This window comes from Bidens hawaiensis, unplaced genomic scaffold (assembly GCF_021521415.1).
Source record: "Bidens hawaiensis isolate Kalapana, Puna unplaced genomic scaffold, B.hawaiensis_p1.1 tig00030487_1, whole genome shotgun sequence".
Taxonomy (NCBI): domain Eukaryota; kingdom Viridiplantae; phylum Streptophyta; class Magnoliopsida; order Asterales; family Asteraceae; genus Bidens; species Bidens hawaiensis.
In genome coordinates, this window is record NW_027495073.1 from 1 (window position 1) to 226,812 (window position 226,812).

The following is a 226,812-nucleotide window of genomic DNA, read 5'->3' on the forward strand; positions in this document are numbered from 1 at the left end:
GATGGGCGTTGATGTTCAGCTTTTACTTAGAACAAGTCAGGCATTTAGCTACGAACAAGCAATATCCTTTTTCTATACGGGCCACAATAAGTAATGCGCAAATCCTTGTACATTTTATCAGCGCCGGGCTGAACTAGAATACGAGATTTATGCGCTTTCACTAGGATATCAGCGCGAAGATTCTCATCAAAGGGAATCCAGATGCGATTGAGATAGCAGAGAATTCACTCAGATTAGGGACAAAGTGAGCTTCGCGCACACACGCTAACTCGTGCGCGAGGTTACATTACTGTATGGGTATGCGCGCTGCGGTCACGATTGTATGCGCGACTTCAAGGTTGCTTTGGATCGGCGCGAAGTGAAGCTGCTGTTATGCTGCGGCAAGATACAGTTAAGATGGCAGGGTTTGCGGTCTGAGCGCATCGGCTACCAATTAGCCTTACAGGATGATACGGATCCTCACATCGTAATCGCTGATGAGTTCGTTCATCGGCGTTGTCTCATGTTAAGTTCCTTTTGATCAAAAATGTGCTGAAGGCTTTTATGGTCAGTGTAGAGGATACACTTAGTACCATAAAGGTAGTGTCTCCAGATCTTCAAGGCAAATACAACTGCGCCTAGTTCGAGGTCGTGAGTTGTATAATTCTTTTCATGAACCTTGAGTTGCCTTGATGCGTAAGCGATAACCTTGCCTCGTTGCATAAGAACACAACCGAGACCTTGGTTGGATGCATCGCAATACACGACAAAATCATCATTAACCCTCAGGTAACGCTAGAACAGGAGCTTCACACAACAAACGCTTGAGCGTTAGAAAGGCTTCTTCTTGCTTCGAGCCCCAAATATACGGTTTACCTTTGTGCGTTTAGAGCTGTTAAAGGCAATGCGATCTTTGAGAAGTTCGGAAATAAATCGCCGGTAGTAACCAGCTAAGCCCAAAAAGGAACGGATTTCGGTAGGAGGGTGGCGTAATCCAGTTCTGGATTGCTTCAATCTTGGATGGGTCGACATGAATACCCATCTTGTTTACAACATGACCAAGAAACTGTACTTCATCAGACCAGAATTCACACTTGGAGAGCTTGGCAAAGAGCTGCTCGGCTCTAAGCTTTTGCAACACCAAACCGAAGATGTTGCTCATGCTCGGCCTTGGTCTTAGAATACACCAGAACATCATCGATAAACACAATCACGAATTTATCCAAGAAAGGCCTACACACCCGATTCATTAGATCCATGAAAACGGCGGGTGCGTTGGTTTAAACCGAAAGGACATGACCAAGAATTCAAAATGGCCATAGCGAGTACGAAAAGCAGTCTTGGGAATATCTTCATCGCGGATGCGCAACTGGTGATAGCCAGAGCGGAGATCGATCTTGGAGAAACAAGAGGCACCTTGGAGTTGATCAAAGAGGTCGTCAATGCGCGGTAATGGATACCGGTTCTTAATGGTGAGTTTGTTCAACTCGCGGTAATCGATACACATGCGAAACGTACCATCTTTCTTTTTAACGAACAACACCGGAGCACCCCAGGGCGAAGAGCTAGGGCGAATGAATCCTTTAGCGGTCAACTCTTGAAGTTGACTTGCCAATTCTTGCATTTCAGCGGGTGCAAGACGATAAGGAGATTTGGCTACGGGGGAAGCACCAGGGACAAGATCAACACGAAACTCGACTTCACGAGCGGGAGGGATACCAGGAAGATCATCGGGAAAAACTTCAGGGAAGTCACGCACAATAGGGATTTCGCGAAGTTTCTTCTTTCCTTCATCGGGTTTAACCACATGGGCTAAAAATGCAATACACTTCTTCCGCATGAGTCTTTGGGCTTCGGCGCAAGACATAAGCTTAAGACCGTTAGATGGTTTCTTGCCGTAGATGTGAAGATCACCGTTTTCTCGAGAAATGCGAATCAACTTCTTGGCGCAAATAACTTCGGCGCGATTATTCGAGAGCCAGTCCATACCAATGATAACATCGAAACTTCCAAGAGGCATGGGGATGAGGTCGATTAGAAAATCGTTTTCGTTAAGGTTAAGCGTGCAATCCTTAATCACGGAGTTAATTAAAACAGTTTCACCATTAGCCAATTCAACTGAAAAATTTTCTTTTAAGTTATCGCGCGGATCGCGCAAGCTTCTGCTCAAACGCGCGGGAAATAAAACTTCTATCGGCGCCAGTATCAAAAAGTACGGAAGCATAATGTCCGTTAAGCAAAAATGTACCATTAACTACGTCATTATTCGCTTGCGCTTGGTGCGCGGTTATATTAAAAGCTCGTCCGCGCGTCACTTGGTTCGAGATTTGGTTAACCGGATTTGCTTGCGTAATTTGTACTTGTAGCCTTGGGCACGCGTTCCGGAAATGACTGGGATCACCGCAGTTAAAGCACGACCTGGGTCGTGGATTAGGGTATGTTGGTTGTGGGTTTAGCGGGTAAGTTGGTGGTGTATGCGCGATTGGGTTGGCGGGAGGGACTCTACAGAACTCGGCAGAGTGACCAACGCGGCCACATCGGTTACATTGTCGACACGGGGTTTGGGTTGGGTGGTGAAGTTTACAGGTTGGGCAAAAGGGTTGGGTTCCTGTGTAAGGTTTCTTAGTTGGCGGGGCAGGGAGTGCGGGATTGGTTAAGGCATAGTTGTGGACTACAGGAGGTGTTGGGTAGGCTGACAGTGGGGTAGGGGCGTATACTGGAGGTAGGTATGGTTGCTGGATAATGGGTGGGCTGGTAAGCGCGTAAACTTGTCTGCGCCTACGCTTCGGGTTGTTATGGTTTGAGGGTTCTGGTTTGGTTTCTGTTGGTTCAGGGGCAGTCTTGGTGGGTTTGGTCTTCTCAGCTCCCCGCAGGAACAGGGTTCCTGCTCTGACATGGTTGTCGCTGAGCACAGCGGCCAACTCAATGGCGTCAGAGAGGGTTACTGGGTTTCTGGCCCATACAGAATCTTGAATTTCCATGGGGAGACCCCCAAGGAACTTCTCGATGGCTCGGCGGGAAGGGGTAACAAGGTGAGGGACAAGCAGGCTTAGTTCATGGAAGCGCGTCGCGTACTCGTGCGCTTCGCCACTGTATTGCTTCAAGTTCCAAAATTCTTCCTCCAGGCGCTTTACTTCGTTGGGAGGGCAGAATTCTCGCGTCAAGAGATCCTTAAATTCCTCCCAGAGCATGCTGGAAGCAGCTTCTGCGCCACGCGCATGAGCTACTCCATTCCACCATGTAAGCTCCCTTGCTTCCAGGACACTGGAGGCATATATGGTTCGTCTGTCTGGAGGGCATTGGGTATGGAGGAAAGTGTTTTCAATCTTCTCGAGCCACTGGAGCATCACGGTGGCTCCTTCAAGCCCTGTGAATTTCGGAGGGTTACCCGCATTAAAGGACTTAATGTTATAACCGGAGGGGTTGGTATTGTTTTGGCTCAAAGCTTGGGCTATTGCGGCGGCCATTTCCTGGGAACGTTGCTGCGATCGTCTGCGCGCGGCTTCTTTCTTCCTAAGATGGCGAGCTGATAGCGGAGGCATTCTATAAAAGTTTTAATTTTGGTTAATGTCTTGGCGCAAAGTATAATCTTATAAAGCTTGGTTTCGCGGGGTTAGATACCATCAACAGTTAAAGTAAAACAGGAATTTGATTGCAAACTTAATACAGGTAACAAATTCGAATCGAGAATCGACAATTCATGTATCACCATGACTTTCCGAATTCTCAATTTAAAATGACGAGTAAACGAGTATTGGAGATTGACGATTCATGTATCACCATGACTTTTCAATCCTCAATATAAAATATACAAGAAAATGAGTATTGGAGGTTGACAATTCATGTATCACCATGACTTTTCAAGTCTCCAACCTCAGAACATAATCGTAAATGGAATTTGAAAATCAACTATTCATGTATCACCATGACTTTTCGGATTTTCAATCCCAACAAACGAATATGTAAGTAAAACCAATAAAAATCGAAATTCAGCAATAATCGAAATATCGCGAAATAAAACATAAAACAATACGCTGCGTCTGCGCAATCATATTTATAAATAACGAGTAATTAACAATAAGCGCGCAAACATGAGATTTCTCTCATGCGCGAGAAGGGACTCTTAGGTATTCTAGGCCGTTACGTCTAACCACCTATCCTAAAGTCAACGAGCTCTTATACCAATCTGTAACACCCCGACCAAAGGCGGATTATACATCGGGGCGCCACATATTGTTTCATTACTCGTGACACTATTTGGGTGTCAATATTTAATAAATATATTCATTCGCGCACGCGCAACGTAAACATGAGATAACATAAATCAACATAAATCATTATACTATAAGGCAAAATATTCGAACAACAATAACTTGTCTTGATACATTTTAATCTAGGTCCAAAAGTAAAAACGTCCTACGTGTCCACAAGCTCCAAATGTAGCTACAGCAAACCTGAACATGTGTTAAATTAAAACGTCAAACACTTGCGTGTTGGTGAGAAATCAAGTTTAATAGATAATAGATAACAATAATCACTGCGCGCAACACGTGTATGTCTGGTGTTTAACAAGGGTGTAATCAGGTTGCGATCAAGCCTAAATAGATCATAGTTCATAGTTCAATCCGTGCTCCCAAATGAGCACAAAAACAAGAAAACATCTGTGCAAGTGTAAACAAAGAAAACCGTAAACGATAGGTCTCCCGTGTTCATCTAATGGATCCATGAAAACTTCGGAACAGGCCGAACAAAGCGGTTAATGATACACACATACAAATAAACAGCCAAGTAAACGTCCTCAACACATGGGATACTGCACGACTAAAGTTCATAAACAAGTTTAAGACTCGAGTTTGTACGAACACATGAACATCCCAAAACATTAAAAATAAAAAGGGATTAGATACGAGATTACTCACTTGATAAAGATGCGTTGAAAGATAATGCAAGAACCAACTTTAAACAAGCACAAGTTAACCTATAAATAAGATTATTGTTTTAATGATTTGTTTTAATGTCTTGAATATATGATAGCATAGTAATATGTATCTTTAACAAATTATTATATATGTATTATATATTACCGGGAATCTGGGCAGAACAGGAGAGAGGACGAAGGCAGAGAGAGGAGACGGCAGAGGATCAACGGCAGAGAGCAAGGAAGATAATAAGTGTTTGTGTGTGTAGTGATAAACTATTAAGAAAACAATACTATTTATAGGGAAACCCTAGAAAACATAATCCCATAAAAAGGGGAAAAGATCTCCAAAAAGCAAAAGATTCCAAAAGCAAAAGATATCAAAAGATATGGCAGCTGCAGGGGACAAGGGAAAAGCTGACAGGTAACAGTAAACAGGCATGGGAGGGTCAGATAAAGGTACTGGTCAAGCATGGAAAAGCAGATCTCAAAAGATAATGTCAGTCACTTTTTCTGCCAACCAATGGGGTTGGTGCGCATGCTGCGCCGAAAGTAACTTTTCAGACATAAGATAGGTCAGGTCAACAGCACAGAAGATAAGACATCACAAAAGTAAACGGCTAGATTAAACAGAAGACTCAAAGGGTTTAGCGCGAGAAGGCATCGAGCGCGTGAGCGCGAAGGCAGACAGAACAAACCTTAGCGCACTGCGGGAATAACTACAATTCTAAGCGCGCTGCGAGAACTATATTCCTTAGCGCGCTGCGGGAAGAACTATATTTCTTAGCGCGCTGCGGGGACAGTTCGCCTCGCGTATCGCAGCAACAGATGGTCTTCACGCAGGCTTCCTTGTAAGGAGTCTGGCGCGTGGAGCTGCGCAGACAACCTTAGGCGGGAAGAAACAAAGGACAAACAAAGAGAAGGGGGGGGGGGTTCAAGGCTTAAGGGCGGAACGACGACAAGAGAGAGAAAGAGGCGGGACGGCAACAAGAGGGAAAAGAAGGCGGAGAGAAGAAGAGGGACGGGACGGCGGAAAGGAAGAGAGAGGAAGAGGCGGGAAGGAAAATATTATTAGTAATATATATATTTTAAATGTCAAGTTTTAAAAGAAAATAATTAAATTTTAAATCATAAAAAGAATCGGATCAGAAAACGGGTACCTGGGTCGGGTCGGATGGGGCAGATGTCACATAATAATACTCGAGGAAGGAGGGTACCGAGCCCTAATAATACTCGAGGAATGTAGGGCGTAATGCTCTTTATAACGTAAGATATGAAAGTAAGTTAATACAAAAGAAAGTATGAAAGTATGAAAGTATGAATGAAAGAATATAAGTTTATGTGTATTGCATAGTGTATGATTAATTAGAACTCACTCAGCGTAGCTGACTTTTAGTATGCACACAGGTGAGTAGGATGAGGCAGCTCGCTTGAGGAGACACGTGGCACTGAATAAGAGGCTGGCATCGGAAGACTCAAGACGTTTAAGTTTAATGTTTCGTTTATTTTGAAAGACAAAATGATGTTTTAAGACAAGACGTGTTTTATTATGAAATGTTTTATGAAAGCTTTTATATTCCGCGAATGTTTTAATTAACTCTGATATTTAGAACTGCGTTTATGAGTAAATTCAACACGAAAGTATGGCTACCGGTAACGGGGCCTTACAAGAATCATAATGTGAATTGGTAGGAGATTGTCTTCAATTTTGTGACTATGATATTGATATACATACATGCAAACATATATACATGGTAATATATAATATATTAGCTACATGCTTCTTTTGTCATTTTATTACACACATACATACCTAAGGTGTGTACGTGTGTATATTATATATATAAATATAAATGATTCTTAATGATCATGCAAAGGTTATATCATATCTTTTGCATTTGATACATCTTTTTGGAACTATTTTTTCTATAATCATCCTTCTCAATCCGACCACCATCTTGATCTATCTTCCGGCTTATACGATTCTCCATCTTCTCTCGATCGGCCCACTTTTCTTACACCCTCGAGCATAGTCCATCTCGAAGCTTGATACCTAGATCAAATGGTTCACTAAGCAGGAGCGGTAGTGTATCAAATAGTTTATTCTTATCAAAATGATGCAAGTTCGAGACTCAAATAAAGTGGACATTAGATTTTGATTTTTTCTTTTTTTTTTGACGGCAAGAGTAGAATTATATTAAAATATGACGTAAACGCCTCCAGGGGAAACTGGAAAAAAGTTACAGAGTTTGAAATTAAAAAACAACGGTGAAGAACAAGAGGCAAACACTTAAGCTGTAATGCAAGACAATGGGGAGTCGTTCCAAACGCTCAATCGACTTTCTTATGCTTGGACCTAAGTTTGAACCACCTAAATAGGCTTCTTTTAATTTCTTCAACCGTGAAGACAATGGATAATGCCCGAGCCTTAAACACCTTCTCGTTCCGTAATTTCCAAATGAACCACAAAGTCAAGCAAACTATTTATGAACAAAATATTCCAATGTATATTTTTACTCGATGCAAATCTGTTCCAACAGTGTTGTCTTATTCAAAAATAATATTTCTTTTGGCAATAAATGTGGATCAGTAATTTGAATGGGAATTATTTCTCTGAAACGGCATATTAACATAAATTATTTACCAAGGCCCACAAAACTTCACTTTTTTCGAAGTACCCTTTATAAACTTCAAGCTATCCACGTCACCTGTGGGTGAAATAGGGATTTTATGAATAATAAGTAATAACACATGTATATATTATACATCATGCATATTACATAATATACACAGATGGGACTTTAAAAAATAGAAACTAGAAAATTATGTCTTTCACATATAAAAAGATAATATAAAACTTCATTTTATATGTAAAAATATTAGTTTTAGCATAAACTTTTTTGAAGTTTTTTGCTTATAAATACATATAAAATGCATTCAAATAAAATATTTTATTTTGTAATAAATATTATTTTTTATGTTTTTTTATGAAAATAGTTTCTACATGTGCTTATATGTAAAAGCTCAAAAAAAGATAAAAATATTTTTTTACATGTAAAAATGAATTGCTATTACTTTTTTACATATAAAAGACATGATTCTTCATATTTACACTTTTTAATAATTTCCTTTTGAATCTGCATCATATATATACATATATAATGTATTAAAAAAAGAATAACAGATTTTGTTGATATATACCTACACATATACTTTTAAGTGTTATGTAGGGTTTTTTTTAGCCAATTTTATATACCCAAATTCCACCAAACAACAAATTTTACGTAGGATTTGAACATGTGGTAAACTGGTAATATGATATGCATTTTTTTTATACGATTTCTTAAAGACACTTAATAACAAGTATTAACTTTACGCGATTTTTAGTGAAAAGAATCCCCCATAAGTATACGTATTCTTTCCTCTTAAATCTATAATATATATAAACGAAAACCCTAAAATCTTATGTGTCGCGATTTGATCGCTCCCTCCTTTTATGAAAGCCACCAAATTACTTGATTTTTAAATGAAGACCTCTCATTGATTTAACCCAAATTCATGGGTGTGGGTCTTACCAAAACCAGATAGCTCTTAAACGGGTTATAACATCTTATTAAATTAAAAATTAATCTTACCAATTATTTGATATGAAAATCCAATAAAATAGGGATATACTAAAATTTAAGATCTAATTTAAAAAGAAAAAGATATTATTTATAATTAATAAAAAATTTTATAGTAAAAAAAGTGGGTCATGGATCACCAAATTCAGATAGCTTTTAAATGGGTTATAGTATATCATTTATTTATGAAAACCTTTTATTATCAAACCCTAAGTATATTATTAACTTTCTTATAATAAAGAAAATTAAATTCCAAAAATAAATATTAAAAAACGAAAAATGTAAAACAACCAATCTCTTAAGCCATCAGATTGCTTTATTTGTAAATGAAGGTTTCCCACGCATTTGACCCGAATTCACGGGTAAAGGTCTCATCAAACCCAGATAGCTCTTAAACAGGTTATAACATCTCACTATATTAAAAATTAATCCCATCAAATATTTGATATGAAAATTCTATAAAATAGGGATATACTAAAAATTAATATCCTATTTTATTTAATAAAGATATTATTTATAATTAAAATAAACGGGTAATGTGTATCACCAAGCCCAGATAGCTTTTAAACCGGATTATAAGATATTATTTATTTATGAAACCATTTTATCATCAAACTTCAAGTATATTAATTATTAACTTTCTTACAATAAATAAAATTAAAATCTAAAAAATATACATATATAAGTATTAAAAACGAATAATGTAAAATAACCTCCGTAATACGAAGGATAAAATCTAGTAGTTAAATATTGGGTTCTCAAATGTTCTTTTTTTTTTCTATTTTCATGTGTTATTCACCATCTTTTAATACATTCCGTGTTCATATTATTAAAATCAATTATAAGATGAAGTAAAATGCAAGGAATCAACCGACACCATGTACTATATATATATCATGCATCTTTGATTGTTTATGGATCCTCAGTCTACATTTATGACTTATCAACATGACCAAACCTTATTCTTTCCACACAATTACGTACACGTCATCAATCACATATACATACACGATGTATATATCTATGCATCCATCGCTCTATATATCTTCTAGACTTTCTTAACAAGCTATAACATTTTAAATGTAACAAGTTATATCAATATGTCTTTTTTTTATTGAATAACAAGTTATATCAATTTGTTATGGAAATAAAACTAACAAATTAATTATACATTTTTGGTAAATGACGTATAATACATTAAACATCAATAATTTAATCATTTACAAGACAATGATGGAATATTGTATAATTCAAAGTAATATAAAAGATAATAATAAATTTCATATTTATATAAAAATGTTTGTTTTCTTTTTGTTATTACAGATTTTGAGTTATTTTTATACGACTTTCCCCTTTCACTTTCATAGTTTTTAGTTTTACTTGTAAAAACTGAAAGAAAAACAGTAGAATCTGAGTGAGTGATGATATGGGCCAACCCTAGTGACCAAAAAGAAGTAAACTGACAATTTATACAGTCCTTTTGACCATTCAAACATGTTTTAACCCCATACTGAATTATTGTATTTTTATAGTTATTTTTCTTATATACTTCTTTATTTTTTTAAACGGCAAACGAATCATTCAATACACTCGTCTTTTGATTCGGAAAAAACCTTCATCTAAGGCTAATGCCCGTGAACACTCACTCAAAGGCACGACAGTGCGATAAGATAAAATCCGTTTAGTTCAAGAATCCAACTAGTGAAAGTCACATGTTCGCCTAGTCTTTCATCATCACCCTAGTGCCTTTAAAACTAAATGTTGGGGGCACGAATTAAATCTGAGTTACATGAAACACCAAGTCTCTTCCTTATCACTCCACCAAAACTACTTAAACAGATCGAATACAAATTTTACGTAACATAGCCACTTTCATTTATGATCTTAGGTATAGCATGTAAGAAATACTAAGTTATAATTGCATCACTTTCTTTTGTAACTACATAATATGATGTATATTTACGTGGTTCTTAGTATATTGTTTAGGGGAAAGTGAATACGGTGCTGTCACACGCCTAAGCTTAGACGGAAAACTCCTCAAAACTACGTCGTTTTGATTAAAAAAACAACTAAAAATAGATCATTTTATTTTGGTATGCCACCATTAATTCAATGAGTTCATTTCATCTATAATTTTATGAACAGTTGAAGAATACTTTTATGAACAGTTGAAGATGCTCATGTTTTTTAAACTATAATTTAATTTAGTTTAGTTTGTGGGAAGTAATCTTAACTTTGACTTGTTTGTTATGTTCTCATAATTTTAAACTCATAATATGAGTGCTGTTAAGTTTATGGGGCTATTTGTTGAGTTCCCAGAACCTTTCTAAACCTGTGTTATTTTAGTTTCTTGTTGATAAGTCGTGGGCTATCGATTAATTTAGTTAACTGTACGTTTTAAGCTTTGAACTTTTTTGAACATATGACTTTCAAGTTTTTGAACTCTATGTTATTTGAGTTTTGGTATTTGACCTATATATAAACTCATTGAATTAATGGTGACATACCAAAATAAAATGATCTATTTTTAGATGTTTTTTTAATAAAAACGACGTAGTTTTGAGGAGTTTTCCGTCTAAGCTTAGGTGTGCGACAACACCGTATTCACTTTTCCCTATTGTTTAAGGGGAAGGTTTATATACAAAATAATCTTAATATGAGAACATAGGAAACAATGTTAATTTACCAAAAATAAGAACACAGGAAACACTATCAACTATAATAGCAATCTACATAAGCAACGTTTTATAATAACAAAAAAAAAAATAATAGCATTCAAAGAATCAAAATCAACAACAAATGCTTATAACAACATAAGAAAAAAAACCTAATAATAACAGCAAAATGTAAATCAGCAAATACTTATAGCATCTCATAATCGGAAATCGGCAAATATGAACAAAAAATAACAGCAAACAATTATAAAAACAAACATAATAATAACAACAAATTGGTTATCACTGTTTTCATGTTAAGAATAAAATGTATTTGATACTGAAATTATTGTTTAAAATTGGTTTGTATTAACTATTAAGTGAACACTTATCCATTTGAGCAAAAACCATCCTTCACTTGAGAGTTGAGCCAGAAAATACAGTATAAAACTTATTAGAACATAAATTTTTAATACTTTTAATGATACTTATCCATTTATATATTGACATGTAATTATTTCTATACACTAACCACCATATATTGGTTTTCTGTATATAAATTTATGAATTAAAATTATGTTTATTTTTTGATAAAATGTGTGGAGTTATTTGTATAGATATTTGTTGCAACCATGGCTTATATTTAAGAAAAAAAAATGCATTTTATTGCTTTATTTTAATATTATATAACTATTTTGTTGTTTAGTTTACATAGTAACGACTATGACGTAAGATGATCAAGACACTGTTTCTTGGGATGCTACATTTATATTCTTTTAACACAATTTTTAAAAATAGCAATGTTACTTTTTATTATTAACATTATGATTTTTGTTAGGATATGTGTTCTTAACTAACTAAATAGCGTAAGACGTTTCGTCACGTTATTGCAATGTACGTTATAGGCTTTAACTAAGGCCTCAATTGGCTATCATGTTATGGTTTTATTAGTATTTGTATATTAAAAAATAATAATTAAACATAAATGTGTGTGTGTGATTGGTGGAGAGATAAAGGTGATGGGATGACGCCCATGGCATCCAAAATGTGTGTGTAGAAATAAGCAAATAGCTAATAACATATGAAAGCGATATTAACTTGGATAATGTGGATGATAAGTTAAATGTACATTATCGTTTCTTATTATCTTATTATTATCTATATGTCTTTAATAATAAGGTAAAAAACTTGAAAACAAATTAATTGGGGACAGTTGAAATACTCGAAAAAAAAACACTCTTAGAAAAATAGGGTCAAGTTATCCTATAAAGAGAGACAAAAATAAGAAGGATAAAAAAGATTTGTAGGTACACAAAAAAAGCCCCTCAAAAAAATAAAAAAAATATTAATAAAAAAAATCATAACTCAAAATTTAATAAAAAAACAATAAAGTAAAAAACAAAAACGTTTCCACCGTCTTCCTCGTTCTTAAAAAATTGTCGAGGGAAAAAAGATTATTGTGTCTTTTTGTTTATCATTGTGTTTCGTGTTTAATTTCATCATTGTTTGTATCTTTTTTCTTGACATTGTGTTTTTTTTTCTTGATATTGTGTTATATTACTCAACACTGTGTTATCTTTTGTTCAGCATTGTATTATATTTTTGCAATCTACTGTGTCTTTTTTTAGTTTTAACTGTGTCTTTTGTTCATTTTCGTTATTGTGTCTTTTCGACATTTTTTTTTGAACGGGAATTACGGGGGAAACATTTTAGTGTTTTAAATTTTTTCGGCTTCTATTTATTTTTTGAGTTATGATCTTTTATTATTACTTTCTGAATTTTTAGGAAATTTTGTGTGGTTACAATTCATAAGTCCTTCTTACACTTTTCATTTTTATATCTATTTGTATTTTAAATTTTTCTAGAAAATATATAAAAAATAAATTGATCAGAGATGGGCAGGAAACAGTCTTTCCTAAAGAAAGAACAATGTTTGATGGCAACCAATTCCTTCCATAGTTATCCAGTTTTTTTCAAAATATAAAATTGCAATATTAGTAATAATATTTAAAAAAATAGAGATATGTATAATGAGATGCTATTCCAAATACATGATTGGATGCATGAATGAGAACTTTGCAATATATATGTGTGTCACGTGAGTGCATAAGATGTCAAAATCTTGAGTTAAATATTTCTACAAGTTTTGCTTCAATACAAAAGACCACAAGGGAAAGCAAAGAAAAATATACACACATATGTCTCACCTTTTTTTTCCCTGTGAAATTAAATGTAAAACAGAACTTCAAATTAAAAAATATTATGCTGATCAGTTCTTCACGTTAATAATCAAAAATATAAATAATATGATAAATTTATAATTAAAACATATATGTTTATGCAGAAAGAGTAGCCACGGCCGATTAGAATGATCATAATGACATGATTGTCAGCTTGGTCACGTTCTCCTTTAGGATGTATGTTAATGTCGAGAACTAGGGTTTTTAAGAAAATTGAATTTAGAGAGAGAGAGAGGCACACGGATTTTTGTTATGTGTGTGTTTAGGGTTATGTTATGATGTTAATTATTCTTTCATATATTTATATACATCTAATGGAAAACTCTTTATTAGCAAGGGTAATATGATTCATCAATAATTACCTAACTAATATAATAATAAAGTATAATTTAATTATTTTGATATGTTATAATATAAATGATAATGATGATAATATATAAATACATATATTTATCCTTACAGATTAGTTTTATCTCTCTCCAATGGTCTGTATAAAATGATTCGGATCTCTTGTTTACCTCGAAAAATAAATATATGTGAGTGGACTAGTGGAGGGTGCTAGGAAATCATTTTCCAACGCGAATGAATTTCGTTGCTAAGCGTGTTGATGTCCCAACTACTAATTACTCGTGTTTGAATGGGTCGGAAACAACTCTTCATGTGCTTGGTGAGTGTGGTTTGGTTTAAAAGATTTGGATTTGGTTGTTTGGTGGTTAGAATTGAACTTCCTAGTTTTGAGATTTCCTTCTGCCTTTATAAACTGGCTTGATAACTCGTTAAGTTTGACTAAGAAAGAAATTATGGTGGACGAGATTATTTTTTTTTTGTATGGTGGGCTATTTTGAAGCTTCGAAGTGACACGATTTTCTCAAAGACTAGTCGAAAGACAATACACTTATTTGATAATGTTTATTTCTCATTTTTTTTGGGTACTCGAGTAGGAAAAAAATTTTAAAATTTCTCGGATAGAGCGGTTTTTAAACTCTCTAAAGTCTCTTCTAGTCATGTAAGTTTCTACTTTCTAGTTCTTTACCTGGTTAGTAATATGCTAGTCGGTGCTTTTTAATACGATCGATACTGCCATTAAAAAAGAATGATTAATATGTATTCTGTTGTATATATTATATGAAAACTATATTTTATATTTATGTGTAGAACTGGAATTGTCTCAACTTTCCTCAATAAATTTATGATATTCGACTATACTATTATACTATACTATACTATACTATACTACCTTAATAACTTTTTAACAACTTATATCTTATCAATATTGTAATTGTCGGATCCAAAACATTATATTTGTTTTATGTAGTCAGTAAGATAATACTAAATGAGAGAATTTGTTTTGTGTGTATCCTTGGCTCATATGTGAATCTTGATATTATCAACACCTTAAGGCTTCTCTAAAATTTTTATTGAACTTAATGTTATACACTACAAGGTTTGAACCATACACCTCTTAATCTACTTAAATTATCTCAAGTTATAAAAACTTAAATCTCAACACATGAAACTACATTTGTTTAAATATCATTTTAACAAATAATTAAGTATGGAAAAAATCAAAATTAATCTAAGCTAAGAAAAAACTAGAGGGAAAAGGTATATTTTCTTAAAATATATTCATCCATATAATACTGTGCTAACATTGGTTTACATCACTATATAATATTTACATATACATATGTATTTGTTTCTTTTTCACGGTGACTCCGATTTGAATTGAGTGATGGTTCTGGTTCATACTTCGACCCGAGGAGAGGTAATACGAGACACCATCACCCAGATGAACCCGGACGAGATGAATTTAGTCTTTGTCACTTGATATCCATAGATCATAATCTACCAGAAACCTCATGCGACAAGTTTTTACTTCAACAAAAACCGAATACACGTAAGTTGATAACATACACATAAATTATACGGTAACTATCTACTACTAACTACTTTATGCTAAATATGGATGAAACTCGCCTATGTTAAAGAATCATTGATTAAATGTGATTTGGTAATAGGAAGCTATAAAGAGTTGTGGAATATTAGTTACATCAATAAAGGGAAATGTTTTGGATTATTAAAGCATTTAAACCATTGATGAGTGTAAATGTTTGGTTCAAAAGTTGATAGCATCAAACTAGCAGTCATGAATATAGTACATAATGTTAAACATATTACCTTAATTGAGTACAATGTTTTGATGCTCCTTTAGCCCCCACTTGCCATTATCATGTTAGGCTTCTTGTTGTTATTATATTAACTTTAATTATTGATGGTTACGTTTTAACTCTAAATTAAATCTACGAGTGGGATTTACTGGGTACATTTGTTTGTAAAATAACAGCCATCGAATAATATCAAAAAAATGATGTACTCATATTTTTTTTTATATTCCATAGTTATATTTCGTCACTTCGTGTTTTTAGCTATAGTGTTTATAGCATGGTAATATCATTCTTAACGCATTGTATGATATCACGAAAATAGCCTAGTTGACAATATGTGTTAAGCAAAACAGTCATTGGTTTTGTTTTCGTTTTAAGTTGTCATTTTTACTTTTCAAAGGAAAGCAAATGATTAGACTATGCATGGTAGTAATTTGAGCTAAATAGACTTTTATGCCTACAAGACATAACACGACACGCGGTGTAAACCATGTAATGTGATTGATTTATGCTCTATGACCAAGGGTACATTTGTTTGGTGCAAAAATGGTAAAGAACTAAAGATCACGAAAGTATAGTTTTGAGACACAGTTGTAATCGTTTGTAACTGTAAAGATATTAATTTGAAAAACAAACTCAATGACGATTTTGTTTAAACTGGTTGATTAACTAAGTAAGTTATTCTCCTGATTTATTTCATTTTTCTAATGCACGACACCTTCCAAAACATAACCGACTCAAAAGAACTCTCACCATGCGATGCCAGGTCGCCAGTTTAACACGAGCGATCAACTAAGCTATTCTAGTGATTATCTGATTCCCACAAGAAAGATTTAGGTTATAAAAATAAATAAAGAGTGAGTAAATTATGCAAGGCCTTGTATTCTACCATGGTACTCAAAAGTAGGCATACATGTGAAGATTGTTTACATGTGTAATAATGTGTTGAACATTTAAGGACAAATGATTGATGAAAGGAAGCTTCTGATGTTAGCTTTTTGTGTGTTGGACATCAACTCATGATAACCAGTCAAAGTTTGGCTAAACAATTTTCAACCATTTTTCTAGACTGTATCATGAGAACTGAATGGGCCCACCGAGTACAACCTACACAATGATCCCATATAGAAAATTAAAAAAACATTATTACACTTTGTGCTGTGTGGCTTCATTGATTCCAAATTCATCCTCTAATATTGCTTCGGATAAAGTTTTTGCTCGCTCACTTGACCTTGTTGGGGATAAAATCTATCGCGGCCTGCATAAATGACCAAATATTCCCCTTCAACCCCCTTCGTTGACGCCAGTGGGGTCGCGTGAGGCTATTCGCTCCCCTGCTCGCTAACACTCGTTGCGGTGTTTGCGACCGACGTGGCACAAACCCCCCTCTCGCACCCATGTTGAATCCACCACAACGCACAGTCTTAACGTGAATAAACTTAAAGCATTAGCCCCTAACTGTATTAAATATAAGATAACTTGTGGCGATTAACCAGCCTCTCTATTGCGGTAGGGACACTAATCCGTCATTAATATTGGTTTAGATTTCTAAGTTCTAAATAAAAGAAAGTTCAGGATTGTTTGTGTAACTTTATAAAAACCGATGGCTTATTTATCTAACCTTTGAGTGAGAGGTTGTTTGTGTAACCTTATAGAACTTTAGGGGTACTGAAGAAACACTAACCAGACCCCGGGCAGATTACTGGTAACCTGGGGGTTAGATAGCTGTTTCCCACGAGGGGTTAGACCCTGAGAAGATGGTTCTTCTGATAACCTGCAAAACAGACACCGTGAGCTTGTCACTGAGAAGGGGGGGTTCCTCCTTGTGACCACCCTCCGGCGTGAGAATCAGACTAGATTGCTCTTTAAATATAAGTGTATATTAAGAGATTGCTAGAGCAGATATCAGGTATAATATGATGATATAAGATAAGATATGTTGGTCATACCATTTGTGGTATTTATAGCCGAAGGTAGGTTTCCAAGGAGGTGTGGCCGGCTGCAACAGTGTTCCTGTTCCACCAACAGTGGCCTACGCACGTGCCCTGCTGGTAGTTGGTGGGTAGGCAGCGGCTGATAGTGACCAGGCCTGCTGTGTACTATTATTTTTCCACCAACTGCCGGCTACGCACGTGGTATGGCAGTAGTTGGTGAGTAGGCAGCGGCTAATAGTGACACAGTACAGGAGCATGCTGCTCGCCATACTGTGTCAGTAAGCTGTCGTATCTTTAGTCAGATCTTTTTCCCATACCTCGTCAGGTACAGTACAGAAGATCTTCCTGTATCGTACGGACTGGCTTATTTGGGCGGGAGTATTCCCCCTCCCGCCCTTGTGCGGGATTGTTCCCGGCTTTGCTCATTCCCTCAGGTGACACTGAGTGATTGAGAGCTAAGTGCCTTGTGCGTGTAGCCTTGCTGCGCGGGTGGCCTTCCCTGATGGCTTGTATCCGAAGCTGCGGGAATAGGCGGAGTCCTTCACCATCGGGAGGCATTTCCTGCGGGACCAGCTTGCGTACTGCGCGTAAGGACGTCACGTCTCTGAGCATGGTTGGTCCTGCGGATCCAGTTGGTTTCTGCGCAGACGTCCCTCTTCAAGGTGAGTCTTGCGGGTCCAACTGGGCTCTGCTGGGACCTACCTCTTCAAGTCCCCCCAGTCCAATGTTCTTCTCATGAGTGTTTAATAAAGTGAGGTGAACTTTTGGACTTAAGCAGAGGGTTTTGAAAAGGGTTTTTTAAGGTTTTCCATGGGGATTCCTCCCGCGGAAGTCCTTGTCACTTGCAGAAATTCCCGAGTTTCCTGCTTGGTCTTTGGGTATGATGCGGGTAGGTCTGTAACCTCCTCGCAAGTCAGGAGCGTTGAGTCCCACTTGTGTGGATTCTCCGTGAGGTTTTGGTGGTTTTGAACATAGTGATCAATTATGTTAAAACCACCAATTCCATCCTGGAGCTTCAAACAACGTAGTTCTCGACGTTCCCGCTATGCGGGGATGTTATTTCCGTTTCCGCAAGCATTGCCCAGAAGATCCTTCTTGGTTTCAATTCCCAGCGGAGCGCTAGGTATGTGAAGGGTTTTGCCTTAACACTGTACCCGCACTCGTCTTACGGTTACTTTACTTCCAAGGTATTCCTGGCGTCAATTCCCTGCGGGTGCTAGGTATGTGAAGGGTTTTGCCTTTACACTGTACCCGCACCCGGCTTATAGTTACTTGGTTGCCGAGGTATACTTGGCTTCAATTCCCTGCGGGTGCTAGGTATGTGAAGGGTTTTGCCTTAACACTGTACCCGCATCCGTCTTACGGTTACTTGTTTGCCAAGGTTTTCTTGGCTTCAATTCCCTGCGGGTGCTAGGTATGTGAAGGGTTTTGCCTTTACACTGTACCCGTATCCGTCTTACGGTTACTTGTTTGCCAAGGTTTTCTTGGCTTCAATTCCCTGCGGGTGCTAGGTATGTGAAGGGTTTTGCCTTAACACTGTACCCGCATCCGTCTTACGGTTACTTGTTTGCCAAGGTTTTCTTGGCTTCAATTCCCTGCGGGTGCTAGGTATGTGAAGGGTTTTGCCTTAACACTGTACCCGCAGCCGTCTTACGGTTACTTGGTTGCCAAGGTAAGGGGTATTTTCCCGCTTACTTTTGAATCTTTGAATTTTGAATTTTGAAATTCGAAGAGTTGGTGGAAAGAAGAACAGTCCAAAACTCTGAAACGTCGTGCGACGGTTTCTTCTGACTGTGTCAGATCGTGCAGGAAGTTATGGTGACGTGACAGTACATGGTCATTCCAGACGCTTTTTCAGGCGCGTGGGCGCGATTTTTCGGGCGCGTGGCCGCGAAATTAATGGTATGCGTCCTGTCAACAGCTGTTGCCAGCTTGCTTTTTGCCACGTGTCATAGTTTCATTGCACCTTCGTTTTCTCTCTCTTCCGCATTAATTTCATCGCATTAATTGCGATTAGTATATAAAGGGGTAGAGGGCTCTTTGTAATCCACACTTTCACTCTTCTCTTCATCTTCTTTGCGATTTCCGGCGAATACTCACCTTTTCAGGCAAGTATTCTCCCGAAATCGTTTTCTTCTTCTTTTACAAGATGTCTCGTGATCTCGAATCTGCAGTCGATGACAAGAGTACTGCTGGCGAGTGCCAGTGTGCTCTGCCTGGCGATCTGTATCGGTACGTCGTCAGGAAGTTCATGCTCGAGTCTCTCGAGCCTGAGTTTCCTGAACCCCATCAGACGGTGTACGATGCCCCCAGAGGCAAGATCGGGGTATATGCTGCATTCTTTGTCTATGGGAATCTTAGGTTCCCATTGACAAAGTTTGTTTACCGTGTCCTTGAGAGGCACGGTGTTCATTTGACCGAGTTGCACCCCATGGCGATCGCCAAGATTCGCCACTTCGAGTGGGTGTGCCGGATTTTGGGCGTTGAGCCCTATGTTGACCGCCTGATGACCTTCTATACTTGGAGGTGCATCCAGGGGTGGTACACATTGACAACCCGGATTAAGGGTTTAAAGATCTGCGCGACCGAGCGCAGTCTTCGCTCGTGGAAGCGGGAGTTCTTCTTCATATCCGCTCGCGCCATCCCCATTGCCATGAAATTCAAGAACGGGCAAGCTCTCCCGAGCCTTCACGCCTCCAGCTACCAGGAGGCGGAATGGTTCTCGAAGATATCTCGGGTCCAATCTCCGGTTTACCGGTTTGCGGAGTCCGGGATGGTGATGCTGGGGATGAGCCGGGTGTGGAAGGCTGCCGATGCGCAAAAGATCCCAATCGTCCTCGAATACGGTTCGAACTCTGTTCCTTACGGTATGCTTTGTTTCTTATTGTTGATTTTGAATTTCTTCTAACTTCTTTCCTGTTTATTTCAGAGGGGAACGACTTGCAGTCGCTCCTGAACCCGCGGGAGACTGACGGTCCCGCTCGGATGGGTACTCGCGCTCTGGACGAGAACGAGTTGCCCATCCTGGAACAAACGGCGGATCGGTTCGTGGAGGTCTATCCGCTAGGCCATGAGATCCTTAGCGCCCGTCGGCCAGGTAAGGCGCTATTCGGCCCTCGACCCCTCAATGTTGAAACCTCTGCTGGAATTCCTTTAATCGTATGTTCTGATGAGGAATCCGCAGATGGTCCTCCGTTGGTGCGGAAGAAGAAGGCTGCCGGCGGGAAGGGGAAGGAGAAGGCCTCCACTGCCGATCCAGCGCCTCGGTCTGATTCGGAGACCGAGAGCGAAGAGGTGGCGGGGAATCCCGGTGGTGATAAGACCACCACTCCAGAGGTTGCGACTGTCACCTCCGGAGAGCCAAAGAAGACGACGGTGACCGGCGCAAAGAGGCCGGCTCCATCGGGTCCGTCCCCGCCTCTCCGTACCTTCAGGCTCAAGAAAACCCGTAAGTACAACTTTCCTTTAGCTTTGATCTTCATAGCTTAATATCATTTAACACTTATCTTCTTTGTGCAGGCGTGGATGTTGACGCATTCCAGGGTGGAGCGCAGAGTGGTACCTCCCCGCCAATGATGGTAGGCTTGGTCAGCCTACCTGAGGCGTCGACCCAGGCGCCTGCGCCTGCTTCCGCTGGTTCAGTTGCTCACTCCTTTGAGCCGACTGTTCCAGCTGAGATGACGTCACCGCCGGCTGTGAGTGCTATTTTTACAGCATCCTTCACCGAGCCGGCGGTTACTATTGCTGCGGATTCCGCGGCGGCGACCTCGGCGGCTGCTACCATGCCCCCGCCATCGGCAACGACGGCCGATCCATCAGGTACGCATGGGGCTTCTCGCCAATCTCTGCCACCTTCCCATCTGCCTGACCTCTTGGATGGATTTCCGTTGGGTTCAGGTGATGGGTTCGGCGGCTATCGGCCTGTAATTGACCCTACAGGTGCGTAGGGTTCTTTTGGCCCTTTTTATATATTTTTTCTTTATCATATTTTCCTAACTGCTTTATGTTTTTTGCAGTGTCGGATTCCAATGAAGTGTATGTTCCACGATGGAACATTCGCCGAGGAACAACCCTTCGTACCCCTGTGGAGTGCGTGGAATGGGCTCGTCACGCTGCTCCTAGTGGTGCGTTGGGGGAAGCCATGGCTAGCTACCAGGAGGGTAGGCTGAGCAATGAGCTTCGGGTTCTCCTGGCCCGGATGCAGCCGCGCGTCGAGCTGCTTTGTCGTGAAAACGACAAGTTAAAAGCAGCTCGCGTTAAGGAAGTAGCTCAGGCGCGGGCTGTCCGGGAGGAGAACCAAAAACTTACCGCAGTGGCTGCGGAGAAGGAGAAGGCCTTCAAGGCCCTCGAGGTTGAAGTTCAGGCACGACTTGAGGCCCGTTCCAAGGCTGCCCAAGCTGTTAATGAACAGCTTCGGCTGGCTAAGGAAACTGCAAGGAACGCAACCGAGAGGGCCACCAAGGCTGAAGCTGTTGCTGAGCCTCTGCGCGTGGAGAATGAAGAACTTAAAGCCAAGTTAGAGGCTCTCCACCAGGCTCATGATGCCTTGGCGATGGAAGACGCCAAAAAGCTCCAAGAAATCCTGGACCAGAGGGGGGTGCTTGACCATGCTGAGCGTAAGCTGAAGGGCGTCGAAGAGGCTGCGGCTAAAGAAGTGTTGCTTGCCAACCTCAACAAGAGTGAAGCCGATCGCGCCCGCAACGAAGCTCAAGCTGCCCTCCAAGAAGCCCTGGTTACCAAGGAATGGCTTCTTCGAGAAGCGTTGTCTCAGGTAAGCTTTTCTTGTCTTTACGCTTTTCTTTGTAAATAGAAAATGTTCTGATACTTGTATATTTTCTTTTGTAGGTTGTGCATCGGGTCTTTGCTGAGACCTCTTACGATGATGCTATGAGCACAGCCCTCAACGCTTCTCACGAGGATCGGGAAAGGGTCGGTTTCCTGCTTGGTCTAGGGTTCGTTGAGAAAGGCATCCCGCCTTCCAACTTCCCTTTGTACAATGTTGATACTGAAGCTGTTTACGACCAAGCAGTGAATCAGTACGCCGCCTTCCCGCATCCGGTGGTGGAGAAGGTGAATGAAGTTGCTGCTGCTGATGATGGACTAGCTATCCTTAAGGCTTTCCTTGAACTGCCACGATCTACTGATGGTGCTGGTCCAAGTGGAAGTGGCCCTGAAGCCTGATCCTGAAGATCCCTTCCCACTGCTAGGATAGATTTAGCTTGTATAGATTTATTTTCTTGTAGGCGGGTAGTTACCCGGCCATTCTTGTAATGAATATTTATGAAATATAAATCTTTGTGCGGGTAAGACCGCTTCTTTTATTGGATTCCTTGCTTTATAAACGTTATATGACTTGCATACTTTAGTTTAAATTAGCAATTTTCCAAGTGTTTAGAATAAGTTAACCTTTGAACGTGGTAGATAGGTGTGAAGTTTTGCTTCCTCTTCCGTGATTGTGCGGGTAGGACCGTCACTTGCACGTAGTAGGATGGCTAAACTTTACCTATATCTGACATGCGTGTAGGTTTTCCTCATCCTTTTGAGGATAAGTTAACCTTTGAACGTGGTAGATAATAGGTGTGAAGTTTTGCTTCCTCTTTCGTGATTGTGCGGGTAGGACCGTCACTTGCACGTAGTAGGATGGCTAAACTTTACCATCTGACCTGCGTGTAGGTTTTCCTCATCCTTTCTGAGGATAAGTTAACCTTTGAACGTGGTAGATAATAGGTGTGAAGTTTTGCTTCCTCTTCCGTGATTGTGCGGGTAGGACCGTCACTTGCACTTAGTAGGATGGCTAAACTTTACCCTTATCTGACCTGCGTGTAGGTTTTCTTCATCCTTTTTTAGGAATTCTGTTTTGAACCGTTCGACGCGCGGTTGTCAATAGGTTAGTGTTCAGTTTCCTTTCATGATTCATGCGGATAGACCGGCACTTTCATTTAATGGGGTAACTGAACTTTTCCCCTTCAACTGACCTGCGTGAAGGTTTGTCGTTTTTTGGGTTTATGCGGGTTTTGCCGCCTTCCCCACGCAACGACTTTCACACTTTTGTATGCGGTGAAAACCGGCATTAGTGTTGAATAAATTAACCGTTAGACGCGCGGTTGTCAATAGGTTAGTGTTCAGTTCCCTTTCATGATTCATGCGGATAGACCGGCACTTTCATTTAATGGGATAACTGAACTTTTCCCCTTCGACTGACCTGCGTGAAGGTTTGTCGTTTTTTGGGTTTATGCGGGTTTTTCCGCCTTCCCCACGCAACGACTTTCACACTTTTGTATGCGGTGAAAACCGGCATTAGTGTTGATAGTTCATAAAAATGTAAAATCATTAGCGTCAATGTTTTAAGGAGAATCGTTTCCATTAGAAGTGGCTCTTGGCATTTTCTTTACAAATTTGGAATTGATTTACATGCAAACTGTGTAAATGAGCTCCCTTCCATGTTGGGATGGGAGTGCCATCGAGCCGATACGCACCTGGTTCGGGATCTCGTTCTTTACGCAGCATGTAGTCTCCACATTGAAGCTGGAATTTTTATTCGTGTTTTCCCCAGCTGGGGTTCTACACGCATCAGCCTACTCAGCGTTCATTGCGCCACGAGGTGCGCGAGCGTCCCATCTCTGACGAATGCCTCGACCATGTCTTTTACGTCTATGCATTCTTCGGTGTTGTGGCCTTTTGTCCTGTGAAATTCACAGTATTTGCTCCGATCAGCATTGTGGCGATGTCGGATTATTTGAGGCTTTGGCCATGGGAGCTCCTCGGTGGCGAATATCTCGGTGACGCTTTTGGTGAGCGGCGTCCATCTGGAGTTCTTGTTTGACTGTACGTTATCCCTTCCGCCTAACCGATGCTGCAAGCCGGATGAGGTGTCAAAGTTTACCCTTGACTGCCAAATGCCTAGCTTCCGCTTTTTGTTTAACCGGGCGGTAAGGACGTTGTCTTCCCTTGTTTTCTGGGTGTAGAGGTTTGTGCTCTGTGGGAGATCTCTACCCAGTTGCTTCTCCGTTTCCGCAAAGCGTTTAGCTGCTGTCATGATGGCATCCCATGTGGATGGCATGCCATCTTTACCCGTTAAGGTGCGGATGAGCTCTGGGTCGTTCGCGCCCTGAATAAAGGCAGCGCGAACAAGATCTTCGCTAATGTTACCCAGACTTAGCTTCTTCGAATTGAAGCGAGTGATGAAGTCTAGCAAAGATTCCTCTTTTTCTCGAATGCACTTGAGGATTGTCCATTGCTCCTCGGTATACTTTCTTTGCTGGCTGAAGTGTTGGCTAAACTTCTGTTGGAAGTCTGCCCAGTCGTAGATGTGGTTGACCGGTAGACGATCGAACCACGCTCTAGCAGCCCCGACCAGTGTCATTTGGGACATGTAACACCATGTAGGTTCCGTCCAACTACTGACGGTTGCCCCCGCTATGAATCTGTTCAAATGATCATCTGGGTCGGATATACCATCATATGTGCCTATGCTGGACATTTGTTTGGCACTTCTTGGGGCGATTGCTTCTGCAATGTCCCTTGCAAATTTGGACGTTCCTGCATTTGCAACGTTTGGTCTGAATGTTTTGGAGAAGTCTCGTGGACTTCCACCTGTGCTTTTTGGTTTGAAGGCTTGTCCAAAATGCCTTCTCGGTTGGGAATCCGTTTCCTTACGCTTCCCTTTTGCCCTATGGCGAGGGTTCGCGTCGGAGTCGGATTCCTCCGAGTCATCCAAGTAATCTTCGAATTCGTCAGCCTGTTGGACGGAACGCAAGCGTTCGTCCAACTCAGCTTGGAATTCCCTCTGACGTGCCTCCGCCCATGCCTTAACTTCATCGAGTGTTTGGCGGGGGAGTCTTGTTCGTTTCTCTAACTGGGTATCGGTGAATCCTAGTGAGCGATTATTTACTGCACTTGCCCCAGCTTGGGTAGCTGGGGTAGTGTTCGTAAAATTTACTTCACTTGCCCCGGCTTGGGTAGCCGGGGTAGTGTTTGTAAAAACTGTGTTGCCGGTATTCCCCCCAGTAGCTGGGGTTGTGGTTACCGGAATTTCTTTAACCATCTTAGAAGTTTGAAAAAACTGGAGAAAAATGTTCTAGCTTTATGCACGGATGGCGCCAATGAAGAAACACTAACCGGACCCCGGGCAGATTACTGGTAACCTGGGGGTTAGATAGCTGTTTCCCACGAGGGGTTAGACCCTGAGAAGATGGTTCTTCTGATAACCTGCAAAACAGACACCGTGAGCTTGTCACTGAGAAGGGGGGGTTCCTCCTTGTGACCACCCTCCGGCGTGAGAATCAGACTAGATTGCTCTTTAAATATAAGTGTATATTAAGAGATTGCTAGAGCAGATATCAGGTATAATATGATGATATAAGATAAGATATGTTGGTCATACCATTTGTGGTATTTATAGCCGAAGGTAGGTTTCCAAGGAGGTGTGGCCGGCTGCAACAGTGTTCCTGTTCCACCAACAGTGGCCTACGCACGTGCCCTGCTGGTAGTTGGTGGGTAGGCAGCGGCTGATAGTGACCAGGCCTGCTGTGTACTATTCCTTTTCCACCAACTGCCGGCTACGCACGTGGTATGGCAGTAGTTGGTGAGTAGGCAGCGGCTAATAGTGACACCGTACAGGAGCATGCTGCTCGCCATACTGTGTCAGTAAGCTGTCGTATCTTTAGTCAGATCTTTTTCCCATACCTCGTCAGGTACAGTACAGAAGATCTTCCTGTATCGTACGGACTGGCTTATTTGGGCGGGAGTATTCCCCCTCCCGCCCTTGTGCGGGATTGTTCTCGGCTTTGCTCATTCCCTCAGGTGACACTGAGTGATTGAGAGCTAAGTGCCTTGTGCGTGTAGCCTTGCTGCGCGGGTGGCCTTCCCTGATGGCTTGTATCCGAAGCTGCGGGAACAGGCGGAGTCCTTCACCATCGGGAGGCATTTCCTGCGGGACCAGCTTGCGTACTGCGCGTAAGGACGTCACGTCTCTGAGCATGGTTGGTCCTGCGGATCCAGTTGGTTTCTGCGCAGACGTCCCTCTTCAAGGTGAGTCTTGCGGGTCCAACTGGGCTCTGCTGGGACCTATGATAACCAAGGTTGTTTGTGTAACCTTATAGAACTTTAGGGGTACCAAATGATAACCAATGGCGGGCCACCCACACCGACATTCGTTTCTAATATAGGCTTGTTGGGTTGTTTGTATAATCTTTGAGAGTGGGATGTTTGTGTAACCATAGGGGTTATTTGTATTACCTTAAAGAGCTTTGCGAATAACATATGGAAACCTTATAAAACTTTAGGGGTAGGTACGAAAACCAATGGTAGGCAACCCTCACCGACATTCGTTTTTAAATATTTAACACTTACAACACTACTAGTTTTCGGTCTTGTTTTCAAAAAAACAACTTAGCCTAAACATACTTCTTTGATTTTCAGTTTTCTAAACACATTCTGTCTTTTTACATAACAAGTTGTGCTTGTAACCTTATTATAATTTGTGTTGTCATCACTATTAGAATAGTTTTGTTTTTATTCAAAATATCTTTAGCATACAAAACAAAACCGAATCAAACAAAAACCAGTAGAATCATATTTCACTTTTAGTCACAAAAAGGAAGACAAGGGGTTGGTACAAGTCTCAATAAGATGCATCGAGTAGTCTTTATCCCCCCCCCCTAAGGCTGAGGGGTGTGGGGGGCGCGAGAGGGGGCGCGAGTGGGGGCTCCAGCCAATAATATTGTGACGTGTGGCAGAGAGAGAAACTTGATAAGATGGGTGTTGGTTGTGGTGCTCGCGCCCCGGGCCCTGGTGTGGAGGGGCGCGAGCGGTTTTTTTTTATTTTTTTATAAATGTATTAAAAAAACGTATTATTAAAAAAACTCATAAATTATTTAAAAAAACACACATTAATTAAAAAAACACATTAATGTCTAAAAAAAAATTAAAGTACTAAAAAAAAACATTATTCTTATTCTTCGGCTTGGTCTTCTTCGATCAACCTCTTCCGGATACGTTCCTTTTGTTTTTCCATCAGCATTTGGTCGACCGGATTTAGGTTACTGAAGTCTCTTGTAAGGAAGTCCAAATCTCTCATTCTTTTTTTTTTCCTTTTTGTCATTAGAGACCACCTCCATGGTTTTGTTGAATTTATTGAGGGATTCAACAAGATCGGTGATGTTTACGGCTTCCCCCTCAGCCGGTTTTTTCCCCCTGGCGTCCCTTCCCAATGGCCGCCTCCTCGGCGGTGAAGACGTTTCCTCCCCCGCAACGTTTAGGTCGAATCCAACCCGGCAATCCGACCCGGCGGAAGTGCTATACGCTCCAGACGAACTAGTTTTAGTCCGTTTCGGCCCTACTTCCGCATCAAGGTCCGGCGCCACCAGCTCAACCCACTTAGAACACCTTCTCAACCTCTCCCACACCTTTACACCGTCCCACGTCTTCACCGTCCCATACCTCCGCAGGCACTCCTGCTTTCACTCTTCGACAGTGAAATTATAAACCGCCAAATCGTCACTGCCACTTGGTCTCATACGACCGGCGTTCCTGTTGAACAGATTAGTAAACAAGCCGACAAATTTTCTGATTTCGGTCCACCGACCCGAAATCATATCGGCGTTCGCTCTGTACTCCCAACGAGCGAATAGAACGTCTCCCTAACCTTTGTCCAAAAGACCTTGCTCTTTTGGTAGTCCGCTGCAAAATGCATAAATAAATTTGTAAGTTATTTAACTTTTTTATTTAACTTTTTTATTAAAAATCATTTTAAAAAACGTTAAAACAATTACCGCAACGCCGATCCTCAGAAATGACTATCCAAGCCCGACACAGGGCTTCCTTCTCATCCGATGACCACGGAGTGGTTTTCCGTTTCGTCCTTCCAGTCGAAGCCGAACCCGACCCGTCCGTTGCAACTTGTTTTTTCCGGTGGACGCGTCTTCTTTGTCCCGCAGCTTCACCTTCTGGTTCTTGTGTCTCCGGAACTACAAAGTTAGGAGACGGTTGTATGTTGGATGGTTGAAAGCCGGATGATTGTTGCGACCCCGAATAAAACATCGGTTGGTCCGGTGCCGACCATAAATCGTCGTAACTGTAATCTGAATCTAGGTTTGGGTACCAATTTCCAGCCATGTTTTTAAAAAAAGGTTTGGAAGATGGGGTGATTTTGGGTTTTGGGTGTGGTATGTGATATTGGTTTTGGTTTGTATGTGATATTGGTTTTATAGAGAAAAAAAATTTTTTTTTTAATAAACAAAGAGCCCAACGGCTCTATTTACGCATTCCCAGGCCATTTACGCGTTATCCCAGCCGCTAGCCCTCTTGCGCCTGCCTGGATTTCCGCGCTCGCGCCCCTCTCGCGCCCCTCTCGCGCCTCGGTGGTGTGGTGCTCGCGCCCCGGGGCGCGAGCGGATGGGCTCACGCGCCATTTCTCGCGCTCCACACCCCTCAGCCTAATGGCTCAAGTATTCTTTTGTTTTTTTTGTTTATAAGTTCATAAAATTACCACTTTGCCCCCACTAGTTCCAAGTGTTTTTACATGTGCTTGAATAAGCAGCCCACCACTCCACCAATAATATCATCAATCATTTAAAATCTATTGTCTAATCAAAAGATATAAAGTTTGTCCAATAAGAAAATTAAGAAATTAGAGGATTGTTTTAAGAATAAATTTATCTTAATAGTTCTTAGGGTGTATTAGTTTAAGAATTAAATTGTACTTTGGAATAGTTATAGGGTTAGCTGATAAGATCTGGTAATTAGGTCGTTAGCGTAATTGAATTGTACTTAAGCATTGTTAACGCCTAATGAGAGGGTATCTATTAGTTGGATTATCTTTCTTGAGTTTCTTTCTTTCAATTTCTTCTTCGTTATGTACGTATATGTTAGATACGTAAATCGTTGGTGAATCTATTTTAGCTAGCATAACGTTGTTTTCTCTCGCAAATAATGGCTTAAATTAATGTTATAAGCGACCACAAGTCATGTATCATCGTTACACATTTTTTTGTCTTTGCCAAATGCCCGAAAAACTCCTAGACTGGGTGGGTGTTACGGACACTTTTTATGATGTGGCTTGGGATGTTAAGCCATTACTATATTCTAATGAAAATAATTTGGTACTTAATTTTTTCCAGTTAATTACAAATCTAATTCAATCCAAAATCGTACTTATTTTATTATTTGAATTAAACGTGTTTTAAGACAAGTAACTAGGCTTGAAAGACTAGCAACCAATCTGAGCCTGGTCTAGGACAAACCAATATTAGACCGAGACACAAAGTACCAGACAACCCAATTCTCGCCTCAAAACAATTATTTTATTGAAACATGCTTAGGGTGTGGGAGGTGGGTGGGGGACTCCTTTAACCCACAACTACTCACACCACCAACCAATCAACATGTGTCACACCTTATACCAGTAAAGTCTCAATCCGTGACGGAAAATATTAGTATTTAGCCAAGTCTGGTCAATACTAGATGTGCACAATTCGGGTTCACCTTGAAAACCCGAACCGGTTCGGAACCGGTTTTTTTCACACCGGGTACAAAATGACACCGGTTCCAGTCAGGAACCGGTTCGGTTCCCGACCCGAACCGATGCCCAGAAATGCAAACTTTTAGGAACCGGGTAGGGTGGAACCGGAACCGGTTTTTACGTAAAAACCGGTTCCACCGGTTTTTTTTGAAATTTAAACATTATAGCCGTTAGGAACCGGTTCCAACGGCTATATAGCCGTTTTTGACCGTTGGAACCGGTTTTTTAACTATAAATAGGTTATCTTCTTTCTATAAATAGCAAGGTTTGTTTGTGTACTTGTTAAACCACTCCCAAAACTATAAAACACACTCCAAACCACAATTAACCTTAAACCGACAACAAATGGCAACCAATGATGACGTTGTTATGGTGATCGAAACAACAAGATGCCCCGATGTTTGGGTTCATTACGATTTGTGTCTCATGACCGACTCACATGAGTTGGCACGTTGCAAATATTGCTCGAAGTTTCTTAAAGCAGGGTCCAACTCGACATTACGAAAACATACGAATAAGTATTGCCGAGAGAAAAGAAGATTGGAAGCTAAAAAAACGGAAGTGGGAGAGTCGTCCGGCTCTACAACCCAAAAATAAGTATTCCCGGATTAAAACGATGGACTTTGTTTTTTATGTTTTAGTTGTTATGTTTAGTATCGTTTATGTTTTAATAATGTTTGTAATAGTTATTTTTTAGATGAATAAAATGTTCGTCGTTATTAAAAAAGTAACAAACAATTAATCATGAGTAACAAAAGTAATTATAATAAAACAAATCAAAACTAAATATTAGTTGAACAAGTTACAAATAATTTTACCAAAACAAATAATTACAACTCTTCTTCGTCTTCATTCTCGTCTTCACCCTCGTCTTCGTTATCGGAAGAAACCCCGTCCTCCGCCTCCTCATCATGAATATGACGCTCTATTGGTATTTCGTCTTCAAAGTTCGCCTTGTGTTGTACACGATCCACCGCATCCAAATGGTCCTTTAGGCAAATGCAAACCTCTAGAGACTCGGGAGTTAGTTTTGTTCTTCGCATAGATAACACCCTCCCACTAAGAGAAAAAACCGATTCGGAAGCAACCGTTGAGGCTTGTACAGCAAGCAAATCACGAGCCATGGCGGATAGAATGGGAAATTCGTTTTGTTTACCTTTCCACCAAGCCAACAAATCAATATTGCGAATTTCGTCGACCGTTGCGCCCTCAACATAGTTTGCTCCACTATATCGACCAAGTTCGCTACTTGGTGTGTTTCCTCTTTGCCTCTTAGATGCCGATTCACGAATCTCATTCATCAAGTTTATAAGTGGGTCATTGCACGGCCTACCAGTTGTTGTTTTTTTCACAAAAGACGATCTCGTGCTTGGACCATACATTTGAAAATAATGGTCATAAAGGTCTTGAAGGTTTTTGTTGAACTTGTCCTTCGCTTCCGTCGACAACTTCGGGTCAATCTCGTGCATACCTAAGTTGTCGAATATTTCCTCAATCGTTGTTTCAACCCCATTAACATTCCAATAGGGGTTTAATGCGGCGGCACAAGTAAAGACCGGCGGTATGATTTCAAAATATTTTATGAACTTTTCTTTCATCACCGCAACAATATTTTCGAAGAGTTTGTTCTTCTCCGCAAAGCTTTTAAAAACACAAGACATATAGTACAATTCTTGCAAAACCCAACAACTAGTAGGGTAATAGACTCCCGATAATTTTGTTGTTGACTTTTTTAACACATCAAGATACTCCAACAAATAACCGACTTGGACCCAAACACTTTCCGGAAACATATCGGCCTCGCGTTCTTCAACAAGATTGTTATGAAAAGCTTGTAAAGTTTGGCGTTGGGCAAAAGCACACTTTAACATATGACAAGTTGAGTTCCAACGGGTTGGAACGTCCCAATTCGGCCCCAAATACTTTCTTTCAACCGACTTGCAATAGTTCTTATATTCAAGATGTCTTCTTTTACCACTTTTGAAGACATCTTGTAACATAAGTCTAAAGTATTTTAAATCATCACAAATGTGTTCATTGTCAAGACCTATTTGAACAACCAAGTTGATGATATGTGCAACACATCGGACATGAAAAAAATCCCCGAAACAAGGTGGTGAATATTTAATGATAAATTTTTCAGCCGCCTTAGTATTGTTTGAAGCGTTGTCAAACGAAATCGAAAATATTTTATTTCTCAAGTTGTAAGTCGTTATAACTTCATCAAGTAATTCAAACAATTTTTCGGCGGTATGTGGGAACGGGAAGTTTTCAAAAGCGATGGTGCGTTTCATCAATTGCCATGTCACCGGATCAACCCAATGAGCGGTGACACATATGTATGATTCGGGCAACCCGTGTGGTGCCGACCAAACATCGGTAGTTAAACTAACCATGGCTTCTAAAGAATGAAAAGACTCGATTAACTCTTTTTTAGCACACTCCCACAACCTGATACAATGACGTCTTAAGGTAGTACGACTTACATGTGTGTATCTCGGTTGTAGAGTTTCGCGAATCAACGACGTCAACTCCGGGTCATCAAAGTGGTTAAACGGCAAACCTCGTTGAATAACGAACTTTGCCATTCTATCTTGAACTTGAGTCGTGTTGTAACGAAATAGTGTACCATCTTTACCCAAGTCAATTTGATCGGTCGCGCCAATCCCTTTCAACGCCTTGCAATATGGCTTCTCGATGTGGTTTCTCAAAGTAGAGTTGGAATCGTGCTTTAATATTGAACCACATAGTTTGCAACGAGCCTTTTGATAACCTTCGTCATCCACAATCAAATCCCAATTCTTCCATATGTCTTGGTTGCGGTTATGGTTGACTACTGTAACAACCCTTGGGTCCTCCGTAACAGGAACGGGGGCAACAAAAACACTCTTCTTAGCCTTGTTGTTAGTTTTTTTGATGGGTGCCATAATAATATTTAGTTGGATGGTCGGGTAAAGGAACGGGTTTGCTAAAGGAGTAGTATTGTAGTTTGTTTTTGAGTTTGGTGGTGAAACAAGTAATGGAAACAAGTTATATATAGGTTTGGGCATCAAAAACCGGTTCCAACGGCTATATTACCGTTGGAACCGGTTCCAACGGATCTATTGTCTCAAAAACCGGTTCCAACGGCTATATTACCGTTGGAACCGGTTCCAACGGCTAATTGGTGTCTAAAAAACCGGTTCCAACGGCTATATTACCGTTGGAACCGGTTCCAGCGGCTAGTTTGACTTTTGTTTGACCCTTCAAAAAAAACCCGTCGGAACCGGTTATTCCGGGTACGAACCAAACCGGTTCCAATTAAGAACCGGGTAGGAACCGGGTTGGAACTGGTACTGACATACAAATAGGAGAACCGGGTACGATTTTCGGGTACAAAAATACCCAAACCGGGTATTGTTCCAACCGGGTTGGAACTGGAACCGGTTCCGGTTCGGTTCCACCAGTTAGGTTCCGGAACCGGTTTTTTTGTGCACGTCTAGTCAATACATACCCTTTTCGGCACCATTTAGGCAGGCTTGAAACACTAGCACAAGTGCTTAACCCGATTCTAAGACGAGTTTGCGATTGAACGTGTTGGAAAATAAAAACGGAATCTTTCTTGCACAATTATGGGAGCCACAAGAAACATGACCAGTTACTCCTATGCAAACATATATAATGATTAATGAAAGAGACTACACCTAGAGATGTATGAATCGCTTGTTTGAATTTGGATTTTACCATACATACAAGACCGTTTTGGAAAACCGGTTTGAGAAAAACGACAAAGCCCGGTTTTAAACCGGTTCCAGTCTGATCCAATCCGGTTTTGTTTTCATCTACAACCAATTTCTAATCCGACCCAGTTTGGCCCAAAAACAGTGTACGCACCTATACCTTATATCTATCACTAGGCTCAATACAAAAAGAAAAAACCTACACGGAGGCCCGGCCCACCATTCATCGGATGCATAAGCATCAGAAATAAACAAAACCCGAAAAATTTGATTTTAACATTTTAAAAGTCCCCATAAAATCTATGGAAAGATGACAAATTGTGCATAAACATAAATGATGCTGGTAAGCATCTCAATTCTCATAGACTAAAACTTTAAATAAAATCGGATATTACCGTAACTAAAACATAAATTATTCTGATCTTGATTTGGATCGATCTTAGAAGACGTTGAAACCATCTTCAGTCAACAACTAGAAGCTGGGAAACTTCACACGACCTTTTTTGCTAACTTCTTTTCTGTATATTTTAGTTTTCGGCTTTGGATTCAATCACTCTCTTGGCAAAAGAAGGTAAACAAAACGCAGCTGCGTGAATCTGTACGTCGAAAAACGTTGACTAGTTTTAGAGAAAGCAAAAAATAGCTTATAATGTCAACGTAGCAAAAAACTGTTGGCCAAACTGCACGGGTTATAAACGAACATCAAATTTCCGCTCAATTTTTAGCAAAAAACTTACTTAGATTAAGTGCTTATAATAAACCAACTTGTACTTTAGCACCAACTGTAGCAACTAATAAGCCAATCAGTTTTTTTTTTTTTGCAAAATTACTAATATGGCATCTTTTTTGTCTACATTTGCTTTAACATTTAATATCCGTTTTCTAACATAAAACATATTTTGCAAATATGGCATCAGATGTGGTAGCCGGCATGGCATCAACCAGTGCCATATCGGAAAATTACTGTTAAAATCCGCTAAGTTGAAGTTGGTGATTAAATTGGTAATAAACTATAAGATGGTTTATACTTTACATCTAATCTAAATTGAAGTTGGTAGCTAAACTCAGGGGCGTCTCTGATAGGGGGGCACGGTGGCCGACGGTCTTAGACCCGATCACCCAGGTAGGCCCGAAAATTGGAAAAAAAAATTGTATATGTTATATATACATATATATTAAAAAAAACTATATTTTTAATAAAAGAAACACCAGCCCATTTTTAATAAAAGAAATCACAATTACTATCGAATTTATATTTAAAAAAAAACTTTTTTTTACTCGCCTTTGGCCAAAAACCTTTTTAACGATTCTCGGGGATGGCCCAGCTTTGTGCAGTTACACTACCTATCTAATCTTGTGAGTAAAATAAGCAGTTTGAAGTGCTAAATATGTTTTTGAGAAAGAATTTAAAGAATACCTCTTGGTTGTAGAACTTCAAGGGTACTATAGACTTGATCTGGTTTTCCTGTACATCTATCTGGTTGATCGGGTTCTTGAAATCAACTTCCGGTCCCTCAGTTGAACATAACATGAAGCCAATGACTCCGCTGAAAGTCGACCCAAAATGGTTAAAAATACAGTTTTTTTTAACAATATTGGACTTTAAAGGACAATGTCAAGAAAATACCTTGGATATGTAGGAACTGTGGTCCATGCATAGTTAACAGAACCTTTAAAGACTTCACGGCAATTTTCAACAATACCTTCAATGATATTCATGTGCAGCCATATGCTTTCAGCCTGAGTACACATAACACCACCTGGACGAAGTGCTTTTGCAACCGACTCAAAAAACGGCTTCTTAAAAAGTTCTTCCGCCGGTCCTGAACTTAAAAAAAAGACACACTAAGTTTCTCAAACTAACTTAAAGTTTGTTTCACATGTGTTTGTATCTTTTTCTTGAATGTTATCAAATAAAAGAATAATGAATCTAGAGGACACCAAATATTCAACTTTTTCTGGGAAGGTTACTCAAATATTAGAACTACTTTATGGATCATCCAGATATCATATTACACTTATACAAATTAAGACCACAAACATGTTGAACAATAGAACATGCCTTGATTTTTCTAAGATTAAACGACTTAAATCTAAAAAATGGCGACATTGTAATCAAATATATTACTATATCTTATAAAACCTCATTTTTCAGCATGTTCGTGATCAACATTGTTAAAAACTTGTGTGTCCTATAAAGTAGTTTATAACATATCACTTTGGGCAACTTTAGACCCATTTGACTCAGTTGACCCATTTGTCTGCGAAAAGATAAAAACACAACCCAAATCAAACCAATCTTAGGTTAGCAGGTCAACATTGACTCCCACTACGGGGGTATACCTATAGGATCTGAAGAATCAACTATAACAGCATCATAACTTCCTTCTTGAGCAGCCTTCAGAAATGCGACTCCTAGTAGATTAAAAATCATATAAAAATCAAGGCTTTATAAATTATTACCTAAAAAATAGATGTTAGAGAACAAGATTCTGTTGTGTGTGTATACCATCACCAACATGGAGTGTGACACGAGGATCTTTGTATCCAATAGCCACGTCAGGAAAATGCTCTTTAGAAACCTGCAAATAACGAAAATAGTTCAAATCATTTTACAACCTTTTTAACTGTGATAATTAGTGTGCTTGAAAGTAATAACGAATTGTATTTTCAAAATAGTCAATTTAGGCTTGACGAATCAGAATCAAATAACGAATTTTGCTTAAGGTTAAAAATACTTGGATAAATTTACAGGTTACAAAATAACTCAAAAAAGGCACAACAAATGCAAAATGCAGAATGCAGAATGCAGAACAATTTGAAATGTATATTGAGATATTATGCAAAAGCCTATAAAAGTTAACTAATACAACCAAATTTCATAAGGTCATGATAACTCACATCAATGACCATTTTATCAATCTCGCATATATCGATATGTTCAACTGACGAATGGCGAGCAACTTCTCGCAAAACACCACCATCACCTCCACCAATAACCAAAACCTACAATTGAAGAACAGAAGTCAGACAAAAATAATCTTTGAGAAAACTTCGTGTTTGCGAAACTAGCAAACAGGTAGAAACTTCTTGTTTAATTACTGCTGTTTACAAAAAGTATATCATAAACGTTTTTAAAGACCCATTAAGCTTTTAGTAAAATAAAATGACAACAAAAAGTAAACTTGTTACTGAGAAAGTTTTAACATCAATTCATCAAAGACCAAACATTTAACAGTTTCCAAACTCAGCAACTTTCATGCCAATGAATGGGTGAGATACTTTTCTATACCATTTATGTTAAATACAAAAAGCATTTCACACACATTTACATATATCCATGAAGTGTCAATACAAAACTTACAGTAAGATAGCCTGTTACTGAAACTTTGTATCAATCACAAAATGCAATAAATAGTTACAAGAGCTGGCAAAACCTTCTTAGGGTTAGGAATTGAACAAAGTGGGAGATGAGTAATCATTTCTTGATATGCACATTCATCTCTTTCTGTAAGTTGAATCACACCATCCAACACAAGAACCTTTCCATATGTTGCAGACTGAAACAAACAGAATTCAAATGTTCAACAGTCAAATAAAAAAATAACTACAACTAAAGTTATACAAATACAAAGGGTGTGATGTATTTGAGTGTTCAAAAAGATAATAACATGGTTCATGTAACAACAGATTGTATTAGTCTATTAGACTTTAGAAAACTAATACCTGAAAAACCATAACATCTTGGTAATCAGATTTGCCCTGAAACAGTATCTTTTCAACCTTCAAAGAATGTGCTTCCCCTGCAACAAATAGGGAATACCATCAATGAAAAATTCTTATTTTATTATTAATGGATTCTCATAGTATTATATTATTATACCATCCATGCTATAAAAAATAGTGCAATACTTTATTACTTTATATTGAAAAAGGTATAATCTACAAGCTACAATCACATATCCAACTTTAGTTTTCCCTTAAAGAAAATATTGTTGTATTGATGTTACTGTAGGTCTACAATAATCCAGTATTTGGTCATAATAGTGCAATACTTTATATCATAAATGGTATAATCTACAAGCTACAATCGCATATCCAACTTTTGTTTTCCCTTAAAGAAAATGATGTATTGATGTTACTGTAGGTCTACAATAATCCAGTATTTGGTCATAACAGAGAGCCATTTTAAATCTTTGACTAATGGTCAAACCACCTCCCTACAACCATGTGCAGATCAAACACTACTACTTTCATGTACCCAAAACTATATATCAAAAAATCTAATAATCCTGTAAACAATCTGCCTTCATCAAATGTGAGAATAGCTTAAAAACAATGCACCATCAAATCAGAATATAGAGTTACAAGCACTTGACATCTAAAAGTCAACAGAACACTACACAGTCTACAAAACTAAAACTTATAATTTTTTTTAAAGTACAAAAGCTGTAAACTTCAAATTCAAGCAACCAAAGTACTTCATAGAAATTTTGGTGTTATAAAAACATGAGTAAACTGCGGTTTCTGTCCCTGTAGTTTGTCCAAATATGTGGTTTTAGTCCAATAGTTTCAAATTTGCGATTTTCGTCCCTGTGGTTTCATTTCACATGCAATTAAACCTGAGTTCACTAATCCCGTTAAGTTTGGTCGTTAAACCCATCAGCGTGTCCTTCACGTGAAAGGCAGCTTTGTTCTTTTTCTCCCCAAATAACCCCAGTCCTAATTCGCAAGCCCCTCACGTGAGGAGCTGGGGTGTATTTTGGGAGAAAAATAACAAAGTTGCCTCTCACGTGAAGGACATACTGATGGGTTTAATGACCAGACTTAATGGGATTAGTGAATTCGGGTTTAATTAATTGCAGGTGAAATGAAACAATAGGAACGAAAATCGCATATTTGGACCACAAGAACAAAAACCGCAGTTTACTCAAAAAACATTTATTAGACATGCAACACTCAAATATTTACTTTATTAGCTTGGAAAAAAGAGGACCAGAAAACATGAATGATTGACTTTGCACCACTTGGATTTTTTTTAACACATAATAACTGAATTGACATTGTAGTTATAAATTCACTTGGATCACTGAGACTATGCGGTAAAGCAATCATGCACACATTTTCAAATTAAATTTTATATAAAAATGCTCAAAAGTCAACAGAAGTATTAAACATCATGAAGAAACACAACAAATAAAAATATCAACAAAGTCAAAAATATCAAAAAATCAAAATCACCAACAAAATAATAACAGCAAATACTTATACCAGTACAAGAAAAAAACTTAATAATAACAACAAAATGTAAATCAACAAATACTTATAACGTCCCATAATCGAAAATCAGCATATACGAACAAAAAATAACAACAAACAATTAAAAAAATAAACCTAACAATAACAACAAATCAACTTTCTCTGTTTTCATGTTAAAAATATAAAATGTATTTGATGTATATATAATGATAACAACCTCCACTAACCACACAGTCATAACTCATACTAGCTTCGCAACTAATAATTACAAATACATCTAACTCATAAAAACAATTGTAAAACCATTACACTTAATCCAAATAACCTACAAAATTAGTATAATATACAAAACTACAAAAAACAGCGAACTCTGTAAATTATAATAATAATAACAACCTAACCACCACTTACCTTTAATAATTACAATCAATATTACAAAACTGTTGCAACTAATCTAAAAAACCTACAAAATTAGTATAATATACAAAACTATAAAACAGAGAAGCTCTGTACATTAATATTAATAATAATAATAATAATTATTATTATTATTATACAAAACTAAAAAACAGAGAAGCTCTGTGCAATAATAATAATAATAATAATAATAATAATATACAAAACTAAAAAACAGAGAAGCTCCGTACATTAATAATAATAATAATAACAATATACAAAACTAAAAAACAGAGAAGCTCTGTACATTGTTAATAATAATAATAATAATAATAATAATAATAACGATAATAATAATAATAATAACCTAACTTCCACTTACCACTAAACACTCATAACAGCTTCACAACCAACAATTACATATAAAACCGTCACAATTAACCAAAACACAATGAAAATTAAGCAGCAAGCTCACCAGGCCACATTGTGCTAATCTCAGAGAACCAGCCAGGAATCACTGACGATATGCTTTTAACGCCATTGACGGCGTTATTATTATCGTCTCCTTCTTTCAGCTTCTTCATCGGCGAATTAGTGGCGGCGGCGGCTGTAACGTTTTGGTCCGTCATATTATGTATTATGTAATAATAATAATAATTATGAAACCCTAACGACGAAGAAGACAAAGACTAGGCAAATGTTTTAATGTGAAGAAAGAAGATAGAAAGAAAGTGTGAGTGTGAATGTGACGCCAATAAAGAGGTGCGGATTCGCATTCATTATTATTATTCAATGAATCAATATTACTTTTTACTTTTTAGGAATAATAATAATATTATTAATGATATGACACTTGATTAATTGATGAATTGGATTCTATTCGTCAGATAATAAAGTACAAAATACTTTTTATACTTTATTTCTCATATAAAAATTATAATGATATTATTTATTTATAGTAAAGTTTATAAATGTGAGGAGGAATAATTTGAGAATCTTATAGACTTTTAAGAATTTAAAATTTTCATTCTTAACTACATATTTAATTTTATTTTTTAAAACGGTGACTTTCTTATATTTATGATACCGCACTCTCCAAATTTGGAGAGCTCCGATATCCCACTCTGGCCAGACTAAGTTGTCTTAGCCGGGCCCACGTTGGCTTCAGAGTTTGGCTTGGGCGTTCCCACAGGAAACCTTACCGCCGACTGCCACTTGACAGCCGTTGTGCCACCACAAGAGCAGAACTCTCTGACGTAACACATGGTGGGATGAAAACCCGGATTGGCTCAGAATTCGAACTGACAACCTTAGCACAAGGCATAGCTCAAATCTACATATTTAATTAAATATATTAGATTATATGACTGAGATTAAATTCGATTAAAAATTAAGTAGGGGAGATAATAAAGATGTATAGTGATTACACTAATTAAATGTTTGTTACACCTATGTAAAAAGTCTACTCAGGGCGTAAAAAATTCTGTAATTTTTTACATGTAACCTACATATATTACGTATATGTAAAAAAAATCACAAAAAAAAATTGTTACGTTGAGTTATTTCGATTTGTTAAAACTCAAAGTGGTTCTAAAAAAAATCAATCTTATACATGTGAAGTGTATTATATTTTAATATTTAATAATTGTTGTATAAATAAAAGGTATAAAAGAATTATAATGATAAAAAAATCTTCTTGAAAATCCCAATGGGTATACCTGATACCCGACAGGTAATGAGCTGGGTATGGGTATAGGATTACCTATACCTGGCCCGTTGCCATCCCTATGAACGAACGAAACATGTGTTCATGTTCGGTTTTTTTTTAAATAAATGAACTTCCTGTCGAACGGTTTACCAAACGTTTGGTTCGTTTAGATGCCTTAAAATAAAGGAAAATTTTCCAAAGTAGACATTTTTAGAAAGAGAAAATACAAAATGGCCCTACGATATTCAAGATTCCTAAAATGTCACAAAATATTTGGACTGAGACGACACGTTGAAGATCCTGAATTTGACAAGGTCGGTCAAAATTTTGAAAATGTTAAGAGATCAGGCCAAATTTTGGAATAAAGTTGATGGGCAATGCCATTTGTTTGAAAATCTTGAGGGACAAGACCAAATTTATCTTACTAAATATCTGTCCACCCAGACAGTCTTTTTATATTTTCTATCAGATATTTACAAATTTTCAACTTCCTGAACTTTGTTCCTTTTGAATTTCGTCTTGTCGGGCGCATTTTAAAAAAAGTTGTTCCAAGGAAACGAGATTGTTTTTTTCTTATAAGTATTAAATTGCCTCCAAATCGACAAGATTTATATTTAATCCGTCTACACCGACATGAATTAAGTGGATCATGTCCATACAGACACTTAAATCTTAATTCTTAAATATTTAATATAAATATTCTACATACAAAAGATTTTTTATAAATATTTTACATGTCAAATAAGGAAAATTAGTTAATAAAAATATTATATTAAATATTTAAGATTTAAGTGTCGGTGTTGACGGAATCCACTTAATTCTTGTTGGTGTGGGTGAATTAAACATAAATCATGTCGGTGTGGACGAGATTTAATACGTATAAAGAGAAAAAATGTAGATCTCATCTTCTTGAAACAAATTTGTTTAAAATGCGTCTGCCAAGACGTAATTTAAAAGGAACAAAGTTCAAGAATTTGAAAATTTATACGGATCCGGTAGGAAACAAAAAAAGACCGTCTTGGTGAACTGCTTTAGAGAAGATATTTAGTGAGAATAATATGATCTTATCCCTCAAGATTTTCAAATAAATAGCCTTGTCCATCAACTTTATTCAAAAATTTGGTCTGCTCTCTAAACATTTTCAAAATTTTGGCCGGCCTTGTCAAATTTTTAGGCCAAAACCAAAATTAAAACCTAATAAAATATAAAAATCAAATAAGAAATAAAAGAATTAGAAGCCGATTAAAATTCTTTGTTTCCTCATTCCTTCTTTGCTGTCAATAATATATGCTAAGAGAGCTTCACAAATTATCGTTTAGCCGTTAGTTTTACTGTATTTGATGTTAATATTACATTTTTACTATGTTTATTGTCTCGCCATTTAAAAATATTAGTTTGTATATTTCGTTACTCGTTAGGGCATACAGGCCTTTTCATTTTGGCCCAACCGAGGTATTTAAATTATCATAGACGGCCCTGCTGATGAATACCTTAAGGGGGAACCCCACTATCATAGGAAAACCCCACTATCATAGGAACACCGAGGTATTTAAATTCTCATAGACGGCCCTGCTGATGAATACCTTAAGGGGGAACCACACTATCATAGAAAAACCTCTTTGAGTTAGATTCAAGGTTAAGATCTTAGAATCTCAAGTTTTAACCATCATCCTATATCGTTGGATGAAAAGATGAATTGAGAATATTTAACTTTAGTTTTAGACAATTAGTGGATATGCATTTACAATGTCCTTTTAGCAGTCATAACTTGGTTAAGGGGAATCGAATGCTATTGGACCAAAAGACATCTTGATGCGAATATGAATATGGGACACTTAGACAAGATGTTGTGGGCATGGTGGGGGATTGTAAAGGGGTGGTATAGGGGATGAACATTGAGACGGGGCTGTATAGAGGGCGGTAAAGAAGGAGGCGGTAAAGGTGGGTGAGGGTGGGTCATGGGTGCTTTCTCTCTCTCATTCATACTCTCTCTCACACACAATATATATATATATGGTAAGGTTAAAATGAAAACTCACTTGAGTTGTGAAAACCCGCGAAAACCCTATGTAACATCGTTTTTTTTGTTACATGTAATATATGCTGTAACATTTAATACAAAACATCGAAACATAAAAAACATGTTTTGCTATTTTTTAACATTTTTTTACTAATTTTTATATATGTTTTCAGGAGAGAGAAAAAGTTATATTTATATTTACATTTTTTATTCACTTTAATTGTGGATCACAAGATTTAAACATTAATTAAAAACATGTGGTTGAGAATGGGTTTCTAAAGTTTTCACAACTCAAGTGGGTTTTCATTTTATACTTAGCATATATATATATATATGTTAAGGTTAACGTACAATAATCGCTTAACGTACATTACGTACGCGACATACGTTCAGCTAAAACGTTCAAGCCAAAATTCTCAGCCTTTAAACGTTCAGCTAAAACGTTAAACCTTTAAAAGTTCAAGCAAAAACTTAAACGTTCAGCTAAAACATTCATCTAAAACGTTCAAACCTTTAAAAGTTCAAGCAAAGGCTTAAATGTTCAGCTAAAATGTTCAAACCTTAAACAATCAGACAAAAACGTTATACGTTCAAGCCAAATCTTAAACGTTCAATGTCAAAACCCATCATTCAGAACTCAAAATTGATCGATCGAAGCTTCAAATTGATGATTAATTGAATCGATTTCAAAGATTAACTGATCAATTGGCTTCAATTTCAATTTCAATTCAACTAAACAAACATGTGACGAGTTTTGCGTTTTTCCGATGAGTTCGTTGTCGACGGCGATGATGGTGACGAAGAGTGTTGATGGCGCCGGCGAGCGGTGGAGATGGAGATGGATTGAGCAGAGACCGTTTTTCCGGTGACGACTCACACATAAGAGATAGTTGGGCAGTGAAGGTGATTTAGGGTTTCTTAAAATCAAGGGTAAAGGAGGTCGCGCACCTATTACACGATAAGAAATTAATGTATTGGATCCCTAATATATATATAAAAGGGTTCAAATAAAAATAAGGAGTTTCTTAGGAATTATAAGAACTAATAGATTTTTACATGTGGTGTTACAACCTATGGTGAAAGAATAATTATAGGAAACTATGCCATTTATAATAGTGAAAGAGTAATTCTAAAAAACTATGTCGGTTTTTGGTAATTTTAAATCTCAACCATTGATTAACATGGTCCAATGACTATGATTTATTCCTAGTCTTCCTATTCCTAGGAAACTATTTATTTTTAGGATAACCCCCCCCCCCCCACCACCACCACCACCACCACCACCACTAGCTTTAGAACCCGTGTGATGCACGGGAAATTAAAAAAATTACAATTAACTATAAATATTAAATGATTAAATTAAAAAACTATATTTTTATCAAATTAAATAGTTTAACAGGTTCAAAATATATTTTTAATAGAATATTCATACGAATACATGGTGTATTCTCACGCAATTTTCTTCATAATCACGAAAAAGATGCACCTAGTGATTTTATAAGTTGTAATTATATTTTAATGGAATAGCGAATTCTAACGAAAGATGATAAGATGTTTTATTATAAATGGCATAAAAAGAGAACATCATATATAAAATTAGTATGACTAAAACACGATTTTGTGTTACAAATTTTAAATAGATGGATAAGAACTCTATGGATCCATGAAGGTTGAATGAATACGTGAAAATTTAATTGTTATCCATTCATAATTTCTTCTTGTTTTTATCTTCTTAGACCTATAAAAATCGTTCATTAACTTTTACTGCATTCATCTCCTACACTGAAAAATGTTTATAAATTGCTTTAATACATAAAAAGGTAGATATGATTTTATTAAAAATACAAATATTTTTATTATACTAACATAAATACATGCATATTTTTAATCTCTATAATTTAGCTAATTACTTATTTAATTAAATGATAGATTGATATGAATTGATTACACTGACATAAATAAGTATTTGTTAAAAATAGGAAAATAGTTTGAGGGAAATTTTTGCTAAGAATTAATCTTCAAACGACATGTGTCACCGGTTATTTTACTTTATTAGAATAAGTAGATATATATATATATATATAGAGAGAGAGAGAGAGAGAGTTAGGTTAAATAAAACTCACTTAAGTTGTGAAAACTCTAGAAACTCATTCTCAACCACATGTTTTTAATTAAAGATTAAATCTTGTGGTCCACAATTAAAGTTAATGAAAATGTTAACATAAATATAATTTTTTCTCTCTCCTAAAAACATATAAAAAAATGTTAAAAAATAGCAAAACAATTTTTTTTTAATGTTTCGATGTTTTGTGTTAAATTTTACAACATATATTACATACACCAAAAAAAACGATGTTACATAGGGTTTTCGCGGGTTTTCACAACTCAAGTGGGTTTTCATTCTATACTTTGCCTATATATATATATATATGTGTGGGATGATTTATGCGAGAAGTTAAGTTACAGCGAGAAGTATGAGAAGTCAATCTGGGTCACTCATCTAGTTTTCAATCTTCCAACATTAAAAATATATGAAAAGGGTATTAAAGTAATATAAATGTATTCTCTCTCTAATTAATATATATAATTAAATCATATGAGTTACATTTCTAACTAATATAATTAATTTAATCACAATAAATAAAAGATTTAAAAAATCAATAAATCCATAATACAATAAATTTATCTTTATATTTTTTTACCCTATCTCTTAAGTTCACCCTACACAACTGTAATTTTTTCCTACATCTGTTCAAATTTTTCCTACATATCTTTAACTTTTTCATACACGACTTAATTTTTTTTCCTACACCTCTTCAAATTTTTCCTACATATCTTTAATTTTTTCATACATGTCTTAATTTTTTTTCTACACATTTTCAATTTCTTCGTACCTATGCTTTTTCTCCTACACATCTTTAGTTGTTTCCTACGTATATTCAATTTCTTTATACGCATCATTAATTTTCTCATACACATCTTAATTTTTTCCTACACATATTTAATTTTCTCGTACACAACATATTTTTTTCATACACAACTGCATTATCTTCAATTGTTTCCTATGCATATTCAATTTCTTTCTACACATCATTAATTTTCTCATACACATCCTAATATTTTTTCCTACACATATTTAATTTTCTCATACACAACATATTTTTTTTCCTACACATCTACATTCGTCGTACATTTTTTTTTCGTCCTACACATCTTCAACTTTTTCCTACGCATATTTAATTTCTTCCTACACATTTTTCAAAATTTTCCTACGCATCTTTAATTTTCTCATACACATCTTATTTTTTTTATCTTACACATTTTCAATTCTTTTATACACATTTTTTTCCGTCTTACACATATTCAAATTATTTTTATATTTTTTTCAAAAGAGTAATCAATGATGAAGATATTATTTTGCTTAAATCTTATAACTTAAAAGTTATTTATTGATGAAAAAAGAACAAAATTAGATCTTACACCAGCATATAGTGAAATAAATAAATTGTAACTTACAAATCATAACTTTTGGATATTTATGCTTTGAGCTTTTATTTAGGGACAGATGAGATAAATTAAACAATTAATTATTTTATTGTACCTAAACTAACCTTTTCATATTTATTTTAATGTCTTTCAAATTTTATTAATTACAATAAATGAAATAATGTTTCAACCATTGATTAATAATCTAATGGTTGAGATCACTTCTTGCACTTCTCGCTATAAGAATCACTTCTGAAATGAACCTAATCCTATATATATATATATAGGATTAGTATCATTTGAGAACTCTTAAATTATTTAAGAACTTAAAGGAACTCTTAATAACTAACGTTTTTTATAAAAAAAATTTGTATATTAATGTTAATTAAGTGTAGTTTTATCACTTTTGACATTTATATTTACGATTACAATTACGAAAATTAATTTTTTTATGCATATCTATGTTTTTTTTACACATATGTAAATTTTTATCATATAAATTTTACACATGTGTAACTTGTGATTTATATATGAAATCAAATTTTTTTTTATAAATATGATAAAACAAGTCTCAAATAATGTTAAAATATAAAAAAAGTACAAAAAATATTTGGTTTTTAAGAGTTCCTAAAAGTTCTTAACTTTTTTTGAGTTCTCAAATGAAACTAACCCTATATATATATAACAAAGGGGGCTTTAAACCACAACGGAGCGTTATGGATAGAGGCTTCGAAGTATCTAATAGTTGAGATCACTTCTTGCACTTCTCGCTATAAGAATCACTTCTGAAATGAACCATATCCTATATATATATATATATATAACAACGGGGGCTTTAAACCACAACGGGGCGTTATGGATAGGGGCTTCGAAGTCCTGTTTCCTATGTAATGATGACGTAAAGGCCGGTGAAACCCCTCCACAACACACAATCTAGTAACATATGTGTGGACATATAGTAATGTGTTAACCTAATGCTTTTGGAATGTCGAATAGAATACATGTTGGGACGACTTTGTTTCTCCTTACCAGGTTGGAGATCTTGCACGAGATCACCCATCCTAATACCACCCCATATAAGGACATATACTTAATTGCAGAATTCTTTTCTTATCCCCAACAAAAACATAGAAAACGTGTTTAACATATTTGTAATCATAATGCATTTCTCATGACTTTGGAGTGAGACAAACAAAGAGAGGGACTAACAACTTTGGAGTTTGGTAACATTGTTGTTACACATGTTTTAAGCTAGGCTACTTATGTGGTGTTTTCCATGATCGTGTTGATTAATGAACTTAAAAGGCTTCATTAGCTTTTCTAGCATATCTAATCGTGTCCTATTGTATTATATTGTATCATATTATGTCATAACATTTTGTATGGTATCATATCATATCATATTATGTCATGTCATGTCATATCATATTGTATCATGTTACGGTATAACATATATTATTTGTATTGTATCGCATCGTCTCATATCATATCATATCATATTATTTTTATAGTTTTTAGTTTTTGTTTTGTTAAACTAAAACAATTTTATTTTTAAAACTGGTTATGGGGCCATTTTGCGCAATTAAATATTTTAATAACTCGTTACTAAAGTGTACCGCATTGTCTAAAACTCTAAATAAAAATTGCTATGCTATTTTATGCATTGTTGTTTTTTTTATCACGAAAAATAGTGTGTTATTATACCATTTTATACATTATTTTTATGTGCTATCTAGGTCTGGAATTATTTCTATTACGGAAAATTGGGTGGTGCTATGACATTTACATGGTGTAGTATCTATCAGGACTGGAATATGTTTTGATTACGAAAAATAGGGTGTTGTATATTGCACGTGCTATAATGGGCGTCAAAAAGTTTATTCGTAAATGGACACACATGCCCTTACCCATAAGCCCCTCACGCAGGCATGCGTCGCAATTTCATTGGTTCATACGTTTTTAGGGTAACATCATTTTGTATAAGAACCATGCTCGAATTTATCATATCAACAACAAACGAGTAATCACGGCACACATGTATTTTGGGATTAAGATGTATGACACGCCAATGTATATTTAATTAGCCAACAACAATTTAAACATTTAGTAATTTAATATATAAATAATACTACACAATTACCGATACAAGCCAGCTCATCTTCGGCTATAAATACGTTTCTTATGTCTTCATATTTTTCATCTCTTCTCAGCCAAATTATCTTTTTCTTTTCTGTATGGCATCTAAACTTGAAACTTATCGATATTGTTTCAAATGCTTCAAAACCCGACACCCATTTCTCCTACACCTCAAACACTTTCTACTTCTCTCGTCGGCTGTCGATCCAAAACATTTCATAATTATGCACATTTGAATTGCAAGATTCTTCGACCGTGATTGAACTGTTTAGAATTTGTACATGGTAATTCACGAAACCCGTTCTCTTTTTGCTGTTTTCTTGAAGATCTAAGCGTTCTTTTACGTTTCATTATAAAGTTCTAAAACCAATTGAGTTTATTTTTTCTATTACGGTAAAAAGTTGTATTTTATTTTAATTAATGATGTTTCTGTGTTTTTTCCTTTCTTTTTCTTAAAAATTAAATATTTAAAATCTTACCCAATTAATGTTTTTAAATAATTTCCTTTTTTTCAGATGGAATAATTTCTTTTGTCCATACTATGGGGTTGAAGCGATGGAGAACCGAAACCTCCAAGAGCATGTCATGGCAATGGCAATGGAGCTCAGACGGATCATCGGCTTTGTGTCTTTAGGCGTAAGGGGAAAATGATGAGCTACTGTTTAAAAGAAACCGAAGAAGAAGATGAATAAGAAAGTGAGTAGAAGCGCGTTCAGTCTTTGATATCATCTTCAATTGTTATTAAAATCTCAACCTTCCAATCTCTTGGCCTAGAAAACGACACCCTTAATCCCACATCTTATATAAAAAGTCCAAACCACCCCCCCCCCCCCCCCTTTCCTAAAAAAAAAAAGTAGAAAAAGAAAAAGAAGTCCACGCCACCCAAAAAAGAAAGAAATTGTAATGGTTATGTTTGTTGTTTTCCCAAGGGTTGTAAAGTGTAATTATTAATGTTATGATTCCACCTCATTACTACACCATGGTGTTGTAGGATAAAAATAAATATGACTATGTTAACATGTTGCACAAATGCTATTCATCACTTTGGTAGTTTTTAACCTTTTTATATTATTTATTTTCCCCTTGTCTTAGAATTTTGGATAGAAGCACAAAAGCTCTTGATTGTTTTGTTTTCGTTTGATTTCCATATCACTTTTACTCGAAGACCGATCGATAGCGATCACCAAAATAATAACCAAGTGTTTTACAACCGGCCAGTGATTTGCGATCTATGTTTTCTCTCTAAAATTATAAATCTCATTGAAGAATAAAGTCGTAAGAACCCACGAAACCTGTTTATTAGTTAAGTAGGGTTACAACAAACAGTGAAATTTAATTGGCATGCATGGTATATGAAGGATTTATTTTTTTAATTTTTATTTTAATATATTTTCTAAGCTATGTAGTCACCAAGTGTTTGCTTCTTCAACCAGAAAACTCGAATATATTCTTGGAGATCCTTGGTCTTATTCTTTCATGTAATCCATTATTTATAATATCATCAAACAATCTATTATGTAATATGACACAAATACAATGAGTGTGTCATGTTTAGAAACCGGTCAGGTCAGCAAGTAAACAAGCAAAGTAAGGTACATATAGTAACCTTATCATAAACCACCCAATATATCATATACGAGAACAACTAATCTTAGTTTATTGAATATTGTCAATTACATGTTTTGCATACAGAAGCTTTTTATAATCCGACATCTTCACTTTTGCTTTCTCATCTTGCACCCGATTGATTTAGTGATTTTATACGATTTAAATTTGAGTTATAAAATATCATTTACCTTTTATTTGTAATGTTATTATTTAACATTTTTTTATTAGCAACATATCCATGTTTTAACTTGATCCATTTCTTTAATGTATTGTAACATATTGCATTTTTAAGCACTTAAGCCCACATTAATAGATCGGCAATTCAACCCTTTAATATGTAATTTTTAAGACAATAGGTCTGACTAGAAGAAGTAATTAGGCCTGATTAAACATATTGTTTTTTTTTTTTTTGAACGGCAAATTTAGGATCACTCACGGACCACTGGAGTATAGTACCAGCAGAACCACGCGATCATATCCATCTCCACTAGGCAATAATGCCTAACCACCAATTCAGGAGGAAAGCCAACAAAAGTTGGGAAAACCCCCTTTTATGGGATTCGAACCCAGGACCTTATGGTCCCTAAGCCTTATCCCACCACCAAGATGCCACTAGGCTACAAAGCCATGGACTATCTTCGATCTTTATAAAAAAACTTCATATATAAGAGCCATTTTTAGTACTTAAATCTGGGGCGTCCGAAATCTTGAAGATGGCAAACAATACGTGTAACTTACGCATTTTACATGGGTGTTAAAGTACAAAAAAAAATGAACAATAATGTCTTAGTATAAATCTCAAACTTTTATGTATACTTCCATATAATATACTTATATTTTCTGGAATTTCTGCATCAAAAGTAAAAATAAAAATATGTTGTATGTTATGATTTAGGTGAAATAAAAAATAAACTAATTCTATTACATCACTCTTTATTATATCATATCATATCATATCGTATCGTATCATATCATATCGTATCTTATTGTATCAGATCACATCATATTAAAAAATTATATTATTTATTGTTATTACACAAAAATTGAACAATAATTTCTTAGATAAATATCAAACTTGTATGTATACTCTTTAATATAATATACTTAAATTTTCTGGAATCATCATGATTATACTATATCAAAAGAGAAAAAATAAAAATATGTTGTATGTTATGATTCAAGTGAAATAAAAAAATAAATGAATTTTATAGCATCATATTGTATTATATCATATTAAATAAAATTATATATATAATTTTATATCATATCATATTTTATCGTATCCTATTGTATCATATCATATTTTTATTTATATTACATAAAAATTGAATAATAACTTCTTAGTTTAAATATCAAACTTGTATGCATACTCTCTAATATAATATACTTAAACTTTCAGGAATCATCATGATTATACTATATCAAAAGCAAAAAAAAATAAAAGTATGTTGTATGTTATGATTCAAGTAAAATAAAAAATAAATGAATTATATTATATTATATTATATTATATTATATTATATTATATCTATCATATTAAATCTTATCGTATTTTATTGTATCATGTCACGTCATTTTATAAAATTATATTATTTATTATTATTACACAAAAATTGAACAATAATTTTTTAATATAAATATCAAACTTGTATGTATTCTCTTTTAATATAATATACTTAAATTTTCTTGAATTATCATGATTATACTATATCAAAAGAGGAAAAATAAAAAATATAATTCAAGTAAAGTAAATGAATTCTATTACATCATATTATATTATATTATATTATATATCATATTAAATCATATTATATTTTATCATATCTTATTATATCATATCACATAATATTATAAAGTTATATGATTTTTTAATGTTATTTGAAGCTTTCATTTGTTGGCACATTTTAAAAAGCCAATAAGGAATTATATTCTATCTTAAATATATATAAACAAAACCTTTAAAAGCTCTCTAGTTGCTCTCCATCTCCTCTCAAGCCATCAGATTGTTTTATTTGTAAACTGAGGTTTCTCATACATTTGTTCAGAATTCACGGGTACGGGTCTTACCAAACACAGATAACCCTTAAACGGGTTATAACATTTCATTAAATTAAAAATTAATTTTACCAATATTTTATATGAAAATCCTATAAAAAGGTTATACTAAAAATTAATACTCGATTTTAAAAAAATATATTATTAATAATTAACAAACAACTTTATAGTAAAAAAAATAAACGAGTCATGGGTCTCACCAAACCTAGATAGTTTTTAAACTGTGTTATAACATCTCATTTATTTGTGAAATTCTTTCACCATCAAACCTTAAGTATATTATTAACTTCCATACAATAAATAAAATTTAAACCCAAAATATAATAAATATTAGAAACGCAATGTAAAACAACCTTCGTAATACGAGAGATAAAAGCTAGTTAAATTATATAAATAGCAAAAGCAATTGAGGTGAACATTACTAATTCCTCATTAGGCAAGTACGGGCGATTTGTTATTGGGCCAACATTTTTAGATGTATGTTTTTAACAATAACCTTTAATATAGTTATAATACGACCCTTGAGTTTTAATAATTCATTTTCTTTGAAAGATTTACATATTGGCCTTCTTTTGTATTTAATCAATTTACATTTTAACCCCCTTAAACTTTAAAAGAGTAATCATACGGCCCTTAAACTTGATAATTTTTTTCTTAACAAAATACGTTTCTACCCTCAAACTTTAATAGAACTATTAGTTTAGTAAAGTTTTTTTATCAAATAATTTTTGTTGAATAATTTTGTAAGTATGATTCAAACCGTCATAATATGTTATCGTGTTTTGTTGTTATTGGCATAAGAAAGTTGGGTTCGTAAATGGATGCACACGCGCTTGCCCATAAAACCCTCTCGCATACACTTGTCGCATTTTTATTGCTTCATGCGTTTTTTTATGTTAACATCATTTTGTTTAAGAGCCATGCTCAAATTTATTATATCAATAGCAAACAAGTAATTACGAAATACATATTTTTTGGAAATAAGATGTATAACACGTTAATATTTGATTCGTTAACCAAGCAACAATTTAAACATTAATTTAATAATTATATATATACACACACACACACACACAAAATTCCCGATACAAGCCAGCTCATTTTGCTATAATATTACACAAATCCCGATACAAGCCAGCTCATCTTCTGCTGTAATATCTTACAATTCCCGATGCAAGCCATCTCATCTTCTACTATAAATAAGTTTGTCTTGGCTTCATATTTTTCATCCCTTTTCAGCCGAATTATCTTTCTTTTTCTTTTTGTATGGCATCTAAACTTGAAACTTATCGTTATTGTTTCAAATGCTTCAAAAACCGACACCCATTTCTCTCAAGCCTCATAAACGTTCTATTTCTCCCAGTGGTTATCAATCCAAAGCATTACATGATCTTTTATATTTGAATTACTAGATTCATCGACCGTGATTCAGCTGTTTAAAACTAGTATTTGGTAAGCCATGAAAATTCACTCTCTCTTTGTTGTATTCCTAAAGATCTAAATCGTTCTTTATCGTTTCATTATAAAACTCTAAATCCGATAGAGTTTATTCACCAACGATAAAAAAAATGTTAAATTTTGAATTAACTGTTTAAAAAAATGTACCTTTTTGGTTAATGATGTTTCTTTTTATTTTTCTTTCCTTTTCTTATAAATTAAATGTTTAAAATCTCACTCATTATTGTTTTTACACAGTTTACTTTTTCTTTAAAATCGTCGCGTTGTGGCGGTCAAATGTTGATGTTTGGCTGCCCAGAGAACATGCGCTTGACTCGATCCGAGCTGAGCACACTCACCTGGTTGACTCGGCGTACTCGTTTTTACTAGAACATGGTTACATTAACTTTGGACTCTCACCCGCCGTGAAAGCGGTGAAATTGAATCCACAGGGAGGTCTATTTAGAGGTAAGTTTTTATGCCTTTACAGGGTGACTAGATATGGGATTGGAATTCGACTTGAATAAAATCCCAACCCCGTCTAGAAGAAGTTGCGAGTGGTAATGGCAATGGAGCTACGACGGAGATGTCATGCTTTTTTAGTGAACATTCTTCACTTTCACTTGTTTAATGGATAGTGAAGACGAGCAAGGAGACGAGTCAAAGTGCGTCAAGTATTCGACACCCCCTTCAAAGTGTTATTAAAATCTCAACAGTTCATTCTCTTGCCCTGTAAATCTACGCCCTTGATGTCGCGTCTTATATGAGATGGCACACCCCGTAAAAAGGCTAAAGATAATTCAAAGAAAAATAAAAAGTTTCAAATATATAGTATAAATAAGTTGAATACTTATGTTTTTTTTTTTTCTCTTTAGTGTTGTATAAATGATAGATGAACCGTGAACCATGAACCATGAACCATCGGTGCTATGGTGTTGTAGGAGAAACATGTATTATAATTGTGTTAACTGTTGTTAATTCCGTTGGTAGTCTCTTAATATTATTTATTAATCCATTGTCTTTGTATTTTGGATAAAAGCACAAAAACTCTTGATTATATAAATTTTTCTCAAAGACCGATTGATTTGAATCAGTCTTGATAAAAACCAAGTGATGTACAGCCAGGCTGGTTGACGGTTTATTTATTTTCTCTCAGCTATGTTGATAAGACCGTGTTCGAGATGCTCAATCTCTCAAGAACAATAGAGAAAAAGAACAAGAATCGGGGACAATTTTATGATCTTTATGACAATGAGAAACAAAGCATTTAAATGAAAAGAAACTTAACGAACAAGAAACATATATTTTAACATACGAAATTCAAAAGGCAATAATAAGGAAAATATTAATTGGTCATGATCTCATGCAATCTTCGAGATTTGGTTTACTTATTGTTGAAGTTTAATTGGTATATGAATAGAGGTGTACAAAACCGGTTTGGTCAAACCATGATCCAAACTGGTTTGACTTAAACCAATTTGGTTTAGAAACCGATTTAGGAGCAAGAAAGGTCGAACTGGTCCAACTCAATCCAGTTCAGTGTAGAACCGGTTCAAACCGGTTTTTCCTCAAACTGGTCCCAAAACCGGCAGGATAGGTCGGTTTGAGACCCGATTTAGTTGAAACTTCGGGTCGGTTTGTAGTGAACCGATCCCAAAACGCTTTTTTGTACATCTCTATATATGAATGCTACATTTGGATCTACGAACTTGGGCTTCCATATTAGACGCATTATATGTGATGTTTGTATATCGCTCTTGAATCGGACTAACCTGAAAGAAACAAAACCAATCGGAATAACTACCTCTTTCAAGAATCACGATCCTGATGAAGAATAAAGTTTTAAGAATCCTCGTTTAGACGGCTTTGTGTGGTGGCTCTAGAGGTGCACAAAAAAACCGATTCTGGAGCCAACCTGGCGGTTCCTACCTGTAACCGGACCCGACCCTACCCTACCCGTGGGTACGAACCGGGCTTTGGGGTTCTCCTTGGAACCGGAACCGACCCGGACCCGCTGAAACTGGTTCCACCAATACCCGGTCAAAACCCAACCCAACCCAACCCTGCCCAAAACCGAAAAAAAAACCCGGAAAACTCAGTCAAATACCCGATTATACCCAAAACAAATTCCTACCCGACCTGGTTTTGACTTTTGTTTTCATGCCCATAACCAGTTCCGGTTCCTGAAAATACCAAGTTTGTGCACCTCTAGTTGACTCCCCTGCCACCTCACCCACACTTTTAAATTTAACCATTACAATACTTCGACCTTAAGAAGTGGCTCTTTTGGGCACTACTGCATTAGCGGGCTAGGGGCTCAAGGGTGTGGGGCCAGCTACAAATCAAACCAATCAAGTTCTACCACTCTTATTTTTATATAACATAAGAGAGTAAATATGATTATGTTGTTAATTAAACATAACGTATTTCTTATGGAAAACTGGTAAAGTCAGTGATAGATTACATGCCTACGTGATAGTGACATGACATGACGCTTTTTATCTTTTTTTAGCTAGATCGATAGTCGTTTAAGTTAACGACGTTAATACATGTACTAGAATATGATAAATTGTTAGAATTCCAATAGGATGTATACGAATTTTCAAAACTTGAAAACAAAAACTAGCTTATTATACATGAAACGCACAACATAATACCAAACATTATATAACACAATGCTAAAAATATAGCATAACGTCGAGGAAAAAAACACAATGACAAAAATAAACAAAAAAAACACGATAATAAGTAAGACATGATTATATAAACAAAAATTCTAAAAATCTACAAGCTAGAAATCAAAAAAGCGAAGACCTAGAATATAATACCGTTAAGTTCGACGAGACGGTTCTAATGTCGCTAGTTTGAGTTCAATCAGAATCCATTTGATACCCTTTCTACGACTTCCTGTTTTTGAAGTCTATGTACTTGAACCCAACCCATACAATTATTTCAAGAAAATTGAACAATAATTTCGTAGTATAAATATCAAGTTGTATGTATACTCTTTAAATATAATATACTTATATTTTATGGAATCTTCATGATTAAACTACATCAAAAGAAAAAATATAAAAGAATATATTGTATGCTATGATTCAAGTGAAATAAAAAATAAATGAATTCTATTTTATTTTATTATATTATATTATATCATATCATATCATAATATTGTAACACATCATATCGTATCGTATCGCATCATATCATATCATATTTTATTGCATGTAACATCTAGGAAAAACCCATATTTATTTTGGGTTAACGTTGTCAACTTTGAAAGTTGAGGGATTAAAAATATCCTCAAGATAAGTCATGGAAAAATGAAATGAGAAACGTTAAGCATCTTATGTTTAAGGAAGTAGGAAAATCCATCCCACATGGAAAGATGGAAGAAAAGGGAAGCATTCCCCATAGGTATAAATATGGAATGGAATTTTCATCTCATATGGAAACAAACAAAGAAATGGAAGCTCTTTATAAGGAAGCAACTTTCCATAGAAATGTTTTAATGTAACTAACCACTCTCCATAGTCCTAGCGGAGGGTGCGAAGCACCCGACGCGCACGGACTCGGACTCGGGCGATGGGCGTAATGTGGCGTTTTGATGGCACACTTTGCACTTCGCACGCTCGCATCGCCGCGAGCCGCATAAGGGCCGCTTTAGTATTTTGGAAAATGGAAGTATGATTAAGAAGTGACAAGTTATCAAAGACGAGGGACTAAAAATAAAAATTTGAATTCTGGAACCCATTGCGCTACGCGATGAGCCCAAGCACAGGACCATCGCGCTACGCGATGGCCTATGATGACGCAGCAACACGTGTCGCAACCAGGGGACACGTGGCAGACGCTAGGGCTGAGTTAGCATGCCACGCGTCATTTCTTGACATCGCGCTACGCGATGGCTTAAGGGATGGGACCATCGCGCTACGCGATGTATCCCAATTTCAGCTATAAAAGGGAGGGGTACGGCACTTTCCTATCTCACACCAAAATCACATAAACACACTTTCACACACATAATTAGCCTTGGTTTACATACCGACCTTGTGGAACGTGCCAAACGCCGAAGCTTTGAAGGGTTCAGCTGTAGAACGCGATATAGAGTAGAAATGTCACTCGATCTATCATAGGCATATAACTCCAAATACCCGTGTGAAGTAGGGGTTCTGTTTAAATATTATTATATTATTATAATAGCTTGGACCATAGTCGGGGGTATAGCCCGAACCTTGATTACTGATAAGCATAATATAACTTTTAATGCAAAGGTTATAGTTAAACAGTATTTCTTAATAATTAAGAAAGATACTATTCATTCACACAAGTTATAGTTAAAGTAATGTTTCTTCTTAAAAAAGAAACCTGGTATAAATGTTTCTTCCTGAAAAAGAAACCTGATATATAATTAATAAATAAACAAAGGGACTAAAGGTCCACATGTTTTATACAAACAAATAAATTATCAAGGTTACAGCAATACAAAACAGACGGGATCTGTAGCTAGATCGTTGATCTAGATGTTTATACAAATGTTATACTCGTACTATAGGTCCGAGGTAACAGCCAATCAATCAATCTGGAAGCTGAAAACAGAAACAGGAATCAGTAACAGAAACTGATTTACAGACAAGGGTCAGTAATCGAAACTGATCAAATATACAGGAATCAGTGTCAGAAACTGATTTACAATCATAAAAAGGTGAATACGCCCCAATCTTTTACAACTCTTTTAGAGTCTGAACTGTTTGTATGGGATTTACGAATCCTTAAAACCTTGTGTTACAATAATGAGAAACGGGCATACTCAAATTAAGAGTATGCATGTGTTTGGATCCATACATACATGGTGACTCGGATTTCCCCGAGGCCATGCATATCATCAAACACGCCTCTGGTAGTCTACGGGACTGATAAGAGAAATGATATTGTGTATATGATTAATTGTACATGTACTTAGGGTAATTGTAACCCAATTGAGTTGGGTGCCTAATGAGTATTGTCACAAAGGTATTATTATTGTTTATGCAATGGTATTATTGAGTCAGCGTCATTCACCGGCTGTGTGCTGACGTATTTTTCCCCCACATTTCAGGGAAACTGTACAAAATAAAACTGACAGACAAGACTGATAGAAGATTGGAGACATAGTCATTAAAGGTGATCTGATGGCTCAGATATTTTATTTAGAATATTATTAATAAATTATAATTTCAAAAGACAGTTAATTGAAATATCAAACGGGTATTCTGGCCCGACATTTTATAAATAAATATTATATTTTTAAAGACTTCCGCTAATAATCATCAACTCTGATATATTTTCAAAACCAGATACCAACTAACGGGTGTCGCACCCAGGCCCTGAGTCAGGGTGTGATATTGTATCTGTCATATCACATCATATTATAATGTTACATTATTTATTGTTATGACACAAAAATTAAACAATATTTTTTTAGTATAAATATCAAACTTGTATGTATACTCTTTAATATGATATACTTATATTTTTTGGAATCATCATGATTATACAACATCAAAAGAAATAAAATAAAAATATGTGGTATGTTATGATTAAAGTGAAATAAAAAATAAATAAATGAATTCTATTATATCATATTATATCATATTATATTATATAATATCAAATTACAGTATATATATCATCTCATATTATAATATTGTATCTTATCATATCGTATTGTATCTATCATATTCATATCATATCAAATCAAATCTTATCGTATGTTATTGTATCATATCAATATATCATATTATAAAGTTATATTATTTTGTTATTGTTATTTGAAGTGTTCATTTGTTAGCAAATTTTAAAAAGGCAATAAAGAATTATATTTTATTCTATTATATAAATAACAAAAGCAATTGAGGTGAACATTACTAATTCTTCATTAGGCAAATGCCGGCAAAGTGTTATTGGGCCAACTTTTTTAGATATATGTTTTTAACAATTAACATATAGTTATAATACTCTTGAATTTTAATAATTCTTTTTCTTTAAGATTTACATTTTGGCTTTCCTATTTAATCAATTTACATTTCAACCCCCAAACTTTAACAGAGTAATCATACAGCCCTTGAACTTGAATAATTTTTTTCTTAACAATTTGCGTTTCTACCCTCAAACTTTAATAGAATTATCAGTTTAGTAAAGTTTTTTTATCAAATAATTTTTGTTGAATAATTTTGTAAGTATGGTTATCAAGCCAATGTTATACCGTCATAATATGTTATCGTGTTTTGTTGTCACTGGCGCAAGAAAGCTGGGTTCGTAACTGGATGCACACACGCTTGCCCATAAAACCCTCTCGCATACATGTGTCCATTTTGGTTCATTCGTTTTTTATGTTAGCATCATTTTGTACAAAAGCCATACTCAAATTTATTATAACAACAGCAAACAAGTAATTACGAAATACATATTTTTGGAAATAAGATGTATAGCACGTTAATATTTGATTCGTTAACCAAACAACTTAAAGATTTAATATATACATATATATATATATATATATATAATTATACAATTCCCGATACAAGCCAGCTCATTTTGCTATAATATTACGCAAATTCCGATACAAGCCAGCTCATCTTCTGCTGTAATATCTTACAATTCCCGATGCAAGCCATCTCATCTTCTGCTGTAATATCATACAATTCCCAACGCAAGCCATCTCATTGTCCGTTATAAATACATTTGTTTTGGCTTCATATTTTTCATCCCTTTTCAGCCGAATATCTTTCTTTTTTTTTTGTATGGCATCTAAACTTGAAACTTATCGTTATTGTTTCAAATGCTTCAAAACCCGACACCCATTTCTCTCAGGCCTCATAAACGTTCTATTGCTCTCATTGGTTATCAATCCAAACCATTACATGATCTTTTATATTTGAATTACTAGATCCATCGACCGTGATTCAGCTGTTTAAAACTTGTATATGGTAAGTCATGACTCTCTCTTTGCTGTAATCCTGAAGATCTTAAGCGTTCTTTATCGTTTCATTATAAAACTCTAAATCTGATTGAGTTTATTCTTGAGTTACGATTGAAAAAAGTGTTAAATTTTGAATTAATTATTCAAAAAAAATGTATCTTTTTGATTAATCATGCTTCTTTTTATTTTTATTTTCCTTTCCTTAGAAATTAAATGTTTAAAATCTTACCCATTTATTGTTTTTAAATAATTTCCTCTTTCTTTTGATGGAATAATCGAGTTCTTATGCTTATACAGGGTGATTGGAATTGGGAATGGGATTGGAATTATTGAATAAAATCCCACCCCTGTCTAGAAGAAGTTGCGGGTGGTAAATGCAATGGAGCCACGATGATTCATTGTTTTGAATATGTAACCCCTTCGCATGGAGATGTCATGCTTTTTCATGCAACAATCCCCACTTTCACTTGTTTAATGGATAGTGAAGACGAGAAAGAAGTAAAGAAAAGAGCGTCGAGTATTAGACACCCCCCTTCAAGTGTTAATAAAATCCCAATCGTCCATTCCCTCTGCAAATCTACGCCCTTGTTGTAAATATGAGAAGGCGTACCCCGTGAAAAGGCTAAAGATAATCCCAAAAAAAAAGAAACTTAAAAGTTTCAAAAATATAGTATAGATAAGTTGAATACTAATTTTTTTTTTCTTGTTTTTTTTAGTGTTGTAAATGATAATTATGAAACTTGAAGGTAATTAATTGAGGTGAACCATGAACCATTAGTGCTATGGTTCAAGCTCACTGATTGCACCATGGTGTTGTAGGGGAAAATGTATTATAATTGTGTTAAACATGTAATAAAAATGTTGTTAATTTATTTGGTATTATTATTATAATTTATTTGGTAGTCTTAATATTATTTATTAATCCATTGTCTTTGTATTTTGGGTAAAAGCACAAAAGCTCTTGATTCTGATTTCCGTATGCTTTGCATATAAATTTTTCTCGAAGACCGAATGACTGGAATTGGTCTTGATAAAAGCCGAGTGATGTAAAACCACCTATTTTCTCTCTATTAACTTTTTTTATAAGCTATGTTCATAAGACCGTGTCGAGATAGTCAATCTCCCAAAAATAATAGAGTAAAAGAACAAGAATGTGGGACAATATTATGATCTTTATGACAATGAAAAACAAAGTATTTAAATGAAAAGAAACTTAACGAAAACGAAACAAAACGACATTAAAAAAAACAATAATAAGGAAAATATTAATTTGTCATGATCTCCTGTAATCTTCGAGATTTGGTTAACTTATTGTTGAAGTTTAATTGGTATACGAATGCTACGTTTGGATCTTCGAACTTTGGTTTGCGCTTCTTGGGTCTACGCCACTTGGTCTAGAGGTTCTGATGAGCCGGCTTCCGTATCAGATGCACCGTATGTGGCGATTGTATGGAGACATGAGGGGAAACCAATCCGCTCTTGATCTACATATTTATCATTTAATGATTCAATCCGCTCTTGAATCATACTAACCTGAAAGAAACAAAACCAATTAGAATAACTACCTCTTTCAAGAATCACAATACTGGTGAAGAATGAAGTTGTAAGAATCCTGTTGTGTGGTGGCTCCCCTACCACCTCACCCGCACTTTTAAAGTTAACCATTACGATACTTCGGCCTTAATGAGTGGCTCATTTTGGCACTACTACATTAACGGGCTAGGGGCTAAAGGGTGTAGGGTTAACTACAAATATAACCAATCAAGTTCAACAACTCTTATTTTTATATAACATAAAGATTAACATAAATGATTGTGTGGTTAGTTAAACCAGAACACATTTCTTATGGAAAACTGGTAAAGTTAGTGATGGACTACATGCCTGTGCGGCAGTGATGTGACATGATGTTTTTTTACCCTTTTTTAGCTAAATTGATGGTCGTTTAAGCTAACGGTGTGAATACATATGTACTAGAAAAGGATAGATGTTGAAATTCCAATAGGATATATACGAATTTTTAAAACTTGAAAATAAAAACTAGCTTATTATACATGAAACACACAACATAATGCCAAGCAAAATATAATACAATGCTAAGTAATACACCACAATGTCGCAGGAAAAAAAACATAATGACAAAAATAACAAAAAGCGCGATAATAAATAAGACACGATGATATAAACAAGAATTCTAAAAATCTACAAGCTAGAAATCGAAAAGCGAAAACCTAATACCGTTGAGTTCGACGAGACGGTTCCGATGCTGCTAGTTTAAGTTCAATCAGAGTCCATTTGATACCTTGTCTACGACTTCTTATTTTTAGAAGACTATGTACTTGAACCCAACCCATACAATTATTTCAAGAAAATCTTTTGCTTTAAATTATGGTAGGGGTATGCACAATGTTTTAGAACTACAAGACGCTAATTGAACGACATAGCATGCACCGGCAATTAAGCAGGATTGACAGTAAACTAATTGGATTGGATTTTATATATAATTTTGCAAATATATATATATATATATATATATATATATATATATATATAAGATTTTCAATTTTGACGAATTAACTATACAACGATTATTCGTCGCCTAGACACAATTTTCAAAACCATGGCGTGTTTAATAGAGATGCACAAATCAGTTTAAGGGTCCAAACCGGTCCAAATTGGTCAAAACCTTAGTCGTTTCAAACGCGTTCATAAGAAAAATATATAACATTTCTAACTGCCAAATGAAAAAAACAAGATCACAAACAACTTTACCCCTACACTGATTAAAAATGAAAATTTAAATGTTCTAAAGGCTGATTGATTAATTAATTGACCAAAGTTGACATAAAATTTGGTTATTAAAAGAAATGTGCTAATAACAAAGATTCAAGTTTTTCAGCAATACCAGAATGACAACAAGGTGGTTCATTGATTACGCTTTCGGTCTACCAGCAAGACCGGTTTCCACTTTCTTGACTTCGAAAATAAGCATTCTCCACATTTTAAGCACAAACATTTCAGCTTCTTCATCCAAAATAGATTGTAGTCGGTCAAGCATTTCGTCTGCTGTCACATGTTCTTGAGTGCTTGAAACTATGTAGTCAACAAGTGACGTTTCTTCTTCACCTAAAAACTCGGTTATCTTCTTGGAGATCCATGGTCTCATTCTTTCATGTAATCCGTTCTGTATAATATCGTCAAACAACTATCATGTAAAATGACACAAATACAACGTTCGGCTCATAAAAAGCTTGTGAGATACTCGAGTCAGATTGATAAGAAGATTGAAACGAGCCGAGCCTTATCGAGCCAGAGCCTCATATAAAGCCCGTTTAGTTATCGAGCCTTGTGTGAGATCATTCAAGCTCGTTGGGCCTTAACAAGCCTCATATATTTTTAAGTTTTTAACTTTTTTAGACTTCTCTGTGTATTAATTCACTGCACAGCCAAGCTCGAACCAGCTCTGACTCGTTTAAGTTACTGCACACGAGCTCGAGCTGAACTTAGGTTTATTTAATGTTTTCCTCAACATATAAAAATATTAAAAATGTATTAGAATTAATTAATATAATATATATAAACAAGCCGAGCTCTAGAAAAAGAACTCGAAACGAGCTGAGCTCAAGCTCGAGCTCCTGTAAATCAAAATGAGCTGAGCTCGAGCCTAGTCGAGCTCAGGCTCAGCTCGGCTCGTCACGTCTCGTTTACAACCCTCGGCCCATTTAACAAGCGGGTCGGGTCAGCCAACAACCCTTTTAAACTAGATAAAAAAGCAAGAGTGAAGTAAATATACTAACCTTAACATAAACCTCCCAATTTATCGGATATGAGAACAGCTCATCTTTAGTTTTTGGAATGGTGTCAATTAACTGTTTTGCATCCAGAAGCTTCTTATTATCTGGTGTCTTCACTTTTTCTTTCTCATCTCGGGCCCGATTAGTGTCGTGGTCCCGGTCACGATGCGCAGATCGATCACGATCATGGGCCCGTCTACTTCGGTCCCTATCTGAATCGGGCTTTTCTCCAACTCGTTTTGCAAATTCAGCAGCTGCAGCCAAATTAGAAGGTGGGACCGGTGTAGTTTCTCTAACAGCTTGCAATTCTTCTGTTGAATAATCTATTGGAACCAAAGGCCGCATTTTTTTGTTCTTTTGTGCATCTTCATCTTCTTCATGGAAAAGTGATGGTACCGTTGTTCTTTTACCAGACCCCACGAGACCAAACCCTAACTTTTTGGGCCCGAGTGTGTTGCTTTGTTTTGTTTCGGAATCGTCACTGGTCCCATTTTGGGTAATCTTGTTACCTGTTATGTGAACAGTACATACATAAATAATATTATAAAATACAATAAAATAAAGTACAAAACTTATAAACCTCAACACGGGTATAAGGTTGATCTGCCAAAATGTTATCCATTTTACTATTTTCTATTAAATTATTAATCTATCATTCTATCCTACTAAAAAAAGGTACTTAACTATTCAAATAAACTGAATTTAAAAGTTAAAAAACTGAAAATGGGTAATTGGTAAGGTTAACCGCTGGCATGCCAACAAATTTGTCCATTTACAATTTTCTTTTAAATAATTATTAAATTGCAAATACTATTAAAAAAATAATACAGTGTTTGATTAAAATTTTGAAGGTTAATATCTAATATTAACACTTTGGCAACTTTTAACCCGTTTTACCCATAAACTTGAGGTATTTGACCATTTGGGACAAAATATAACTGAAATCAATCTGTTACTAATTATAAAGAATTAAAAATACCAATGCTTACCAATCTCATTTCCATGTTCCATCTCAACATTTGTTGACTGGTGATCAACAGCCTTACTTCTGGATTCCAACAAGCTCCCATCAACTAGCATAGCATTTTCAATTCCATTAGCGGTATTGTTATTATTATTAGCAGATAAAATCTCCAATGCATGTTTTTGTTGTTCTTTCAGTTTCTCTCGTTCTTCTTCTTCTTTCCTTTTAGCCTCAGCAATTTCTTCCATTTCTTTGATTTTATCCTCATAATCTTCTTCTTTCTCCCTTAATCTCCTTTTTCTTTCCTCTCTTTCTTCACCACTATTTCTATATTTTCTTTTTCTACTATAAGTATCATCATTTTCTTGATCTATTATCTCATACTTCCTATCTTGTTCTCTATCTTTTTCCCTTTCTCTCTCCTGTTTCCGAGCCCGTTCTTTCTCTTTTTCTCTAATTTCCCACTCTTTCAAACGAGCCCGATACCGACGTTCTTCTTCGCGGATTTTGTATTCTCGTTCCCGCTCTCGTTTGGCCCGTTCTTGCTCACGCTCTCTTTCGTATCTTTCCAATTCCCGTTCTTTTTCACGGGCCCGTTCTCGCTCTTTTTTACTGTTTCGATCGGGTGAGCTTGTTTCAAGCTTCTCGTTTTCATTTGTTGGTTTTTCTTCATCTTTTTTATCTTCTGCTGCATATGAAAAGAGCAACATCAAATGAAGAAAACAACCAATTGCCACAGATTTGCTAGCAGATATATGAAGTTAAAATAAAGAGTGCGTTAACAATGATTAAAGGAGCATAGTTTAAATGTGTTAGCTACAATAATAACCTATATTTTTAAAAAGAAGATTTAGCAAGTTGGATGCATTAAAAATAGATTTTAATATTCAACATCTAAATTATACGTTTAACTGTTTCAATTAAAAAAAGCACAAACAAATTGGTCTATTATTAAAAAAAATGGGTTGTAAATTTCCTATGTGAAGTCATTACAAAAAGAGTAGAATCAAAACAAAACATTATTAAGAGGTTTTACGTATTAAAATTCAATTGGGACAACTTTCAACCTGACAGGCTGACTTGGCACATTCCTCTTGAGCTAAAACCTTGATTTGACCAGATTTAGAATAAACCTCAACCCAATTTGACCCGTTATTAAGTAAACATGCACCACTGTGTGTGTGTGTATGGAAGTATGACTTACCACTTCTCGCTGCATCAGCATCAGAATCACCATCTTTAGACTTTGCAGGGTGATCAGAAGTTGAATTTCCACCAGCATCCGGGGCAATTTGTGGTGGCGGTGGTGGCGGTGGGAGAGGCTTATTCTTTATCCTCTCTTCTATCATTCCTGAAAGCTTTTCACCGGCTTCTTTATCAGCTTCTTTATCTTCATCCGTCACAAGTCCAAATGAAGCATAATCATCAATTTCTTTGTTTGCTTCATTGTTATTGTTACTATTATCATCTTCCTTTGATTCATCCACAGAAGGCTTTGGAGATGTGGATTTTTCATCTTTACCAGCACCTTCAGTATCTGTTGCCTTTGATTTTTTTGAATCCTCTTTTTTCTTCTCAACAAAACGCTTGAGATACTCTTTAGTTGCTTTGTCAAAATTTAACTGCAAAGTTGAAGCCAAGTAACTTGTAAAGTAGTTATCAACTAAAACTTGAAAAATCTATATAATCCATGAAATATAATTACTTGACATGAGGAATTAGAAAAAAGATTTAATCGTACCATTAGCTCCTGGCCATCAATACTTAATTTACTAAGTAGCCGTAAAGCACGTAAAACTCCTTCCACAGATTCAAATTCACAAAAACCAAATCCCTTCAAAGCTCCAGTAGTGGGGTCCGGAACACGTTTCCAACTTTTAACAGGTCCGCAAAGCTTCAAAATACATAAATGTGTAAGCACATGAACACTAAAATCTGTTTCCGATTATAAAAAAGAGAAAATGTATGTGAAGGGTACCCAAAGTCTCTTACATCAAATCGTTGACCAAAAGTCGTTTATACAAAAAAGGATACCCAAGTTTCTTAAACGACTTTAGTGCTCTGTTTCTTAAACATGCAGATATATTGTAAAATGACAAAGCTACCATGTATTTTAACATCAAGTCGTTTACATCAATACAAGAATATTTTTAGTCTTTTCATACTTTTCAAATACATTTTATCATTTGGCAGAGCCAATAAAGCAGTTTGATGTAAATAAATAAAAAATAATAATAAAAAAAAGGAGAGAGAGAGAGAGAGAGAGGAGAAACAACAAAATTACTTGCAAAAGGGAGAGCATGAAATCATTGTCCACTGTTGATGCGATCTTGCCAACATAAATCGTGGTCATTGGCTTCTCAGTTTGAGCTATGGCTAAATTTACAGGTGGCCTCACAATTGTAGGGACCACCGGGCCTCGCATAACCATAACTGGAGGGCGCTGTAAAGTTGGAATGACTCCTACTGCTCCGGGTGGTCTTTGAGGATACGCGGGTCGAAGCATTTGAGGATATGGAGGAGGTGCATAACGGATCATTCCTGCATAAATAAGACAAACAAAACTATGCAAACTTGTTAGATAAGGTTAAAGAGATTATTACTTCTATAAAATTCTTCCATTCAACACACTCAACAAAATATATTATAAATCAGACTTAGTAACACAAAATAATAAACAATGTTTACCCAAATACTACAAGCAATTAGAGATTGAAGGATAGGCACACCAGCCGAATAGATAACCTGAATAAAAGTTATATACAAGAATATGGAACTCATAGATCATGATTATACAAAGCAGCTTACCTCATGCATGCTGAAAAATAGTGGCCTTGTGTCAAAAAGAGACTTCCAAAAGGTCTTGATGACAAGACATTCACATTCTAATTTGTGTTCCACAGTTTTAAAATTTTGAACTATTATAGAACCATCATACACAGTAACAGATGCAAAAATTGAAACCAAATAGTATAGCTGAAAAGATTGTGATACCTTGGCATGTAAAGGGCAGAAAGCACTCAGTTGCAAGCATGTTCTGCTGCCGACAAATCACGATTTGAGAACCCATTAAAGGGAAAGTAGACTATAGTATAAACCTTACTAAACATGAACATTGGCACAATGTTTGCATACCAAAAAAGTTGTCGAATTAATTAAATTTAGGGTCATTTTGGGTCACAGAAAGTAGATTTTTCCCCTTAAGGTTATTCTAAGCTTCAAAAATAATGAAAAAGCTAGGCAAAATGTTTGCATACCAAAAACGTTGTGGAAGTAATGATCAGTCTTCAAACCTTTTTCACCAAGATATCGATCAATAGGACACTGTACCAGAAAACATCTTGTCATCACTACTCCCTAAACCAGCTCTAACTCCGCACAATTGCTAATGACCAAAAAATTTTTCACTATTATACACACCTACAGACTCTTTAATGGCTAAATCTACACATAGACTGAACAAGTTATAGACTAAACAAGTTATACTATGTACTAAAACTGCAGATTTGAATTTCGTACCCACTTCGTTTCACACACTGTTTTAAAACATATACAAATTCAGCTAAAGGATTAACAATAAAAGGCCTTGGTATGGTAGTTAAGGCTCTCGCTGAGTAATTGGGTATTCCAGGTTCTAAACCTGTAAGAGGCAGAAGGATTCCTTTTTCAAGTTTGTTAAGTTGGCAACTTATGTCTCCCTAAGTTATAACACTTTGAATTATGACCTCAGGTTTAAAATTTTGGATAAATTTAATAGTAATAATTAGTTTCGATAAAAGAGGGCGTTCCAAAGATATGTCTAGCCACGTTTCAATATAAATTTTATTTGAAGCATTTTCGTTTCTTTACGCGCATCGACGATCATAGTGCGCAAACCAGTATTGAAAAATTTGGGACTAGTCGACGATTATCGCTAGTTGGACCAAATCACCGGCCAATTTCTGGACAATTTCAAGCCAAACTCTGTAAATTCCGGCCAACCTTTGTAAATTATTTTTAAAAATGTATGTGTGTGTATAAAACTGAATTACATACAAAAACTCTGTGTGTGTGTGTGTAACTGAAAATTACATATAAAATTGTGTATATATGTATGTAAAACTTGTAAATTACACATAAAAATGTGTGTGTGTGTGTATCACTGAAATCACATTAAAAATTCCAATCCGATTGATCCCGATTCCAGATTAATCGCTAGTCCCCACCCCCACCAGCGCCTAGCGAGTTCTACAACACTGAAGCAACAACCGAACTTATTTAGTTAATTTATTATTATTTAACTAAACTACTTTTAACATGCAAAATTTTAGTTATAATATTCTTAATATGCTAAACTAGACATGTTACACACATCGTTTCCCATAAGAAATGACGGTACCATAACCCGATAACAATCGAGTTCCCGCCAACTAGTTCCTATAACGATCAACTAAACCAACACACAATCGCGTCAAATAACCAGCATATTCTCACTTCAATTCCACATAACAATTTAATTAACCACACATTCCAAAGTTCAAACCAACACAATCATCAAAGCCCAAATAACAGGACCCACCTGGATTATTCATCTGATAACCATTCGGCAGCACGGGCACAGGCCCGGGCGCATACATCCTCATCGGCTGCTGCCCGTAATGCGGCGGCATCATTTGCTGACCTGGCTGCACCATGCCACCTGGCGGCTGCACCTGAAACCCAGTGTTCGCAACCGAGCCGTATTGCGGAGCGGCGGGAACCGGCAGGGTAGTCGGCCGGAACGACGGCGGAGCAAACGATTGAACCTGCGGCGTCTGCGGCGGTGGTTGTGGCAAATTATTGTTGGGGTTAGGTTTAGGGTTTAGTGGCGGATCTGAATTGGGCGGAATTGGAGTGTCGGATGTTGGGGTTATTGATGTGGATGGTGAGGTTGATGTATTCGCCATGAGAGGTTTGAAGATTGGTTGGTTATTATGGTGAATTTGGGGTTTTGATGATGAAGGTATGAAGAAGATATGAGCCCTAATTTTGATTTGATTTGATTTGATTTGATTTGATTTGGGATGAATGTGTATGAATAATATGAAGGAGTTTGGGGAGTTTATAATTAATGAAACAAGTACATATGTAATGTTAAGTAATAAGTTAATAGTTAATAATAACCAATGTTATTTTGGGTTATTGTGGTGTGTTTGTTGGTTATGAGATTTAAGTTTTAGGGGGTGTTTGGCCTAGCTTTTTAATCAAGTTTATAGTTTTTTTATAAAATAAACTTAATTTGATGTTTGGTTTAGGCTTTTAAGCTTATGTTTATAAGTTTATATAAGCTAATTTGAAGAAGCTTATTTGTTTAAGGGTGTATGTTACTAATTTGCCCTCAAACGATGATTAATTAATAATTATTAAAGCAACTTATGACTCTAACAAACTAAAGAATATTGGATTTAACAACTTATTAAGTTATTATCAACTTGTAGAATATAAGCTAATCCAAACACTTAAAAAAACTTATCAAATATTAGAAAATAAGCTATAAGCTACTTTAAAATGTAAGCATAAGCCAAAAAATAAAAGCTAGGCCAGGGAGTGTTTGGGATTCCTTATTTTCCTCTCCTTATGACTTATGATGGTTGAATAAGTCCTTTTTGTGTTAAAAAAGTGTTTGTGAACACATAAGGTCTTTTCCAAATCTCCTTATCAACAAAGCCAAAATAAGGGTTTTCAATAAGTTGGAGTTTGCTAACTTGTCTCCTTATAGGATTAGAATACCCATTACACCCTTCCAAGTTTCATTCCACCCAACTTATTCACTTATACAAAAATATCATTTTTGGTCATTTTACATCTAAAAAAACAACTTATTGTCTTATGTTAATCCAAACACTTTTTTGGAAACTCCTTATTAGAAAGCCATAAGACCTTTTTAACTTATCATAAAAAGGCCTTTTTACCTTAAATAAGGAATCCCAAACACACCTTTAATATATGGGTTTTAAGTGTGTTTGTTACAGAGAAAAAGAACTAGTTAGCCGAACCGATTCAAAAATCAAATTGAAATCGGACTGGTTTGAGATTAATTATGTATAAACTAGTTTGAAACCGTAGGTTCGGAAATGGTTTGTGGTTTTTTTCAACAAAACCGGTTAATCAAACCGAAATCGGTCATAACCTAAACCGAAACTGATTGTAACATGGTTAAGAACCGGTTTGAGCCCAAACCAAAACGTATTATGAACTGGTTTTGACTTTTGTTGACCAAACATGTTTCAACTCAAACCACTTTTTTGATGTTAAATTGGTTTGTGCGCCTCTATTATTGTTAAACAATAAATGTAAAGTGTTTGATAAATATAATAAAAGTTATTTTTTATAATAATAATAATAATAATAATAATAATAATTAAGGGCTATATCATTATTGTAAGAATCCAGACTTTACGTTGATTAATCCTTGATTAGCTACTAGTCCCCATCCATTGATTAATTTTGTTTTGAGATGAGTATATGAAAGAAGTTTGTTTAGTGAGTTTAATGGAAACAAGTACATTAAATAACCATGTTGGGTTATTGTGGTGTGTTGCGTTAAGAGTATGTTTGAGATTGACTTTGAAAATAACCTATTGACTTATTGTTTTTTTAAAAAGTCATTTTTAAAAGTCAGGATTTTGGGTTTTTTGAAAACAGATTTTTGTCCTTTTAAAACGCTAAAATATAAATGATCTTTGTGATTGTCAAACACTTTTAGCTTTATTGGCCTTTTGAAAAAGCGAATAAGCTGTTTTAAAACTCAATCTCAAACATGCTCTAAGTTTTAACATAAGAATTCTTGTGTTTGTTATAAAAGGAATTATAATCATAGCATTATGCATATAAGTGTACGGTTAGGTTCAAATAAAAAGTTTGATTTCCTAAGAAGGCTAGGAAGGAGGGTATTTTAGTCTAATACTTTAATATCAAAACCCACTTACTTTAATCTCAAAACCCAATTAAATTAATTTCAAAAACCCATTTACATAAAACCCAATTACATCTTCACTCATCTCTTACAACCACCACTACTCCACCGCCCACCGCCACCACAACCGTCACCCACCGCCACCACCTCGCCGGAAAAGTCCGAAAAAACACAATGGAAAAATACATTATGAAAAAAAAACACAATTGTATGACACAATGTAAATAACACAATGGAAAAAACACAATGAAAAATACTATTGTATAACACAATTTTGTAAAACATAATTTGTAAAAAATCCACTAATTTTTTTTTAATTTTTATATTACAATATGGTACTCATATAAAAGATAAAAAGACACTCGTTATTATGGTGAATTTGTTTTTCAATAAAAGCGTCGTAAAAAAAAGTTACAGACGTTTTAAAATGATGGGGGAATTTGGCATGTGTCTTGCATGTGGAGAGAGAAAGTCAACAAATGTGTTATTCCTTTTATACCCTTCCTCTTATGTTCACACTTGATTTCCCCCTAAACTAATCTCAACCCTCTATGTTCAAAATCAATGGTCAAAATTACTTCTTATCATTCCTACAAAAACTATACCTCCTATTATAACCCAACCCTATAAATGGAAAGTGTTTGATAAATATCATAATCACCACACTCAGTAAATACCGCCAATATTAAAGTTATGGTAGGGTAAGATGTAGACAACTTTACCCCTACCCCGTATGAATAGAGAGACTGCTTTCGGTGACATCCCGGACTTCGATAATAGTTTTACATCAAGCTTGGGCATACGACAGATAGCACTTAACTATTGGGTCACCGACCGATTGGTGCATGTACCGTTGTCGTTCGGCTATCAACATCACCACATGATACGTACTTAACCTTTCATCACTTTAAATGTGATTTTCACGAAACTAATAAAATAACGTCAAAAATGTCAGTTTCACGAAATTAGTAAAGTGTTTAATGTTATCAAACTCTTTTAAAGAAGAAATCATGTTACATTTGGATAAAGTGCAAACTAGATCAATTTTAATTTTTGTAGGTAAAACAAACGTTGAAATCTGATACAGCATAAAAAACAATCTCCTTAATTCTATCTTTTTTTATTAAATGAAATCTCATAGTTATTATATGTAGTGAGATCTCACATTTTTTATGACAAGCACGATAGGGTCCTTTGAGTTGGAGTTAAAACACTTCAATATTTTAAAGACTCGATACTTGACTACTTGCAGTTGTAAATCCATGTAAAATATTTTAAAGACTCGATATTTTAAAGACAATGATGGGTTTATTGTACTAAACTTTAACTAGACAACGTTAGGGATTTGTCGATTTGACATCATTTACAAAAGACCCGTCATTTAAGAAAAGCGTGATCGATAGTTGTTCCTTTGATCATTCATCAATTTATTATTTGTATAAATGCCTTTAAAGGCTCATAGTGATAAGCTATGTGACTCCCATATTTGATCATTCAAATCTAATTATTACGAGTTTGCGACCGTATAAATTACAAGACACTCGATAATCCAACTTAAATTTATCCAAATACCGTTAAAGCACGATGCACGAGTTTATACCGTTACACAAACGGCTCTACCAAAGTTTGAAACTTTGGAGGGACTTTAAGCAAAGGTGCTTGTAAATCACCCGGGTTACCAAGTTGACCGCACGCAGCCATTTGGTCATCACCTCTACTCGATCTCATGAACACAACACAATCGCCTTCAGCCAATGTGTTTCTAAACTCAACCATTCTCTTGTTTGTCGAGGGTTGAAAGTTGGAACCGCTATGCGGGTTGAACGTCAAAAGGTTGATTTTACAAGGAATGCCCTTAACAAGATCAATTATCCTCTTTGCATCATCAATGCTGCAAAATATAAGACCAAAAGCAATTGAATAATAAGACACAAACATGGGCTAAATTACATATATAACCCTGAAATTAGAGGTGTAAACGAGACGAGCCACTCGTGAGCTACTTGAGACTGGCTCGCTTAAAAGCTCGAATCAACCTGATCTTAAATGAGCCCGAGCCAAAAATAAGCTCACTTAACAAACAAGCTCGACCCCGAGCTTCATATACTAAATGAGCCTCTTGGTTATATGGATATAAGAACTTTTATGTAATATAATAAGCAAATATTACATAATAAAAACTATTATATATATAATTTGATGAAAATAACTAAAGAAAATATATTATGTTAGATATAATTAACAAATATATAAAAACAGCTATATGCATATAGATAAAAATAACTAAATAATAAATGAGCAGAGCTCGAGCCTGAAAATTTCTTACGAGACGAGCTTGGCTCGCTTACACTCCTACACAAACTCGTTTATCATGTTGACCAGAAACTTTGTCCAGAATTCCAATTTTTTATACCTTACTGGCGTGTCAAATATAATTACAAATGTTTATATCGATTAGTAATCTGATTCTTTTAAAAAATGATTTAAGGGGGGGTTTTATGCATTATTAAGATTAAAAAAATGTCATATTTGGAGAAGCTTATTGAGATAAATGTATATGATAAGAAGACACCCTGCTTGCTGTGCGTGCATATAATGTATATATGTGTGAACCCTCGGGTGGGCAAAAGTGAAATTGCACTAATTTTTATGTTATTTTACTAATATCGTGAAAATAACGTTAAAAGTGGCGGAAGGTTAATCAGGCATCATGTGGTGGCGTTGATAGCCGAAAGACAAGGGTACATGCACCAATCAGCCGGTGTGCCGACGGTTGAGTGTTATGTGCCTTATGTCCATGGCTTGATGCAAAACTACTATCGAGCCAGGGGTCTCACCGGAAGCAGCCTCTCTATTCCTACGGGGTAGAGGTAAGGCTATCTACATCTTACCCTCCTCAGACCCTACCATAGCTTTGCTATTGGTGGGATTACTGAGTACGATGATGATGTATATGATAAGAAGAAAGTAAAGTCTGTTGGTCAAACCTGTCATTGACTCCAGCAAGCAACACGTACTCAAACAGAACTTTGTATTTATGTTTCAAACGGAGTTCTTCACGAAGGGTATCAAGAAGTAATTTCAAATTATACTTCCGATTAATCGGCATAATCCAGTTCCTAACCTATAAGATAACTGCAGACTGTAAGCCATATTACAAACGAATATTGACATTGTGGGTACTTTAGACCCGTTTCCCTTTTAGCTATTTATTTAAACACGGCTCATTCGACTCGCTTAAGATAGAGGTGGCAATTTCAACCCACTTACTTATGAATTGGTCAAATTACATTGTGCATTATCTAAACGGTAACGGGTCAGATGTGCTAAAAGTTGCGGGTCCTAAATAGTATAATTGAAACTTTGAAAGATTCAGATTATCATTGTTATAATATTGGTTTCTGTAATCATAAACAATGGGTTCTTATTTACGAATAAAATAGAAAAAAAGGGTTAGCGGGCCATCCTAAACTGACCCGTTCTAAAAATGACTCGGCTCGACTCGTTTACAAACCGAGCCAAGCTGGGCCGTTTATCTTAATGAGCTCAAATGTTAAGCTCAAGCTCGCTAAAAGCTTGAGTCAGCTCGGGGCTCGTTTATTTAACATTTTTGTAATTTTTAACTATCTGATGCTCTGACTCGACTCGTTTACAAACAAGCCGATATTGAGCAAGCTGCGACTTTTTGAACAGCGCTATCCTAGTTTGAGATAAACACAGCCCAAATCGGCCCATTAATAAGTAAACAGGTAACTGTAAGCAGATAAAAAGTTTAGTAATTAAAGGGATAAAGAATATTACTTCATCAGTTGTAGCATTCAAACTAACAGCCAATGCGCATTTAGACTCGCAAAGGAACTGTTTTATCTGGGGTACAAGCCCGCTTGTTGAAACGGTAACTTTATTTGGGCTGAAATGAAGACCTTGTTCATCAACCATTATATCTGCAGCTTTTATCACATTTTCAATGTTTTGAAGTGGTTCCCCCATTCCCTACAGGTAAAATATAAACTAACCAATATAAATAGATCATTCATACTCTATTCAGTTGACTTGTTCAGATTTGACTTTGACTGTCAAACATGCAAATTCTGGTGGCAAAATGGGCTGTTTGGTTAACCGATCAAAATGGTCATTTTTAGCATGGGTCAAAATTGGTTGATTTTGGTTGACCCACCAACATATTTGTCCAATTCTGTTTAAATTTAGCTTTTCTACAAAATAAATGTACTAAATACAGTTAGAAAAGCAAATATTATTAAAATAATATCTAATTTGTTTTGAAAAAAATTGATTTAGGGGGGTAGAAAACATTATAATAACACTTTGGGCGGCTTTCAAACCATTTCATCGCAATTTTTTAAATTGGCCCGTTGCAGTTATATTATTACCTAAATCAATCCATGTCAAGAAATGGGTTGAAATTGCCACCTGAGTCCTCAACTTTTAAGTTTACAAGTGACGCAATCATATTTAATTTTCAAGAGAAAACTAATGCTTGCATGAAAAATAATATGATTGAAGCAAAATTAAAATAATGGGCAAAATAACTTACAAGTAGTCAACTATTCATAAATAAGAACGAATATCTATCATTTTTATTTATAAACAATATAATTACTCCATGTGTGATAAGCATGCATACCATGAAAACAACATTTCTGATGGAACCGACTTCACTTGTAAACAAACGTCTTGCATAGACCGCTTGTTCTACTATTTCAGCTGCAGTTAAATTTCTCCTCAAACCCATCCTGGAAAAAAATATATATAAAACAAAAGTGCTAATTTGGGTTACACAATAAATAAAATTAAAAGTATTTATGTATAGAATGAGAAGAAAAACGTGCCTGCCAGTGAAGCAGAATTGGCAATTCATTGCACAGCCGACTTGACTAGAAACACAAACTGTATTCCTGCCTCTATCACCGTTAGGTATTAAAACCGTCTCGATTACCAATCCATCATCCAATGTAAACAATATCTGCAGCCCCCTGATATATCATAATTAATCAGATGATCCTCAAAAACTGTATCATACCAGTATTTCAATGACTAAAACAATAACTTATGTTAACCTTCCTAGTGCCATCGGAGGCTGTAACGATGTCTTTCACTTGTAACGCCTTTAGCTTAGCGCGTTTACTCAACATCATCGTGAGATCTTTGTTTAAACCTAAATAAATAAATAGATAAATAAAATAGTAATAATAAACCAATGTAACCATATGAAGAATAAATAATTCCATGAAAATGAGGTAAACCTTCTAACTCTTCATATGAATGTGCCCAAATACTCTTTGAATTGTTGCCATAAAGCAGCTTCCATAACATCAAAGCTTGAGCAGGTCTATATCCTTGTGAAGTGACCCAATTCTGTTTATATTTTCATGTATTTGAAAATTAATAAAGCTTAAGCAGTATATATAAATATGAGTAGGGACGCATACAAGCCAAGCCACTCATGATTCGAGACCGGATCGATAAAAAATCTCAGAAATAAGCCAAGTTTTTTCTAGCATGAGCCGATCCCGAGCCTCAAACAGAGCCCATTTAGTTATCGAGCCTGAGCTCAAGCCTTGTACGAGAAGCTCATTTAGGCTCGTTGAGGCTTAACGAGGCTTGTGTATTTTTAAGTTTTACATGTATTAGCTCTGACTTAGAGGCTTAGATTCTCCTACACTTTATGTAGACTTTACATTTAATTGCCTTCTTGTATTAATGTCTGCATTACAATTTCCCTCTAAATAGCATTTCATTCTCTTTTTCAAACCGCCACACCTCTATTTACAAATTTCACTAGTCTTGCTTGTTACTTCTGTCTATCTTTACCTGTCACTCTTTCATCACTTCATTAGTTCTGTTTATTTGTCTGTTGAGTTTTCAAGCTGAAGGTCAGCTAGCTATTTGTGGGATTTACTGCGTATGGTTGTTGTTGTACTTCTATAGTTCTATGCATTAATTTCACACTGCGCGTTTGGCTCGTATAAGGCACTACGACCACGAGCTCAAGCCAAGCTTAGGCTCATTTAAGTTTTTACTCAAAACATATAAAAATAATTAAAAACTTATATAAAACTAATAAAATAATAAACAAGCTGAGCCCGAGCTTGAAAAACAACTCACAAGCCGAGTTCGAGCTTTAGAAAACGAGGTCGAAACTCGAAAGTCGGAAACGTACTTGGAATTCTTGGTATCTCATTCCTTTGAGAATAACCTCCTCCTTTTGGGAACCCCTAACATTAATTCCACCACCATATTCTTCAACTCCTACTACTAATAATAATAATAATAATAATAATAATAATAATTAAAAGCAAAATGAATACAAATATTTTGAAATTTGTGTGTGTAGAATCATAGATACAATTAAAACTGATACAAGATTAATTAATTATTTCACCTGAAGAATAATGATTATTTAGTGTTTGTGAAAGCCGAGACGGAGTGATTGCAGTTGTTGAAATAAAGCGCCGTTGGCGTTGGTGAAATATATGAGAAACAAGTGACGGAGTTGGTTTGAGAGTGAATAACGGTGTGGTGGTGGTGCGGCGGAAGACGGTGGTGGTGATGTTGGCCATTTTTATTTGCCTCATCCAGCTGCAATAGCTTGCCTCCATGAGGATTATTAATACCTCGGGCAGCAGAAGTTCGAATAAAACCGGTTATAAAAAGTTGATTTAAAATATACCAGGAGTTTATTTGAATTATTTTTGTAATTAAGCCAAAATCGACCTAGGCTCGGCTCGAGTCATGGTTCGGCTCGTTGGCTCAATCTTAAGTTCGTTTAACTTCAAAATCAAGCTAGATTTTAGCTGATTTGTCTCGTTTAATTTCAAGCTCAAACTCGAAACCATCTTGGCTCGACTCGTGAATAGGCCTAATTATTATTGCAAAACTCAATTCCACGTTTTAGGTTTTTATTGGTTTGTTTAAAGCTCGAATAATGTCGTCGAGCTTAAACGCCTTGAAATAACAAACAAACACACCCGGTAAAACGAGTCGACCTTGAAAAAATTAATATTAATAAATGAAGCATGCTCGAGCTTGAAAAACTATTCAAAACTCAAGCTCAAGCTTTAGAAATAATGTTTTGAATGAGATAAGCTCAAGCTTTAGTAAGTTAAACAAGTCGAGCCTGGGCTCCACCAAGCTTGTCTGCATCTTTGCTAACACGAGACGAAGAAAAATATCGTTGTTCTCGTCATGAGAGCTATGCTAAAAAGCGATCATGGCATTCAAACTGTAAAACCCCATTTCACACTTTTGGTCAAAACGCGACGTTTAGCATTTTTCCTATGATTAATGATTTTTTTTATTGTTTTTTTTTTATTTTTTTTGCAAACTAAGGTTGTAAATTATGATTATTTCAGGAATGAAAGGTGTGATATGAGGCGCTGTCTATCTGAGATCCTCCCTTACATAATAATTTAACTTCATTGTAAAGAGTTGACTATATAAGACGTATAGTGGTAGATGAGACGAATAGCAATTTTTTCTTTTATCATAAGATCAAGAGAGATGACTTATTTAAGACAAAACATAGACAAATTGTTTTTTCTTATCGACATTTTCTTATTTTCTTGTATTCATTTTGTTGATTTCTTAATATGGTGTAGGGTGTTTTTCGGGCTTTGAATATTGTTGGTTTCAAGCTTTTAGGAGGCTCAATGGTCCTTCATGTTTTTGCTTGATTAGTTTTGTTCTTTTTATGGTTCAAGGGTTCAAGATCTCAAGAATATATAATGAAAAATTTCATTCAGATTATTTATATATTTCTATACACATTTGCAATCAAAAAGGGCATTTCTATGATCATTTGTAACCAGTTTTAACCCAAAAATAAAAATAAAAAGTAAAAAAGACATTTTAATTCATAACAAAATGAGTTCTCAAAAGTGAATTCCTTGAAGTAAATCGAGGTCCTCATGAATTTAATATGTATGTAGTTAAACTCAACTCATGTTTTTATTGATGCGTCTCTAAAGCAATGCAATGTATACAAATATCGAAAAAACTATGAAATATATTCTTTTTATGATTAAAATATCATTTCCGTTATACTTTTCTCATACCATAAGAACATAAATAAAATAGGGTCTCAAATTTTTCTGTCCATGGCCACAATTTCTAATAAAAATTTTATCATCTTATTTTCTTCTATTGTTTTGGAGTCTATCTGAAAATAGTCTCCCTATCCCAATAGATAGACGTAATGTTTGGCGTTCCACTTCAAAAGATCAAATATCATAAGATCGAATTGGACCCAAAATTCTACTCAAATGTCAATATCTTTCGTATGCTATATTTCAATATTCAAACACCAAGTGGCAAGTGAATTATATACTTACTATATATTACGAGCTCCTTTTAATCAGCTAGTTCATATGTTCTTCTTTTTTAAAACAAAGTTAACGCGTTTATGTTTTTAGATCACTATTTCAAGTCAGGTAAGATCGGATGATGATACGATTCAATGGTCAAGATCAGATCCTATGCGCATGACCGACACGTCGCTTAAGGAAAACATAAAGGTTTTAAGATAAAACCTGAATCATACAAAAAAATCCAAAACAAAATGTAATGCATAAACAATAAACCTTTAAGCTTAAATAAGCAAGTACTTTTACAGTTTTAATAGTTTTACTATCCTCAAAGGACTATTTCTCAACTCATGATAACCATAACAACCACTACACAGTCATTGACTCTTAACTTCAAAGGCATAAAGGGTAAGGAAACTTACAGTAAGCCGTAAATAAACCACCCATTAACACAACACATATGTTTAAAGAGTCTAGTACAAGGGCAAAAGGGTAAAATTTCACTCTTCGACTGTGATAAGTTCAAACTCGATAAGTGACAGGTTGTTATCTTCCTTAACAGAAAAAGCAGCCGGCTCAGTTACTTCAACACGCCCCCATCTGTCCACTGCAAGCCTCATGGACCCTTTGTACATGTCGATTTTTGCATTTCTTAAAATCACAGTACTACCCTCCTTCATGGCGTCCACTGAAAAAGTTGCGTATTTTATTAAAAAGATAGTTAGGCATGTAAACGAACACGAACGGGACAGCTTTGGGATCGTTCATTTAACTTCAATCGAATACGAACCGATAAACAAACAAAGTTCGTGCTCTTTCATTTAAAAAAATCAGCGTGTTCGTTTATGCTCGTTCATTAATAGTATAAACGAACACTTCAATAAAGTAAATGGGCGAAGTGACGAACAAAACGGAACATAGATGAATAAATATAAACGGAGATAATTGAGCGAACACCAGTTAAAATAAAATGAACGCTAATGTTGAGCCTCAAAAGATAATAAAACTAGACTAAATTGTAACGAGCCTAAAAAAATTAAATGAATATATAAATGAGCAGACTAAAACAAAGTAAATTAATGAACATTAATAGATTATAATAAACGAACGTCCACGAACATACACTAACGTTCACAAACAATAAAAGCGCTATAATGTATAAGAATTTCCATATTTTTTTAACAACTTTGTGATCGAAATCCAAGTTAGAATTATACAGTAAGTAAACACGTGATTTTAATGCCAATAACATAGCAGAAGTTCACGCTAAATGTTAGATATTATGTTTAACAGATTTAAGTAGTAAACCATACCTTGATCATTTCTAGCAGTGAAGACAACAATTCCCGTTTCATCACCAACCAAACATTCAGCAAGACGCATGTTTCTACCTTGAGCCCCGTTGCGACCTCGTGTAGTTATTGCTTTTGAGCTAACTACTTTTACAGTTAGGTTAAGACCAAAAGCACCGGGACGAAGCTCGCTGATCTTAATGAAAGCCGGTTGTTGCTTGATTTGTTCAGCCATTTTCCAACAAAGCCTATAACAATATATTGTTACATACACAGAGAAATCTAATAATAAAGTTGTGCAATAAACATTTTTTCGAGATGTAACAGTAACAAGAAGCCCTTTTTTCGATACAAACATGAAAGCACTACTATAACAAGATAAAAAAAATGATCTTTTCCTTGTTTTGATTGTGTTAAATAAAACCATCGCATGCATTTATTAAAACCAGTGAACAACAACTAGTTTTTAGATTGAATGTGATATTGTGTATGATCAGTGTTGTAAAAATCACGAATAGGCGCCGATTAATTATTGATTAATTGGAAATCGGAGGGCTATCAATTTGATTTCACCTAACCGGCCCCTAAAACCGGTACCGGTCAAAAATCGACCAAAAGTAGTCAAATTCGGCCAAAATCGGTCAAAATATTTAAAGTATTTGAAAAACTATACTTAATTATTGAAATTTCTATATATAAAACTCCAATCCAATTAATCCCGATTAAGCGTTAGTTGATACCCCACCGCTAGCCGAGCTGCTAGTGAGCTACTCGAAATTGGCTTATTAAAAACTCAAATTGAGCTGAGCTTAAATGAGCTCGAGCTTCGCATGTTGAGCTCAAACAAGCTTTTCATATATAACCTTTTTATTCAATTCATTTTTAAAATAACTATCATTATGCATAAAAATTCGATAAAAATAATTAAGTAATATATGTATATTATATAAAAATCATAATTATATACGTAAATAATAATTAAAGATAATCAATCATCAATAACAAAATGATTAACGTAATTGATTCAAAAACTAAAAACAGTTGACTTTTAACAACCAACAAGTTGACTTTTTCACGATCTAATTCAACAATTAACAAAACAATCGATACATCATTCAATCCACAAATGCATGCATCACAGACTAATTCGAAACAATTCAACATACAAATTGAAATATTATTGAAATTAGATGAGATCAGATACATGTGAATTGAAAATTGGATCGGTTAAAGTGATTGAATTTATTATATATTAGTTAATAATAATAATTAGAGGGAAATAGAGATCGAACTACTAACCTTTGAGATCTGTGTACGGAGTGAAATGAAGTTGATGGTGTTGTGTTAAGAGAGTATAAATGGGTTTTTATTTATAGTTAGGGTAAATGAATCTGGATCCCCAATTCGGATCCCCCGTGGATATTATTAAATTATTAATTATTCATTTTTTTAGAACGTTAGAATTTTTTTTAATTTAGGTGTCCAATTTGGCCAGACTATGTTGTTTTAACCGGGCTTCGCTGGCTTCAGAGTTTGGCTTGAGTGTTCCCCCGGGAAATCATACCGCCAGCTGCCACTTGACAGTCGTTGTGTCGTCATAAGAGTAGAACTATCTGGAGTAACATAACACACGATGGGACGAAAACCTGGGTAGGCTCGGGGTCCAAACTGACAACCTTGTAAAAGCACTGTCGCAAATCATTTATTGTCAATATTAATTATTCATTTTTTTATACACGCAAAAAGTTAAAAAGGTGTTAGTTAAAAATTGTCTTAAAATAAGTTATTTTTTTAATAGCCAACGAATCTTTCGGATGGACTACTGATTAATTTCATCATTTCGTGATGAACTCGTCTTTTGATCATGGGAAAGCCCTCACCTAAGGCCAACGTCCATGAACACTTGCCCGAAGGCATGACAGTATGATGAGATAAAACTCGTTTAGTTCAAAAAATTCAACTAGTGAAAGTCACGTACTCGCATAATCTCTTATCATCACATGGTGCCATTAAATGCTGGGGGCATGAATCGAACCCGGGCCACATCCTTACCACTCCACCACAAACTCATTGGCTGTTTGTTTAGTTTGATCCATATCAAAAAAGTTAAAAAAGTGTTTGTTGCTTAAAGCGGTTATAAAATAAGTGTAATTCAATTTTAAAAAATTGGTTGACCTGGATAGCTCGGATCATGGGTATTTTTTCAAGCTTGAGGCTTGACCTGGCTTGACTCGTTTACTATTTGTTAACAATAAACATAATGTATAACATATTATATCACAGTTATTAATATTATTTGTTTACTATCTGTTAACAAAATATATAACATTATAATATTAACTACCATTATTATAGTGTTTATCAAGTTGAAGGGAAAGGTGATAACAAAGGAATTATGAATTAACGAAAATACCCCTCACCTGGATAGGGGTTAACGAAGAAGTATGACGATGTTAATCAATTTTGGACTTAAAAAATTACAATATAAAACTTTAATAACTCAAATTGTTAAATGTTGATCGAGTGAACTAAAACAGTTAAAATAAACAAATAAACAAATAACATAGAACAAAGCATGAGTTCTCTTTGGATTAAGAAGCCACTAGTATGAAATGAAACTTATTATCTTAAGATGTGTCAAAATGGGTTAGTATCACCACCAACGACATATGGGCCGTATCTATGTGAACCCGGCCTAGAGCCCAAACCACCTCAACAATTGGCATTTGAGTCCTTGAGTGGTGTAACACTAGCGGTTCGTTTTTTTTCTTTACTCTCGGTCGGTTGGTTTGAAAAATTCCAAACCGTAGTGAATGGTTTGGTTTACGGTTTGAACCGAAAACTAATCGCATAAAACCGGACCGGACCGTATGATTTATTTATATGTTTTTAAACATTTCATAATATATATGTATATATAAATTTATAACTAAACATATATAGTATTTTGTATTATATATATATACATACATATACACTACTAAATATTGACGAATAAAAATTGGCTCTTTATTTTCTTAAATGAGATCCTAAAAAGGTAAAAATCAGTTGTTTGTTAAATTGTATAAATTATTGTGAGTTGTACGATATTTACATATCATGAATTATTATGGGCATATTGTATAAAGACCGAACAAGACCAAACCGTAAAACCAAACCGGAACCAAACCATTATTAACGGTTTGGTTTGGTTCGGTTTAGGAGTTCAACGGTTCGGTTTTGTTTACGAAAATAAAAAACGTTACTAACGGTTTGACCTAAAAACCGCGAAAACCGGACCGTGAACACCCCTAGTCAAAACTAAGATAAATACGGATGAGTTGGGTACTAACCGGTACCGAAAATCTTGATCCTGAAAATCGCAAATTTTTGGTACTGGTACTAGCACCGTATCGTACCGGTCCCGAAAACTTAAAACCTTGATACCGATTCGATACCGACTGTACCAAATCGGTACTGATTTCGGTACCGGTACCCATACCGATTTTGCTCATCCCTAGTTATAAACGTTGTTGAAACCAGACCGGACCGGTTCGACCAGGATTCGGTCCACTGACCGGTCCAGTTTTGTGTAGTTCGCTCGACTATCAGAGAACCGGCCGGTCTGAACCAGTGCGAAACAAATAAACTCAAGAACAAATAAACTCGGGAAACCGGACCGGTTGAACCGGTTTACTATGAAAAAAATATTTTTTTTTTCTAAAATATTTTTTTTTCAGCCCTACCCGTCATTTTTTTACCAAAGTTGTTGTCCAGTCCGACCGGTTGAAACGATGAACCGATCACCTGTCCGATCCAGTTATGAAAACATTGGTTATAAATAAATCTTTTCACTATTCAAGTTGTACCACAATTCCACAAGTGTAGTAACACGAGTCACACAACAAAATATTATTCGTAATGAAAATACATATACAACCAAATTGAAAACACATATATAGAAAAACATACCAAAACCTGTAAGCATATTTATATAAAACTTTCTTTAAGAGAATTACAAGTATATCAGTAAAGTACTCCGATCAAAACAAAGTTCGTAATATAAACTTTGTTTTGATCGGAGTACTTTACTGATATACTTGTAATTCACTTAAAGAAAGTTTTATATGTTACACGTAAAGCAACGTTATTCGTAACATAAAGAAAGATACAACAAAATTGAAAACACATAAATAGAAACATACTGAAAACTCTACAACTAAAGATAAAAGGTGTAAGCATATTCATATTAAACTTTCTTTAAGAGAATTACATGTATATGAGTTAAGTACTCTGATGAAAGTTATACATAAAGCAACGTTATTCGTAACAAAAGATAGATACAGCCAAAATGAAAACACATAAATAGAAACATACCAAAAACTGTAAGCATATATTGATATAAAACTTTCTTTAAGGGAATTACATGTATATCGGTAAAGTACTCCGATCAAAACAAGATACACATAAAGCAATGTTATTCATATCGAAAAGATAGATACAACCAAACTGAAAACACATAAATAGAAACATACCAAAAACTGTAAGCATATATTGATATAAAACTTTCTTTTAAGGGAATTACAAGTATATCGGCAAAGTACTCCGACCAAAACAAGTTAAACATAAAGCAACGTTATTCGTAGCGGAAAGATAGATACAACCAAACTGAAAACACATAAATAGAAACATACCAAAACTTTACAAACTTGATGCAACCCAAGACTTAAGTAAGGACCTTTTAAGCCTATAGTTATTGTAAAGATGTAAGTAAACAAGTGGTGTTGATGAAGAGTGAGAATCCATTGATTATATGAGAGATGATGAGATGCCAAAATCAAGATTCCAAAGGTCAAAAGATCCATTCACAAAGTCATAATGTCCTCCCTTTAGTGAAAGCTTTTTGTTCACCACTGCTTCTCTCACAAATGGATATGTTAATAGGTTCCCTAGAGATACATTCACAGCCTCCTGTTTTTGTTGCACAATACGTTGAATTTGGTCACACATTCATATTCTAAAAGAATATTTTAGAATATGAGCCTGACATGTTTAGTTATTTATAATTTGAAAAAAATTGTAGGGTTGGGTGGTTGATGGACCCCGGCCCGACAGCCAGATAGGCCCAATTTTTTTTTAATATTAATTATATATATATATTTTAAAGAAACAAAAATGCATATTTTATATTTAAAGCCAATTACTCAACTTAAACAAGTCCTAAAAAATTTATTTCATCTTCGGCCTAAAAAACTTTAACGATTCTTAGAAACGACACACCATAGAAACAAATATAGTAGGTGAACCCATTTTAAAATTTTAAAACGGCCTGTTGTAAAGCGGGCCCATTTTGGCAGAATCCCCTTTTGACCCGTTATAAAAGCATGCAGAGCGGATGGACCCATTTAGATACTTTTTTTTTTCTAAACGACTCATTTTAAGGTGTGCTTAGTTTGGTCACATGCCGTTTTGACCTGAACCATTACAAAGTCACTAGCCGCAATTAAAGCATATATAGTGGGTGAACCGATTTTGATACTTTTTTTCTAAATAGGCCTACTTCAAGAGGAGCCCATTTTGGTTACAGCCCGTTTTGATACATATATTTTTTCCAAAATGACTCGTTTCAAGGCGAGCCCATTGTGGTCATACGTTTAAAGCAAATCACTTTGACCCATACACAACTTGACTCGTTACCTGACCAGCTCGTTTTGCCAGACTTAGACATTATGTTACCGTTTTGTGTATTTATGTTTTCTTTTATAATTTAATTTATACAAAGTTCGGTAAGTTTGTGTGAACATACCTTCTCACACTTGGTGCAAAGCTCCGAGTACTCCAAATCGCTGCAATCTGCTTTCACTTTGCTCTTAGCAGGCAAACCGATTTTAACCCATTGTTCTATGAAATCACTGCCCATTCAATATGCAAAACAAAACTGTTAGTTTGTACTTTGTATTAGTTTATGTTTAGCAAGATCAATATATATTTATATACACACACATATATATATATAGGAGATGGATCATGCGAAAATTGATATTATAGCGAGAAGTGCGATAAATGAATATAAACCATTGATTGTGTTTAATCAATGGTCAACAATAGAAATGGCATTATCGTAAATAAAGACACATATTTATGACATATTTTTAATTAAAAAGGACATACATGTCTTTTGTGGTGTCGGCCTAATTAAACCAGACATTAATGTATTCGGCGATTATTTTTTCTAGCATAATCAATGCTCATAAGATGATTAATACGAGTTTAATACATATACATAATACATAAAAACATACACCAACTTGTCACAAGTGACTACACGACATTAGTTTTATCTACGCTATATTAGATATTTCTACACTACATTAGTTATGACAACACAGCATTTGAAAGTGTCCCTACACTACCTTAAATATGTCCAAAATATATTAGTTATGACTACATAACATTTGAAAGTGTGCATACACTACACTACACTACATTAGTTTTGCCTACACAACACTAGATATATCTACATTGCATTAATTATGACTATACGGCACTAGAAAGTGTGCCTACACTACATTTGAAAGTGAGCCTACGTTACATCAGTTTTGCCTACACTACATATGATATGTCTACGCCACATTAGTTATGACTATATAACACTTGAAAGTGTGTCTACCCTATATTAGTTTTGCCTACAGTACATTTGATATATCTATACAACATTAGTTATGACTACACAACATTTGAAAGTAAACCTACATTAGATTAGTTTTTCCAAGACTATATATGATATGTGTACACTACATTAGTTATGACTATACAAAATTTGAAAGTGTGCATACACTAGATTACGTAACTTTATCTACATTACATAAGATAAGCCTACACTACATTAGTTGATTAAAATCAAAAAAATAAAAATAAAAAAAACACTTCACATTAGAGATCAAATAAAAAAAATTAATTAGTCATGTGTTATAATAAAATAATTTTAGAATCAAATGGATTTTAATTGTTCAAATTTTAAATGAAATAAATAATAATAATAGCAACAACAACGACTTGTATTTGTTAGTAACTTAACATTAATTAAACCATTAATGAGTATGAGTTATAAAACAAAACATTTTATATTTTACTAACATACCCTTTTATTTAAATAATAAGAAATTAAAAAAAGAAATCATGTGATTGGTTATAATCTTTCATCGTACTAAGAAACACTTTTGAAATGAACCAAATCCTATATATATATATATATTAATGTCCTTTTTGCAGTCCAAACATAAAACATGTACATGATTATGAAGTAGAAAGATAATAAAAAATATGCAAATCTAATGGTTTTCATTAGTCTTTTCAACATAATAAAGATGATCAGTGTATTTTCTCAAACAATAAATAAATACTATACAAAAATATGAATATTATAATACCTTTCTACGGTATGATCTATAAACATTATACGGTTATAGTGTTATCTGTTGTCAATAAACATCTTTTTGAAATGACAACTACTACTAACTAAACGATCTAAATGACGTCCTGTAACGAAAACATGAGTATATGTAATACCTTTCGATGACGACGATATGATCTATTATTTGGATATATTTTTATTGGTTGAAAAATATTTGTATGCAAAATAATAAAGTGACAAGTTACCTAGCAGTGGTTCCATCATCTGGTATGGACATGAGTCCTTTAATCCCACCACAACAGCTGTGTCCAATGACTACAATATTCTCTACCTGAAAGCACAGGACCAATATTATTTAATCCATAGCTATATTAGGGTAAAGGAATATTATTAACAGAAATATATAAAAATAAAATAAAAGTTGGAGTAATTAAATATTGATTCACCTCCCAATTGCTAGGCCTAGGATGACTAACACCTTTAAGTGGTCCATTAAATTTTTTATTAAAAAAATGAGAAAATTTTAAAAATGAGAAAAGGATAAGTAAAGAATTGGGCCCCACTGAATTATTGCAAAGGGAAACCGTTAAGGCAATGTAACACATTCTTTTTCTCTTTACAAAATATGTGAAAATGAAAAGATGGAATATGCTAATATGCTATTGCCTTAATATTTTTAGTTCATCTATTACATATATTTACATGTATATAAAAAGCAGAGGTTTTATAATAGCTTACTTTTTTTAAAGTTATTATTTTATTATAGAAGTTATAATATTAGTGCATCAATTAGGCTTTTTATTCAACAAAAAGGTGAAAGTTTTATTTTTCTCAAATTTTTCTCAAAAATAATAAGCTAATATTTTAAAAAGATGCTTGTTAGGTATACTCATAATTTAAAAAAATAAAAGAAAAATTGATGAACAGAATAAAAAACAAAGCTTATATAATAATTAAATGAATATCTAGATGCCCCTCATCTTTGACTTAAAAAATCATGTCTAGATGTCTTATTTTCTAAAATAAAGAGACATGATAATGAGACATGATGAATTTAGATACTCTTGTACCCATAATTTCATTTTGACTTAAGAGCATCTTCTTAAACTCCATGATGAGCATATTCCACAATATGTGACTCAAAAAGAGAGATAGAAATTGTAAAGTGATAGGTGGGCGGTTGCCACTATTCCACTAGAGATTTTTTTTTTCCTAAAGATGAAACTTAACCCAAACACCACTAAATAGAAATATGGAATAAAGATAGGGGTCCATAGGACCATAAGCAGAATGTCTTGCTATCATGTTTAATTTACAATTTTTGATTTTTTTTAGTGTTTATCCACATATACACTAGTTTGTAATTTATAAATTCAAATATAGTAATCTCATGTTAATAATATAAGAAAATTTAGAAAATAATAGGTTTACTATAAGTATGAGTATTTTCATGTTTGTTTGTTTTTTTAAAGATTTGGTTGGTTGGTTTACAAATTTTTAAGCCATATCAAACTGTTTGGTTTATGTTTTATACTTCAAATCAGTCAGATAGAACTAACCCGTAAATACCTGTAAAAATAGGTTTGGGTGTTCATTTTTTGGTCTTGCAATTTGTTTTCTTTTAAGATTGTTGGTTTGTTTAGAAATTTCCAAACCATACCGATTAGTTTAGTTTAAGGTTTATACACCAAACTAAATAAACCGGACCATAAATACCCCTAGTATGAGTTTCACCCTATTAATTTTTTTTTTTTAAAAGTATCCTTTCTAATAATAACTAAAGACAGTTGAGTTATAGGAGTTGGCTTCTTTTTTTTCTGTTTTTAGAGAGGTGGTTATTAATTTTTTTTAATTAAAACCAGTCACCTGGTTATTTATTTAGATTTAGACAACAAAATCACTCCCTTTAAAAGTTTTAATATTCACCTTTAAGTGCAGTACTGCATATTCAATGGCGGCACCTGCTCCTGAGTGTTTAATCTGCACAAAAAGTATTTTGATAAGTCAACTAACTAATAACTAATCCAAGATAACTATTATTCGAAGCAACCACTTGCATATAATAAGTTTATTCATTAGTTTCTATACATAGAAATCTCTGAGATTATAGTAGGGTTGTGCAACTGTGCATGATTCGGTTTGGGTCGGTTTTAAGCTATAACCGAACCAAAACGTTGGTTTTGAAGTTTTGAAAATCATCTGGTTTCGGTTTAACTTTTTTGGATTTGTTATTTGAGCTTGAAAATTTTTGGTCAAAAATTCTTTTTGACCCAAAATAATGAATTTCGATTTAATCATTTTGTTGATTAATAACTAATTGATTTTATACATTTGGGATGAAAAATATTGGAGTTACATATTTAATATATTTTTTAAATAAATTACTTATAATAAAATATAAAAAATGAAAATCAATAAATTTAGTCCAGTTTCTATTAACCTAACCGTAAGTTCGGTTTTTACAAATACATAAACCAAACCGTCGGTTTTTATTTGGGTTTTTTCATATTTTTCGGATTATGCACTACCAAACTCCTAGTTTATAGCATTTCAACATTATAAAATATCTATTCTAATTTTGTTTCAAACAACAATATTCAACAAAGTAAACACTGTTGCATATTAATTAACTTCCTTGTTAAAGAAAGGAGACACTTATGTATAGTTTGACCATGTGATGGACAACATGTTAGCAATTATGAATTTATGATTGAAAGATGCTTATGCGTTTGACTTCCTAAAGATAAAAAAACTATATTGATTAATCAAGTATTCTAGAAATGAATATAGTATTGATCAGTTAGATCTATATGTAAAATCAAGATAATTAATTGTAAAGTTTGAGTGATCACCGTATCATAAGGAGGAACCATGTTAGCAATGTTTCTAACCACAAAGGCTTCACCAGGTTGAAAATCCAGGATGTGTGATGGGCAAACTCGAGAGTCCGCGCAAGCGAATACCAAAAACTGCATTATAGTTAAACCAAGAAATTAAAAATATGAATGTAGTGTACATTTTCTTATGTAAAATTTTATGTTTGATTTTCATCTATATTAATCTCTTCCATTGATAAGCTAGGTTATACTGTATTATAAATATTATAAATACGGAGGTAAATAATATCATAGGCATGTTTTTAGTATCATTTAAATATTTTTTATGTGCAATATTCACATGGGGTTTAAAAAAACTAAAGAACTGGTTGTTATTTTTATTATTGGTATGAGAAAAAGATATATGAAACTAACAAGAAATTGAGAGTAAAACAAGTTTATATACATTTAACACTCTAAATATAAATAAATAAATAAGTAAATAAAGTGGGACATGATAAAAAGTAAGGGATTCATGTAATTCTACATTTGAGGTAATCAATTCTTTTTGCTCAATTTGGAATAGCAAACTTCCATTTTTTATATTTTTTTAGTTAAATTAAAATTTGATACATTTAATTAGTAAACTTAATGAAAATATGCTAGCAATCATTTTCACATATATATTTTTAAATATTTTTTTAGTTCTTTTTAGTAGTAGATCAAAAGTTGATTATATATATCTCACATGAAAACTTTTTATACAATTTGCTAGCTTTTTGTGCACTTTTCTCAAATTCATTTACTTTTATATATGATATAAAAAAGGATAAATGTAAATAATGAGAAACAGCTAAAATTATAACTAGTAATTGAAAAAAGAGTTGACCTTGGGGCTTTGGCCTTTAGCAAGCTCACCATACAAAGTGGGGTTTGTTCTGCACACACAAAAAAAGGAGCATTAATGTCAAGTGATTGTTAAGGGTATATATTTCTTTTGAGATAAGTCTTTTCTAGAGCATAAAAGATCAAATTAATCAATTTTAATGTATAAATGTTAGTAAAGAAACCACATTAAAATTTTAACTTAAACTTATTAAGTACTTCAAATAAACATTAACAATAAAAAATCAACTTAGCCATGTAATATGTATGCAAACCACCATTTAAACTAGTGTAGTACTATTGTAGTGTGTTGGCGCCACAACACACCTCATCGCTTCGACGCCCATCGAACTATTTCTCCGTCAGCGCTAACGGGCGAGCCTTTTGGGATCTAAGCAGGTAACGGGTGCAAGAGCGTGGGTTGTGGGCCCACTCACAATTTTAGTCAAAGAAGTTAAAATTACTCATGCTTTTAATTAAATATTATTCGTTTTAAAATGAAAAGTTATTTAAAATCCAATACTTAGCATTAGTGTAACAATCATTCTTTTTCATTTTTTAGTTAAACCTCCGGTAAACGTCTTACAATCAAAACGTAATTCATTTAAGAGATTAAGGGATTGTGTTTACACTATTTTTAATTAAAAAGAAAGTAAACAAAAAGACAAGTCAAAGCATGATAAAGGAGAAAAAAAATATCCCTATGGCCCTTTGTGAGTATGTGGATGGTGTTTCACCTAACTTTTTTTTGTACGGCCACATAAGTAATACCGTGTACTTCGTATGTGGTTCCCATTGGCTAAAGGTAGTTTGAGCCGGCCACGAGTCTGGACGGACGGAGCCCCTAGCAGTCCACCTATTGAGAGATTCATCGGATAAAACCCGACCCCCACGCCCGCCAAACAGCACGACAGCGAGGAGCCGATAAAACCGGGTGAGATCAGGACTCGAACCCTGGCAAGTCAGTGTCATCCCTCATATCTCTCATATAAATTGGTGATAGTGAGGTTTCAACCTCTTACCTCTCACTAGTAAAGTGAGTGCTCTACCATTGAGCCACATCCGATTTATAAAATGACTGGTGGATGATGACTTACTATAATTAATTAATTATTTTATTTATTTTTATCTGTAATCTGAAACTGTTCAACAGTTTAATAATTTGCTTCATATCAGGTGTTCAACAGTATAATATACAATAATGAAATTAATGTCTTAAGGTAAAGAAAGGTGACAAAATGGAATCAATTAATAATAATATTGTGTTGCAATTAAAAGTGTCAGCCAGTACAGTCTGCCCACTATAGAAAATATGTTCAGAAATGAGTAGTAATGATTTAGTAGTACTTAATATTATTATTCTTAAAAGGTACAGCAGGCAAACGTACTCATATTTATCTTTTTTAAACCGTGCAAAACCTTCCTTGATCCTCTCCACAGGGTTAAACTCATCAGCATTTGCTCCTTCCAGCTCCGCGGTGAGCTGTTTGATCTTTGCGGCCACTACGGCGTGGAGGTCGTCTTTCTCACTGCAAAACCGATAAATTTAGCGACGGTAGTGATCAGGGTTAAAATGTAATAAAACTAGGGGGGGGAAATATCCCAAAAATATCCATTTTACCACTAAAGCTGAGAGATTTTCCATTTGATCAAAATGTTCATTCTAAAATTGTTGAACCCGACGGTTTACATACAAAAGGCAACGGTTTTTTAAATCAATTATTTTTTCTTGACCCACTAAATACTGTTAGATCTCACAATAAATACAGACGGATGTCACAAATAACACGTTTGTCTCACAATATTTACCATCGGACCTCACAAAATAATAACACCGTCTCACAAAAAATAATGTCGAATAGACAATTTATGTGACACATGACACGATATACCTTGTTTAAAAAGCTTGGACGATAGAAACATGATGTGTTATAAGATATGACATTTTGGAAATCCTTTAAATAGACAATCTCTTGACAATGATTAGTAAATAGACATTTTTAGGGATTTTCCGGTAAAGTTAGGGATATGGACATTTCTAGGGATTTTCCCATAAATTTAAGCTCGTTTAAGGTGCTACACGAGCTTAGCCTCCTTCAAAGTTTTTTCAAAATACATAAAAATAACTAAACACGTATATAAAAATAAATTAACCAATAATGGACTTGAAAAACCTACTCACGAGGCGAGCTCGGACTTTAAAAAAATTGCTTGAAGCAAGCAAAGGTCGAGCTGAACTTCGAGCTTAGGCTCGTTTTTTTCTCAAAATATATAATAGTTAAGCACGTATATAATATGAACCAATTAATAAATAACAAACGTCTAAGCCCGAACTAAAAAAACGACTCACGAGTCAAACTCAAACTTTAGAAAAAGAGTTTGAAACGAGCCAAGCTCATCTCGTTTCCGCCTCTAATTAAAAATGGCATAAAATTAGGGATAAGGGGCCTGCAAGATGACGACCATCTGTTGACAGGTGTATGGTGAGAAATCAAAGCGTTTGATCCCATTAATATTAATATTAAAAAATAATCCAATATTACTACTATTTATGAAAATGACAATTATGATCCAATTAACCGGCCGGCAATGATTCAGGCCGTACTCAACCGCATATTCAGAAACAACTTTACCTCAAAAGCTTCTTGAGTCCGTTAATGGCGTCATCGATGTGAATCGGTTTTCCGTTACTCGCCATCTCTTCTTCCGCAACCTGGCTCAAATAACACACAACAAATTCTATCAAATTCTCATAATAATAACATAAACTCATGAAACGAAAACTAGAACCTAAACGTTAAACGTTTAGGTTCTAGTTTCCGTTTCATCGAAGTTGTACTCTCCGAATTTCGTGAAATTTTGCTCATCCTATGAGTTTTATTTCACTAAATCCGAAGAGTGGGATCAAATTCCGCAGACTAACAGCGAATTCGATCAAATTAGGTTATAATTAACGCGTAAAACACTTTCGATCAATCGGATCAGATTCATAATCGCATGTTTTGGAATGAACCGATGAACACTAGCTGATAGTTGACAGTCATAAACCGGATACAGATTGTCATGGAATCCGAAACGTAACAGCAAATTCGATCGGATTAAGTTACAAATAACGCGCAAAACACTTTTGATTATATATTTATATATCTAAGGTATCAAATCAGATTCATACATCTAAATTCAAGGAGTATGAACCGATGAAGTTAATGATGATTAGCTTTAGCTGTTAGTTGGACAGTTACAAACCGGATGGATACAAATTTACTCAAATTCCTCCGTGTAACGGAGAATTCGATCAAATTAGGTCACGAAAAAAAACTCGAAATGAAACCGAAATCGAGAAGCTAAACAATTGAATGATAAGTAAATGCAAACATGATGAATTTTATTTTATTTTTAATAATAAGTTTAAATTTAAATATAACATAACATAGAAAACAAACAGTATGAAACTATGAATGGATGATGAATTAAATTAGTTGATAATTAAATAGTTGAGCAAGTGATAAAATAAACCTTTGGTGTGAAAATGGGATGCAAGATCAGCTGCTGATTAAGAGGAAATTGGTATCATACCAGTGTGGGGGCTACCCCTATTTATAGCATGCTTAGCTTAACCATGGTTAAGAGGTTACACAAATTTTGGAAATTAATTATTTTTTTATGTTTTGGAAACTAGGACCCAATCCAGACTGGTCATGGATGATGCGGGGTATAAATTATTATTATTTATCTCTTCGGTTGGGGTGATGTGGGGTGAGGTTTGTTTTAGGGGATTTTGATGTTTATATCAACGAGAAAAAGTTTTTCTATTATTATTATTATTATTACTATCTTTTGAGCCCGCATAACATACTGAAGAGGTAGGTTCCAGCAGAGCCCAGTTGGACCCGCAAGACTCACCTTGAAGAGGGACGTCTGCGCAAGGACCAACTGGTTCCGCAGTACCCACCATGCTCAGAGATGAAGACCTTACGCGCAGTACGCCAGCTGTTCCCGCAGGAAAAGCCTCCCAATGGTGAAGTACCCCGCCTGTTCCCGCAGCTGCGGATACAAGCCATCAGGGAAGGCTACCCGCACTAATAGCAAGGCTACACGCACAAGGTACTAACTCTCAATAATTCAGTAATGTCACCTGAAGAAGGAATGAGCAAGGCGGGAATACTCCCGCCCAAATGAGCCAGTCCGTACGCTTCTGGAAGATCTTTTGTACTATACCTGCCAAGGTATGGACAAAATAGACAAGATCTGACCAAAGCAGCACATGAACCAATCACAGGGTGACAGCTCACCGACAACAGTACGAGGAGGAGCACGCTCTAGTACAAAATGTCACTATCAGCCGCTGCCTACTCACCAACCCTTGTCGTGGCACGTACATAGCCTGCAATTGGTGGAAAAGGAATAGTACACAGCCGGCCATGTCACTATCAGCAGCTGCCTACCCACCAACCACCAGCATGGCACGTGCGTAGCCCACAGTTGGTAGAAAAGGAATATTATACAGCTGGCTGTACCTGCTTGGAAACCTACCTTCGGCTATAAATACTCCAACACCTTGGAACGGTATCATCATCTTATCTTCTCTAGCTATTTCTCTTAATATACACTTATATTCAGAGCAATCTAGTCTGATTCTCACGCCGGAGGGTGGTCACAAGGAGGAACCCCCCCCCCCTTCTCAGTGACGAGCTCACGGTGTCTGTTTTGCAGGTCATCAGAAGAATAACCATCTTTGCCGGACCTAACCCTCGTGGGAAACATCTACTTAACCCCCAGATTATCCGTAATCTGCCGGGGTCACTTAGTGTTTCTTCATTGGCGCCATCCGTGCATAAAAGCTAGAACTAATTCTTTTTCAGTTTTTTCAAAACTTCTGGAAAGATGGTTAAGGTTACTACGGTGCCAAGGCCAGCGAGTGACCAAGAAACCCCGGTAACCACAACCCTAGCTACTGGGGGGAACATCGGCGAGTACACAAATTTTACGAACACTACCCCGGTTACCCAAGCCGGGGCAAGTTCAGTAAACAATCCTCCCATGAGATACATTGATACTCAGGTGGAAAGACAACAGACGAGGCTCCCCCGCCAAACACTTGATCAAGTTAAAGCGTGGGCGGAAGCACGTCAGAAGGAATTCCAAGCTGAGTTGGATGAACGCTTACGTTCACTCCAACAGGCTGACGAATTCGGAAGCACTCGACAACAGCTCAACATGAGCAATGAGTGCGAGTACTTGGACGATGATTGGGAGGAATCCGACAGTGACGCAAACCCTCGCCATAGGGCGAAAGGGAAGCGCAAGGAAACGGACTTCCAACCAAGAAGGAATTTTGGAGAAACCTTCAAACCAAGGAACGCGGGGGGAAACCCACGTGACTTCTCCAAAACCTTTAGACCAACTGTTGCAAATGCGGGAACGTCCAAGTTTGCAAGGGACATCGCGGAAGCAATCGCCCCGAAGAGTGCCAAACAGATGTCCAACATCGGCACTTATGATGGTATATCCGACCCAGACGATCACTTGAACAGATTCATAGCGGGGCAACCGTCAGCAACTGGACGGAACCCACGTGGTGTTATATGTTCCAGATGACGCTGGTTGGAGCGGCCAGGGCGTGGTTTGATCGTCTACCGGTCCACCACATCTATGATTGGGCGGATTTCCAACACAAGTTCAGCCAGCACTTCAGTCAACAGAGGAAATATACTGAAGAGCAGTGGACGATCCTCAACTGCGTTAGAGAGGAGGATGAATCTTTACTCGACTTCATCACTCGCTTCAACTCGAAAAAGCTGAGTCTGGGCACCATAAGCGAAGATCTTGTTCGCGCCGCTTTCATCCAGGGGGCCGAATACTCAGAGCTTATCCGCACGTTGACGGGTAAGGACGGCATGCCATCCACATGGGATGACATCATGACGGCGGCCAAGCGCTTTGCCGAAACGGAGAAGCAACTGGGTAGGGATCTTCCCCATAATACACACCTCTACACGCAGAGGACTAGAGAAAACAACGTTCGGACCGCCTGGCAAAACAAAAAGAGGAAGCTAGGTATTTGGCAGTCAAGGGTAAACTTTGACACCTCATCCAGCTCTCGCCCTCTAGTAGGCGGAAGGGATAACACGCACTCATCAAGCCGAAAACCCCGGTGGACGCCACTCACCAAAAGCGTCACGGAGATATTTGCCACCGAAAAACTCCCATGGCCAAAAGCTCCAATGATCCGGCAGCGACCTAATGCGGATCAAAGCAAATCCTGTGACTTCCACGGGACAAAGGGTCACAACACTGAGGAGTGTACATCCTTGAAGGATATTGTTGAAACATTCGTCAAGGATGGAAGACTTACACACCTTGTGGCATCAATCAAGAATGGAGGGATGAATGATAACTGATACAAAGGCAACGGACGAAAGCCCGTTGACATCAGCATCCACATGGTTCATAGTAACATCAGAGGAAGAAAAGGACGAACGACAGAACCATGTGCGTGGAAGTAAGCTGAGGTGCGCTTCCCGCGAGTGCCAGGAGGTCCCAGCAAAGAAGGCCCTATCGTCATCAAAAGCCAGCTGGGGCACTACATCACTTCCCGCACTCTTGCTGACAACGGCGCCTCGTCAACGGTTATGTACAGGCAGTTCTTCGACAAGCTAGACGACGAAGACAAAGAACGCCTGGAAACGGTCTACGCCTCGATGGAAGGGTTCGACGGCAGCACAAACACCCCCCTGGGTATCCTATCTTTCCCCGTCATTCTCACGGACGGAAAACACTCCCGCACAGAAGACGTGGACTTTGTCGTGATGAGGAAGCCACACCACACATACGACATTCTCTTCGGGAGAGACGGGATGGCAAGATTCAATGCCGTGGTATCTTCAGTCCACGGCATGATGGGATGGCCAACAGCTGAGGGTGTAGCGATGATCACCGGTATTCCCCAGGTATGCATCGCATCTGTCTCATCTAAACCCAAACCAAAGATGGCTAAACCAACCATCACCGAACCAGAAGAATGGGCCTTCAATGGCAAATACCCTGACCAGGCTGTTACCATTGGCCCAACAATCACTGAACGTACGCGCACCTTACTCAAACGCTTACTACAGAAAAATGCTGACATCTTCGCGTGGACACCAGCTGACATGACTGGTGTACCTCGAAGTAAGGCAGAGCATAAGCTCAAGTGTGACCCGGCTTTTACGCCAATCATACAAAAGCGCAGAATAATGGGGGCGGAACAAGCTAACGCGTGTAGAACCCAAGTCAAGGAACTCCTTGACGTGGGCATCGTACGCGTTAGCAGATATCAAACATGGGTTGCAAATCCCGTCATGGTACCGAAGTCTAACAAACTATGGCGCATGTGCATAGATTTCAAAGACTTAAACAAAGCATGCCCCAAAGATTGTTACCCGTTACCCGAAATTGATCTTAAGGTAGATTCGTTAGCACCCTTTCGCCTTAAATGCTTCCTTGATGCGTATAAGGGGTACCATCAAATCCACATGGCCGTTGACGATCAGGACAAAACCGCATTTTGGACGCCCGATGGCACATTTTGTTATCAAATGATGCCATTCGGACTTAAGAATGTCGGGTCCACATACCAACGCCTGATGGACAAAGAGTTTCATGCCCAAATTGGGAGGAACTTGGAAGTCTACATGGATGACTTGGTCATCAAAAGCCCTGACCCAGAAGCGATGTTGAAAGACATCGAAGAAACTTTCAACACGCTTAGAAAGATAAACATGAAGCTCAATCCGAGCAAGTGTTCCTTTGGGATGGAAGAAGGGAAGTTCTTAGGAGTCATCGTTACTAAAGATGGCTTCAGAGCGAACCCTGAAAAGGTCGAAGCCATTATCAAAATGGAATCACCTACTACCATCAAGCAAGCTCAGACACTGAATGGACGACTAGTCGCACTTAACCGCTTTTTGGCAAACCATGCGGATAGGTCGTTTCCATTCGTGTCAACATTGAGAAACTGCTTAAAGAAAACGCACTTCCGCTGGACACCAGAAGCGGAAGCAGCTTTTCAGGAAATTCGGTCACGCTTGATCGAACTCCCAACGCTCACAGCACCAGAAGCGGGGGAGGAATTAATCCTATACCTTTCCGCCACAAATAGAGCAACCGGAGCAGTCCTGCTAGTAGAGCGAAAAGGCATCCAGATGCCAATCTACTATGTTAGCCGTGTCCTAACAGACGTAGAAACCCGGTACTCTACCTTGGAAAAATTAGTCTTAGCACTTGTACAGGCTTCACGCAGGCTAAGACGATATTTCCAAGGTCACCCAATCACCGTTCTCACCAACTTCAAACTTGCAAACGTTCTAGGCAAACCCGAATTGTCGGGACGCCTAGCCAAATGGGCAATAGAATTGGGAGAATACGCGATAAAGTACAAGCCGAGACCAGCCATAAAAGGCCAGGTCTTGGCCGACTTTATTGCAGAAGTCCCCGCTTCGCGGGAGAAAGAGTGCCAGGAGGAGGCTCAACCCTCCCCAGCACAGGACATCGATGATGTCTGGCGACTCTACACTGATGGAGCAGCCAGCAACGAGGGTTCAGGCGCAGGGTTGAAACTAACCAACCCAGCAGGCCAAGAATACACTTACGCTATTCGACTGGATTTTCCAAGCACGAATAACGAAGCGGAGTATGAAGCATTCTTGGCCGGGCTGAGAATTGCGCGTAAGATGGGAGTGAAAAACTTGGAAGCCCACGTGGATTCCATGTTAGTAGCCAACCAAATAAACGGGACGTACACGGCCGTGAACGACACAATGGCCCTGTACCTCGCACAAGCAAAAACCCTTATGCGCGATTTTAACGATTGTAAAGTCATACACGTCAAGCGTAGTGAAAACAAATCTGCGGATGCGTTAAGCAAACTTGCATCATTAGCCTTCACCCACTTGGGAAAGGACATCCGCATTGAACTCCTTGGAGCACCATCAGTCCCGCACAAGGAAATCTGTGTCATCCAAACCGGCACAGAAACGTGGATGACACCAATAATAAATTACCTTGCGGCGGGTATACTACCAGAGTCAATAACACAGGCAAGAAAAATACGCTTTAAAGCACTGAACTATCAACTCATCGATGACATCCTTTACAGACGTAACTTTCTTGGCCCACTCCTAAGATGCGTGGACAACCAAGATGCTGGCTACCTCCTAAGGGAAGTGCACGGGAGCATCTGTGGAATACACGCAGGTCCACGCGCTGTTGTAGCTAAGCTAAACAACGCGGGATACTTTTGGCCGGGGATGCATACAGATGCGCTGGCATACATCAGAAAGTGTAGGTCTTGCCAACTCTACGCACCCAACACGCATCGCCCGAAGAATGAACTTGTTCCAGTCACCTCTGCATGGCCATTTCAGAAGAGGGCCATCGATGTGACATGCCCATTTCCCACAGCAGCAGGGAACGTCCAGTTTCTAGTGGTAGCCATCGACTACTTCACCAAGTGGATAGAAGCAAAACCCTTAGCCCAAACAACCGCAAAACATATCAAGAAATTTATTTGGGAATTTATTATTTGTCGTTTTTGACTTCCACAGAATTTGGTGAGCGATAACGGCACCAACTTTGCTGACAAGAAGCTACAAAAGTGGCTGGAAGAACTTCAAATCACCCACACCTTTACCTCAGTGGCGCACCCGCAGGGTAATGGTGAGGTGGAAAGAGCAAATAAGAGCATCGTCGACGGCATAAAGAAAAGACTCTTGGAACACAGATCCGGCTGGGTGGACGAAGTTCCACGTTTCCTTTGGGCAAACAGAACGCTGAAAAAGGCAAGTACGGGAGAAACCCCGTTCAGCCTCACTTATGGCACTGAAGCCATGGTCCCGGTCGAAATCGGTCTACCCTCACAAAGGGTCTTGACTCAGCCAGAAGACAATGATGCAGAAAGACGGTTAGACCTTATGCTAACCGAAGAACGCAGAGACTTAGCCGCAGCGCGTGAAGAGAACTACAAGCGACAAATGCAAAAGTACTACAACACGCGGGTAAAACTCTGCAACTTCAATGTAGGAGACTACATATTGCGTAACAACGAGGCTTCGAACCAAGAGCGCCCAGGAAAGCTGGCCCCGGTCTGGGAAGGACCATACATTATCAAAGAAGTTTTGGGAAAGGGCTCATACCGGCTCGAAAGGCTCGATGGCACTCCCATCCCAAGAACATGGAATGGAGCTCAATTACGCAAATGTTACATGTAGATCAATTCCAAACTTGTAAAGAAAAGGCCTAGAGCCACTTCTAATGGAAATGATTCTCCTTTATCACATTGTGTTGATAGCCTTACATTTATACTTATGAACTTCCCACACTGATATGCCGGTATTCACCGCATAAATAAGTATGGGAAGAAGTAAGACGTTGCGTGTGGAAGGCGGCAAAACCCGCATAAACACAAAAAACGGAAAAAATTTCTACGGAAAATATGAGGAAAACGTTCACGCAGGTCAGTTATAGGTGAAGTTTGGTCATCCCACTAAATGAAAGTGACGGTCCTACCCGCACAATCATGATAGAGGAAACTGAACATTAACCTATTGACAACCGCGCGTCGAAAGGTTAACTTATTCAAAACACTTAGAAAATTTCTAAGGAAAAGATGAGGAAAACCTCCACGCAGGTCAGATATAGGGAAAGTTTAGCCATCCTACTAAGTGAAAGTGACGGTCTTACCCGCACAATCACGAAAGAGGAAGCAAAACTTTAACCTATTATCTGCCACGTTGAAAGGTTAACTTGTCCAAAGTACTTAGGAAATTGCTAAGTTAAATTAGAATATGCATGAGCAAAACATATAAGGTTTACAAGGTAAGGCATTAACAAAAGATTTATATTCCATAAAAATTCAAGTATTACAAGAATGGCTGGGCACATACCCGCATACAAGAGTATAAATCTATACAAAAATAAAAATCTACTCCAACGGTGGAAAGGGATCTAAAGGATCAAGCTTCAGGACCACTCCCACTTGAACCCGCACCATCAATAGAGTGTGGCGGTTCAAGGAAAGCCTTGAGAATAGCTAGCCCATCATCAGCAGCAGTAATCTTGTTCACCTTCTCCACCACCGGATGCGGGAAGGCAGCATACTGGTTCACTGCTTGGTCATAAGCAGCTTCAGTATCCACGTCATATAGAGGGAAGTTGGAAGGCGGGATTCCCTTCTCAACAAACCCTAGACCAAGCAGGAAGCCAGCCTTTTACCCATCCTCATGAGAAGCGTTGTGGGCTGCGCTCATGGCATCGTCATAAGATGTGTTCGTAAGAACCCGATGCACAACCTACAAAACAGAAGTATATCAAAAACTCTTCTAAGTGTAAGGAAAAGCATAAAGAAATCATGAAGCTGCGCATACCTGCGACAACGCTTCTCGAAGAAGCCATTCCTTGGTAACCAGAGCCTCCTGGAGGGCAGCTTGAGCTTTATCACGGGCGCGTTCGGCTTCGTTTTTGGTAAGGTTGGCAAGCAACACATCTTTAGCTGCAGCCTCTTCAACGCCCTTTAGCTTACGCTCAGTGTGGTCAAGCATACCCCTCTGGTCCAAGATCTCTTGGAGCTTCTTGGCGTCTTCCATGGCCAAGGCATCATGAGACTGCTGGAGCCTCTCTAGTTTGGCTTTAAGCTCCTCATTCTCGGTGCGTAGAGGCTCATCAACAGCTTCAGCCTTGGTGGCCCTCTCAGTTGCGTTCCGTGCGGTTTCCTTAGCCAACCGAAGCTGTTCGTTAACAGCTTGGGTAGCCTTGGAAAAAGCGTCTGGAATGACCATATACTGTCACGTCGTCATAACTTCCTGCACATCCTGAAACTGTCAGAAGAAACCGTCGGACGACACTAACGTCCCTTCAACAGTTTGGACTGTTCTTATCCTTTCACCAACTCTTCGAATTTCAAAAAGATTCAAAAAGATTCAAAGATTTAAAAATAATAGGGAATATACCCCCTTACCTTGGTACCCAAGAAACCGTAAGACAAGTGCGGGTACAGTGTCAAGGCGAAACCCTTCACATACCTAGCACCTGCAGAGAATTGAAGCCAAGAATACCTTGAAAGTAAAGAAACTATAAGACGAGTGCGGGTACAGTGTCAAGGCGAAACCCTTCACATACTTAGCACTTGCAGGGAATTGAAACCAAGAAGGATCTTCTGGACCGTGCTTGCGGAAAGGGAAATAGCACCTCCGCATAGCGGGAACGTTGAGAACTAGCTTGTTTGAAACTTCAAGGCGGAATTGGTGGTTTAACATAACTGATCACTATGTCCGAAACTACCAAAACCTCGTGAAGAATCTATGCAAGTGAAACTCAACGCTCCCGAAGTGCGAAGGGGTTAAACACCTACCCGCATCACAACCAAAGATCAGGCAGAAAAGTCGGGAATTTCTGCGAGTGACATTAGGAAAACCGCGGGAAAAATCCCCACGGAAAACCTTAAAACTAAAAACTCTTTTCAAAACCCCTTGCTTAAGTCCAAAAGTTCACCTCACTTATTAACAATTCTTGAGAAGAACATTGGACTGGGGGGACTTGAAGAGGTAGGTCCCAGCAGAGCCCAGTTGGACCCGCAAGACTCACCTTGAAGAGGGACGTCTGCGCAAGGACCAACTGGTTCCGCAGGAGCCACCATGCTCAGAGATGAAGACCTTACGCGCAGTACGCCAGCTGTTCCCGCAGGAAAAGCCTCCCAATGGTGAAGTACCCCCGCCTGTTCCCGCAGCTGCGGATACAAGCCATCAGGGAAGGCTACCCGCACTAATAGCAAGGCTACACGCACAAGGTACTAACTCTCAATAATTCAGTAATGTCACCTGAAGAAGGAATGAGCAAGACGGGAATACTCCCGCCCAAATGAGCCAGTCCGTACGCTTCTGGAAGATCTTTTGTACTATACCTGCCAAGGTATGGACAAAATAGACAAGATCTGACCAAAGCAGCCCATGAACCAATCACAGGGTGACAGCTCACCGACAACAGTACGAGGAGGAGCACGCTCTAGTACAAAATGTCACTATCAGCCGCTGCCTACTCACCAACCCTTGTCGTGGCACGTACATAGCCTGCAGTTGGTGGAAAAGGAATAGTACACAGCCGGCCATGTCACTATCAGCCGCTGCCTACCCACCAACCACCAGCATGGCACGTGCGTAGCCCACAGTTGGTAGAAAAGGAATATTATACAGCTGGCTGTACCTGCTTGAAAAATAACATGAAAAATATTACACACAACAAAAAAATATTTTGTTGAGGGGCTTCTCGACCTTGCCATAATCACAACAACAAAAAAATAACATGTTAACTCGTTCAATTTTGTGAATGTTCTGCTTCACTTGAGCATAATTTTGTATGGCATGCTTCATATAAAACATTCTGATCACTATTCAAAAAAAAGTCAATTCTGATACAAATGTTTCAAATTTGATAAAAGTCAGAAGCATTGATAGACCTGGAGGTGGTATGTCGGAAGTGTTTATCATTTTCCTTAAATTTTAATAGTCATGGAAAATACTCAATGTGCAAAATCCTGAATCTTTTGACTATTTTCAAAAATGTTCTTAAAAATAAAATTTGAAACCCAATCACATAAACTTCTAACTTTCAATTGTTTTACATTTTCAAGTTAAAAACTTTAAAGTCGTAACAAGTTTGACAATAAATCTATTTACATCCTCAAATTTTTTAATATTCAGATTACCCATTTTTTACCCGTAACAAATTTGAGCCAAATGTAGTTAATTTGTACCAAACGATCTATTTACTAACTTTTAACCCGTAACAATCAAATTTAAGTTCCACAAAAAATCCGTAACAATCCTTGATAAAAAAAACCAAGAAACTAAATATAATAAACTTTATTATATTTGAAAGTGATTGGTATATAATATCCTTACAATTTAACACACACACACACACACATATATAGTTTGCTAAATTAACCAAAAAACAAATAGATAGATTTAAATCATATATATTTATAATTTGTAAATTTATATGACAATGTATAAAAAAACCAACAGATAAATGGATTTATTTTTAAAAATTGGATCAACTTTTAAGCATATATTTATAATTTAATTATTAAAATCTTCAATAGATAAATTGATTTATTTGTAAATTTAGAGTTTTTTTTGTTTCTTTATTTAAAATCTTCAACAATATACGTAGTATAACACATTAATGATAGCATTTAAAATTATATTGCTGATTTTTGGATTTCATCAAATATGTTGTGAAATACATTCTAACAATGTATAATAGCATAATATGTAAATATTTATTTTTATAAAAGTGTATAGATATAATATAAATAGAGATTAATGAAAAATGAATAATTTAATCATGTTATAGATATAATACAAATGGAGTATAAAAAGGAAGGTAAATAATTACTGATCTATGACATATATTAGTTTTGGAGGGAAATAAATTATGAGAATTAACCACAAAGCAACACGTGTCTACAAGTATTTTACTTTATTAGAATAGGTAGATTATTATTATTATTATTTGCTTAAGATAAATTGTTTGATAGTGTGAATATTGTAGCTAAAAGTAGGGGTGAGCAAACGATTCTTACTTGCAATATTTTCAGGATCTGGGTAGGTGACAATCGACCTGGAAACCGGCCCTGCTGTAAATAACCAGGGCTGATTTGTTCGAGTTTCACGGGTTTTACCCGATTTATGCTCATCCCTAAAGGAGTAAACGTGTTTTACCCGCCGACTGGGCTTGGATCCAAACTGAACACGGTTATGGTCATTGGTATTCTCAGGACACAGGATACCGGTCCTATTGTAATATAACCGAGTTTGATTGGTCTTGCCCGGGTTATGTTCACCCCTAGCTAAAAGCATTTAAATCTCTTAAATATCCGGTTTTAAATCGATTGAACCGAAATGTTTTCAATTATATAAAGCTCAATTTAGTTAAAACCGAGGACTCAAATCACATTGATCTATTGATTTTCCTACTTGCGTATCCACAAAAGTCTAGTCTATTACAAAATCCCGAAATCCATATCAATAACATTCGCAGGTTTTTAGTTTAAAAGTTTAAAAGCAGAGGTAATTTTGTAGAACAGTAACAAAGTTTAAAAACTGCTCCAATTAAGTCACCAACTTTAAAAATTGTTCTAAATAAGTCACTTCAATCTTCATATGTTATTAAATTACAGGCTTTAACATGTTTTTTTCTCATGTTATGTTTTTGTTTCAATTAGGAAATCTTTAACCTATTTTTTGATGATGATGTCGAGTGTAAACGTGAATTTTATTTTATATTTTTGATTTTTAATTTAATTAACGTCTTTTACTTTTTTTTAAATATGACTTCGTATATTGCAAATATCGACGCCCGCATGTTTTCCTTCATTGTTTTCTAGACGCTAAAAAAATCTGATGATGCTTTATTTGAAGAGTCAGTGACCTGATTTGGAGAAAAATTGTATGAGTGACCTAATTTGAATACCTTTGAGATTTGATTAACATTCTATGGTGTATTCCCAATCATAATTCAACTTTGCCATCTTTGAATTCGGTTCTATTTTCTATTTAATAGGCGTAACAATAAGCCGTAAAGCATATATGCTTTTAGGTATTTTGGGGGCTATTTCTCTTACTATAGCATGATATGATAGAATAAACTAAACACCAACACTAGTACTTACATTTCGGCTATATGTATATATAGGAAGTTTTTAATGGATAAGATTATAAGATACATGTTACATAATATCTTGAAAAAATATGAAGGATAAATGTGATTCAATTGAAGATGCTTACGCCTCACTTGTTCCTATATTCTCACGTATGTCTAAAAGACAAAAATGTTCGGTGTAAACTTTTATAGTAAGATGTAGTCATCCTTGTTACTTGAGTTAAAGATGGGTCTAAACTAGGAAAACTAATATAAACACGAAAAAAGCTTAAATGTAACACTTCAACCCATTCAAACCCGTTCGGGTTGTTACATTGAAAGTATTATGCTAAGTTTAATAAATTCATCAATTTCATGTTAAAACAACACTATATATTGAAATGAAAACTAGACTTTTGAATTTTGATACATTACATGCACATATATACATGCCTATCTACTTACATACGTATACACAAGCATACATAACATGGTGATGGTGATGGTGTTGGTGGTGGTAACAAATGTGATGACGCTGACAACAATTGGTAGGTGGTGATGGCGCTAGTGGTGGCGTTGAAAGTGACGTCGTTGATGAAGATATTGTTGTCCTAGGTGGTGTCAGATTGTAAGTAACGACCAGTAGTCATTAACTCAGTATGAGTGCTCTACTCTTCTTCTTATTCTAATCCATTTTTAGTTAAACTTCACTATGATCGGTCAAGACCAACAAACACAACCTAACTTTATCTCCCCCCGCCCCCCCCTCCCCCCCCCCCAAAAAAAAAAAAATAGGCTCAAAACCAACTATTTGGGCCTCTAGTATTGCTTTTAGGTACAAAATGGCTGTATATTTTCTCACAAGTAATACATGGTTAAGAAAACAATCTTTTATTGAAGAACATGTTAGACTGGGAGTAACTTGTTTTACCACAACCTATTAGTTCCCATCACCTCACTACCACCATTGTCAACGCCATCTCCACCACCACCATGGCCGACACTATTGTTACGATCAGGGCCTCACCATCACCTAATATGTTTTGATTGAACTCATCTAACATGTTTTTTTCTTTTTTTTTTTGACCCGAACCCAATTTAAATTGAATCCAGTTAGCATTATTACATAACTCTACGTTGGATTTTTCTTAGCATCACCCATGGTTACAACCAAAACAAAAAAGTATAAAAATAAAAAATAACAATAAATTAGAAAGACACGGGCCAAAATTTCAGTTATGTGACTTATGTCATAGACATATTTAATAATAACAAAAGTTACATGTGTGACTCTTATCCTTATAGTTGTCCATTCAATTCATTAAAAGTCATCTTATATGCCACTTATAGAAATGCTTATCGAATAGCCATTGACTTTATTTACATTTAATTATTATGAGAAAAAAAATCATTTAATTTATAAAACATTTAATTACTGCACTTTGTTCGTATAAAGAAATAGCATATTTTATTTTAATGACTAATAAATTTCTAAAACCAAAATTATCCTTTCTATTAACTATGTAATAATAATGCTAGTCAGATAAATTATGGTTGATATCTTTTAGCTTCCTCTTGTCAAAATTATTTAAGAAAAATAATAATTAATCAAATAAGAGAGAGCATTATTATTGATTTTAATTGACTTATAACTGATTTACTAGTTAATAACTAACCAAATTTTGCATCGTTTTGTGGCTCATCTGACCACCAAGGGACTAGCTTACAACAGTAAAGATGTGAAAAACTGAAAATTTAACATGTATATTTTTTTTTGTATGTATTTTATATTCATTTAATATTTGCTTTTATTTATTTGCTCAAATTTAATGGTTGAATTTTGATAAGTATACGACCACAATTCATACTTAGCAATTCATTTCTACATTCAAATGGCAAGTTTTATAAATTTTTAAAAGAACTTTGTCATATAAAATCCTTACCAACGGCTTTTTGACGCAACATAGCGTAATGCAATTCTTAAACCTGGCCATCTATTATCCTCGACGTTTTCACACCTGATATAAATCACAAAAATATTAAGAATACAAACTATTATTATCTTTATTATTATCTTGAATATGATTTTACGTGTCTTCAAAAATACACATATTTGTGATTTTTATTTATCATATCATACTGTTATAAAAAACCAACAAATCTTGCAATATTGGTATCAATATGTCCCAATGAATTTCTAGTAAACATAAGTGTGAATATGAAATGATGTTTTAAAATGTATGTCGAGTTAATGAGTTATCAACATAAAAGTGTTAGAACAATATATATAAAAGACTTTTTTTGTTATTGAAATAGGATAACAATACATAGTTACAGGCTAAGTATCTCTTGTATTATATACGAACACTCATACATTATACTACTACTACTACTATTCGTTTAGAACATCAATGTATAATGGTATCTCATCCATAATCTAAGAATATCTAAGTAATTATGCTAGCTTTTATACAAGAACTGCAAATAAACAAATAATATATAAAAAACACCACAATTAACTATACCTAAATCTATTTTTTCATATAAAAATCATTAGAAAGGTTATTACAGCATCCCGTCTTCTCCGAAAAAAAGGTGACATGCAACATTTTTGAACTATAAAAATATATTAAAACCTAACGATAAGTGTCATACTAACAGTTCTTGTAGTCCATTGGGACATATATCAAGACCAACAAGAAGTACACCATTTAAACAAATAAAAATTACTTAAAACACCCTTCATACTGCATAAATTAAGTTAAAAGCAAATCCAATATTAATAACTTAAACCCTAAAGTTCATGTAAGGAGATAAAAATACCTTAGAAATAATTAGTTGTGTCTTAAAATGAAGCCAATGTGTAATTCCTCCAAGAAAAGTGCTTCATGGGGATATGGAGTTTAAAATGGGGGGAAACAAAGCAAATGGTGATGACATTGAATATTTATAAAACACAAGGACAAGAATGTTATAACAACTTGTACATTATGCAATACATATTGTACATATTTTGTTTTTGGTAATTTGTTAAATAATTATATTTCTTGAAAATGGTTTCAAACTCTAGTGGCCATGTTTAAGGAAAGAAGACAATTTGGATAAAGAAAGTGATAGGTGAGTTCACCTAGGCTTCTAAATGTGTTATCTTCTTGAGATGAGAGAATCTCTATGTTACACACTTACAAATTTGCTCCACACATCCACACATGTATTTGGGCCAAGATAGTGTCCATAAAGCCCAAAATCCCGACAACATTTTGTATTTATATATTGTGATAATGACTATACATTTTATTAGAGGATTTATTCACAACAATGACCAGGGCGTTATTCGGGTTGTACTTTCGGATTTCAGGTTTTTGGGTCGGGTTCTTCGGGTTTGAAAATTTTATTTCGAGTACTCATACCCGACCCTACTCTCCCCCGGGTTGTTTGGTTTTGGGTTTTATGAGTACGAGCTAATCGGGTTTCGAGTATTTGAACTAAAAACTAAAAAAAATTATATATATGCTAAAATTCAAGCAAATATATCATCTTCAAATTTTAACTTACATAAGCAAATAACAAACCACATAATCCAATCGAAAAGTTTGAAGAACAGTTCGATTGCCAGAATGAATAACCAGTCGACTGATGAACTAAACTCGAAAAACCGATTTAGTGATTGAATAAATAGTCATATCTAATATCTAGAATTAAAGAATGTTGGAATAGTGATCGATAGATGGGTTGGAATCAGAACAAAATATGCGACTTAAAAAAGGAATTTGTATATGTAGCGATTCATTGAATAGGCTAAGACAGGAGATATGATAATTGAATATAATACTTAGTCAAACGGGTTATTCGGGTTTACTCGAAACCCATTAAAAAATACTCGGATTTAATTATTTAAAAACTGAGTAAGAAAACCAATTTTATTTTATTGAACTTCTAACCATGTTTGGTGTATGGTTGGTTTAAGCCTCCTAGCTCTTATCCTTTGTCTTGTTAGTGTATCTATAATCAAACCCATTATTCTTTACATAAGTCTCACCCTTTGTTGTTAAGGAAATAAGAAGCTTTAGCCTTTAGCTATGTCATAATTTTTTTTAACTAATTAACCAAAAACAATCTAAATACCAAACTTTAGAAAAAAAGAATCTTAAATGCAAAGGGCGTCACTATAGTACACCCTCGATATCATGGCGCCCGCATAACTTTTGTATACAATCAAAACATGTAATACTTGAAGCCATATTGTATCATATTGAGTAGTTTAACATTTTTTATATGTCATTCGAGCCCGCATAATTTTCTTATACGATCCGTAAAACTATAGCATCTTTCAATATCATACGAGCCATATAAAACTATACATACCATATGATATGTGAAAAATACTGACTAGCAATATACTAAATGCACACCTCTAGGAGTGTAAACGAGTCAAGCCCAAGCTCGACTAGGCTCAAGCTCTTTTTTAAAATCTCGAGGTCGGCTCGTGAATTGTTTTTCCAACCTTGAGCTTGCCTCATTTACAACATACTAACTAATTTATATATATCTTTAATTTTATACATTTTTGAGAAAAACCTTAAGTAGCCTAAATTTGGCTCGAGCCCGTATACAATACCTTTAAACGAGCCAAAGTTCGGTTGTGTAATGTTAAATTTATACCAAATCTATAATGGTAAAAACTTAAAAATTCACTATGCTCGTTAAGGCTCAACGAGCCTGAACGATCTTCCCATATAAGATTGGGGCTCGACTTGAGGTGAGCAACTAAACTGGTTAACCGAACCGGTTTGAAACCGATTATGTAGAAACCGGTTTGGTACCGATTGAAACCGTAGGTTTGAAACTAGTTTGTAATTTTCTCCATCAAAACTGGTTCCAAATAGGTTAACCGAACCCTGCCAAAACTGAGCAAAAACCCGAACCAAAACCAATCGTAATCTAGTCAAGCAACCAGTTTAAACACGAACCGAAACCTAGGGCTGTCAATTTATGACACGAACCTGTTAACACGACACGACACGACACGGGTTTTAACAAGTTTGGGTTTGAGCTTAACATGTTTTGTGTCTTAAACAGGTCAACCTGTTTAAGACATGTTTAAATTCGTGTCCTAACAGGTTAAAGACCTGTTAACCTGTTAGTAACCTGTGTAGATTTTTATTTAAAAAAAATAAATATATATACACTCTTAAAGTCTTAAATCTAAAGTCATACTTACAAACGATATTTCACTAATGCCCGTCAGAACCCGATAATATACATTTTATGGAGGTTATGATTTGCATCTATGGTTTTTTGTTTCAAGTATGTTATGTATGTGCATCTTTTGTTTCTAGTTTGTAATGGATTTGTGGTTTTTTGTTTCATATATGTTATGGATTATCTATTAATTAATACTTTTATGCTCATTTTTTAAAATTTTGGTTTCGTTACACATGTATTATACATTGTGTCTTTAAACAGGTCCCTTAACAGGTCTTAACAGGTTACCTGCTACTAAAAAGGTTCGTGTTCGTGTTTGGAAAGAATGACACGATTAGTTATCGTGTCGTGTTCGTGTTTAGCACAACAGGTCATTGTGTCTTATCGTGTCGTGGCTTATCGTGTCGTGTTCGACATGTTATGACAGCCCTACCGAAACCGATCATAAACCGTTTTTAAGTTTTAAACCGTTTTGTGCACCTCTAGGCTCAGTGGCGGATCCTGGAATTTTTTCAATGGGTTCACTGTTCGGGTCGATCTTACGGTTTGGGTCGTTCCGACGGTTCGGATCGCTTTGATGGTTCGAGTTGGTTAGACGGTTTGGGTCATTCAATGTATCAAGATAGAGATTTACTAAAATCATCTTTGTTTCTTAAAATAATGGCCAAAACTTCTTTAGAAAGGCTAGTGTATCTCACTTTACCTTATGACATATTGACATGTAATGCATGGCAATCGGACGATTCAAATAAATGCATTCATATAAGTACCAGTTGCTACATATAGCAATTATTCAAATTGTGTTCAAATAATTACATTCATATAAGTACTAGTTGCTACATATAGCAATTATTCAAATTGTGTTGATTTTAGTCGACAAGAGTTACATAATTTTATGCAAAGCAAACATATTTTAGGTAATCAAATGAACGCCAAAGCTTTTGAACTTGGGCCAAGCATAAGATAGCAAGATACAAACACTAATGATTAAGTAACATGAAAATAAAATAAACTGCTAGAAGCTGGAATTCATCTTTGCTTATCATCTAAGTCATTACGGAACATAATAAATTAATAATACAAAAATTTTTACTCACAATTTATAAGTGGGTTCACTCTCATATTTTATATAAAATCCGAAACTCAGTGGGTTTCCCGATTACCTAGATCCGCCCCTGTCTAGGCTCGAATCCGCTCGTTTGCACATGCGGTAACGAAGGGCTACTTGGTAAATAACTAAATACCCACTTGAGCGTCCGTTGAATTTGGCGGGTGGGAATATTATATAACTTTCTGTTTTGACACCCACCCGAATAATAATAATAATAATGGGGACTACACACGCACAGTCCGAAAGAGATAATTACGTGATGCATCAATTCAACTACGAGTAGCACTAATAATAATATTAATAACAATAATAATCGATGCAATTTGTTCAAAACGATAATATTATTCCTCGCGTTCTCTGCAACGTTCGCCTTCTGTTGAGCTCCGTAAGCACAATTTTCAATTCAATCATCAATTTAACAAGTTGCTGACGTAAATTCATATTTTATCCCAAATTTTACGGTTTTATAATAATAATAATAACACGATAATATATGCTGTTTGTGGAGTTAAGTTTTGTGTTTATAGCTAATTTGTGTGTATATAAGAATTTCGTTAGGGTTTGCAATAGTTCTGATGCTAGGAATTGATATGTGGATTAAGTTTCAATATGTGATATTGTGATCCACGTACTATTTGCAAACGAGTTGAGCCACTCGAGATCGGATGGGTAAGTGGAGCCTCGACGTTTAGTTATCGAGCCTGAGCTCGAGTCTTGTACGGGAAGATCGTTTAGGATTGTTTAGCGTTAACAAGTTTTTTTTTTTTAGAGTTCTATGTAATAATTTTTTTTATTTTTAATTTTTTAACTATTTTAGAGTTCTATGTAATAATTTCACACTACACAGCCGAGCTCGAGCCAAGCTTTGGCTCATTTAAGGTATTGGCATTAACTCAAAAATAATCATGCTAGGAATTGATATGTGGATTAAGTTTCGATATGTGAACCACGTATTTGCAAACGAGTTGAGCTACTCGAGAGATCGGATCGATAAAAAGCTCGAAGTGACGAGTCTCAAATAAAGCTCGTTTAGTTATGGAGCCTGAGCTCGAGCCTTGTGTGGGAAGATCATTTAGGATTGTTGAGCGTTAACAAGCTTAGTGTGTTTTTTAAATTTTAACTCCTTTTGAGTTCTATGGGTTAATTTTGCACACAATTGAGCTTGAGTCGAGCTCGTTTAAGGTACTGTGCGTGAGCTCGAGCTCTGTTTAAGCTTGTTTAAGGTTTTTTTCAAAATATGTAAATAATTAAAATGTATATGAATTAAATTAATAATAAGTAATAAATGAGCCGATTTCGAGCTTTAGAAAAAACCTCGAAACGCGCCTATCTCAAGCTTTAGAAAAAAAACCTCGGAACGAGCCGAGCTCGAGCATTGGGAAAAAAAACCTCGAAACGGGCGAGCTTGAGCTTTAGAAAAAAAAAGATCAAAATGAGCTTAAGCTTGAGCTCTCATAAGTCAAAAGGAGCCGAGGCTTGGCTCGGCTCATTTACACTCCTCTATGGAAGGGATGATGATGCCATTTCAAAATGATTATTGCAAAAATGAAGAATTATATTCAAATTAGTGAGGTTAGGGTGTTAAATCTGATTGTTTTATAAGGAGTACTTATTAAGCAGTTTTATGCAACTCTGTTTTCAGATCTGATTATTTTGTTAGGATTACTTAATGAGACTTTGTATAGCAGTTTGGAGTATGCAATGTTAGATTAGTATCGTTAAAAGTTGCTTATATCACTCACAAATAACCAGACAAACAGTTTAAATAAGCAATCTATACAGGCAAACACTCTCAAAGTTGCTTTATTGTTGTATCAAAATGCAATGCATCTAAGCAGTTTTAATAAGCAAATCCAAAACCGCCCTTACTCCAACCTGTTTAGTTTAATAAGCGAGACTGCTTAGTGCTTATTTCACTAGCAGATAATCAGATAAGTAACTTAGAGAAGCAATCCGAAACACACTCAAAACTGCCCAATTTTACAATACGTACATTAAGTGATGCATGTAAAACTCTCTGTTTAAAGCTCTTCAAGTATGCAAGTCCTCCCTCTAAGTATAAGTACTTAACAACAATTTCAGATTCTTAAATGTTGATTATTTGAGGTTTTGATAAAAAAAGATATCTGCAACTTGATATTTGTTCCAGAAATAAATGATTTCGGTAGTTTATTTGTCTCTTCCTTTATAAGATCACTTAAGAATGAAATGATATCTTTATATGCTTGTTTTCTCTAGTGAAAAACAGGTTTACTTTGAAAGCTTAGTTACTCAACTGCTTTAGCAATAACTTAATATAGGCCCTTGTGTGAAATATAGTTCCACTAGAGTCTAGAAATCTTATAGTTCTTTGAAAGAAGGAAGTCTGTGTTATTTGGGATCTCCATGCACCCTTTATCAAGATTTCTAGGATACATAACATGAGGCCCTATGGCTGTTAAATACATTAAACCAACCATCATATTTTTGTAAACTGTGTTTTTATCTTATTTCCTGCATACATTCTCCAAACCCAAAATCGCAGTTTTGATGCATCAAAGTCTGCATTGTTTATCACTAAAACTTTTCATAAGGTGCTTAATTGGTCCTGATGTGAATCAAATTATTAACCTATTACTTGAACTATCTTTTCACTTTCACCTTTATGAACTTCAAACTTTTCCATTCTTTTTAAATATGGTTTTGTGAACCAATTAATTCCAATAAACTTTCTATTGCTTCATTAAGATATATTTCTTCGTTGCGGATCTATAGCGGCACCTTCAAAGTTACATGATCAGTTGATCACAATCTAAAACTAAAACATAATGACTAAATTGATTTTCGGATTGACCAACTTTATATATGAATCCGTATGGGTTTTCTGTTATATTGAGGATAGTTAGATGTTGAGACAATGTGTTTGGAGTTTATGAGGCCCAAGTAAAAGCTGTTGGAAATTCTTTTGAGAAGTCTAATGTTGCTTCATTCATGTCAGTTGCTGTTTTCTTTTGTCATACAAAATTAGGGGTGTAAACGAGCTAAGCAGTTCGCAAGCTACTCGAGATTGGCTCGCAAAAAAGCTCGAATCGAGCTGAGCTTAAATGAGTTTGAGCCTAAAAATAAGCTTGTTTAATAAGCGTGCCCAAGTTCACTTATTGAGCTCAAGCTGACTCGTGAGCCTAAAAGAGCCTATTATTTATATAATTTTTTATTTAATATATTTAGTATATATATTTAATAATAATTATTATATATAAACTATGATAAAAAAAAACTAAATAATACATATTATGTTCTATATAAAAATTTAATTATATATATATATAGATTTGCAAAAGTAATTATATACATATAAAAATTAATTAAAAATAATAAACGAGCCGAGCTCGAGCTTTAGAAATGGTGCTTGAAACGATCTGAGCCCGAGGCTAGTCGAGCTCCGGCTCGGCTCGGCTTGTTTACACCCCCAAAATTAGTGAGTTTTCAACATATTTACCTCAAACTTTTTGTATGAACAATAATAAGTTTAATTAAAAAAAATTCCTAGCTTCTTCTAGGGGTGTTCATTGTTTGGACATAACCCAACTGTCCTATAAGACAATATGGATTGGACCAAACGGTTTGAATATTTGGTTTTTAATATCAGTTGGGACCAAACTCAAATTATTATTTGGGCTTTTGGAGTAGCTAAATAGTAGTTTGTATTTTGTTTATTTTCTTACATACATGCTTTTTTAAGCTTCATAAATGTATATATGCGCGTGCGCGTGTGTAAATACATTTATCCTGATAATCGCCCTTATTTACTTTCTACTAACTCATATCAGCAGAGTCCAATGTTACCTGGTGCAGTTTTACTCCGATTCGATTATCTTGAACATTATACTAAGATAAGTTGTATAGTAAAACTGATCCAACTAAACTGTAATATGGTTCAGTCTGTTCCGTTTTTTAGTTGGTTTTGACCGTTCTATTTCTGTTTTTACTAAGACCCGAAGTTAAATAATTAATATGTATTATTGTCTGCAAAAATGTCTATTTCTAAATTTTATTCTTGTTTGCAGAGAAGTGGCATTGGCTCATGCATCTAAGATTCTCATTTGGCACTTAGAGTAGACATTTTAATGAATAAAACAGGTTTAATGCAGCCTACTTTGTGCAAAGTCACTCACTCATATCCTTCTCCCATAATATCATGCATACACAAGGACCCGCATGGTTCAGAGGTTTCACGGATCACAACTCCAAGTTTCGAGAATAGACATTCAAAATCTTTAGTTGATGGATCAACAGCATCTAATGGTCTTAAAGATGTGCACATAGTAAGATTTAAATATTTTTCTCTCTTTTGATTGACCTTACTGTACTGTGATTAACCATGCCATTCTAGACCATATGATGAAGTGATCTAATATAACTACCGGTGGCAAAATGAGCTGGTCGGGTAACGGGTCAAAGTGGACCGGGGTCAACATTATGTTTCGAAACTACTATAATTAGTTTGTGTTTCATTTCAAAAGTTATAATATTTCAATAGTAATCGACCTTTTCTAATAAGATGATTTAGGAGGTTTTGTGCATCAATTTTACACATGCGGTTAAACACATTTTCTTTTTATTTAGAGATGAGATAAAATATAATCCAAGCATACTAATTTGTAAGAAAATGGATCAAAAGCGCCACCTCTAAATTTTCCACTTGCACTCTGCCACGCATTCGCTGTCAAATTCAACAAAGTCGTTTATTTATTGAAGCTATTTTTTTTCAGTCAACACAGTTGCTAGATGGATTTCTTGATCTTGCCATAGACAACACGAGCAAGGATCTGGAGACATGTGGCGTGCTTGGTGCTTTTCTTGTAAGATACATGCTCTTGATTATTATTGTTAGCCACTGAATATTATTATGCATTTTCCTAGTAATATCACACTCAAGTATTAATTCAGTTTTGTTTGCACCAATCTGTCAAAAAACTCGCCTAATGACGTATATGCCCTTAAAAGGTTGAAAAAGACGATAATGCCATTGCATTGAGCTATCACTAAGCAACGATTCAATGTGGAAAAACTAGTGTGTTTTTTTCGTTTAATTATATTCTTACATGTTTTAAGCCAGACGGTATAAATGCATACATATTCTTAGGTGGCGTATAAAGTTGTTTCAATACATATGTGGTTTTAAAATAAGTAGTCTATAACCCTGACTATTTTTTCCGTATGGTGCTTTTTAATTTTTTTAATTTTGTTTCCAGAAAGAAGGGACGTATTATGTAACAACTCTTATAATACCGAAACAAGATTCAACTTCCAGCTCTGTAAGTCAATGTTTTTTTCTTTTCTTTTAGGTGTTTTCATTTGGTTCTACGACTCTACGTTTTCGTTCAAGATCTTTAATCCTTTTTCGTTCATTAAAATAGTGTCAGGCTGTTCATGAAGAGGAGATATTTGCCATTCAAAATGAACAATCTCTCTTCCCTGTTGGATGGATCCACGTACGTCTTTTAACCCAATTATCTCTCAACGAGTCGATTTCGGTTATACTTTGTCTCTAATGGTTCAAAAGGGTAAAACATAAAAATAAAAACATAACTAAAAGTGAAAGGGGTCAAACGGGTCGAAAGTCATCCAATGTGTATTAAAAATTTGCTTACAGCCTGCTAGGACCGTAAACGAACCAAATGAACGCGAACAAGGGTATGTTCGTGTTCGTTCATTTATATTTAAACGAACACGAACGCGAACACTTAATCAAACAAATATTTGGTGTTCATGTTCATTTGTTTAAAAAATTGAACATTTTCGTGTTCGTTTATTTAAAATCTAAACGAAAAGTTCACGAACATAAATGAACATAATTGAACAAAGGTAAACAAACATATTTGAACATATATGAACCTACTTACATAAACACAAACAAACATGAATGAACACACTTAAATGAACACAAAGAAACATAAACGAATATATACAAACGCTCACGAACATAAATGAAAGAACGAAACATCTGTTCATGTTAGTTCGTTTAATTAAACGACCAGAAAATTTTTGTTCATGTTCGTTCGTACATAAACGAACTTCCCGCCGAACGGTTCACGAACAGTTCACTGAACGTTTGGTTCATTCACAGGCCTACAGCCTGCCAAATCATGTCACTTGAAAAAGTTACATTATTAATATTGTTTATTGATCTTCAAAAATTTATAACATTTTTTTCTTTATTGATCTTCAGACACATCCTTCCCAAAGTTGTTTTATGTCATCAGTTGATCTGCATACCCAATATTCTTATCAGGTAAAATTCATATAATAATATACATTTTTTATAAAATTTTAAGTACTATTTTTGCATTCATGTTACAAATGTGATTTTAAACTCAAATTAATTTATTGGTCTTTTTTTTTAACTATTTCCAGGTGATGGTACCAGAGGCAGTTGCCATTGTGATGGCCCCCACAGATACATCAAGGTAGGCCCTATATTATTTAAAAAAAAAACACGCGCGCACACACACACGATAACCAGATAAGTTGTTTAAAAAAGCAATACCAGTTAGTCTTTTTTTATTTATTGAAATTATTGCATTTTAGGAGTTTTGGGTTTTTCCGGTTATCCGACCCGTATGGGATGAATGTTTTGAGGGAGTGCCAACAAACAGGATTTCACACACACAAAGAGCCTGTCAGTGGAACTTCTATTTATGAAGACTGTACAAGTATATATCTTAACCCTAATCTAAGGTTAGAAATATGTGATTTACGCGAGTAAACAGCTTGGAGCGTTTGAGAGAAAAATTACCTCAACAACTTTGAATCAACTCGAAAGGGTATTGAGGGCATGCATTTTTTTTAACACTGCTCCAGTAATATTACAACATTAACATTATCATATTAACACTGGTCCGCTGATCCGCTTTTATTCGTTTACGAATGGCAAGCGAAAATGTGTGGGGTTGGCATCGTCAAGTTGAGGGCCCCGCAGGTCGAAACCACTCTCATAACGAGAAGGGATGTATTATTTTTCTGATGTGTATGGTTTTTGTTGGTTTAAGATGTTATGTTGTGGTTTATCTTATTATGGAATAAAGTTGGGTATAATTTGTACTTTCATCCATAATGGTCTGTCAAAACAAGTAATCTTTATTTTTGTGTCAAAAGCGGCTGGGTTAATCTTCTTGTTGGGGTTCGGTTCGAGCCAAAAAGACCACCCAAACTGATCCATGCAACTGGCCGGTTTTAACACGTTTGAAGTGTTATGCAAACCTAACCGGTTTTATGCAAAAAAACGGTTTGGGACAGGTTTTATGCAAAAAAACCGGTTTGGGACGGGTTTTATGCAAATCGAACCAAACCGGTTTGACTATAAAACCGGTTTCACCCAAACCGACCCAAACCACCAGTTCCAGGAACTTTTCCCCTTAAGATCTACCAAACCGGTTTGAGGAAAACCGGTTCTAAGCCGGACCGAACTGACATGGTCCAGGTTGGCCTATCTTGCTTCTAAGCCGGTTTATAAACCGAACCGGTTTGAGTCAAACCAGTTTGACCAGCCGTTGACCAAACCGAACCAGTTTGGGTTTAAAACCGGTTTTGTACACCTCTATCCTAGAGTAGAGGTTTTATGAATTAGTAGTACAATTTATGGGCTTTTGATATGTTTTAACACTTTAACTGGATGTTTGGCCCATATAACTGTATTAAGTTTATTCATTAAACACCATTACACCAACATTTAACCTTTTGTTCATGTCATTATTGGCCAAAATTTTAATGAACAACTTATGTTTCCAAACAAAGAAATCACATTTTGTTTATATATTGTTACCTTAAATCTTATATGATCTGAAATATGGATTTAGCCAAAAGAAATACAAATAATAACAATTCAAAATCTAATCAATTGGCATGTTGACTTTTTGCTATTTGTGGCCACCATGTTTGTATAAACCACTATATATAATAACAAAGTGTTTTTTTTTATTTTTTAATGAGTTTTCATAACTGAAAATATAATTTTAACTTTTGATTTGTACAGGGAACTTTTGGGTGTTTTTTCTAGTCTAGTTTCTTGTTAATCCGGAATGTTTTTCTCTAAATAAATGTGGCTTTTTGTTATGATTGTTGCGGTATCTAGAGCTTCTCATGCAGGTGTCACGGTCGCCAATGTTACTACGATAGTACAATTCGTCTCATTTTTGAATCTAACGGATATCGTTAAAATTTACGTATATTCCCATCGCCATGCGCATGTCATACCTTTCCCTTCATATGTTAAATCTTTAAACTTGGGTATTGGCTAATTTATTTTTTGGTTCAGTTCGTTAGCATAAAGAGCATAACCGATACAATCGATATTGCGTCAATTTGCAGCTGCAACGTGCAAGTTTACCGACAGAATAAATGTCGTTTTAAATATGTTATTATTTTATCACGCGCTATACAAGTGTCAATACTATTCTTATCGTTTACTAATTTATTTTTTTAGTTTACTGTCGATACCGTAACAAATCTAACCAATATTGACTGAATTCTTGTAGCTTTAATCGCAAAATATACGACTGCCAATACTGCTTTGTACGCTTAGAAAAACCCATCAAACTAAAATAAAACCCCTTCAACATAACAGTAACAATACCTTATGCTTCGCAAAATTACTAAAAAACCCTAAAAAAACTTAAAACGGATGCACATTCTTACTTAACCCCCCATTAACATTCGTAAAAAACCCCATTAACCCCGGCCGATAGGGCAAATACGACCTTTTACGTTCTTCCTCCGTCTGCCCTCCTTTCTGCACCTCATGCGCCGACGCCTTTGACTTCTTTGACTTTTTCTTAACAACCTTTTCCGCCGCTACTTTTCCCGTCAGACGTCGTCGCATTTGAAGCCTCTAAAAACACAAAGGCATCACGGCCGTCGCTATTACTCCGATTCATCTCGTTGTTTCTAAACCTCCATAGCTTCGAGAATCCGGTGGAGTTGCTTTTGATATTAAAATTATTTTTATTATTAATCTCCGTTGTATCGGATTCTTTCGGTAACGCCGTTATGGTTCCGTTAGTTTCGCTGCTAGTTGACGGAGATTGGCGAGGTGACTCGATGAAGACGTTATCCACCGGCACGTCAATCGGTAAACGGCGTTTAACGTCGTCGGAGTCAACGTTTAATAATAAGCTTTGATCGAATAACGGAAACACCTTACGGATCTGTTGTTGACTGTTATTGTGATTGAATCGGGTTATACTGAATGGTTCAACCGATTGAATAATTTATCTTATAATTATCTATAAATCCAACTTGAACTCCAAAAATAATGATTCCATAATAAAAAATAATTCAAAAGTTAATTCGTATTAAAAAAATTAATACAAAAGACTTTTTAAAAAAATAGTCCTAAAGTTTATACGCTAGGTTAGAAGTAATTTTGAAAAAATATAGGCCGAAAATATCAAAAATTTCTCATACTTAAAACCGGTTTGCCAGCAAAAAACCGCCGGCTCAATGTTCTAACAAACCGGCCAAAAATACCGGCTTGCTGTGCGAAATCCGGTTTTTAAAACACGGCTCGCTATTATGTCGTTGGTCAGGTCGGGTTCGTTAAGAGCTCGGTCCGTAAATCTCACACGCGTTTAGTTTATTTTATTTAAAAATATGTGTGAATAAATAATAGGTTAAGTGTGCGTTTATACCTTCCACTGTTTTGGGCTCGTCGGAAAAGCCCATATGTCGCCGGATCTTGTTTACCCACCACACTTACTACCGGCGGATGTTGTGTTGCCGGAAAAACATTTGGCAGCGAGTGTGGTGGCTGGAGGAGATGGTGGCTGCCGGATATACGGTTTTCAAGTTTGTGGGGGAAGGATAAGAATAAGATAAGAAGATGGTGAAGATTATAAGGTGTATTTATAGCTAGGGTTTAGAGTGGTAAAATGGTAAATAAGTAGGTATCGCGTATACGAACTCGTTTAAACGTTTATATTGTATTCTCGGGTTTAAAATACAAGGAAAAGAAACGATTAGATTGGGCAAGGGAAGAAACAAAAGGAAATTTTATACTTAAAAGACATTCTCAAGTTAAAATAAAAGAAAATAAATGAAAGTGTTAATAACATTGTTGAGTTAGATCGGAAGGAAAACATAGGAAAAAAAATTGTAACTTTACAATTATGTCTTCGTAGCCAAATGGAAAAGAGAATTGAGATTAGATAAATTATTAATATTGTAATGAGATATAAACTTTCCTTCACAATCAGACCATATTTGATAGAAAAGTTTTGAAGGAAAAAAGACTCAATTTTCATTTCCATTCTCTTTATTTAAAAAAAAAAAAAAGAAACTCATGAATGAAAAAAAAAATAATCTTATCTTTTCTTTTCAAAATCCTTAAATAAAAAACTCAATTGTGCAGTTTAACATCTGCTCTCAAGTCGATATTTTAAAGAAGCTATTTATTTAAAGCTCTTAATTAATCACTCTAATATTTATATTCAACGCTATAAATAAATAAACTATTTTGTTAAGTAATATTTTGACGAAAGATTGCTAATATCACAGAAGCGGATCGCGTATTCGAACTCGGGTGTTGGTTTCTAAACGTTGCGTCTCACAAACTATTTAAAATAATTAGTTTTATTTAGTATTAATATTATTTTTTGTGTGCGTGACTAGTTTTTATTTATAGAATAGCGTCGTGGTTTTATAGTATCGCTTAAATATATTGCGGATCTCAATGAAAATTGTTATGATGTTGTCACATATTCACAAAATATGTTTGCTTTGCAATAATTATTTATGAATATATTCATTACTGAACTAACCAAATTAAACTGCTTATGAGTTATTTGTTAGGTTTGATCGTGGACAATGTTAGCGAAAAAGTATAACATTAACGAATTGAAAAACAGGGGTTGTCACGTAAACAAAACGTTCAATTCAATAAATGCAGTCACAAGGATTAGGAGGTGCATACCAATTCAGGCTGGAACTTGGTATATGGATGGACTTGAGAGATTTTAAATGCGACAATCGCCCGCCAAAACAAACAACTGGCAGCACAAATTAGGGTTCGGCCGGCAACGATATATGACAGTTAATCGTGTTGATTTCAGCTGACAAAATCAAACATCAATATGGAAGACATGAAGTAAACAATCAAAATGTACGGCAAATGCTTACCGAGAGGAATTGAGTTCGAGCGGAAGATCGATCCGTGAGAGAGAGGTGGTGATGAGGCCGTACACTCGTACCGGAGGAGATGATTTGTCACATGTAACACATTAAAAATAAGTAACATTAAAACACTTGTGGTAATCAAACAAAAGGGTCCTTTTGGCATAATTATGTATTACTCTATGAAATCATAACCTTAACCATGAGCTTCTCTTCAACAACAAATGTTTATCGTTTCATTTATGACTTTACTGTCCTTAATCAATACCCGTCATTCTCTAATTTTTACTTTAGATAAAGTTACATATGTCCATGGTGAAAACCACTTGTTAGACCACCACTGTTGTTGCCGTTGACCCATCTCCGTCGCACGCATTTACCGTTTGAGAAAATCTTAAGTGTTTACAAAAGCATCTCATATAAAATACATTTACTTATTCATTTAAAAAAAAGGAAGCAAACATTTACTTAAATGACATATTTTTTTCCGGCTCGGCCGGGTACGTGAATTTTCAAAGCCAGCCATGATTTTCTAGTATTCTAAATTTCATATATTGTGATTAACCAAGGTAATTAGAAAATATAAAAACTAAAAGGTTATGAACTGGATTGCTCTATCTATATATTTATATGAAAAATAAAACAAAACAAAAACAAAAATAAAATGTTTACGGGTATGATAGGGTAATATGGCCATGTATTATTTAATATTATACCCGTCTCAAACTCATAAACTTTTTTTTGAACTGATATGATACTCGATTTTCCAGTTTAAAGTTAACGTGTCTAACAGAACGAGATTAAAGAGAAAATAATCTCCTAGTACCGTTTAATCCACTTTAGAACTGTTTTGAGTAATTTGCAAACTTTAATATATAAATTCAGTTGCTAATATATTTAGACACATATGTCATAAAATATACTTTAAATCTTGTTATTTAGTTTTTCAACATTTTCTGAAAAGAATCTAATTATTATTTTATAGTCAGTTTTGTATAATTTCATACAAATTATGTATCTGAATATCAATTATGCATACATATCTACGATTGTACATTATTGGCCATGTGGAAACTGGAAAGCATGTTTAATGGCAACTAGTGATTTACCTGTGCTAGGGGTGCAAACGAGCCGAGCTGCTCGTGAGCTCCTCAAGATCGGCTCATTAAAAAGCTCGATAAAGCCGAGCTTCATCGAGCCCGAACCCGAGCTCGAGCATAAAAGTAAGCTCGTTTAATAATCGAGCCCGAGCTTCACTTATCGAGCTCGAGCCGGCTCGCGAGTCTAAACGAGCTTGTCATTTATATAATTTTTTAAAATATATATTCAATAATAATTAATTAATATATATATAATATTATGAAAAAATAAATAAAAATAACTAAATAATATATATATTTTTGTACATAAAATTATAATAGAAAAAAATATATAAAAATAATTATAATTATATAAAAAACAATTGATAAATAATAAACTAGCCGAGCTCGAGCTTGAGAATCTACTCATGAGCTCGAGCTTTGTAAATAGAGCTCGAAACGAGCCGAGCTCGAGCTTGAGCTCTGTGTAAGTTAAACGAGCCGAGCTCGAGCCTAGTCGAGCTCGGGCTCGGCTCGTTTGCACCCCTACGGTCGTGCATTGCAGCGGCGAGTCAACGCGAATTCAATCACTATTAGCTATGTTCGTCATGATACTGGAACTAAAACAAAATGAAAGCAAAAAAATAAAAATAAAAATTGAGGTAAGCTAATGAGGTGGCGTCGGTTGGCCCCATATGATACTGACGAGTCAATGCTAATTCAGTCGGTATCAGGTACGTTCACAAAAAATAAAAATAAATTTTGAGTTGGGCCAATGAGGTGACGTTAGCCGGTCCCAAATGCTGAGACAGTGACTCTATGACACTCGTATAACATATTATAAATTTTTTGTCAACATGTTTAAAGTTTATTCGGTCAGTAAACTCGGACATTGGTAAAACACGATCGTTACAGTTGCGAGTCGATTCGTATTCGGGTGTTGGGGGCGATGGTAAAAATCTGAGCGTTCTGGTGGTGGATCAACACGAATTTTGTCGATTTTGTTTACATTTGTTACGGTGCGTAATTAAAATGAAGTTCAATAAAACATGGGCGCGGGTGAAACCCGAGCGTTGTCGGTACTAGACGTTGCATGGTAAGTCGATAAAACCCGAGCATTGTCAGTCCCGGCGTTATGATGGTGAGTTTACATAAATTTGGTCGGTTTCCATCACGTCCATTACGGTACGGGAATCAAAGCAAAACAAAAACAAAAACAAGGACAACATGGCTGGACGAATGTGGTGCCACCACTTGGCCCGGTTAGAGTCTTACGGAATCGGTCGGTTTGTGTAAAACAAAAAAGTCGGTAAAACCCGGTTGTTGGTAACATTGTCGGTCCTGAACGTGGCGGCGGTAAGTCGATACGAATAACCGTTGAGTTATCAAATTTAAAACAATACCCAAAAAAATCAGAAAAAAAGTTACTCGGCTCGCTCACGTGTTGCCAGGTGAACCAATCATCTTGTTGCGACGCCAAGTTTCAACTTTACTATATATAAATAATTTGCCATATGCCAATTTTTTAAGGATAAAATTATAAAAAAATTAAAAACAATACAATAATCGACCGATTATATCATATATCTCATTTTAAAAGCAACATGATTATATATTAGTTTAGGTAAAACGTAGAGTATAAGATAATAAATTGTGTGTTTTAATGTCAATTATTTCGTAATGTTTTGAAAACCATATCAATATTTGTAACCATGATAGGCTGGTGTCATGGTGATCATTCGCTTTATATAATAAAAAGTAAAATAAGTTGCCTATGTGATTTTGGCATGTTTTTGTATCGGACTTGCTATACAAACGAGAACAATATTGATGGCTAGTGCAAATTTAAATAAAATAAAAAAAAAAAAACGAGTACAAGGCTTTGTTTGGTATATCTCCCACTTGTGGCTGGTGGTAGGACGCCTGGGTTCTCCAGTGAAGACTTAAGTTCGAATCCCACTTGTGTCACATTTGGGTGGATATTTGCAATGATAGATTTGAGCTAAACATTGTGCAAAGGTTGTCAGTTCGAATCATGAGCCCACCCGAGTTTTCGTCCCACCGTGTGTTACGCCAGAGAGTTCTACTCTTGTGGTGGCACAACGGCTGTCAAGTGGCAGTCGGTGATATGGTTTCCCGAGGGAACGCCCAAGCCAAACTCTAAAGCCAGCGTAGCCCGGTTAAAACAACATAGTCCGGCCATTGTTAGGCATCGAGGCTCTCCAAATTTTAAAAGTACGGTAGCATAAATATAAAAAAGTTGCCGTTAAAAAAAATAAAGTCTTTGTTTGGTGGCTTTTCCTCAATGCCCCTTAATTTTCATATTGATTATAAAACTTGCTTTACAATATGAAAACTCACAATAAAACTAACAAGTAACATTTTAAAAGGACATATATTCATCTCAAAATCGGTTCTAAAAACAAACAAATACGTTTGGATTTATGATATTTCATCACGAGACGTGAGACTTACGAGTTTATGCCCAACATACATCTTTCTTTAAACTTGAGTTTAATTACAGCCTACCCTTCAATAATACTACATAAGATACGCCTTCTTAATATCTAGTCACGTCAATTAAATTAATGAATATCAAGCTAGGAACAAACTTGGTGATCGAGGAGTGCATGGATTTGGATTGCCAGTTCACAATGTAGGGATTTGGATGGTCAATTCATTGTCAAAACTAACATATAAAGTTTTCGCTTCTTATTAGTTAGTAATAGTCAGGGCTGTCTCCGAGAAGTGTAAAAAATTTTTGGACCGAAGCCGAAAAAACTTGTGACCCTTAAATAAAAGTTAAAACCAACGGTTTTCCGTTGGGTTTTAAAAAGTTAAAATTTTAAATGAGCTTACTTATGTTTTGGATTGCGAAAAAAATTTTGTGTATAAAAACAAGGTTAAATGAGTAGAGTAATTGAGTTTAAATATTAAAAATACACATTTTTTTCAGACCTAACGGAGTGTCGGGGGGGGGGGGGGGGGTGTTGACCATCCTGCCCTCCTTGAGAGCTAAGCCGGCCCTGGTGATGGTAACTCATCAAACTTATATGAATGATTCAATTTTGTATGGATAGTGGTTCTAGATAGAATACCAACATTAGGAGCGATGCCAATATGTGATGTGGAATATCAACAAACTATATTGATCCCGAGCTTCTCATCTAATTCAGTTATCGCAGCTCGAAACTACCACGTACAATAATGGTCTATAAAGAATTTATTGGAAACGTGTTGGTTCCTATGGCGGGTCCAAATCGACAAACTCCTTATAAATCAAAGTTAGAAATATTTAGATAAATAGCAAGTTAGTAACATAAAGCTTCACTCTCTTGAATAGATATCATGGTATAATAGTAATAGTAATAATAATAATAATAAAAGGGGAGTCAATATCGACAAAATGTTCATTTGACCAACCAATTTCCAAAATGTTTACTATAAAAACTGTCGATCCGATCACTTTTTAATCATTACTCGATGGGATTTTTAATCAACCAGATTATGGCACGTGCCATAAAACCATCGGGTCGATAGTTTTTAAAAAGATAATATCGGAGCCGACGGATTATTTTGGTGTCCGATGATAATTAGTTTGGCTTCCGACGAGATTGTTTGGACAACTGCCTAAATCTGGATGGTTAAAAATTTCGTCGAATAACGATTAAAAAATGATTAGGTCGACGAGTTTTAGGTTAAACATTTTGGAAATTAGTCAGTCAAATAAGCAATTTGTCGACAATAATTGATCAAATGGACATTTTGAGCATTTTTCGTGGCAAAATTCTTAGTTGGTTATGCATGTTTGTGTCGGCTTATCACTTACGTATTTGTAGCTTGGTAATATTTATTAATGAAGTTGCTACTTTTGCTTTTCATAAAAGGTAAAGTAAGTTGCTTCAAATGATTATCACACGTTTTTAATTGGATTAACTATAACAATAACGAATTTGTTGATTAGTGCATTTGCAAAAAGAAAAAAAAAATAATAATAATAATAATAATAATAAATAAAAATAAAACATTAGGACAAAGCATTGTTTGGTGGCTTCTCAAAGTTTCTTAATATCTTAAATGATTATTAAACTTGGATTTGTAATATTACAAAATCTTAAAATTAGCAAGTAACATTTTTAAATGACATATACAATACGAAACGAGTTACAAGTAACATTTGGAACGGTAAATAAAACTTATTACGATATTTGAGTTTGTAATCAGCATACATTTCTTCAAACGCAAGTTTGATACGAGTCTGCCCTTAAATGATAATTGATATCACATAAGATACGCGGTCTTGATATGTAGTTGTATCAAGGCTTAAATCATTATGACATGGACTAAGGACGAACTTGGTGATTGAGGGGATTCCATGAATGTTGATCTACGTAGTATTCAATCTTAATTCATTTAAATTAAGTTAGATAGCCTTTTATAAGTAACTACGGCATTATACACAAAAAAATCTAGATTTTACTATTTAAATAAGGAAAATGGGGTTATAATACTAAAAACTATTAACTAATGTTAAATATTAATCTGTACTAATAATCTAACTAGTGAAAATCATTACTATTAACTCTTTTTACCAATAATAATCATAGTCTAATAGACTATTAACTCTGTTTATCTTGTCTAAAAGTAATAAATTTTAATAAACAATCGTAGTCCTTTCAAATGTAGTGCAGTGGTAGGAAACATAAGTTTCTCAGTGGAGACCTAAGTTCAAACCCCGCTTACAGCACTTTGATGGGGACATGGGTGGCTCAATGAAGGAAGACTGGGATCTTTGTGATCTCCAGTTCGATTATGAGGGCGTCCGAATTTTACCACTAGTGGGCCTTCGGGGGGTAGGGTTTCCCCGGATCTGGAGATAAATTGGAGGAGCTTAAGGGCTCCGTACGGCTGGATTGGGCTAGATGGCGGTGACCTTTTGTCTTTAGGTGACCCTGTACGGAGTAACTAGATATTCTATGCTTGTTGGCCGTTAACAACATAGACTATTAACTCTGTTTATTCTTTTAAATTATTTTAAACACTTTTGACTCTCATCTCACCCTTTTCAATACCCGGCATATTTTTTGAAATCATCACTTAACTTTTTAAGTAACAAAAAAGTATATTCAAGCAAATAGCTAAAACAGAAATATAAAAAATCATTAAAATAATAATTATAATAAAAATTACTTTAGTATCTCCTACAAATTGGGTTTTATTTCATCAAACCTAGCGTATGATATTTTTTTAACGACCAACAAACATAGAATGTCTACGTATTCCGTATGAGGTGAGCTAATGACAAAAGACGTTTAATTTTTTTATTTGGTTTCAATTCTACAATGGGCTGCAAAGTTGCTATATTACTGGACTATTTCATTGCATGGTGGACTTGTGGGCTTTGTCATTAATAAACTATTATATTATTGGGCCTCTACATATATGGTTCTATAAACCGGAACCGGGTAGGAACCGGTTCAGGGTATATTCAGGTATTTGATCGGGTTTTTCGGGTTTTTTTCGTGTTTCTGGTAGGGCAGGGTCGGGTATTGACCAGGTATTTCCGGTTCCAGTTCCACCAAGTCTGGGTCGGTTCCGGGTACGGCTTTGAGGAGAAATCCTATACCAGGTCATACCCATGGGCAGGGTACGAGTAGAAACCGGTTCCGGGTCAGATACACCGTGTCGGGTCCAGAACCGGGTATTTTGTGCACCTATGTTCTATACTTCTATATTGTTTTATTTTCATAACAAATTTATGTCAAAGTGTCAACCAACTATATTTTTTTCCCATAATCATGTAAAGATCTCATATTATGTTCTTAAACCGGAACAAATCGTTAGTAACGGTTTGGTTTGGTTCGGTTTTGATTGTTGACGGTTTGTTTTCGGTTTTCAGTTACCAAAAACCGGTACTAATTGTTTGGTCATGGTTTAACCCAAAAACCGTTCAAACTGAACCGTGAACACCCCTACATGTTACTAACCAAACCTAACCGCCGGTTAGTAACCGGTTTATATTATTGATTTCAAAACTGGTTAACCGATTTTTTTATTATTATTTTATTAAAAACCGATTATTCATCTGATTTTTCTTAATTATTTTATCAAAACCGGTATTTCCCGCCAAAAAATCTAATCCAGCCCAATTACGCATCATCAAGTTATTCTTTACCTTAAAAGCAAGCACCGGTTCTTTGTCAGGGTTTGGTTTATCCGCATGGCGTTCAGAGGGTTTCTCCAGACGCGCAATCGCAATCGCATTCGCAGGCCTGTACATGTACCTTTTTTTAAATTAAATTTAATTGACTGGAATGTTAAGTTTTTTATTGATTTGATTAAAATTGTTGTTGTTTCACTAAGAGGGCATCATCTTATAAAAAGGTAAAAGATCGAATGCTTAGTTTTAATCCCTAAGTGTTATTTTTTTATTATTATCATTTTTTTGGATTAACTCCATAGAAATATAAAAGAATCACATAAGCGGACAGCAAGCCGCGCCGCTACCCTTTTGAATAATAGCAAAATCGATCCTACTGAAAACAAAGTTATTTCGGCCTCGTTGAGTTATTGTGTGCACGACCCGCTGAACTTTTTTTAGAAAACTAGCAGCATTAGGGGCAAGAGACCCAAGTGTTAATATAATCATTTCGAATGCCATTAGTGTTAATTTTGTTACTGATATAATAATAATAATAATAATATTTGCTATGTTTAGTTGATGCATAGGCCGTTTGCTATTGGCAAGCCGATTATGTTTACCAGACCATTCAAAATCGGCGTTTATCTTTCTGGGACCGAGCCTCGTCCGATTCCATATCATTTATATCTGTTGATTAAGGAAGCAGTTTATCTCATGGAAAGCGGCTTAGATACCACCCTGGTTGACAAAAAAATTAGGTTTTTTTGTGATTTCTTCTATTCTCATCTGCCACCTGGCTGGAAATAGTACGTGTTTATCTAGTACAATACATGTGATTATTTATTTATTTATTTTATTTTAAATAAAATGTCTTACAGGAAGAATGCGGCCTCTCTTATTGCCGGCTATGACACCTCTCTGCTGCCTAAATACGACGTTTCAGGCTTTACCCCTTTCGGATACCCGAATGTTAATGAGTTTGATATCGAAACCCAACTGTCTGCCAACCTGGTCTATGAGTTTATGAGCCTTGTTCACTCACGGAAAACGCCTACTCCAGAGGAATTTATGTGTTGGGATGAGGTGTTTATGTCCTTCTATTGCAAGTTATGTTCCTGTTTTGGCGTTGATTATCAGAATCTAGAGGCTGCTTCCGAGGATGATGTGCTTTTGATGAATTTGGGCACTCGCAGGTACTACTTATGTTTTGTATACTCGTGCTATTAGTTTTCTGTTAAGACCGACTAATTATAGCCTTCTGCTCAACAGCCGATCAGTGCTAGCATTTTTATCTAAGCCTAATTGGAAGTGGGTTGAAAAGATCTCATCGAACAAGCCTGCAAGGAACATTTTTGTTTTATTTTTATTTGTCAGTGTCATCAAGAAACTACAGTTTTCTTTCTTTCTTTCTTTTTTTTTTTTTAATTATTTTCCTTGTCCACAGAATTTCGTGTTTGACCACATAGCGAAGCTTAACAGCAGCGATGAGGCTTTTAAACTCACGAGGAAAGAGATGTTGAAGATCCTACGTGCTGTTATTTGCTCACCGGGGTTGCCTCCTCAGGACACGGTTATTCAATGGAATGAGTATCAGAAGTCATTCTATTGTAAAATGTGTTCCTGCTTTGGCGTTGATTATCGGCATTTGGTGGCCACGGGATGATCCGCATGCGGTTTTATCGTTTTGTTCAATCCCTACTATCCAAAATTGAATAAGTAATTTTTAAATATGAAAACTGCATACATAGATGGACAAATTGGGCGTCGACAAAAATTAACTATTCTGCGTGGATAGTGGTTTTAGTAGAATACCAACATTAGGAGCGATGCCAAGACGTGACGTGAAGGATCAACAAACTAAATTGATCCCAAGCTTTTCATGTAATTCGGTTTAGTCGAGGAGGTATTGGTGATCCCCATAACGCGGCTTGAACCTACCGCGTACAATAATGGTCGATAAAGAATGTATTGGCAACAAACTACTTAGTAATAAATCAAAGTTGGAAAACATTTATATTTAGATAAATAGCAAGTAATTGAGTAGACATCGTGGTATAATTTTACTTTCCCTTTATCTTAAAACATTAATCATTATAAGTTGCTTCGTTTTGCAAAACACCACAGGAAAAAAACACGGGAGTCAATGTCGACAACATGTTCATTTGACCAACCAATTTTCAAATTGTCCATCCTAAAACCTGTCGATTCGATCACTTTTTAGTCATTACTTAATGAGATTTTTAACCAACCAGATTATGACATGTACCATAAAACTGTCACATCGCTATCTTTTAAAAAGAAACCGGAGCTGATAAGTTAATTTAGCGACGAGAATGACATTGACTTCCAACGATATTTTTTGGCAACTGCCTGAATCTGGATGGTATAATGATTAAAAAATGATTAGGTCGACGAGTTTCAGGTTGAACATTTTGGAAATTAGAGGGTCAAATAGACAGTTTGTCAACATTAACCGATCAAATGGACAATTTGAGCAAATTCCATGTCAAAATTCTTGGTTGGTTATGTATATTTGTGTCGGCTTACTGCTTACGTGTAGGTTGGTAATATTTATTAATGAAGTTATTACTTTTGCTTTACATAAAAGGTAAAATAAGCTGCTTCAAATGATTAATTTTGTTACACCTCTATAGTTCTATATTCTTTTGTTTACATAACAAATTTCTGTCAGTGTCAACCAACTATTTTTGTTTCATAATCATGTAACAATCTCATATTATATTCTTAAATCTATTTCAACATCTTCCTTAATCAATATAAAACTATATCATATGCCTTAACACCATCAATCCCAAATATCCCAAAATGTTTCTCAAATTCTTTCTCCATTTTCTCATTCTCATTAAATAAATCAAACAAAAACACCTCAACACCAATCCCGGGTCTTTTCGGAGTACCAACGTTGTTCAAGCTCCTTTTCACTACATTCCCGTTATAAACCAATGCATTCTCACCATTTGCGGCCTCACCACCCGCAATGGGCCAACCTGTCTCTGTCACCACTACTCGTATCCCAGTGTACCCTTCTCTCTCCATCGCAAATATAAACGCGTCAATCGTTTGATCAAATAAGTTATCGTAAACCAAATTTTGGTCATGCATTACACTTCCCGGTCTTAACAAAGCGGAGTCTAACGACACAAATTGTTTATTATTAATGTAACTAAAGTAAGGGTAGATATTAACCATTAAAGGCGATGACGTGTCGTGTAGGAATTGGAGGACCCGTGTCAAAACGGGTCGGATATTCTGGTCAAAAACCGAATGTGAAGGCGGGTAAGAGTTTGTTAAAATAGAAGCGGGTTGAGCAGATGAGATTTTTATTTTTTCGGATATGTTAAGGTTTTGTAACGCTTGGTGAATACTAATAATGGCGGGGACCACATGAGGTGTGTAAAATGGGTCTTTCAAGAATACTTCATTTCCGACAACTAAGTATCGGATTTGGTCGGGTGACACGTGGGCGAATATGTTGGATTGAAGCCAGTCTTGAGTGGCGGCGGTGGTGCCAGCGGCGATGGATGGGAGGTCTTCATTGAGAACTCCGATAGCGAGTTGGATTCCTGTTCCGGAAAATGGTTGTAAGGATTCAGGATCCGGGTTGAATAGTCGGATGGTTGATATTCTGTTGGTGGTTATAATGTTGATGGCATTTGTTGGTGGTGGAAGGTTGTCAGCGACCCGACCGTAGCAAATTCCAATGGGTACGGCCGCTGGAAGAAACAAAGAATCGGATTACAAACTAATAATGTGAAAAAAGGCTTGCACCGTAATTTATTGTTTGTTTATCTTCTATTTCAACATAAACACTACTCTTTTTTTTTTCGGGCATTTCTCATTTGATAAAAAAAATACGCAACACACATTTGTAGTGAAATTTCTATTGAACAAATTTGAAGATACAACATATTTTATATATTTATATTCAACTAGTGATAAAGAATTTTCTTTAGAAGTGTAAAAATAGGTTACAATAATATTTGATCTTAAAAGCTATGCAATTAGAAAGTAGAAATTATTGAACCTAAAATGTAAAAGAACAAGCTAACAAAAGATATAAGATTAAAGATTAACAACAAACGAGAACAGCGTCGCTTGTTGGATGATAGATATATGTATGGTTATAAACTAGACGCAAATTAATCACTTTTAAAACAAAAGAGAGACCGATTACCTGAAAAGTGAAAGAATAGTACGAAGGTGTATAGAATGAGGTAACAACAATGTATTGTTATTGTGCAGTTCATCATTATGTTGGTAGATGTTAGGTTGCTTTTAGGTGTTTAAATTGTGTTATAAGACTGAGTTGATGTTAACCAAATTGATTAAAAACATAATTGGGCATTTATATTTTTAAGAACCAATTTTATATTATTAAAAAGTTTTTCTAAAAAAGGTTTTGTATAGTTTGGTCACAATATTCAAATGGGGTTCTGAAATTTATTTGGTTTATTTTAGTTGACAAATGGTTTTGATGAGACAACATGATTTATTTACTATTTCACTTTGGCAAAGCAAATTTGAACAGATTTTTAACAAAGATAAGTGATACACTGTTGCTTGAGCAAATCTTCTAAAAATTATTCCTTTTCCAGTATCAAAAGCAAAGAATAATAATAAGATAGTCACATTGCTTCAATGAGTCTCACTACCTTTTTGCCTTTTACTTTGTTAAAATAGATAATCCCGCAATTACAATTTTACAGTTTTTCCAGTTATACATATTGCAAAAGAACAATCAAGTATGTATTATTATTAATTAGTATAGCCTATATATTCAATGACACCCCTTTATATCAAATTATGTCGCTTGTAATTAGATTCAAAAAAGAATTAATAATAATACTAATAATAACAAAAACAAATAATAATAATAATAATAGTAAGGGCCTTTATTAAACTTACTTATAACAATTCACATCTAATGACGTTAACTGACATACTATAACACATCAAAATGCCATTGATTTACTCAAATAACAATTAAGGCCCTATATTTGCTTTATATATTTTGGTTTATGACTATCATGTTTGCAACTGGAAACAAATTATTCCAATTTCGACCCACATTAGACTTACAATTGATGGTAAAACACAATTAGTATAAATCTCTAATTTCCAACAGACCAACATACATGAATTTGGCAATGATCCCTAAGTCTATACTAAATTGGGGTGCAAATGAGCTGAGCTGCTCGCGAGCTACTTGAGATCGGCTCATGAAAGCTTGATCGAGCGGATCTTAAACAAGTCCGAGCCCAAGCTAGAGCCTAAATGTAAGCTCGTTAATTTAATAAATGAGCTCGAGCCCAAGCTTCACTTATCTAGCTCGAGCCGGCTCGCGAGTCTATCATCAATATTATTTTTATAATATATTCATATATATATATATATATATATATATATAATTATTAATTAATCTATAAAATGCTATGAAAAATAACTAAATAATATGTATTATATTATATATAAAAATATCATTGAACAAAATATATATATATATATATATATATATAAACATTTATAAATATATAAAAATTAATTAAGAAATAGTAACGAGTCGAGCTCGAGCTTTAGAAATTAGGGATTGAAACGAGCTGAGCTCGAGCCTAGTCGATGCCCTGGCTTGGCTCAGCTCGTTTCCACAAATTAGCTTGTGTAACATATTTGTTGTTAGATATTGTTGTATCATCTGTTCTTAACACTATTTATTCTTACTTAAAAATATTTATTTTGTTCTGTATAAATCATGAAAACTTACAGAATCATTATAAAACTCCTACCAAGTAACTAAGGGGCATAAAAGAATATATGTTTGCCCAACTCGTTAGTAAAGCAAAAGTCACTTATCTAAGATTCAAAAACCCTTCAACACCCCTCCATTTAAACTAAAACCACTAAACCAACATCTTTCTTGCACATTCTTTCTTTGCATTCTTTACAAAAATGACCGAACAAATGCCGGTTGTGTACCCGGTTACCAACACTCTTCCCCCCCACAAGCGGCTCGTCAAATGGATCATACGGGTCGGTTTTCATAGTCCTAGCCGTGATCATAGCCGTGTCCACATTTGCTTGCTTTCTTAGGCGCCTTTGTAACAAGCGTCAAGAGGTCACAAGACCGTCTACTCGAAGCCTTCCACGAAAGGAGAAAGACGCAAGTCATAACACCAATGTCACTCAAACGAAGGACGGGGACATTGAATTCGGGTATGATAAGAGGTTTGATAGTTCCAAAGTGGCTAACACCAACGAACCAATCATGGGTCGTCCTGATCCCTTTGGGGAACCAAGCATGGCGCGACCTAACTCGTTTAATGAACCGTCTGTTAGTCAACCAAACACATTTCACAAAACGAACAAGGTGCAACCTAGCTCGTTTAATGAACCGTCTATGGGTAGACCAAACTCGCTTAATGAACCGTCTATGGGTAGACCTAACTCGTTCCGTGAACCAACCATGGGGCAATCAAACTTGTTTAACAACGGTGAGTCTCAAGGTCGTCATGTGAGGTTTGGTGGAGACCAAGATAACGAAATCAACTTCAAGATTCGCACCCGCCCAAATCGTTACTAAAGGTGCAAATAACAAAGTTTTCATTGTTTGTGTTTGGCTTATTATACATATTAAGAAGTGTTCACATTGTTATAAAGTGAAAGTGTGGAAGATAAATAGTTTTCATTACAAGTTTTCTGAATAGATAGCTTGATGTATGTATCATGTATGTGTATAAAAAATGCAAGTATATAAGTTTTAGTTTTCTAAATATATGGATTGGTGTATGGCTATTTATGTATCATATATGACATGCTACACTTAAGAGTGTAATTGTATAGTGGTACGTGAGCAATAATCGAACCGTTAACCAACTCGAAAAACAATGAAACCCAACTGAAAACCAACAAACCAAATCGAAATTAACTGATAACCGAATTAATTGAAAAGCTGTTATCAAATATTTTTTGTACCCTCGGTTAACCAAAATTAACCGAATCATTCATATTTTCATATAATCCAAGCCTCTATACCTCTATTTTATGTATTTCATGTTTTATATCACCATTTCATATATTTATACCACAACTTCATGTATTTATATCTCCATTGCACATATTTATGCATTCATTTAATGTATTTATGCATCTATTTCATGTATTTATGAGCAAAAAAGTTTTAGCCAAAATTTATTTTGATTATTAATCAAACTGGACTGAAAAACCAAAAAAATAATCAAATAAACCAAAGCAAATAATCGAAAACCGATTGCTTGATTTGAGGGAGGCTATTAACCAAATCAAACAATGCATACCCCTAGCTGTGTATACAGATCTCTAATAAGTTATTGTTTTTAAATAGCCTTGTAAATAACTTGTATTATTATTAACTTATTTCATTTAAGAGTTTTGATTAAATAAAATACGTGTGTGATTTTATTATTTTAGGTTGATAAATTATGAAAATATATATATATATATATATATATATATATATATATATATATATATATATATATATATATATGTGTGTGTGTGTGTGTATTAATGGTATTTTTGACATCCCCATTTTTTAAAAAAAATTGTAACAAGCTCGAGCTTAAGTTTCAGCTCAGTTTAAAATTCAAGCCGAGCCAAGACGACTCGGTTTAAAATTCGATTCAAGTTCACCCTGACTCAAATTGGCACGTGAACAACCAACTTAGTGGTTTACACGTCTATACCGTAGCTAAAGTTGTGAATTAGTGGTTTAATAGTCGTGTATCACTTGTTAAATAGTCATGCATAAGTTGTTAGCAGTTGTGTTTTAGTAGGTGAGCAACCACATTACGTTTAGAGGAACAAACATTACTATTTTTTGATTTCTAAAGGCGTACATAACTTTCGTAAATTTGTCACTTTAATGGATTGCCGAAACACCGTATTTGTGTCTAACTAGTATTTACACCGGGGCAATCGGTAAAATTCGGACGGTGGTAAAACCCAAGCATTGTCAGTCTCAAGCGTTGAGATAGTAAGTCGACAAGAATTCGGTCGGCTTTGGTTAGGTGTGTTATTGTATTGGAACTAAAACAAAAAGAATAAAATCTTGAGGCGGATCAATGGGGTGGAGTCGGTCGGTAAAACTCGATCATAGGTAAAAACCCAACCGTTATCCATCCCAGGCGTTGAAGCTGTCAGTTTGCGCGAAGCCGATCGGTTTTCGTCACATTTGTTACAGTACCGGAAGTAATAAAAAAGTAGCATTTTGTTGGTTTTCGTTACGTTCGCTATAGTACTTGAACAAAAACAAAACGCGGTGAGTTTTCCCTTAAAATTAGGGGCAATTTTATAGAAAAGTAACCAAGCTTCAAAATTATTTTAATTAGGTCACTCAATTTTAAAAATTGTTCTAATTAAGTCACTCAAATTTCATATTTATTAAATTAAAGGTTTTAACATGTTTTTTTTAGCATTTCATTAAATTAAATTGAGTGGTGGCATGAATCTTATTTTTATTTTTAAATTTTAATATAATTAACGTTTTTTTTATCTTTTAAATTTAACTACATGTATTGCAGATTCCGATTCCCACAACTTATCCTCCATTACTTTCTTGACGCACAAAAAAAAGGTGAGGCTAGGTTTTAAGATTTAGTGACTTGTTTTGGGAAAAATTTGCATGAGTGACCTAATTAGAATACTTTTGAAACTTGATTACTATTCTCTGACATTTTCTCATAAAATTATATGCATTTTTAATTATATTTATACATTTTTAGAAAAACCTTAAACAAGCCAAAACTCTACTCAACTTCCGTTGTGCAGTGTGAACAAATACATAGCGTTCGATAAGTTAATGAGCTTTAATTGAGGCTTAGAAATCAACACGAGCTCGAAAAAACTCAACTTATTTCAAGTTTTTTTATCAATCAAATCCCATTTTGCTTGCAAGCGGCTTGGCTCGTTTACGGGTTGCACCCACGAGTAAAGATAACGTTTGAATATTTGACTGCTTGTTACAACAGTCAACGAAACATTACGGGCATACATGGAACACAAGTAACACGTGGGAAGCAACCAATGAATGCTAACCAACTCTTTTGGCACGCTGACACTTTGCAACGCCGACCAGAAACACAAAATGTTATGTTCACATCTAAGTATTTAATCAATCAATTCGGATATTATTATTATTATTATTATTATTAATATCTTCAGCCTCCCAGATTGCTCTTGAAAATTTCAAATTGAATCACAACGGATTCGATTTCACTCACTAGTAAGTTTTATATATTAATTTCTTTGTTTTCTAATTTTGGGTAATTTAGGGCTAATTGTTTAATATAGCAGTTTTGCAATTAGCTTGTTGAATTGGAGTGAAATTAGTTAGTTAATATTTGAATTGGTTGTAACCAAAATTGGTTGGTTATTATATACAGAGTTTGCTCTCAAAAACCTAATTTCTGATTAATGTTTTGTTATTTGGGTGAAATATCATATTAGAGTCATGTGATGTGGTTGAGCTAGAACCAGGGGTGTAAACGAGGCTCGTTTTTGACTTTCGAGAGCTTGAGCTCGAGTCTGGCTCGGGCTTGACACGTTTATTATTTATTAAATATTAATATACATTTTTAACGAGTCTAAGCTCGGATCAAGCTTGGCATTGCAATGTGAAATTAATAGAAGTCCAAAAGAGTTCAAACTTAAAAAGTATATAAGGCTCGTTAAGGCTCTACGAGCCTAAAAGATCTTCAGTTCTTCACATACAAGGATTGAGCTCGATAACTAAACAAACTTTATTTGAGGCTCGGGCTCAGCTCGTTTCGAGCTTATTCTCGATCCGATCTCAAGTAGCTAGAACCATGATTGACCAGGCATAAGAAATGGTGACATTTAGGGATTTTTGTAGTTGCATCTTATTGACCGACACATTAGCAACTTTCTTCAGGAAAACAGTTGAAATCGATCAAGAAACTCGATGTTCACAACTGATTTCAAATCGATGGGTGAAAAAGAAGGCAATAATTCAAGGAAAAATGTCCAGATGCAAGAGATTAACAGACGTCCACGAATTAATCTTCCCGCAATTCGAGGCTTCTTGTCACAGGTTCCAGGAAAATTTCAGAGGCATTTGAAGGTCAGTTTATTTATCTGCTTTAACCGCTTGATCATCTTATTAAAAGGTGTAAACAAGCTGAACTGAACCCAAGCTTGGCTCGTTTAAAACTCTATTTTTAAAGCTCGAGCTTGGCTCGTCTAGAAATATATTTCTAAAGCTCGAGCTTGGCTCGTCTAGAACTATATATCTAAAGCTCGAGCTCGGCTCGTTTAGAGGTTTAAATCTAAAGCTCGAGCTCGAATCTTGAGTAGTTTTTCAAGCACGGTCTAGGCTCGTCTATTATTTATTAATTTTTTAAATGTTTTATTTATATTTTCTATGTAAAATCATATATATTTATATACAAAACAATATACATTACTAAATAGTCGTTATACATAATAATAGTTATTAGACAAATATATTAAATAAAAATTATATAAATATAAAGCTTGTTTAGGCTCGGGAGCCGGCTAAAGCTCGATATGTGAAGCTCAAGCTCGTTTTTGAGTTTTTAATGAGCCGATCTCGAGTAGCTCACGAACGGCTCGGCTCGTTTACACAATTACACCCCTAATCTTATCTTCAATCTGATGAAAAATGAAATTTTTATATTCATACAATGCAGTCAAGGTTCAGAAGACCAACAGAAACCGAGGGATCAAACAGGGATACGTTCAAACTAAAAGATTTAAAAGTCAGTTTAGAGAAGCAAATGGAAGCTTGGAGGAAAAATCCAGTGTGGGATGACGCTCAACCGACTTCTATTGAGGTACGTTTGATGACGTGGAAATACTCTACTTTCCAAAGTGTAGTATTACCTTTTACGCCGAATTATTTTCAGGTGGTTGTACCGAAAGGATCTTTATGCCAACTAAATGTGAAGACACATGTGGGATTGCCACCAGATGCAATCTTCAACATTGTAATTGACCCGGACAATAGACGAGTCTTTAAGAATATTCAGGTAGTTGATTGGAACATTTTTTTATATTTTATATGTTTCTTTTGTTTCACTCACGGAGAACACAGAAAGAAGATTTTGGTTATCATAATGTTTATTTTTGTGTCAGGCCGTACTATCGAGAAAGGTTTTGCTTGATGAAGGTTCAAGACAGATTGTTGATCTGGAGCAAGCTGCTATTTGGAGGTTTTTATGGTGGTCGGGAACCATCTCTGTTCATGTACTTGTGGATCAGAACAGAGAAGATTACTCCGTAAGTAACATTTGGTATTTCTTCTGAAAAGTTGTTTATCCATTTACTCATGAATGGGTCATTCGAGCTGGTTAGGGCTCGGGTACGGTTTTGAACATTAGACTAAGCTCAAAATTGGCTCAAGAACTCAATTCTTCAAGATGTGGTTTCAAATTATTTTATTGATTATTAGAAACTAGTAGAGTTTTACATCATTTGAAAACCATAAAAGTGAATACCGATAACGGTCTCGATAATACGGTAATACCGACACCGGTACCTATGTTGTTCATTCGGTATCGGTTCAGCTTGTCACGGTACCGGTATGGTAATGACACTCGGTATAGTTTTTGATACTAAAACATGTTTTCTTTCCAATACAACTTTGTCTTTAGTAAAACCTATATCATAATGTTTTATAAAAAAGATAATCATGACTGCGTATTTAGTTCTTTCTTTAAAAGTTAACGAACGGAAGTTATTAGAGAAAAATAAAATTACTAAAAATTTAAGTGGGTCAAGACGTATATTGTTTATAGTATTAGTGGTGAAACTGAAATTTTGAGAAAAAAAAAATTATTGCTTTAAAACTACTGTTTATTGAACAATGCTTTGTGAGTTAACTGCTATTTGCTTTTTATATGTATATATAATGTTTATCTTCTTATTGTGTTGTGATACAGATAAGCATTTCTCAGTGTTTAGAAGCAATTTCTTTATGATTATATGCCTATTTAAGGGGAAAATAAGTAGTTTTTTTAAATAACCAGTTTTAGGGGTTGTTTGGGTCTTGATTATTTCAATGATTTGCAGATGAAATTTAAACAAGTTACACCGGGATTTATGAAAAGGTTTGAAGGTAGTTGGAAAGTAGAACCGATACTACTTGATGAAAGCTATGTCATCCATTCAAGCCAAAAACTATATCAGAATACATGGAATGCACTCAATGCAACGGTAGGATCGCGTCAAAAGTCACACTTCAGCAACTGGTGGAACCAGCTATCGTCCCCCCTCCGCCTATCTCGTGGTATCTTAGAGGAATCACCTCGAGAACAGTAGAAATGCTCATAAATGATCTAGTTGAAGAGGCTTCGAGAATAAAAGGTGTTTCAGCCACGGATGTTGATACAACAAACCCGAATCGCGATCCGATATTATCTAAGGAAATTCAATCACTTGATATTAAAGAAAGATGGGCGATGAGACGCAGAAGATCACGCAGAAATATGTAAAAAGGAAGAAAAGTTTGGTTTTGAGCCATTAATCGGTAAGTCATTTCGCTTATGAATGATGACCCTTTGTTTGTTAGTTGTACTATCTGAAATATGTTACATAATGTGAGTTCTCTAATTTTAATGCTACATAATGCTAATGTTGTTATATGTCTTGTTGTAAATGTTTGATTATGTGATATCCAAAAACATTTGCAAAGTGAGTTTATTCATGAATTTATATTATTGATCTCTGATTGTGATGCACAGTTACATGTGAACTTTACATATAGAGACATGTATGTATTATATAACTAGCTGTTTTCTTAACAGTTTGAAAACCGGATTCAATGTAGTCAAATCGAATTCAAACAATCAGATGGGATCCAGGTTCACCCAAACTGGTTGTTGGATCGGTTTCGATTTTGGTCTTTTGGATCCAGTTTAGTTGTTTCTAATATAACTATACAAGTCCGGTTCATAGTTCCCATCCTAAAGTTTTTATTCAACGAAACGGACATATCTTGCATATAACCTTGAAAGCATAGGATTTTATATAGAATCCCAGTGTTGATGGATTGTTGTTTGATTTTGTTTTCTGGATTTGGCAATTTCAACAATTGAGTCATGGTTTCGACTTATATTTGTGTGAATAATAAACCTTTACCTTTGATTTTTGAGAAAATTATGTTTTAACATCAATTATAATCCTAAAGATTTCCTACATCTGTTTTTTAATTCTTAATCACAAAACTTTTATGAAATAATTTTATTTGTATAGTTAACATGTTAACTTTTATGGCATTTATGTCATATTTATATAAGTCATATTGTTTGGTGATAAATTAGTAAGCACTTGACTTTTAACTTATAATTTGTCATGTTAGTAGAAAATGGTTTGTAAAGATACAATTTTAGATTATTACAAACTAATGTGTCAAACCACACCAGGCATATTATAAAAGCATAAAATGATAAATGGTCTTATATAGTAAGGTAATCATAAGGCATGATTTATATCACAAAGCAAATTCTAAATGAGCAACTAAAAATCTTATAGATCGAAACATGAAAAACTGACCTCGTCATCATCGGAATCGTCATACGTGAATTCTGATTCTTCGGAGCTGGCATCATTGAAAAGCAGATGTCCGATTTCTTTCTTTCTCTTAGTTTGAGGCTCTCTGTCATTGCTATCAATAACCGAAATGATTTTCTGTTTAATGATATCTTTGATAGATTTTTCATCATGGGAACTTAGGCCAAGAAGTGAAGCACATTCTTTTTTAAACTTGGAGTCCTTAGAAGTAGAGATGAGGCCTGCAATTGTGTTTGCAAGGTCCGGGGCATAACTGCGAATCTAAATAAACCGACGTATTAGCAGCAGGAAGTTAATACTTGTGTTAAAAAGTTATGTCACAGACAATGTTGTAAAACTCCCGAGTATTGCGGGTCCATGATGATGATAAATATGCACACATAACTTATAATATCATGAACAAGTTAGGGTCAGTAGACGGGTCGAGTTGGGTTTGAGTTGCGCTACCTAATTCGTTGTAAACCCGCCAACTAGTTTAAATTTACAGTTTAAAAATAATATTCAGCTTCACTTTTAAAAAACCTCAACTATTTTAATGTTTTGTATGCTTATGCATTAATATTTATGGTGTACCTTCAAAATGTTTTGCATTTGCGGGAGTGTTTATGCTATGATATGTATCGTCTACCCCCAAATATTATGATTTTCACCTCATAATATTTATCATGTACCTTTTGATTCTGGTTTGGGTCGTAGCGTGTCAACATTGTTAACCCGTTTACTAAACGAATACCAAAGTAATACTTGGGTGGCCTTTAAAATTGTTTCATTATCTGGGTGGCCTATGTAATGTTTTCCCCAATATTTTATGGTTTAGCAAAGGCTTTTGTTAACAACTAATTTTCCTGACAGTTGCATAAAGCAATATGCTGTCCAATAAACTACTGCTAACTATAACTATACACTAATAATATTTTCTCACAAGCTTTTTTTCATCTCAAAATTGTTTGAATAAGAGACAAGGCTGGTGGTGGTTACTAGCGGTTGGCTAGGCAGTCGATATCACTGGTATCTCGGTCATATATCAGTTATCGGTCTCTTGGTAAAATATCGGTCAAAATATCAATTAGAATATTGGTACCGATAATATTGGCAATATTGACTGATATTGGACCGGAATTTGACCGAAATATCACCGATATTCCCGATATCAGTGTTTTAAGTCTTAATTATCATATTTTAGTATTCAATGTTAATATTTTAAGTCTTAATCAGTTCCTGGTTAATTTGTTAATGGTGGGAGAGTATACTGAATTATTAGAATTAAATTGCTATATTTATGAATTTTACATGATATTAAAGTTACCGATATCTCACCGCGATAACCGATATCGGTCCTTGGTCCTTGACCGATATCCTATGTTTTTCCGCATTAACTGCTTAGGCGGTTGGTAGTTATGTTTATAATTAGTAATTCTTTTAAAAAGTTAGTTGATAATAACAGCCCTTAGGAAATAGGAATATTCTTAGCATTTCCCTATATTAAATCCATTTTGCTTTTCAATGTTTCATTTTGTACATTGTAGTTTCTAATAAAGCATGCAGACTATTCTAATATTCTTATAAATGTAGCTAGTAGTTTAGAATTAAAGTATCAAACAACAAAAAAAAGTATGTAGGAGAATTTGAGTTTTACCTTAACTGCATGTGCACTGAGAAGAACTCCATTATTTTTCTCCTTGAGGTCATTCAATGCAAGCTTCACAGCTTTGCTAGCAAGATTTTTATCAACAGTACTTTCCGTTGATGGAGGCAGATTGAGCTTGGTATACATTAAGGAAAGATATAACATATAAACGTTTGTGTCGGTTATTTCAACTTATAAGTGGGTAAATCTCTAACGGGCCAAATGGATTAGTTACACTTTTGGCCCCATGTAACGGTCAAAATTACGGATATCGACTCTATGATTCGTTTATTACCAAAATGGTTTGTAGTACGCTAAGTTAACAAGTATGCTCCTGCTTCAGACAGTGTTGCTTTTCTTTGTCAAATGAGCCCCATGCGCAGTGGCGGACCCAGGATTTTTTGTCAATGGGGTCCCAATTTTTTCGGTTTACAAAATTTTTCGGGTCGGTCGTTAATCGGGTCGGGTTGAGGCGAGGAACATAATAAAACACGGAACTATGGTGTCATTGGAAACGAGTAAGTAGAAAGAATCTAAATTAGAAACTAGATGAAACATACACTTTTAATTCATACCCGAAAAACATGAACGTAATCTATATATATGGTCTTACATAATTGACCAAAACATGAAAAAATAACTCTAACACAAATAAATGATTAATTATAATATACATACACAAGGTAAATAATAAAAGAATATGCAAAATCCATGTTAACATTATATATGTTGCATGGTGATAATGACTATATGAGAGAAACTAACAAAAAGCACAAATACCCTAACTGAATAACTAAGACTAGGATATTAAAAAAACAACAAAAAAGGAGTATGGTGGGGCTTGAACCTACAACCTCTCACAAGTAAAACAAGGGACTTTCCACTATACCAGTTCAATCCTAATAGTATGGGTTCCAAGTATTAATTTTTATGGGGTCCTTACAAAATTTAATATACCGTCTCTAAGTAATTTTTAAAAAACATCGGTGTCCCGGGACCCCGATCGGACCTATGTGGGTCCGCCCCTGCCCATGCGCCCCTCACATGACAGTGTTTAGCTCTTATACATGAACTTTTAAAACAAAATAATAATAATAATAATAATAATAATAATAATAATAACCAAAGGAAGTAAAATAATTAACCACTGTGGCTTGCTTTCTTCTTAATTAGTAACACACTGCATCCCATGTGCCTTTCACATGACTACATGAGGGCTCTTTTTTATTAAAAAATAAAAGTATAAATTGATAATTAAATAAAGTAAAAAATTAACCACTGGTCTGATTTCTTTTCAGTTATTGTATGAGTGCAGTTTGTAAATTTTAAAGGAAGTGAGTCAAATGGGTCGAAATAGACTGTGCTGAAATCATTTTACTAAAAAAATTAGTTTTGCATCTAATATGATGTATGTAATCAACTAATCATATTTAACTACTTATTTGAAAAAACTTAAATTTTAGCATAAAATCGTTTCAAGATCAACCCAAACCGACACGTATGAAAAACTACTGCTTTGGCCCGTACACAACCAGCCTGCTAGGCCCATTTTCCAGTGCTATCAAGAAAAAATAAATATTACTAACATATAAGTATATGGAAAGAAATGAAGGATATTTGTTGTGGTGACAGTGGATGGCAATGTCAATATGAGAACCTTGTGGCAAATCATCCCATTCAATATATGCACAGCCATCTTCTTCTGATATGGATTTAATGCTAAGCCCGTATTTTTTCCAGTTGATGCCTTGTAATGCTTTTAGTAATGGTTGAGAAACCATGCCAGGTAAGAAGTCACTGAAGTATATTACCTGAAATGCATGTAGTCACTAAAAAGTTCTTGAGAAACAGCAAGCAAAATAAAACAAGAACAAATCTCAACCATTTAGTCGAAGAAAGATCTTATGTGCAATTAGAGCCACATTTCAACCTTTGTACTTGTGCATGGATCAATTTGTGTTGTGATTAGTTGATTTATCTCAAACTAAATTATTATATAGAAAGAAAAATATTATTATGGTAAATACTATTAATCATAAGTAATGTCTTTTTAGATGGAGAAAAATGTTTGCAGGTCGACCCAACCCGTCCTGCTATGGTTTGACCCTAACAAAAAATTGACCTGTTTCAACTGAAATCCGTTTTGACCGGTACCCAACCCACTCCTCTTGTCATATTTATGTAAAACCATTGGAGAGGGAGGGAGGACTAACCTCTGTTTTACTACCACACACCCTGGAACAAGATGGATCAATCAACTCTGATGACTCACTAACTATAACCACAGCTTCTATTGTTGTTTCAGTATTCTTTTTACTTTTGCAAACCATCCCACTTCCAGTTTTCAGGTGTTCTCTAACAAAATCAAGAATGCAACAAGTCAGGGAAACTAAACCATGCAAGCATCAATCATATATACAGAATTACACAATTAATTACCAACAATTTTTGGAAAACTATCAAGACAAATTTTGGAAAAAAAATAAATAAATAAATAAAAGATAATGAAATCTGAATTCAAATCTCTAGCTTGTTAATCTTTCCCCATGCCGGTCATCGTTCAGGTCAGGTCGTATTATCGGGTCGGATGCCCCCACGTCAGATTATGTAGGCCCGTCACATTTAATTTAAATAACAAAATTATTTCACTAGAGTTTGTCTGTTTAAAACTTACCTGGTTGGAAAGCAAGAGTAGCATATACAGTCTTTCTTATTCCCATGCTTGCGAGCATAATCCACAAGGCCTGATTTGAAACATGCATCGTTTTCTTCTGATGGTGAATCATTACACTCATTTGCCAGTATAGCATTCACACATTGATGCTCAGTAAGTTTACCATTGTCAACAATGAGTTCAATTCCAACCATCTGAAAAAAAAAACATGTGGTGAAGACAAAGGATCAACTACAAGGTCTATAACTACCAGTTGGGTCTATACGAAACAACATAAATGACAAACAACAAACTTGTAGTGTAAATACATATGTAAACATTCAGTAGGCGATTAGGGGTGTGTATTTGGATTGTAGAGAGGCTAATTAGATTAGCTCTAATACCATGAAACTAAGTGTTTTTCCCTGTCTTGTTCTCATCCATAATATATAGATATACAATTGGTATGTATCTAATTGCCTACTATGTATTTACATTATAAAAAATGACAAGTCATATAAATCTTTGCAAATCAAGAACGAACAATGATTGTTTGATTGATTGATTACAGAAAGGTTACTAATACTAAACTGATGAGTTTGAGATGATACTTACAGGAATCTTCATAATGAGCATCTGCAGAACCAATCATACAAAGTAATAACAATATTATTATCAGGCCATAAACCCAGAAACACTTCTCTTTGAGAAAACCCACAAAAGAATAAAATGAAACACCTAACTTTTTGGAAAAAGTATTTGATATCTTCCAGCAAATAATAGACATTATGAAAAGTTGAGAATGATACTTCAGTCCCACTAAAAAAAAAGAAATTAGGAAATTGAAGTCTAGACGGTTTTGAAATCAACTTAAAACAGTTTTTGGATAATATGCATGCCTGAATGTTGCACCAGATTTGAAGCTCAGGGGTAATTTTGCTAGTCGTTTTGAGCGATCCGTTTGTTTAAGATCTATATTGTAGTGAAATATTTCACTATCACGAATACCTAAAGTATCCAAATAATAAGAAAACTTATAAGTACAGTAAACAAATAAAAGTATAACATATGTTCTGTTTGTCAATTTGTAAGCGTGGGGATAAATCAGTCTCACAAGTCTTCTAAAACAAAACATTATATCTTGCAAATACAATATAGTAATAACATGGAATAAATGATAAGCTGTGAACTAAGTTACAATAAATCTAGTTTTCAATTCTATATTTCTATAAATGGAAGTTAGGCCGTGTAGAAAGAGTTTCTAAATGCACTGGTTAATTTTTTTAGAAGTGGCCTAAACTAATCTAGTGTTGTAGACCTCATAGCAATATGATGTTGTCAAAACCAGTTCTACTGATAAATTTAATTAAGCAATATTATCAGTAGTAAATCATGAGAGCAATCTGTTTATAACAAAGATAAGGTAATGAAAGAACTGATTTTGTTCATAACTAGCATTTCTTTCAAAGCTTCTTCAAACAATGGAGTTTCTTATCATGATACTAGACAGACTTCTGTATGTAATTAATTGTGACAAATAACATAGCATGTTGGCATCTCATACTAATGTGATATGTGATGTTGCATTTTTTTCCTTTTCCACCATTTTGTGCATACAAGCAATAAATGCCTTAAATGCTCAACTGAAAAAAGAACATAAAATGAGGCAAGAAGCCATTTTGCATTCATACTCTCTCAATATATATATATATATCATATGTTTATATTGAAAGACAGCTAAGCCTAACAAGAACTGGAAGTTACATGTATTCTAACGTCAAGAGTTGTAAGTGAACAAGATTAATACTTACTGGTTGTTGCAATTGATATAACTCCATCTGCATATCATATCAAAGTTGCTCGTCAGTTGATTATTTTATTATAGATGTATAGAGTATCTCAAGTTCTAGTTAGAAACTCTCTTACTTTAAAACAAAACTACAAACAAATGGCATTGCAATGTGTAGTACGATAACATCGACAGGCGAGATAAGTTCAATTAGTTAACCTACCAGTTCGTATTCTTTTAGATAAGAAATCGTGTATGTATCCAGTTGGAGTTCTTACTGTGTAACTCGTTCAATATTGAATCACTTAAGCGCTTCACATCCTGAAACTCCTCCACACAGCTTCCAGCTCCCGTGTCAGAAACTAGTCATATCATGAAGCCAAACATACTTTTCAGACTACCTCACATGCCATGATTATGGTTAAAAACATACAAGCAGAGGTATAATCACACAAATAGCCATTTTGACTTCATATTTAGCCAGTAATCTTAAAATCAAATGACAGACAACATAAAACCTAGGTTTAGCACATTGTAGAAGGCTTACATCGAATGATCGATTCACAATGGAAATAGTCATATAGATTAAAACAATTTTAATTTCAATCACACCTTAAAGCATACAATACTCAGATATACAGTAAAAACAACAATATGATCAATTGAACTAATTACCAATTTACCGATGTGAACAATTTGATGTCGAGAACACAAAATCGTACATATGATCATCATACAAAGAAACTGATCTAACAAATGCAAATTCAATTATGCTAGGTCAATCTATCACACAGATCGATATTCAAAGCTTAAATCATATTCAAGATAAAATCCAAAGAGAGAGCAAATTACTTGACCGGCGAGTTCAACTGATGATTTAAAATGACTATTAACCTACCTCGCATATCATAGTTATAGTTAAAAATGTATATGAATCAATATAATCACAGATATAGCTATTTTGACATCATATTTTGCAACTAATCTAAAAATCAAATGGCAAACAACATATAACCAGTTTAGCACGTCGTAGAAGGTTTCAATCGGTTTACAGTGGATATAGATTAAAACAATTTCAATTTCAGTTCAATCACACCTTAAAGCATAACAACAATATGATCAATTGAACAAATTATCGATTTAGAAGAGAAGCTAAACGCATACAGAATTACAGATCTGAACAAATTGATGTTAAATACACATACCTACATACGATCATCATATGCTTAAGTAACTGATCTAACAAATGCAAACTCAATGATGCTAGGTCAATCTATCACACAGAATGTTTCAAAGCTTAAATTACATTCAGTTGAGCGAATTACCGATTTAACACGGAAGCTAAACGCGTACAGATCCGAACAATTTGATATCAAATACACAAATCATACATATGATCATCATACAAAGCATACAAAGTAACTGATCTAACAAATGCAAATTCAATGATGCTAGGTCAATCTATCATACAGATGTGTAATGTGTTTTAAAGCTTAAATCACATTTGACTGAACTAATTACCGCTTAAAAGTGGAAGCTAAACGCGTACATATCCGAACAATTTGATATCAAATACACAAAATCGTACGTACGATCATCATACACTTAACCAACTGATCTAACAAATGCAAATTCAATAACGCTAGGTCAATCAATCACACAGATATGCTATAAACCGAAACTAAATCCACAGAGAAGCTAAACGCGTGCAGATCCAGACAACTTAATATCATACAGATATGTTTCAAAGCTTAAATTGCATTCAGTTAAACTAATTACCGATTTAAAAACCGAAGTTAAAGGCATGCAGATCCGGACAACTTAATATCATACAGATATGTTTCACAGCTTAAATTACATTCAGTTGAACTAATTACCAATTTAAGAAACCGAAGCTAAACACTAAACGCGTACAGATCCTAACAATTTGATATCAAATGCACAAAATCGTGCATACAATCATGAATCATCATACACTTAACTAACTGATCTAACAAGCGCAAATTCAATAACGCTAGGTCAATCTATCACACTATATGTAATAAACTCATCTATCACACATATATTATATAATAAGTTGAATTAAATCCACAGAGATAGCAAATTACTTGATACGCGAACTAACGGAGGACCGGAGACTTCAACCGACGGTTTCAGGCTGACGGTTAACCGGCAAAGCTCACCGGACGTACGGCACCGTTGGATCGCCGATGAAATCAACTGAAACAGTTCGTTAACCAAAATTAAATTAAATTAAATTAAACTAATATCATTACGTAACAAATTGAGAGCAATTGAGACGGAAATTGAGAACGACTGAGCTTACGTGTCTACAGAGATTTGTAACTGACGAAGCGTCCATTGATATTTGTTGTGAATTGGAATATTGAAACTGTGAGCGGTTACTTAAGAAATTAGTATGTGAAATTGAAGGAAAATGAAATATAGTATTAATTAGTTCCCGCGCAAATGATATTATTATGCTCTGGTGGTGGTAATGGTTGTAATTTTGTGGATGTTTTAGGGGCTTTTATGGAATTGGGTTGTTAATAGGGTCGAGAGTAGAGGTGCACAAACCGGTTCAGTTTGGTCAATAAAAGTCAAAACCGGTTTATTATCGGTTTCGGTTCGGATTGAAACTAGTTTCTTACCATGTTGCGATTGGTTTCAGTTCTGGTTTTGACCGTTTTAGCCGGTTTCGGTTCGGTTAACCGGTTTGGAAATGGTTAGTTGAGAAAATAACAAACCGGTTCCAAACCGGTTTCTACATAATTTTCAAACTGGTTTGGTTTCAGTTTGATTTTCGGGTCGATTCGATTAACCGGTTTATTTGCTCACCTCTAGTCGAGAGTTTGCTGCTTCTACTCTCCTCGATACCCATAAGCGGTTTTTCCGAGTCTACCCGTGACGGGATTTCAGCCGTCCCCAAATAATCGGGTCTGAATCAAAACCCTTCCATAGGTAAAAGAAACCCAACAATCGGGTAAAACTCTCCGTCATTCTAGCCTTAATCGAGCCATAGATGCCGAGTGAGCTTTCGGGAAGTAGAGATCGAGGCTCGAGGTGTGCACGGTTCGATTTGGATCGATTTGTCTATTAGATGGTGAGTGAGCTTTCGGGAAGTAGAGATCGAGGTTCGAGGTGTGCACGGTTCGAGCAAAGAATACCAGTGAAAAATTCTTACGCGGGCGCTAGACGCCAAGGCTCGAGGTGTGCACGGTTCGATTTGGCTCGGTTTGTCTATTAGACTCAACTAAATTAAACCAATAGGTTTTCGGTTAATCAGTTTGGTTGTTAGTGGGTTCACGAGGGTCATGTGTCAAAAGTAGTGGTGTGCAAAAGGGTTGAGCTGTCCGCGAGCTACTTGAGCTCGAATCGATAAAAAGCTTAAAAAGGGCTCGAGGTTTGTATGGGAAACTTATTTTGTGTATTTTTAAGTTTTACCCTTTTAGGACACTTATGTATTAACACTTCACAACTGATCTCGAGCTAAGCTTTGGCTCGTTTAAGATACTAAGCAAGCTAGAGCCAAGTTTAGGCTTGTTTTAAGTTTTTCTCAAATAATATAAATAATAAAAAATGTATATAATAAATAGCAAACGAGCTGAGCCCAAACCGAGCTCAAGCTTGAAAAAACAAATCACAAGCTGATCCCAAGCTTTAGAAAAAGAGCTTGAAACAAGTCGAGTTCAAACCCTCGTCAAAATACTCAGACTCGGCTTGTTTACACCCTGAGCGTGCGCATAGGGTGGTTTTGCCCCAAAACCTTGACAGGGATGTCGGTTAGTGGATAACCACAACCGTGCCCGTTGCGTTATGGTGGTTTTGATTTTGAAGTTTATAGCGGGTCAGTTATGGGTTGGTTAACTGAGAATTTGGTCCTAATTAAGATAGCTCAAAATGATATAAACTAGCATTATTTGGGTCTGAAAGCTTGGGCTTGAAAATTTTTATGCCATAGAATAAATTGTTATACACGTTTGTATATATTAACAATTGTTGTTTAATTTGCGTACCTGATGATGTATTCAATCGAATATTCAAACCTGTGATATTGATTTCAATCTTCATAAATAATAAGTAGCCTGGATTAATCTCTAAATCGTGTGAGAACTTTCAGATAAACCTATTTCGCCGGTTACACGCGAATGATTTATCGGATAAGACAGAGATCTCTCTTATTACTGGAATTGAATTTGTAAGTTTTTGTGAATGTCATGAAGAACACAGAGCATGGTAACCGACGTTCTGTTCTTCGTATAGTCGATCCATTCATATATCTCTGTGGCCTCCATCATCTATCTTAAATAAGATTGATGTCATTGGGTTTAACCCAAAACCCAACTAATTAGTAGCCTACTAATAATAAATTAAGGCCCATGTTATTATTTCAATAACAAAGTCTAAATAATAAGACCCAAATAACATCTAGAATTAAATCGAGCACGTATTCCCACGTCACCCAACTCGTTTAATATCTAGCGTTATTTACTTGATCGACAAGTTAATCCAATATACTAAAATACACATTGATAACACTAAAATTACCAACAATCCTCCCCCATTTTAGTGATATCCATTATTAACTTAAGTATTCTCACATAAACTCAAACGTATGCATAAATGAAATGTCGTGACGATTGAATTTCATCTTAGTATATTACACATTCCAAATATTCGAATATCGGGGTGTCGCTACGGATTGAACCTTTGCTATTCATAGTGAATACTCGAAGATAATATACACATACGTTTATAAATCCAAATTCCACTTGACACAATATTTTACTAGCCTATGTCTCAATCCTTCAAAAAATATATCAAAGCTCAAGTCAAAAGCTTCTTGAAGCGGCTAAACTTCATATTCTTATAGGTAGTTCATTAATCTTGCACCCGCACTGCAATTTTTCAATAAACTATTAAGAAGCTATACTTCAACCTCCTTTATCTCGCGGTCCGAACACATACCTTGGGATGATGCTACTAATGTGTTCCAATTCTAGATGTTAAGCTTTCCACATTGAATTCAGCATCTAATATCAATTAGATGGGAATTGGATATCTTAACATGAGAAATTTATATGGACTTTAAACTCATCCCCATGGCTGATTTATTCACGAGATCTCTTCCTAACTCTATAGTTAGATCATCAACCAAATTGTGCTCAGATATCACACCATGCATGATGAATCATGCTATGTATAATATATATAACCGTCTAGACTTTCCATTATACACTTGACTATAGCTTATAGTCATCACTATCACACTTGATAGATTTTGGTGATATCAGTTACCCATAATGGAATTTCATAATACTAGTTTCTTAGCCATTCAGCCCTTTTTATCAGTTGCTCCAAATGCTACAAACTCACATTCCATTGTCAATCAATGCAAATTCATTCTTTAATTGCCTAAGAAATGAAACCTTCCCCAAGAGAGAATACACATCCACTTAGTTATACAACTTGCACCAGAATACCCTTTTATAGAACCGAAGGAAAAACTTGAATAACACAAACCATAATTCATGGTTCTTTTAATACCTTAGCCGAGAAATAGAATCACCTTGATTAGACATAAGTTTGATATTAGGATCTATAGGAGTACTAACTAGAGGACAATCAATCTGATTAAATTTTTTCAATACTTTCTCAATGTAATGAGATCGAGTCTTGTCACTCCTTTTAATCATCATAACTAGGATATCATCAACCTCCCCCAGATCATTCATATCAAACTTAGAAGACAATAACTATTTTTTTTTATCTTATCAATCACTCAAACCCGAGCAAGTCAATAAGAAATTACGTATTTCCTTTAAGATTTCATTTTTTTCTTTCAGGCTTTCAGCCTCACCGTCCTATTTGTGGTGTACACGGAACCATGGTTTTATGTATTAACTCATATACATTGAATCATAATACTCTCCGCGTCTATCTTATAGAGATTCTTACCAAAGCCACCTTGATGAAACTCTACTTCTTGTTTTAAAAAAAAAAAATTAAAATTTTCAAGAGTTTCATCCTTAGAATGCGAAAGTTAGACATATCTTCATTCTAAATAATTCACATGACCTAATCTAGCATGTCACAATACATAAACGTAATCTACCCTGCTTTAAGATAATGCCATACAAAAAATTAAAACAATCCAAGACAAGAGATTCTTTCGAATTCATGAAACATACAACACATTATCCAACAACAAATGTTTTATAGCCCATAATACAAGTCTAACTTTTCATATTCCTTTGATAGGCTTGGTTGCTACATTTCTCATCCTATGTACACATCCATCTTTAATTGGTTCAAAATTCTTCAAACCATTTCAGATCCTTGCATATGTGACTCGTAGCACTCGTGTCTACCCACCATGCAAGCATGTCATCCTGTACATAAAATGATCCAGAAATAAACGATACATAATTCTCAACCGAATTATTTCTAGAAACCATTGACCTTTTTAAGTCCAACAACTAACCCGAAACCCGGGTTTCGTTTATTTCACGCCCCAAAGGGTTTCTTGACTTGTATACCTGTAATGGGCTCACAGCCCATCAGCCCATGTGTACCATAAAGACAAATATTTTAACAATATATTTATTTCACTCAAACTATAAAATAAACATTGTTTCTTTTACTCAAATCCAATTTTTTGTGTTTTACAAAACATTAACATGTCCCGATTGATTCGTTGAATCAACTATAAACTCATAGGTTTTGTTAAATTTAAGTAGAATCAAACGTACATTGTGAGCATTCAAGTCTTTCGACCCACTTGGACCCGCCACACTTGGCTTATTTTCACCCGTATTCTTCACTCGATAATCTTTCTTTAGGTGTTCAGGTTTTCAACAAACTAGTTAAGTTTTCATGTTGGGATGTTGATTGCCACACTGTGATCCTTGCATTTATTTCCCAAACATAAATAGCTAGCATACTTGGCAGTATGAAAACTCTTGTGTAGAATTATTTTCATAACTCAATGTATAACAATTTTTACATCTTTATAGTTATGCAAGTTGACATGAAAAGTAAATTGTCATGAACATATAGTGGCTTAATATCAAGCCTATCATATAACTCTCTTTTGATCAAATTAAATTAATTTCAAATTCAAAATTAGACATAAATAAATAGAACTTTCGTGTTTGAATCTCTATTCAATACACCAAAATCAAAAAGTTTCCCACATAATACATGATCATGGTTTTGAATTTAATAATTCTCATGCAGTGAAACAGTCAATTACACCTTTCACCCAATTTCAAAGACAGGCCTTAATCAATCAATTGTATAATCAAGATTACCATTTTCTCCATTTTGATCGTTATCAATATGGTCAAAATTTTGAGAGAATGAAAACCAAAAGTGCCACTCACTCCATGGATTTAATACTTCCATATGAAACAGATGTCTCAAAACCATTAGAGAGAATTTTCAATTTCATTACGTTCTTGAATTCTGACTCAATGATCGATTACCACAAAACAATTTCAAAATACAGTCCCGATTTTTTGACCAATCATTACATTCTTCACAAAACATCTTTTAGAGAACACCCCCACTGAAACCAGATGTATATGTATGATTTCCACACACAAGAAAACAAAATGGTTTTCTCATTTTGATAACTATCAAAATTGGTAAAATAAACTTATTCAAACTGTTTTGAATTTTAAGATATACACCAAGGGATCGGTGTCAATATAACAATTTCCAATAACAATAAAATTCCATTTTATTCTTGATTCAAATTCACACCAAATAATATATTATAATTCATACATGCCATTCTTTTACTAAACTTCCATTGCATAACCCTTCCAGAACATCAAATACATACCATTCTTTTGGGCTTAAATTCATTAACATGATTCGTTATGAATTCATTAATTTATTTACTTAGCCTAATGCAAATAGTTAACAGAACTTGTGGCCAAACTAATTCAAGAACCAGAAAATAATACAATTGAAACCCAGATCACGTTAGCCAAAATTAATATGACTGAATCCAAAAGTTAGTGGGCAAAATCAGTTAGTTATTTATGAATTATTGATGACAGTTTCCATCAAAGATCTTGAAACAAATTGCCATTCCACATATATTTTTAAACTAACATAGTATATGCAATGGAATCAATTAAAACTCAAGAAACCAAACTTTGATACAGTTCATCACTTCCCTAACAATATTTTATTATATACCAATTCGATCAATTAATGATTAATAATAAATAGGTTTATCTTTGTTGTTTAATTTGCGTACCTGATGATGTATTCAATCGAATATTCAAACCTGTGATATTGATTTCAATCTTCATAAATAATAAGCAGCCTTGATTAATCTCTAAATCGTGTGAGAACTTTTAGATAAACCTATTTCGCCGGTTACACGCGAATGATTTATCGGATAAGACAAAGATCTCTCTTGTTACTGGAATTGAATTTGTAAGTTTTTGTGAATGTCATGAAGAACACAGAGCATGGTAACCGACGTTCTGTTCTTCGTATAATCGATCTATTCATATATCTCTGTGGCCTCCATCATCTTATCTTAAATAAGATTGATGTCATTGGGTTTAACCCAAAACCCAACTAATTAGTAGCCCACTAATAATAAATTAAGGCCCATGTTATTATTTCAATAACAAAGTCTAAATAATAAGACCCAAATAACATCTAGAATTAAATCGAGCACGCACTCCCGCGTCACCCAACTCGTTTAATATCTAACGTTATTTACTTGATCGACAAGTTAATCCAATATACTAAAATACACATTGATAACACTAAAATTACCAACAACAATCCCATCGGTTTTTGGTACAGTTCAATTATATTAGTTGGGTTTCATTGGTTAGTTTGATTATGGGTCGATTAATTCGGTTTTCTACACACCCTTAGTCAATAGTTTGTTGCTTCTCCTGTAGTTGATAGTCGTTTTAATTGTAATTCAAAACAACTAATAAAAACATTATTTTCTAATAATCAAGATAGAATACATAATTGGCGTTTCAAAAAGCGAATGTAGAGAACCTAAAGGTTGTTGGTATATCAAGTCGGACAACGTTTAATAATTCATTTTCAAATATCGATAGTCTGTGTCAAGGTTAACGACATAAGCACATACATATTAACTAGCAATAACATTTTCAACGGAGTTAGGATTCACATTATATTCAATTAAAGTTCACAGCTAACAACGTAAAGTTTAAGTAAAGTCGCACATAAGTAACAAGGACTTCCCATTTTTCTTGCGAAAAGCATTTGTTTACTAAAATTCAATGTCTATAATTGTTTATGCAAACAAAGTTATTACAAAACACTATTTCGAAAAAGAAAATCATGAGTTCTTATAATTAACATATAATGGATTTAATAAAAGCTAATCAACATAATGAAAAAAAACTCATTTCACTAAATAAATGAGATTAACCAATTGCCACAAACTAAATTCCGTAAAATAAATAAATAAGTTGTTGGATATATATATATTTTTTCATATTGAAAAAGTATGGAGAACGGGAGATGTAAAGTTTTTCATCATCCTAGCGTCAAGCTCAGCTATTTTTCCGCAAGACCTCCACTACAGTATTGTCACCATGGTAGAGTTCAACCACCAAGTTCGGTATCATTTGGTGTGGTGACTCACATTTGTACACATGGTTTTGTGTTGCCTTAATGTCATTATTATGGTTCCAAAATGAGCTAACAGGGTTTTTTCGCTTCCCAGTTTCTCAAGGCATCATTAGCTGTTCCTAACAACCGGTACCAACACAATCAACATTAGTTGTTCCTATGTAACTTTTACTTCAAATACAAAATACCCGGTTCTAGACCCGACCCGGAGTACCTGACCCGTAGATACGACCTAGAACCGAACCCGACCTAGAACCGGCTCCACCTCTACCCGGTCTAAACCCAACCCGATCCTACCCAAAACCCAAAAAACCAGGTCAAATACCCGACTATACCCAAAACCGGTTCCTACAAGACCCGGTTTTGACTTTTGTTGACCATGCCTGGAACCGGTTCCTACTCAGTTCCGATTCCTAAAAAACCCAGCTCACCCAATCTATCCCCAAGTTTCGGTTTTCAAATTCAGATCTTGCTGGTTTCACAATAAATCACTTCAAATGAATTGTAAACCAAAGCAAGTCATGCACGGATGCATAAATTACAACCCCCTCGGACGATTCTAAAATATACGGGTAACAACAATGTACTTCACAAGTTAAGCTTTTGAGGGACACCACAACCATGATGCCGATATTTTACGACATGTACACCTCAACACCAATGCTTTTCACACACTGGCACACGGGACAAACACTCATACCCCTATCACAATCTTTACAGAGACTCAAATGCCTACAAGGCATCACCAGAATCGACACCTCGTTCACACTGCACGCTTTGCATATCATATTATTATCACGCTCCTTTCCGGCCCCACCGTTGGTCAACCCAAGGTAATTGTTAGGGTCGACTGAAGAAACAGCGTCGTTTTCTAAATCAGTATCGCCAAACCCTTCTTTGACTTGGTCAACTCCTTGTGCGAGTGCCTGTTGCAGGTTTGACTTCAACATGTTGACCACTGACTCATTGTATTTTGCTCTGTAGTGCCAGTTTTGGGCGTCGTTCGCCACTTGCTTTATTCTTTCTACAAGTTCCTTGTTTTTACGGTTTATTGTTTCGATTTCGAGATCTTTTTCACGCATCTTCTTGTCTATGCTTTTACCAATAGAAGCCAGAAACGAAGACATGTGTCGTTGTCTTATGTCCTTTACTCCTTTCAACATAATATCACCCTGTTAAGAATCAGTACACGTAAGTTATAATAGGAGTTTAACACTGCTTTTTAAACCGACTGATGCTAGGATATAAGCGAGCCGAGCAGCTCGTGAACTACTGTAGATAGGATGGTTAATAGCTCGAATCAAATCAAGCTTACACGACCCGAAAGCCGAGCTTGAGCATAAACTGGCATATATTCAGTAAGCGAGCTCCAGCCGAATTTCATTTGCCACGCTTTAATAACAAGCTTAATATTAATATAAAGATAATAGCAATTATTTAATACAACAAATAAAATATTGCTTAGTACATAATATTAAATATATAATTATGATAAAACCAACTATAATAATATTTTTTAGTATGTATAACAAGAGGGACAATCAAATATTCAAAACACGTGCACTCATTGTTTTAAATGTGATACATAAGTGGTTTTCATTTAACAAGTGCTACTTCTCTCCAATTAACGAGTGGTTTAATAGCAGTTTATTATTTAAAATTGGTTTGAATTAAGCACGCCCGTCGCCACTATATAACTATAATTATATATGAACAGATGCGTTTTCTTGCAGTATTTCAGTGACTTTCATGTCGAAACGGATATAATAAAAGAAAGGCTATTAAAAGTATCAAGAGAAATCAAATTAATACCTGAAGCATAATGTATCTTTCAAGTTCTTCATTCTGTCGATCAAGCTCAATTGTGACACTATCACCAAAAGAAGACATAACCGATGGTGCTGTTGGCATGCTTCCACTTGCTGATGTAATCGATGAGTTGCGTTCCTCATCATCGTATGATAATTTTAAACCAGTAGATACATGATGCGGGTTTGGAATGGTTGATGGCCTATCAGATTCCTCATTGTAAAAATTCTGGTTCAATGATATTTGAAGCTTCTTCTGCATTAAGTTAGCTTCAACTTCCCTTGGGCGTTTATGAGACCGGAATGCAGGGGTATTATGGTCTTTACCAGAATAATTTACTGGGTCCACATTATGGGTGGCAGGTACTCCTATAGCAATATTAAAACCGAACTCAAATATCAGAACTCCATCTCCAGTTATTGGTCTGGTTCATTTATCGGTCTATGGTATGAATAAAGTTCATATATTAATGCAGCCATAATGGATCCAATCCTTTCTATTATTTTTGTATGTGGTATCGTTTATATACAAAACAAAACTAGGCTCTATTCACTAGCCCAAAGGCCAAAACATCCAATGTGGTTTAGTTGATGACTAATTGTTTCTTGTGTTGTGCGGTGTTCTAAACATGACGTCTCACATGCTATTAATCTTGCGCGCTTTGCCTATATAGAGAATCAGTTTCAAAACACATGATCATGGTATGGTTTCATGTTTGATGACATCATATCCTAATTTTTTGCTTGATTTGCATGTTTGCATCTATGACGTAATTTGTACTTTATAAGCACATTTTTTTTGTAAACAAAGTTAGTTTAGGAATGCATGATCATTATCATCTTGATAATGCCGATTACCCTCGTTGCCACCGATCTTTAGCACATGAAGTGTGTAATTAGATCAAGAAGATGTGATATGGTTTAACACATCATGGTCATGTGTTAAAAACATAAAACGATCGCATCTTCTGAAATCTAGTTAAATACTCCATGTGGTAAAAGGCACATAACACCGAGAGCAACAAACAATATAAAGATGAATAAAACCACATCTTCTCAATCTAACTTCATCTACAAAAATACAAACGTGCAATATAAAGTGCATTTCATGTTTCAAAAAAACAAACAACATAATACACAATTAAGCAAGGAATTAGATACAACATCTACAAGCATAAAACCATACCCATATCATACGCCTTAAACTAATTCTATGCACATACAAAACGTGCAAAATTAACAACATATGGTGTGTCATGTTGTGAATCCTAAACAACAAGAAACAATTAGCCACCTTTCTTAGGAAAAAAAATTCCACCAAGTTAACGACTAATCTGACAAAAGCCCAAACAATATACTACAAACTATGTAAACTAATAAGAGAATCAACTCGCAATCCAACCAAAAGTTAATCAATTGATAGTAGAAACTCACCATTACCAAAGAGTTGCAACTGGTTCGAAGGATAATGTAGCATATTCTCATCAAGGAAGACGGGGACTAAAGAATTGCTGTTGCTTCCTCCAAACATTTTTCACTTACAGTACACAGACAGCCTGCATACAATAAACGATTGTTAAAATCAGTTAACTGCTATAAAGTTCCACGAAGAGACTGAGAAGCTAAATTGTGCAAATTTGAAAAAGCTAAATATGAATGTGTGCTTTAAATCTGTTTTTCGATTTTTGAGAGCTTGGATGCTGGTCAAATATAGGGTTCCGAATTTGATTTTCCGTCCAGCTATCTCCAGTAATGCAGTTTCCATACACAATAGTCATTTTCCAGTATTGTTGATTTCCGACAGAAAAGATAGTTTCATTACTCGCGTTCTATGAAGAGTTAGGGGATCTAGTTAGGAACACAAAACTACAGCTTAGTCTGTCACGATATCCACTCGAAGAAACAGCATACATCAAGTGTATGCACTTTATTCAAGTAGTGATCGAGACACACTAATGTTCAATATTGTGTAATTACTGACCAGATCCCCAAATTCTTCATAGACGCCAGCAATCATACTACCCGTCCGATCAGAAACCAACAATGCCAGAAAGCAACTACAGAATACAAAAACTACATAGCCAGAGAGCAAAACAGAAAATCAGATATCCAAACCCTATATTTAACCAAAATCCAGAGTCTACAAAAAACAGACAAATAGCAAAGCACACATCACATAAAACCATACATATCCAAATTACTCGAAATGCAACAATCTAACACCACCAAAAACATCAAAAAATCAAACGAATCAATCACACAATCAGTCCATCACTAAGGGATGAGCGGGTACAGGCACCGGAACCCATTTTCCCAAAATCTTGGTACCAGTACCGAAATGTTCGGTTCGGCGTTGAAGGCAAAGCCGGTACCGAAATTTCAAAGCTCGGTACTGACAATGGTCGGTTCGGCATTGAAGGCAAAGCCGGTACCGAAATTTCAAAACTCAGTACCAAAAGCACAAAAGCACCAAATCAGTACCGATTTTCCTAAAATCTTGGTACAGGTACCGAAATGCTAGTTTCGGTATTGAAAGCAAAGCCAATACCGAAATTTCAAAACTCGGTACCAAAGGTACCGATTTTCCCAAAATCTTTCGGTTCAACATTGAAGGCAAAGCCGGTACCGAAATTTCAAAACTCAGTACTGAAAGTACCAAATCGGTACCGATTTTCCCAAAATCTTGGTACCAGTACCGAAATGTTAGGTTCGGTACTGAAGGCAAAGCCGGTACTGAAATTTCAAAACTCAGTACCAAAGGCACCAAATCGGTACCGATTTTCCCAAAATCTTGGTACCAGTACCAAAATGCTCAGTTCGGTATTTACGGCAAAGCCGGTACCGAAATTTCAAACTCTTGACGGTACCAAATCGGTACTGATTTCGGTACCGGTGCCGGTTTTGCTCTCACTAACAACAATCACACTAGCAAATATACCTCAGATATCAAATCCTCAAGAGATCCTGCAAAATCACACACAAAAAACAACAAATCGTCACTTAAATCACCTAAAAAATGCCTAATTATAACAATACGAAATCAGTAAATCGAAGATGATTTGTAGATGAATCTCGAGAGAAGATGCCGTACCTTGAAACGATGAGTGATTAGAGATAAGCGTGTAGGTTACAAAAATGAGAGTTTTAGAGAGAGAAAGTGATGAATATAGAGAGAGAGAGTAAGAGAGGAAATAATAATAATAATAATAATAATAATAATAATAATAATGATGATAATGAATATTAATAAAAGGAATTGATGGAAGAAGTGGTGTGGTATGGCATAGGGAAAGGTGATGGGGAGAAATAATTGAACGGTGCGGTGGTGGTTACGCAAACGGCTGAAGATGTCTAAAGATGATAATGATAATAACGGATGGAAGTTAACAAATATGAAGCTTTTTTTAGTGAATTGCGATTTGCGTCCCTGTGTTTTGTTCAAATATGCGATTTTAATCTTATAGTTTTAAATTTGTGATTTTCGTTTATGTGGTTTCATTTCACTTGCGATTAAACCCGAATTCACTAATCCCGTTATGTCTGGTCATTAAACTAATCAGCGTGTCATTCTCGTGAGGGGCAGTCTTATCTTTTTTTTCCCCAAAAATACACCCCAGCCCCTCGAGTGAGGGGTTTGCGAGTGAAGGACAAAAACTGCCCTTCACGTGAAGGACACTCTGATGGGTTTAACGACCAGACTTAATGGGATTAGTGAATTCGTGTTTAATTGCAAGTGAAATGAAACCACAGGGATGAAAATCGCAAATTTGAAACTATTTGACTAAAACCACATGCTTGGATAAACCACAAGCACGAAAACCGCAGTTGATTCTATTTTTTTAAAACATCGACTTTCTTGTATTTATGCTACCGCATTATCCAGATTTCAAGAGCTCTGTTGCCCTACTTTGGCCAGACTATGTTGTCTTAACCGGGCCTGTGTCCTATTCAGAATTTGGCTTGGGCGTTCCCTCGGGAAACCATACCGCTGACTGTCACTTGACAATCGTTGTGCCCACCACAATAGCAAAATTCTCTAGCGTAACACATGGTACGAAAACCTGAGTGGGCTCGAGGTTCAAGCTGACAACATTTGCACAAGGACTAGCTCAAATCCTCCATTATTAATATTCACCCAAAGTTACACAAGTTTCTGTATAAAGTAGAAACGACCGAGTTTTTAAATGTAGCACACAGTTAGGTGAGTTGATAGAGTCTTCGAATAGATCGATGCGACGCCAATCGTATGCATAAAACATATATCAAAATGAGCTTGATTAATCTAGAAAATTGATGGTCTTTAATGATGTCTCTTGTTATCTGGTTTGTAACTATTTGTTCCCTTATAAACTTTCATCAATTTCATGTTGAATGTTTTAATCTAATTTGTAGTAAATAAAAATAAAAATTAAGGGACTTAAATATGTTTTAAGTTACCAATTACTTGAAAATCTTGAATGACGGAATTAACCTCTAAATAATATAAAAAAAGAGTGAATTGTGGTTTTCGTCCTCGTGGTTTGTCAAAATCTGTGATATTAGTCCAATAGTTTTAAAATTGCGATTTTTGTCTATGTGGTTTCGTTTCACTTGCAATTAAACCCGAATTCAGTAATCATGTTAAGCCTGGTTATTAAACACATCAGTATGTCTTTCACGTGAGGGGTAGTTTTGTCTTTTTTTTCCAAAAATACACCCCAGCCCCTCACGTGATAGGGTTTGTGAATTAGGACTGTGGTTTATTTAGGGAGAAAAATAACAAAACTGTCCCTCACTTCAAGGACACGCTGATGGATTTATCGACCAAACTTAACGGGATTAGTGAATTATGGTTTAATTGCAAGTCAAATGAAACCACATGGACAAAAATCGTAAACTTGAAACCATTTGACTAAAAATGAAGATTTAGACAAACCACAGGAACGAAAACCGCAGCTTACTCTAGAAAAAAAATATATAACATAGTATGAGGGACCAAAACTATCACAATCTACAAACCTTAGGACAAAAACAGTAATTTACTAACAAAGTAACAATACAATAAATAAAATTAATAATCCCAAAAAATATACAAAATACGTGGACGGTGGGACCCACATAACACGCGACCCAGCAAACTTCTGAAATCACGCTCCTCGATTTATCGCCCTCTTTGACTTTAATATTGGACGTGATATGATTTAATTTTATTCGGTTGTAAATTTAATATTTAAAATAATAATTTTAAATTTTAATTTATTTGGTTATTATTTCCTGGAGGCCTAACCGATAAGGATTCGTCTTGTATTCTAATTTTGGAGGTGTCCCCTTTTATTGAATTCCAAATTCAATTTATTGAATGATAAATTATTTTATTAATGAAATGTTGAAACCAATGTTTTAAATAATTGAACACGTGGCAAAATTGAGAAGTTAACGGTTCCACAGGCAGTTTGGCAACTCCACCTCGCGTTGCTTCACGTCAGCAAAAGACCCACAACACCAAAATCGGTTGGGTGTTGTAAAAGCGTTTTGAGCCTAGCTGTAAAGCAAGATGACACGAGGCGAGGTGGATTGGCCAAACGTGGCTGGTAAAGAGCCATCGGCTCTATTTTAATAAGTATAAGTAATTTTTAAATACATTATTGTAAATGTGACACAAACATTTAACACTATACATCTCTCATTCAAGTATCAAGAAACTTAAAGATTCTCTCCGATAGCTATTTTAAAATGGATAATTCATCTATACTGTCGAATTCATCAAAAGAGGAAGATGAAGTAAGAATCCGTGCGGTTCCTGCGGGGCTCCAACTTAATGTCGAGATTTCGCAACGAGTTACAAGATGAGACACCATTTTTCATGATTGTGAAGCAGCTCCTAAGTCCTAACCAGCAGGCACACGACCCTTATTTAAGAACAGCATATATAGTTAAATTCATTTGTAGTGCCAATTTACGAGTCCCAACAATTTTTATGATTGATGATTTAGAAAGAAAATTTTCGTATTTTCAACAAAAGGAAGATGCCCAAACATCATTTTCTTATATATTTTTTTAGTCTAAAAACATTAGGTTATAAAGATCTAATTATGATAGGGGCGCAAGTGAGCGAATAACAAGCTACATCACCACCATTTTTAAATGACAAAGTTGATTCTATCGAAAACAAAGCTATAATTATTTGACATCGATTTATTTTATTTAATAACCATGCATCATTTTGTTATCATATATTGTTTGCATTTATAGACATAAACAACAATAATGAAAGTGTAACAAAGTAGAAATAATAATAATAAGGGTGCCAACTCATTAAAGCCGGTGGAACCTAATGATAATATTATTGAGAATTGAGAGATGTATGACCAAGCTTTCATTTGCATTTGCATTTGCATTTGCATTTGCATTTGCATTTGTCAATTAAAGAAGGCCACGATGGTCACAATGCCTGCGGATGGACAAAAACGTTGAATACAAACCAAGGCAGGCTTAACGGGCCGGTGGGCCCCACACTCTTTGTTTTGGCGGGTAAGTTATAAACGACGTTATCTCCACGTTATCATCTTTTCACCATCATTTGTTCAACAAGACCATTGACCCTCAACTATTGTTATTAACAAAAGCGGTCCTTATATTTCAAACTGGTTGCTTTATATGTACAAATCTTCACCAAAGAGACGTGTAGATAAACGAGTTATCGTTATAATTACGAGGTGGAAGGAAATAACGGATGCATGGATTTTTTTAACGGGGTCATTTTTAATATGTGTGGTAAATCGAGGTAGTTATATGGATATTACGCATAAAAGACGGGAGTCAAATAATAGATAATAGATAGCACTAGAAAAAATCTTTGGAATCGCTTGACATCGGTACTCAACATTTGATCCAATCCCTGATGGAAGGTGTAACTCAAATCAAGTGAGAAAGGAAAACCACGACTAAATTTTGGTTGACAGGGAAAAAATACATATTTTTCTTAAACATAATGGTATAAAATTGTATACTTTGTTTTTAACGGCTAAAATATTAGTATTTTAAATCTAACTAGTAAGAAACTAGACTGAACAAGATAAAATTGCATTAGATTTAGAAAATATTAAGTTATTATCACACAAAAAAGTTCAAGTTTGCTACGATTTTATCTTCTAGACTATGATTCACTTTTGACTCCGACTGATATTAGTTTATGAATTCACCATTGGTGATTATAGAACCTAGCATTGGCAATATTTAGGACATAAATTTAAGTGAAGAGTTTGAATTTATTATTGTGTACATCTTATCTTACTATACTAGTAAATCAAAACTATGTCGGCACATAGGTCATTCTAGCCTGTTCACATATGATACCACATAGACTCTTACCAATTTTAATAATTATTTATTAAGCAATTTAAATTAGAATTAAACTTAAAGTTTCATTAATTTGTATTAATTGTAATATTACATTTTGAAGTTACTATAATTAAATAATTGACTATATTTTAAATTTGTAGGCGTGATTATCTTTTCAGTTATTTTAAACTTTTAAAACTTTGTAAATTAAATATGTTTTAATATTTATTTTTGCTTAATATTTACGTAAAATCATCCGTTCGCATAAATTCATAATTTTATATTTCATCAAATAAACAATCATATATGTTCCGTGTGATACACGAACAACTAACCTAGTGAATCGAATAAAACACTAACATATGGTGTAATTAAACCTTCTTTATGTGTCAAAAAGATAATAAATATTTAATATCCATGCATCACAAACAGTGGCGGACCCAGGATTTTTTGTCAATGGGGTCCCAATTTTTCCGGTTTACAAAATTTTTGGGTCGGTCGTTATTCGGGTCGGGTCGAGAGGAGGAACATAATAAAACACGAAAATATGGTGTCATCGGAAACGAGTAAGTAGAAAGAATATAGATTAGAAACTAGATAGAACATACACTTTTAATTCATTTTTATTCATACCCGAAAAACATAAGCGTAAGCTATATATATATGGTCTACATGAATAACCAAGACATGAAAAACTAACTCTTACACAAATAAATGATTAATTATAATATACATACACAAGATAAATAATTTAAGTATATGTAAAACTCATGTTGTCATTATATATGTTGCATGGTGATGATGGTTATATGGGATAAACTAAAGTGATAATGGTTATATGGGATAAACTAAAGAAAAAACACAAATACCCTAACTAAATAACTAATATTGACTAGAATATTATAAAAACAACAAAAACTGGGTATGGTGAGGCTTGAACCTGCAACCTCTCAAAGAAAAAACAAGGGACTTTCCACTAGACTAGTTCAGCCTTAATAGTATGGGTTCCAAGTATTAATTTTTATGGGGTCCTTACAAAATTTAATATATCATCTCTAAGTAATTTTTAAAAAACATTGGTGTCCCGGGACCCCGATGGGAACTATGTGGGTCCGCCCCTGATCACAAATGAACAAGTCAAGCCAAGGCACATAAAATGTGAACAATACATGTGTGTACACATAACTTAAGGTCATGACTCATGGCATGTTATTATATTCGTTCAATAATGTGGAGACAGTGGAATGGAGTTAAACCCCAACAATAATAATAAAAACCAAACGTTGAAAGCAAACTAAACCCTACCATTAAACCTTGGAGTTGATTCTTTTATAGTGATTTATGGAATGGTTGTGCTAATCTTGAGGGTGATGGGCCCCACCTTCCCACCATTTATTGAAAATAGTTCCACCAAGAGATGGAGTATAGAGTTGTCATAAGTTTTTCATATGTTCCTACTCCTCATAAGTCATAACCTTGATCAATATCATATTGTCATCTAATTATTTTTAAACATTATTTAATGGGCATGCACCACAATGCCAAGACATATATATATAGAGGTGCAGTTCCGGATCTGGTCATGGTGATAGAGGTGGGTGATGGAGGTGGTGGTAATCGAGGTGGCTGGTTGGGTCGTGTTGGAATTAGATTTTAGGGTATTATGAAGAAGATGGTGAAGTGGAGGCACTTTCTAAAAAAATGCCACATCGCATGCCATATCAGTAAAAACATGTCGCGTCAGCAAAAAACTAACTGAGTTAGGGTCCGTTAAGTTTGAGAGTGACAGAAGAAAATAAGTTACGAGAGACAAATCCTTATTTAGGGGTATCATCTACTAATGAGTGAAAGTTAGGAGTACTAAAACCAATATCCCATATAAAACCAACCATCAACTTAAAATCTAAATCTTAGACATGAAATTGACATCATAAACTCTCAAAGCATGCTCATAAATCATAATTAAGACATTTTAGTTTTAAGATATTTCTTCTACAATTATTCATTTTCAAGCGCAAGTTCAATGCATTCAATTACCAATTTCATCACGCATCAAGAAAATAAGATTTTCATGTCATATATCTTATCAACATAAAAAAAGTACTGATATAGATAGCTTGATTGATAATATACCAAGGTGTTTGCAAGTCAAATGGTTATGGATGTAAGTCTCGTGTATGATACATGTGTTAAGTTTTTGGTTTGAAAATAATATTCAAACCAAACTACTAAAATTTTTATATGAGACTAATGAACTATTTCTTTTCTAATCCTACCTAGAAGACTTAGTTTATACGGTATTATTGATTATGTTAGGTGCATATTTGTTTTTTGTTTTGTTAGACAATAAATGGTTGTTATTGTTGTTATTATTATTATTATTATTATATTATTATTATATTTCAATATTTTGTTTTAATTACATTTTAAAGTATCCCCATTGATGGGTAAGAAGACTTAGGTTTTTCAGTGAAGACTCAAGTATGATTCTTATTTGTGTCCATTGGGTGGTATTGACAATTGGATTTTAGTTAGGTCTTGCAAGGTTGTTAGTTCGTATCTCGAGCTCGCCCGGGTATTCGTCCCACTGTGTGTTACGCCAGAGAGTTATGCTCTTATGGCAGCATAACGACTGTCAAGTGGCAGCCGGCTATATGGTTTATCGGGGGAACGCCCAACTCAGATAGTGAAGTCAGCGTGGACCCGGTTAAGATAGCATAGTCTGACCAGAGTGGAAAGCGAGACTCTACAAATTAAAGATTGAGATGACCTAAACACAAAAAAGAAAGCCACATTCTAAAAAAAATACGTATTGAAGTGATAAACCACAAAACAAAACATAAATTCAAAAGGTGGCCCATGACTACATTAGTAAATTTAGAACTATCACTAAATTTATAATGTTATTTTGGATTATCTATGAAAAGTCATGTGTATTTAAAGTTCTCTATTAATGAAACTACGTGAGAGATAAGCTAAGCTTATTGAAGGGCTTGTTTAAATGATAGTCCAATCAAACTAATGCAACGTACAAGAACATCTTATTGATAAATCAATTTTTTCATTAGAGGTCAAGTTATATACTTCTTTCTCTAGTTATTTTATTTTAAGAAAAATGTATATAAAACACAAGTAATTAAGTATTTAAACTTTATTCATGTATTTAAACTTTACTTATTTCCTAAAAACAAGCCTAACTCGTCGCCTAAAGCCCAAGCTTTGTGCGTTTAATCTAATAGAGTTCAAGTTGAGCTCAATTTTTTTTAATTTGAGCTCGGCTTGTTTATCATTTGTTAGTTAATTAATTACTTTATTTTATATAATTTTTATACATATTTGTATTATTATAAACTTTTGTATATTACGTAATTTATTTTGTCCAAATATTTCATAATAACTTAATAATAATTATTGTATACTTGTATATTAGATATCCTAAACAAAATTTGTTATATTTATATATATAACAGGCTTATTTAGACTTATAAGTCTAGTAAAACTAAATACTATAAAGAAAAATGCTCGAGCTTCTTTAAATAGAAAGAGCACCAATATCACGATACGCTTGAGCCTCGTGGTCTAGTTAGTTTAAGCTTTTAAACATGAGAAATGTGTTTTGATAACCAACATGTATTTATTCTTTTTGCTTTTGGCACTTTTGGTTTCCTCGCGCCTAAAGTTGTAGTTCCTTACCCGAGTTCAACAGGTCATTCATAGTAATGTTATAACTCCAAGATCAGTGAATGAAGTTTTTAAAAGATTCGGTTTTGCAATTTAAAAGGGGGTAGCGGCACAACTTGTTGCCCGCTTGCCTTCTGTTTCGATGTAATCACAGTTTAAGATAACTAAACTGACAATAAAAACTAAACCCATATCAAGCATTATTTTTGATATTATGTAAATCATCTGATTTTCTATTAAAATAAAAACCGAGTTTATAAGTGGCTCAACTTATTTACATCCTACCTACGATTCTCTAATAATCAAATACACAAATTATTTGTTTTCACAACTACAACACCCGGTTTCTTATTTCTTTTATATTTTTTTAATAATTAAAATCGGTCAGATTACATTAGTTCAATCAAAATAAAACCCACTAAAAGTTAAATACAGGTGTTAGACATGATGTATACATTAAAATACAATGAATACAACCATCACAACTAATTTTAAAAACCAAACATACCTTTCCACTTTTTTCTTGATGCTTAATAATTGTCAAAGGAGACATAAACGTGCAATAACCACTATCCATATGGCCACACGTTACAAATTATAATGACATATGAAGTGTAAAACGAGAGTTGCACACTAATGACTAATCTTCCACGTTTAAAAACTTAATTTGGTCAATTCGACCCACCTTTTATCACAAAAAGTGGTGGTTCAAGCCAACACGGGCCGATTTCTACAACCCGTGTTTTAAAAAGTACTCGCTTTAATCAAAGTTCTTTTCACGTGATTTGTAACCCGTTTGATCCGCTTGTTTTGTGATCTTAGTGCTTTATAGTGGTTTCGAGTAGGAGTGTACACGATTTGGTTTAAGTCGGCTTAGGGCTAAAACCGAAATTTTGGTCTTTAAATTCTTGAAAACCTACCTGCTTCTGTTTTTTCATTTTTCCATTTGAGCCCTTAGTATTTTGGATCGAAAAATAAATTGGGCCTAAAGTAATGAAATTGAGCCTAAATCATTTTGTTAGTTAATTAATAACTAATTGATTGTTATATATTTGGGCTAAAGTTTATTAGTTACATATTTATTTACTAAATTCGAAAAGATTACTTAAAAAAATAAACAAACAAAAAAAAAAGAATATGTAATTTTGTTTATTACATGCAAAATCAAAACCGAACTGTAAGTATGGTTTTATAAAAGATAAAAACCATTGTTTATTGTGAAAATTCCCAAAATAAGTATTTATAAAAACAAATTTCTAGTTTTAGATATCATTTGCAAAAATTCCAGAAATAGGTATTATAAACTAGTCGTGACTAGTAGTTTGTAGAACCAATTAAAATTTGTCGCGTGTCCTTAAACTAACCGTAATGAGCACGTTCACTAATCATCTACTCGTCACGACTAATTAAGTTTCATGCTTCGTAATCAACACCCACGAGTAATTCATAAGTCATTTAGTTGCGATGAGTAAATTATAAGGTTAAACTAGTCGTGACAAGTTAACTACTAATAAACTACTCGTATAGGGAATGTAAACCGGGTAAACTAATCGTTGCGACTAAAGGACTTATGAATTACTTGTGGGCGTTGATTACGAGGCATGAAACTTATTAGTCATGACGAGTTGATGATTAGTGAACGTGCTCGTTACGGTTATTTTAAGGACACGCGACAAATTTTAATTGGTTCTACAAACTACTCGTCACTACTAGTTTATAATACCTATTTTTTAAATTTTTTGCAAATAATACGTAAAACTATAAATTTGTTTTCGTAAATGCTTATTCTGGGAATTTTCCCTTGTTTATTTCATACACACCCCTAACTCACGACTAGTATCAAGTCACAATAGTTGGCTATTAAAAGCAACATAGCTGAACCAATCGATTCTCAATCGGTTATATTAGATCGATTTCATGTTGTCAAGTAATTCAAGCATGATTCGGTTTTTTTTATAGAAAATAAATTTAAATGCTTTTACTAAACTATTCTTAATCAGTCATTAACATCTAAAGACAAATAATAGAAACAAAATAATAAATATAAGTTAATCTAAATGATTTGGTAATAAACATGGGCTATGAGGTAGCTTATCCAACTAATTGAAATGAACAAATAACATATTTAAAGTTATAAAAAAATAATTGAGATTTATTAGAAGGTATACCATAAATGGTGGGAGTGGGGCCTTAATTTGTGTGTAATCTACACCCACCCCACATACTTAAATTTTGTTGAGTTGTGTTTTGTTGAGGCTTCATACCAATTACAATTACAATTACAATTACAATTACAATTACAATTACAATTTGTAGGAAATCACTAATTGTTTATTTTAAGGGAAAATTCCCAAAATAAGCATTTATAAAAATAAATTTTTAGTTTTAGATAATATTTATAAAAGAATTTAGAAATAGGTATTATAAACTAGTCGTGACGAGTAGTTTATAGAAACCAATTAGAACTTGCCATGTGTCCTTAAACTAACCGTAATGAGCATGGTCACTAATCAATTACTCGTCACGACTAAATAAGTTTCATGCCTCGTAATCAACGTCCATGAGTTATTCATAAGCCCTTTAGTCGCGACGAGTAGATTATAAGGTTAAACTAGTCATGACGAGTTAACTACTAATAAACTACTCGTGTAGGGATGTAAATCAGGTAAACTAGTTGTCACGACTAAAGGACTTATGAATTACTCGTGGGCGTTGATTACGAAGGATGAAACTTATTTAGTCGTTACGAGTAAATGATTATTGAATGTGCTCGTTACGGTTAGTTTAAGGACACGCGGCAACTTTTAATTGGTTCTACAAACTTCTCATCACGACTAGTTTATAATACCTATTTCTGAAATTCTTTATAAATAATATCTAAAACTAGAAATTTGTTTTCATAAATGCTTATTTTGGGAATTTTCCCTTATTTCAATTAGTTGGATAAGCTACCTCATAGCCCAATTTGATTACTAAATCATTTAAGTAAACTTATATTTATTATTTTTGTTCAGTCATTTGTCTTGGAGTTTAGATAATTCAGACTATTCAGTAAAGGTATTTACTTACAAATTAAGTTTTTTTTTCAACAATCAAACAAACCGAATCATACTCTTGTGTAACTGAGAATAGTAGAACCAGTTGAAAAAATGTCTGGTTCAGTCATCTTACTTTTAATAGGCAACTATGATGACTTGAAACTGGTAGTACGCACTATGCAACTAGAAAATAAAATCCAAACCGGAATAGCTAAAAGAAACTACAATCTGTCCAGAGTTCAAAGTAATTGTACCTGACTACCTTCACTATGCATTTGCTTCATTTTAAGGTAAGTTCTACCCTCCACCTAAATATGAATGATATAGGAAGTAAAATAGGTGGTAGTAAGTTAGTAACATTCATACCAACCACTAATTTTAATACATCTTATAAATATTATTATTAGTAATTAATTTTTTTTCCATTTCTTTTATGTGTATCCGAATTTTTATTTTTATTTTGTAAATTTTTGTTGGTTAAAAAAACTACTACAAAAGACGTTGCAACTTGCAAAAGGCCTAAAGCCCTAAACCAAATAATAGGCACAAAACTTGAAGACATAAAGACTCCTTAAACGGCTTAAACCAAAGTTAGGCCCAACAGACAACTTTAAATAAAATCTTAGATAAACCTAACTACTTAATATGTTATAATATAACATTATTGCATGTGTATGTATGATATAAATAATTCATATATTAGTAGATTTTATTATAAGCTTTTTAGCAAGTGATACAAGCTTGGCCCATTTAAGCTTTCCAACAAGAAAATTAAAAGAAACTCAACATCTCTTACACTTGTTTGATTGTTTCCACCGGTACTTCCAATCAATTTTCGGTGTAGAAAAATGCACACTCAAATACATTTTCAAGCATCTTTTAAGCCTTTTAATTTATATTCCTTTTTTTTTTGTTAAAACCGGACAGAGTAGGAGCGGTAAAAAACGGAATAGGAAGGAACATCATTCTCCGGTTCCCCCCAGATGATTTTTTTTAGCGAAATTCATGGGAGTATTCATTGGTTCCTGTACATTTGTTAATTCATCACTTAAGCCATCTGGTAAACGTAAGTTAGGCCGCACTTACCACAATAATGTGATACATCCAATACACTAAATCAAAACACTAAAGATTTTCACTTGCCAAAGCATAAAAAGCTCACCAAACAAATATCCTTAAAACAAAAACATAAAACTGAAACAAAAATTCAACACCTAGACCTTCAAGTAAGCATAAGTAAGCACATACATACCACAATAAAGCCTATATGACCAACTAATAATAATTAAGAATATAGTCAGATTATACATGTTATCAAAGACAGATTATGTACCATTACTACCATATCAAACCATTAAAAGTATACGATTCAAAAACAACCTCCATAATCAAGGTTCACCAAACACAAATCAACAAAACAAAGTTCCGAAAGCTTGTGGATTCTAAGAGTTTAATTCAGTAATACAAAGCATTTCTCAAGATTTTTTTTTTTTTACAGTTTCGAAAAAAAAAATCAAAACTCAGCAAACACAAATCCAAACATCCATATTATTTGAAAAAACAAAACCAAAAACTCTTTCTAAACCAAACTATATAAACCCCAAAACAAAATTATACCAGTTTATTCAGTCAAATTTTAATTTTCAAAAACAATAAACACTAGCTAAATAAACAGCCCATATATCAAAATGTGTTATCATAAATCATTAAAAGCATTCTATTCAAAAACAACCTCCATAATCAACTTTCACCAAACACAAATCCATAAACCGTAACATAAAATTAAAATTTAACAATTAGCCAACAGCAACCAAGACCTCAATAACCAATCCGAGTTCCTAATCCAACCGCAAAACTAAACACCTAGCAAGTTCAACAACCCCACATAGACGTGCACAAAATAACCGGTTCCGGAACCGAACCGGTGGAACCGACCCGGAACCGGTTCTAACCCATACCCGGAACCGGTTCCTGACCGGGTATAGGATTTCTCCTCGGAGCCGGTTCCGGAACCGGAACCGACCCGGAACCGGTGGAAAAAACCCGGAGGAACCGGTCAAAAACCCGAAAAAAACCCGGAGGAACCGGTCAAAACCCAACCCGGAACTTGTCAAAACCCGGTCAAATACCCGACTATACCCGGAACCGGTTCCAGAACCAAACCGGGTTTGACTTTTGTTGACCATACCCGGAACCGGTTCCTACCCGGTTCCAGGTTTTTTAAATACCCGATTTGTGCACCTCTAACCCCACATATGATGAAACACATAACGATAGCTATGTAAACAACATCAAAATCAGATATTCTAAACATAAATCAAAATTCAATACATTTTAATTAAAATCCAGTACCTCAATTCTTCTGGTAAACATTAAAAATGTATACTAACTCAAATTATAATTCAAAAACAATCTCCAATTCAAAAGATCCAAACCAGCATAACAACTAACCAAAACTCAAACCCTTACACCTTCTGGTAAACATACGTCAACCCGCACTTACCACAATAATGCCTATCAAAATGATTGGCCATAAACGTCCCCGCACCACACTCCGCATTCGGACACTCCTTCCTCAACCTCTGCACTTTACCTGCATCACCCACCTTATAATGTTTAAATTGAAATATGCATAAAACTAAATAACAATATTTTAATCGAAAATACATTATATAATAAGGACAAGCTAAAAAAACTTGACTTGAAACAACCTGAGCTAAGCTAGCTCGTTTTTGTAGCCGAGCCAAACTAGACTCGTTGGCTCAAACTTAGGCTCATTTAACTTCAAAATCAAGATCGAGCTCAAGCTTCGCTAAGTTGTCACTTTTAATAACAAGCTCAAGCTCGAACCCACTTTGGCTCGACTCGTGAACAGCCCTATTATATAAAACATTATATTGTGTTATATATATAATAATGTTTTAATTGAAATACACATAAACCCAAATAACAACATTTTAATTGAAATATTATAATACAGGCTGTTCAAAATCACACAGCTCGAGCCCATGGCTCATTTGATAAATAAAAGTAGAATAAAATTAGCTAAAAACTTAATTTGAAACAACTTGAGTTGAGTTGGCTCATTTTTGTAACCGATCCAAACTAAACCGAAGCTCAGCTTGGCTCGTTGGCTCAAATTTAGAATCGTTTTAACTTCAAAATCGAGCTCGAGCCTAGCTATGCGGTCTCGGTTAATTTCGAGCTTGAGCTCAAACCCACTTTAGCTCGACTCAGCTTTGACTCATAAACAGCCCTAATAATATGTGTGCGTATATATAATATATATAACATTATATTGTGTTATATATAATGTTTTAATTGAAATATCATCATCATCATCGTACTCAGTATATCCCACCAATAGCAATGCTATGGTAGGGTCTGAGGAGGGTAAGATGTAGACAGCCTTACCTCTATCCCATAGGGATAGAGAGGCTGCTTCCGGTGAGACCCCCGGCTCGATAGTAGTTTTGAATCAAGCCTTGGACATAAGACACATAACACTCAATCATCGGGACACCGGCTGATTGGTGCACGTGCCCTTGTCTTTCGGCTATCAACGCCACCACATGATGTCTGATTAACCTTCCGCCACTTTTAACGTTATTTTCACGTGATTAGTAAAATAACGTCAAAATTAGTGCAATTTTACTTTTTCCCACCCAAGGGTTCACACATATATACATTATATGTGCGCACCGCAAGCAGGGCGTATTTATTATTAGGGTTGTTCTAAAAAGCTCGAAGGGGCTCACTTGATTGAAATATACATTATATATTAGGCTCATTTAACTTGCCTAGCTATGCTGTATCGGTTAATTTCGAGCTTGAGCTCGAACCCACTTTAGCTCAACTCGGTTTTAACTCATGAACAGCCCTAATAATATGTATATTTATATATAACATTATATTGTGTTATGTTATGCATAATGTTTTAATTGAAATCTACATTATATATTAATCATATATAATATCTATAATATATATAACATAACATTATAACGTGTTATATATAATTATATATAACGTGTGTCAATCCCTTGAAACTAACACTTTACCTGAATCATCCACTTTATAAAACTGCAACACCGACAACTTCACCTTCTTATGCTTATGCTTAATCTTCTTGGGCTTGGTGTACGTCTTCTTCTTCCTCTTCTTCGCACCACCTCGAAGCCTCAACACCAAGTGGAGCGTTGACTCCTTCTGGATGTTGTAGTCGGCTAACGTCCGGCCGTCTTCGAGCTGTTTGCCAGCGAAGATTAGACGCTGTTGGTCCGGTGGGATGCCTTCTTTGTCTTGGATCTTGGATTTGACATTGTCGATGGTGTCTGAGGACTCGACCTCGAGGGTTATTGTTTTGCCCGTTAGGGTTTTCACGAAGATCTGCATGGTGGCTGCTGTAGAGGTGGAAGAGGATGAAATGAGGTGTTTATAGTGATAGGGTTTATTTATTTGGGCTTAAGTGTTGTTATAAATTGGGCTTGTGTTATGACAAGTGGGCTATAACTACGTGGGCCTTATTATGTTAAAAAGAATTGGAGTAGAGTAGGGTAGGGTCGGGTTTTGACCGGGTATTTCAGGTTTCACCAAGTCTGGGTCGGTTTTGGTTTCGGGTACGGCTTTGAGGAGAAATCCTATACCATGTCCTACCCGCGGGTGGGATACGGATAGGAACCAGTTCAGGGTCGGGTACACCACGTCGGTCCGAAACAGTGTATTTTGTGCACCTCTAGCCCTGTGTACTTGATCTATAGGTGCACATTCTGGCTAACCGATAATCGGTTAATTTTCTAACTGGTTAACTATCCAGCGGAAAATAACCGGTTAAACGGGTCGGGTACTAACCTCTTTTGAGACAAAGACCCCTACCTGACATAACCGGTTTCGGGTATTGCCGAATCGGTTAACCGGTGAATAACCATAAATAAAACCGGTTTTTATAAAATAATAATAAAAAAATTGGTTAACCGATTTGTAACCGGTTTCGAAAATCAATAATATAATCCGGTTTTTAACCGGCGGTTGGAACTAGGTAAAAATCAATTAGGAATTAATTAACCGGTTAGCATGTGCGCCTCTAGTATAGCTAGGCTTATTTTGTTAAAAAGAATTGCAGAATCTTGGTTTAAAGGTGCACAAACCGGGTAGTTTTAGAAACAGAAACATGGTAAGAATCGATTATGGGTATTATCAACGAAAGTCAAAAGTGTATAAGATAGAAACCGGTTTTGGGTATGGTCAGGTCTGATTTTGGGTACGGTTCCATGGAGAATCCCCAAACCTGGTATGTATCCAACGGTCCATGGAACATGATTCAAAACCGAGGGTTTTACCCATCTCCAGGCTTAATTATTGTAAGAAAAGTCTTGTTGTAGAGTTTGAGGATAGGGGTGTAAATGAGCAGTGACATCTACGAGGTGGAGGTGGCGGCAGTCGTGGTGAATTGGTGGTGTGTGGTGAGCAGAATCTAAAGAGACAGAGAGTTGTCGGCTGTGTGCCTGTGTTCACAATTTCCGGTCTTTTTTTATTGTTAAACTTAAAAGGATTATTTGGGTTATTGGGTTTTTTGGTTTGGACTTTATAATTTAAATGGGCTTTTGTTGGGTTAAAGCATTGAATTGGTTGGGCTTAAAAAGGGGTAACCTTATCTTTTTTTCAGGGATAGCGAAACACAAAAACAGAACAAAATTTTTTTTATGCTACCGGTGAAACGTTGAGGGGTAGCGGAGGCTACCTTCTCATTAGCTAGGTCCGCCCCTGTAAATGAGCTGAGCCCGAACTCGACTAGACTCTAGGTAGGCTCATTTTAATTTACGTGAGCTCGCTCGTTTCGAAATGTTTTTTAAAGCCCGTAATAACTCGGGCTTCTTGTGGCCTTCTATAAGGTAGTAAAGTGTTATTTTTGTTTCTAGAAGACTGCTTGCAAAAGCGTCTTCTGCAAGTAACCAACCGCTAACTGATCTCACAACAACAATGGCGGACCAATCTTCATGAACTAACTAGCTAACTATCACAGGTAACTAACTAATTAACTAACCGAGCCTTCAATTCACCAGTTTATCTTCAATAATTGATGCTCTGATTGTTTTAATTTGACCTAATTTTGCAGTTCTTATAGTTTTAGCCGTAGATCAATAGATTCGTGCTCAAATTGTTACTCGAGCATTAAATTCTCTTGTTATCTTTAGTAATTGATGTTTTGATCTTATTAATTTGACCTAATTTTGTAGTTTTCACTGTTTTAGCCGTAGATCAGTAGATACATGCTCAAATTGTTATTCGAGCATTAAATTTACATGTTATCTTCAGTAATCGATGCTCTGATTGTTTAAAGTACACCTAATTTCGCACTTCTTATAGTTTTAGTTGTAGATTGATGAGTTATGCTCATTTGTTCATTTATGATTGTATATGTGTAGATTTAGGCTTAATTGCTCATGTATGGTTGTATATGTGTAGTTGTGTACTATGTGGATGATATATTGTTAATCGAGAATTCGATTCGCCAGTTATCTTCAGTAATTGATGCTTTGATGTACTTAAGTTGACCTAATTCCGCAGTTACTGTGTGTTTTAGACGTTGATTGATAGATTTATGCTCAATTGTTCATGTAGGGTTGTATGTGTAACTTACTATGTTATATTGTTAATCCAGCACTTAGTTTACCGGTTATTTTCGATAATTGATGTTTTGATTGTTTAAAGTTGGCCTAATTTCGCAGCTACTGTTGTTTAGCCGTAGATCGATAGATTTATGCTCAATTGCTCATGTATGGTGTATATATGTAATCTCTTACTTTGTTGATGATATATTGTTAATCGAGCACTCAATTCACCAATTATCTTCAATAATCGATGTTTTGATCTACTTAAGCTGGCCTAATTTCACAGTTACTGTTGTTTTAGCCGTTGATTGATAGATTTACTGATTTTGGTGTTTGTGATACTAGTCCCTTAACCAGGAATGTTTAGTTTGACTAGGCCGGTAAACGAACAAAACAAACATATAATCTAACAAAATTTTTTGTTCATGTTCGTTGATTAAGAAAAATGGCCATGTTCGTGTTCGTTCATGTTTGTTCGTTTAAAATCTAAACGAACAGGAACATAAACGAACGCGAACAAACTTAAATGAACATAGTTGAACAAACATAAACGAACACAAATGAACATAATTGACGAACATATAAATGAACACAAACGAACAAGTCTAATAAAAAATAACCAATATATAAATTTAAGCGAGCTCCTTTTATGCTAATATTTATATCAATATAACTACTTACGTATTTATTAAAGTTTAAGCGAACATAAACGAACAAACATGAACACACATAAATAAACGAACATGATTGAACGAAAAAAAACCTGTTTTCCTGTTCGTTTGTTTAATTAATGAACAAAAAAATTTATTATTCTTTGTTTTCATCCGAACAGTTCATGAACGTTCAGCTCGTTTACTGGCAAAATTTTGACTTTCGGTGTCCAAAAGAAGTAAAAAAAACTCTAATTGACAGGCTGTAAATTGTCATGTGATTCTTGGAATGCTGTGTTAGTCATATCATACATTAAAATTACAGTAAGTGGGATGTGTTTCAATGTTGATATGAAACGTGGAACAAGTTGTACAAATGTTTCATTCCTAACTTGTAATATGGTAGGCTTATTAAATTGTTATTGGCTAATTTGTTAATCTGATCATTTCATGAAATTAAGTAACCCATGGGTTAAGTTGGAAATTCAACAACGTCAAACAAACTGTATGAGTATGAGATCAATAACTTCTAATAACTAATAACATATAACCACAATGCTTTTTAAACAGAAGCCTGAAGTTGTAGTGACCACTAATGGATGATACAACCACCCTGAGTTACTGGTTAAATTGGCGGTTCTTCCTTTGCGCATTATGGGTCCTAATTGCTGTTACAGCATCTGCAATTTTAATAGTAAAATATGAAGTGGTCAACAAAAAGAAAAGCAGGCGAGAAGATGATGAGCCGGACTTTGAACCTGCTGGGATATTGTATGATGATGAAACTTGGAGGACCTCTTTGAAATGGGTGCCTCCTGCATGGCTGCTTGCTTACAGATTAGTTGCTTTTTGTGTGTTATTGGCAATTCTGTCCATTAATCTGGCAGTTAGTGGAGCTTGGGTGCTTTTCTTCTACACTCAGTAAGTTGTTCTTTTCAGTTTTTATGAGTTATTAATTATCCAAGCAAAACTTTCGGTGTGAAGTCTTCGTTACATGTTGATTGTTGTGATAGAACCTTTGTCTCAAAAACCATCTATGATACATTATTGTTAATGTTTTGATACAGTTTTTACATTCTCGTATTACAACGTATGCAGTTGATATTGGTGCTAGCGGTTGTTGGACGTCCAGCATAATTTCGGTACTGATAATATCGGCAATATTGACCGATGTATCACTGATTTTCCCGATGTCAGTTTTTTAAGTCTTAATTGTCAATTTTAGTGTTTAATGTTAGCGTTTTAAGTCTTAATCAGTTCCTACTTGCTACAGTTGTTAGTGTTTTGTAAGTTGCAAAAGGTTAATTTGTTAATGGTAGGAGAGTATATTGAATTGTCAAATGTTAAATTGCTATATATATAAGTTCTGCAAGATATTAAAATTACTGATATCCCACCGCGATAACCGATATCTCAAATATCGGTCCTTGACCTATATCCGATATTTTTCGGCATTAACTACATAGATTACAACAAGCTTAATTGGTTACAACTTGACTAAACTGAACACTTTAGAACTGTGCTAAAAACCATGAACGTGTGGGCATAGGTAACCATGAAAGCATGCTAATTTCATTAACATCTTGTTTTTTAAATGGTGAACAGGTGGACATTTATTTTGGTCACTTTCTATTTTGGGGTATGCAAATATGCAACGTTATGTTGCTAGTCATATATTATTGAATTGCTTTGTTATAAATCTGTAATATTCACATATTTATACATGCCTACTCTTTGTAGCTTGCATCTTCACTCTCCATTTATGGGTGTTACCATTATTGGAAAAAAGATGGTCACGATAACAATCGCGTGGATTTAGATGCAGAACGAGCCACATCAGCTGCTCTTTTGACAGAAGACAGTTTGGTTTCTCGACATATGCACATGAAACCTAGTAACATTGGTGAAATTCATGTTCACAAGACAGCTGGCATATGGGGTTATTTATGTCAAATAGTCTTCCAGGCATGTTTCTAAACTGGGAAAGTTTTATAAAAAAGTAACTAACCTTGGTCAAATTTGATTCGTAAAATTTCAAGGTACGGTGGCAATTTGTAGGCTGGCTTGTATAACACAACCCGGTTTTATCATGCCAAAAAGTCAACTTGGTCAAAGTCACTGACAAGTTATTACTTATCACTTACCACTAAGCCGTAAAGAGTTAAACTCGCTCAAAGTTAAGTCAACACCATGCCATTAAAAAGTCAACTTGGTCAAACTTATTTGAAAGTTTAATTTTTTTTTTCTGGGAAAGACTAAGTCTGTTATCCGAATTAGAAATTGGACCAATGTTGGCTACGTTTTTATGAGCTGAACACATCTAAGTAACACATTTGTTTATTTTCAAGTTGCAACGCACTAAAATTTCTTTTCACTTGTGATCTCCTTAATACACAGATATGCGCTGGTGCTGTGGGGCTAACCGATAGTGTCTTCTGGTTCATAATATATCCGTTTCTTTCTCCTGCAACATACGAATTAAGTTATGTAAGTGTCTTGATGTGTATATATTTTATTAGATTGATTATCTGTTTTATTCTATACAATTTTTGAGGTTATTCTTGTTTGTTCCAGTTAAATGTTAGCTTACATTCACTCAACATTGTTTTCCTCCTCTTCGATGTGATTCTGAATCGCTTAGTAAGTTATAATCTTTCTATTTACCATTTTCTATCAATTTTTGACTTTTCATGCAACATCCTTAACCGTTAGTGTGTGCCATTAGGCCTTAATTATGCATACATTACAAGTCATATCTGGTGTATATGTATATGTTTTTAATTGCAAATTTTCCATTATGACTTATGACTGATTTTTTTTTCTTTTTTCTTTTCCAGAGATTTCCGTTCTTTCGTTTAGCATACTTTGTACTATACACATGTATATTTGTCATCTTCCAGTGGATTCTCCATGCTTGTGTATCAATGTGGTAAGCCATAAACTTTCTTTCACATATAGTTATTATCGCTATATTATGTTTTAGTTTTATTGTCATTGATGCAATCAGTTATTGCTGTATTGTATATTAATTGTGTCGAATACGGTTACATGTGGTCTTTGTATATATTGAATAATATTACACACTTGAATATCTTCTAGATATGATAATTATATAACTAGTAGTTAACGTTGACACGATTCTCGGTATTGCAGGTGGCCATATATCTTCCTTGACTTGTCATCTCCATATGCTCCCATTTGGTATTTTTTTACCCTGAAAAACTTGAAGAAATGCTCATTCTTAAAATTTTATATCTAAAAATATTTATAAGATATCACATTAGATGGCATGTGGCATATGCGTATATTCCACATCCTAATGAACATGAATTTGTCATTGGTTGCTAAATTTAAAAATATTTTCAATAATTATTTGATAATGTGACTACACGGATGTTGGTCCGTTTGCAATAATCTTACTAAAACACTACCTAAAAATGCAACTTTTTTGTTAAGTTAAAGGTAATGAGATATTGCCATTTATGTTAGTTTATTTTATTCGAACATATAATTGAAAATGCATGAAATCATTGTGTATTTCTGATGCATTTGGCATATTTTTCTCAATAGTTATATAAATATATATTATTATTCAAACATTTTTCAATGGATGATTGACTTGTTTCAGGTATTTGGGAATAGGAATAATTCTCCTCCCTGCATTCGGCATCTTTGCACTCATTGTTAAGTGTAAGCAGCTACTTCTCTCGACATGAGATTGAGGTAACAATATGTCTCTTAGCTTACATGTTGTAGAACACACCGAAATTATATGTACAATAATACGAACATGTTTATTTAAAGGAATTAAATTGTAAATTACAAACGTCAAAGCATTTTGGTTGCATTTGCAGTTAGTTCTGTTTTGTTTATGTTGATCATTAAATTCCCTTTTTATTAAATTTTGGCGGGTCGGGTTCAGGCTTTTAAGAATGGGTTTATCATTATGATAAGTTTGCGTATCTATCACGTGTGTAACATAGGAGATACTAGCAGTGTTTTAAGTGTTAAGTGTTAACTGGTGAAGATCGAGTCCATAAAAGCCAATGTTTGACACATTAGATTGGGATATTTGGCCTATTCATACAGTTTTAATCAGGGTGTAAACGATCTGAGCCCAAGCTCGGCTCGTTTTGACTTACGGGGGCTCAAGCTCAACTCGTGAGTCGTTGTTTCAAGCCAAGGCTCGTTTATTATTTATTAATCAATTTTTTATTATATAATTTTTTGAGAGCAACCTTAACATAGAAGATACTAGTAAGTGTGAAGTGTAACTTGTGAAGAACAAATCAAGTCCATAAAAGCTAATGCTTGAGATACTAGATTAGGCTTTCGGCCCGTAACCCGTTCATATGGTTTTAGGGTCGTAAACGAGCCGAGCCCACGCTCGACTAGGCTCGAGCTCGGTGCGTTTTGACTTTTGACTTACGAGAGCTCGAGCTCGGCTCGTTTCGAGCTCTTTCTCTAAAGCTTGGGCTCAACTCGGGAGTCGTTTTTTCAAGCTAGGCCCGCTCGTTTGGTATTTATTAATTAGTTTTTAATTATTTTTGTATGTTATGAGAAAAACCTTAATGAGGCTAAGCTCGACTCTAGCCCGTGTTCAGTATCTTAAATGAGCCAAAGCACAGCTCGAGCTCGGTTGTGCAGTCTGAAACTAATACATAGAAGTCTAAAATAGTTAAAACTTAATAATACACTAGGCTTGTGAAGGCGATACAAGGCTCAAGTTTGGGCGTGATAAAACGAGCTTTATTTGAAGCTCACGCTTGTCTCGTCTCGAGTTTTGTCTTGAGTTGATATCGAGTAGGCTTGGTTCGGTTGCACCTCTACGTTTTAACAGGTCTCATTCGGGCTAAAATTGGTCGTTTCAAAATGTATCGGTTGAATCAATCACCTGGAATTTCAAGAAATATAAAGCATCTTTTTTTTTATTGCTGTTATTTTCTACATTTTCTATTTAGTTGTTGATTGATGCAATCACTTCCATTGCATAATAATTTTAAATGATTTAAAGTCCACCAGTCTTGTTAAATGTGAATGGTTGGTAGAATGAATGCCTGAATGGTATAACGAAGTTGGTAGAATGAATGGTATGAGGAGGTTCATTCCAAATCTTATGATTTGAATGCCAAGTAAAAAGACAGAATTGCCCATAGCTTTTTTTGCTATGCTATTGTTACCTAATGAAACTATTGCAAGGTATGAGCAATTGATGATGTGGGGTTTATAATCCAAATGGAATGAAACCATTACAAGGTCATTCCAAATCTTGTGATTTGAATGCAAAATAAAAAAGACAGAATTGCCCATAGATGTTTTTGCCTCACTATTGTTGCGTACTGAAACCATTGCAAAGTATGGGCATCTGATGTGGGGTTTATAAGTTAGATGGGTTCCCTCAACCATTAGACTAGTTTTTTGGGTTGAGTTTTTGTGTTTGGCCTGTAACAGCTATATATTCTAGTTTAAAGTATAAAACACCCAACTTCAGATAATTACGATAACATGGTGTTTGTTTCAGTAGAAAATCTTGAGTTAAATTGTATGATTTGGATGCTTTCATGGGCTGATTTGATAGGCTTTGATGAAAATCTTGAGTTGAACCGTCAACTATGGTTTTCAAAAGTGCCAAATTAAACTGATTGGGTTTGGTGGATTGGCTGGGCTGGTTGGTTCTACCAACTTTGCGGTTTAACTTTTTAGTTTTGCCAGTTTGTAGATTTATTCTTGCATTTAGAAGTTTATAAATATCTTATATTACGTCATCTAGTCAATCTTAGATACAGAATTTGATGTGGTCATGCGGCCAAGTTTTTAAATATATATTATAGACCGGTGAATGATGCAAAGTTCAATAATTTAATTATCCCTGATTATCGGACCAATATAAAACAGTTAGATACAAAAAAAGGAGTTGTGAGGGAAAGCAGTAGTCCAGTGTTGAATAAGCGAACGCCAAAAAATAAAAAAAAATGAAAAATAAAAAAAAAACTTAAATTTTAAAATGTTTATGTTTACATCCATGACTTAATAAAAATTAAGAAAATAATCTAACTCTATGCCATAGGTCCATAATTAAGAGAGAAAAAAATGTCACATTTTGACTCTAAATTTCCATTTTGTAATCTATGTTTATTTATCCGAAAAAAACAGATAGGGTAGAAAAAACAGATAGGGTAGGTTATCACTGCTTTTGCTCGAGTTGCATAGTTGATTTCGAGCTTAATTTTTTAGCTCGATTAAGTATTTGCATCAAGATGAGATAACTCGTATATTTTCGGGTTTGAACTTTGAGTTGAACTTGAGCTGACTCTTGTATTTTCAAGCTTGAGTTAGCCGAGCTTGGCTCATGAACAACCTTACATTAATTATAGTATTATATGAAAATATATTAGTTATTTATTTGAGTTATTTTTTTTTTAATTTTTAGTATTAAATTTATTTATCAATCTTAGATATTGTTTTTCTTCGTAAGTATGCTTTCTGAAAAACGGTTCATCAAATTAAGAAAAAATTGTGATGGGTGGTAAATGCTTTTCCTTTTAGGAGTGAAGACCATGGTTCAAATCTTGACATGAGCGTAAATTTCTCGTGAAGGTTTTGAAGCAGGAGTAGATGGATATGTGTAGCCGTTCAAAAAAAAAACTTGTAATTATTATTTTTGTATTATGGATAGAGGTGCACAAATCGGTTAACCTATAACCGGTTAATTTTCTAACCGGTTTTTTACGGGAAATAACCGGTTAGACCTATTAATCGGGTCGGGTACTAACCGGTTTTGATAAATTAATAAAAAAAATCGGTTAACCGGTCAAGTAAACCGGTTTTTAATAAAATAATAAAAAAAAATCGGTTAACCGGTTCGGTCAACCGATTAGTAACCGGTTTTGAAATCATCAATGTTAACCTGTTACTAACCGGCGGTTATGATCGGTTACTAACCGGTTAGAATTGGACCGGTTACTAACCGGTTAAAAACCGGTTTATGTGTGCACCTCTAATTATGGACATTTAATTAATACAAAACAGGGTACCAACGAAGCGGAAGTGACAAGCAAGGGGACCAACAACATCATATCAATATAACTTTGAAGAAACACTAAGTGACCCCGGCAGATTACGGATAACCTGGGGGTTAAATAGATGTTTCCCACGAGGGTTAGGTCCGGCAAAGATGGTTATTCTTCAGATGACCTGCAAAACAGACACCGTGAGCTCGTCACTGAGAAGGGGGGGTACCTCCTTGTGACCACCCTCCGGCGTGAGAATCAGACTAGATTGCTCTTGAATATAAGTGTATATTAAGAGAAATGACTAGAGCAGAAATGATGGTATAAGATATGATAATAAGATCTGATACCGTTCCAAGGTGTTGGAGTATTTATAGCCGAAGGTAGGTGTCCAAGCAGGTACAGCCAGCTGTATAAGATTCCTTTTCTACCAACTGTGGGCTACGCACGTGCCATGCTGGTGGTTGGTGGGTAGGCAGCGGCTGATAGTGACATGGCCGGCTGTGTACTATTCCTTTTCCACCAACTGCAGGTTATGTACGTGCCACGACAGGGGTTGGTGAGTAGGCAGCGGCTGATAGTGACATTAAGTACTAGAGCGTGCTGCTCGTCGTACTGTTGTCAGTGAGCTGTCGCTGCTTTGGTCAGATCTTTTGTCCATACCTTGGCAGGTATAGTACAAAAGATCCTCCAGTAGCGTACGGACTGGCTCATTTGGGCGGGAGTATTCCCGGCTTTGGGCGGGAGTATTCCCGGCTTGCTCATTCCTTCTTCAGGTGACATTACTGAATTATTTGAGAGTTAGTGCCTTGTGCGTGTAGCCTTGCTGTTAGTGCGGGTAGCCTTCCCTGATGGCTAGTATCCGCAGCTGCGGGAACAGGCGGAGTACGTCACCATTGGGAGGTTTTTCCTGCGGGAACAGCTTGCGTACTGCGCGTAAGGACGTCATCTCTCTGAGCGTGGTGGGTCCTGTAGATCCAGTTGGTCTTTGCGCAGACGTCCCTCTTTAAGGTGAGTCTTGCGTGTCCAACTGCGCAGACGTCCCTCTTCGAGGTGAGTCTTGCGGGTCCAACTGGGCTCTGCTGGGACCTACCTCTTCAAGTCCCCCAGTCCAATGTTCTTCTCATGAATTGTTAATAAGTGAGGTGAACTTTTGGACTTAAGCAAGGGGTTTTGAAAAGGGTTTAGTTTTAAGGTTCTCCGCGGGGATTCTTCCCGCGGGTTTCCTAATGTCACGTGCAGAATTTCCCACTGTTCTGCTTGATCTTTGGGTATGATGCGGGTAGGTGTGTAACCTCCTCGCAAGTCGGGAGCGTTGAGTTTCACTTGTGTAGATTCTCCACGGGGTTTTGGTAGTTTTAAACATTGTGATCAATTATGTTAAACAACCAATTCCATCTTGGAGCTTCCAACAATCTAGTTTTCAACGTTCCCGCTATGCGGGGATGTTATTTCCCTTTCCGCAAGCATGGCCCAGAAGATCCTTCTTGGTTTCAATTCCCTGCGAGTGCTAAGTATGTGAAGGGTTTTGCCTTGACACTGTACCCGCACTCGTCTTATAGTTACTTTACTTCCAAGGTATTCTTGGCTTCAATTCCCTGCAGGTGCTAAGTATGTGAAGGGTTTTGCCTTAACACTGTACCCGCACCTGTCTTATAGTTACTTGGTTGCCAAGGTATTCTTGGCTTCAATTCCCTGCAGGTGCTAGGTATGCGAAGGGTTTTGCCTTGACACTGTACCCGCACCTGTCTTATAGTTACTTGGTTGCCAAGGTAAACTTTTGAATCTTTTTGAATCTTTTTTTTTTGAAATTCGAAGAGTTGGTGAAAGGATAAGAACAGTCTAACCGTTGAAGGGACGTCAGCGTGGTCTGACGGTTTCTTCTGACAGTTTCAAGACGTGCATGAAGTTATGGCGACGTGACAGTATATGGTCATTCCAGAAGCTTTTTCAGGCGCGTGGGCGCGAGTTTTCGGGCGCGTGGGCGCGAAGTTTACGGCGCGCATCCCGTCAACAGTTGTTGCCAGCTTGCTTTTTCCACGTGTCATAGTTTCATTGCACCTGCGCTTTTCCCTCTCTCCCGCATTAAATTCATCGCATTCATTGCGATGAGTATATAAAGGGAGGAGAGGATGCATCTCAACTCACAGTTTCACTACTTCTTCTAAGCGATTTCCGGCGAATACTCTACCTTTTGTCGAGCATTCTCCTGAAATCGTTCTTCTTTCCATCTTCCAAAACATGTCTTCCATTCGTGATCCTGAGGCTACTGCCGAGGAGTCCGAGGTATACACCGAGAACCCGATGTCCGCGTCTGATAAGGACGATAAGAGTACTGCTGGCGAGTGCCAGTGTGCTCTTTCCGTTGACCTGTACCAGTACATCGTCAAGAAGTTCATGCTCGAGCCTTTCGAGCCTGAGTTTCCTGAGTCTCACCAGACGGTGTACGATGCCCCCAAGGGCAAGATAGGAGTGTATGCTGCATTCTTCATCTATAGGAATCTCAGGTTCCCATTGACGAAGTTTGTGTACCGTGTTTTGGAGAAACACGGCGTACATTTGATGGATGTGCACCCGATGGCGATCGCAAAGGTTCGCCACTTTGAATGGGTGTGCCACATTCTGGGCGTTGAGCCCCGCGTCGACCGCCTGATGACCTTCTACTCCTGGAGGTGCATCCAGGGCTGGTACACCCTGATCACTCGGATCAAGGGTTTGAAGATCTGTGCTACCGAGCGCAGTCTTCGGTCTTGGAAGCGGGAGTTCTTCTACATCTCTGCCCGTGTCGTCCCCATTGCGATGACATTCAAGAACGGGAGGGCACTCCCGAACCTTCACGCCTCCAACTATCAGGAGGCGGAATGATTTACCAAGATCTCCCGGATCCAGACTCCGGTTTACCGCTTTGCGGAGTCTGGGATGGTGATGCTCGGGATGAGCCGGGTGTGGAAGGATGCTGGGGCAGAGGCGCCACAGATTCTCATCGTCCTCGAATACGGTTTGAACTCTATCCCTTACGGTATGCTTCATATCTTTTTGCTGATTTAGGGTTTTTCTTCTAACTGTTTCTGTTTATTTTCAGAGGGGAACAATTTGCAGTCGCTTCTGCAACCGCGTGAGAGCGGTGGTCCCGCTCGGCTGGGTACTCGTGCTCTCGACGAGAACGAGTTGCCCATCTTGGAACAAACGGCGGATCAGTTTGTGGAGGTCTACCCGCCAGGCCACGAAATTCTGAGCGCCACTCGGCCAGGTAAGGGTTTCATTAACCCTCGCCCTCTTCATGCTCAAACCTCTGCTGGAGTTTCTCTAATTTTGTCATCTTCTGATGAGGAATCCGCAGACGGTCCTTTCTTCGTGAGGAAGAAGAAAGCTGCCGGCGTGAAGGGCAAGGCAAAGGTTGCCTCCACTGCCGATCAGGGGAACCGGTCTGACTCGGAGACCGAAAGTGAGGAGGCGGCGGGGAACCCTGGTGGTGGTGAGACAACTGTCCCGGAGGTTGAGACAGCTGTCACCTCCGATCCGCCCAGTACTACGACGGTGACCGGCGTGAAGAGGCCGGCTCCATCGGGTTCGTCCCCGCCTGTCAGAACCTTCAAGCTCAAGAAAACTCGTAAGTGTAAATTAATCTTACCCGCAATTCTTTCCGCCATTGTTTTTAATATCTTGTCTTCATGCAGGCGTGGATGCTACCGCATTCCAGAGTGGAGCGGGGAGGAGCGTTTCTGGACCCATGACGGTAGGTTTGGTCAATCTACCCGAGGGGATGACCCAGGCGGCTGCGCCTGTTTGCAGCATTGGTTCAGTTGCTCATCCCGTTGAGGCAACTGTTCCAACTGTAACGTCCTCTCCGCCGGCTGTCAGTGCCATATTCACTGCATCCTTCACTGAGCCGGTGGTGATTGTTTCTGCGGGCTCCTCCGCAGCGGCGGCCACGGTTGTGAGTTCACCTCCAGTGAGTTCACCTCCGATGGTCTCTACCGCGGCGGCTTCAACCGTGCCTCCGGCACCGGCGACTACCTCGTCCCCGGCCGGTTCAGCAGGTATGTTCAGGGTTGGGGCTTCTAGCCAATCTCTGCCTCCTTCCCATCTGCCTGACCTCTTGGATGGATATCCCTTAGGTTCGGGTGATGGGTTTGGCGGCTACCAGCCTGTTGTCGACCCTACAGGTGCGTAGGGTTATTTTGGCCTTTTTTTATCATCTTTTCCTAACTGTTTTTTGTTTTTACTGTGTCGGATTCCAATGAGGTGTATGTTCCGCGGTGGAATATCCGCCGGGGAACAACCCTTCGGACGGCTGTGGACTGCGTCGAGTGGGCGCGTCACGCAGCCCCAAGTGGTGCGTTGGGGGAAGCTATGTCTAGCTACCAGGAGGGTAGGCTGACGAACGAGCTTCGGATTCTCCTTGCCCGGATGCAGCCGCGCGTCGAGTTACTTTGTCGTGAAAACGACAAGTTAAAGACGGCGCGTAGCCAAGAAGTGGCTCAGGCGCATGCATTGCGGGAGGAGAACTAAAGGCTTGCCATGATTGCTGCGGAGAAGGAGAAGGCCTTCAAGGCCCTCGAGGTTGAAGTTCAGGCCCGGCTCGAGGCACGTTCCAAGGCTACCCAAGCTGTTAACGAACAGCTTAGGTTGGCTAAGGAAACTGCGCGGAACGCGACCGAGAGGGCCGCCAAAGCTAAAGCTGTTGCTGAGCCTCTGCGCGCCGAGAATGAGGATCTTAAAGCCAAACTAGAGAGGCTCCAGCAGGCTCATGATGCCTTGGCCATGGAAGACGCCAAGAAGCTCCAAGAGATCTTGGATCAGAGGGGTATGCTTGACCATACTGAGCGTAAGCTAAAGGGCGTTGAAGAGGCTGCTGCTAAGGAAGTGTTGCTTGCCAACCTTAACAAAAGTGAAGCCGAACGCGCCCGTAACCAAGCTCAAGCTGCCCTCCAGGAAGCTCTGATCACCAAGGAATGGCTTCTACGAGAAGCGTTGTCGCAGGTATGCGTAGCTTCATAATGTCTTTACGCTTTTCTTTATACTTAGAAAAGTTTGATATATTTTTTCTTGTTGTAGGTTGTGCATCGGATCTTCACGAACACATCTTATGACGATGCCATGAGCGCAGCCCTCAACGCTTCTCATGAGGATGGGGAAAAGGCTGGTTTCTTACTTGGTCTGGGGTTTGTTGAGAAGGGCATCCCGCCTTCCAACTTCCCTCTTTATGACGTGGACACTGAAGCTGCCTATGACCAAGCAGTGAACCAGTATGCTGCCTTCCCGCATCCGGTGGTGGAGAAGGTGAACGAAATTGCTGCTGCTGATGATGGGCTAACATTCTCAAGACTTTCCTTGAACCGCCACAGCCAACTGATGGTGCGAGTACTAGTGGGTTTGGAGGGAGTGGTCCTGAAGTTTGAACCTTGAGATCCCTTCCCACCGTTAGGATAGATTTATATTTCCGTAGGCGGGTAGATACCCGGCCATTCTTGTAATATTTGAATTTTTTATGAAATATAAATGTTTGTGCGGGTAGGACCGCCACTTTCACTGGATGACTTGCTCTATAAACGTTATATGACTTGCTCATGCATATTATAGCTTAATTTGGCACTTGTTTTGCCGCATAAACAATATATGATTCGCTCGTGCATACTTTAGTTTAACTTAGCAATTTTCCAAGTGTTTTGAATAAGTTAACCGTTCGACGTGCGGTTGTCAATAGGTTAGTGTTCAGTTTCCTCTATCATGATTGTGCGGGTAGGACCGTCACTTTCATTTAGTGGGATGACAAATCTTCACCTATAACTGACCTGCGTGAAGGTTTGCCGTTTTTTGTGTTTATGCGGGTTTTGCCGCCGTCCACACGCAACGACTTCCCCACTTATTTATGCGGTGAATACCGGCATATCAGTGTTTTGAATAAGTTAAACCTTTCGACGCGCGGTTGTCAATAGGTTAATGTTCAGTTTCCTCTATCATGATTGTGCGGGTAGGACCGTCACTTTCATTTAGTAGGATGACCAAACTTTACCTATAACTGACCTGCGTGAAGGTTGTCCTCATCTCTTAGAAATTGTTGCCGTTTTTTGTGTTTATGCGGGTTTTGCCGCCGTCCACACGCAACGACTTACTTCCCCACTTATTTATGCGGTGAATACCGGCATATCAGTGTGGAAAGTTCATAAGTATAAATGTAAGACCATCAGCGTCAATGTGATAAGGAGAATCATTTCCATTAGAAGTGGCTATGGGCATTTTCTTTACAAGTTTGGAATTGATCTACATGCAACCTGTGTAATTGAACTCCCTTCCATGTTCTTGGGATGGGGGTGTCATCGAGCCTTTCGAGCCGATATTCACATGGTTCGGAATCTTGTTGTTTACGCAGTATGTAGTCTCCAACATTGAAGCTGCAGTTTCATTCGTGTTTTCCCCAACTGGGGTTCTACACGCATTAGCCTGCTCAGCGTTCATTACGCCACGAGGTGCGTGAGTTTCCCATCTCTGACAAATGCTTCGACGACGTCCTTCAAGTCTAAGCATTCCTCGGTGGTGTGGCCTTTTGTCCTGTGGAAGTCACAGGATTTGCTTTGATCAGCGTTTGGACGCTGTCGGATAATTGGAGCCTTTGGCCATGGGAGCCTCTCGGTGGCGAATATCTCGGTGACGCTTTTGGTGAGTGGCGTCCATCTGGAGTTCCGGTTCGACGACTGCATGTTATCCTTTCCGCCTAACCGTGGGTGCGAGCCGGATGAGGTGTCAAAGTTTACCCTTGACTGCCAAATACCTAGCTTCCTCTTTTTGTTTAGTCGGGCGGTAAGGACGTTGTTTTCTCTTGTTTTCTGAGTGTAGAGGTTTGTGCTCTGGGGAAGATCTCTACCCAGTTGCTTTTCCGTTTCCGCGAAACGTTTAGCTGCTGTCATGATGGCATACCATGTGGATGGCATGCCGTCTTTACCCGTTAATGTGCGGATAAGCTCTGGGTATTCGGCGCCTTGGATGAAAGCTGGGCGAACAAGATCTTCGCTAATAGTGCCCAGACTTAGCTTCTTTGAATTGAAGCGCGTGATGAAGTCTAGTAAAGACTCATCTTCCTCTCGGATGCAGTTGAGGATTGTCCATTGCTCTTCGGTATACTTTCTTTGTTGACTGAAGTGTTGGCTGAACTTCTGTTGGAAGTCTTCCCAATCGTAGATGTGGTGGACCGGTAGACGGTCAAACCACGCTCTAGCCGCTCCAACCAGCGTCATCTGGAACATATAACACCACGTGGGTTCCGTCCAGTTGCTGACGGTTGCCCCCGCTATGAATCTGTTCAAATGATCGTCTGGGTCGGATATACCATCATAAGTGCCGATGTTGGGCATCTGCTTGGCACTCTTCGGGGCAATTCTTCCTCAATGTCCCTTGCAAACTTGGACGTTCCCGCATTTGCAACAGTTGGTCTGAAGGTTTTAGAAAAGTCACGTGGGTTTCCACCCGCGTTTTTTGGTTTGAAGGTTTCACCAAAATTCCTTCTCGGTTGGAAGTCCGTTTCCTAACGCTTCCCTTTCGCCCTATGGCGAGGGTTTGCGTCGCTGTCGGATTCCTCCCGATCATCATCCCAGTACTCGCACTCATTGCTCATGTTGAGCTGTTGTCGAGTGCTTCCGAATTCGTCAGCCTGTTGGAGTGAACGTAAGCGTTCATCCAACTCAGCTTGGAATTCCCTCTGACGTGCTTCCGCCAACGCTTTAACTTGATCAAGTGTTTGGCGGGGGAGCCTCGTCTGTTGTCTCTCCAACTGGGTATCGGTGAATCCCAGTGAAGGATTGTTTACTGCACTTGCCCCGGCTCGGGTAACCGGGGTAGTGTTCGTAAAATCTACTGCACTTGCCCGGCTTGGGTAACCGGGGTAGTGTTCGTAAAATTTGTGTACTCGCCGGTGTTCCCCCCAGTAGCTGGGGTTGTGGTTACCGGGGTTTCTTGGTCACTCGCTGGCCTTGGCACCGGAGTAACCTTAACCATCTTTCCAGAAGTTTTGAAAAAACTGAAAAAGAATTAGTTCTAGCTTTTATGCACGGATGGCGCCAATGAAGAAACACTAAGTGACCCCCGGCAGATTACGGATAACCTGGGGGTTAAATAGATGTTTCCCACGAGGGTTAGGTCCGGCAAAGATGGTTATTCTTCAGATGACCTGCAAAACAGACACCGTGAGCTCGTCACTGAGAAGGGGGGGGGGTACCTCCTTGTGACCACCCTCCGGCGTGAGAATCAGACTAGATTGCTCTTGAATATAAATGTATATTAAGAGAAATGACTAGAGCAGAAATGATGGTATAAGATATGATAATAAGATCTGATACCGTTCCAAGGTGTTGGAGTATTTATAGCCGAAGGTAGGTGTCCAAGCAGGTACAGCCAGCTGTATAAGATTCATTTTCTACCAACTGTGGGCTACGCACGTGCCATGCTGGTGGTTGGTGGGTAGGCAGCGGCTGATAGTGACATGGCCGGCTGTGTACTATTCCTTTTCCACCAACTGCAGGCTATGTACGTGCCACGACAGGGGTTGGTGAGTAGGCAGCGGCTGATAGTGACATTAAGTACTAGAGCGTGCTGCTCGTCGTACTGTTGTCAGTGAGCTGTCGCTGCTTTGGTCAGATCTTTTGTCCATACCTTGGCAGGTATAGTACAAAAGATCCTCCAGTAGCGTACGGACTGGCTCATTTGGGCGAGAGTATTCCCGGCTTTGGGCGGGAGTATTCCCGGCTTGCTCATTCCTTCTTCAGGTGACATTACTGAATTATTTGAGAGTTAGTGCCTTGTGCGTGTAGCCTTGCTGTTAGTGCGGGTAGCCTTCCCTGATGGCTAGTATCCGCAGCTGCGGGAACAGGCGGAGTACGTCACCATTGGGAGGCTTTTCCTGCGGGAACAGCTTGCGTACTGCGCGTAAGGACGTCATCTCTCTGAGCGTGGTGGGTCCTGTAGATCCAGTTGGTCTTTGCGCAGACGTCCCTCTTTAAGGTGAGTCTTGCGTGTCCAACTGCGCAGACGTCCCTCTTCGAGGTGAGTCTTGCGGGTCCAACTGGGCTCTGCTGGGACCTACCTCTTCAAACTTATATTGTAAGACTAAATTCCGAAAATCATATATACATAAAATAATATGGATACTTGAAAAACTAATCAAAATCCATTCACTTGAGCCGATACTAAGCCTTGTTGTGACTTAAATAATTATTTAACAATTGTTATTAATATAATATTGTTATGTTGACAAATAAAGAGATGCCATTTGTGGGAATTTGTAAGTAAATGTATTGATTAAGATGGTCACCCAACTACTCTAGCAACCCACAATATTCCATTTTTTGAACCAACAACATATGAAACTATGAAAGACCGAAAGAAGAAAAAACAATTACACAAAAGTTTATAATTTGGTATATTACCAATCAGTTTATTTCACATCGTAATTATTTCGAATGTATAAAGTCTGATCCGCCATTTACATTTTGCCTTTTTAGCATTTTGTTCGCCTACACAATAATGTATATGTATTTGGAGGAGACGTTATGATAAATCGTGAAAATAAAGGACATACGTGAAATTGTTCGCGATTTGTGGGCCAAATGTTGTACTCTAAAACAATTATGACAATTCATGAACTTAAAGAGGCGTTGTGATTTTTATTTTTAATAACACTAGCATATAAATGTACTCAATGTATGACAAAATTTTAGCTTTCAAGTGCTTATAATTAAAAAATATATAAAAATATGTATAAGTATTAGTAAAATAATAAATGAGCTGAGCCCGAACCAAGTTTAAGTTTGAAAAAGCTCAAAACTAAGTCTGAGCTCGAAATTAAGTTTGAAACTGAGTCTGAAGGAACTGTTTGAGTTCAGTGATCCCGGTAGTATCGTCACCTGTGATTATGATGTCATCCACATAAACAACTACAATAATCCTTTTCCCTTTGTGGTGTCTAAAAAAGACAGAATGATCGTATGCACTACGAGTCATCCCGAACTGTCCCATAACACTCGAGAATCGACCAAACCATGCGCTGGGAGACTGTTTAAGACCATAGAGAGAACGACGTAGTCTGCAAACTTTCGAGGCCTCCTCCTCAACAATAAACCCTGGTGGCTGCTCCATATACACCTCCTCCTCAAGAACCCCATTAAGGAAGGCGTTCTTGACATCAAGCTGGTGGAGCGGCCAATGATTAATGGCAGCAAAAGCAATGCAAATACGGACAGATGGCATTTTAGCAACCAACGAGAAAGTTTCATCATAATCAATGCCATATGCCTGAGAATAACCTTTGGCAACCAACCGCGCCTTTTAAGCGATGTAAAGAGCCATCCGGGTACAGTTTGACTTTGAATACCCAACGACAACCAACAACACGCTTCCCTACAGGAAGCGTTTCAAGATCCCATGTATGATTGGATCTAAGAGCCCCAATTTCCTCCTCCATAGCCCGCCTCCATCCTGGATGAGCAAGAGCTGTCATTACATTCCTGGGAATCGGGTAGGAATCAAGGGTAGTAGTGTAGGCATGAGATTTAGGAGACAGATGAGAATAGGCAACATAATCCTGAATCGGGTAATGGGTGCAACATCGAGGCTCTTTGCAAAAGGCAATAGGTATATCAGGAAAAGGGGCACCTGGAGGATCGTATGGTGTAGTGGATGTAGGAGTGGGTGGGGGGTGGTTGGTCTCAGCAGCGGGAGGTGGAACTGAGGACAAATCATGGTCCGGTTGGGATCAGGAGGCTGTGACGAGTGATTACGACGTTGACGACTATATGTGAAGAGTAGAGGTGGAGGTTCTGTCGGTGGACCCGTAGGAGCAGGATCAGAAGCAGTTAAGACTGGGGAATCTGGTACACCGGGCATGGGAAAGGTGGGGATGAAGATAGAGGTGGGTAGATCAAGGTCGGGGAAAGGGTTAGACACAGAAGTGGTAGGCTCGAGAAAGTAGGGACATGACCATGAAAGGTGACATTGGCACTCGTAAAGTATCGGTGAAGGGATGGGCTATAGCACCGATACCCCTTTTGAACTCGGGAGAACCAAGAAAGACACCGAATAGCTCGGGGGTCAAGTTTAGTAACCTTCGGACGATGATCATGAACATAGGCCACACAACCAAAAACTTTAGGTACGAGAGGAAATGGAGTGCCTGTAGGAAAAAGGATAGAAAATGGTGTTCTACCAAGAAGAATGGGTGTGGGCATGCGATTTATTAGATATGTGGCAGTGAGAACGGCGTCCCCCCAGAAGCGATGTGGAACATGAGATTGAAACATGAGTGTGCGAGCAACATCCAATAGGTGACGATTTTTGCGTTCAGAGACACCATTTTGTTGGGATGTATATGCACACGAGGATTCATGAACAATCCCATGGGTGTTTAAGTATGATGTGAAGTCGGTGGAAAAATATTTTTTTGCATTATCAGATCGTAGAGTTTTAATTGTTGTGTTAAATTGGTTTTGAACATAAGCATTAAATTAACGAAAGGTGGAAAACACCTCACTACGAGATTTCAATAAATAAACCCAAGTAGCACGAGAATAATCATCAATAAAGGTAACAAAATATTCAAAACCCAATGTAGATTTAGTAGGGCAAGGACCCCATACATCAGAATGCAAAAGTTCAAAACAACCACTGACTCGATTAGACACTCTAGGGGGATAGGGACGCCTGGTGTGTTTACCAAGCTGACACGACTCACAATGAAAAATAAAAGACGAAAGTGGTAAATCTGGTCTCATTTGCCTCATAACCTCTGTAGAGGGATGACCTAACCGGCAGTGGTCCTCTTTGACTTTTGAAACGCAAGTGTTTGCTGTAGGACGTGACGGGAAGGTTAAGCGGTAGAGGCCTCCTGATTCAAAACCTGTGCCAATCAGCCGGTTCGTCCCCAGCTCCTGAAAGATACAATGAGTAGGATAAAACTTAGCAGAGCAATTATTTTGTTTAGTAAGTTGGCTCACGGAACAAAGGCTACCGGGAAATTTAGGAACAAACAAAATAGAAGAGAGGTTTAGGTTTGACGAATTGGTGATGAATCCAATGCCAAGGACCGGGCAAGTAGATCCATCAGCAAGTCGAGCAAGTCGAACTGGCTGGTGGGAAACTTTGTGTAGGCTGGAAAGGATATCAGGGTTCCCAGTCATGTGATGAGTAGCACCTGAATCAATAACCCAAGATAAAGTGAGACTGGGAAATGTACCTGAATTGGCCGTATTTGCTCGTGGAATGGGGGCGGGTGTCTGAGAGTTTAGAACATGCTGTAGTCGACAATAGTCTTCTTCACTAAACGTGTAAGCCGGAGTGGCGACCGGATCTGAAGCCTCACCGGTGGCAGCCATGCGAGCTTTGGGACGAGGAGGTGGCTGGCTTCCCGGGGGACGATTTAGGCAATCCCATTTAGTGTGACCTGGTTCCTTGCAATAGTGACAGACAAGACCATTACCTCGTCCAATACCCTTTTTGTGGGTCGTATGAGAGCCTTGACCAACACCTTTACCAGTAGAGGTATTGTGACACCCGGTAAATTCCCAATCCCTTAAACTAAGTAATCAACCTAATAATTAGGTGATTGTAAATATTATGCGCGCCATGTTAGTCAGCGCGTGCATCTGTTATGTGCGCCCTGCGCGAGCGCGCCATGTTAGTCAGCGCGTGCATCTGTTATGTGCGCCCTGCGCGAGCGCGCCATGTTAGTCAGCGCGTGCATTTGTTATGTGCGCCCTGCGCAAGCGCGCCATGTTAGTCAGCGCGTGCATTTGTTATGTGCAACCTGCGCGAGCGCACCATGTTAAGAACCAGCGTGAGCATATGTTATATGCGCCATGCGCGAATGTTTTGGCTTTATGTTTTCATGTAACTTAACGTTATGTTGTCTATGGGTTGACCATCCCGCATGATGCTAAGGCGGGTGCATCCTAAATCGTTTATGCGCGTGCGGAAGGGAACTAACCTCCCCGCATGGCGGGAACATTGAGAGCTAGTTTGTCTGAAGCTCCAAGATGGAATTGACTTCAACATGACTGATCACTATGTTGAAATACCAAGACCACCTGGAGAATCTACAAATGAAACTCAATATCCCTAACTGCGAGAAGGTTACGCACCTACCCGCAGCAAAGAAATGTCCTACACGCAGAAAGCTATGCGCACAAAGTGATGCGCACAGAACACTTAGTCTATTCTCCAGACATAAGGAGATTACTCCCGCCCAAAAGGAAACGGTAGCGTGTTTCAGAGATTTTCCACTTTTTACTGTACACTGACAAAAGTACCTGAAAAAGCACACTGTAACATGAAAAGTCAACTGTCAGCCACCCTATTCTCACCAACCCCAGACCTGCATGTCCTGCCCAAATCAAATCAAGATCTTTTGTCCACTCCTCCACTTTTAAATAAACAATAAACAATAATAATTTCCATACTTTATCATCATTACACCTAGATATGAAAAGATTTCAATCCCCTAAAGCAAGGGATTGTGTTCCCTTGAGTTTGCCTATAAATATGTAACCTAAATTATCACTCAAAACACACTCCAAAGAACTGCAAACTTGCACTAATCATCTCCCGAGCATCCGTTATTTTCGATTCCGTTCCAGTTACTAGGTAAGCCGAGGTTATAAACTTGAGATCTACTTTCCAAACCTCATATTCTCCTATTTCTTGATCTTAATATATATACTTCTTGTTATTTAATCGTATTCTAGACCTTCGATTCCGGGGCCAACACCAAGAAAACCCGAATCTCGATTAATCCCTTAACAAGAACCACAGGTGAGTCTCACAGCCCCTATTTTCACTGTTTTCACTATTTTTAAACTGTTTTCGGGGCGAGGGACACGTACTTAAATAATGTTTTATCATGGTATACTTACAAGCTATGCAAGCGATATGTGTTTAAGTTATGTTTCATGATGAGTAATGCAAACGGTTATCTAAGGTTTTCGATGTATGTGCGCTAGAACTCGAGTAAGTGATCACTTTACCATTGGAACTCTAAGGGTAGGGACTGCTGGTTTGATCCACCCACTCGTAGGGGTCGCACCTCTTTGCATGGACGAGTGCCTAGTATGGTCATGGGGCAGTACTATGGGTTTGAGCCCGCTCGTAGGGGTCGCGCCTCTTTGCATGGACGAGCGCCTTGTTTTCCGGCACAACGTCCGCGCGTAACCCGCGGGACGGAATTATTATTTTAGCTCGTAGTGGCAGCGCCACTTTGCATGGACGAGCACATGTTCCTGAAACGTTCGCGCGTAACCCGCGGGACGATATTACTTATTTTAGCTCGTAGTGGCAGCGCCACTTTGCATAGACGAGCACAGTTCCCAGAAATGTTCGCGCGTAACCCGCGGAACGATTTTATCAGAATATGTTGATAGAACTATGTTTTACCAAGCATGTGTTTTAATGATGCTATCAGAATTATGTTTCAGAATGATTTGTATCAAGATTATGATGCAATACGATTTATCAAGTTACTAAGACTTGTGAACTCACTCAGTTTATACTGATTCAACTGTTTTTACGTGTCTTTCAGGAGATAACTAGGTAGCGCATGGAGTCACACTTAGAGCACCTCACGCTGAACATCTAAACTAGCTTTTTGGAAGATTTTAGTTCTATCCCTTCGATGCGCGTGGTTGTTCCCGCCGCGCATGGGGATATGGCGTGGAAATCTTCAACAATTTTTATACTTGGATGTTTTTATGTAATTTTTAAACAATGTAATGTATTTGTATTAAACTTTTCATGCGCAATGAAAATCTTACTTTGAATGTTTGCAATGGCCCGTGCTTAAGTATCAATTCCCACTCGCGCGCGCCCGGCTGTTTCCGCCGCTCAGGGCCGGGTGTGACAGATTGGTATCAGAGCACTGGTTATAGCGAACTAGGAAAAGAAGTTTTAACCTAGACTATAACCGTTGGGGAATCGCATGAAATATTTTTCAAAGAAAATATTTTCAAAAGAAACTATACACACACTTAGGAACACGGGTCACACTGTCTAGTAAATAATGATAACATTATGCGCTCAGAGTACATGCGCTAAGTCTGATATATTTTCACTCTTTTAAAGCAAGAATGCCTCCAACTAAAGCCAAAGGAATTACCATGACACCCGAGGAACTCGCGGAAATAATCGCGCAGGCGATTGCGACACATGAGGCCAGCAAGGCCGAATCAAGTCAGGGTCGTCAGAATGAGACCCCAGAACCCGAATCAGGAGCCTTGGACAAAGGATGCTCCTATAAGACATTCATGGCCTGTAAGCCTTGGCCATTCAAGGGAACCGAAGGGGCCATTGGGCTCTACAACTGGATTGACAAGATGGAGACAGTTCTCTCCATTAGCGGATGTAGTGAGAACCAGAAGGTCCTTTACACGACCTGCATGTTCCAAGAGGCAGCTTCGTCTTGGTGGAAGCTTCAAACGAAAACATTGGGGCGAGAAGTTGCTCTCCACAAGACCTGGGAGGAACTGAAGGAGATGATGATGAGAAAGTTCTGCTCTCGCGCAGAAATCCAGAGTCTACAACAGGAATTCTGGAACCACACCATGGTAGGAACGGATATCGACGCCTACAACAACCGGTTCAACGAACTTTGCCAGTTGGTGCCAGACATGGCAAACACGGAGGAAAAGAAGATCGAGAGGTATATTTTTGGGTTACCTCCTGTTGTTAGGGTTCCGCTCAACGCCGCAGCGCCTCCAACCTTTGATGAGGCGGTAGCGCGGGCCATCACCCTTACAAGGGATACGATCCGTGCGGGTATGTTGACTACGCGCGGAATCGAGCAGCGAACCTCTGATCCCAAGAGGAAATGGAACCCTCACCACCGAGGGTCCGACTCCAAGCAGCCACCATTCAAGAAGCAGGAAAGCGCAAGGGTTTACGCGATTCAGGCCGCGGAGCCACCACGAAAAGGATACAGCGGGCCTCGCCCATGGTGCAGCAAATGCAAGTATCACCACGAGGGTGAATGCGCAAGAATCGAATGTGCCAAATGTGGCAGACCAGGGCACAAGACGATGAATTGCCGTGTCAGAGAAGCTGGAGCAAGCGACAACTGCTACGCATGCGGGAAGCCAGGGCATTTTAGTCGGGATTGCCCGCAAAAGGGGAACCAAGCTCGCGGGAGAGCTTTTGTGATCGGCGCAGGCGAAGCTAAAGAAGAGCCGAATGTGGTAACCGGTACGTTTTTGCTTAACGGACATTTTGCATCTGTCTTATTTGATACTGGCGCTGACCTAAGTTTTATATCCGCTGAGTTTAAAGACTCCCTAGGCCTAGCAACCAGTAGACTAGACACGCCTTATACTATAGAACTAGCCAATGGTAGGCAGTTATGCGCGAACGAAAGAACTGAACAATGTGTTATAGTCATGGGAGGTCACGGGTTCAATATTAACTTGTTGCCAATAGACTTGGGAAGTTTTGACATTGTGGTAGGTATGGATTGGTTAGTCGAGAACCGCGCGGAAGTTATTTGCCATGAAAAGCAGGTTCGGATCCCACTGTTGAACGGAGAAACCTTGGTAATTCAAGGGGAAAGAAGGGGAGTTGCGACGAAACTGATTTCGTGCCTAAAGGCGCGAAAGTGCCTAAGGAAAGGGTGCTACGCCTTCCTGGCGCATGTCGTAGAAAAGAAAGGAGGTGAGCGAAGAATTGAAGACTTACCAGTAGTGCGCGAATTTCCAGAAGTTTTTCCTGAAGATTTGCCCGGATTACCGCCGCCGCGACAAGTCGAGTTTCGTATTGATTTAGTCCCAGGAGCTGCGCCAGTAGCTCGAGCGCCTTATCGATTAGCTCCATCTGAGATGCAAGAGCTATCCAATCAGTTACAGGAACTATTGGATAAGGGTTTCATACGCCCAAGCTTTTCACCTTGGGGAGCTCCAGTACTGTTTGTTAAGAAGAAGGATGGTTCGTTCAGAATGTGTATTGACTACAGGGAGCTGAACAAGCTGACAGTCAAGAATCGGTACCCCTTACCGAGGATTGACGACTTATTTGACCAGTTGCAGGGATCCAGTTATTATTCGAAGATAGATCTACGGTCAGGATACCACCAACTTAGGGTCCATGAGGAAGATGTGCCGAAAACAGCCTTCCGAACTAGATACGGCCATTATGAGTTCTTAGTGATGCCTTTCGGGCTAACTAATGCGCCGGCTGTGTTCATGGATCTGATGAACCGCGTGTGCAAACCATACTTGGACAAGTTTGTAATTGTGTTTATAGATGATATTCTGATTTACTCACGGACCAAGGCCGAGCATGAGCAACACCTGAGATTGATTTTGGAAGTGTTGAGGAAAGAAAAGTTGTATGCGAAGTTTTCCAAGTGCGAGTTTTGGCTTAGAGAAGTTCACTTTCTCGGTCACGTGGTAAACGAGAAAGGAATTCACGTTGATCCTTCCAAAGTCAAGGCCATCGAAAACTGGGAAGCGCCAAAAACCCCAACTGAGGTGAGGCAATTCCTAGGACTAGCTGGCTACTATCGACGCTTCATTGAGAATTTCTCCAAAATAGCTCTACCTCTGACCGCGCTAACTCAGAAAGACAAGAAGTTTGTTTGGGGCGAAAATCAGGAAACAGCATTTCAAATGTTGAAACAGAAGTTATGTAGTGCGCCAATTTTGTCTTTGCCCGAGGGGATGGATGACATTGTTGTTTACTGCGACGCTTCACATCAGGGACTTGGATGTGTCCTTATGCAGCGAGACAAAGTCATAGCGTATGCCTCACGCCAACTCAAGACCAATGAAAAGAACTACACAACGCATGATTTAGAACTTGGAGCGGTTGTCTTCGCGCTAAAGATTTGGCGCCATTACCTCTATGGTACAAAGTGTATAATCTTTACGGATCACAAGAGCCTTCAACATATATTTGATCAAAAGGATTTAAACATGAGGCAACGAAGATGGGTGGAGTTGTTGAACGATTATGATTGTGAAATTAAGTACCACCCTGGAAAGGCGAATGTGGTAGCAGACGCGCTAAGTAGGAAGGAGCGAATAAAAACGCTACGAGTCAAGGCTCTAAGGTTGACCATTCACGCAGATCTCTCTACCCGCATCCGAGACGCTCAGCAAGAAGCCTTGAAACCAGAGTTTGTTAAAAACGAATGCCTTGGGGGTATGGTTAAGAATTTGGAACTTAAAGAGAACGGCAATCTATTTTTCGCTAACCGCATATGGGTCCCTCTCAAGGGAGGATTGCGCGAGCAGGTATTGAACGAAGCTCACAAGACGCGGTATTCCGTACATCCTGGCGCAGACAAGATGTACCAAGATGTTAAAACGCTGTATTGGTGGCCCAATCTTAAAGGCGCCATCGCGACGTATGTCAGTAAGTGCCTGACGTGTTCAAAGGTGAAGGCTGAATACCAGAAACCATCAGGGTTGCTTCAGCAGCCAGAAATTCCCATGTGGAAGTGGGAACAAATCTCTATGGACTTCATCACCAAACTACCAAGGACACCTGGGGGTTATGACACAATATGGGTTATTGTGGATCGGCTAACTAAGTCAGCGCACTTCCTGCCGATCAAGGAAACCGATAAGATGGAAAAGTTAGCCCGACTGTATATTCGAGAAGTAGTTTCAAAACATGGAGTCCCAGTGTCCATCATTTCTGATAGAGATAGTCGGTTCACATCAAGGTTTTGGAGATCGTTACAAGGGGCTTTAGGTACTCGTCTTGACATGAGTACGGCATATCATCCTCAAACGGATGGGCAAAGCGAGCGAACAATCCAGACATTGGAAGATATGCTACGCGCGTGCGCAATCGATTTCGAAGGTAGCTGGGATACTCATCTCCCATTGGTTGAATTTTCTTACAACAACAGCTATCACACAAGCATTAAGGCTGCGCCGTTCGAAGCTTTGTATGGGCGCAAGTGTAGATCCCCACTGTGCTGGGCTGAAGTAGGTGACAAGCAAATGACTGGTCCAGAATTGATCCAAGAAACAACAGACAAGATTTTTCAGATAAGGGATCGCCTTAAGACAGCGCGCGACAGACAGAAGAGCTACGCAGATGTGCGAAGGAAACCATTGGAATTTCAAGTAGGGGATAAAGTACTTTTGAAAGTCTCTCCATGGAAAGGAGTCCCCCGTTTCGGCAAGCGAGGAAAGTTGAATCCGCGCTTCATTGGACCATTCGAGATCCTGGAAAGGATCGGTCCGGTTGCTTATAAACTCCGTTTACCCGCCGAACTCAGTGGAGTTCATGATACGTTTCATGTGTCCAACCTCAAAAAGTGCTTATCTGACGAAACGTTGATTTTGCCGTTGGAAGAGATTCACATCGACAAACAGCTGCACTTCGTAGAAGAACCTATAGCAGTAACCGATTGGAAGGAACAAAAGTTACGCAGGAGCAAAATCAAGTTAGTAAAGGTTCAATGGAACTCGAGGCGTGGGCCTGAATTCACTTGGGAAAGAGAAGACCAAATACGCAAGAAATACCCACACCTCTTTCAGAGCATGGCTTCTGCCAGCAACGTCTCCTAAATTTCGGGACGAAATTCGTTTAACGAGGGGAGAATGTGACACCCGGTAAATTCCCAATCCCTTAAACTAAGTAATCAACCTAATAATTAGGTGATTGTAAATATTATGCGCGCCATGTTAGTCAGCGCGTGCATCTGTTATGTGCGCCCTGCGCGAGCGCGCCATGTTAGTCAGCGCGTGCATCTGTTATGTGCGCCCTGCGCGAGCGCGCCATGTTAGTCAGCGCGTGCATTTGTTATGTGCGCCCTGCGCAAGCGCGCCATGTTAGTCAGCGCGTGCATTTGTTATGTGCAACCTGCGCGAGCGCACCATGTTAAGAACCAGCGTGAGCATATGTTATATGCGCCATGCGCGAATGTTTTGGCTTTATGTTTTCATGTAACTTAACGTTATGTTGTCTATGGGTTGACCATCCCGCATGATGCTAAGGCGGGTGCATCCTAAATCGTTTATGCGCGTGCGGAAGGGAACTAACCTCCCCGCATGGCGGGAACATTGAGAGCTAGTTTGTCTGAAGCTCCAAGATGGAATTGACTTCAACATGACTGATCACTATGTTGAAATACCAAGACCACCTGGAGAATCTACAAATGAAACTCAATATCCCTAACTGCGAGAAGGTTACGCACCTACCCGCAGCAAATAAATGTCCTACACGCAGAAAGCTATGCGCACAAAGTGATGCGCACAGAACACTTAGTCTATTCTCCAGACATAAGGAGATTACTCCCGCCCAAAAGGAAACGGTAGCGTGTTTCAGAGATTTTCCACTTTTTACTGTACACTGACAAAAGTACCTGAAAAAGCACACTGTAACATGAAAAGTCAACTGTCAGCCACCCTATTCTCACCAACCCCAGACCTGCATGTCCTGCCCAAATCAAATCAAGATCTTTTGTCCACTCCTCCACTTTTAAATAAACAATAAACAATAATAATTTCCATACTTTATCATCATTACACATAGATATGAAAAGATTTCAATCCCCTAAAGCAAGGGATTGTGTTCCCTTGAGTTTGCCTATAAATATGTAACCTAAATTATCACTCAAAACACACTCCAAAGAACTGCAAACTTGCACTAATCATCTCCCGAGCATCCGTTATTTTCGATTCCGTTCCAGTTACTAGGTAAGCCGAGGTTATAAACTTGAGATCTACTTTCCAAACCTCATATTCTCCTATTTCTTGATCTTAATATATATACTTCTTGTTATTTAATCGTATTCTAGACCTTCGATTCCGGGGCCAACACCAAGAAAACCCGAATCTCGATTAATCCCTTAACAAGAACCACAGGTGAGTCTCACAGCCCCTATTTTCACTGTTTTCACTATTTTTAAACTGTTTTCGGGGCGAGGGACACGTACTTAAATAATGTTTTATCATGGTATACTTACAAGCTATGCAAGCGATATGTGTTTAAGTTATGTTTCATGATGAGTAATGCAAACGGTTATCTAAGGTTTTCGATGTATGTGCGCTAGAACTCGAGTAAGTGATCACTTTACCATTGGAACTCTAAGGGTAGGGACTGCTGGTTTGATCCACCCACTCGTAGGGGTCGCACCTCTTTGCATGGACGAGTGCCTAGTATGGTCATGGGGCAGTACTATGGGTTTGAGCCCGCTCGTAGGGGTCGCGCCTCTTTGCATGGACGAGCGCCTTGTTTTCCGGCACAACGTCCGCGCGTAACCCGCGGGACGGAATTATTATTTTAGCTCGTAGTGGCAGCGCCACTTTGCATGGACGAGCACATGTTCCTGAAACGTTCGCGCGTAACCCGCGGGACGATATTACTTATTTTAGCTCGTAGTGGCAGCGCCACTTTGCATAGACGAGCACAGTTCCCAGAAATGTTCGCGCGTAACCCGCGGAACGATTTTATCAGAATATGTTGATAGAACTATGTTTTACCAAGCATGTGTTTTAATGATGCTATCAGAATTATGTTTCAGAATGATTTGTATCAAGATTATGATGCAATACGATTTATCAAGTTACTAAGACTTGTGAACTCACTCAGTTTATACTGATTCAACTGTTTTTACGTGTCTTTCAGGAGATAACTAGGTAGCGCATGGAGTCACACTTAGAGCACCTCACGCTGAACATCTAAACTAGCTTTTTGGAAGATTTTAGTTCTATCCCTTCGATGCGCGTGGTTGTTCCCGCCGCGCATGGGGATATGGCGTGGAAATCTTCAACAATTTTTATACTTGGATGTTTTTATGTAATTTTTAAACAATGTAATGTATTTGTATTAAACTTTTCATGCGCAATGAAAATCTTACTTTGAATGTTTGCAATGGCCCGTGCTTAAGTATCAATTCCCACTCGCGCGCGCCCGGCTGTTTCCGCCGCTCAGGGCCGGGTGTGACAGGTATACATAGCTGATGTGTCTGTAGGAGTTGCATCGTGACCATACATCTCCCGTAACAGATGATAAGTTGATTCAACAAAGGATGTAGCCGAAGGGTTACTCAACAGTAAGGGCCGAGCGCTCGAATACCTGGGTGATAAACCGGCAATGAAGGTCATGACATCCATCTTGGTGTTTCGCTCCTCCTGGACCTGTAAATCAGTAGTGGGTGGATATGCAGCACGAAGCTCATCCCGGAGTTTAGAAAATCGTGTAAAGTAATCGGTGAATGTAGAATCGCCTTGTTCGGCTCTGCCATAGGCCTGGACCACAGAATATGCATGAGATAGAGACTCTTGAGCCGAAAAGGATGAAGAAAGGTGATCCCACATCTTCACAGTGGAAAAGTTTTGGGCAATAGTGAGAATTTGTGGTTCCATGGCATTCCATAGTGCCATTTGTATTCCACTGTCATCAATACGCCACTCTCGGGTAATCGGATCAGTAGGTAGCTTAGTGAGATGGTCGTCTTTGTCCACACTAGTAAGGCCTTTTTGGACAAAGAGACTCCACGAACCCCAATTTTTGGAGTCAAGCTTGATGGGAATGCGTAGGACAGCAGAGTAGTTGATGATTCCTGGAGCAATCTGAGTTTCTGGAGTCTTGTTGTTGGCCATAGAAGCTGAAGATTTGAACACCGAGCAAGAACGAATACACGAGCCGGGGCAGAAAAACAAAAGTGTCCGAATCGAAAAACTAACAACACAGGGATGTTCGGAGGTAAAAAAACAAGAAGTCAAGAAAAAATCCGGTGGCCGGAAAAGTGGCCACGCGCCGTCACTCGCCGGCGCGTGGGTGGCAGTGGTGGAACAAGGGTGGCGCGTGGAGGCGCGTGCGGCGTCGGTTTTCGGGTTATCTAAAACGAGGGTGTCCGGGGACAATGGTGGTGGCGGTGATGGTTGGGGATGTGTCGGAAAAAGATCTGTGACAGAACAGGCGGTGGCGGCTAGGGTTTGTGCAGGGGGACCAGAACTCGTTTTTCAGACTAGGGTTTGGATCGAGAGCCGTAGCTCTGATACCATGTTAGAAAGAGGATGTTTATTGACTGAATGAATATTACAATAGTGTGTACACACATATATACAAGAGGCAAACCCTAATTACATCCAATAATAGGCCCATGGGCTTTGTCTAGCTATCCAATATAAACTAACTAACAGAGTTTTTTAGTATGCTTTCTAAAGAGTTGTATTGACTTAACAGGTTGAGATGGGAGGATGCAAAGGACCCATAACCACATTCATTGTTGAACCATTTGTTCCACACAATGAGGAGTTTTACATTAACATTGTTTCTGATCGATTAGGATGTAGCATTAGCTTTTCAGAATGTGGAGGAATTGACATTGAAGAGAATTGGGAAAAGGTACACCACTTTTGTTATTTTATTTTTGTGCAAAAAGTAAAATGAAACTTTTTTACACATTTATTTACGAGTGAGTGGATTTTGTAGTTTGTTCATAAATGAGCGAGTGAAATGGGTTGAAAGTCAACATATATTCAATTTTTGATACATACAACCTGCTATATTGTATCATTCAAAGATTGAACTTATGACTATAATAACATTATTTTTCTAATCATAATTAACACATTAGCTATTTATAAAAGACTTAAAAGGTGAACATAAAAGAGTGGGCCAACCCAATGTTTTGTGCTCATAAGTTTATGCAATTTTCCAATTTTTTACTCTATATTTTTCTCATATAATTTCACATCTTCGCCCAATTTCCAGGTCAAGACCATCTTTTTGCCTACTGGTGTGTCTTTGAATCAAGAGATATGCGCTCCACTTGTTGCTACCCTTCCATTGGAGGTGGGTTTATTACTCACATTTATACAACATCATGTTATTATATAGCAAGCTAAAGCACAATTCAACTGATAATTGTTTGTATATTATGGATATATGACACTTATTTCTTCAATGATGTAGATTAAACCTGTAATTGAGGAGTTCATCAAATCTATATATGCTTTATTCATAGGTAAATTACAATTTATTCAAATCTCTACTCTAATTACTTACCTAAGCAGCACATGAGCACATCTCATAGGTAAATTACAATTTGATCTTTTTTATTTTGTGTGTTTCAGATCTTGACTTCACTTTCTTAGAAATGAATCCTTTTACCCTGGTTGATGGAAAGCCTTATCCTCTTGACATGAGAGGAGAGCTTGATGACACTGCTGCTTTCAAGAACTTTAAAAAGTATGTTTATTTTTAATGGACAAAAAGCAGATACAAATTTTGCATTTTTCTTAGCAAGCAACTTTAAATTAAGTGCAAAATAGAAACCATCTTGCATTTTATTACTGATTTTATTATTGACCGCATCAACGAATGACTTGCTTGATATGTATAAGGTTATTCTTTTGCTCATTTTGCAAAACTGTTGACGTGGAATCTTTTTTCAGTAATAAGCTATGAATTGGTTTCTGTTTTGCACTTAAATTTCAGAAAACTTAATGCGATTGCTTATTATTATTATTATTACTACTATAGAATATGACATATTCATGTGTTATCTTACATTTCTTTTATTTTTCCAGGTGGGGCAACCTTGAGTTCCCATTGCCCTTTGGAAGAGTTATGAGTGCTACCGAAAGCTTTATTCATGGACTAGATGAAAAGGTACACATTATTAACCATTTTTTGAACTTTATAAAGTGACTCTCAAGCATCCTGCTTTTAGATTTTTTTTTCCTTTTCACCTGAATTAGTAAATGCCTGTTTATACTCTTACAGTAAGTAACATTTGCATGATTAAAATTTTTGTTTATATTGAAACGTTGCAGACTAGTGCATCTTTGAAGTTTACAGTTCTTAATCCAAAGGGACGAATTTGGACCATGGTTGCTGGTGGAGGTGCTAGTGTCATATATGCTGATACAGTATGTTTCCACTCCTTTTCGCTCGATTTATGCAAATCCGTGCCGAATCTCTCTAATTAAAATTTTAAAAAAAAAATGCTAGTCAGGAAGCATGTAGAATGAGTTGAGAGATTCAAAATGTATTTTCCCCAAATTTAGCAACCAATCTCGTGTTAAATTATTTTTTAAATGTGGACTCCATGGCAGCTCCACATCAGATACTCCATATATGTTGAATGTCTCTGAATATATGAATAAAAGTTATTTCACATTTATATTAAAAAAAAAATTTAATTGTCACATCAGATGCCAAATTGCATATACATACTCACTAAAATGACAAATCAGTGCAATTTTTATTTATTTATTTATTTATTTTTTTGAGAGTAGCTGAAGAGGAGGTTTTGCAGTACGCTCGAGTTGTCATTGATGTAAGCTAAATTACTCTCTCTTAATGTTGTTGGACACAAGTGCAGAATCATCAATATTCATATATTATATTCAAAAGTCAAAACTGAAGATGAGGGTTTGGTGTGTACAGTGTGCAACTGCTGATCCAGACGGTCAAAGGCGAGCTCTTGTAGTAGGAGGTGGAATTGCTAACTTCACTGATGTTGCAGCCACATTCAATGGCATCATTCGAGCCATGAAAGAGAAGGTGCTTATTCATTTGCATTTAATCTAGCGACTTTTATTAATATTCTGGTATGAACCGCTAACTACGGTTTCGAAAGACAAAACGTCAAACTGACTGTGTTGGTTGGACTGGACAATTTTGGTGGTTTGATTGTTGCGTTTTAAACCAGTTTTTTTTTTTCAAAAGCATAGTTTTTTTATTATTTTTTCTTAAAATGTTAAGGATGGTTCATAACTTCATATATATAATAATGGTACATTTCTAAAGTAACTCGAACTGTCAAAACTGAACCGTATACATCTTAAACAACCGATGTACTTACTTTGGTTTGGGTGGTTCAGTCGGTTTCAACAGCTTATGAGCAACAGTAATTTAATCCATTTTTGACAAAAAAAAAATTGATTTCAAATGGTGAAAATGGATTTTGACATTTGTTATAGGAGGCTAAGTTGAAGGCTGCTAACATGCACATCTATGTAAGGAGAGGCGGTCCAAATTACCAAAAAGGACTAGCGAAGATGCGTGAACTCGGCGAGCAAATTGGCATTCCAATTGAGGTGAAGAAGTTTTCATCATTTAGTTTCTCAACATTAACATTTTAGAAACTAAGGGAAAATCTGTCTTTTAGAAATTCGGCCTAAATTGTATATTCGCTTATAAATCTTTTTGTAGGTGTATGGGCCTGAGGCAACAATGACCGGAATATGCAAACAAGCGATCGAGTACATCACTGCCGCTGCCTAAATGTTACCCGGCTTTTGTATTTCTTAATTTCTTAAGGTTTGTTGCATTGTTGTGTCTTGTTTGTGTTTGTGTCCATGTGTTCTTTCCAAAATTCTTAGAAAACTAAAGAAAAACGAGAAAATTGTGGCTCGGTAAAGACCCGGGTATATGTGTAGAAGACCCGGAATTTGTTGAACATTATGATTTTGTTAGAACTGTTATAAATCAATAAGCCTGTTACTTATGTATGGTTATGAATAGGAGGGGTGTGCATGGTTCGGTTATTAGCCAAAACCAAAGTCATCGTTTAATTTGATTTGTTAACGAATTGGTTTTTGGTTAATTTGGTTAAGTTTATTTGGTTAGTTTGTTAGTTTTTGGTTCGTTTCATTTCAGTTAACAACCAAAACCAAATTTTGGCTAAAATTCACTTAGAAATACATAAAATAGCGTCATAAAAACTAGAAATGTATTAAAAACGCATAAAGAAGGTTAAAACATATGAACAGACGTCAAAACGCATAAATGGATGTCAAAACGTATAAACGGAAGACAAAACGCATAAAGGAGACCAAGGCGCATAAACAGGCGTCAAAACGCAAAAACTGAGATTAAAACGCATAAGGGAGGCCAAAATGCATAACCAGAGGTCAAAATGCATAAACGAATGTTAAAACACATAAAGGAGGTCAAAACGCATAAACGAAGGTTAAACAACAACATAGCATATGGTTAAGTTGAAGTATGTTAGCATAGAACTATGAGAGATAATTATTTCTCATATGTATCAATTATGCATCTTATGATAACCGAATGCTCATTAAATGCATCACTTGTTGGTCGTTGTATTTTGTCAATAGTTTGTCCATTTTTATAGTTAATAAACAAGAAAAAAAAACTTTAAGGAAAGTTAAATATATATCTTTTAATTTGACTATGACTGTCTGCTAAGCTAACAGGTTTCTTAATTAAACAGTAAATCAACTAGACTTTAAGGAAAGGTAAATATATATATTTAATTTTAAATGATAAAATAGTGGATGTTTATACTGTTTCTCTTGGTATTACAGATGTTACACACACCGAAAAAGTTTTGGTGGAAACATACATCTACTTTGATTAAATTATGTGCTAAGTTTTTATTTAAAGCTACATGTTACACGACAACGATATTTACAATTTTACATGAGAAATCAATCTGTGTTAATATTCTTTTAATCATGGTACTCAAAAAGAAGGGAGATTTCTTTGTCGTGAACTCGGCTAGACACTCCAGCTTTCAAGCAGTGTAAGTACTTTCAAAATAAATGTCAACGGTTTACATCTCGTTTTAAGTTTGCCTAAAGCAAAAGAAAAAACAATGGACATGTTTTGGATTTTAAGAAATGCAATATGTTGACGTATTGAAGTTAAAAGTTAGACTTTTTAATTCAAAAGCGGATTTTTGTCAAGATGGTAATTTACTAACTACCTAACTATGTATGTATGTATGTATGCATTTTTTCTATTATGATATTTGTTAGAGGTAATTCGAATTTGTAAAAGCCAAGTAGATCCAAAAAAATTCACAATACAAAGTTGATCATTTATTTCAAAGTTCACATTGTTTGAAGAAAGGAGGCGAAGGATGTAGATTATTGGTTTACTTGAAATTGGACCATATTGTCATTTTGTATTATTGTATTAAATACTAGGTTAGAGCACGTGTTCTACACAGGCGAAAAATATAATAAAAATAAAAAATTATTATATGTAATACGTAAATTCAATTGTTTCATATATTAATTTTTATTTATGAATTTTTTTATTAAGTTTTTGATATATTATACACTATAATTTTAAGTTGAAACCAAATCTTGATGTTTGATTTATTTCAAATAAAACCTTCATACAATATTGTTATATTAAATATTGTGTGTATAAAAATGATACTTATAACAAAATGTTGTCACAGATTTAAAAACTAAATTTATAAAGACTAAGGTTGTAAAAGAAAATAAATAAAAATATATTATATTTTAAAATAAAGAGAAAAACGATAAACAATCTAATGGTTGTGTTAAAGAGATATGAGAAACAATGTCATGTTACGAATTATGAAAATGTTAACAATTATAAATAATTTTGGTTTTATACTTGAAGAAAAATCACATTTATATATGTTAAGTCAATGAAACCCGTATCACATAATAATTTATTTTTTTAAATTTTATAAAATCTTACGGGTCATGGGTTATAATAAAAAAACGGGTCATTGGTCATAATATAATAGGAAATAGTGAAAGTCCGGGTCATGGGTTATAATAGAAAAATGGGTCATTGGTCATAATATAGTAGAAAATAGTGATATGACATCTACTTGGCATCTTATGTGGATGTTTGGTTAAATTTAATATAGACAACTTGTGTTACTTTAATAGTATAGTTAGATGTGTTGATATATTGTTAGTTTAAATATCGGGCGGAATATTATGGATTTGAAACTATTACCTGAGTTTGAAAAAATTAAGTATTTTCTTTTACAAATTCTTATGTTGTTATTTTATTTTTTCAACACGTGTGTAACACGCGCTCTAACATAATTTACATTATCTTTATTTGATACTCCGTATTAAGTCTTGGATTCTATGATAACTTACAAACTTGTCGTTGAATTATGAGATAAACTTTAGTAGTCTCTTTGACTTAATTGTCACCATCTGTTTAGTTCTTGTTTAACATTTTTTAAAAGTTCACCAAAAGGAAAAAAATCCTACACAAAAATCAAACACCTTTAAATGTGAACTTTATAATATTATTTTAAGTGAGCTGTGGTCTTTGTTCAAGTGATTTGATCAAATTTTTTATTTCAGTTCAAAAGTTTAAAATTTGTTATTTTCGTTTCTAAGGTTTGATTTTCATTGCGATTTTCGTCCTTTTCATTAACATATTTTGGACTGAAATAACATATTTTAACAAATCACATGGAAGAAAATCGCAATGAAAACGAAACCTTATTGACGAAAAGTGCAATGTAAATGATTCCTTAGGAACGAAAGTAACAAATTTTAAACTTTTGGACAAAAATAGCAAATTTTAAACCACATAGAAGAAAACCACACTTTACTCTATTTTTTTCTTCCCATGTTAAAAACGTTATGAATTTTATATTGGATATAAGTTCAAAACATTGTACCTATATAAGTTTTTTTTTGTCTAATATCTATTATAATAAACTAGGAAGATTCCCGGTGCGATGCGCCGGGCTGATGTTATTGACAGTCGTACCCTTACAACTTATCAAATCCTGCAGTGCGTATGCGAGTCGAGGTGAATTCGATCGGTGCCTGATTACGAAACCAGTAATAACCCCCCCCCCCCCCCCCCAAGAAACTTTGTTAACGCGAAAAATACAACAAATTAACAAAACAAAACACCCGTTGCGGTTACGAATCGATGACACTTCGGTTGGTATCTGGTTACGGTGCCAAAAGTAAAGCAAATCATAAATTTGTCCATACTCAAATACAACAATCTTATTGTGAAACAAGCCTAATAGCCAAATATGTAAGAAAGAGACAGATGGAGAAAGATGGAGATTATTATTAATTATGTATATAATACAATAAGATACAACAAGATATTATATAGGGATGGAGAAGCATGGAGAATAAGCCAGTCTATTTAGGTGTTGATAACTATATCAATAATTATTCATAATACTCCCCCTTGGTTATCAACTTCTTACGCTTGGAGATGCTGCCTCATTAAAAACCTTGCTAGGAAAACCCAGTGGGATAAAACCATAGCTAAGGGAAAAAGAGTGCAGCGCGTATTATCTCCCCCTGATTTATGCATCATTTAAAATGATAAATATCGATCTTCTGTGAAAGCTTCAAAAATTTTATACTCAATCACTTGTGTTTTTGTCCCTTGACACGCTAATTGTTAAGTTGAACAATATTGCTTGATCTTCACGTGAAAACTTCTTTTGTGCCATCTCATAACCGTATACTATTGTATTGATACCCTTTTGTGTTTCTCTGCATGACAAGACTAACAAAACTTATTTTGATGGGTTTAGGGCTGTAAACAAACCGAACGAACACGAACAAGGCCTTGTTCATGTTCGTTCGTTAACTAAATAACATGTTCACGAACGGTTCATGAACACTTATCAAACGAGATTTTATCTTCGTGTTCGTTCATTAAAGAAATTAATGTGTTCACGAACGGTTCACGAACACAAATAAAATCGGCAGAGCCTAGAGATTGAGACCAATGCATCCATCAATGTGAATAATGAAAGCCTGTAAACGAATAGAATGAACACAAACAAGGGCATGTTCGTGTTCGTTCATTTGACTTTAAAAGAATTAATCGAACAAATATTTATGTTCATGTTCGTTTATTTAAAAATGGACATTGTGTTCGTTTGTTTAAAATCTAAACTAACATAATTGAATAAAGATAAACGAACATGTATGAACAAACATAAATGAACACAAAATATAAACGAACTTAAATGAAAACACTTAAATGAACACAAATTAACAAATATAAAACCTTTAAGCAGATGACTTATCCAGATAATATTTAATTACTTTCTATTAATATTAATACATAAATGAACATAAATAAACAGACATAAACGAACATAAACGAACGTTCATGAACATAAATGAACGAACGGAACATGTGTTCATGTTCGTTCGTTTAATTAAACGAACACAAATTTTTTGTTCATGTTCGTTCGTTTATTAAATAAACGAACATAAACGAACTTCCCGCCGAACGGTTCACGATAGTTCACCGAACGTTCGGTTCGTTTACAGGCCTAAATGGGTTAGTAAAATATAAAAGCATATCTTTCATACCTGAAATATATGTTTTAACCCATTCCGATGTATCCTAGCTAGACACATGCCGATAAATATAAATAAAGAAAATAATAATCATATATAGCTAACAATACGATATAATGCACTTATGCATTTAATTGTGGTATTTCCGAATTAATAATAGTTCATATTCAGGGAGGAAATGATATTAGAGTACATTGTTGGACATCCTTTAACATAATCAAATAATGAATCTTGTCTTTGGTAAAATGTCTCAACATCTTTTAGATGTACTTTGATGGATTGATAAACATATAATTACACGTATCCTCGAACTGCAGGTCGAGCAATAATCACATCATGTCAATGTATTTCAAAAATTCTTTCTAAAAGTTCTGCAGTTTCTCTCGATGATGTGTACATCATCACTGTAAACTGTGATTATATGAACTTTAATAGTAAAATTTTGATAAAAGCATGGCTAATGACATCCAACTTATCTCCCTCCTTATCAAAATATTTTCTGATTGTGCATACCACGCTGAATCTGACTATTTAGTCCATATGCAATATCTTAACCTTGTAGAACATTTATTGATGCTTTCATGCCGATGCTTAGGCGTTTTCAATCCATCACAAAATTCTTTCCATCTTAACCAAGTATTGATGTGTATTCACTCCTCATGAGTTTTTCTACATGAACTTGCTCATTTGACACATCAATTTATATATCATATATCAAAACCTGTATTGTACCATTCTTTGTTTATTAATATACATTAATCATTAGGTACAATTTCTTCTATGTATGCTTATTGGTGCACAAGAATTACATCCTTAAGATGTGTAAATTAACCTTTTAAGCATTCATGTGTTAGGAACTCTTCAGGAGTTCCAGTTATATTTAACATATAAAGTAATCATAACGTATTCAAATATGAATCTGTATACAACATGAGTCATAGTGTTCTCAAGAACATAATTCATATGATTTGATAATTCAAATCCTTAATAGACTTTCATAAACTTTCAGTATCAACTGAATCACAATATTTATTAAACGCATATCAATTCTCTCTTCGTATTACCAGACTATTTAGGTATCAGAAAGTCATTGTTTCCACCATTGGAGAATGTGTCCCCTCAAAATCACTCATGGATCTTTGCAAAATCCTCGTGCGACCAAATTTGCCTTATATCACTTAATTGAATTTTCATAACTCACACAAAAGATCCATTTGTATCTAACACATTTTACAACTTTAGTTGTATGGAGTGTTGATCCAAAAAACTTTCCATTATTTAGAGAATTCAACTATGCCCTATTTGCGTCTTTCCAATTTGGCCAATCATTTTTCATAGGCATATCTTAAATCATGATCCTCATCATTTTCAAGCGCTATATTATATACAAAATTATAACGAAGTCGACTTTATTTCGATTCCATATATCTTGTAGACATGATAAAATACAATTTACTGAGAGCTCTTTATTTTCAGGTACCTGAGGTTTTTTCAATAACCATCATGTCTAACTTCTCTCAAGAGACCTTTTTACTATACCTCGACTTGACCATCTTTATTATTTGCTCCAATTTTCGAGGAATCATTATTCTTGGAATCGACTACGCTTCAGGCGTGCCTTAGACTCACTAGTCATTACCAATGTATGGTTGTCCTTCCAGGACGTTTATTAATTGGAGCATAAGCAGTTGGTGTATGTGACTTAGTTAGTCACTCTATTTAGGTCATTAAGCATGTCTGGTTACTAACTCATAATCTTTGCAAATGAATTTTCTTTTGAACTTTTCCATTCATATGTTTAACTTTGAGGATCAATAATAATTCTTTCATACTCATTCCTTTTCCAACTGCTTTTATATCTCCCCCTGATGTTGGGAATGCTGATTCACAAAAGTGAAAACCAATGAGCCATAAATTAAACAAATATCTCACTAATGGCTCTAAGTATTTAATCATAGATAATATTTAATACCCAACATAAATTCCCAACTTCCTTTGTGTTCTCATCTTTGTGTCTTGTGGTGGATTAATTTCAATATATAACAAACACGAAATATTAAATGAGAGATACATGGTTACTGACCAAAAACCAATTGCAATGGGGAGGAAGTATCATAACTTGTTGGCTTGATGTGAATGCATGCAAAATGACAAACACCCAAATAAAACATGAACTTTTGCTCTCATTGCAATCAATTGTAGACGTTTGATGATCGTCTCAACAAAATCAATTCGTCTATTAATAGTGATTTACCAAAATAAATATGAAAATCTAGAATATTGTGCTTGCTATCTCATTTGCTAAGCCACAAATCACACAAACTTCATGTTGTGAAATTGATAACCATTTAGACGATGCATCGATTTAAAACAGTAAATGGTATCATGTTAGGATATGCGTATCATTTTCTCATTCCATAACATTTAGGGATTCAAACACTTCCTTAGTTGGTAAATAAATAATTTCTCTTGAGAGCAATATGACATTTATAATTATGAGGAAGAATCTTTTGGTTCTTCAATAAATTTCACATCATTGACTTGGTGTGGTCTAACCCGTCATGCCATTAGATAATCATGATTCATAAACTTCAGGTTTATGATCGTATATGTGTTACGCTTATTTAACACAATACAAAAAAATATGAAAGAACAGTGTATTATCGTTTCAGACGATCATGTAACATTTTTTTTTGTATTTTCATATTTCGTTCATAGTATGGAGGTCATCAAGATCGAAAATCTGATCCGATTC

The 226,812-nt window shown here is 36.1% G+C and overlaps 11 protein-coding genes and 2 pseudogenes across 13 annotated transcripts; 4 read left to right on the forward strand and 9 right to left on the reverse strand.

Moving 5' to 3' along the window:
* Positions 1 to 34,016: 34,016 nt before the first annotated feature.
* Positions 34,017 to 40,036, reverse strand: LOC143580432 (spermidine synthase 1-like). Its single transcript, XM_077063455.1, has 9 exons — positions 39,883 to 40,036; positions 37,479 to 37,555; positions 37,190 to 37,312; positions 36,654 to 36,758; positions 36,262 to 36,334; positions 36,096 to 36,167; positions 35,380 to 35,575; positions 35,170 to 35,299; positions 34,017 to 34,348 (listed from the first exon to the last, which is right to left on the reverse strand). The coding sequence occupies exons 1-9, from the start codon at positions 40,034 to 40,036 to the stop codon at positions 34,280 to 34,282; spliced, it is 999 nt and encodes a 332-aa protein (XP_076919570.1). The 3' UTR covers positions 34,017 to 34,279.
* Positions 40,037 to 63,589: 23,553 nt separating this feature from the next.
* Positions 63,590 to 68,687, reverse strand: LOC143580427 (RNA-binding motif protein 25-like). Of its 2 annotated transcripts, none has more exons than XM_077063452.1 (6): positions 67,858 to 68,687; positions 67,315 to 67,467; positions 66,778 to 67,195; positions 65,599 to 66,258; positions 64,613 to 65,118; positions 63,590 to 63,999 (listed from the first exon to the last, which is right to left on the reverse strand). In XM_077063452.1, exons 1-6 carry the CDS (start codon positions 68,110 to 68,112, stop codon positions 63,748 to 63,750), a joined length of 2,244 nt encoding a protein of 747 aa, XP_076919567.1. In that variant the 5' UTR covers positions 68,113 to 68,687; the 3' UTR covers positions 63,590 to 63,747. The 2 variants fall into 2 exon arrangements, with proteins under 2 accessions (XP_076919567.1, XP_076919566.1); XM_077063451.1 differs by having other exon boundaries at positions 63,591 to 63,999; positions 65,599 to 66,261; positions 67,858 to 68,686.
* A 5,218-nt stretch (positions 68,688 to 73,905) lies between these two features.
* On the reverse strand, positions 73,906 to 79,127 carry LOC143580433 (uncharacterized). Its single transcript, XM_077063456.1, has 9 exons — positions 78,911 to 79,127; positions 78,689 to 78,783; positions 77,772 to 77,883; positions 77,586 to 77,683; positions 77,358 to 77,491; positions 77,153 to 77,261; positions 76,309 to 76,500; positions 75,495 to 75,631; positions 73,906 to 74,398 (listed from the first exon to the last, which is right to left on the reverse strand). The coding sequence occupies exons 1-9, from the start codon at positions 79,125 to 79,127 to the stop codon at positions 74,110 to 74,112; spliced, it is 1,383 nt and encodes a 460-aa protein (XP_076919571.1). The 3' UTR covers positions 73,906 to 74,109.
* A 2,058-nt stretch (positions 79,128 to 81,185) lies between these two features.
* LOC143580429 (uncharacterized protein At4g28440-like) lies at positions 81,186 to 82,390 on the reverse strand. The gene is made up of 2 exons (XM_077063454.1): positions 82,145 to 82,390; positions 81,186 to 81,519 (listed from the first exon to the last, which is right to left on the reverse strand). Exons 1-2 carry the CDS (start codon positions 82,356 to 82,358, stop codon positions 81,332 to 81,334), a joined length of 402 nt encoding a protein of 133 aa, XP_076919569.1. The 5' UTR covers positions 82,359 to 82,390; the 3' UTR covers positions 81,186 to 81,331.
* A 4,238-nt stretch (positions 82,391 to 86,628) lies between these two features.
* On the reverse strand, positions 86,629 to 96,796 carry LOC143580428 (carbonic anhydrase 2-like). Its single transcript, XM_077063453.1, has 9 exons — positions 96,734 to 96,796; positions 95,851 to 95,934; positions 94,606 to 94,746; positions 93,222 to 93,270; positions 92,369 to 92,485; positions 91,443 to 91,496; positions 89,762 to 89,847; positions 87,909 to 88,014; positions 86,629 to 87,073 (listed from the first exon to the last, which is right to left on the reverse strand). The coding sequence occupies exons 2-9, from the start codon at positions 95,913 to 95,915 to the stop codon at positions 86,912 to 86,914; spliced, it is 780 nt and encodes a 259-aa protein (XP_076919568.1). The 5' UTR covers positions 95,916 to 95,934; positions 96,734 to 96,796; the 3' UTR covers positions 86,629 to 86,911.
* Positions 96,797 to 119,257: 22,461 nt separating this feature from the next.
* On the forward strand, positions 119,258 to 122,077 carry LOC143580434 (AMSH-like ubiquitin thioesterase 2). Its single transcript, XM_077063458.1, has 7 exons — positions 119,258 to 119,512; positions 119,960 to 120,049; positions 120,443 to 120,505; positions 120,608 to 120,682; positions 121,420 to 121,482; positions 121,605 to 121,657; positions 121,779 to 122,077. The coding sequence occupies exons 1-7, from the start codon at positions 119,315 to 119,317 to the stop codon at positions 121,954 to 121,956; spliced, it is 720 nt and encodes a 239-aa protein (XP_076919573.1). The 5' UTR covers positions 119,258 to 119,314; the 3' UTR covers positions 121,957 to 122,077.
* Positions 122,078 to 136,349: 14,272 nt separating this feature from the next.
* On the reverse strand, positions 136,350 to 139,637 carry LOC143580438 (glucan endo-1,3-beta-glucosidase pseudogene; annotated as a pseudogene).
* Positions 139,638 to 142,802: 3,165 nt separating this feature from the next.
* Positions 142,803 to 146,333, forward strand: LOC143580431 (uncharacterized; annotated as a pseudogene). The gene is made up of 6 exons (XR_013143654.1): positions 142,803 to 142,854; positions 143,524 to 143,712; positions 144,302 to 144,445; positions 144,518 to 144,640; positions 144,747 to 144,890; positions 145,683 to 146,333. The product of XR_013143654.1 is annotated as an uncharacterized LOC143580431 (transcript).
* A 754-nt stretch (positions 146,334 to 147,087) lies between these two features.
* LOC143580435 (type 2 DNA topoisomerase 6 subunit B-like) lies at positions 147,088 to 155,613 on the reverse strand. Its single transcript, XM_077063459.1, has 12 exons — positions 155,578 to 155,613; positions 155,360 to 155,471; positions 153,530 to 153,613; positions 153,274 to 153,300; positions 152,362 to 152,470; positions 152,206 to 152,281; positions 152,078 to 152,098; positions 151,484 to 151,677; positions 151,023 to 151,164; positions 150,430 to 150,620; positions 148,819 to 148,948; positions 147,088 to 147,443 (listed from the first exon to the last, which is right to left on the reverse strand). Exons 1-12 carry the CDS (start codon positions 155,611 to 155,613, stop codon positions 147,138 to 147,140), a joined length of 1,428 nt encoding a protein of 475 aa, XP_076919574.1. The 3' UTR covers positions 147,088 to 147,137.
* A 7,847-nt stretch (positions 155,614 to 163,460) lies between these two features.
* LOC143580436 (BOI-related E3 ubiquitin-protein ligase 1-like) lies at positions 163,461 to 166,237 on the reverse strand. The gene is made up of 3 exons (XM_077063460.1): positions 166,139 to 166,237; positions 164,709 to 165,073; positions 163,461 to 164,068 (listed from the first exon to the last, which is right to left on the reverse strand). Exons 1-3 carry the CDS (start codon positions 166,233 to 166,235, stop codon positions 163,532 to 163,534), a joined length of 999 nt encoding a protein of 332 aa, XP_076919575.1. The 5' UTR covers positions 166,236 to 166,237; the 3' UTR covers positions 163,461 to 163,531.
* A 14,828-nt stretch (positions 166,238 to 181,065) lies between these two features.
* LOC143580437 (ubiquitin-ribosomal protein eS31 fusion protein-like) lies at positions 181,066 to 183,143 on the reverse strand. Its single transcript, XM_077063461.1, has 3 exons — positions 182,805 to 183,143; positions 181,215 to 181,336; positions 181,066 to 181,102 (listed from the first exon to the last, which is right to left on the reverse strand). The coding sequence occupies exons 1-3, from the start codon at positions 183,136 to 183,138 to the stop codon at positions 181,097 to 181,099; spliced, it is 462 nt and encodes a 153-aa protein (XP_076919576.1). The 5' UTR covers positions 183,139 to 183,143; the 3' UTR covers positions 181,066 to 181,096.
* A 3,432-nt stretch (positions 183,144 to 186,575) lies between these two features.
* LOC143580439 (uncharacterized) lies at positions 186,576 to 189,911 on the forward strand. Its single transcript, XM_077063462.1, has 8 exons — positions 186,576 to 186,925; positions 187,610 to 187,643; positions 187,745 to 187,969; positions 188,402 to 188,491; positions 188,579 to 188,644; positions 188,842 to 188,933; positions 189,158 to 189,205; positions 189,633 to 189,911. Exons 1-8 carry the CDS (start codon positions 186,600 to 186,602, stop codon positions 189,718 to 189,720), a joined length of 969 nt encoding a protein of 322 aa, XP_076919577.1. The 5' UTR covers positions 186,576 to 186,599; the 3' UTR covers positions 189,721 to 189,911.
* Positions 189,912 to 216,169: 26,258 nt separating this feature from the next.
* Positions 216,170 to 219,276, forward strand: LOC143580440 (ATP-citrate synthase alpha chain protein 1-like). The gene is made up of 10 exons (XM_077063463.1): positions 216,170 to 216,345; positions 216,715 to 216,795; positions 216,916 to 216,967; positions 217,077 to 217,191; positions 217,533 to 217,614; positions 217,779 to 217,878; positions 218,244 to 218,284; positions 218,395 to 218,511; positions 218,931 to 219,047; positions 219,163 to 219,276. The coding sequence occupies exons 1-10, from the start codon at positions 216,190 to 216,192 to the stop codon at positions 219,232 to 219,234; spliced, it is 933 nt and encodes a 310-aa protein (XP_076919578.1). The 5' UTR covers positions 216,170 to 216,189; the 3' UTR covers positions 219,235 to 219,276.
* Positions 219,277 to 226,812: the final 7,536 nt, after the last annotated feature.

Bases quoted from the DNA above. Each gene is read 5' to 3' on its own strand.
- LOC143580427 (XM_077063451.1), bottom strand. From the start codon at position 68,112: ATGATCCGTTATGCACCTCCTCCATATCCTCAAATGCTTCGACCCGCG. The intron at 67,468-67,857 runs GTAATTTTGTTG...TGTATTTTGAAG, and splicing joins TCATGCTCTCCCTTTTGCAA to CTTTGCGGACCTGTTAAAAG. The intron at 67,196-67,314 runs GTACGATTAAAT...TCAACTTTGCAG, and splicing joins TTGATGGCCAGGAGCTAATG to TTAAATTTTGACAAAGCAAC.
- LOC143580429 (XM_077063454.1), bottom strand. From the start codon at position 82,358: ATGGCTGAACAAATCAAGCAACAACCGGCTTTCATTAAGATCAGCGAG. The intron at 81,520-82,144 runs GTATGGTTTACT...CAACTTTTTCAG, and splicing joins CACTGCTAGAAATGATCAAG to TGGACGCCATGAAGGAGGGT.
- LOC143580439 (XM_077063462.1), top strand. From the start codon at position 186,600: ATGGATGATACAACCACCCTGAGTTACTGGTTAAATTGGCGGTTCTTC. The intron at 188,645-188,841 runs GTAAGTTATAAT...TTTCTTTTCCAG, and splicing joins ATGTGATTCTGAATCGCTTA to AGATTTCCGTTCTTTCGTTT. The intron at 188,934-189,157 runs GTAAGCCATAAA...TCGGTATTGCAG, and splicing joins CATGCTTGTGTATCAATGTG to GTGGCCATATATCTTCCTTG.
- LOC143580437 (XM_077063461.1), bottom strand. From the start codon at position 183,138: ATGCAGATCTTCGTGAAAACCCTAACGGGCAAAACAATAACCCTCGAG. The intron at 181,337-182,804 runs GTAAAGTGTTAG...TGGGTGATGCAG, and splicing joins TTATAAAGTGGATGATTCAG to GTAAAGTGCAGAGGTTGAGG.
- LOC143580433 (XM_077063456.1), bottom strand. From the start codon at position 79,127: ATGGAGGCAAGCTATTGCAGCTGGATGAGGCAAATAAAAATGGCCAAC. The intron at 77,262-77,357 runs GCACGTTTTTCT...ATTTTTTTCCAG, and splicing joins CAATTCTGCTTCACTGGCAG to GATGGGTTTGAGGAGAAATT. The intron at 75,632-76,308 runs GTAATATTCTTT...GTTATCTTATAG, and splicing joins TGAATGCTACAACTGATGAA to GTTAGGAACTGGATTATGCC.
- LOC143580435 (XM_077063459.1), bottom strand. From the start codon at position 155,613: ATGGACGCTTCGTCAGTTACAAATCTCTGTAGACAC. The intron at 152,471-153,273 runs GTAAGTATTAAT...TGGATACTTTAG, and splicing joins TATATCAATTGCAACAACCA to GTATTCGTGATAGTGAAATA. The intron at 150,621-151,022 runs GTTAGTCCTCCC...CATGCATTTCAG, and splicing joins TGTGTGGTAGTAAAACAGAG to GTAATATACTTCAGTGACTT.
- LOC143580436 (XM_077063460.1), bottom strand. From the start codon at position 166,235: ATGTTTGGAGGAAGCAACAGCAATTCTTTAGTCCCCGTCTTCCTTGAT. The intron at 165,074-166,138 runs GTGAGTTTCTAC...ATATTGCTATAG, and splicing joins GTTGCAACTCTTTGGTAATG to GAGTACCTGCCACCCATAAT. The intron at 164,069-164,708 runs GTATTAATTTGA...GATTCTTAACAG, and splicing joins AAAGATACATTATGCTTCAG to GGTGATATTATGTTGAAAGG.
- LOC143580428 (XM_077063453.1), bottom strand. From the start codon at position 95,915: ATGGCGAGTAACGGAAAACCGATTCACATCGATGACGCCATTAACGGA. The intron at 93,271-94,605 runs GTACGTTTGCCT...TTGTGTGTGCAG, and splicing joins TTTAAAAAAGATAAATATGA to AACAAACCCCACTTTGTATG. The intron at 91,497-92,368 runs GTGATCACTCAA...CTTTTTGTGCAG, and splicing joins TGGTTCCTCCTTATGATACG to ATTAAACACTCAGGAGCAGG.
- LOC143580440 (XM_077063463.1), top strand. From the start codon at position 216,190: ATGGGAGGATGCAAAGGACCCATAACCACATTCATTGTTGAACCATTT. The intron at 216,796-216,915 runs GTGGGTTTATTA...TCAATGATGTAG, and splicing joins TTGCTACCCTTCCATTGGAG to ATTAAACCTGTAATTGAGGA. The intron at 217,615-217,778 runs GTACACATTATT...GAAACGTTGCAG, and splicing joins TTCATGGACTAGATGAAAAG to ACTAGTGCATCTTTGAAGTT.
- LOC143580434 (XM_077063458.1), top strand. From the start codon at position 119,315: ATGAATAAAACAGGTTTAATGCAGCCTACTTTGTGCAAAGTCACTCAC. The intron at 120,683-121,419 runs GTACGTCTTTTA...ATTGATCTTCAG, and splicing joins TCCCTGTTGGATGGATCCAC to ACACATCCTTCCCAAAGTTG. The intron at 121,483-121,604 runs GTAAAATTCATA...AACTATTTCCAG, and splicing joins ATACCCAATATTCTTATCAG to GTGATGGTACCAGAGGCAGT.
- LOC143580432 (XM_077063455.1), bottom strand. From the start codon at position 40,036: ATGACGGACCAAAACGTTACAGCCGCCGCCGCCACTAATTCGCCGATG. The intron at 37,556-39,882 runs GTGAGCTTGCTG...TATTTGTTGCAG, and splicing joins GATTAGCACAATGTGGCCTG to GGGAAGCACATTCTTTGAAG. The intron at 36,759-37,189 runs GTTTTGCCAGCT...CTTCAATTGTAG, and splicing joins CAATTCCTAACCCTAAGAAG to GTTTTGGTTATTGGTGGAGG.